Genomic DNA, 288,358 nt, shown 5'->3' with positions numbered 1-288,358 from the left:
TTAGTTTTTGTCTAATGTCTTTTCACTGTCTTAGGATCCAATCCAGGAAACCACATTACATTTAGTTGTCATGCCTCCTTAGACTCTTCTACACTATGACAATTTCTCAGACTTCCCTTCTTTTTTGACAATCTTGACAGTTTTAAGGAGTACTGATCAAGTATTTTATAGGTTCCTCCTTAATTAAGTTTTTTCCAATATTTTTCTCATTCCCAGCCTGGAATTGTGGATATTTGAGAGAAAACAACAAAATAAAGTGCCATTTTCAACATATCATATTAAGAGTACATACTATCAACATGACTTATTATTAATGATGATTACTGGTTACCTGGCTGAGGTAGCATTAGTCAGCCTTTCTCCACTGTAAGGTTACACTCTTCCACATTCTACTGGTCCCCTCTTTCACATTCTACTCTTTGGAAGGGTCTATGCACAGGCCGTGCTTAAAGGGTGGGGAGTTATGCTCCACCTTCTGGGAAGGGGAGGGTCTATGTCAATTTTTTAATTCTTATGTATGGGAGATTTGTCTATTCTCCCCCATTTATTTATTTATTCAATTATTTATACCAGTATGAGTTCATAGATATTAATTTATACTTTATTATAGTCCTAAACTACATTATTAATTTTGTTGCTCAAATTGTCCCTTCTTTGGCTATTGGGAGCTCCTTCATTTGGCTCCTTTGTTCTTTTGACATACTCCCATCAATGCAAGTTTGGGTTGTTTGCTTGAGAACTTCCTTACTTTCTGGTAGTATAAGATGCTCCAAATTCATCTTGTATATTTCCTGCCCCAGTCAAGACTCATCTTGTATATTCATAATGGAACTGATGTCTTGATTTGCACAATGGTGATAGAGGGCTGGTTTTGCCTTCTTAGATGAGTACCGAACTTCAACCAATAAAAGTTTTTTTTTAACTGAAGTATAGTTGATATACAATGTTATATTAATAAAAAGTTTAAGAAGGAATAAAGGATAAAGGAATTGGAGATCAAGAGAAAACATTATTTGTAAGGAGATTATCACAGAAAAATGGTTAGACATTATCTCCAAATGGCAGCAGATGAAGAGTTGCTTTTTCATTATCTTAAGCCATGGGAAAGACATCTCAGTGGGATAATTTGGAAAGTTGAAATGTGTCTTCCTTATGACTGAGGAACCTAACAAATGAGAGCCTGGAAGGCTGTTTCCCCTAATGGTGGAGGGAAGAAAAGTGGTTGCATTGGGAAAAATTTGCCCTCTCAAAGAGTATGGGAGCAAAGTGACAATCAGTATTCTCCATGGACCAAGTTGGAAAGCTCAGGCGCAAAATGCAAGTGCCTGGTAATAAACATCTAAGAACAGTCCCTGAATGTGTTCTATAGTAGTGGAATTGAAAATTACCTTATTTTGAAGCTTTTTCCTATTATATGTATTACATATTGTCTGCATAAATATTTGTTTCTTTTGAAAATAAAATTGTAAATGTTTACACTTTAACACCTGAATAAACACTATTCTAAACAACAGGCCAAATGTGTTCCTGTGAAAGTTGTCCAGCTTTGCTGCCGAATATGTAAGGCAAGTAAACCTGCATATTACATCACTGGGAAAGAAAATGCCCAGAGATTATATTCCATAGGCACCAGCTCAGAACAAATGAGGTTGCCTTAAATCAGCCTGGAAAGCTGTTAGTGAAAATCCTCACATGAACTGGAAAGTTTTATATGGCACCCTCTAATTTTACTCCATCTTGTTTCCTAAGCCATCAAAAGGGTGCTTCCTCCCCAACCTCCCCCTCCCGCCCCACCCCAAGTGCATGCTGTAAACTGAGTGAGAGTTCTCAGAAAATTTGAGACTCTTCTCTTGTTTGCTTCTGACTGGAGCCAGAGGTTGCTTTCTACATATCTTGTGAAAATAATACATCATATTTATTAAATCAAAACCTGTACCTGTATGTCATAATCATGGATGTGCCAAACATTTCGCTTCTGCATCCGAGGAAGCCTTTTCGGATAAACCACTTCTTGACCTTCTACTCCAAGGATTACCTTTTCTAAAAGGAAACATTTAAGGGAGAAAATACATCTGGCATTAACATTCACACACAGTGACTGGATAACAATTATTCTCATAGGGTTCATGTACAGCCATGATTGGCAGCCATGTACAACATCATTATGAAGTAGCACCCCTACGTAACAGCTAAGGAAACTGAGACTGATATATATATATATTTTTTAAGATTTTATTTATTTGCGAGAGAGAGAATGAGAGACAGAGAGCATGAGAGGGAGGAGGGTCAGAGGGAGAAGCAGACTCCCTGCTGAGCAGGGAGCCCGATGCGGGACTCGATCCCGGGATTCCGGGATCATGACCTGAGCCAAAGGCAGACGCTTAATAACTGAGCCACCCAGGCGCCCCTGTCCATTCACTGTTGATGGACGGTGGTTGTTTCCACCTTTTGGCTATTACGAATAGTGCTGCTATGAATATTTGTATACAAGTTTTTGTTTGAACATCTGTTTTCAATTCTCTTGGCTATATAAATAGGAGTGGAATTGCTGGGTCACGTGGCAATTCTATGTTTATCTTTTTGAGGAATTGCCAAACTGTTCTCCAAAACGGCTGCTCCATTTTACATTCCCACGAGCAAAGTATGGAGGTTCCAATTTCTCCGCATCTTTGCCAACACCTACTTTTTCCCCCGCTTAAAAAAAATCCTAGCCATCCTAGTGTGTGCAAAGTGGTATTTCATTAAAGTTTTGATTTGTGTTTTCCCTGGTGACTAATGATGTTGAACATCTTTTCAGGTGTCATTGAGCATTTGCATGTCTTCTTTTTTTTTTTTTAAGATTTTATTTATTTATTTGAGAGAGAGAATGAGAGACAGAGAGCACGAGAGGGAAGCGGGTCAGAGGGAGAAGCAGACCCCCCGCTGAGCAGGGAGCCCAGGTCAGAGGGAGAAGCAGACCCCCCGCTGAGCAGGGAGCCCGATGTGGGACTCGATCCCGGGACTCCAGGATCATGACCCGAGCCGAAGGCAGTCGCTTAACCCACTGAGCCACCCAGGCGCCCGAGACTGATATTTCCAAATGAGGAAGATGTAAGCAAAATTGGAAAACAGGGGGCGCCTGGGTGGCTCAGTGGGTTAAGCGGCTGCCTTCGGCTGGGGTCATGATCCCAGGGTCCTGGGATCGAGCTCTGCGTCGGGCTCCCTGCTCAGCGGAGAGCCTGCTTCTCCCTTTCCCTCTGCCTGCCACTCTGCCTACTTGTGCTATCTATCTGTCAAATAAAGAATTTAAAAAAATCTAAAAAAAAAAAAATTGGAAAACAGGCCAAAAAAATTAGGTCTTTAGCTTCTTCCAGCTTTCCACTTTGTCCTGCAGTTACCACCTTCATCATCTTAATCTCCTCATGCCTGTCTCTGGATTCTGCCACCTGCCAAAACCTGCACTGGAAGGGATTGTTTCAGTGTAAATTATTGATTTTATCTCCCAGGTACATTTGTATTTGACATCTTAACTCTCCTAGCTAAATACAAGACTCTCCCTTGTTAAAAGGATTTAGGTACTCTTGAATCAGTGCTTCTTCACAAGTGATGGTTATCTGGGGGTGAGCCCTGCTCATCTCACTGAAGAGTGATATAGAACAAAGACCATAGGATTTTAGAATCTGCTATTATTTGAGTCAAAATTTTACCAGTTTATTAGCAGTATGGCCATAAATACTGTATCTATTCTCTCTCATCTGTAGATATTATTCTCAATTACTTTATAAAGTGGAGATAGTAAGATTATACACATACTAATGTACACAGTGGCTCATGGCTAGCGCAGTGTCTCTATGCTGCAGATACTCAGAAATGTCCACTCCTTCTTCCTTCTCACCGTAAATCAGAGTGAGTAAGACCGCTAAAGTATTTCATAGAATCATAGAATCTCAATATTAGCCATAACTAGTCCAAGTCCTATACTATGTCCTAGCAAAATCATCAATGGGTTTTAATGTCTTTTATCATTTATCATTTAAACTGTGTGACTAAAGAGACATTACCTCATAGCCTTAGTAAGGAAACCCTGACAAAAAGATTAGGACATACCTTTAATCCAAGAAATGAGTACGATCATGAAAAGCAAACTCCTGGGAAACATTCTGAATGATTCTGGTGGGAGAAGGGGCACAGGTGCTTGAGAAAAGATGTGTGTGGCTCTCTGCCCTTGCTTCCACAGCAGGGTCAAAGAATCCAACAGATAGATAGGCAGTTTTGATCTAGCACAAGGAAGTGTTCCTTGCTTGTGTTGCATCATTTGTGAGGTGCTTGAGGCTAAAACCTGGAGGGTGGACATCATGTACCAATTAAAGGCACCACTGACGTGCTGTGGTGGAGGTGGGCTGGGCAGAGATCCCTACTTCATGCCTGATATAAATATAATTCTAGATGTACTAAAAATTCAAAAGTGAAAAAAATCATGTATGTCTTAGAAAAAATATTGAAGAATGTTTATAGAAACTGGTTGAAGAAAGTGCATGTGAAGAATGCCATGTGTAGAAACTATAAAGGAAAATTTGATAAAAACTAGATAGAAATACTGAGAACTTATTTTTTTTTCTAGCTAAATAAAAGCCTGTGCCATGTGGGGCATGGGCATAATGGTCTTTCAAGAGCCATAAAAACACAAGATATTCATCCATATTCCATCTCCACCCTCCAGCCCCACCCCGATAAAAGAACCCAGGGTCCTGAGAATAGGGAAAATAACTTGATTTCTCCCCAAAGTTTTATTGAGACCTGACATATCATGCTGTATAAATTTAAGGTGTGTGGCATGAAGACTTGACTTACTCATATTGTTAAGTTGTATCACAGTAAGTTTAGTTAAAATCCATCATCTCCTACAGATACAAAAAAAAGAAGGAAAAGAAAATGATTTTTTTCTTTGTGATGAGAACTCTTAGGATCTGCTCTCTTAATTTTCAATCCATAGTACATATTTATCTTTATCTTATAAACTGTAACTTTGCACCTTTTGACCACCTTCATCCAAACTTATTTATGAAAACATATTTATGCCATAAATCACATATAAACTTAAATTAAAAGACAAACTCCAGAAAGGTAAGCAACATATATAATAAAAGGTAAAGGTAAATATCTTTGTAATATAGAACTCTTTCAAATCAATACAAAAAATAAAACATTAATAGGCAAATGTGCAAAGAACCTGTATAAGCCTATCTATATGCCTGGGATCTCTTATTATTTTAGAAGAGATATCCTTTTGCCAATACAATCCCTTCTCTGTGTTTGGTATTCTGTCTTCCCCTCTACCTCACATTATTGATTATCCCTCTAATATTCTCATAAACTGAAAAAATCTATGATAACTAGAAGCTTTCGTTTGATATTTAAATACATTCAAGTCTCTCCCTTTCAAAAAATCCTACCCTCAATTCTATATTCCACAGACCCCTGCCATCACCTTATTTTTCATTCTCTTCTCAGTTAAACTTTTCACAAAGTTCATCTTTACTTCTTGTGGCAATTTTCTCCCCTCCAGCTCATTCTAACACATTGTACTCTGGCATCTGCCTTCATTATTCTGCTGATATAACTGATTAATCTTGCCAATAATTTCACAATTTCTATATCCAATGGATATTTTGATTCTTTATGTTACTTGCCCTCTTAATAACATTTGGCATTGTTGACCATACTGTCCCCCTTGAAATATTTTATTTAGCTCCCTTGACACAGTCTTCCTAACATTTTCCTAGCTCTCTGGCTACTTGTGGGCATATATTCTTTTATCCAACTTTTAAATTTTGGAGTTCCTCAAGGTATTATCCTCCACTGTCTTTTATTCCAACTGTATGCTTGTTCCAAAGCCATCTCATCTTCAGTTATGGTTTAATTATCATCCCTCTACTATGCCTCACATTTATACTTCTAGCCACCTGAGTTATAGACCTTTACAGCCAACTCTCAACGTCTTCATTGGGAGGGCTCAAAGCCCCTGAAAACTCAGAAGGTGCACAACTTGTTCTCTGCTTTCATTAATGATGTCAATATCCATTCCACATTGCAAATCTGAAACCCAGTAGTCATCATTGATATCCCTCATAATCAACCCATCACTAAGTATGTTTATTTTGCCTTCTAAAAAATACCCTGACTTCTTTTCTCTAGCTTTTCTGCCTCCATATTACTTAGTCCAAGTTCCTATAGACTCTCCTTTGGCTACACTCCAACAAGTGTGATCTTTTCAAAATACAAATCTGATCATGTCATGTGCCTGTTGAAAATGCTTCAATAGTTTGTCATTGGTGTTAGAATTAAGATTCACTTGGCTTTAAAACCTCAAAAGATAAATTGTCTGCTACTTTTTAACTCTGTGTCTTTTGGCAAAGTATGAAATATTTCTGTACTCCCATTTTCTCATCTATAAAATGGGCATTGGGCATAATAACATGTATCTCATAGGGATAGTATGAGTATTAAATGAATCTGTGCTGAAAGGCAATCTTACTTTCCACAGTTCATTTACTCACTAATTCTCTTAGTTGACTATTTCATATTTTCTTTTCTCTCCTCAAATCTCAAATCTCCCTTTATTTACTCTTAGTTGATCACCATGCTTTCTACTTCATTGAAAAACAGAGAAATCACCAGAAGAAAGAAATCTCACTTTCTCCCATGATCACATCTACCACACTACCAAGATGTGTGCCATACAGACTAGTTCTCTCCTGTTTCTATGGATGGACTGCCCATGCCTATAAGGTCTAGCCACCATTAATATATTGGATTCCATTCCTTCTTCCCCCTCCAATGTCATCACTCTGGCAACTGTTCTCTTTCGATACTCCATCATCTGAATTGTATATTTGCAAACATGCTGTCATTTATGTCCATCTTTTAAAGAAGTACCTCTCCTTTTACATCACTGTCTCCTCCACCCAGCTACTATCCCATTACTGACTTCTTTTAATAGCACAGATTCTTGAAAGATGAATGTACAGTTTGTCTGGGGTTCCTCTCTCCCAATTTGCTCTTGCTAAATCCAGTGGTCAATTCTCAATCCCTACTAACTTGACCTTTTAGCAGCATTTGACACAATCGCTTCTACCTTTTGAAGAGTTTATCCAATGGTATACCATGGATCAACTCTGTGTTTATTCAGTGCTTCTTCTTAGTTGCTTTTGTTGGATCCTTCTTCTCTTTCCAGTGTTTAAATATTCCAGATTCCCAGGGCTCAACTCTTAGCACTTGTCTCTATATATAGTCACTAACAAAGTAGTTCTCACCTAATCTCATGGTTTTAAATATCATCTGTGACATGATGGCTGCCAAATTTATATATCTAATCCAAACATCGTTGAATTTCAGACTCATAGAAACAACTCTCCTTTCAACATCTTCACTTGAATATTTAATAGATATCTCGAACACAAGGACAAATCTAGATTTCTGATCTTCCTCTTCAAACCTGGTATTTCCACAGTCTTTCCTATTTTAGGATATTACAACTCCATCTTTTCAGTTACCCAGAAGTCATCTTTGATTCCTCTCTTTCCCCCATTTTGCATGTTATCCATCAACAAATCCAGCTGTCTATTTTTAGAAGACATCAAGAATCTGACCACCCCTAACCACATTTACTGCTGCTTTGCTGATCCAACATGTTATCATCTCTAGCCTAGTTTATTAAAATAGCCTCTTAATTGACCTTACTGGTTTTCTCTTAGTCCCTCATTGTATTGTCTGCAGTGTATTGTCTACACATCATCCAGAATGATCTCACTAATACACATCACATTATGTGATTCTTCTGCTGTAACCTTTCCAGTGGCTTCCCATCTCAGAGTAGTAGCTGAAGACCTGTGATAGCCTCTAGGATCTATATGATCTAGCTTGATGCTCTCTGGCTTCATACTTTCTACTCTCCTGTCACCCACTCAGATCCTGTCACCATGTGTCCTTGCTCTTTATTGAACATGCCAAACATATTCTGCTTTGCTTATTGTTTGTTCATTCTTTCAGCCACATGTCTCTCTTCCTCTCTTCCTTCAGGTCCCTACTCAAATATCATCATGTTAGTGAGGTCTTCTCCAAAAACTCTAGGCAAAGTAGACATGCTCACCTCCATCCTGGTACCTCTGCTGCCCTTTGTTGCCTTACATTTGGTGTCATCTGGAATGCTATTTATTTATTTATATTTCTTTTTTTAATTTAAATTCAATTAGCCAACATATTACATCATTAGGTTTTGATACAATGTTCATGATACATCAGTTGCGTGTAACACCCAGTGCTCATCACATCATTTGCCCTCCTTAATGCCCATCACCCAGTTACCCCATATCCCCACCCACCTTCCTATCTGCAACCTTCAGTTTGTCTCCTGGAGTCAAAAGTCTCTCTGGTTTGTCTCCCTCTCTGATTTCTTCCCATTCAGTTTTCTCTCCTTTCCCCTATTACTATTCCTTATATCCCACATATGAGTGAAACCATATGATAATTGTCCTTCTCTGATTGACTTATTTCACTTGGCAATATGCTAAATTAAATATTTATTTATATTTCAACTGCCTGCCTCTCTTCATTGAAATGTATCCTCCATGAGGATTTTTGGCAGTTCTATTCACTGCTGTATCTTCAGGGCCTAGAACAATAGGTTGCTAAATGATTTTTATTAAATGAATATATTAATACATTTAAGAAGTTGGACAATGTCTGGTAATAGTAAGCACCTAATAAAACTAAACTATAATTATTTTAACTTTTAAATATGAGGAGGTTATAGTAGAGGAAATAAGGGTATACATTCAAATCCAGACCACCTGGGTTCAGTTCTCAGCACTTACAATTTCTACCTGCAAACCTTGGACAATATCTGATCTCTCTGTGCCTCAGTTTTCTCATTTCCCAAAATGAGACTAAACTTATAGCATTCGTAGTAAGGAAGAAAAGAGGTAATTTATCTAAGTCACCTAAAAGCAGTGCCTGTTGCATATTAAAAGCTGGGAGAATATTGATTTTTTAAGAACTATGTAAGTGTTGATTTTTGCTTTTATTACTTTTTCTGTGCCAGTTTCATCCACTTTTCATCTTCCTTTTTTTCTCTTAGTTTCAGGGCCTTTGGCTTCCTTTCTTTGCCCCAACACACCATACTTTCTCCCATCAAAGGGCCTCAGGATATATGTGGTTCTCCACTTGGAGTCCTCTTCTTTCCTCTTTGTAGCCACATCAACTCCTCAGTCTTCAGTTTTCAGCTCAAGGGTACCTCTCTCAGGAAAGCCTTCCCTAATCCCAGAGTCTAGACCAAGTTTCATTCTGAAACAAGATTCTCTCTCTTTTTTTAAATTGAAAATAATTTAATTGACAAAGATGAAAGAAAACAAGTTGATAGAATTAGGAAAAAAGGATATAATAGTTATCTTTTATACCATAAAAGAATATCATGAATAACCATACATCAATAATTTTGAAACCTATATTAAACATATCAGTTTTTGGAAAAAATGTAAAAGTCAATATTGACACAAGAAGAAACAGAAACCTTGAATGTACCAATCTATTAAAAATAATGAAATTGTATGCAGAAGATCCTTTCTCTTCCTTCCAAAATAAAGCCCTAGCTCAGATAACTTTATGCCAAACTTTATTTATTTTTTTTTCTGAAAACTTGTGTTAGTTTACCACACACATACTGGTCCAATTATTTGATTATCTGTCTCCTCCAGCAGACTATAATCTCCAGAAAGCAAAGATTCTGTTTGTGCTTACTCTGGTACCACAAACCTAGCATTGTCTTGCATATAGATACTGCATTTAATATAAATTTGTTGAATGCAAAAAATAAATTTACAACGTGATTATTGCCTAACCGGTTACATGCTCATGTGTTTCCAGAAATTTCGAACATAACTGAAAGAACTTTAATCCAAATGATCATTTACTGCTGGACTTTCTGTCACTCTTTCAGGGCAATGGCAAGAGAGAATTGAAGACTCATGAATGTCCTCAGGGTATTTGATCCATTACCAAACCAAACAAATACTCATCCACACATCAAATGGAATTTGCCAGCTTTATTCATTGTGACAGTTGAAAAGAGCATTTTAAATTGGGTGACAGGAACTATATTGAACTTGCCTTAGTTACAGTCAAAATTGTGGGAAATAAACAATTTTTAAAATACCAATTGTGCAATCTCAATTTTTTATAGTGTCATGGTAAATGATAAGGTTTTGAGGCCTTTGTCTGCTGTCTTTGTGCATTAGTTACAGCTAGGCTAGCTTTCCAGCATATCTAAAATATTACAGATACAGCATTATCTATGGTTAAGACAGGTGAAACAACCAAGCATTTTCGAAGAAGAAAAGTTTTTGTAATTTATTCAAGCCACATAATCAATAAATGGAAAGCAGAAATTAAAAGAAAATTTCTGCCTGACTCTATGTTCTTTCTATCATATACTGGTGCCCCTTTTTTTGAGAGGAAAAAATAAGCTTTACTCTTTCTCATAATCACACTATAATCAATCTTTCAAACTTGGAGAATGTTATACTCAATTCCAAACTCTACCAAGTGACTAGCGTAGTATAGTGCAATATTATGATATAACTAGCCTATACATTATTCTCACTCCCCAGTCAGAGTTTTCTGTTTAAATTAACATGATCACTAAAGTATACGAAACTTTTTTTTCAAAAAACAATGAACCTGGGAACATATTTCACTATCAAAGGGACTCCATGGAGTCCAAATGTCAGACAAAAGCAGATTTTAAAGAAGATTAAATATGTATGAGAATGTTCTGTTCTCTTCTTATTTCTTTGCTACAAATTAGTGAAGCAACCTCTCATAGGAGGTTCTCTAATCTACTCTCATTGTGGTTTCCATGAGAGGTTTTGAGCCTGTAGATTCTTGTGTTCATTCCATATCACCACTAGGATCAGCTCTTGTACAAAATAGTCTTGGAGGTCCCCAGCTTTGTGCAGAGCTTGCCCACTTTCTACTTTTGACCATCCAGATACTCTTCGGGCTTGCCCTCTTGAGCTTCCTCTGGCTCTCTTTTCTCAATGTTTTTCTCACTCTCCTTCTAGCTAGCAACCTGGAGACCAATACCCTAGACCCTCTTAAAAACTTAAAGGAGTGTATTCAGTGGTGGACGTCCCAGGAAGGATGACAGATGATGCAGAATGTATTCTAAATCAGAAATGAGAAGCAGCCCACCATGTAGACCCCAGATGCTTATTCTTGTACCACCTTTGTGAAGAGAAACATGAAGAAAAAGGGTGATAAATCCAAGTGAATGAAGAGAATAAGGTGAATAAAGAAAAATATTTAAATTTTAATAGAAATGGGAGAAGTTTCACATAGAAATACTGGAATAAAAATGAGCATTTTCTGTCTGGCTTTAAAAGAAATATTATTTTCAAGTACTCTAAAACCACATTAATCAAAGGAAACTTGTAATTCTCTTTGTAGAAGCTAATTTCAGCCCATTAATTGTGTTTTAAGTGCATCAAAAAGAACAGTAGATTCAAAATCAGGAGCTCTATGTTCTCCTGTGACTAATTCCACTACCTTAGGCAAATCACTTATTTTCTGGGCCCTCATACCTAATTTATAAATTGAGATTGTTAGATTGTTTGAATTCCAAGATTTTTTAAACATCAAAATGCTATTGCCATGTTTACTAATTTTTCTTTCCTTTTCTAAGACCTTCATTTTAAGTAGGAATTTTGACTTGGCAGAATAATGACAAATTTGAGATTTTTTTATCACTATCATATTTTTTATTTCTAATTGCAGATTTATCAATTAACACGCATAGCAAACATCATGTGATAAATGCAACAAAAGTCATAACAAATTGCCTAGCTCTGCCACCCAAAGGGACAAAGTTATTCCTGGAGAACGGCAGACCCAAGGTGAATAGAGTTTTTAGTCATTTCCCTCCTTTATTCTGATAATCACATTCCTTAGCCAGTGATATTGAACAAATTACTTACTATTCCTAGAGTTTTGGTTTCTTTATGATAAACTAAAAACGAGAGAATTTATATGTACCTGTATAAGGGTTGCTATATAGATAGAGATAATTAATGAATTGTGCATAATACATATAACTCAATTCTACTGAGGGATTGACATTATTTCTCACCTTCAGCTTAACTCTGTTTCATAACAGCTTTAAGAAATGCACTAAATTTAGCAAGGTCAAAATGGTTTAAAGAACATAAACTTAAAAGCTAAATGGTGACAGGATATAAAATGAAATGCAATATATTTAGATTTTCTCCTGTTGGATAGGCAGGACCAAGAAGACAGCACTCATGACTCTATTCATAAGTCCCATATTCCTATAGGACTATGTCACACCTTCTCCTCACTCCTCAACAAGCTGTAATGTTCTTCATCTTTAAACAAATTGTAGTAAGTCTCTTGATCTCTCATGCCCATCCAGCAGCTTCAATACTTTTTTTGATACAACAAAATGTTCTCAAAGAATTATCTACAATCACTTTCCCTAGTTCTTCTTTCTTTGAGCCATTCCAATCAGGGACAAAAGACAATCTCTTTTGTCCCCAATACTCTACTGAAATTACTCATCAATGTCACCAATGACTTCAGATTTTAAAATCAATCATCAAGTCTCAGTCTTAATTTCACTTCTTGGTCGTGTTTGGTTTGTTATTTCAGCTTTCTTGCTTTCTTTCTTTCTTTCCTTTCTTTCTTGACACACTTTCCTTACTTGACTCCTAGGCTGCATTTTCTCCCTCAAAAAGCTGTTTCTTCTTGACTTTCTGCACTAATTTCTCCTTACACCCCGACCTTTAAACACTGGACAGTCCTAGGGCTCACTCTTTGAACTTACTCTCTTTTCTGTCTATGTTTATTTCCTTGGAGGTCTCAACAAATCACATGTCTTAAAAACTCTTGCTATGTTGTTGACTGCAAATTCATATGTTCCAGAAATATTTCCTTAGCTTCATTTATCCATTTGGCACTTCATTTTGATATTTAGTGGGCATCAAAAATTTAATTTATACCAAAACAAAACTCCTGATCTGCATCCCCGAAAGTGTTCCTCCAAATGTCTTGCTCATCTCAGGAAATAATAATGCTATAGATCAATATAACCACTCAAGCCAAAGACCATGGTGTTGTCCTTGCCACCTCTCTTTCTCTCACACTCCATTTATAATCTGTCAGGACATCCTGTTGGCTCTTCCTTCAGCATGTAGTCAGGATCTAACTTCTTCTAATCTCCTCCACTGATACCACTCTGAGCAAATCCACAATCATCTCCCTCTTGCATGGATGACTGCCACAACCTCCTGATCAGTGGTTTCACTTTTCTGTCCTTGCCTCTCTCATAGTCTATTTTCCAAAGTAGTTGGAAATCTTTTTTAAAATGGAAGCGATGGCATGTCATTCCTCTGTGTAAAATCCTTCAATGGTTTATCATCTAACTGAGTAAAAGTTAAATTCCTTGAAATGCTCTTAAAGTCCTTACATGATTTGGTGCCTTATTACTCTCAGACCTCATCACTTACTCTTCTCCCTGGCTTTTTTCAGCTACTCTGCTCTTCTTGCTCTACACAGAAATAATATGACAACATGTTGTCATTTCAGGGCTCCATCTTTCACTCCTGTTTGTTCTTTCCTCAAATACACCTTTCCAGCAAGTCCTTCTTTACTTGCTCTATTTTAAATACACATCCTTAATACAATACATTTAAGCTCTCCTTATCTGCCTTCCCACTTGGTCATTGAAGACTAAGCACCAGATCAGTGAAGACTTTTAATTATGTACGTGTTTTTCATCTATCTAACTGTACTAGAACACAATACAGAAAATTTTGTCTGTTGTTCAGTACTATATTCCCAAGGTTTAGAAATGTATCTCACACAGGGTAGACTTTCAATAAATATGTTTAGAGTAATTTTACTTAAAGATATTGTCCTTAAAGTTTATATTTTCTGTTCAAGAAATGAGTAGTACCAGTGAATGACTGAGACTCTGTCCCCTTCTGCCTTTCTGATGGGAATTTCTCAGTAGCATGGATGGCCAAATGTAAGGAGACCTAAGTTGTCACATCCAGACACTTTTCGCAAAATATTTTAAGACCACCAACTAAAGAAGACTAGTGACTTTACTTTTAGCTAATAGGTCATTTGGTTGGTTGGCCTGCTCAGGTCTTGATGCCCCTGCTCCTTTCTTCAGCACACCTGCTGAGCTCTCCTTTCATCTTCCTACAGGTTCAGCTGAACCATATTTTTCAGGGTTGATTGAACAGAACTCAGTATACTTATCAGTCTTTGTGGCTTAATCATATTCTTCATTCCAGGCCACTCTTCTCTGATTTGACAAATATGGTAAGTCACTCTGGGGTGAAGGGCCATCCCCTGCCCACCTTTCCTGAATCCACGCATCTAGTACTTCATGATACTTCTGCTACCCACCATAGCACAGACTGCTCTTTTCTTTCCCCGACTCCTAACATTACCTCTTCTGCCCTACAGTCTGTAGGTAGGTGTGTGAGTACTTTTGAGGGAGTTTTCTTTCCCCAAATTGATTTTTAGACTAAATGTAGTGAAACTTGAGGCATTTAGTAAGTTTGTCTAGATCTTAATAAAGTGATATATCTGACTTGTTCTCGGCCTATTAATGTTCTCAAACATTTGCAAAGTCAGGAATTATTAGTAAAATTTTCATTTTATCTTCTGAAATATGTGTAAGCCCTTTGAAGACAGAGACCATGGCCAATATGCACTTGTCCCCTACAGGGTCTAACAACTCCAGACCTTGCACATTGTTGGGACTCAGTAAATAGTAAAGAAGTTTATTAATTTATCATAACTTTATTGCTGTACTCAGTTCATAGAATAGATGATAAACGTTGTAGATTTACTATGACTGAAAACAAATTCCACAACTCTTATTTTCCTGAAAATGAAGCTTCTCTGGGTCTCTGTATAGCTAATCCAAGGCTGCTTAAAAGCTCCAGACTCACCTGTGACAAAGAGCTATTCAAGCACCATCAAATACTAGGAGTTGAGGTTATATTAATATTTCTAATAGCTTGGGCAACTTTCGTGCCTTTCTTCTGAAAGTAGGAATGAATGTGATAGCATCTCTACAGTCTGTCCATTCAAATTCTGTAGCTTGTTTTCACCCACAACTGTACCTTCCAGCACAGCTTGATCACTGTGTGCCTGTAGCCACAGCACTCCATTAACCATGAGGAAGAGGCTCAGTAGGGCCCTCAAACCTGTGCCAGAAACCCCCACATCCAGGTTGTCTTCAAAGAGAAAGTTAAGGGAGGAAACATTGGCACCCAGATATCCCTAAACTCAGAACACACAATCTTGATTCAGGCTTGAAATAAACCCTACTACTTCGTGATGAAGTAAAACTTATACCCTGAGCGCTTACTCTGTCAGGGACTTGCTCATTAAGTTTTGACAATATGTGGTAGTTATTGTTTAGCCATTATATAAGTGAAAAAACTGAGCCTCAAAAGAGAAATTTGCCTGCTCAGAGATAACCAGTGACCAGTGGAGCTTTGTGTAAGCCCAATTATCTTAGACCATTAATTCATGAGATTCCCACTATGCCATCCTACTGCTTACTTCTGAGTATCACAGAGAAATCCTGTATTAGTGATAATCACACACAGAAAAACATTTTAATATCTCAAAGTAACCAGCATCTGCACAAAGTTTAAATTAAGGAATACACTCCCTTTCAATTTTAAATTTCAGCCACAAGTCATGCGAAGTATTTGGAACCTTTGTTTTCTACTATGCTTTGTGGGTGTTCCTGCTGCCTGTTTGTGCCCCTGATTAGAAACAGAAATAAAAATTCAAGAGTTTTAAAATCTTCTTTCATGAAAGTTTCTTCTTTTAAGAATCATACTCATTTATCCCTAATTGTTAAGGAGGATTCACAAGAAAACTATTTCCTCTCTCTCTCCCTCCCTCTGAAGTCAGGAAGCATGCCTGTGTTGTGTTCTATTGTGTTGCTCTCTTTTGTTGTTAATATGATTTGAGATTCTCCCATCTTTGCTCTACCATTTCTTTTGTTGAACTTTCTCAGTTGCTTCAACTTAGTAACACATACTTGTAGCGATTCTAATACTCATTTAAAGAGGTCCAAAAAATATTAGACATTAATGGAATGCTGAGTTTAATCTCTAGTTGAGTATTGCTATGAATTGAAATGAAATTGTTTAAAAACAGTTTAGATGAAATAAATTCATATCTGAAACCCTGACAAATTCCTGGAACTGGGCTTTCGGTGGAGATGTGTTTAACGGGTCGGGTTAAATGGGATTGGGAAGGTGGACTGTGCCATGAGATGAATCTATCCAGTAGGTTAGAGTGGATTGAGAAGAGGTCTGTCTGCCAGAGTAAGAAGGTGCTAATTTATCCTGAAGGCAATAGTTAGCAAAAATTTTAAACACAGAAATAATATTGTTAGTCCTATTTTTTGAATGATAAAGATATTTAGGATGATGAATTGGAGTAGAGAAAGGAGAAAATGGTTTTGATTGTGCCAGACCTTCTGTCCAGGAAGAATAATTTTAGTTTCACTCACATTGGAAAGAGTCATTCTTCTACTTCAGACCGAGGAATTTCATTCCTGGGAGATTTCCTTAGAGAAAGAATACCCCAGCTGTACTTAGTATGAGATATTGATTTCTAACACACTATTGGGAAGATTGCTCTGTGATTTTCTACAAAATTAAGAAATAAAATCATATCCATTACATTTTTTAAGCAAGGGGTCAAAATACTATGGTCTATGGGCCACAGCCAGTTTTATAAATTAAGTTTTATTGGAACACAGCCACACCCATTTTTTTATGTATCTTCTATGGCTGCTTTCATGCTGCAATGGCTGAGTAGTTGTTGCATCAGAGACTATATGGCCCATGAAGCGCTTATATGCAATTTAGACCCTTACAGAAAATGTATACCAACTCCTGTTTTAAGCAATATTGTTTTTATATGTCAGTGTTCTTTTTCTTTCTTTTTTTTTTTAAGTTTGGAAGAGTTTTGAATCATTGAAAAGATTATGTTGCTGGGATCCTGGGCTAGCATTTGCAAAAACATTTTAGGCCAGGGACATATAGACATAATGCAAGAGTGTTATTTGACACTGGATCTCTGATGGAAATAATTATATTTGCTTCTCAATCTCTACTAACTCTATATAGGAGATTGAAAAAATAATAGAATTAAACGGCATTATGCATATAAAATGCACAGTACAGTGGTTGTGATATAAGAAAAGGTTAATACTTGTTGTTTTATGACTTATATTGAATTTTAAATCATAGCCAATTACTCGATGTAAAAACAAATGCGAATTTATTTCATCAGAAAATCTCTAGCTAACTTCAAATTCAAACGTACAAAACCCCAGTCACAAAAGACGTTCTCCAAACTTTCAGGATGTGAAGAAGGAACAAAATATTATAATTTTTGACCACCACAGAGAGCCTGGCTATATTGGAGGGTCACAACAGTGAAATTAGGAGGCTGGTTGAACTTCTGGCAACTCACCTGGGAGGCTCATTCTTAGATGATTTAATTCAACCCATTTCTCCAGAGCTCTCTGTATTAGGTCACTTGCATATACCTCCCCTTAAATTGAAATCAAAGACTTATATATTAACATATTTCTAGACTAAGACTTTAAAATGCCACAAACACAATAAGGCAGTTAGAATTCTTGTTTTGGAGGCTAGAGGGGAAAGGTAGTGATACAAATGGTGAAAATCAGCAACTACGCTGATGATATAAACAATCCATTATAAAATGGACATGAGAATATGTGTGGTTTAAATGAGAACATGACCCCCAGACACTAAAGATACTATAGCAGCAAAAGTTGTATAAGATGTCTCTGATGTTAAACACATGAAGAGTATAAGTATAGATTTACACTGCGGTGGGGAGGTGGGGGGAGGTAGTCGCAAAGGCCTGGCGGAATCAAGAAGTTTCAAACCCTGACTTTGATGAAGAATATGATGACTGGTACATACTAATCATATAGTCAGGCAATCTATCAAGCCAAGAGAGATACCTCAGATCAGGCAAGAACAAGTGGGTAGCTCAATATTTTAAGAGACTAATCAAGCTGGAAGGGAATTGTGGTCACTGTGGTAAGATATTCCAAAGTCCACACAACAAAAACAGAGAATAGTCAATGGATTTTATGAATAAAGTTTTTTTGAAGCTGTTTACTGAAGTTTTTTTGTGCAGTAGGAACTGCTTCAGCTTTATATGTATCAGTATCTAATCCTAATATCAACACGTGGTAGAAGGTAAAATTGTTATCCCCATTTTGTGGATGAAATTGAAATGTTTGTGTAACATAAGATGTTTATGTAACCCTGTTAAGGTCACATAGCTAGTGAGCAACAAGCCAGTATTTGTACCTATAAACAGTTTCAAGAGACCATGTTTGGAAACATGGCATGATCCTGGATCCTGGTAGGAGAGCAGTGTTTCTATTTATGGGGGGCCCAGAAAAGCATTTAGACTTCCTGCCCCTCCAACCCTTCTCAAGACGTCATTTGCATTCAGCAACCAAATGATTTTCTTTTCTTAAAATATAAGCCACGTTAATTTATTTTATGGCTTAAAACCTTCTAATGGCTTTTCGACAAACTGAAAAGAAAAGCCAAATGTCTTATCCTGATTCACAAGGTCCTGCTTCTCTGAACCTTGTTTACTTCCCCGACTTTATCACCTAAAAATAATTTTGTCTGCTTGACTACTGTTCTATTTCCAGTGCTTGGCAAATTGTCTGACGTATAGTAGTCACTCTATTTGTTGGTTAAATGAAGATCAGAGATGACCAGGTAAAGCAATGCAATTAAAATTAGGGACTATGTGTATGTATTTTAATCCTAGAGCAGATGCTATGTGCTGTATGGACCTTACTCTAGAGAGGCAAGAGAAGGATAAATGTGTTTGATGGTCAGGCAAGAGTATAATCCTTCGGGTTAACTCCAGTAAGGATTTTAAACTAAGTATGGACTTGAGATTTATCAAAATATCTGCTCTCAGTTACTTCTAAGAGCAATGGTCCACCCCCAGGAGAAAAAGTAATGCCAAGCAAACTAAACTCGAAACAAATATCCAGCAAAAACATATAGCTATGAAATTCTTTGCTTCAGGTTATCTCTTCTAAAATACATTTTCTACTAATTATGCAGGCATGACTATAACTCATTATTTTATTACATAACTCATTTATATTTATTACAGGCATAGGGGAGAAAAGGAGGAATCATTTTTCTAAAGATATGTTTTGTTTCAAAGTATTTATTCTACTTAGATGGTCCCTGCATTGCCTTTTGCTGACCAAAACTCTTAAGAAGATCTTAAATGGACAATTGAAGAAAAGCCGTCTCAAATAGCCAGAGTTAGAGTACTGCACATATGAACACAGACATGTGCACACACACACATAGAGAAAAAATAGAAAAGACAAGAAAAAAGAAAGCACGATGAAACCAGCATGGAACAATTTATTTTGTCCACTGGTTCAGCTAATGCTATCTCTTTTTGTTAGAAAAAAAAGCTTATGTCTTAGAATATCTAATAAAGTTCCTAGGCATTCTTTCCATGGACTCTGGGGCACCACTTTTTATTGAACATGTATAAATGATTGTGGCAGTATAAGTGATGCAGAAGAATGTAGTCCTCAAAAGATGTGCTTACGGAAATTTTCTAAGGGTGTTCTGAGTGATCCTCTTGTTGATGGGGAAGATAGTGGTAGTATGGAAAATAAGCAATGCTTAGATATTCCATCTGAGATTGGACAAAGAGGAAAGCAATTTTATTACTGTTATACACTAATGTCATCTTTCATCTGCTTACTGCTCATACACACTACTAAAGCAATTCATACATCTTTATTAAACTTCCAAAGACTGCAACATGTAACCAGACTTCCTCTAATATGTGTACAGCTGTGTCCTCATCTGTAAAAGAGAGAGAGTGTGTGTGTGTGCGAGAGAGAGAGAGAGAGAGAGTGACTGTGTGTGATTTCATAAATGACTAAACCAATTTCACTCTCCAATTCCATACAAGTAGTAACTGGCAGAGTAAGGATTCCAAACCAAGTTTATCTTCTACAAAGTCAGTCCTTCTCAGGATACCACATTGATTCTAATAAAGATGAGTAACTAAAAAACAAAATCTCAGCCATGAATCTCCTGTCAAGAATTATGATTCAAGGTTTTAGAAATCTCATTTGGGTGATAGGAAAATGGAAAAACAACTGGAAGTACATATTTCTGAAGAAACACAAACTTCATCAATACTACAAATCAATATGTGTGCCAGCTATATCTATTTCTAAAATTAGCTCTGAATCCATTAGGGTTGTTAGATATTGAAAGTCTCTCCTAGCGCTAAAATGCTCTGTTCCTAATAAAGAAATCTGACTTCAACCACATGCCCTGGGCAAAAGCACTTAATCTGAAAGAGTAAAATCACTAAAAGAACATTTTAAGTCAACCTAATGAGTTTTCCCCCATTTTACAATAAAATATTTTGGGTCTCTAATTCTGTGAAGCCTATTTTAATTTCCCAAGTGGAAGTAAAAAACAAAAAACCAAAACCAAAACAACAGTCACATTTTTTTGGAATAAAAATAATGGGTTTTTCCTGCTTATTCATTTGTGTGTGTGTGTACATGCATATGTATTTTACTCTAAAGAGAGTCAATTAACTCAGAAACTAGTTGAGATCTCTAGGGTTTACTAAATTTAGGGCAGCGTCAAGGACTTTACCTAGCATTACTTTTATGTTTCTTGTTAATGTACATTCTATGACCTTAGCATTATATTTCTGAGGAATGTGAGTAACTATTTTGTGTTTCTGCAGATTTGTGGTTTTCTGAATAACTTTTGTAGAAATTTCATACTCTGGCCTAAGAGCAAGTCTTGAGAAGTTAATTTACACCATAGATATGAATTTACATTTCAAGGGAAAATGAGGCCTGGGACCTGGGAGATATTCCTAAAGGCCATTAAAGCCTGAAAGTCTGGGGGCATATCTGGCTTTTGGAGTGATGTATTTACATTCCAAAAGATTAGAGTGAGAACCCAGGATCCTTTCTATTCTGTTTCTAAGGAGCAAGGGATTTTCTCCCTTCTTTTTGGAGTGGAGAGAAAGACAGCTGAATCTTTCTCCTATATATTAGCAGGAAAAAAAATCCATTTTGCTCTGGCCCTTGCATAGGGAGTGTCTGGCTCCCCAAATATGTTTTCCCACCTGGCTCTCACTGTTGTCTCAGGGTAGGAGTTGGAACAAAGGAAGCAATACAGTTATTATTCTGGAAATAGTAATAAATAATCTCTCACTGATCCAGAATGCCTCTTATTCACATTGAGGATAAAATTAAAAAGAGAAATATTAAAAAATTCAAAGGTTTACTTTTTTATTCTTGCCTACTTCAAATTTATATTTTTGTTTTGTACATTATGTATCATGAGTTACCTTAAAAATTATTTTAACTATGTGGTATAAGAATAAGTAAGTTGGTATAGCTAGAATTATACATTAGATGAGAGAGAGAAGGGCACACAACAAGCACTTATTGATATTTATATATACTGGTACATGCCTATCAATGATTACTTTAAATGTAAATGGACTAGGGCGCCTGGGTGGCTCAGATGGTTAAGCGTCTGCCTTCGGCTCAGGTCATGATCCCAGGGTCCTGGGATCGAGTCCCACATCGGGCTCCCAGCTCAGCGGGGAGCCTGCTTCTCCCTCTGACCCTCTCCCCTCTCATGCTGTTTCTCTCTCGCTCGCTCTCTAAAAAATAAATAAAATCTTTTTAAAAAAATGTAAATGGACTAAATTCTGCAATCAAAAGACACAGAGTGCCTGAATAGGTTAAAAAACAAGACCCATTTTTATGCTGCCTACAAGAGACTCACTTCATATGTGAGGACACCTAAAGACTGAAAATGAAGGGATAGGAAAAGATATGCCATGCAAATGAAAGCCAACAGAACCTGGGGTAGCTATACCTTCATCAGACAAAATAGACTTTAAAACAAAGACTATAATAAGAGACAAAGAAGGGCATTACATAATGACAAAGAGATCAATCCAAAAAGAACATATAATGTTTGGAAATATTTATGGACTCAACATAAGAGCATCTAAATATATAAACCAAATATTAACAGACCTAAAGGGAGAAAATGACAGTAATACAATACCAGTAGGGAACTTAAATACCCGCTTACATCAATGGATATATCATCCAGACAGAAAATCAATAAAGAAACTGTGACCTTAAATGACACATTAGACCAGATGGACATACAGAACATTTCATCCAGAAGCAACAGAATACACATTCTTCTCAAGTGCATATGGAACATTCTCTAGGATTGATCATGTCATGCCACAAAACAAGTCTTAACAAACCTTAGAGGATCATTCTATTGAGGTGACTCTGGATGGGCTCCTACATGGAGGATGGTCACCAGAAAGACCAAATCATGATGAGAAGCTTGGAATTTTCAGCTCCACACTGCCCCTCCCCCCCCCAACACACACACTTCTCCAGAGAGGGGATAGGAGCTGGAAACAGAGATAATAATTGATTATGCCTACATAAGGAAGCCCCCATAAAATCCCAGTTGTAGGGGGTTTGAAGAGCTTCCAGCTTGGTGAACATACCCACATACCAGGAGGCTGGTACACTTTAATTCCATGAGAATAGAAGCTCCTGGGATCAGGACCCTCTCCAACCTTGCTGTCTCCACTGTGCCCTGTCGAAATGCTGACCCACAGAGTCAGTGAACATACTAACACGTTTTATTCCTCTAAATTTTGAAGTGTATAGTTATGTATTAATAATCACTGGAACAGTAGATCAATTTCCCAAATAGGCTGAGTGAAAGATACTGAGCATAGAGACTACATGCTGTATGATTCCCTTTACTTGAAACTTGAAAACACACATTTAATTTGTAGTGGTAGAAAGCAGGTCAGTGATGGCCTGGGATCTGGGAGTGCTACCTACATGTCAAAGACTAGGTAGATGTCTGCAAATATTTGTCCATCTAGTGGTCACTAAATCACTCAGCACCAAATCCTTAGGAAAACATTGGGGAAGGAAAAAGATAGGCCTTGGGTTGCTTACAATGTTTCCAAAACAAATGCTACCTGCTTAAAACCATAATTTTAATGGTCGGAATAATTATTATAGTTTTAATAAATGCAGAAATAAAAACCGTTATTGCCCATTTTCTCCTAGAAATTTTCATCTTCTAGCAATATTTATTTCTTATCCGTCAGGCCAGTTGGCAACGGGAGAGTAAGTTCTTTATTTCTGACAGCAGGTGTCACAATTGCCTAATAAAAGAGAAGCAGTCAGTTTTCTTAATGCAAAAGAGAAAGGCACTAATCACCCCAAGATATGCCTTTAAAATATTCCATTAGTACCATTAGCATGTTAGAATTGACATGATAATGAGCACATTTCCTCTATTGACAAGTCACATGCTGGTAAGCTACAGCGGTGATTTAATAATAGTTACTAAGGGGAAAAAAGGGAATGCTACCTCATCAAATGCATGTTCACATACGTGTGTAAAAACACATATCCAAGTATACTACAAGCAGTGTCTCAACTTCAAAAATATCAAAATGTGAAGAATGTCACCGTTAGCACCAGGGAAATAGAGTAACGAACCACATGCTCTTTGCCGGTGAGTCATACCTCCTTGCCATTGCTTCCCAGTTTCCCAGGTATCTGCCCAGTTCAGTTTTCCTTGCACAGATTCTAATTCTGGAGGATGCCAACCGAGCGCCAATACCCCTGCTGGCCGATGCCTCCAGAAAACAGTAGGGAATTTTGAAGCCAGCGGGGCCTGGGGTAGTGAAGGATGGCAGTGGTCACTGGGTCCTTGCTGAGGGACACAGGAGCTAGTACTCTCCTTTTCATCTGCATTTTTGGCACTGTTAGGAAAGAAATAAGGAACTCTCTCTCCTGTCTATGATAGGAACCTACAGCAAGTGCCTGCTGCTTTGGTACTTGGACCATCACTCAACAAGTGCAAGGAGAACAAACCAGCTAACCATCTTTGGAGAACACCCATCTCAACCACGGCAGCAGACCATGAGAAACTTCACCTCTCAGTTCAGCAGAAGCTTTTATCTTCCTTTGCTTCCATTCTTAGAGAAGCTTTTACTATTGTTTGCATTTTTTTAAAAAGTAAGTTAGCCCTCAGCCTCTCATATAATACATCTCTGCACTCAATCCTGGGTCCCTCCTTTTAGCTAAGACTATCATCCTTGTTGGTGGATGTTCCTTTGTAAGACAGAGATGGATGAGTACTGTGTCAGAAAAGATGTCCTCCAGTAGCCGAGCTATGAAAAATATCCTGGCATATTCCAGACATAGATACATCCTCTTCGAAAATAATATTTCTTTTCTATTTCTATTTATTCCACAAGGATAAGAAATACTGTCCTAAGCTGCATTGCAAGCCTACACTTCTACGCATCCAGTCAAATACATAAACAATATTAAAATAAGGTTAGAAGTATAAATCTTTTAAATGACCAATTACCAATGAATATGGGATATTTCTTCTCATAGAGATATAACCCTCTCCAGGGCAAAAGCTGAAAGACCAGTCTCTAAACTGAATTATGGAGCTAAAGCTATTGCCTAAGCAAAATATAGATGATACCACTGGCTTGGAGAATGGGGAAGAGAGAGTGATGATCAGATCAGCCTGGTTCTGGGTGAGAAGATATTGGGTATGGGACCATGAAGTCATCACATAGCAGGATTAGGAAAGAGTGAGGTATCGGGACACGGAACAGCACACACATGTCAGACCCAGACTAAATAAGAATTGACAGTCACTGAACTGGCTACACAAACTGATTTAGGAATGGCCATTGGTGTCTAGATAATGTGACCAGTCGATGAAGAACATTGGCATTTGCAATCCTGTAGACAACATACAACAAGAAAAAGCAGTATAAAATTAGGAGAAAAAAGCTACCTGAACTAGTAAGTAAGTTTAACAAGGTCACAGGTCAGATACATAGATCAAAGGAACAGAACAGAGACCAGAAATTGACTCTCACATACATACTCATTGACAGTTGCCTTTATAATTGCATCCAGATAACTCAATGGGGGAAAGGACACTTTTACCAACAAATGGTGCTAGAACAAATTTATATATGGTGAAAATGAGCATTGGATCTTACCTGATACTACATGTGAAAATTAACTTTAAAAAAAAAAAAAAACTGCTAAGGTAGAAAATTGGTCAAATCTTCAATGAATAAAGAAGAGGGTTATTTTAAACTCTAAGTCCTAAATTTAGTTTCCAATCAAAAATAGAACCAAGACATTGCAGTGAGCACAGAGGTCAACTTCTTGCTGATTGAATAGTTAACAAGAGAGCTGCTGGTTCTATCAGACCGAATGGATAAGGCTTGGCTAGGAATGCAGTTTTCAGCCCGAGAGGATCAACTTTGTTAAAATGTCCTGAAGGAAATGCAGATTGGGCTGATGGTAGAAGCTGCAGGTTGGAGTTGGTTCAGAAACAGGCCCTAAATAATCTCTGGGTTTCTCTGAAGGTTGTGTTAGCCCTGAGGATTTTCAAGGTGAACAGATTCAGAAAAGGGCTCTGCTGCTGTTCACGTTACATCCACAGGAGGGCGCCCAAAGCCCAAGATTTTGTCTACAAAGGTTTGTGTCCACTCTTGAGTCCACAAAACAAGCAGGGCCCCGCCTGAGCCCCTCTCTAAGGTTCAGAACTTCAGACTAAAGCCCACCTGCCCCCACCCTGGAATCCTCTACTTTGCTCAACAACAGCTCACCGGCACAGCCCCTCAAATGCGGGAGAAAAGTAGAGTAGACTGAGATGCAAAGACGAGAAGGCAAGAAGTCCTTGCTCCAGAAGGGCCTGGGATCAGCCCGACCTTAGAGAAGCCTGCCACCTTGCTCTGTGGTCTGCAGGGACGCTGGGCTGAGAGAAGCTGCTTCATGCTTTCTGTCACCAGCTAAATGGGCTCCTAGTCAGAAACATTCCGGGGAAAGAGTCTCCAGCAGGGAAGTAAGTGGCTTTCCTGTAAACCTACGGGGAGGAGCCTTGTAGAGGGTTCACAAACGGGATTTTTAGGGATAAACAGGAATCAGAAATTGAGCAATAAAGCTTAATAGGTAATAAAATGGAATCTTCTACATGAAAATAAATAAGACGATTAAGGGAACTGGGCAAAGTACACAAAAATGTACCAGTTCTTTGGGCTGGAGCTTATTGAAAGAGCAGAGCCGAACTTTAGGAAGATGGCTGTATTTACGTTTGCGTTTATATGTTTGCATTGCATAAATCCTATATGATGGATTTATACTGCTATTTATTTCTTGCTATTATTAAGTATACAGTAAAGTTAGTTTTGGGGGAAAGCACTTTAGTTAGCTCTGCTAAGGGAAACCCAAGAAAGAAGCTTTTAGTTTTCATTATTTAAGATTTGTTTGTCATAGGGAAGGAGTAACTACATTCGGAGTTGGCATGGTGGATCAGCAGATGCAAAGTGAGTGAGCCCAGTCCAAGAGGACAGGAGGACTCAGGAGGAGCCAGGGCCTCTACTAGAATATTTGGGAAGTTATGGATTTTTTCTGTATGATAGATTCAGTTGTTTATAAGTATCACTATAAAGCTTATCTAACAGCCCCGTTCTAATTTGATTCAACAGAACTGATCTTTCACACCTGATTCTCCCTCTCAGCTTCTTCCTGTCGTCCACAGAAATCTTATTACTTCATGTTACCCTGATTTCTCACTGTTTTCTTATACTCCATGGACTGAATTCTACCTGAGGAAACAGCACTTCTTCTTTTACCCCCAAGATTGATTTGTGTTGGGGGGATCTCTCCTTCTTATGGGTTTATCTGTTCTTGATTATTGTCATTTGTCTATGAAGATACCAACATCCAGGTTATGTGACTTCAGAAATGAAACTGGCTGTCAATTTTAGGCTGTTGCCAGGTGGTGGTGGTTTTGGAGATGGGTGAAGCTGATAAGCTATGACTCCCTCATATTCTGATATTTTGATATTTAATGTCAAGATGAAGAATGATTTTATAGTCTCCTGCAACAGAGGGGGGTCTGCCTAGAAGGGAGCTTTTCTGATCCCACTATTGAGGAGAATGGGATTTCTTTTCATTCTGCCCTTCTCTTACCTCCGTTCTCCTGGTGAGCTTTTTTTGCTGCCATTCCTTAGACTTTACTAAGTGTGTGATTGCAGGGAAGAGAGAGGCAGCAGTGATTCCAACGTTTCAAGGCTTCCTGAACAGCAGTAAATCCAGTCCTAGATGTAGCATTTGAGATGAAAACCAGATAGCTGGGTGATATCTGGTAGGGCCAAACAAACCCAGTGGCCTGCAGCTCAGAGAGCAGGTCCACACACACCCACACTAAGTTCAACAGGGCTCAACTGGGTTGGGTTGACAGCTGATAACTTCTTAACTCAAAGGAGCTGCAGACAGAATAAAGGGTACTTTATGTACTTTTCAGAGTGAAGGTAGGGAAGAAGGAAGAAATGGGATTACAGCATCATGGGATATAAAAGCGAAGAGTTTCAAAGAGGAGATTCAGCTGCAAAAAGGAAGAGATCAGAGAAAGCCAATAGCTTCTGGCAATGAGGAAGCTGTTGGTGGTTTTGCAAAGAGGAGATCCAGTAGTGCAGTGGGGTCAAAAACATGATTACAAAGAGCTAAGGAAGGACAAAGCGGTAGGAAAATGAGGCAGTGATGGTAGACTGTTCTTTGCAGAAGTTACCTGAAATGGAGAAGACTTTCAATAGGCATTCAGAATGGAGGCCAAATTAGTTTTAGATCAGGGAGACCCTGACATGATGTACATGAACAGTTGTTGCAAGACGGGAACAAAATGGCAATACCAGTGGTTTGTATTTTTTGTATAAATGTGCCAATATTAATATAAATATTTTATTTTAAAATTATTGAGAATTTGTAAAATATAATTAGTGAAAGTAAACATTTACTATATTTCAAATATGCTCATAAATGTTCGCATTGCAAAATGTTCTCTTAGCCACTACTACTTCTCTGCTTCCTTCACCTTCAGGAAGCCCTCTGAGTTGCCACCTCCTATGTAGATGTTCAAGGAAGACTCCAGGTCCTTCCTGCCATATTTAAATCCTCTCCAGGTAGTTTTAGGACCACCATCTTGAGGCAGGTCCTTCTCTCTGGGAAGGAGATTAGAGTTAACAGCAATTTAATTTCTTTCCTTGATATCGGCCCCAGACCTGAAAGGAAGGCTCTGCTCTCTGCCGAATTCTTCCTCTTCTCCATGAAAAGCAGTTGCCTGCCAAGAGTGTTCCTCACTTTGGTTTTTTGTTAAGACTTTTCTGAGGGGGAGGAATGGAGACGATGCAAGGGACAGCTGAAAACAAAAAAGCAGCTGGGGGAGGCTTGTGGTGAAGGTGTTAGGAATGGGTGAGGGAGCAGTATGGGGGGAGGAAGAACTGAAGAAGGGGCCAGGAATAGTGAAGAAAGATGCTGATTGCTAAAGCCATTCGAGGAGAAGGAATCAGTAAAGAAAGCAACAAGGAAACAATCAAGAAGGGAGTGGACAGAAAAATAGGAGGACACAGGTAGGAGAATTGGAAATGAAGAGAAGTCATCCTCTCTGAAAGAGCAAATGGCAGCAGAGGAGTGAGTGATGCAGGTGTCAGGGATCCTGGCAGAGACCAGTGTGGACCCAGAGATGGCCCGAAATGCCCATGAAGGAAGATTTGGGGACTGGAATTCCCTTCCGATACTTCAGTTCAGCTCTATGGGAACAGCAGTCCTTAAATTGAAAAGGAGGGAGGATGAGTTAACACAGCCACTTCAGGGGAAAGTCAGGAGTTAATGTGAGATTGTTAAAAAGAATGGTGAAGAGCGATAAGAGTCCTGCTGAGTGTCATGTGACTTTGTGGTAGCCCAGTTGACCAGGACCTTGCAGCCCATCTGAGAAATGGAAGGTAAGGATACCAAGGTCGCGTGTGATTAACATGACAGAAGCCAAACTGGAAAGGACAGAGTAGAGTAGGGAAGAAAGCACTGAAATGGCAAATTATGGGATTCCAGCTGGGTTACAAAGTCGAGAGAGGAGAAAGGTATAAGTAGCTAGAACAAAGTCAGTACATGGAAGCAGATCCCACCACAAGAATGGGCAGACATGGGATTGTATAAGAAAATAAGGCAGAAACAGTCATAGAAGGCAAGTCCCAGTTCCAAAATCTTAGAAAAAAGTCATTTCTAATTGATGGCATTCAAGGCATTCAAAGGCTGGGGTGAAGTTGCATCCCACAGGTCTTTTTTTTTTTAAGATTTTATTTATTTATTTTGAGAGAGAGAAGGAGTACCTGTGCAGGGGGAGGTGGGGAGAGGCACTGAGACACCCAGGCGCCCCAATGCATCCCACTGGTCTTTAAGGAAATCTGAAGTATATCAAATTATAAATGTCTGAGCAATTATTTGTGTTGCTTTTAAGAAGTATTAGCATGTTGGGGCTCCCAGGTGACTCAGTTACTTAAGTGTCTGACTCTTGATTTCAGCTCAGGTCGTGATCTCAGGGTCGTGAGATCAAGCCCCACATCAACTCTACACTGGGCGTGGAGGCTGCTTAAGATTCTCTCTCTCCCTCTCCCTCTGCCCCTCCCCATCACCCTGCTCACACACATGTGCTCTCTCTCCCTCCCTCTAAAAAAAAAGAAGAAGAAGAAGAAGAAGAAGAAGAAGAAGCAGCATTAGCATGCAAATGTTAAGGAAGTGGAAACATAAGGCAATCTCTCATTCCCTGACACAGATGGAAGGGTGTCTAAAATGTTTAGAGAGCACCAAGAGGTATACTGGGTGATGCTGTGAACAACACAGACGAGGGAACAGATCTAGAAATAATGAAGAAAGGCTGAGGGAAAGCCACTCTCCTCCTCCCTCCCTTGGGTAGAACATGACAGGAAAATTGAGACCTTCTTTGAAGAATGCCATAAGAGATGAGGTAGAGCATACCCCACTCACTTGGCCATTACCCAAGGTTGGCTTTTTGTTTGTTTGTTTTTACTTGCTGTGATATGTGAGGGAGAGTTGGATGCTGAGGCATTAATGGACCCCAAATATGGTATTCTGCAGAAAAACCTCTGGAGAAGAGAAAACCTGGCCTCTTGTCATACTCTTGTGTCCAGAGTTGATGGTGACAATGTTCCATCAGGGTTCCTCAGTGTTCTCTCCCCTACTGCTCATTATCTGTCTCTTTCTACCTCCTTTATTTCTAGTTCTTTCTCACTTCTCAGGAATGATTGAACCTTTAACACTATTTCTTTGAGAATTCTACCCCACTCTCAGTAGAGGTCAAAATCATGTTTCTTATATTTTTTCTGTACATCGCTTCAGAATTTGAAGGACTTGTAAATGCCCTTTTAAACAGTTTTTCTTTTTGAACCATAACTTTTCTTCAGACATTGTGTGAACTCTCTTTCCCATTCTCTCATGACTTTTTCTCCCTCACTGCTCCCCTCCTTTTCTCTTCTTTTCTTTCTCCCTTTCCTTCCCTTTCATCTCTGTTTCTCTCTCTCTCTCTCTCTCTCTCTCTGTTTTTGTGTCTAGTTGATACCAAGCTATATGATACATATTAAGGTAAGTGCTAGGTGTTAAGGTGTTAGGCCTATGGACAGCCTTCTACTCTTTCCTCAAACTCTTGTTCTAAAGAAACCTCTCATAAGAAAGTCCAATCCAGAGACATTTTCTAGTACAAAATTCCAGAATGCCCACTTGCAAATACCTCCCTTAAAACACAATGTTTGTTCTGCACGTTTCCAGCATCTATTCCAGTATGTCAACAGCATGTTTATTCAAGGCATCTCTCATTTGGTTTTGACTCTCTTAAAACTGACCCTACAAAATTATCTTCTAAGCCATATTTCTTCTTTCCAAACGTGGGCTCCTTAAGAATTGAAAATATTTCAGTTTCCCCTTTTAAGTGCTCACAGTCCCTGATTCTCTCTTCCTCTCCAAAAATATATATTATACAACTTCCCTCACAAAGGTCTTTTGTTTTGTCTCTGTCTTTGCTTCCTCATCTGTCATGCAGTGTCATTTTGAGTACTCAAGCTCTCTTTAAACTCTTCCGTCTTTGTACTTCAGAGTCTCTTCACTCATCACCATCCACAGAAAATCATTTTAATCAGTAAGATAACACTTGTTATGCCTGTCTCTTAATGTTTTCATTAAGACTCAAACTAGGTAAAAGATGTAAAAATACTTTGAAAAACTTATAACCCTGAGCAGATATACGGTAGTCTTTTGATTTTGCTTTGGTTGGAAACAGAATTATGCTTTTAAAAGAATTTCTAGATGATAAAAACACATCACATTTTACTGTTAGACTATATGCATATTTCCAAACATCAAAAGGAAACTATTCAGATGTTTGGTCTACCAACATGTCAACCATCTGGAGGTTTCCAAAAAGAGTACTTAAATCTTTATTATAGCAATGCTTTTGTGTGTGTGTGTGTGTGTGTTTTCTGAATAGTTCACCTGACAAATTCTGTGGAAAAAGTTTCATTTAAACTGCTTTTTGGTGATATGACAGTTATACACAACTGTATCTGTTACCAAATCTCTAGGCCCCTTTTCAGAAGATGCATATCTTTCCATGATAAATGAAGAATCATTAAGAAATTGAAAATTATGTAATAGGTCTTTTTCACTAAACTAAGGCTTGAAACTTAGAGCCTGAAGCCACTCAAGTTAGGTGTTGCCCCCCTTCCGCATGATATACTCCAGTTTTTGAAGCTTGGATGTTACTAAGTAGAATTTGGAAGGGCCCTCTTTTCCTCATTCTGCAGCCCAAATATCTATATATTGTCTCAAGTAACTGAGGAAGAACATTCTTTGAGGGTGGAAAAGAACCAGTATCCTGACTGCTTTCCTTTGAAGTTTATAGGTATAATTCCATGTTGGATAGGCTGGAGTAGCCCTGATCAAGGCAAATTTCAGAAAGACACAAGGGATCTTTTAGGTAAAACAAAACAAAACAAAACACTAAAAGGTAGAGAAAAAGACCAGATTATATACCTGGACTTACTCAGTAAGGGAGAAGAGCGTGGAGACAGATTCATGATCATATTTCTAGGCTAATAGAATCCATCCTATTCTGATTACACTGATATGCCTTGGAGAAATGGCTGCATGTATATACATATAACATATGACAATGAATTTCACTTATTTGTCAAAGATGTAACTTCTTTGTTGAACTGGACAAGAGTTTTCAAATACTGAAGGAGTAGTATCTCAGGGTTTTATGCTATTCACATCAAAATTGCTATAACAACTCATTTTTTTAAATTTAATCTGCAGTATAAATTTTTCCACCACTTTCTTAAGTATAGACATAAGCAAATCAATAAACGATTAATAGCATTTGCTTATTTCTGTAATATAATTTTCCCACCACAGCCCATTTCAAGCTACCAGTGTGACATCACTTAACGTGCAGTAGAGGTGTATGGTTGCTATATGCCCCATATGGGTGGATAGACTGGCAACACACAGCTGTGGTAGAACTAAACTCAGAAGAGCATAGGTTAAAATATAGTGTAATAGGAAGTCATGAGTTTTGAGTATGCCCTTTGCTTTTGTGATGATTAACTGTGTCAACTTGCTTGCACCCTGAGGTGCCCAGATTAAACATTATTTCTGGTGTGTCTGTATGGGTGTTTCTGGATGAGCTTAATGTTTAAATCTGTGAGCTCAGTAAAGCAGATTGCCCTTCTCCATGTGGGTGCATGTCATCCAGTCTGTTGAGGCACTGAGGACAAAAAAGGGCAGAAGAAAGAAGAATTCACTCTTTTTGTTTCCTGTGTGCCTACTTGAGCTGGGACATTCCACCTCATTTTCTGCCCTTGGACTAAATTACACCAGCAGCTCTTCTGGTTTTCCAGCTGGCAGATGGCAGATTCTGGGACTTCTCAGAGTTCATAATCGTGTGAGCAAATTCCTTGTAATAAGTAATTCTTCATAATAAATCTCAATCTCTCTATAAATATGTATATGCATATATGATATATAATGAATAATGTATGTAATAAAATACATATATACACACCCATGGTTAAGTACATAAAATACATACATCTCATTATATATATGTATATATATTCTGTTTCTCTGAAGAACTCTGAGAAGCCTCTGAGAACTCCATAACATGTAACATAATTTATTTAATTATAAATTTATACAGGATGGTTTTGAGTAATGGCTGTGTTTCATAACCAGCTCATAATATTCCTGAAAATCTAACAATTGACACTCACATACTCACTGTCTATAATTTTTGCAACTCAGGCAGTTTTAGTATAAGAAACCTTTAACTGAGCATGAAGTAGGAGAAGGAAATATGCCAAAAGAAACCTTTTTGCCCTGGAAGAATTGGCTGGAAGTCTGTATCCAAAAATATTGACAGTTCAAGGCTATAGCATGGCTCTCAGTGACATCAGACAAGCAGCTTCTGCTTTAGCCTTGGTGGTGCCAAGCCCAGCAATAATAGTGAGGCAGTGAAGGGGGAGATAAGTGACACCCATAAGCAGGGCTTTCTGGAAGGTTGTTCTTTTCAAAGCCCAATCTTTAGAAGTATGTCTTAGTTTCTGTTCTCCCAGTATAAACATCAGTGGAATTTTGAGTAATTTTTTTGAGTAATTGTTAAAAAGTATTTAAAGAAAGAAACCTCAGGAAGAAGTCTCATCTTCTTATGTGACTGGCCTCAAGTCTTTTCATTTTGGGCATTAAAAGATGATGTGAACTTTATTCATCTCCATATTGTGATGCCTGGTTTCTGTGGCAATATGGTTAGAGGACCATAGGAAAAATAGTCAAATTCATCATGTGAGACTTTAACACCTAATGCAAAGCTACAACAAAACTCCAAAATATTTATTTTTGAAAATGACCACACACAAGAGGCTCAAAAAGTTGTGGTTTTATTCATTGACATTATGGGGTATGTTAAATCAACAGATGAATGAAGCATTCCTTGATGGTTAAGCTAAATTGTGAGCATTAAGACTTCTCAAAATTAACACTATATGTGCTGGTGAGAGGATTATACATGACAAAATGAAAAATGTTTATGTTTAATTAATCTTGATGTGATACAGACAACTATCACACTTCGAAGAGCAAGGGAAGTGGAATATTGAGGATCAGTACATGACACGTGAATTCTGTTCTCCCTTCTTCTGCCAAAGGCTTCACTCAAGGGGTCTTTTTTTTTTTTTAGAGATTTATTTATTTATTTATTTGACAGAGGGAGACACAGCGAGAGAGGGAATACAAGCAGGGGGAGTGGGAGAGGGAGAAGCAGGCTCCCCGCAGAGCAGGGAGCCCGATGCGGGACTCGATCCCAGGACCGTGGGATCATGACCTGAGCTGAAGGCAGTCGCTTAACCAACTGAGCCACCCAGGCGCCCCACTCAAGGGGTCTTATTTTGTCATGGGCTATACTAGTAAAATGACCGTGGGGTAAAAACACAAGCCACTTGTAATTTTACGGTTCTGACTTGAGCTTGCATAATTTGAGGGGTTTTGGTCAAGGGTTAATTTCTTTCGTTCTCCAAAGAGCAAAACTAGGCAACAACCTTTCCCATCCTTAAAAATACATTAAGGATCAGGCTTTAGAAAACAGGCAATTTCACTGAGTACATTTACCTGTTGGCCGGACTGATAAAAATGTAAAAAGTATAATGCCAAGTGAAAAGCAAAATATATCTAAGTACAAGATTCCTGGTTGTTTAGATTTCTTGATTCTTGTCCTAGCAAGTAGCATTTCAATGAAGTAGATTTTTTGATTCATTGTCTGATTAAAAGAAAAAAAAATTGTAAGCCATGGTTATTACACATTATAAAATATTATGTGACATTGATAACATTTATAAAATTTAAATAATACTAAGAACCCTACTGAGTGACAACAGCACTAGCTCCATTTTGTAGGTGAGAACACTCATTGAATAACTTGGTTTGAAGTCCCACAGCTAGTTTTGGGTAGAACTAAGAAAAGAACTGAAGTTTCCTGAGTCCAAGTCCAATTTCCTTTCCATGACACTAGATTGCCAATCTTGCCCAGTAATGGGACTTGCCCACTTATTATTCCAAGCCCCTGAGGGGTTGAACGGATATTTTTTTAGATGCTAAGTTTTTGTCTCTGTGACCAAATAAGAAGATGAGCATAATTTCCAGAATTCCCTGCAGAGTGGATCACACAGGGGGTTCAGCAGGCCGTGTCAAATGGGGCTTGCCAAAGGAATGAATGCTGCTCCTGGTCTTAGGACCTGGCTGATCCTTTCTTAAGGAAGTGATCGTTGATGGTGTCTGAGTCAATGATTCCCTTTATAATGTCTCTGCAGGTTCAATTCCAGAAAAGATTCAGGGAAGGGGGTGGGGAGTAATAACACTTTCCATGTATTTTATCCCAAGTTTTTCCCCATTTATGATTCTTTGTTGTTCAGAGACTGTTTTTCACTGAAACAAATACTGTATTCAGTCAGAGCAGTTGAGTTCCCTAGCCCAACTGATATATGATTCTATAAAACACAAAATACATGGATTATAGCTTATTGAAACACCTTAAAAGAAGTAAAACCATCGAATCATATAGTATATATTCTTAAATGTTATTGATTTTCTGACTACCTTGTAAGTTACAATTATCAGCTCTTAATCAAGAGTAAAATGTACTCATCAACAGAGGGTTTTTTAAAATGAACTTTTCTTTTTCTCATCTTAGTTTGTATTAAACTCATCACGACCTAACAGAAATTTATAGTTTTTAGCATAGATTTAAGCAGTCTTAATTTCACATCTCACAGATGACCATGTAGCTACTTTTCTCATTAGCATATTAGTATACATACAACCCTGAGTTGTTTTTGTTCAGTATGGTGGCTTTTTTTTTTCCTTTCTGAAGCTGAATTATTTTAAAAATGTGATGTAAAAAAAGTTTAAAAATAAATAATAAAAAATTTCAAAAAATTAATAAATAAAAATGTGAAGTAAATTGTGTTTAGTGTATTGCAGAACTCAGTGGTGCATCTTTCTCAAATCTGAAATAAAAATGAGAAAATATTTTGAAACAAAAAAAGAGAAAAAAGGTCTTACGTGATATGGTTCCGAGTGTCTCCTCTACAATCAGCTTCAGATTTTAATTTACAGGTCATGGCCTCACAGCAAGGATTGGAACATTCCTTTAGAAGATACACACAATGGAAAAGTGGGTTCAGCATTTTTTCTATAGACCATGTGCATACAATTTTAGTACAAGATAGCAAAAAATTTCAGTTTTTAAACTAAATTACTCCACTATATAGATTCCAGAGGAAATGACCAAGGAAACTTAAAAATAGAAAATAATGTTAAGTGCAATGAAAACTACCTCTTAAAAGGAGAAAAATAAATTTACCCAAGAATTACCACAAATAAATTTGGCCTAAATGATATTACATGTAAATTAATTTAAAACTTCAAGAGAATATTTCTCTGCTATTCAAACTATCTGAAGGTAGGAAAAAAATTTAAAATTCTCAATTTATTTTACTAAGCCTGCATAATTCTGATAATGAGAGCTGGTAATGAATACACACACACACACACATGCACACACTTACACAAATACACATGCATACACACCTACATACATGCACATGTGCATTCATATGTATACACATGCATCCATACATATACACATGCACACACGCATACATATACATACATAATTCTCATTTTTGAATATAAATGCAAAAGCTTGAATGAAATATTAACAAAACAGCAGTTTATTAATATAATAACTCTCCATTACAACTATGCAGTGTTTTTTTTTCACCAAAAATACAAGGGTGTCTCCACAATACAGAATAAAGTAATATCATCCATCACATTAAGAGACTGAGGGTAGAAAACAACTAATATTATTGTGATAGATGGCAAAGGTTAGAAAATAAAGATAATCTATAAAGAAAGAAAATCTGGCTGATAAATAGCAAGAATATATCTAATAAAATAAACAGTAAGACATGGATTATTTATAGTCTATATTTTTATGAAAATTCTGACAAATGCTGTGAGAAAAAGAAAAGATATGAAAGTATAATAATAATTGGAAAGTATAAATCACATTTTCATTCTTTATATGTAATAAAATATTTGACCAAGGAAAAAATAGAGAATCAACTCTAAAAACAATGGATGAGTCACTAAGATCACTTTTTAAGGTAATAATAAAATAACATCAAAAGGAGTAATAAAGTAGAACCTAATATAAAAAGGTAAACATTACACACACTAATAGCAAAAAGAAAAATAGAAAATACTTCAGAATAAGCTTCATCATATGCAAGAACTACATGAAGAACTTTATATTTAACTTTTCTGAGAAACTCAAAAGACAACTAGTCTTTTAAAACAATCAGATTGTGGGGTGCCTGGGTGGCTCAGTCGGTTATGCATCTGCCTTTGGCTCAGGTCATGATCCCAGAGTTCCAGGATCGAGCCCAACATCAGGCTCCCTGCTCAGCGGGGAGTCTGCTTCTCCCTCTGCCCCTCACCCCACTTGTGCTCTCTCTCGCTATCTCTGTTGCTGTCTCTCTCTCTTTCAAATAAATAAAATCTTTAAAACAATAAAACAATCACATTGTGAAAATCCCAGTGGCCCTCGGAAAGAATTATGAATTTCATGCATTTCAATCAGAATCTCAATTGTATTTGTGAGCAAACTGACAAAAAAAAAAAAGTGCCAAGAGCTATATGGGAGAATGAACACTGAAGAATGATGATGCAAATTCCACCTCAAGAAATGAACACACTTAAGACTGTTGAATCACAGATCTGTACCTCTGAAACAAATAATACATTATATGTTAAAAAAAAAGAAGAAGAAGATAGCAGGAGGGGAAGAATGAAGGGGGGAAATCAGAGGGGGAGACGAACCATGAGAGATGATGGACTCTGAAAAACAGAGGGTTCTGGGGGGGGGGATGGGTTAGCCTGGTGATGGGTATTAAAGAGGGCACGTTCTGCATGGAGCACTGGGTGTTATATGCAAACAATGAATCATGGAACACTACATCAAAAACTAATGATGTAATGTATGGTGATTAACATAACATAATAATGAAAAAAAAAAGAAATGAACACACTTGCCACTGCAGATATTAAAATGCATTGCGTGGTTAAAGTCATTAAAATAGTGTGTGATAATATCTAGGTAGATCAGCAGAATGTTTGTTTTTAAGATCTAGAAATAGACCTAAATGGGTACATAAAAATAGTAAAATAGCATATGAGATCATGGAAAATTGGATTATTCACTAAAAGATACTATATAAAGTTTACAAACTAGTTTTTAGGTAGGAAAACAGCTATATAAAATTCAGCTGCTCATAAGCCTGAACTCTAGTTTTATTCAACTCCTTAAGAAGAAAATCAACACAAAATGGAAGCAATACAGGAGCTGGCTGATAGACAATTTTAAACCCTACACATCAAGTGTTTTTCTCTCTCTGTCTCTCTTTGTCAGTGTGCACTGACTACAGGCCCTGGGATTGCTGAAATCAGAAGTACCCTGGATTGTGAACAACTTCAAATGCCTTTCACCCAAGAAGCCATATGGGAATGCAAGCAAGTAGGAATGAGATAAATTTATATCTAACTTATTATAAAGCACCAAATCATTTGTATTATTTCATATTTCATTATAATTAAAAGAATATTTGTAATACTCTTTACAAATGATTAAGTTACACTATGAAATCTTCTAATGTAATTCAACAGTTTAAAAAGTCTGAATAAATAACTGAAGCAGAGAGAGATTATATGCCCTCCCCATTGTCATGTGGCCTCTTAAAGTAATGAATTAATCTTGGGTTACCACAGGCTTCATTCATTACTGGCTTTGGATCTTTGGAACTAGTTACTTAACTTTTCTGAGTTTTACTTCTCTAAATTGGGATAATAACAAAAACCATTCTGTAGGTTTGCTGTGAGTAATAAAGGAGATATGGTGTACATAAAAATGTATTTTGCAGATTGACACATAAAAAAATCTCTTCAAATAGTAACTCATTTTTTCAGTCTTAAAAGAAGATTGCTAGGAACTCAGAATGTTCTCTTAGAAACTAGTGTGGGATTGCTGGCAAATATTTATCAGAGACATTCTTTACAGTACATTGATACTTTGCAGGCCCAGATTTTTATAAAGATTAGCAGAATTATAGTAATTATCTTAGATGTTTTATATTAATAACCTATTTTCTACAGGTTTATGTGATTTTTCTTTCTCTCCTTCTCTGTTTCATATCCTGCCTGGTTTATACACTGGCTCGGTGAGGAAAGGCCAGATCTCTCTATGGAGAGAACTTGCTTCTAGATCTGTAAGTGTTTTTGCTCAACAAATGATCAACTGTGACTTTAGATGATTTAAGAATTTCTGACCAATATGTCTAGGAAAGATTGTAAGTGACATGTTATGGTTAACGATTTATTTCTTTACATTGAACTTTATACAATCATGTCATAAGCGTATCCTGGCTTTTGAAATGCCTTTCAAAATGTGTCTAAAATCAGTATTAAAAACACACGTGTGGGGCACCTGGGTGGCTCAGTAGGATGAGCATCTGACTCTTGGTTTCAGCTTAGGTCATTATCTCAGGGTTGCAAGATGGAGCCCCATCTAGGGCTCTGTGCTCAGTGTGGAGTCTGCTTAGGATTCTCTCTCTCTCCCTTTCCCTCCTCTCTGCCCCTCCCCTAGTTTGCACTCTCTCTTTCAATAAATAAATAAATAAAGTCTTTTAAAAAAAATGAAGAAAACCTCAAGTGCAAGCCTATTTTTTTACCATGATGCCATGTTTGTCTTTAGAAAGAATTTCCAAAAGAACATTTTTTGAAGAAGGAAAAGAAAAAGAAAACAGCATAATTCTCATGCTGCAATAACTCTCTAATAAATTTTTAATTGCAGATTTTCATACCTTAGAAGAGCCACAATCACAGTCTTCTCCTAATTCCAGAAGTTGGTTCCCACACACTGGTCTCGTTATTATATTTTTAGGAATTGGCGCTTGCAGTAGGCACTTTGGTTTTTGAGATAAAATGTATTTCTCAAAATGTGAACGGCAGGTTGTACTGAAATCCTTCGGGAATTTTGAACTGTAACCAGAAGAGAAATCATGAAATCTAGTGATAAATTAACATGAGAATCTGACTTATCTAACTATATCACCTGGTTCAATGGAAATTCCAAATTCAATATCTGTTTAAGACTGCACTATGTTATATGTGGAGGGCGAAAGAGCATAAATACTACGCTAGTTGGAAAATTGTTTCCCTAAACACTGAGTTTGTAGAACTGGAAGAATTTCCTGTGTGGATTCAGTACTGCCCTAAATGGCAGGAATGATGAATGAGCCTCACCATTTGTGATCACCACCGAGGGCTGAGAGGTAAGAGATAATAATAATGAATTAATGAAAGGGAATAATTGCAGACTTAGGATATATTTGGATATATTTATCTTCCTATTCATGAGGACTTTAAGAGCAAGGTATTCTTTTTTATTTTTCTATCCTAAGTCCTTGCAAAGTGACTGGCATTAGAAGCTAATTAATAACATAAAAATGGTTTAGTGATTAGTGATGAAGATATATAAGAATGTTGTCATCATCTTAATTAGATACATATTTTTAGAAAACATATTATTATTTAATAGAAGTTTGTACCTCTTAATCCCCTTCATCTATTTTGCCCATCCCCCTACCCCACTCTCAACCACCAGTTTGTTCTCTGTATTTATAGGTATATTTCTGTTTTTGTCTGTTTGTTCATTAGTTTTATGTTTTAGATTGCATTTATAAGTGAAATAATGTGATATTTGTCTCTTTCTGTTTGATTTATTTCACTTAGCATAATACCCTCTAGGTCCGTCCATGTTGACATGAATGGCAAGATTTCATTCTTCTTTATGGCTGAGTAATATTCCACTGTGTGTGTGTGTGTGTGTGTGTGTGTGTGTGTGTGTGTGTGTGTAGCATTTTCTTAATCCATTCATTTATTGATGGATACATAAGTTGTTTTCATGTCTTGGCTATTATTTAAAAATATGTTATTTAATGTTAAAATTATTTTAAGTTAAAATAACATGGTTACTATACTCATAATCTCTAACTTGGCATATTTGGAAATCTTAAATAATTAGCCCTGATAAGCTGGTAAAACCTGTGCATCAAGAGTCTATAGGGTGAATTAATGGGATTCACAGCCCTTGGTAAAAAATACCCATTCACTATATAGACTGCATCTGAATTCTTTAAGATTTAAGAAATACATATTTTTTCTCAAGGGTGACAAGGTCTCACCTCAGATATTGATTCATCACACAACTCCCTGAGGGACACTTGGTATAATATGGAACATCAGGCATACCAAGGACATGACCCAACTCATGTGACATCACTCCTACAAGAGCCACATTATTCTTTTTCTTAGCCTAGAAAAAAAAAAAGAAACATCTATTACTTATATTCAGTTATTTCCTAGTTTAATAAAATAGTTCGACAGATGAAAAATAATGAGTCATTAAGCTCCTTTCCCTGTCATGGGCTATTGTAAAATGTTGAATTAACATTTGAAATGGCTGGCTCCTATGAATCCAACCATTGAATCAATGCTCAATAAATATTTTCTGAGCTAATGAGGAGTTCTTGGTAAACGATAAGTAAATTAAGGTAATTACATTCTTCATAAGAAGTACCATACTATGTATTCAAAGGCCTCCAAAACCTATTGTCATAATGCTTGACATTGGTAGTAGTTGGCCATATGACACCAAAATGTACCTTCTCCGACCTCTCTGACCATTGATACTGAAGATAATTAATTTGAAGTTGGCTCAGGCCACAGAGGGCATCTGGGTTCCCTTTCTGTTCCAATCTTCCTGTTCTTATTCCCTAATACCAACTAAAGAATGAAGATTTCTGGGCGGGCCAATGTAAGGAGATATTCTGTTTTATAATCTAAGGTATCTTCAGTGTAACGATTTACCAGTAGTTTCATTTCTACTTCTATTTACTGACTCAGCAAACATTCTTTGTGTTAACTCTGTATGAGGCATCATTCTGGTCTTCATAGAGGACACAGACTCACAGGGAGCCTTACTATGAGTTTACAAACCTCAATAACAGCAATGGAAGCCGGGGAACACAAGGAATTCGAGGCTGCCATTCCTACACGTCCATTGCTGAAGCCATTTCCACTGTGTGAAAATTACAGGTCTATTGTCACAATCTGAGTCTTTGGAACCATTAGCTTTTGTCAATTATGTTTTAGATTTCCCATGTTGCTCCACCCTTTTTATATTCACTAGGCTCCAGAAAAGCTTCTGCTATTCCCTAGCATTATATGATCACAGATGATCACCACATCCAGGAGTCCATTTTAGTAAACCTGACATGGGTCTCCACATTCTTACAGGTGAATTCCTAATGGTAGAACTTCAGCCTCTCTGACAACAGATTGGGGAGATACGATTGAACAGAAATCTCTGCCAAGAACCTTTTGGGATAATTCTCCACTCTGCCTTCATACACCTGGCCCTGGTCAGCATATGCTCACCTGAGTAGCTGTGCGTGGTCATGTATCCTCATTTTCCCCAGGTTAGAACGATGCCAATTCAGAAAGTTGTGAAAGGTGTCACCTGTGTTGGGTACCACCTTGATCTTATCACCATCTGACCAGATTTCCATACCTACCAGTGCCACTTGAACGTCTATGGTATTATAAATCTGTGGGAAGAGCATTTTTTTTTATGAAAATGTTTGAGATTTCTTCATTGTCTTAAATCTTTTGTTCACCATAAGTGATGGATAAGTGTATCACGTTTTGAAAATAGAAATCCTAGAAGTTGCTTTTGCTATAATACAAGTGATTTTTACCTTGATGTTAATACTTGCCTGCTAAATTTCCCAAAACTCCTGACATTAAGCCATTGTGACCCTCCCACCTCCTTACTTGGTGAAACCATAGAGAAGCCCCAAGCTTCTATGTGGAAGTACATGTTTATAGGACAAATATCTTACCACATTGAGTAGGTTCATCACATCAAACACAAAGCTTCTTATCAAAGTCAGGTTCCCCTTATACATGTTATACTGTAAAATATGAAATGCAAACATAAAAAAAAGTTGACGTGGTACAGGATTTAACATTTTAAGAAAAATTACACATTTCAACATAAGTAAATGTTTTTCATTCATGTCTGACTTATATAACACTGTGTTTCAACAAATTCTTTTTAAAGGTAAGAAAAAAAGTAGGCATCATATATATTTCAGTGTTTTTCATTTTAAGTTGAAGAAATCAAATTAACAATTTCAATATTTCTAACCATTTCAATATTATTAAAATTTGATTATAAAGCAATATTTGCTAATTTAGGATCACAGATTATAGTATTTTTATGGATATAAATATAATTTGTAAAATATATATAGTCTTGTATCTACTCTATATTTACATAATAGGGTGAGAATTTTGAAAATATTTTAATAACCCATTCTTTTTTTGTTTTTCATCATTATGGTTGATTTCTTATAGCTATCTGGTATTAAGTATACTTCCAATATCTGAATATATTGGCAGCAGGTGGATATTAAAGGGTTGGAGAGTGAATGAGAACTACTGGCAGCAGGCAGGTAGAAAAGATGTGACGATCAGGTGGCCAGAGTGCATTTTCAGCTAGGATAGCTTATTTCCTTTTCTCATTTGATAAGAAAACTTAAAAGTTGACTTAACTGCCCAAGAAGCATACATACTCACAAAAGCATTATCCAGCACCAACAAGAGATCAATGTACTTCTCAGCCTGAAGAAAGTCTTCTTGCTTTACAAAGAGTAAAATAACATCATTAATAATCATCTTTATCCTAAAAGATTGAAAAACTTGCAATGAGATTTTTTTTCCAGAGGGAAATTAAGTTAAAGAATAAGTAAGTGAATTATAGGCTTTACCTTTGCAGTAACTGTTGAACACAATGGTATACCATATATCATTGTTGAGATAATTGGAAGAAACGATGACATAGGAAATATACACTTACCTCTGGGCTATTGAGTGACCTGGAAGTTCGAATATGGCCTTGTTTCCTGCCAACACTTCTTACACCACAAGTGCGATTAGCCAGGTCTATCTCCTCTTGGTTATATGTGAGGACAGCATGTTCTTCTTGGTCTGTGCTTTTCAGAGGCTTTATCATATATCTTTGGTCATGATGTGTGAAGTATCCCCTGTAAGATACAGAGACTCATATTTCAAGATTCTCTGCCACACAGAGTCACAATAATGACCAGAACAGAATATACCTCTCCCTAAATCATAAGCTCACACATACAGTTTTCATGCGTAGGCTTTCCAGCTAACTTTTGCTAATTTAAGTTATAATCAGTACTTGTCAATAGTAAAATGAAGTCTATATTATTTACTAGAAAATTCTGAACAAGAATTGCTAAGATGAAGCTATCCCAGAGAATTTAGAATTTATATCATAAGCTCAAGAAATAGTTGTCCATAGTTTATTTATACACTTAGCAAACATTTCTTGGCAGGTCCTAGGAATATCATGGAGGACAGAGTAAAGAAGTGTTTAGATGCTGAGAACCCCAGAGGAGAGAAAGAATCATGAGCAAATCAGCCAGAGGAACAGGTTGGAACTAGTAGTAGTTTAAAGAATTCTTCTTTTTAGTAAGAAAATGAGTTCAGAAATAAAAAGTGAATTCGTATGACAGAGGACTACAAATACAGCATGGATAGTCATTAAAAATTACGTCTATGAAGGCATTTTATGATATGGGAAAAGGCTTATGATACCACGTGGCATGGACTATGTTAGAGGAACAATTATATATATTTTATTTCATATTTCAACCATGTAAAAGATATATGTTTATATGCATAAAGGCTGCAAACATGACAAAATGTTAATGATAGTAGTCACTCCTAAGCAGAATTTTGTGGTAGTTATTTTCTTATTTGTATTTTTTCTTACTTTCTAAATTTTCCCTAATTGGCAAGAATTATTTTTGTAAACAGAAATATCACACACGTGCATGTGCGTGTGAACGCATACACTGTTAAAAATTATGTTAAACATAATTATAAAATGATTGCAAGTGTGATACTTTAATCTTCATTTTAACAGCATTTTATCTATGCAGAAGATTTCACCAAGATAATAAGACATGACATCCAGGAAGACTCAATTCTGTGTAATAGAATTGTACTTAATGTTTAACATTTTTGCAAGTGACTCACCTCAACCCATTACAAGTACTAATGCTGGCAACAGAATCCTTTTCATTTAGTATGTGTCCATTATAGTAGCAATGTTCCTAAAGATGGGAAAGAAATATATTTTTTTAACTATAAGAATAAACATATCACAGTGTGGTGAAAGCTGTTATTCTGAATACATAGGAAGGTTCTTCAAATAGTGGTGGCAGCCAGACCAGTTACCAGAAACAAAAACAGTGAGAACTTCAGAGATTTTATGACCTGTTCCACTACTGACCCTGGAAATTCCATCTTTGATGGCTGAATTGTCTTTCTGGCATTAATTGCATGATAGAAAAGTCCAAGGAGTGTGAACTTAAGTGGGCTCATGGTGAAAGTAGTTGCTGCATCTGAGAAGGGCCCAGCCCTCCTGGGATCGACAGTACTTCCAGAGAGCTCTCAGGTTTGAAGACCCTCTTTTGAGAATATGGCTTCCCTGTGTGAGTCCCTAAGACACTGTGCATCACATATTAATAAAACGAGGTACCCATTTTTCTAGATTCCAGGGTTCTCAAGAAGTCACACTACCACTCCTAAGCCCCTCATGGGGCTGGTCCAACTTGTCATTTTAATTGGCATGTTAGTGGAATCCCTTTACCAGCATCAAAACCACAGCAAATTTATTCACAACTAGAGAGTCATACATGGTTGGTGCTCCATAGAAGCAAAGTAGGGGGTCACATGTAGAATGATCCAACAAAGCTATTGAATAAACTCTTGTTCAAAATAAACTGACTTGTTTTAGGGTCTGAAATTCCATCTATGTTTTTCTTGATTTGGAATAAACCTTGTCATCATAAACATTTTCTTGTAGAGCACTTGGAAAAGATACCAAATTAAGATACCAGCCATTCACACTTGAGTATGAATTAATTTAAGTGTTAGCAAAAATCCAGATATCCATGAAACCAGAGATTTTATGTGAGAAGGGAACAAAGAGCCATTTTGTGACAGAAGTTTTGCCTTTTCATAGAGACACACATGTTTGGGGGTGCCCAAGGAGAGTGGCTCTGAGAAATTCGCTTAGCTTGGTAACACTCCATGATTGTCTTTTTGTATTCTCTTCCTGTTCTTACCTTGGCATTGATTTTCTATGTCTGACATCTAGACCTTGGCATTATCTATGGCATGGTGGTTTAATGAGACATAAGATTATATTAATTAAATAATTAATATTCCACTTCTGACCTCAGGATATATACATATATTGTTCAAAAATAGTAAATAGCTATATGATGTTTCAAGTAGCTACCAGCAGAATATTTCTAACCTTTTGATAAGATGGTTTAGAGGAAAGTGGACTTGTGGTTGCTTCTACAAATGCAATACTTGGAAGCCTCCTACTATCCTTACCTTTAAAAAAAAAGCTGACTGTGATTTTTTCATCTTTTCATCTGTTGTCTCATTGGTCATGAGACAAGCACCTTGTTTCCAAGTACTTCGATTTCTTTTTTAATTGTCCTCGGACCTATGCATCTTACAACATAAGTGGCAGATCCTAGAAAGAGTCCCAGAAAGTATTCAGAACTTACCATGTTCTGAGGGCTTGTAGTGATTTCCTCTCCTGTGGGTGAGTAATATGTTTCAGTGTAGTCTGGCCGCAGGAGATGTCTGCAAAGTTCAAAAAGTTGCAAGGTACATTTAGGGTGGAAATAAGGGCTAATGTTCCTGACAAGATCTTTCGTACTGAAAGAATGATTATGCCTACATTGAGAAACAGCAGACATGCTGACTCATTGATCCTTCTCCAACATTGGAACTCTGTTGCTGAAGCAAATCAAAGTATTAATTATGCCCATTAGATTCAAGGGAAGAATTGCCCCCAGATACTTTTCAGCTGCAAATTCTCTATCCTCAAATGGGTTATTTTGGTATTCTTTGCATCAAAGACTAACATGCATAAAAGACCATTGTTATCAGGGAGAAGTTTACTAACAGATGTAGAATTTAGTGGAGCCCCATCCCCAGGGATCTATCTCAAGGCTCTGTGCCCTAAATGACCCTTACATACGTTCTTATAAAAATAATAGGAAGCCACGTCAAAAATTTGAGTTCATATGGGTAGAAAAGATTTTCAGTAAATTGGGAGAAATATTAAGGAAGAAAAATATTTATCTGTGTTGCTCTCTTTGCTTTATACTTTGCATGTAATTTCCTTAGAAAGCAACAACCTTCTTAGCTAACATTAGCACAATCTAATAACATCTAAAACTCAAAGTGTTTCATGTCTTCTACCTCAAATAGCATTAAATGGAGTCTCAAGAAGTTTTATTTTTCCATATTCTGTTAATATAATCTAGTGATTAGACCTTCAGGAACTACAACTTACTTGCTTTTTTGCAGGTGAAGAACAACTTCTTCTCCATTTAATGTAATCTGATACTGAAGTTCAGGTTCATATCTTTCCTAAAAAATATTTAATAATATACTGATATCAATTTATATTTCTGAGTCTATCTAAAATGATTATAATACAATGATACACGTAGTATATATAGAAGAATAATTACAAGTGCCTGTAGTATAAAATAGTTCTCTTATATATTTAAAATATATAAAATAAAATACAAATTGTACATTAAGATGGATTTCCAAAAAGTATAATAATTCAGTAATAATACTCACAGATTAAACTAACTCTACTATGTAAGATAGGAACTTATTATTTGCCCTACTGTACAGCATACTGTCCTGTGTATCCTAATGGATCACTAATGGTTTAATAATAAGGCACATATTTTTCTTACTTTAAAAACCAAACAAAATACACTAAAGAAAACCAACTAAGAACTACTAAGAATTAAGGTAAAAATTATAAGTATTTGCAACAATGTAAGAGTCAAAGAGTTAATATCTTTAATATATTTTGTAAATCTTGCTAATTAATGAGATAATGTTGAATTCTCCATTATAAGCAAAATGGTCAAGGAAAAGGCATTTCTGTGGGGCAGGAGGTGAGGATACTGTTTGGTGAACTTGGCAAGAAACATTTCTTTCTAGAAATGGCTTCCCTTCCTGTGCTCTCCCCCTAACCTCCAAACCGAGAAATGTCTAAGCAGCTTTATTTTTTCTGATCAAGTGAGATAGTTAACTCTCTTCCTACTGCTTGAATGTAAAAGCATTCCTAGAATCCTGCATTCATTCCTGGACAAAGAGGAGCTGTGGATATGGGCTTCAAAAATAAACTGTTAGGCATCACCTCTATTAGTAAAAAAGGCTTTTTATTGGCTCTCTGATTGTGAAATCCCACTATCATTCACATTACTTACCTCTTTGCCATTCTCTGTCTGGTTGTTCTGTATCTCCCTTTTGTGTAAAATGTGTAGTTTTTTAGGACGAACTACTTCATAGAGCTCTAATTCAGGTGTTTGCTTTATGGCTATTGGTGGAGAAAAAAAGAAAAAATATTAATGTAGTGCATTTAAAGGTCTTGGGTTTTGTTTTGGTTTGGGTTGGTTGGCTTTGTTGAAATGGTATGGAGGGCTGAATTCCCATCCAGAAAGTAAGTATTAAGAAAAGCAAGGTCGTCCTTCTTCATCCTTATCAGCTTTGATAATGAAGAAATTTTATTTGCTCTATCTACTTATTCTGGAAAGACAGGGAGATGATGAAATAATTCTTCAGAGGATTTCTCAGTACAAGGAAGCTTCTAGGAGCCAGGATTCTGCCTTGTAGTCCAGTTCCCTCTTCCTCTATAGTCCTCTTCAAAATTGTGGATTTTTCTCTTAGTGTTCTCAGAGATCTCTGTTTTTGCTTTCTATGTCTTTTTCTCTCTGTGGTGCAACCCCTGACTACCTCTTCCAAAAATCAAATTTTTCATAAGCAGATAATACCTCATTATTAGGGAAGACTCTATTAACCACTATTTTATTTCTAAGTGTAACAATAAACCATTATGTTTTTCCTCTCATTAGCATTTACCCTCAAGACTTCAGATTTCATAGGAAACAAAGTTTGTGTTATCCCTTGCTGGAGCAATTTCAAAGCATCAGGTAGCAAGTAGGAAAATCAGACAGCAAGTAGGCTAAATATCCTTCTTGATACACTTGGTATAATATTATACAGACAATTTTATATTTTGCTTGCATATAGTAGGAAGAGAACTGATATCAGAGCCAAAGGATGTGGTCTTAAGTCCTAGCTAAATGACCTTATAAAAGTTATTTTGCTTTCCTATCAGTTTACTTATCTAAAATGGAGGTTGATGTAAAAATTGAATAACATAAAATATATAAAATTATGCAGCACCAGTCTAGGAAGATGGTAGGTGCACCTTATCTACCCTTTCTTTTAATTGTTCAATCACTCATGTAAGGTCAGTCTTATTTTTAAATGCTCCCATTTTCAAAGATAAATGTCTGTGCTTAGAGGCAATTTCCCACTGAAAGACAGGGTGACCTTGGGAACACCAAGCCGTTTAACACCTGGCTGATGTGGAGAACCTGAAGGAAAATAATCAAGCAAAAATTTTCTCCTATTCAGACCCCAGAGTTCTGCTATGATGCTATCCCAAGAAGGACTCATTACACAGGAAAACAGGAAATTTATAAATATATTACTAAAAGGTTTTTTTTATCAATGGAGAATATGAATCCAGTTAATGGAAAGAGTTGTGGGGTTGAGGTTAGAATAAATTTTAATAAATTTTAGTCTTTAACTGTTCAGTTGGTCAATTAAGTTTTAATTTTGCTTAATACTGTAATTATGTCTAATGCTAATTTTACTTAAAAGTCTTCCTTGTCATGGGGCGCCTGGGTGGCTCAGTCGTTAAGCGTCTGCCTTCGGCTCAGGTCATGATCCTGGAGTCCTGGGATCGAGCCCCGCATCGGGCTCCCTGCTCGGCAGGAAGCCTGCTTCTCCCTCACTCACTCCCCCTGCTTGTGTTCCCTCTCTGACTGTGTCTCTCTCTATCAAATAAATAAAATCTTTAAAAAAAAAAAAAAAAAAAAGTCTTCCTTGTCATCCATCCTAGCACAATTTTTTGTCAAATTGTGTCTTGATAGATGATTGTCTCTTTATGAGTAGAAAATATCAATGTTATTCAAGATAGCATTGGAGATGGTGAGAAAATTCTTGATTTCTGGTCTGGAAGTTAATCCTCTGGTGTTATTTGGGCTATATGTTTTAGAAAATACAATTATAGATCTAGTAGAATTATTGAATGAGAAGTAAAATTTCAGGTACATCCTAACTAAATTATTATACGAATCACACCTTGACTCTGAGCATGGAGTTTATATAAATTGAGTAAATATACCAAAATGCAAACAGTAGTGATCTTTGGGTCATATAAGAATGTTACTTTTTCAAGGGTACCTTAAAATGCATTAAATAATTTGATTTTTGTATAAAATGTCAGTATTTTAGTGCTTACCTTGAGTTTGAATGATGAGCCAGAGGACAGAAAGTAGTGCGAAAAACATGTTGCCTACTGCAGATAGCTGAGAAGTCCTACACAGCATGAAACTGGTCTCCCCAGCGGTCCAGTTTTATCCTCCTCTACTTCTCTTTACAAAAAACAAACAACAAAGCAAAATTAAAAAAAAAAACAAAACCAAAAAACCTCAAGCATTCTTTGTGAGTTTAGGGAATGTTTCTTAATGGTGTTGGGAAATTGCCAAGAAATTGCAGTGTCAAGATCATGAGAATGTTCCTCATTTAAGAGAGGTGTTTATGTCTGTGGTTACAGCTTGTTAAGAAATTTATGTCTGGACAGCGGCTTGGCCCTGGTGTTCCTATAGTGGTGGGAAAGAATCAACTGAGACTGAGATGCCCGTGTACATATTTGCATACTCACCAAACTGAACCACCACAATTGCCATTCAGTAACTTTATAGAAATTGATCTACAAATTTAAAAAATATATTAGTAGTCCATACATATTTTGGGAAGTTGGCGCAGAGAACACAGAATCTATAAAGCAAGTACTAGGTAAAGTCTTACAAACTTGCATATTGTAATTTCTCTGACTTTTAGTCTCCTTATCTGTAAAAACAGATAATAACAACACCTACCTCAAGCTTCTTATAAAATTTGTACAAGGTAATACACATACATGCATGACACATACACATGTAAGACTATAAAGAAATGCACAGTGTACATTCTCTCGGCACTATGAGCCTCAACCTAATTATCCTGTATATGAAGTACATTTGAAACACACTACTGCAGAAAAATTACAGTATTTTTCTGATTACAAAAATAATGCATTTTCTTGGTCATAAATATCAAGAGAATATTTAAGAAAAAAAAGTTGGCTACCTAAAGGCCCATCATCAGGAAAGGATTTCCATTAACATTGTGGCATTTTTATATCTTTTCTATTTACTAATAAAAGAAAAGAAAAGAAATAAAAGAAAATTAAAATTTATAAACTTTAGTTCTTATTGTATAGAGGGTTTTGGGAACCTGTTTTTTTTTTGCACAGCATGAAGCATTTCTGTGTTTATGTGTGTCTCAGTATGTGTATATTTCTTCAATTGCCACTTCTAATTACCTCTTGTGGATAAATTCCTAGTTACTAGAAATGGTATTATTTAATTAAAAAAGGTAAATTGATGTGAGATTCTTCATATACATTGATACGAAACTTCTCAGAGAGTTATCACCAAATTGCATTTCCCTTTATAGTTTTCCCAATCTAGAAATCTGTGCTCTTTAACTGCTGAGGCTAATTTTCCCAATACCTTTGGGGACTTACTAGGATGTGATTGTAAGTTTTATAGTTACTTCTCTAGGTCTAGCCCGTTTTCTGTCCTCTTATATTCTTTTGAGCCATTTAAGTTTTCTTTGTAATTTTATACTTATTTTGCTGATCCAGAAGATCAACATTCTACATACATCCTATAGTGGTTGCCATTAAAATCTAACAGAATATAATCTTAATTAACATCTCTACTATCAAATAATACAAGGCCTTGGCACAGTTTAACTCTTATCCATAACCCACTCCTTGCCACCTTACATGTTGTTGTCAAGTATTTTAGTTCTATTATGATTCTCATGCCCAAGTTAGTCATTATCATTAGTTGTGTGTTTTATACAAATGATGCTAATTGAAATCACTCATATATATACCACCTTCTTTGCTCACAGGTTCTTTTAACATCAGTTCTTTTTTAAAAATAGAAATTTCCTAGTGAAAGATATAGTTGACCCTTGAAAAATGTGGTGATTATGGGTGCTGACCCCCTGTGCAGTTGAAAATCTGGTTATAACTTTTAACCACCCAAAAACTTAACTACTAATAGTCTACTGTTGACGAGAAGCCTACTGATAACATAGTTGATTAACACATATTTTGTATGTTATAGATAGTATGTACTGTATACTTACAATAAAGAAAAAGAAAAGAAAATGTTAAGAAAATCATAAGGAAGAAAAAATAGATTTATAGTATTGTACTATATTTTTCTCAAAAAAAAAAAAATCCAGGTGTAAGTGGACCTGTGCAGTTTAAACCTGTGTTGTTCTGGGTTAACTGTGTTCTTTGATAAACACGTCATTAAAATTTTCTTAAAGAAGCACTTTCATGTTTTTCTTTTCATTTTTGCTGAGACTATTTTACCTTATTCTTTAATGGCAGTTAGCTGGAAATACAGTTTTAGATTGATAATTAATGTCTTTCAGTATTTGGGAGCTGTTTTATTACCTTTTGGCAACTCTTATTGCAGTTTAAAATTCTACTTTCACTCTATTAAGTGGAATTTCATTTTGTTTATTAATTATCTAATAGTATTGCAAGATAAATATTTATGGAGACCATGTTAAGTTTGATTTTATACTAAGTTAATACTACATTTCTGGGCATTCCAATATGACCCTGATACTATCCTTACTATTTAAGTATTCCTGCAACAAAGTCTAATTAAGATAAATCTACAAACGGATACAATTTGTATAAATGCTATACATGACTGTTGAAGTTTGTGCATTGTGTTGGAGTAGATTTTAGAAGCCCACAATTTGGTGGGTGGAGGGAACTAGATAATATTAGCTGAAAAACAAATAGGGAGGAGTAGTTAAGATGGTGGAGGAGTAAAGGGGACCCAAAGCTTGCCTCATCCCTTGAACACAGCTAGATCATTTTGAACGCCCAAAAAACTGATCTGAGGATGGAAAGAGCAAAATTGCACAACTAGAGGTAGAAAAAAAAAATGTCACATCCTGGAAGGTAGGATCTGTGGAGAGTTGATTTGGGGGAGAGAAGAGCTGCAGGTGCTATGAAGGGGAGGGAGCCTTGATCACGGAAAGAAGAGCGAGGGAGAAAAAAAGAAAGAGAGAGAGAGAGAGTGAAAGCACATAGAGGGAATTGCACAAGAGAAACTTTTCCAAAACCATTGACTGGGAAAGGGAGAGGGGCCAAATACCACAAGTTTTGTTTTGTTTTGTTTTGTTTTTTTAAGATTTATTTGTTTATTTTAGAGTGAGGGAGAATGTGAATAGGGGAAGGGGCATACGGAGAGGAAGAGAATCCCAAGCAGGCTCCCTACTGAAAGTGGAGCCCAAGGCAGGGCTTGATCCCATGACCCTGAGATCATGAACTGAGCTGAAATTAAGAGTCAGATGCCTAACTGACTGAGACACCCAGGCATCCCTGAATACTCAGAGCACAGAGTCTGAAGTTTTGGAGGTCTGCACCATGGCCAGGGTTGTACCTGGCAGGATCGGTGGTACACCAGTGGAGAAGGGGGGTGGAGATACAGGAGTGGGCAGCGTGGTCTGAGGATCCCCTGGGTCACAGGGAAGCTGCTTGAAGTATATTTGAGAGTGGTGGCACAGGCTCTTCAGGGGCAAAAGAACCAGCAGCACCAGCATGCTGTCCTGTGCCCTAGCATAGGAACAAAGATACCACCTGAGGGCAGCAGACCTTCATGTCAGCTTTTAGCTGTACTTTACCATAAACTATGAATTGCTGCATGGTTGCACAACTGATTTCTGGGACAAACAGGCACTGGCAACAGTGCAGCAAGACCCTCCCCCAGAGGATCAGCACCAGTCCAGACTGTGTGGATCTCTAAATTTGGAGTTTTGAAACCCAGCCACTTGTGCCTGAGATAAAACACAGGAGTGCTATGTTGCTTGGCAGGTGGACAGCTCAGACACAGGCAGGGTGAAGGCAGGGATCTAGCAGAAGCCTGGGACACAAGAGAGTAATTGTTTGCTCTTCTGAGAGGGTTTCCTGAAGAGTGGTGGGAGTGAGCTCCCTGCTCTAGGGATGAAAGAGTGGGGCAATACCATTCTCCATCGCCATCAGCACTGATTGACTTCTGGGAGCAAAACAGCACCACCCAGTGGAGGCCAGAGCTGTTTACATGGAGTCCTACAGCACCTCCCCGTGGGTACCCCCCGCCCCCTCCACCCCCACCCCCCCCCCCCCCCCCGCTCCGGTGACCTGCAGCTGCATCTTCATTAGGGCAAGTTCATCTGAGATTCAGAGCAGGCTGTCCCTCCCCCAGAATCCCAGCACAAATTCCTCACACACACCAAGTCAACTGATCATAGAGTGCCCTAAACCTTCAACTCTAGGGGAAATAGGATTTAACTGCCCCCCCGCCTTTTTTTTTTTTTTAATCTAACTTCTTTTAATGAACAGGCCAACACACACCTAGGATCTAGCTTCCTTTTTAAAACAATTTTTTAATTTTTTGAAATTTATTTTATTTATTTTATTTTTTTCTGGATCTAGCTTCTTTTAACAAGCAGACCAAAACACACCTAGGATCTAGCTTCTTTTTTGTTTGTTTTGTTTTGTTTTGTTTTGGATCTCTTTTAACATAGTCATTACTCTCAGGAGCAGGAATAAAACAGGCTTTCCTAACAATCACACACATCAAAAAACAGTGACCCAGACAAAATGACAAGATGGGGGAATTCATACCCCTGAAACAAATAATACATTATATGTTAATTAAAAAATTAAAATAAATTTAAAAAAAAAAGAAAGAATAGGAAGAAGTCATGGCCAGGGATTTAATCACTGCAAATACAAATAAGATGTTTGAAACAGAATTTAAAACAATAATCATAAGGGTACTAGCTTGGCTTGAGACAAGCATAGAAGACACTAGAGAATGTGCAGAGATAAAAGAACTGCAGAGATAAAAGAACCAAAAACTAGTCAGGCTGAAATAAAAAAATGTTACAACCATGATGCAAAACCAAATGGGTGTAATGACAATGAGGATGGATGAATCAAAGAAACAAATCAGTGGTATAGAAGAAAAAATTATGGAAAATAATGAAGCTGAAAAAAAGAGGTAAAGAAAGGTATTGGATCATGAATGTAGACTTGGGGAAATCAGCAACTCAATAAAGCATAATAACATTCTTATGAAAGGAGTCCCAGAAGAAGAGAAAGAAAAAGGAGCAGAAGGTTCATTTGAGCAAATTATATTGGAAAACTTCCCTAACTTGGGGGAGGACTTAGATATTGAAAAGAATGTGTATTCCACTACTATAGGATGAAATGTTCTGAATATATCTGTTAGGTCCATCCAGTCTAGTGTGTCATTCAAAGCCATTGTTTCCTTGTTGATTTTTCTGCTCAGATGATCTATTCATTGCTGTAAGTGGAGTGTTAAAGTCCCCTACTCTTACTGTATTATTATCAATGTGTTTTTTTTATGTTTGTTATAATTGATTTATATATTTAGGTGCTCCCAATTTGGGGGCATAAATATTTACATGGAAGCAAATGAAAATGAAAACACAACAGTCCAAAATCTTTGGGATATAGCAAAGGTGATCCTAAGAGGAATATATATGGCAATACAGGCTTACCTCTAAAAGCAAGAAAAGTCTCAAATACACAACCTAACCTTACACCATAAGGAGCTAGAAAAAGAACAGGAAACAAAGCCTAAAGACTGCACACGAAGGGAAATAATAAAGATTAGAGCAGAAATAAACAAAAAAGAACCAGTAGAACAGATCAATGAAACAAAGAATTGGTTCTTTGAAAGAATTAATAAAATTGATAAACCCCTAGCCAGACTTAACAAAAAGAAAAGAGAACGGACCCAAATAAGTAAAATCATGAATGAAAGAAGAGTGATCACAACCAGCACCACAGAAATACAAACAATTAGAATATTATGAAAAATTATGTTAACAAACTGGGAAATCTGGAAGAAATGGATAAATTCCTAAAACCATACAAACTGCCAAAACTGAAATAGGAAGAATTTAGAAAATTTGAACAGACCGATAATCAGCAAAGAAATTGAATCAGTAATCAAAAATCTCCCAACAAACAAAAGTCCAGGGCCAGATGGTTTCCCAGGGAAATTCTATCAGACATTTAAAGAAGAGCTAATACCTATTCTTCGCAAACTGTTCCAAAAACTAGAAATGGAAGGAAAACTACCAAACTCATTCTACAAGGCCAGCATTACCTTATTCCAAAACCAGACAAAAACCCCACTAAAAAGGAGAATTAGAAGCCATTATCCCTGATGAACATGGATGCAAAAATTCTCAAGAAGATACTAGCAAATAAAATACAACAGTACATTAAAGGCATTATTCACCATGATCAAGTGGGATTTATTCCTGGGATGCAGAGGTGGGTTCAACATTCACAAATCAATCAACATGATACACCACATTAATAAAAGAAAGGATAAAAACCATATAGTCCTCTCAATAGATGCAGAAAAAGCATTTGGCAAAATACAGCATCCATTCTTGATAAAAACCCTCAACAAAGTAGGGATAGATGGAACATATTTCAACATCATAAATGCCATATATGAAAGACCCACAGCTAGTATCATTCTCAATGGGGAAAAACTGAGAGCCTTTCCCCTATGGTGAGGAACAAGATAGTGGATATCCACTATCACCATTGTTATTTAACATAGTACCAGAAGTCCTAGCCTCAGCAATCAGACAACAAAAAGAAATAAAAGTCATTCAAATTGACAAGGAAGAAGTTAAACTCTCTCTATTCGCAGACGACAGGACACTCTATGTAGAAATCCCAAAAGACTCCACCAAAAAATTACTAAGGACTCATATATGAATTTAACAAAGCTTCAGGATATAAAATCAGTGTAAGGAAATCTTACATTTCTATTCACCAATAATGAAGCAGCAGAAAGAGAAACCAAGGAATCAGTCCCATTTACAATTGCACCAAAAGCCATAAGATACTTAGGAATAAACCTAACCAAAGGGTAAAAGACCTGTACTCTGAAAACTATAGAACACTTACAAAAGAAATTGAAGAGGATACAAAGAAATAGGAAAAAATTCCATGTTCATGGATTGGAAGAAAAAATATTTTTAAAATGTCTATACTACCAAAGCAATCTACACATTTACTGCAATCCCTATCAAAATGCCAACAGAATTTTTCACAGAGTTAGAACAAACAATCCTAAAATTTTTATGGAACCACAAAAGACCCCAAATAGCCAAAGCAATCCTGAAAAAGAAAATCAAAGTGGGAGTCATCATGATTCCGGACTTCAAGATATATTACAAAGCTGTAGTCATCAAGACAATATGGTAGTGTCATGAAAACAGACACATAGATCAATGGAACAGAATAGAAAAACCAGAAATAGACCTACAGTTATATGGTCAACTAATCTTCAACAAAGCAGGAAAGAATATCCAATGGAAAAAAAGACAGTGTCTTCAACAAATGGTGGTGGGACAACAACATGCAGAAAAATGAAACTGGACCACTTTCTTACACTGTACACAAAAATAAACTCAAAATGGAAGAAAGACCTAAATGTGAGACAGGAAACCATCAAAATCCTAGAAGAGAGCACAGGCTGAAGCCTTTTTGACCTTGACCATAGCAACTTCTTACTAGACACATCACTGGAGGCAAGGGAAACAAAAGCAAAAATGAACTATTAGGGCTTAATTAAGATAAAAAGATTCTGCACAGAAAAGGAAACAATCAACAAACTAAAAGGCAGACCATAGAATGGGAGAAGATATTTGCAAATGACATATCTGATGAAAGGTTTATTATTCACTATCTATAAAGAACTTATCAAACTCAACACTCAAAAAAACAAATAATCTAGTTAAGAAATGGGCAGAAGACATGAATAGACATTTTTCCAAAGAAAAGATCCAGATGGCTAACAGACATATGAAAAGATGCTCAACATCACTCATCATCAGAGAAATACAAATCAAAACCATGATGAGATGCCAAGACACACCTGTCAGAATGGCTAAAATTAACAACACAGGAAACAACTAATTTTGACAAGGGTGCAGAGAAAGAGGAACCCTCTTGTACTGTTGATTGAATGAAAACTGGTGCAGCCACTCTGGAAAACAGTACAGAGTTAACTCAAAAAGTTAAAAATAGAACTACCCTATGATCCAATAATTGCACCACTAGGTATTTACCCAAATAATACAAAAATACAAATTTAAAGGTGTACATGCACCCCGATGTTTATAGCAGCATTATCAACAATAGTCAAACTATGGAGAGAGCCCAGGTGTCCATCAAATGATGAATGGATAAAGAAGAAGTGGTATAGATATACCATGGAATATTACTGAGCCATCAAAAACAATGAAATCTTATGATTTTCAATAATGTGGATGGAGCTAGAGTGTATTATGCTAAGCGAAATTAGTCAGTCAGAGAAAGACAGATACCATATGATTTCACTCATATGTGGAATTTAGGAAACAAAACAGATGAATGTGTGGGAAGGGGGAAAAAAAGAGGAGAGAGAGGGAAGCCAAGAGACACTCAATGATAGAGAACAAACTGAGGGTTGATGGAGGGAGGTGGGTGGGGGGCAGGGGATGGGTATTAAGGAGGGCAGTTGTTATCATGAGCACTGGGTGTTATATGTAAGTGATGAATCACTAAATTCTACTCCTGAAACCAATATTACACTATATGTTAACTAACTAGAATTTAAATAAAAATTTGGAAGGAAAAAAAGAAAAACAAGAGAATGGGCATTCTGGTGAGAGAAAACTACCTGAGCACAGCCAAGGGAATGTAGAAAATCATATGTTTGTAGAAGTATAATATGTTCTCCATGACTTTGATATAACATTAAAAGTCATAGGTATGTGACATAAAACTTGTGATATGCAGGGTCAAGTTATGGAGAGACAAATGCTCAAGACCTTAAGAAGAAGGCACACATCTGAGAAATATTTAGCTCATAAAATTGTCAGTCTTGTTAACTGATTGAATGTAGCAACTGAGGGAGATAGAGGAATCTGGAATGAGTTCTAAGGTGCAGCTGGAGCAAATGCATGAATCTTATAGATGACATCTTCTAATTTGGTCAGCTGATGGGAATTGCATTTTAGTTACATCTCCTAAAATGAGGGGATATATCCCCTGATATATCCTTCAGAAGCACAGCTCCTTGAAGTTAATAGATGTTCAAACATGTTCGTTGAACATACACACCATGAAAGAAGTTGTAAGCTGAACTATCTGATTGGGCTATGAATGATATTTATTAGATAGTTGAATATCAGCCTGTAAATTAAAACTGTGGAAATAACAGTGAGGAGATTGTTTATTTGCTGCATCTGGAGGCAATGAGGAATGACATATGTGTACCCTTATGAATACAATATCCAAGGAATTACTAAACATAGGGCTTAATTTATGACCATAAAACTAAGAAATCATGACCAACATCCTGACCACAGAGAATTTTGTTCCCATAAAACTTACAACTTAACATTCTGGAATTTTTCATAATAAAGTGTATTTGATGATTGGGGATGCATGTTTAAACACTGTCTAACTAGAAATGAAAATAATGCAGCATCATGAATAAAAATTGCAATAATCCCTTAAAAAGTAAAGATTACTATATATATTACCATTTTTGATCATCATAATAGATCTAAGTAGTCAGTTCAAAGATTTCAATTCCCATGTTACAGATGACTCAAAGAGATTAAATGACTTACTTCAAATGATTTTCAGGGTCTGCAATACACTCCCTAAGCCACTGAGGTAGAAGAGGACTTGGTATGAGAACTAAAATAATTCAAATATTTTATTGTGGGAGAAATATAAGATGGCTTCAATTGCCTCAAAGAAGAAGCCTATTCTAATAATATGAGAGGATAGGAATTAGGTACCAATCAAGAATGCTTCCAGCTTCGGTGGATGAGCATGTATCAGACCAGTCCTCCACTAGTGATATCTTAATGAGCTAGAGGGGAAAAAAACCCCAAAAAAACCTATTCTAAGAATATGAGAGGAAGGTTTGAGATGAGAAGAGAGGACTCAGAATAATTACTGAGAACAATGGAAGGAGAGCTAAGGACACGGTAAAGACTGGTTAATATTGATAAAATAACTAAGATTACAAATCACAGAAATAATTAGATGTACAAGAGCTTCATATTAGAGAATATGTTAGGTTTTCTAGTTTTCTGAAATGGAAGTAAAGTTTGTTACCATTACCATGCTGTCTCATGGTAAGGTCCAAGAACTATGATGTTAGTATATTTTTTGGTCTTAAAATCCTAAAATTTCTAGAATTATAGCAGAATTTACCAATATGGAGAAGTAGCGTGGTGTATCACCAAAGGTAACTCTAAGGGTAGTAACATGTCAATTTCAAATCTCAGTGGTTATAAACATAATATAGTTTATTTGAAATCCAATCAGCAGCAGAGTGCTCTGCTCCACAAAGCCATTCAGAGACACAAGATGAAGGGGGGCCTGCCATTTTCCACATGTAAGTTGCAGTGTTACTATGGAAATCAACATCCACCTGGAAGAGGGAGAAAGAGAGAGTGGAGCATTCATGGGGCCAAACTGGAAATGATAACATCACATCCTTGGAACTCCATTGGCCAAATTCAGTCACATGGTCACATATAGTGGTAAGGGAGGCTGGGACAACTGTCTAGCTATAAGACCCAGAGAAAAGGAAAATGGGTTTGAGGAAGAACTATGCCACACAGCTTTAATGTATGTTTGTTAGATAAAAAGTCATTAGATATCAAAGATGAGTAAGACTAGAAGGTGATACCTGAGCAACAATGAACTCAAAAGAAATAAAAGTGAAAAAAGCAATAGTTTTAAAACCATCTTTGGTGAACTGGCAGTTTTCCCACTTATGTATGAAATACTGGAGTATATGAAACATATCCCTGAAATAGGTGGAAGGTAACAAGGTCATTTCATAGACAGTGAGATTTCAGGTACTATGGATGGTTAAGAGGTTGAAGATGTAGGGTAAGCTTGCAGTAACAAAGGTTTCTAGATATATCAGTAAAAGGAGTGAGAGAGGGTTCAGTAGAGTTTGCCCATTTATTCAACAAATATTTAGAATTGTTTATGCTCTAGGCTTTGTACAAATTTTCTGGGGATGTGAGATTGAATAGTAGAATTATGGAGAAAATTACTCTGAATGTTAAGTAGAACAATGCAAAAAGGGAGCATATGGAGTTGGGTATTATATATGTATAGATATATATGTATATATGTATACATGGAAATAGTATATACATATGTATATACATATATACAAATAGTATATACATATTATATACATATGTATACATATGTATGTATATAATAGATGCTGTTCTATTTTCATATCTATCTATCATCTATTTATCCTCTATCTATCATCTATTTATTATCTATCTCTCCGGATGTGATCTATTAAAGGGATTTGAGAATAGCTGAGGCAACAAGAACTAGAGTAGAGGTCTAGCATCCCAGAGAGAAAGGTAGTACACAGAAGTGAGCTTGGCATTCCCCTCAACATTCTCCTCCAGGCACTTGGCAATGTTTAGATTTCAATTAAGACATTAAGAAGATGAGCAGGGTTCTCAGTAGTTTCACAAGTACTATAAAGGCAAAAATTGGAATTAAGTGTCCCCTAAGAAGGAGAGGAGCCTAATAAGCTCCCCAGGATTAGTTGGGGTCTGTGAAAGAATGCACAGTGTGAGTAGAGGCAAACAAAAAATACTTCAGCCTTTACAGAGATTGAAAACTAGCTTCTGATCGACTTAGTCCCAGATTGTACGAAGGTGATCTACCTTGATACTAACTGCCTGCCAAAAGAAAAAAGTTTGATATATCCACTCAGTGAAATACTAGATGGCAATGAAAACGTACCATCTGCCACATGCAGAATCATGGACAAATATCACCAATATATTTTGAAAAAAGTCAGGCTCTATGATTCTACTGAAATGCATTCCCAAACAGGCAAAACTCAGCTATTCTTTTAGATATCATATAAGATATCCCTTAGGAAGGAAGACATTTAGTGACTGCAAAGGTGTATGACTGAATCTTCCAGGGTAATGTTAGTGTTACATTTCTTAATGGACATGGTATTATATGGGATATATGCCTTGTGAAAACTCATTGAGCTGCACCATTATAATTTTGTGTACTTTTCTGAATATGAATATGCATATTATACCCCTATGAAACTTTTGAAGTTTGTATTTTAAAAATATATAAAAATATCAACAATTTAGAACAGTTGGTTTGTTGGGACCTTTCTTAAAATTTTTTTAAACTGTTACTGCTACAGGCTTATTTATGCAATAAAAGCTGCATTGTAAAAATAGGCTGTTATGAGGAGCAAGATGGAGGAGGAGTAGGAGACCTAAATTATATCTGGTCCCAGGAATTCAGCTAGATAGGGATCAAACCATTCTGAACACCCACGAACTCAACAGGAGATAGAAGAAAAGAATAGCAGCAAGTCTCTGAACAGAAAAGCGACCACTTTCTGGAAGGTAGGATGTGCAGAGAAATGAATCTGAGGTGATATTTGGGAAGAATGACGGTGGGGGGAGGTGGTCTCTGTCAGCCACTGCTGGCAAGTGATAGAGCCGTGGAGCACAAAATCAGAACGTTTAGAAGTCGGCTCCGCTGAGGGACGTCACTCCTGTGGCTAAGTGGGGGAGTGGAACCCTCGTGGGGACAATGTGGTCTCAGGACCCTCGGGGTCACAGAAGGACGGGGGTGCCTGAGTGCAGCAAAGCTCCCAGGTATCAGAGGGGAAGCCAGCTGCAGAGACGGAGCTGAGGCGTGGGCTCTCAGCTCGGGGTTGCCATAAACCGTGATCCGCGGCACAGTCGGGCCACTGCTCCTCCAGCAGGGACCCAACAAGCGGCAGATCCAGGGAGACTCCCCTTCCACCCCTGGGAGGAGTGGCATGGAAGCGCACTGCAGGCATGTGCTGGATTTGGAGACTCCAGACTCCAGAGATAGGAGCGTTGGGTCACAGGCCGGATGAGCATGGAGTACAGCCGGAGACCGGGGAGATGGCTCTGGGGGCTCACTGAGGAGTGGGGCCCTGAGTTCTCGGCTCCTCTGGGGCTCCTCTGGGGCAGAGATTGGGAGGCCGCCATTTTCACTCTCAGCCTCCAAAGCTGTACAGAAAGCTTGCAGGGAACAAAAGCTCCCGAGAGCAAACCTGAGCAGATTACTTAGCCGGGACGGGCAAGGGCGGGGCAATTCTGCCTCCGGCAAAGACTTTTGGAAACTACGGCAACAGGCCCCTCCCCCAGAAGATCAGCGAGAACAGCCAGCCAAGACCAAGTTTACCGATCAGTGAGAACGGCAGAACTCCAGCGTTAGGGGAATACTGCACATAGAATTCATGGCTTTTTTCCCCATGATTCTTTAGTCTTTCAAAGTTAATTTTTTTTAACTTTCTTTTTTTTTTTTTTTGAATTTTTCTTTTTCCCTTTTTCAACCGACATCTTATCAATCCCTTTTTTAAAAAATCTTTTTTATTTTCATTTTTAGAGTCATATTCTATCCCTTCATAGTAGTTAGCCTTATTTTTGGTATACATATAAGTTGTTCTCTCTTTAAAATTTTGGGATACAGCTTCTTCTAACAGACCAAAATAGACCCTAAATCTCTAGTGTATGGCTTTATTCTAGTCTCCTGCCTGATCACATTCTCTCCCCCTTTTTTTTAATCCTCTTTCTTTTTCAACCAACTTCTTATCTTATCAATTCCTTTTATAAAATCTTTTATAATTTTCATCTTTACAGTAATATTCCATCCCTTCATCGTATTAACCCTTATTTTTGTACATATATAAGTTTTTCTTTCTTCAAAATTTTGGGAGGCACTTTCTTCTAACAGACCAAAATACGCCCCAAATTTAGTGTGTGGCACTGATCTATGCACCAGCCTGATCAGATTTGATCATATTCTGTCTTTTTTTGTTTTTTGTTTGTTTGTTTTTATCTTTATCTTTTTCTTTTTCTTTTTTCTTTCTTTCCCTTACTTTTCCCCTGGTTTCAGGTCTCTTCTGATTTGTTTAGTGTATATTTTTCTGGGGTCATTGTTACCCTGTTAGCATTTTGTTCTCTCATTCATCTATTCTCCTCTGGACAAAATGACAACACGGAAAAAATCACCTCAAAAAAAAAAGAACAAGAGGCAGTACCGACTGCAGGGACCTAATCAATATGAACATTAGTAAGATGTCAGAACTAGAGTTCAGAATGATGATTTTAAAGATACAAGCTGGGCTTGAAAAAAGCGTGGATGATGTTAAAGAAACCCTTTCTGGAGAAATAAAAGAACTAAAATCTAACCAAGTGGAAATCAAAAAGGTTATTAATGAGGTGCAATACACAATATATATTATTATTATATTATATATATATACAATATACAGTAACATTCACCTTACAGGCAATACAATGGCACTAAATTCATATCTTTCAAAGTTACCCTGAATGTAAATGGGCTAAATGCCCCAATCAAAAGACACAGGGTATCATATTGGATAAAAGAAAAAGACCCACCAATATGCTGTCTGCAAGAGACTCATTTTAGACCCAAAGACACCCCCAGATTGAAAGTGAAGGGGTGGAAAACCATTTAGTACCCTATGCATAGAGGGTACATACCTCAATATCATAAAAGCCATCTATGAAAAACCTACAGTGAAACTCATTCTCAATGGGGAAAAACAGAGCTTTCCCCCTAAAGTCAGGAACGTGGCAGGGATGTCCACTATCACCACTGCTATTCAACAGAGTATTAGAAGTCCTAGCCATAGCAATCAGACAACAAAAAGAAATCAAAGGCATCCGAATCGGCAAAGAAGAAGTCCAACTCTCACTCTTGGCAGATGATATGATACTTTATGTGGAAAACCCAAAAGACTCCACCCCAAAACTGCTAGAACTCATACAGGAATTCAGTCAAGTGGCAGGATATAAAATCAATGCACAGAAGTCAGTGGCATTCCTATACACCAACAACAAGACAGAAGAAAGAGAAATGAAGGAGTTGATCCCATTTACAATTGCACCCAAACCATAAGATACCTAGGAATAAATCTAACCAAAGAGGCAAAGGATCTGTACTCAGAAAACTATAAAATACTCATGAAAGAAATTGAGGAAGACACAAAGAAATGGAAAAACGTGCCATGCTCATGGATTGGAAGAACAACTATTGTGAAGATGTCAATGCTACCTGGAGCAATCTACATATTCAATGCAATCCCTATAAAAATACCATCCACTTTTTTCAAAGAAATGGAACAAATAATCCTAAAATTTGTATGGAACCAGAAAAGACCCCAAATAGTTATAGGAATGTTTAAAAAGGAAAGCAAAGCTGGTGGCATAACAATTCCGGTCTTCAAGGTCTATTAACAAAGCTGTCTTCATCAAGGCAGTATGGTACTGGCACAAAAATAGACACATAGATCAATGGAAGAGAATAGAGAGCCCAGAAATGGACCCCCAACTCTATGGTCAACTAATCTTTGACAAAGCAGGAAAGAATGTCCAGTGGAAAAAAGACAGTCTCTTCAACAAATGGTGTTGGGAAAATTGGACAGCCACATGCAGAAGAATGAAACGGGACCATTTCCTTAACCACACACAAAAATAGACTCCAAATGGTTGAGAGACCTCAATGTGAGACAGGAGTCCATCAAAATCCTAAAGGAGAACACAGGCAGCAACCTCTTCGACCTCAGCCGCAGTAACTTTTTCCTAGAAACATCACCAAAGGCCAGGGAAGCAAGGGCAAAAGTGACCTACTGGGACTTCATCAAGATAAGAAGCTTTTGCATAGCAAAAGAAACAGTCAACAAAACCAAAAGATAACCAACAGAATGGGAGAAGATATTCGCAAATGACATCAGATAAAGGGCTAGTATCCAATATCTATAAAGAACTCTTAAACTCAACACCCAAAGAACAAATGATCCAATCAAGAAATGGGCAAAGATACAAATGTAGTGATCCGAAGGGGTACGTGCACCCCAATGTTTATAGCAGCCATGTCCACAATAGCCAAACTGTGGAAAGAGCCAAGATGTCCATCGACAGATGAATGGATAAAGAAGAAGTGGTATATATATACAATGGAATATTATGCAGCCATCAAAGGGAATGAAATCTTGCCATTTGCAACGATGTGGATGGAACTGGAGGGTATAATGCTGAGCGAAATTAGTCAATCAGAGAAAGACATGTATCATATGACCTCAGTGATATGAGGAATTCTTAATCTCAGGAAACAAACTGAGGGTTGCTGGAGTGGTGGGGGGTGGGAGGGATGGGGTGGCTGGGTGATAGACATTGGGGAGGGTATGTGCTATGGTGAGCGCTGTGAATTGTGTAAGACTGTTGAATCACAGACCTGTACCTCTGAAACAAATAATACATTATATATTTAAAAAAAAGAAGAAGAAGAAGAAGATAGCAGGAAGGGAAAAATGAAGTGGGGGAAATTGGAGCCGGAGACGTACCATGACAGACTATGGATTCTGAGAAACAAACTGAGAGTTCCACAGGGCAGGTGGGTGGGGGGATGGGTTAGCCTGGTGATGGGTATTAATGAGGGTATGTACCGCATGGAGCACAAGGTGTTATACAGAAACAATGAATCATGTAACACTACATCAAAAACTAATGATGCAGGGGCGCCTGGGTGGCTCAGTCGTTAAGCGTCTGCCTTCGGCTCAGGTCATGATCCCAGGGTCCTGGGATGGAGCCCCGCATCAGGCTCCCCGCTCTGAGGGAAGCCTGCTTCTCCCTCTCCCACTCCCCCTGCTTGTGTTCCCTCTCTCGCTGTGTCTCTCTCTGTCAAATAAATAAATAAAAATCTTAAAAAAACAAAAAAAAACAAAACAATGACAAAAAAACTAATGATGTAATGTATGATGTTTAACATAACATAATAAAAAAAAAAAAGAAAAAAACCCTAAGTAAAAAATAAATAAATAAATAAATAAAAATAGGCTGTTATGAAACCTGCATTCTTTTAAAAAATACATTTCTAGGAGCCACTACACAGTTTAGGCTGTTATTATAAAGGCTTTCACTACAGCAAATTAATATAAGTATATTTCATTGCAAATTTGTATACTTCATCTAGATTTATTCCTGGAAGGAACATAATGATTTAACCTGTCCTTAAGATTAGCATCTCTATAAAACAAATAATAATTAGAAGAAAGAGTTATATTACATTCTGCCAACATTTTCCATCTGTTGAAATTCCTATAATTCATTCTGCAGTTGTAATATAAGGAAGTCAAATGTGTATTTCATTTTCCTTGGGCAAGCACTTTTAACCCTGAAGCAAGGCAATGAAAGACAAGAAAAAGAGTAAGAAAAAAAAAAGACTAGAAATTCTAGTAGTTCCTAGTAATATTTGAGACTTAAAATTTTACAGACTCTACTATGCTATTCCCATAGATTGTGATTTTTTTATTGGATATCATGGAATGAAAATTGGATTAATTACAATAATTGGTTTATAACACATTCTTATCAGTCCACATATAACCCAATTAAAGTAAATGAAGATTAAGATTTAGTTTGTTAATTATTCATTTTTAATAATTTGTCAGTACCCAAAAAACCACCACCCAAAACCAAACTTACAACCTTTGACAATAACGTACATATCACCAGTATCCATCTAATTGACACATCTGCTTTGCTGTCCAATCTGAATTGAGCATTGTCTTGAATTCTGTGTTCATCATTACTTACCTTTTCTTTTTGTAATATTTTTACTGTATCTTCATACGGTTCTATGTACCTATTGCTATATAACAAACCCCTAAAACCTTAGTGGTTTAAAACAGCAATTATTTTATTATTATTATTATTATTATTATTAAATTATTTCTCACTACTCTGTAGGTCAGGAATTTAGACAGGGTACAGTTTGCCTCTATGCCATGATGTCCCTGGAGTTTCTGCTGAACTAACTTGAATGATTAGGGGCTGACTAGAAGTAATCGAGTAACATCTGTTTGTCTGTCTGCCTCTGTCTCTGTCTCTGTCTCTCTAGTTAACTTTGCCTTCTTCACAGCATGGGTAAGTTAGACTACACAGACTTCTATCATCATGGCTCAGAACTCCAGGGGGCCAACCCAAAAGCTGTGGGTTGTCTTAAAGGCTAGGCCTACAAATGGCTTAACATCAGTCCATTGGCCAGGCCACCAAAATATAAGAGAAAGGGAAAGGGAAACAGGCCTACCTCTTGATCAGAAGAGTGTACAAATTTTTGTATCACTCTTACTCTGCTGCACATTTCCACACACATTTTAGAATCATTTTAATTAAAAAAAAAACTTCTGGGGATTTTATTGAAACTTTATGGATCAATTTTTGGATAACTGATATATTTAAAATATTGTTTTCCTACCTAAGGTTTGATCTATCTCTTAATTTGTTTAGTGATTACTTTATTATATCTAAAAAAATATATTTTTTCTGTAGACATTTCCCACATCTTTCGGATTTATTCCTAGTTGCTTGGCATTATTGTAAATTACCCTATTTTAAGTATTTTGGTTACTTTTCTCAATATTTCTTGCTTTGTTTTTCTATATGTTTATGCAGTTGTTTCAGCAACATTAAACATATTTTTTTTTAAGATTTTTTTTTTATTTATTTATCTGAGAGAGAGAATGGGAGACAGAGAGCATGAGGTGGGGAGGGTCAGAGGGAGAAGCAGACTCCCCGCTGAGCAGGGAGCCCGATGCGGGACTCGATCCCGGGACTCCAGGATCATGACCTGAGCCGAAGGCAGTCGCTTAACCAACTGAGCTACCCAGGCGCCCAACATTAAACATATTTTTAAAATCTGGCTTTTGGATGGTATTGTAATGATTTTTTTTTTCATTTTCTCTTTATTTGTTACTTTTTCACCTCTTCCCTCTCTCTCCTCACTTTCTGGAACTCCAATGAAATGGATGTTATTTTTTTTTATTATACTCCCACAGGAGGCTGAGGTTCTGTATGTTAGTCTATTTTTTTCAGGATTATTTTGCCTGAATAATTTCAATGGTCTATCTTCAAATGTATGGGCTCTTTCCTCTGTTTTCTTCATTCTGCTCTTCCATTCATCTTTTGAGTTTTTTTTTTTTTTAATTTCAGTTACCATATTTTTCAGTTCTAAAATTGTCATTTGATTCTTCTTTATATGTTCTATTTCTTTACTGGGACTTGCTTTTATTGCTGAGAATCTATTTTTTCTTTTGTTTCAAGCTTGTTAATAATTGCTTGTTTATGCATCTTTATAACGACTGTTTTAAAACCTTTATCAGGTAATTCTATAATCCCTGTCATCTCAATGCGGTCATCAATATTGTGGTTTGTTTTTTGTTTGTTTGTTTTTTGGTTTTGGAGTTTTTGTTTTGTTTTGTTTATTCAGCTTGAGATATCCCTCGTTCTTGGTATGATAGGTGATTTCTTTTTAAAACTTGGGCTTTGGGATATTATGTTTTGAAACGAGATATTACTTAAGCTTTCTGTTTTAGCTAGCTTCTTCTGACACCAGCCTGACAGGGGAAGGGGGACATTGCCTCATTACCTCCTAGTGCATGTAGAAATCCACATTCTGTACTTGGTCTTCATTGACACCTAAAGGTGGGCATGTTTCTCATTACTGTTGGGTGGGAAGGGGGGTTCTAGCTTTTCACTAGGTCTCCACTGACACTTCCTTCTTTGGAGGGGTAGGAGCACCTTGTTACTGCATGGCCTCAGCTGACACCTTGGTTGGGGTAGGTGGCCTTGTTGCACCTGGGAGGTGGTGAAAGACTTGACTCTCCACCTAGGGTCCTCTGTCAAACCCCCTACAGTAAGTGGGGAGGGAGCACCTCATTATTACCAGGTAGAAGTAGAATCTAGGCTCTCTACCTCATTTCCACTGAGACCAAGGAGAGGGGGTTGTCATGCTCGCTACTATCCAGTGAGAATGAAGAGCTCAGGCTTCCACTAAGCCCTGTCTGACATCACCCTGGTATCGGGTTCAGGGGGGTGGGGGCAGCCTAGCAAGTGTGTAGACTCACCAGTCAGCCTGTGCTGGTGTAATAGGAGTGTAGCCACAGATATTTCGGTAGTGTGTGACTGGAGCAGAGTATTTGTTGTTTAAAATCTTATGTGTTGCTAGCCTCTCTTGTTCCCGGTCCTCTGGCTAAAGTAAAGAGGTTGGGGTAGGGGTGGGTTTGCTTTTCTTATCTGTATCCCCTGACATTTACAGGTTAATGGTTTCTACAGATCCAATATGGGCAAAATAGAAAACCTAAAGAACTCACCACTCTATCTTTTCTTGCATCCTGAGGTCCTAGAAGTTCTGTTTTCTTTCCAACTTTCAGACTTTTATTATATTTATTACATATATTCCATATAGAGATTTTAGTTGTATTTCATGAGAGAAATTGGGAAAAGTACATCTATTCCATCTTCCTGATTAAACTGCTTTTAAAGGATTTTTTTTTTTTTTTTTAGATTTTATTTCTTTATTTGACACAGAGAGCTCAAGCAGGCAGAGGGAGAGGGAGAAGCCCATGCAAGTCTCAATCCCAGGACACTGAGAAAGCTGTTGAATTTTTTGAAATAATGTTTTCATACTACTTCACTCTTATTCTTTTAATAGCTAAAGGATCTGCTGTGATGTCATTTCTTTCATTCCTAATATTGGCAATTTCTACTTTCTCTTTATGCTTGATGTGTTTTGGTGAACTTTTGTCAGTTTAATTTTTCCCTTCAAATAATCAAATTATGGCCTTGTTAATTCCTTTATTGGTTTTCTATGTGTCACTTCATTTTTCCTTATTTTTACAAATTTAAATTTAATTTAATTTATTTTTTTATTTAAATCATTAATTTTTCAATATTCAAATAAATCATTGATTTCAAATTTCTAACGTAAGCTTTGGGACGTTATACATTTCCTAGCCCTGTCCGGTACATTTTTATCTCTTATACTTATTTATCCTTCAGTTAAAAACATCTCCAAATTTCAGGGTTGTTTTCATTAATTCATGAGATTTTGAATTTTGCTACCTAATTTCCAAATATTTGGAGCTTTCCAAGATATCACATTTTTTAAAAAGATTTTATTTATTTATATGAGAGAGAGAGAGACAGAGAGAGGGCATGAGCAGAAGGGGAGAGGCAGAGGGCGAGGGAAAAGCAGACTCCCTGCTGAGCATGGAGCTGGATGCTGGGTTCCACTCCAGGATCCTGAGATCATGACCTGAGCTGAAGGCAGACGTTTAACCATCTGAGCCACCCAGGTGCCCCAAGATATCACATTTTAATGCAATTTTAATATATTTCTGTTGTGTGCTGGGAAATACTTTATAATATTTCAACCTTTTGAAATATATGAAATACATTGGTCAGCATATTATCTACCTTAGTGAAAGATCCAAGTACTCTTAAAAATTGTTTCTTTTCTGTGGTTATGAACATAGTATTCTTTATTAATTAGACTATACTAGCTGCCTTGTTGATAGTGTTGTTAAATCTTCTGTAACTGTACTGTTAACATTTTTCTTGGTTATTCTATCAATGATTGTGGATTTACCTATGTCTCGCTTAATGTTTATCCCTTAAAGTTTCTGCTTCATGTATTTTTAAGTTTTTTTACTAGGTGCATAACATTTGAGATGATTATGTCTTCACGATGAATATCCCTCTTTATTTCCAGCTGTACTTCCAGCTGTAAAAAAACTACTTTTCTCTGATATTTATACAGCCATACTAACTTTTTAAATAAAGAGTGTTTATGTGGTAGGTCTTTTTACATTCAATTTTATTTTTACAGTAACATTTAGCATATCTTTTTAGGGATATAAACTGGTTTTTTCAGAATCTTTCTGGAACATTTTCTCTATTTGATCTTTGCAATTTATGAGTTTGTTTTTCAATTCATTCCTCATGGGGCACCTGGGTGGCTCAGTCAGTTAAGCATCTGCCTTTGGCTTGGGTCATGATCCCAGGGTCCTGGGATCGAGCCCTGTATTGGGCTCCCTGCTCAGCCGAGAGTCTGTTTCTCCCTCTCCCTCTGTCTGCTGCTCCCCCTGCTTGTGCTCTCTCTGTGTCAAATAAATAAATAAAATCTTAAAAAAAAATCATTCCTCAATACCATTCATTGTATTTTATTCTGTATTTCAACTATCACGTTTTTTACACTTAATATATTTTCTTGGTTCCTATTTTTAAATGTTTCCTTATTCTGGTTTCATATTTGGAAGATCTTCCCTTATACCTATTAGTTTATTTATACCTCTTAATATTATTATGTTTAGCCCCTCTCTTCTAATATTTCTGCTTAGGTTGGAATCTGTAATCCAATATATTGGTTTTGTTTGGAAATATTTGTGTTCCCTAATGTGTTGTTTTTGGTCACATTTTTACAAGACACAATTAAACAATGCATATGGAGAAGGGCAGCGCTATGTTTTCAGCTGGAAAAAGTTAGGCGGTGGGGAGTATATGAATCTCCCACCCAGGTGGAAATGGAAAATATCAGAAAACCAGTCAATTACTCTCCACCCAGAGACAGCTCTCAGGTCAGATCTTCACCTTTTGTCCCCAGAGAAGCTATATTAGAAAGAGAAACTCTTTAGAGGCTACTTCCTTTCTGGGTTTCAAGGGGGATAGCATGAGACAGCCAAAGCCAGAGATTAGTCTCATTTCCCCCGGTTTTACACTATACAGGGGTTCTCTTTTGTCTGGATTTTATTCCTGAGTCCACCAGGACAAGTTCCACTTCCTGCAGGTATGCCAACAACACTGTGTGTTCGAGGCAATGCTGGCAAGCAGCCAGAGAAGCAAAAGAACACATTCCACATCTCTTTCATCCTCTCACAGACTAACCAACTGCCTCCTATCTGTTCCAAACAAAAGTCCCCCACACAGAAGTGTGGAAGCGAACCCAACCCCACTCGCACATTCCCCAGGGAATCCTGCCAGTTTTCTGAAGTTCTGGAACTAAGGAAAAAGACAGCTGTGCCACATCAGCAATTTGCTTGAAATCACTGGATTTTGTGTTAATTTAAGCAAGATATACATGTATTCTTTTCTTATTAAATTTACTTGGAATTAGATCATTCAGTTGAATGGGTCCTTCAAAACCTCTTTTTAGTATAAAACTTATTTGTATCAGCCTAGCTTCATTTCTTCCTCTTTGTTTTTCCATTTCATGTTTTAAGAAGAAAGCAGAGGTGCAAACCAAACCGCTCATATGCTTTTAGTTGTGAGATACTGTTGCACGAAGTTGCTGATAGAGGGGTTATCTGAAGTCATTTGAGTCAATGGGTGGGAAATTTACCGTCTGAACTTAGAGGACTCAAATGTAAGTTCTATTGTGGTATTTATCTCCAGTTGCAACAAAATAAAAGGGTGCCTGGATCAGTTCAAAAGGCTATATCTGGCAAATGAACATATAAAAATGCTTAACATCATATATCATTAGGAACTGCAAATTAAAACAATGAGATACCACTACACCTATAAGAATAGCCAGTATGTTGACAACACCAAATGTTGGCAAGGATGTGTGCGAAAAAACAGGAACTCTCATTCATTGCTGGTGGGAAAACAAAATGGTACTGCCACTTTGAAAGGAAGTTTGACATAACATACTCTTAACATATGATCCAGCAATTGTACTCCTTAATATTTACCCAAAGGAGTGAAAACTTATGTTCACACAAAAACCCGAACATGGGTGTTTATGGCAGTTTTATTCATAATTGCCAAAACTTCAAAGCAAACATGATGTACTTTGGTGAGTGGATGGATAAATAAACTGTGGTACACACAGAAAATGGAATTTTATTTAGTGCTAAATAGTGCTAAAAAGAAATGCACTATCAAGCATGAGAAGACATGGAAGATCCTTAAATGCATATTATCAAGTAAAAAAGCCTATATGAGAAAATTATATACTATAAGATTCCAACTACATGACATTCTGGGAAGGGGAAAACTTTGGAGATAGTAGAAAGATCAATGATTGCCAGGGGTTGGGGAGGTGGGGACTGAATCCATAGTGCAAAGAGGATTTTTGAAATACATTGTATGGTACTATTATGGTGGGTATGCCATTATACGTTTGTCCAGCCTAGAGAATGGGTAACACTAAGAGTGAACCTTAAGATAAACTATGGACTTTGAGTGATAAGGATGCAAAAATATAGGTTCATGGAGTATACAAATGCACCACTCTGGTGGAGGACGTTGATAGTGGGGAGATTGTGCATGTGAGGGGCAGGACATATATGGGAAATCTCTATACCTTCCGTAATCAAATTCTCTGTGAACCTAAAACTACTATAGATAATACAAACTATAAAAAAAAGTTATGTCTTTTCTGTTTGACCATGGGCTTGGACCACAAAGGAACAAGTGAATGACAGGTGTGCATTGCAGCTGAGCAGATTATCCCAAAATGCTTTGGCTTCTCCTCTAATTGCATGTATTTTCTTGTGTAGGTTTGATATCCTTTTTTTGGTTATCAATGACTAAGAGAGAGAAAGATAGTCTCAAGTCTAAATATTGCTTGTTCTTGATTATTTACAAGCTGATTTTTCAATATTGTTTACAACTTTAGTTTCTAATACTTAACTTTGTTTTCCTTCTATTCCAGTTAAAGCCCTGAGGTTTTTATCAAGAGTACCAATGAAATATCCTAAGTTTAGAATTTAATTATAATACTTTGGGTAAGAAATTGAGATTACTGAAAAACATATTTTTAAAGGTTTTTAATCCAATTACTTTTACTATTCCTGACATTAATTTGCATGAATAATCAAGATCAATAACAGGAATAAGATATAGGTAGCAAAGATATTCCCATTAAACCTTTGGTTTTTAATCAGGAGGACACAGGAGTATTTTTTAAAGCAATATAGATGATTTCATAGCTCACTTCTGGTCAAGAATCATTATTACATGGTTTTGGGAAAACTGGACAGATACATACAAAAAAAAAAAAAGAAACGACCACTTTGTTACACCATACACATGTGCATGCACACACGCACATACTCAAAATATATTAAGGACTTAAATGTAAGACCTGAAACCATAAAATTGCTAGGAAAAAAAATAGGCAGTAAGCTCTTTGACATCGGTCTTAGCAACATTTTTTTGGATATATCTCCTCTTGCAAGAGTAACAAAAATAAACAAATGGGACTATATTAAGCTAAAAAGCTTTTGCACAGTGAAGGAAACCATCAACAAAATGAAAAGGCCACTTACTGAATAGAAGATATTTTCCAATGATATAATGATAAGGAGTTAATATCCAAAATTAAAGAATTCATACAACTCAACAAAAAACAAACCGCTTCATTTAAAAATGGGCAGAGGACCTGAATAGACATTTACTCAAAGAAAACATACAGATGACCAACAGACACATGAAAAGATGCTAAACATCACTGATCTTCAGGGAAATGCAAATCAAAATGACAATGAGACAAAACCTCACAGCTGTCAGAATGGCTATTATCAAAAAGACAAGAAATAACAAGTGTCTGCAAGGATGTGGAGAAGAGTGCACTGTTTTTGGGAGTGCAAACTGGTGCAGCCACTGTGGAAACAGTATGGTATACATAAGTGTTACTCAGCCATAAAAAAAAAAGAAGAATGCAATCTAACCATTTGTGTCAACATGGATGACCTGAAGGATATATGCTAGGAGATGTAAGTCAGACAAAGACAAATACTGTATGATTTCACTTACATGTGGAATCTAAAAAACACAGCAAATAAACAAACAAAACAAAACAAAACACAAACAGACTCATAGATACAGAGAACAAACTGTCAGTTGCCACAGGGGACAACCAGGAGGTTGGGGGAGGGGTGAACTAGGTAAAGGGGACTAAGAGGTACAAACTCCTACTTATAAAATAAATAAGTCATGGGGATTGATGGACAGCATAGGTAATATAGTCAATAATAAGCACTTTGTATTGTGACAGGTGGTAACTAGTAATCGTACCATAATGTATAAAAATTTTGAATCACTGTGTTGCACCGCTGAAACTAATATTGTAGGTCAATTATAATTCAATAAAAAAAACTATAAAAACATTCTCATTATTGATTTTTAGGAAATGAAAAAAAAAGTTATATATAACTTCCTTGTTATTTATTTTACTCCAAGCAGAATTGATTACAAATAAAATCATTATATGGGTAAGAGAGCAAATATGATACTCTATATATACCATAGTGAACATAAAAGATCAATTCAATGAGCCTAGGAATGATTCTATTTGAGAAAAAATAGATTCAGATTCTCAAATAATCAATTGAGATAGAAACGTTTATAAATAATGGCTCTGCAGTGATATAAAATGTAAGCAACATCACTTAGTGTAAAAGCGTTGTTGCTTTCAGATTTAAATTTCCTCAGTAGAAAATTTAAATATGTTACGATATACATTTTAAAAAATCCTTTAAGTACTGTTAAAACAGATGAAAATACCTATTTTATTTGTTCAGTGTTGATATGAGATCATAGCTTGAGAAGGAGATATTACTTGGTTTCTCAATTCATGATATGCAGCTCACTTAAAAATAACTACTGTGACACATGATAAAAGTTACTAACAAAAAGGTTGGGCAGATGTCCTGATTTGAACCTATGCATTGTTCCCGCTGGGGTTCGTTTCTTATTGGGTGTGACCAGTGTGTGGATTAGGCCAAGGAGCCAAGAGTCTGTATATGTGAAATACCTAGGGCCTAGCAGTGTGAGAACCCAGGAAAAAGGCAGAGACACATTCCCAGATTTAATCTGAGAGCAATACCATCATGAAAACTTCTTTCAAGAATTCAGAGGCAGAAGAGCTATACTCCTTCTGAGCCACTGACTTTTATTTATTTGGTTGGTTGGTTTTGCTCTGTTTATGTGGTTTTATTATCCTTGATAGCATGTGTGTTTTTATTTTATGGACATTACAAATCTAGAATCAATCCTGTTTACTTCTCATTTGTTTATTTTTTTGGTTGTTTGTAGTTTGGAATGAAACTTGGAGCTCATACTTATCATACTTTTATATCTCACTGGTCTCATCTGATCCATGGTTTTACAACTCCTAGATCTTTCTTGCTTTCATGTTTTCTGTTCTTAACTGTTTCTTTTTCTTTTGTTATACGTTTCTAAATCTCCTCAATTTGTGTATGTGCACATGTGTGTGCATGTTTAATGAAGGGTGGTATATATAAACATACTAAGGGGATCATTAAAAATAAACAAAATGCTTTACTTCAGTCCAGCCTCAATAAACCTGATGAATCATGACTTCATACATGCTGTTGTTGAACCTCATTCTCTCCCTACAATGCCCTTGTCCCCTTTTTCTTTTATAGTCTTGATAAACCACCTATAATTTAAGATTTAAATGGCATCTCCTTGAGAAACTTCTCGTGCCCTCCCTTGATAAGCATTTCCTCTGCTCCCTTGTGCTGGTATTTTAGCAATGTACCTCTATTTTAGCAGTTACTTTATTTCTGTATTTATTGATGTCAGTCTTTAAAAGGGGGCTGTGAGTCCTTGGACAGCAGGGAAAGAGTTTAATCTTTCCATTTCCAGTGGCAACATAGTAAATGAGGGGTTTGTAAATGTTTGAATTAAAGAAAAAAAGAAAACCAGGTAAGTGTAGACCGTACAATGCATAAATCCAGAATTTTGATGGAAAACCTTTGTTAAACAAAGACTTTTTGAGGACTTCCATTTTCTAGGCTTTATGGTGATCACTAGTCACAAGAACGGGGACAAAAATCCAAAGTGATTTTCAGGAGTGGACAGTCAGGGGGCCTATTTAACTGACTGCAACATCAGATAAATTTTCACTAGAAACACTGTATAAAAGAAATTGTCAACTATACTCAAATAAATTATTATAAAAATAAACAGTAAAGTAAAAACAAAAATAAGTTGTAGTTCAAAATAAAATGGAATTTCTATACTTGTACTATAATATTAAATGTGCCTTTTTGTGCAAAATAGTTTCGCTGCAAGCAATGTGGTTGTGTAGAAGGAATTAAAAACTTGGATTCAGAATAGTTGGGTTTGAGTCCCTATTCCAACCCTTACTAGCTGTGTGAGGTAGAGAAAAATCACCTATTTTCATTTTTATCTTGGTTTCTCATCTGTTAAATGAGGACAATGATTCTTCACATGGATTTGTTATAAGGATTAGGTGAAAGTGAAGTCATGTATTCAACATATACACATGCTTGTATAAATCATATTGCACGCTACAAAGGTAAACTTTCATTATCCTATGATATTCTCATTTTAAAAATCATCAAATGGACAACCAGCTGTAATTTCATAGTTTCTAATAGTTTCGTGGATTCAGTGCATATTGATTTCCCCAAATCATCAATTCACGATCATTGCACAAGGCAGCCTCAGTTCGAAGACAGTGTTTGATTCAATCCAGAAGTCCTGCTTGGCATTTAGACAACGTAACAGGAGAAATCTGAATAGAAATGGAGACACAATCTGAAAGCACTTGTAGAGGCTGAGGGAAGGCCACCCCAAAATGGGCCACTTCAGCATGAAGTTTATTCTGTGCTGAAAGCAACTGACAGCCCTATGAAGCCCAAGAGAAACTGTGCTTCTCCCTTAACTACACAGAAAAATTTAAATTGGGGTTCTTTCCCAGAATCAGGGTTATTAGCAGAGGTAAATTTTATCTGAGTGACCCATCTGTATGGCAGGGCAAACATCTAGTTACCAAAGATCTGCTCTTTTCTTAATGCCCCGTGAAATGCATTCCTTTTCTCTGAAGTCCCAGATCCCCTCCTCCTTGTTTCAGGTTGACAGTTATACCTCATTTTGCCTGACTGTCTTTGCAATTTCCCTGTGTGTTGGATTCCCCTTACATATGCTATTAAATTTGATTTTCTCATGTTAATCTGCCTCATGTCAATTTGATTCTTGGTCCAGCTAGAAGGACCCTTGAAGGGGACAGGAATTCTTGCTCCCTGACACATTTCAGAGGAAGAATAAAACACCAAGAAAAATGCAGTCTCATCAATGAAATATGTACGAATAATTAGTAATTTTTCTCAGATCCTGCTCAAAGCTGTGTGAAACAGTAGCCCACACAGAGAGGGCACCTCTGACAAATCCAAGGACAGAGTCATCCTTTTAGACAATGGATATCTCTTTTCTTTTTTGTTTTATATTTTTATACTGCCTTTACATGTTACTTAGAAAATCTTCTTTAGAAATTGGTGAGTCATGAATTGTTAATTCCATTTCAAGGATGGGGAAATTTAAAGATGCCCAAAGCGGTGAAAATATTTGCTAAGTCTAAAAAGCCAGCTATTGGTAGAGTTAGGGGTCTGTCTCTGCTTTTATCCCTGTATGTTTTCTACCTCCCTCATAAAACATTATTTTAGGAAAAAAAATTTCTTATTCTCTCCTGTACATTTCTATTGAATTTTCTCTTGACTTTCCCTATTTTCCCATCTGATACTTCAGCCCTCTACTGGATCTGCTCGGCTCCACCATTGGCAACAGAGCTAAAGGAGTCTCTGCCTAGAATTGACTTCTGTAGACTCCATTCCAATTATAGTTACAACATGTCCCAAAAGACACACAAATCTCTGTGAGCTATTTTACAGAGTTTAGAAAGCCAAATTGGTGACACACATTGACTTACAAGGGAAAAATGCTGCATGCTGAGTCACAACAGTTGGCCTGTGATTCAGGAGTCTTTGCTATGAGAAATATGATAATTTTTGCAGTTCAGAGGCTGAGACTATTTTGACTCAGAAGTTACTAGGACATCAGGAGGAGAAGATTATCTACAGCCATAGTGTCACCACCATGTTTTTCACTTAGATATATTTCTGAACTTCCTTGTTACTTCCCCTCATCAGGGTTGTACACCATGGATTTCAACACTGAACTGATGCAGAGGGTTGATAAGGCTACGAAAGCAACTTCAGATATGGTTCCTTGCTAAGACGAAGATAGAAATAACCCTGATTTAAAACAAGCTTCTAAAATGCTAGGAATAAAGTAAGTAAAATTATCAACTTAAAAATATGTTCACCATCAAAGAAGTACAGTAAAACAAAGTGTCAAAAGCATTATTTGTCAGGAAAATGAGCAAAGATAAAAGCAATCTTAATGTGAATGAGTATGTGGAGCCCCAGAAATTATCCCCAACGGCTTCAAACAGAAAATAAATATAATAAAATGATACTAGCCTATTCAACCCTAAAAAGAGAGAAATTCTGATCCATTCTACAATATGGATGAACTTTGAACCTTGAACCTTGCTATATGAAATAAGCCAATTACATAAAAGAAAAAAAATATTGTATGATCTCACTTACATCAAGTACCAAGAATAGGCAAATTTATGGGGACAGAAGGTAGAATAGAGGTTATCAGGGGCTGGGGCAAGGAGTAATGAGAAGCTATTTAACGGGGACAAAGTTTCTGGTTAGGGTGATAAACAAGTTCTGAAAATGGATAGTAACGATGGTTGTACATACAGCATTATGAATGTACTTAATGCCACTGAACTTTAAACTTAAAAATGGTTAAGATGGTAGTTTTTTGTTATGTATATTTTCAATCAGATTTTTTTTTAAGATTTGATTTATTTATTTGTTAGAGAGAGAGAGAAAGACAGAGGCAGAGAGCACCCCAGGTTGTCCCAACCAGATTTTAAAAATAGGCAAAGACCTGAATAGACATTCCAAAGAAGACATATAAATGCCTATACCTGTTGGTATATGAAAAAGCACTCAATTTCACTAATCATCAGGGAAACACAAATCAAAACCACATTGAAATATCACTTCACACCTGTTAGGATGGTTATTATCAAAAAAGACCGGAGATAACAAGAGTTCAGGGAGGGTGTTGAGGAAGGGAACACTTGTGTGCTGTTGGTGGGAATTTGAAGTGATACAGCCACTGTGGAAAACAGCATGGAAATTCCTCAAAAAAATAAAAATTGAATTACCATCTGACCCAGCAATTCCATTTCTGGGTATTCATCCAAAATAATTGAAATCAGAATCTGGAAGAATTATCTATAATCCCATGTACATTGCAGCTATCCACAATACCAAAAATGTAGAAACAATGTAAATGTCCATTAACGGATGACAGATTTTGTTTTAAGATTTATTTATTTATTTTAGACAAAGAGAGAGTATGTGTGTGTGTGTGTGTTAGTGTGCACCCATGGGGGGCGAGCAGAGGGAGAGAATCTTCAAGCAGGCTCCCCACTGAGCATGGAGCCCCACGTGGGTCTGATCTCAAGACCTTGGGATGGTGACCTGAACCAAAATCAATTTTCAGACACTTAACTAACTGAGCCATCCAGGCACCCCTGGATGATGAATTTTTAAAAATGTGATATATACATATAATGAAGTACTATTCAATCTTAAAGAAGGAAGAATATCCTGTCATATATAACAACATGGGTGAACTTGGAAGACATGCTAAATGAAATAAGCCAGTCTCAGCAGGACAAATATTGCATGAATCCAATTATATAAAGTATCGAAAGTAGTCAAACTCATAGAAACAAAGCACAGAATTGTGATTTCCAGGGCCTAGGAGGGAGAAGTGGGGAGTTGTTAATCAATGGACATAAAATTTCAATTATGCAAGATAAACTCTAGAGATCTGCTGTACAACATTGTGCTTACAGATAACAATGTTGCATTGTATACTTAAAAATCTGTTAGGAGGGTACATTTCTTTTTTTTTTTTTAATTTTTTTTTTAGATTTTATTTATTTATTTGAGAGAGAGAATGAGAGAGAGAGAGAGAGAGAGCACATGAGAGGGGGGAGGGTCAGAGGGAGAAGCAGACTCCCTGCTGAGCAGGGAGCCTGATGTGGGACTCAATCCTGGGACTTCAGGATCATGACCTGAGCCGAAGGCAGTCGCTTAACCAACTGAGCCACCCAGGCGCCAGGAGGGTACATTTCATGTCAAGCATTCTCACCACAATAATTTTTTTTAATTTATTAAAAAAAAAGTTTGGATTTCAACACTAGGCATGAGAGAGAAGAGTTAAATTTTATCAAGAAGATGCCTTCACAATAAATTACATACCATAATTTTCTTCTGCTTAGGGATTTAGCTTCTATAAAAATCTTACTTACTTAGCATGATAATAATAGTGATATTGTACTGCTGATGAGCAGCATAGCAACGGCTAGTTGCTAAGCAATATCTAAAGTTGTCATTGGCAAGGGAAGGTCTTTTTCTGGAAGCAGCAGAAAAGACAAGGCAAATTCAAGAGCAGATATGCCAAGATGGTTGCAGGTTTTGTTGGTGGAGGCCTTCCCATAATGAGTCAGGAAGGCCTGATGAGGTAGATCTCAGTATCAACAACAAGGTTTGCCACTCCTGATGTGGCCCTGGTAGACAGTTTTAGCTAAAAAGAAAAGAGAATCTTGGGCAGAGGAGAATATGCAAGATTTACCCATGGCCCCAGCTACTTGCAAATTACACTCAGAATACTAGCTGTACTGAAATTCTTTAGCTGAAGAGATAGATTCTATCATCAAAGATATAAAATATAAGAATATTACAGTTCAGGATAGAACTTTTAAAACACAAGGGTGAGCCAACTGGAAAATAACAATGCATCACCTATGAAAATAATTATGTCGGTGAAAGATGGGGAGCATAGTACTCAAGTGGCTGAGGAAGGATGAACTTTTGAAAAATAGTTACTTTGAGAAGCACTAATAAAATTTAGACAGAAGTTACTTTGCTAAATGAATTTTAAAAGTAAAATTCTGGAAACAAGAGGCAAAAATAGTTAATTAGCAGGCCTTTATAAAACTGAAGTGAGATAAGAATGGAGAGACTGTTATTAAACAAATATGAGGAATAATTATAAAATGCCTTAAAATTAGCAAAAAGGAGCATTTACAGTATAAAAGATAAATAAGAAGTTTAAAAGATAAACTTCAGGAATTCTTCAAAAAGACCAAGAAAACAGGCAAATGGATGTGAGAGAAAACATGATATATGAGAAGACGGGATATCAGAAATCTCAAGAGGATAACTGATACTTTTCTTTCTTTTTTTTAATTTAATTTAATTTAATTTTATTTTATTTATTTTTATTTTTTTTATTTTTTTTTTCTGATACTTTTCAAAAAGAGAGGATAAATGAAAGAGAATATAAAGAGAGAAAGAAAGGAAAAAAAGTTTTGAGATGGTGGAATTCCTGTTAAAGATAGTGATTAATTCTACCTAAACCTGTCTGGAATATTCGAAACATTTGATCTCTACTCCTTTGTAGTAGTTATCTATTGCTGCATAACAAATTTCTCCAAACCATAGCAGCTTAAAAGAACACATATTTATTTTCTCATAGTTTCTGTTTTTGTAGAATCTGGGCAAATCTTAGCTGAGTTTTCTGCTTCAGTTTCTCTCATGAGGTAGCCACTGAGGTCCAACTGGGTTGGAAGCTGTTCCCCAGCTCATTCAGTGCTTGCTGGCAGAATTAGTCCCTTGAGTGTTGTTGGGCTGACAAGGCTCAGTTCCCTGCTAGCTGTCACTCAGAGGCCCTTGATTCTTTACCATTTAGCTGTCATTATTATCCACTTAAATCGTATAGCTCCACCCTTTCCATAATTTCTGATTACAGCTAAAACTTGCTTTCTTTTTCACTCATACTTCACACAACTTTGTCATTTCATGCAAAGTTAAAAGCATTTTCAAATATCATAAAAAACAATAACTTGGTGAGGTGCTAAGGAGTATTGAGAGAAACCATATGGTATACCAGTCATAGAGTACCTGAAAAAGATCATAATTTAATCTATTATTTTAAAGCAGAGAAAGTAAAAATAACTAACTATAAAAGCAACCTTTGTTGTATACCTGAGGTTTTAAATGTCGTATTGTGGAATTCCTTCAAAGTTGGTAAGTGGCAGATCTAATTTGGAAACAGGACTGTGAAATCAAAGTCTTTGCTTTAAACTGTCTAAATTGTTCTACAGTTCAGCTCAGTAGGAAACTCTGTAGGGCTTGGGTTCAAAGTCTTAGGATAAGAGAATAATTTCTCCATCATTGTCCTCCAGTTGTCTGTGCTCATAAGGAGCTCTGAGGCCTTCACATCAGAGACCTAGTGCCATCATTTCAGAATTTACAGGAAGGTTCTTCTTGATAGCTTTATTTCTAGCTCGGGTCATGTGGTTGCCAGTTAAAGATTCATAGGTTAAAGATTCCATTTTATCAATATTAAGAATGAGACAGGGACAGGAATTAAAACAAAAACCAAAAAACAAAGAAAGAAAACAAACAATAGAGCAAAGAACTATAGGTTTGTCGTAAGTAAGACTGTGGCCTTGTGGGAAATAGGGATTTATTTCTGGTTAGGGCAAGGTCTTCTGAAACCTAACCCCACAGATAAAGCTATAGTTTTTAATGTGTTCTTGAGTAAACTCCCACGTGGAAAGAAAGGCTGCTATAATAGGAGAGATTTGACAGATGGACTCTGGGTATGCTGGGGATTGAGCTTATATAGAAAGTCACACTAAAAGGGGAAATGAACTTCTTGCAGATAAAGTCCCCCATGGAAAAGAACGGGTATGGGGCCAGGTCAATGGTGGAAATGGGTAAAGCAGGCCAAGTATAAAAAATAAACAAAAATCGTGGTGATGATGAAGTGGTCCTAACTGCACACATGGAAAGCATGTACCCTAATAATGGAAGCAACAACTTTATTAGTTAGGATGATTTCTGTAGCAAATAAGAAAACCCAACTTGAAATGGCTTAAACAATAAGGAAATTTTATTGATCGCATAATAGGAAATCCCAGCAAAGTTTAGGGTAACTCCAGCAGTTATTAATCTACCCATTCAATGACATCTTTAAGAGACCAGGTTTTATTATATCAGCCTTGACCTCATAATCACAACATGGTTGTAACACTACCAGATAGGCTATCCAGATCCCAACATCCAGAAGAAGGGAAAGGATACCTTTTGTGAAAATTTCCCAACATATCTCTTCTCTTGTCTCATTGGTAAAAAAAAGGGGGGGGGAGTCATACACTTACCAAATCAATCACTAGTAAAGGAAATAAGATTATTATGACTGATTTAAAATGATAGAGATTTAACCTGGAGATGGAGTCAGGTTTGCCTTTTTCTAAAATATGGACAACTGAATAAAACTGGTGTTCTGAAAATAAGGAGGAAGAAGGTTATTTGGAAGGCAACCAAAAATGTTTATTCCAACATCAGTCAACTAAGCTGATGGTTGCTATGGGCAATGTGATTCCAGTGCTGCCAAACCATTTGATTACTTTTACAAAGCTGGAAATCTGGATGTTTATGCAAGATCTCCCAATTTTTAAATATTGACAGTAAATTCAAAACATTTTAAAGGGCGCCTGGGTGGCTCAGTTGGTTAAGCGACTGCCTTCGGCTCAGGTCATGATCCTGGAGTCCCTGGATCGAGTCCCGCATCGGGCTCCCTGCTCGGCAGGGAGTCTGCTTCTCCCTCTGACCCTCCCCCCTCTCATGTGCTCTCTCTCACTCTCTCTCTCTCAAATAAATAAATAAAATCTTAAAAAAAAAAAAAGAACAAAACATTTAAAAATACTTTATGACCAAAATCATCCCAGCCAAATAAATTAAATCTGTAGTCCAGATATGTCTGGCAAGCTACCAGTTGACAACCTCTGGTTTATGCTATTGATTTATGTAAATAAAACTTTCTCTACTTAGAAAGTGAAGTTCACTTTAAGTTTGCCGGTAACTGAATTGTAGAAATTTTTGTGAAAAAATTTAATTAATAAAGTTTTATTCACTTGTAGCAAACTTCAAATGACACAGCTAATAAGGATTGCAAAAGATAATGTAGGAAAAAGATGTTATATAAATCAGAGATTGTTTACATAATTTTGTTCTTACAAACAAAGTTCTAATTTGACAGGTTTATGGTTGAAACAGTCAAGATGCTGCTAGTCATCTAATGAGGAACATATAATTTTCTTCCATCCCTCCCAGTTTCCTGTGATTTCCTGGGGATTTTTTTTGTTTCTTTGTTTTAATTAGAGGGTAAATTATTTCTTACTAAATGAGAAAATCAAGCTGTTCAAAATATTTGAGGAAATATTAGTCAACGTCATAGTAAGAAAAGGAGGGTTGCCTAAGAAAGTCACCTAATTAGAGATTTCAGATCCAACAGCTGTTTGTTTAGAGTCCTCTTCTTTCCCATGAGTATGGAAGATAGAAATTGTAAATTCATACAAAGATTCTCAAGAGTGTCTCTCTTGAAAATTTTTGTTTAGTCTCCTCAAAGTACAACATGAATCAAGATATGTTAACATCTTGAGTATCAAGAGCAAATAATAAGGAGGAAGTAAGTATATTTCTCTTCCATCCAGATTATCCAATCTTCCAAGTAGATCATTACCCCCACCCATCCTTGCTTAGTTGATGCTTCAGACTTTTGGATTGGAACCCTGAAAAAGACAAAGTTCTTAAATGATCTATTTAATTCTAAAACTTAGGTATTCTATAACTTTGAACTAGTAAGAAGTTAAATTCTGTGTAGTCACACTTCCTATTTTATAGATCATTTGATATACCGCAGTGAAGGAGTGGAAACATGGGAAGGCAGGAAAAGAATGTGAGAAAAACACCACACTGGGATCCAAATATCCATCTGACTAATTGGTGTAATATGGAGAAGGTGAGGGATCAAGAGAAGAGTTATGAGACACTGGGGGATTATCCTATGGGAGATGTTCTCTATCTCACTTCCCTGGGGAATATTTCTGAGAAAATAAAGAATATTGGGATCATCATCACTTTCTAGCTAAAACCCTTCCATCTTCTTCCTCTTGGTTTTGACCACACTAGGAAGGAAGACATATCTCTGCTCTCACCCTATAATCATACAGATACTGTTCTTAGTGAACATCTTCTAGGAAGACACAATTAGAACTTCTCTCCTTGACAGTGGGAGTGTGACAAGATTACAGTCGTTTGCCTATGGATCTCTTACCTTAGGTGTTGACATTATTTTATCCTTAAAAACAGTAGAGGGAAGTACTTTTGTGGCATTATGCTATATTAGAGACAAAAATAATAGTAGGTCATTAGAAATGCTATTCTTTCCCAATCCTAGGCATATTTATTTCCTTATTTAAATCATTCCTTACCTCCGCATCACTCTAGCTCAAATTTCAACCACTTACCCAATGGATCTTTCTCCTACTTCAACTACTCTGAGTCCATTCATTTTCCCCTTTACCACATTCTTTTCATAGGTATCACATACTTTGGCACAAAAAAAATGTGAGGGATTAAGCACTCTATACACATATGACTTGTTTTCACAGTAAAAATGTAAACATTCTTGAAAAAGTGACTTTAATTTTAGTTCTTTCTCATTTACCCACAACAGAGTACCAAGTATGAAGAAACATGCTCAGTAATTACTGAGTGAATGAATTCTACCTTTTACTTCTTAAGTGCCTAACTTTTATTCCAGGTTTGCCTACATATGGTCTGTTTTTCATACTCCACCTTCTATAAAAAACTGTAGCTAATATAGGCCTTATTCTATCTATATTAAATTAAAAAGTAAAATATATAATAAAATTTTATATTCTCCAAAATAAGCATCTAGAAAGGAGACTGTTTATCTCCTAGAGCAAAACTACTTGCCATTTCTTGATGATTATGTAACAGACTATTTTTAATAATAAAAACTATTTATCATTTCTTGATGATTATGTAACAGAAATATTTTTAATAATTAAAAAATTAATACCCATACTAATTTATAGATAGTAAGTAGGCCTTGCTTTCTCAGATAAACCTATGTGCTACAATATCTCAGGTTGGCCTAGGGAGCATGTATCGTGAGAAAGAATCTATAGATTTAGAAACACTATCCACATGGGGCACAAAAGACATTTAAAAAATTATTAGTGACTACCTGATACTTAAAAGGAAAGAAGAAGATGACACAGATGTATGAATCGGTGGTGGTGGAAAATCTGGCTTTGTAATTAGCTAATGAAAAGGTAAAATAAAATTAATTCAAAGATGGGGCCTTGAAAACAGATGTGCTTAATGGAAAGGCTTACATCATTTTCAGAAATGGAGAACTCATGATCCTACCCATGAAAATAGTTTAAATCTGTAAGTTCAAGTGTTTTCATTATATATATATAATATATACATATATACAATTCAGAAATAAGGCCAGTGCCAATAGACGGATGATGGAGATGCCACTCCATGAAGCAGATTGGTACTCTTCTTGTAATAAGTAACCAGCTTTTCAGACCCAGTAATTCAGATTAAGGGGTTAAACACAGGTAGGTTAAACCTTCTCACATTTTGCATTTTAAAAAGTTTTGCCAGGAAATCTGTATTTTATATTAATATTCACAAAGATTTTAACATTCTTCTGAGGAAATAATTGGGTATTGTGGGTTATCTCTCTTACTAGTATTTCCTTGAGATTTGATTGGAAGTGCTATTTAAGAGAAGTTGCTAACTCACGAAAGAAGCTGGAGGCTCATTGCTCTCTACCGGCAGATCAGGTGCATGGAGCTTCATCCGACTCATCTAAAAAAAAAGAAAATAATAATATTTTTAAATGAAATGATCAGTTTCCTAAGTTCAACTTCCAAATAAGCCGTCCTTTCAAGAGATGGGAGATCAGAATTGCAATGACACCAAGAAATAGGATGGGAAATCACAGTGGTCCTGGGGCTGCATTCTGCTGTATCCAGAGCTGTCAGAGATAGGTACGTCTCCATCAAAAACATTATTGCCAATGACATTACCATTAGCCAATCTCTGCTAAAACTTCTAAACTTGCAGGACACAGCTAGGGCTTTAAGGGTTATACATATTACATGTATACATGTATTGTCATACAAATACACATATTATTGTCTTAATTGGGACATTTGCAAAAGGAAAAAGGAATCAACTTAGAAAGAAAGAGAGAGAGAAGGAAGGAGAGAGAGAGAAGAGAGGAGGGAGGGAGGGGGACAGAGAGGGGAAGAGAGATGGAGGAGGGTCAGGGGAGGAAGAGAGAGGGAGAGAAAGAGAGAGACATCTGGACTCTGCTCTCCTTGTTCTCTTTATTTTCTTTGCATTTGTGAACCTCAACAAAGCAGCCTCTGCATTTTAGGAAGACACTTTTGCACTTAAAAAAAAAAAGCAAAGGAGGGGGGCCTGGGTGGCTCAGTCGGTTAAGCATCTGTCTTCAGCTCAGGTCATGATCCTAGGGTACTGGGATCAAGCCCCATGTCAGACTCACTGCTCAGTGGGGAGTCTGCTTCTCCCTCTGCCCCTCCCCCTGCTGTGCTCTCTGCCTCTCTCTCTCTTGCTCACTCTTTCTCTCTCAAATAAATAAATAAAATCTTCAAAAAAAAAAAGGCAAAGGAGAATTTTCCAAATGTGTAGTTAGAGAGTCCCAAATTCTAGCTACATACTAACTAGTGGACTGGATTTGTAAAACACTGCTGAGTAGGAAAGACAGATAGGTAGGTGGTCAGGACAAGACAATGAAAGAATCACCAACTGGCGTCCAAGGCAAACACACTACAAACTATGGTTCACCTCTTGGGGCTGAACATCCTTCACCGTCTGTGGGTTCCTCCTCTGTCTGCGAGGCGTGCTGCCAGTAGTAAACAGTGGCCTGTATATGAAAGCATATCATATAAAAGGACTTAACATTTCCTTCACCATGATGAGGACACTCGAAAGAAGCTTGATAATTTTCTTTGCCCATTGTGTCATCTTTGGTCGTTGACTGGGCTTTCTTCTGCTCTCAGGATACTCTTAAGGCCTCCTTGTCCTGGAATTCATAATCACCACCACTAATTTCCTTCTAGATTCTCTACAGAGCCTTGATTCCTAATAATGATGGTGTTGAATCAGTGTTTATTTAAATTACTATCTCATTTAATTAATGATTTATTTTATTCATTCAATATTTAGGAAACCCATTATATGTGAATAAGTCAGTCTTTAACAAAGGCTAGAAAGATAACTGTACTGTCAAGACCATGTTTGAAAGATTAACCAATGTAGGTGCAAATCAAGATTCCAACAACTTAAGTGGTAAGACTTCGAACATATTTGTTAACCTCTGAGCCTTTGTTTCCACTTAAGAAAAAGTGTGAAGTGCCTGATTTTGCAAGACTGTTGTTAAGGACTAATATAAAATACCTTTTCATCTATAAAATGGACATAATAGTTACTACCTCACAACATTCTTGTGAAGATTAGAGATAATGAATTATAAAAAGACTCAGCATAGCACTTGTCATAAAGATAATGACCAATAAATGCTACATAGTGTTTTCTTATAATGGGTGTAAAATCTTTACTAATGAGAGTTATTATAACATTTTATTAATTATAAATACAGTAATCAACATAAAAACAATACATGTATTGCTGTGATGGATTTCCCAGTAAAACTGATACCCAGCCTTTGGTCCAAGAGAAATGTATCTGTACTTTTTTCTGAGTATTTATAGTAAACTACTTAAATTTGAGAATTTGGGTCATATCCTTGAATTTAAAATAAATTAGAGGTCAAAAAGTCCCCAAAGCAAGATAGAAGGCTACCTCTGAACTTCCTTCTGCTTTCCTCTGGTGCTTTCATGCCAGATTACTATAGCAACCACCACAGATATGACGGCCACAGGGAACAGTACCCCAACCACAATGGAGAAGTCTGCAACAAAGAGAACCCAGACCTGTTAAGGGTATGAGAAATTCACAAATATGCATCACGCTAGTCACTTATTTCTTCATTGATCACAAACTCCATTCAATATGCATCACTTATTTCTTCATTGATATCAAACTCCATTCTACCCTTTCCTCCAAAGAACACACATTCCCTGGAAAATCTCTCATAGCCAGTAAAATGAAAATGCATTTTGATCATGAGTGTTGTAGTATTATGTAGATAGAGGAAGTAAGGGGAAAATCCATATAAAACATTGCATATGAAGTAGGTAAAGCATCATACTACTGAGAATCCTTAGAAGGGATGATGTTTGTAACAACTGGAAAGTGTTAGGCTGGGAGTTTAAAGAGAATAGGAAGTGAGGAGGATGGAAGAAAAGGAGTTAAACATTTTTAAAATTTGGCCTTGGCATCAAACAAAGAAAAAGAAATTGAAGCCTTGGGATCATATTCCTGTCAGCAGCAAATGAAGAGTGGAGACATGAAGAAGACAGAGGCACAGGTGAGTGTTTTACTGGTGTTTGCTCCATCTCGGAATTATTACAGACAGAAAAGAAATGATGTGACCCTGTGAGTTGCAGACCAATTTGAACAAATTTCCTGTGTCTATATGGTGTTTTCTCTTTGAACTGCTCATTGAAGTAATGAGTGTAACTTCAATCTTTTGCTATGTCAAATATTAATTTCTCTTATAATAATCTGAAATTTTAGAGACCAGGAGGTTCAAGTCTGAAGAGCAATGAGAACAACTACTGCTTTCTCATTAGAGATCAGCAAGGCAATAATAAGATTAATTTTGGTATAATGCAGGGAAAGTTCCCAAGTATGAACATGCATACATGCAGATAGAGGCAGATATGTCAGAAGTAGAATTCTAAGATAATAACAACATCTAAACTTTCCACCCCTCCATAACAATTCCTATCCAAAAAGCCAAAAGAAATAAAATTCTGAGGCATTTCAGTTGAATATAGCATAGATAGATTCAGAATGAAAAAGAAAATATACTGGGACTAAAATAGTTACATTTTCAGAAGAGCAACATGGTATCAGAGGAAATAAAGAGGAAATTGACCAGACTTCACAAACACCCCTATTTGAAAGGACAAGGTCTGCAGAGAAAGTTGAGGTATAAGACAGATGGGGAATATTGATAGGAAGGAGGTATGCAGTTTAACATGGAAACAATTGAAGAGAAAGTATGCTCTTCTGTTTCTGGTAACAGTGGTCTGGGAAATTCTGACCAACTCTCCCACTAAAAGCAACTAAGACATTTTTGCCAAAAAAAAAAAAAAAATAGGGGAAAACTAATTTTAAGAAAGACCAAATAAATGGATAGATATTTTATTCAATGATTAGGAAATCAATATTTATTTTACTTATTTTAAGATTTTATCTATTTGTTAGAGAGAGAGAGAGCACAAGAAGGTGGAGTGGCAGGCAGAGGGAGAAGTGGGATCCCTGCTGAGCAAGGAGCTGATGTGGGACCCGATCCCAGGACCCCATAATCATGACCTGAGCCTAAGGCAGACGCTTAACAGACTGAGCCACCCAGGCGTCCCCCTTTTTTAATTTTTTTTATTTTTTAAAAGATTTTATCTGTTTGTTAGAGAAACAGAGAGAGAGAGAGAGGGAAATCAATACTTTTTTAAAGATTTATTTATTTATTTGAGAGAGAGAGAGGGCGGGGGGGAGGGGAGAGAGAGAGAGAATCTCAAGCAGACTCTGCTGAGTGCAGAGCCCAACACGGAACTCCATCTCATGACCCTGAGATCATGACCTGAGCTGAAATCAAGAGTCAGACACTTCACTAACTGAGCCACCCAGGCGCCCCAGGAATTCAATATTTTTTATATATACTCATTCTCTCAAGTAAATCATAGATGTGGTTTATGTTAAATGTAAATCCTAACAGGAATTATGTGTATAAATTGAGAATCTGATTATAAAATATATGTAAAAGTACAAAAAGCTAATAACCAAATCATTCTTTTTTTTTTTTTTTTACGATTTTATTTGCGAGAGAGAGAATGAGAGACAGAGAGCATGAGAGGGAGGAGGGTCAGAGGGAGAAGCAGACCCCCCGCCGAGCAGGGAGCCCGATGCGGGACTCGATCCAGGGACTCCAGGATCATGACCTGAGCCGAAGGCAGTCGCTTAACCAACTGAGCCACCCAGGGGCCCTAACCAAATCATTCTTAAAGAAGAACAAAGTTAAAGAACAGCCTATATCAAAATTATTCTAAAGACACAGTTTTAAAAAGTGTCATACTAGCACAAAGGACAGTCAAATAGGACCACCAGAAAAGAATAGATATCCCAGAAAGACACATATGTGAACACTTACATTTGGGAAGCATGATCTATCATATGAATGATGATGTGACAATTGGGCATCTATCTGGGATGAAAATGAAATTAAACATTTGTATCATACACAAAAGATTTTCAGATAGATTATAGACCTAAATTTGAAAAGACAATACCAGAATGCTTTTAGAAGACAATATACAGATATATATTCATAACTTCAGGGTAGGGAATATTTCCTTAGAAAAGGACACACAAAGGAAAAAAAAAAACTAACCATCAAGAGAATGATTAAAAAATTGACTACATTGAAATTAAAATCTTCCATTAACCACATGATATCACGAAGAGAGTGAGAAAACACAGGAGGGAAGTTCTTTCAACATATATAACTGAAAATAGCTTATATCAAAAATATATTAAAACATATGTAAGTTAATAAAAGGGTGAGGGGAGACAACTCAATAGAAATACAAACAAAAAGGCTTGAACAAATACTTCACAGAAAAGAATATCCAAGTGGCCCCCAAATAAGGAAAGATTCTTTTTTAATTATTATTATTATTAGTTATAAAAAGCAAATTAAGGGACACCCGGGTGGCTCAGTTGGTTAAGTGTCTGCCTTCGGCTCAGGTCATGATCCCAGGATCCTGGGATGGAGCTCCGCATCGGGCTCCCTGCTCCGCGGAGAGCCTGCTTCTCCCTCTGCCTGCCGCCCCCACAGCTTGTGCTCTTGGACTCTCTCTCTCTCTCTCAGTCACCCTCTCTCTCTGGTAAATAAATAAATAAAATCTTTAAGAAAAAAAAAAGAAACCAAATTAAAACCCCAATGTGCTATCACTACTAACCTACCAGAAGGAATAAAATTTGCTATCTGCGAGTGTCAAAGGGCTTAGAGGTTGTGTAACAATAGGAACTTGTATTCACTGCTGTTAGGAGTGTGAAATTGTGCAGCCACTCTGGAAACAGTTTGGTATGATCTAGTTAAATTAGACTTGAATGACAATATTTATAGAAACTTTTTCTCAAAATAGTCCTGAAATATCCATAAAAGCAGTAAAAAAAAAAAAGGAAACATATACACACAATATTATACCAATATATGACAAAATTGTGATATTATGCACAATAGCAAAAATAAACTAATTCCATCCATAAGAATATGGATGATCTTGAAAACATAATATAGAGAAAAGAAGACTATGAGTACCAATAATTGTGTATATATATATATATATATATATATATATATACACACACATACACACACATACACATATATAGTTAAAAACAGAACCTACTGATTAGGAATGTGTATTTGGAAAGGAAGACCATGAAGAAAAGTAACAAAATGTTTATAATAAAAGACACATTAATGATTAACCCTTAGAGAGAGAGGACATTAGGACAGGGATGAAGCCAAGGGATAATATGCCTGGGCTGCTAGCAATGCTCTGTTTCTTGGCCCAGATTGTAGTGTATGAATGTTCATTTTGTAATTTATATTATATATATATGTTATATTATAAATGTATACAAACAATGCATGTAATATATCTATTTATATGTTTTTCTGTATAAATTTTACAAAAAATTGTTTTGATTAAGGAAGCTTGAAAGCCTGTGGTTTGTATGTATGTAGTATGTAGTATGTATGGCCATACTAGAGAGCAGGGATCTTAACCTTTTATGTGCCACAGATCATTTTGGAAATCTGATAAGGCCTATAAACCCTTTCTCTGAATGCTTTTAAATTCATTAATAAAATGCATAGGACTAAAAAGGAAGCCAATTATGTCAGAATACAGTTGTCAAAATATTATAAAGGAATTTATGATATAGTTACATATATGCTTCTTTTTTAACCCCTAAATTATAAGACCTAACTGTGGATTAGTAGCCACTATAATTTCAAACTAGAAACACACATATAGGACATTTAAGGATTTATGCAGCAACTGCAATGTGATGTAAAAATGTGTAATTTCTATTGGTGACACAGTCATGAGAATTAATACCACTGTGGATTGTTTCCTTACATCCCTGTAATTGTAGAAAATTCTAAATTTTAATTAGAGTTCAGTGAAAATAGAAATGTAATTTTTCTTATTCAAGTTTTGATTATAAGCCTGGATTTCATGAAAACTACCTGTTGCGGTCTGTCCTTTTGGTGACGGGACACCTTACTGCATTTTCCCCAGTCTGGTGGAGGTTTTCCTCGATGGTTGGGTCAGAAATAGTGCCACAAATGGAACCAAACTCACCAACACAGTGTCCAGAAACAAAAAGAAAACCTGATGGATGAAGCTGAATCCTGACACAGTGGCTTTAACAAGTGGAACAAGTGATTCAGAGAAAAACGTCCCCTATCTGTATCCTGAACCACTCCAGTTGCCTCCTTGATCCCCTTAAGATATAAATCTGATGTCACATAGTGCATATTTCCATCACCAGTCCTTTGATTTAAAGTTTTCAAGAAATACTTTAACAATTTGTGTTGGAATTGATTCTTCTTTATTGGAGGATAAGTAATTAAGGGGGAAAGAACATAAAAACATTAAAAGATTAGGTTTAAAATAATATGTGGAAGTAGAATAGATATAGAATATATACTTTCAGAAAAAAATTATAAAGAATCAAAGTAAATTTAAGGTGGCATCTGCTTGGTACTCTCAATAAAATGAAAATAGATTGTTAAAGAAGATAAAAAGTAAGAGAAGACAATAGAGTGGTATGAAAGAGGTTTAAAGAAACACAAAAATGCCACTGACCATTGTAGAATGTCATTATAACTAATAAATAGGAGGGTTGACATTGCCAAAAATTCACTCTATGATACAGAAAATAATTTTGAGAGACTTTTCCCAAAATAACAGGAGATAGACAATGACAAAAAAGGATAACAAGAAAGCCACACAATCAAGATATTTGATACAAATAATTTATATTTCTGAATTAGAAACCAGAGAAATGGAACAGAATCAATTTTAATATCTGTAATAACAGAATCATTCCTTGTACTGAAGACAGAATCAAATCTGCAGTTTGAAAGATCTCACTCACTAACAATCAAAATAATTAAAAGAAAACAACATCCAGGCATGGCATGATGATTAGTTTTCATATAGTAGCAATTCTTTTTTTGCTGTTGTTGTTGTTGTTTTTATTATTATGTTATGTTAATCACCATACATTACATCATTAGTTTTTTTTTTTTAAATATTTTATTTATTTGACAGAGAGAGACGCAGCGAGAGAGGGAACACAAGCAGGGGGAGTGGGAGAGGGAGAAGCAGGCTCTCCGTGGAGCAGGGAGCCTGATGTGGGGCTCGATCCCAGGACCCTGGGATCATGACCTGAGCCGAAGGCAGACGCTTAACGACTGAGCCACCCAGGCGCCCCACATCATTAGTTTTTGATGTAGTGTTCCATGATCCATTGTTTGCGTATACACCCAGTCCTCCGTTCAGTGCGTGCCCTCTTTGATACCCATCACCAGGCTAACACATCCCCCGACCCCCCTCCTCTCTAGAACCCTCAGTTTGTTTTTCGGAGTCCATCGTCTCTCATGGTTTGTCTCCCCCTCTGATTTCCCCCCCTTCATTCATCCCCTCCTGCTACCTTCTTTTTTTTTTTCTTAACATATACTGCATTATTTGTTTCAGAGGTACAGATCTGAGATTCAACAGTCTTGCACAATTCACAGCGCTTACCAGAGCACATACCCTCCCCAGTGTCTATCACCCAGTCACCCCATCCCTCCCACCCCACCCCCCACTCAGGCAACCCTCAGTTTGTTTCCTGAGATTAAGAATTCCTCATATCAGTGAGGTCATATGATACATGTCTTTCTCTTTTTGACTTATTTCGCTCAGCATAACACCCTCCAGTTCCATCCACACCGTTGCAAATGGCAAGATCTCATTCCTTTTGATGGCTACATAATATTCCATTGTGTATATATATACCACTTCTTCCTTAACCATTCATCTGTCGATGGACATCTTGGCTCTTTCCATAGTTTGGCTATTGTGGACATTGCTGCTATAAACATCGGGGTGCACATACCCCTTCGGATCCTTACATTTGTATCTTTGGGGTAAATACCCAGTAGTGCAATTGCTGGATCATATGGTAGATCTATTTTCAACTTTTTGAGGAACCTCCATACCATTTTCCAGAGTGGCTGCATCAGCTTGCATTCCCACCAACAGTGGAGGAGGGTTCCCCTTTCTCCACATCCCTGCCAACATCTGTCATTTCCTGACTTGTTAATTTTAGCCATTCTGACTGGTGTGAGGTGGTATCTCATTGAGGTTTTGATTTGGATTTCCCTGATGCCGAGTGATGCTGAGCACTTTTTCATGTGTCTGTTGGCCATTTGGATGTCTTCTTTGGAAAAATGTCTGTTCATGTCTTCTGCCCATTTCTTGATTGGATTCTTTGTTCTTTGGGTGTTGAGTTTGATAAGTTCTTTATAGATTTTGGTTACTAGCCCTTTATCTGATATGTCATTTGCAAATATCTTCTCCCATTCTGTCAGTTGTCTTTTGGTTTTGTTGACTGTTTCTTTTGCTATGCAAAAGCTTCTTATCTTGATGAAGTCCCAATAGTTCATTTTTGCCCTTGCTTCCCTTGCCTTTGGCGATGTTTCTAGGAAGAAGTTGTTGCGGCTGAGGTCGAAGAGGTTGCTGCCTGTGTTCTCCTTTAGGATTTTGATGGACTCCTGTCTCACATTTAGGTCTTTCAACCCTTTTGAGTCTATTTTTGTGTGTGGTGTAAAGAAATGGTCCCGTTTCATTCTTCTGCATGTGGCTGTCCAATTTTCCCAACACCATTTGTTGAAGAGACTTTTTTCCATTGGACATTCTTTCCTGCTTTGTCAAAAATTAGTTGACCATAGAGTTGAGGGTCCATTTCTGGGCTCTCTATTCTGTTCCATTGATCTATGTGTCTGTTTTTGTGCCAGTACCATGCTGTCTTGATGATGACAGCTTTGTAATAGAGCTTGAAGTCCAGAATTGTGATGCCGCCAGCTTTGCTTTTCTTTTTCAACATTCCTCTGGCTATTCGGGGTCTTTTCTGGTTCCATACAAATTTTAGGATTATTTGTTCCATTTCTTTGAAAAAAGTGGATGGTATTTTGATGGGGATTGCATTGAATGTGTAGAGTGCTCTAGGTAGCATTGACACCTTCACAATATTTGTTCTTCCAATCCATGAGCCTGGCACGTTTTTCCATTTCTTTGTGTCTTCCTCAATTTCTTTCATGAGTATTTTAGAGTTTTCGGAGTACAGATCCTTTGCCTCTTTGGTTAGATTTATTCCTAGGTATCTGATGGTTTTGGGTGCAATTGTAAATGGGATTGACTCCTTCATTTCTCCTTCTTCTGTCTTGTTGTTGGTGTATAGGAATGCCACTGACTTCTGTGCATTGATTTTATATCCTGCCACTTGACTGAATTCCTGTATGAGTTCTAGCAGTTTTGGGGTGGAGTCTTTTGGGTTTTCCACATAAAGTATCATATCATCTGCAAACAGTGAGACTTTGACTTCTTCTTTGCCGATTCGGATGCCTTTGATTTCTTTTTGTTGTCTGATTGCTGTGGCTAGGACTTCGAATACTATGTTGAATAACAGTGGTGGTAGTGGACATCCCTGCCACGTTCCTGACCTTAGGGGGAAAGCTCTCAGTTTTTCCCCATTGAGAATGATATTTGCTGTAGGTTTTTCATAGTTGGCTTTTATGATATTGAGGTATGTTCCCTCTATCCCTATACTCTGAAGAGTTTTGATCAAGAAAGGATGCTGTACTTTGTCAAATGCTTTTTCTGCATCTATTGAGAGGATCATATGGTTCTTGTTCTTTCTTTATTAATGTATTATATCACGTTGATTGATTTGCGGATGTTGAACCACCCTTGCAGCCCAGGGATAAATCCCAGTTGGTCGTGGTGAATAATCCTTTTAATGTACTGTTGGATCCTATTGGCTAGTATTTTGGTGAGAATTTTTGCATCCATATTCATCAGGGATATTGGTCTGTAATTCTCCTTTTCGATGGGGTCTTTGTCTGGATGGGGATCAAGGTAATGCTGGCCTCATAAAATGAGTTTGGAAGTTTTCCTTCCATTTCTATTTTTTGGAACAGTTTCAGAAGAATAGGTATTAATTCTTCTTGAAATGTTTGGTAGAATTCCCCTGGGAAGCCATCTGGCCCTGGGCTTTTGTTTGTTGGGAGATTTTTGATGACTGCTTCAATTTCCTTAGTGGATATAGGTCTGTTCAGGTTTTCTATTTCTTCCTGGTTCAGTTTTGGTAGTTGATACATCTCTAGGAATGCATCTATTTCTTCCAGGTTATCTAATTTGCTGGCATAGAGTTGCTCATAATATGTTCTTATAATTGTTTGTATTTCTTTGGTGTTGGTTTGATCTCTCCTCTTTCATTCATGATTTTGTTGATTTGGGTCCTTTCTCTTTTCTTTTTGATAAGTCTGGCCAGGGGTTTATCAATCTTGTTAATTCTTTCAAAGAACCAGCTCCTAGTTTCATTGATCTATTCTTTTAGTTTCTATTTCGTTGATTTCTGCTCTGATCTTTATTATATCTCTTCTCCTGCTGGGTTTAGGCTTTATTTGCTGTTCTTTCTCCAACTCCTTTAGGTGTGGATCATCACCAACAAATTTTTTAAAAAATAGCCCAGGGATGCCTGAGTCATTCAGTCAGTTAAGTGTCAGACTCTTGATTTCAGCTCAGGTCATGATCTCAGGGTTGTAAAATCGAGCCCTGCCTCAGGCTCTGCACTCAGCGTGGAGTCTGCTTGAGATTCTCTCTATCCCTCTCCTCCTGCCCATCCCCCCTCTAAAAAATAATAAATAAAAGTAAATCTTTAAAAAATAGCCCAAACATCAGAAGTAGATGCTATTCTTTCTTGGGAAGCCTACAGAGAATCTTAACTTGAGACAGATGGTTTGTTCAGGTCCATCCCCATCTGCATCCCTATCCCCATCCCTTGTGTATAAAGAACAATAGTGAAGACAAAGACCCAAGAACTGCTTTCTAGAAGCAATGGGGGATGCAAGGGCCTGAGGAGCAGAACAGAGGCTAACCGCAGTACTCACAGTAGATGATACAGAAGGGAGGATCAAGGAAAGAGTGCTGAGGGAAAGCAGTTCTCTCAGGAAGTAAATGCATTGAGGAGCTCTCTTCTGGGCAAATTACTCCTCACAATGGCGACTGGAGGTGAGGATCCCCACCCTGGCTGCTTCCCACCCTGATGGCCTGGACGGAGGCCTATCTATCTACTGATAGAGCTCACAGCCAGATCTCCCATCTGGAGAAGTATGGGTAGTTACAACAAGCACAAAAGCATGCAAAGAAAACCGATGAAAGCTAACTGAAGTCAACCTAACCCTGCCCTCAGCTAAGGGTCCCATATCCTGAAGAAAAATAGCACAATAAGAGACAGGGTGAAAAACAAATCAATCAAACTCAAAAGAAATAGAGATGATTCAAAGAACAGAATTGAACCTACAAAAATAATCCACGCCATATTCTTAGAGAATTTTATAAGACTATTGTACCTATACATTAAGTCAAACCTCCTACAAAAATAGAACAATCATATAACAAGAACATTGGGAAATTAAAATTAAGATTACAAATATAAAATTTGAGGAAATTTTTTGTATGTATAGTAAAAGCATAAGATTGTGGAAAATATGATTAAAAAGTTGTTAGAGACCTTGAAGATTAATATTGTAGATTCAATATTTATGGAATGAACAAGAATTCCAAGAGGAGAGAAAAGTGGCAATGAAATCGTATGTAATATGAAATAAAAGCTTAGAAGAGCAATTTTTTCAGGTTAGACATGTAATGTTACCTACGGAAGACCACTGAGGAGTCATCACAATCAGGAGGGGTCCATCCTTCCTTACACTGACACTGGAGCTCGTGGTCACACACCTAGAGAAGCAGTGATCCTGTTAATTGCCACACTAGGCTGACCACCAACCCAAGGGCCCTATTCATCAGAAACTAACCCCAACTCTGCAGCCTTTCAGCTATCTACATAATGTATGAATCCATCATAGGAATGTCAATACCAGGTTCTTAGAAGAAATTTTTTTCATTGAACCAAACTACTGAGCATTAAGGCAAACTTAATAATTTTAATCACTTAATGCTGAAATATTACTTTAGCATCATCAAGACTGACCTAAAATTACAAAAGATTCAGCAAGCTTGGGGAAACATTTTCAAAACTTACAGCGTGTCCTTTGCACTTGGAGGAGCAATTGGTTGATTTGTAGGCTCTTTCGATATCTACACATTCTGCATTAATGCAAACCTGAAAGTGATGTGAAAAACATCAAGCTGACATCAATACCCAAAGGCTTCAGCTCTGCAAACTGCTGACTCTTTGGAATTTAATCTTCTATTATTAGCCATGATTATTGTTATCAAACTTATCTTTTTATTAGGGAAATCACAGCATTCTTTTGGAAATAAGAAGATGAAGCTAGATAATTTTTATAAAAAAAGTTTGGAAAGTCCTCTAAAGAATATTTCCTTACTTCACTTTATTCCTCATGGGTCATTCCCTTAATCCACCTCTTCAGTCAATACCTGAGACTGATACTTAGCACTGAGCTAAGCATTGTGCATGATACAAGGCACCCATTCCAAACAAAAATATTATGGAAAACATGTTAATATCACATCATCTGCAATATTACAATACCTATCATTTGTGTAAATATAAATGGTATTGTTATTATTCTCTTTATTATTATCAGGGTGGCTATCATTTATCGAGAACCTACTGATTTGGGGACAATAAAATTTACCAAGGTTTAATAACCTAGTACTAAGCACATAATAGTTACTTATCAAATAGTATTGGAGGGATGAATTCATGCATGCATAAATGAATGGCATTAAGTATTGCTTTGAAAACTGTGCCCCATGAAACATAGAGAGTCCTTGAGAAGCAAACAAACAAACAAACAAAAAAAACAAGACAAGAGAACATTTCGATTAAAAGCTACATTTTCAACTTACCTTCTTGTTTCCACACTTAGTTCCATTGGCCACCATGCCTATTTCTTGACTGTTGTCTTCAGGATCAAATGTTTTACATGTCAGGAAAGTTACTATATGTCCTCTCCAGCGCAAATTATCTGACCCACCTTGACAGAACAACTTCCCACACATGGCATCACTGAGGAAAAGCCAAATTTGTTGCAGTTGAAATACCAGGATCCAAATTATAGTCCTATGCAGTTCTAAATCAGCTCCCTGGCTATCAGTATTTAACTAATCGTATTTCTCCCCATAGTAGAGACTCCTAGTTCTCCCTTTATGTCAAATTTCCCCTTATTCTTCAGTAATAGAACCACAAAACATTAGCAAGGCACACTATTGCTCAAAAACAAAACCCACATTTCCCAGATTCCTAGACAGCTAATTTTGGCCAATTGCCTAGTTCTGGCCAATGGGAAAGAAGCAGAATCTTATGTGTAATTCCTTGAAGAGGGCGTTACATGAAGGAGTATGTCCTACTTCTCATTTTTTTCTCTTTTTGGCTTATTGGAATGCAATGGCTGTAGCTGCAGAAGCCATGATAGGCCAAGAGAAACACCTTGGAATGAAGGTCATGCTTGAGATATAAGGAGGATAGACTTCTAACATCATGGAGGGCACATAGACAGTTTCTATTTTGTTTCAGCTAAAGTTACTTTTTTATTTTCATGAATTTCAGCAGAATAATTCTCCCAACTATAGCTGTGTCTACATAAGGCTGAGTCTTGGGTGACACTCCAAGGCATCATGTGGGGTTACTGAAAGAACTGTCTCCCTGCAAATAAAGATGAAACAGCTCAGCACTCGGTAAAGCCATTCACTACTGCCAAGGTGAATAAAGTCAGGGCCAATAAAATTGAAGTCAATTGCTTTATGCGGAATTCAGAGGAGGGCTGTGAAAAACTACTCTGAGAGGGACAGAATCAGATTCTCCTGATGTTTCTGGTGGCGGTTAGCAAATATGACTGAGGAGTGGGGAAAGGCACACATTCTTTTTTTTTTTTTTTAAAGATTTTATTTATTTGAGAGAGAGAGAATGAGAGAGAGCACATGAGAGTGGGGAGGGTCAGAGGGAGAAGCAGACTCCCAGCCGAGCAGGGAGCCCGATGCGGGACTTGGGACTCGATCCAGGGACTCCAGGATCATGACCTGAGCCGAAGGCAGTCGCTTAACCAACTGAGCCACCCAGGCGCCCCGAAAGGCACACATTCTTTCCAAACCTGAAGAGGTGTTTTTCTTGAGTCACTTAGGTAGAGCTTTATAAGGAAGGCCTACGTTCAGGTCTACTCTCCACTACAGCCAATGACCATTCAGGTCTACCCCACTACAGCCAATGACCATTCAGGTCTACTCTCCACTACAGCCAATGACTATTCAGGTCTACTCTCCACTACAGCCAATGACTATTCAGAAGTGTCTAGGAGGTCAGCCTGTGAAAGAATGACACGTTTGTGCCTCTAGTTGCAGAAATGATCCAGGGATCATACAGTCATTCAGGACAATGTGTGCGCATGCTACAGAAGGAAGTGGAACCACCTTACGCTCTTTCCCGCTCGCTACCTCTCGAACTACATATTGGCTCCCAGAAAACATACACATTGCTTTTTACATAACTGTTTTCCCTTTTGAATCTGCCCTGATTTCTTATAAAGGAGAGGCCATGGAGTATTATTATCCTTTAGGCTCAGACTCTCCAAGGGATGACACTATGTCCAAAATATAGTTTGGTAATTATCATCTGGAAAAACCACTGTTTAATAGAAAAACTTTGAGAAATGTTAATCTTGTTCAGTCTCTTGTTATACATTACCTAGTATGTGTGAAATTTGGAGAAGGTACTAAGTTTCATCTATTATAATTTGAATTTTAAAAGTCACCTTAAAATTGTAGAACCAAAATTCTTATACAAAAATCTCAAGTCCATTGTTCATGATATTCTAGAAACTTTTTTTTCCAGAATATGCACACAAAAAGTAAAACAAGTTCTCCAGGTGAATTGTCAATCTTTTCTATTACTGTATTTTTTTCTTTCTGTAATGCCATGGCAAGCTTAAATAAAACTATACAAGCATTGTATTGGTTATTCCTCTGAGTAGATAAATATTTCTACTCCTAGAATCATAACGAAACACCTAGATGGAAAAGTGCCTAAGTTATATTGAAAAATCCATGTATAGACTTCCATCCAGGCCCATTCACTGCTGCTGCATGTTCCCTCCACACATTCACTCAATTTCACGATGACTGTACTTGATGTCCTCCAAAGCACCCACCATGAGGGACTGGAAAAAAGAGTTCATTTCTTATTCGTCTTTTAACTTAGTGCCTAGTCTAAAACATAGCACATAATAGTCAATGAATGCTGACCAAATGAATGATGTCCAAATTAACTTTTGCTTTAATTGGAATAAATCAGAACATGTGTCTGGAAGTGAATGATTTCTCTAGTCTGAGGAGCAGGAAGGTTCAAACAAGGCCACTCACCTTGCTTTGCAGGGAATGTGTGTGTCATCCACTTTGCGACAGTACCCATACTTTGACCCACCTTCATTCCTGCTGTAACACGATTTGTCTGCAACCTTGGTCCCTGAAACCAGGCATGGTGAGTAGGGACATATTAGAAAAGAAAAAGAGATAAGATACTCAATGCTACAAAGGATTAATGAAATATAAAAGTAATGAAATATATAGCACGAGAAGTACTATTCTGGCATAATCCCATTGGACATTGTCAGAAATATAGGCTGCAATAGTTTGTTATTGAGAAAGCTGGCTAGAAATTAAAATAATCCTTTAGGGGTGCCTGGGTGGCTCAGTCGGTTAAACATGGGACTCTTGATTTTGGTTCAGGTCATGATCTCAGGGTTGTGAGATCGAGCCCCAGAACAGGCTCCTCACTCAGCTTGGAGTCTGCTTAAGATTCTTTCCCTCTCCCTCTGCCCCTCTCCCCCTCACATACTCTCTCTAAATAAATAAATAAAATCTTTCTAAAAATACAATAAAATAACCCTTCAAATATTTAAATTTTGAATAATGGGCATCTAAATATTTGGAAATGTGGTTGATTTGCTGAAGATTAAAAAAAGTCCATCTAAATATGAAGACTTAGCTAGGAGAGCCACAATCATTATATTAACATTTCACAGGCAGACACTGGGATGCTCTTCTGCTAATACTTGCTATGTCACAATTACTTGCTATGCTTAGTCAAACTTCTGCTTTGTGCAGGCACGGCAATAGGCACCACATATTTAATTTCTCAGGCAATCTTCCTTAGATCCTCATCAGATGAGCAATAGAATACAGTGGTTAAGAGTTCAGGAGCTAAGTTGCAGCTGTGTGACCTTGGCCAAGTGCCTTAACCTCTTGGTTTATCTGTAAACCTGAATCATTTTAAATGAATTTCATGTTTCAATGTCCAAGATGATAAAATAAGTTTTATTATCATATTTTCTTAATTATTTGATCTTAGTAACATTTATAGGCTCCTTATTATTATAATAAAATATCTACACTGAAAATATTGGTTAGGCATGAATAATAAGGAGAAAGCATATTCCTAATCCCAAACTTCAGAGTTATTACGGCTAATATTGTAGAAAGTATCATTCATACACCTGGTACCACGCTGCTTCCCAAATAACAGTATACTTGTGCTTTCCCCAGGCACTAAATATTAAGCAGTTTCATAGCTGTAAAAGCTGCATTGAAGAAATACTATATAACTTACTTGACTGAGGCTTATTCTTGGACTTTGAGATGTTTCCCAATTATCTGTTATTAATTTTAAAAGTGCTGGCTGAAAATCCTCTGTGAAAAAAATATTCCGGAATACACTTGCTGGGGAAAGCAGTACATTTTCTTTTTAGGTGGTACATACATTTTTCCAATTCATCCTGGAAAGACTGTCCTAATTCATGTTCTTACCAGACTGTATAAAACTAGGTGTTTTGCCACATCTTCACTGACACTGAGCATTAACTGTAACAAAGTTTTGCCAATTTGACAAGTGTTGAAGGAATCAACTTTACATTCATATTTCTTACTATATTGGCATTTCCTGGCACATCAATGTGTCAGTACTTCATACTTCTTGCTAGTAAGTTAAAATGACTTTAATGGTTTTCGGACATTTGGACTTCTTTATGACAAACTGCCTGTTAATGCCTTGGTCGCATTTTCAGTATTTGGAACTGCAAATGATTTATAGAAATGACTTGATGTCAGAGAGAGTGATCTCCCTCCTTATATATAAGACTTTTCAAACTTTGAAGATTAATTTGAAATAAATTTGTGATCCCTTAGAAATTACGAAATTTGGAATTTTATTTAGGCCAATCTGTTATCTGATCTTTTATATGGGCTACCTTTAAATGTGTGATTTAAAAGATCTTTCCTCTTCCAATATCAGATAAATATGTTCAACATTAATTCAATAATTTTGAACATTTACGAAAGTCAGGCAATGTGCTGGGACACACTGGGAATACAGTTGTAAACAAAATACATAATGTCTAGGTACTGAGAAATATACAGATTTGCAGGGGAGGCAGATAGTGAAGGGTCAGGCAAAAGGAGAAGGTAATAGTATTTACTGCAGTGATTTATCACCAGATAATAAAGGGATGCTCAGAGCTTCAACTCTGTGCAGAAGATTTTCTTTCCCTAGATTTCTGCTATATACCAAAGTTAGTCAAGAAAGCACAGAGTCTCTCTTTAACCCACAAAAACATCTTTGTTTCCACCTGTAACTTAGCATGTGAGTCTGCATTACCTGTACACGGGAGGGTTGCTGAGGCCAGATTCCTGCACGTCAGTGCACCTGCTCACGCACCAATGGTATCAAGCTATGCTCCTCAAATTGTGTCTCAGCCCACCCCTGCCTGATACAAAGGATTTATTTTAATTCAGGAATCTTTCTAAGTTCTAATCCATGTATTTCTCAGGTTTCCTTTTTACTGGGTATATTGTGAAAGACTGATTTTTGTTGCTTTCCTTTATCTTGCTTTATGTATATTTTCAGGAATTATGAGAAGTTCCTGGCATGTGATAACCATCTTCAAGTATTTTTAGGAATATGTATTTTCCCTATTAAAACATTCCTTCAGTCATTTAAGGAATGTGCACAATGGACATCATATCCAGAAAGTCCAAAGAACTGATAATTTTTAAATTGCCTTTCCGATCAAGGTTTCTTAGTACAATTTAAGTTTTAGTTTAGTTTTGGAGATTGTTAAGTTTTATTTTTAATTTCTTTTTTTTATGGTATATCAGAGAATATGGCTTCTAAAATTCTAGTATTATGGGCAAAATAAGCATTTAAGAGATTTCACTTTTCCAAATTGCTCATCTGCATTCCCACAGTCCTTTTTCCCCCTCCCCCTTCCCTTATGCTCTGCCCATCTCCTAGCATTCCTGCCACCCCTACACACACACACACACACAGATACACCCACAGACACATACACAGAGACACACACAGAGACTTCTAATGGTGTACTTATCTGAGAAGGATCTTTTTTTTTATTCTTATGTTAATCCCCACACATTACATCATTAGTTTTAGATGAGGTGTTCCATGATTCATTGTTTGTGCATAACACCCAGTGCTCCATGCAGAACGTGCCCTCCTCAATACCCATCACCAGGCTAACCCATCCCCCCAGCCCCCTCCCCTCTAGAACCCTCAGTTTGTTTTTCAGAGTCCATCGTCTCTCATGGTTTGTCTCCCCCTCCAATTTCCCCCGCTTCATCCTTCTCCTCCCGCTACCTTCTACTTCTTTATTTTTTCTTAACATATATTGCAATATTTGTTTCAGAGGTACAGATCTGAGATTCAACAGTCTTGCACAATTCACAGCGCTTACCAGAGCACATACCCTCCCCAGTGTCTATCACCCAGTCACCCCATCCTTCCCACCCCACCCCCCACTCCAGCAACCCTCAGTTTGTTTCCTGAGATTAAGAATTCCTCATATCAGTGAGGTTATATGATACATGTCTTTCTCTGTTTGACTTATTTCACTCAACATAATACCCTCCAGTTCCATCCACGTCGTTGCAAATGGCAAGATCTCATTCCTTTTGATGGCTGCATAATATTCCATTGTATATATATACCACTTCTTCTTTATCCATTCATCTGTTGATGGACATCTTGGCTCTTTCCACAGTTTGGCTATTGTGGACATTGCTGCTATAAACATCGGGGTGCACGTACCCCTTCGGATCCCTACTTTTGTATCTTTGGGGTAAATATCCAGTAGTGCAATTGCTGGATCATATGGTAGCTCTATTTTCAACTTTTTGAGGAACCTCCATACAGTTTTCCAGAGTGGCTGCACCAGCTTGCATTCCCACCAACAGTGTAGGAGGGTTCCCCTTTCTCTGCATCCCCGCCAACATCTGTCGTTTCCTGACTTGTTAATTTTAGCCATTCTGACTGGTGTGAGGTGGTATCTCATTGAGGTTTTGATTTGGATTTCCCTGATGCCGAGCGATATTGAGCACTTTTTCATGTGTCTGTTGGCCATTTGGATGTCTTCTTTGGAAAAATGTCTGTTCATGTCTTCTGCCCATTTCTTGATTGGATTCTTTGTTCTTTGGGTGTTGAGTTTGATGAGTTCTTTATAGATTTTGGATACTAGCCCTTTATCTGATATGTCATTTGCAAATATCTTCTCCCATTCTGTCCATTGTCTTTTGGTTTTGTTGACTGTTTCCTTTGCTTTGCAAAAGCTTTTTATCTTGATGAAGTCCCAATAGTTCATTTTTGCCCTTGCCTCCCTTGCCTTTGGCGATGTTTCTAGGAAGAAGTTGCTTCGGCTGAGGTCAAAGAGGTTGCTGCCTGTGTTCTCCTTTAGGATTTTGATGGACTCCTGTCTCACATTGAGGTCTTTCAACCATTTGGAGTCTATTTTTGTGTGTGGTGTAAGGAAATGGTCCAGTTTCATTCTTCTGCATGTGGCTATCCAATTTTCCCAACACCATTTGTTGAAGAGACTGTCTTTGTTCCATTGGACATTCTTTCCTGCTTTGTCAAAGATGAGTTGACCATAGAGTTGAGGGTCCATTTCTGGGCTCTCTATTCTGTTCCATTGATCTATGTGTCTGTTTTTGTGCCAGTACCATGCTGTCTTGATGATGACAGCTTTGTAATAGAGCTTGAAGTCCAGAATTGTGATGCCGCCAGCTTTGCTTTTCTTTTTCAACATTCCTCTGGCTATTTGGGGTCTTTTCTGGTTCCATACAAATTTTAGGATTATTTGTTCCATTTCTTTGAAAAAAGTGGATGGTATTTTGATGGGGATTGCATTGAATGTGTAGATTGCTCCAGGTAGCATTGACATCTTCACAATATTTGTTCTTCCAATCCATGAGCCTGGCACATTTTTCCATTTCTTTGTGTCTTCCTCAATTTCTTTCATGAGTAATTTATAGTTTTCTGAGTATAGATCCTTTGTCTCTTTGGTTAGGCTTATTCCTAGGTATCTTATGGTTTTGGGTGCAATTGTGAATGGGATCAACTCCTTAATTTCTCTTTCTTCTGTCTTATTGTGGGTGTATAGGAATGCCACTGACTTCTGTGCATTGATTTTATATCCACCCACTTTACTGAATTCCTGTATGAGTTCTAGCAGTTTTGGGGTGGAGTCTTTGGGGTTTTCCACATAAAGTATCATATCATCTGCAAAGAGTGAGACTTTGACTTCTTCTTTGCCAATTTGGATGCCTTTGATTTCTTTTTGTTGTCTAATTGCTGTGGCTAGGACTTCCAATACTATGTTGAATAGCAGTGGTGATAGTGGACATCACTGCCGCGTTCCTGACCGTAGGGGGAAAGCTCTCAGTTTTTCCCCATTGAGAATGATATTCGCTGTAGGTTTTTCATAGATGGCTTTTATGATATTGAGGTATGTTCCCTCTATCCCTATACTCTGAAGAGTTTTGATCAAGAAAGGATGCTGTACTTTGTCAAAAGCTTTTTCTGCATCTATTGAGAGGATCATATGATTCTTGTTCTTTCTTTTGTTAATGTATTGTATCAAGTTGATTGATTTGCGGATATTGAACCAACCTTGCAGCCCAGGGATAAATCCCACTTGGTCATGGTAAATAATCCTTTTAATGTACTGTTGGATCCTATTGGCTAGTATTTTGGTGAGAATTTTTGCATCCATGTTCATCAGGGATATTGGTCTGTAATTCTCCTTTTTGATGGGGTCTTTGTCTGGTTTTGGGATCAAGGTAATGCTGGCCTCATAAAATGAGTTTGGAAGTTTTCCTTCCATTTCTATTTTTTGGAACAGTTTCAGAAGAATAGGTATTAATTCTTCTTGAAATGTTTGGTAGAATTCCCCTGGGAAGCTATCTGGCCCTGGGCTTTTGTTTTTTGGAAGATTTTTGATGACTGCTTCAATTTCCTTTGTGGTTATAGGTCTGTTCAGGTTTTCTATTTCATCCTGGTTCAGTTTTGGTAGTTGATACATCTCTAGGAATGCATCCATTACTTCCAGATTATCTAATTGGCTGGCATAGAGTTGCTCATAATATGTTCTTATAATTGTTTGTATTTCTTTGGTGTTGGTTGTGATCTCTCCTCTTTTCATTCATGATTTTGTTGATTTGGGTCATTTCTCTTCTCTTTTTGATAAGTCTGGCCAGGGGTTTATCAATCTTGTTAATTCTTTCAAAGAACCAGCTCCTAGTTTCGTTGATCTGTTCTACTGTTCTTTTAGTTTCTATTTCGTTGATTTCTGCTCCGATCTTGATTATTTCTCTTCTCCTGCTGGGTTTAGGCTTTATTTGCTTTTCTTTCTCCAGCTCCTTTAGGTGTAGGGTTAGGTTGTGTACTTGAGACCTTTCTTGTTTCTTGAGAAAGGCTTGTATTGCTATATACTTTCCTCTTAGGACTACCTTTGCTGCACCCCAAAGATTTTGAATAGTTGTGTTTTCATTTTCATTGGTTTCCATGTATTTTTTTAATTCTTCTTTAATTTCCTGGTTGACCCATTCATTCTTCAGTAGGATGCTCTTTAGCCTCCATGTATTTGAGTTCTTTCCCACTTTCTCTTGTGATTGAGTTCTAGTTTCAAAGCATTGTGGTCTGAAAATAGGCAAGGAATGATCCCAATCTTTTGGTACCGGTTGAGACCTGATTTATGACCTAGGATGTGATCTATTCTGGAGAATGTTCCATGGGCACTAGAGAAGAATGTGTATTCCGTTGCTTTGGGGTGGAATGTTCTCAATATGTCTGTGAAGTCCATTTGGTCCAGTGTGTCATTTAAAGTCTTTATTTCCTTGTTGATCTTTTGCTTAGACGATCTGTCCATTTCAGTGAGGGGGGTGTTAAAGTCCCCCACTATTACTGTATTGTTGTCGATGTGTTTCTTTGCTTTTGTTATTAATTGCCTTATATAATTGGCTGCTCCCATATTAGGGGCATAGATATTTACAATTGTTAGATCTTCTTGTTGGATAGATCCTTTAAGTAGGATATAATGTCCTTCCTCATCTCTTATTACAGTCTTTGATTTAAAATCTAATTTGTCTGATATAAGGATTGCCACCCCAGCTTTCTTTTGGTGTCCATTAGCATGGTAAATGGTTTTCCACCCCCTCACTTTAAATCTGGGGGTGTCTTTGGTTCTAAAATGAGTCTCTTGCAGACAGCACATCGATGGGTCTTGTTTTTTAATCCAGTCTGATAGACTGTGTCTTTTGATTGGGGAATTTAGCCCATTCACATTCAGGGTAACTATTGAAAGATATGAATTTAGTGCCATTGTATTGCCTGTAAGGTGACTGTTACCATATATTGTCTGTGTTCCTTTCTGGTCTATGTTGCTTTTAGGCTCTCTCTTTGTTTAGAGGACCCCTTTCAAGATTTCCTGTAGAGCTGGTTTTGTGTTTGCCAATTCCTTTAGTTTTTGTTTGTCCTGGAAGCTTTTTATCTCTCCTTCAATTTTCAATGACAGCCTAGCTGGATATAGTATTCTTGGCTGCATATTTTTCTCATTTAGTGCTCTGAAGATATCCTGCCAGTCCTTTCTGGCCTGCCAGGTCTCTGTGGATAGGTCTGTTGCCAATCTAATATTTCTACCCTTGTAGGTTACATATCTCTTCTCCCGAGCTGCTTTCAGGATTTTCTCTTTGTCTATGAGACTCGTAAGTTTTACTATTAGATGTCAGGGTGTTGACCTATTTTTATTGATTTTGAGAGGGGTTCTCTGTGCTTCCTGGATTTTCATGCCTGTTTCCCTCCCCAAATTAGGGAAGTTCTCTGCTATAATTTGCTCCATTATACCTTCTGCCCCTCTCTCTCTTTCTTCTTCTTCTGGGATCCCAATTATTCTAATGTTGTTTTGTCTTATGGTATCACTTATCTCTCGAATTCTGCCCTTGTGATCCAGTAGTTGTTTATCTCTCTTTTTCTCAGCTTCTTTATTTTCCATCATTTCATCTTCTATATTACTGGTTCTCTCTTCTGCCTCATTTATCCTAGCAGTTAGCGCCCCCATTTTTGATTGCACCTCATTAATAGCCTTTTTGATTTCTACTTGGTTGGATTTTAATTCTTTTACTTCTCCAGAAAGGGTTTCTCTAATAACTTCCATATTTTTTTCAAGCCCAGCTAGTATCTTTAAAGTGATGATTCTGAACTCTAGATCTGACATCGTACTAATGTCCATATTGAGTAGGTCCCTGGCAGTCGGTACTACCTCTTGTTCTTTTTGTTGAGGTGATTTTTTCCGTCTTGTCATTTTGTGCAGAGGAGAATAGATTAATGAGAGAACAAAATGCTAGCAGAGTAACAACGTCCCCAGAAAATATACTCTAAACAAATCAGAAAAGACCTGAAGCAGTGGGAAAAGAAAGGGAAAGAGAGAAAAAAGAGAAAGAAAAAAAGAAAAAGAAAAAGATAAAGATAAAAACAAAAACAAAGAAAAACAACAACAACAACAAAAAAAACCCAGAATGTGATCAAATATGATCAGGCTGGTATATAGCTCAGTGCCACACACTAGATTTTGGGTATTTTGGTCTTTTAGAAGAAAGTGCCTCCCAAAATTTTAAAGAATGAAAAACTTATATATGTACAAAAATAAGGGTTGCTACGATGAAGGGATGGAATATGACTGTAAAGATGGAAATTATAAAAAGTTTTATAAAAGGAATTGATAAGAAGTTGTTTGAAAAAAGAAAAAAGAGGATTTAAAAAAAGAAAAAAGAAAAGAAAACAGGGAGAGGATGTGATCAGGCAGGGGAATAGAAAACACCATATACTAGAGATTTAGGGTATATTTTAATCTGTTAGAAGAAACTATCTCAAAATTTTAAAGAGAGAACAACTTATATATAGAAGCCAAAAATACAGGTAACTACTATGAAGGGATAGAATATGACTCTAAAAATGAAAAATAAAAATGTTTTTTTTAAAAAAAGGAATTGATAAAATGTTGGTTGAAAAAGGGAAAAAGAAAAATTCAAAAAGAAAAAAAAGAAAAAAAGACAGTTAAAAAAAATTAACTTTGAAAGTCTAAAGAATCATGGTTAAAAAGCCATGAATTCTATGTGCATTATTCCCCTAGCGCTGGAGTTCTGCCGTTCTCATTGATTGGTAAACTTGGTCTTGGCTGGCTGTTCTCACTGATCTTCTGGGGAGGGGCCTGTTGCCGTGGTTTCCAAAGGTCTCTGCCGGAGGCGGAATTGCCCCGCCCTTGTCCCCTCCGGGCTAAGTAATCTGCTCGGGTTTGCTCTCCAGGGCTTTTGTTCCCTGCAAGCTTTCCGTACAGCTTTGGAGGCAGAGACCGTCTCTCGGTCTCCGGCCGCACTCCGTGCTCACCCGGCCTGTGACCGCGCGTCTCTATCTCTGGCACCCGACCCCGGGTGGAGTCTCCAAACCCAGCAGATCCCTGAGGTGCACTCCTGCGCAGCTCCTCCCGGGGGAGGAAGGTGAGTCTCCCCGGATCTGCCGCTTGTTGGGTCCCTGCTGGAGGAGCAGGGGCCCGACTGCCGCAGATCATGGTTTATGGCAACCCCGAGCTGAGAGCCCGCGCCTGGGCTCTGCCTCTGCAGCTGGCTTCCCTGCTCCGTTACCTGGGAGCTCTGCCACACTCAGGCACCCCCAGTCTTTCTGTGACCCCGAGGGTCCTGAGACCACACTGTCCCGGAGGGTTCCACCCCCCGCTTAGCCACCAGAGTGACGTCCCTCGGCGGAGTCGACTTCTAAAAGTTCCGATTTTGTGCTCCGCGGCTGTATCACTTGCCAGAAGCGGCCGACGGAGGCCCCTCCCCACCATCTATCCTCCCGAATATCGCCTCGGATTCACTTCTCCGCATGTCCTACCTTCCAGAAAGTGGTCGCTTTTCTGATGAGAGAGTTGTTGCTCTTCTTTTCTTCGATTTCCTGTTGAGTTTGTAGGTGTTCAGAATGGTTTGATCCCTATCCAGCTGAATTCCTGAGAGGAGACGAAATCCAGGTCTCCTACTCCTCCGCCATCTTGCTCCACCCCCCTGAGAAGGATCTTGATTAGGGTTGTCAGATAAAGTACGGATATCCAGTTAAATTTGTTTTTTGGTAAGTTTTTATTTAAATTTCAGTAGTTAACATACAGTGTAATATTAGTTTCAGGTGCACAATAGAGAGATTCAACACTTCCATACAACACCCAGTGCTCATCACAGCTAGTGTACCCATTAATCCCCATCCCCTATCTCACCCATCCCCCGCAACCAACTCCCCCTGGTAACCATCAGTTTGTTCTCCATAGTTAGGAGTCTGTTTTTTGGTTTGCCTGTCTCTTTTTTTCCCCCTTTGTTTGTTTTGTTTCTTAAATTCCACAAATAAGTGAAATCATGTGGTAGGTCTTTCTCTGACTTATTTTGTTTAGCATAATACACTCTATTCCATCCAAGTCATTGCAAATGACAAGATTCATTCTTTTATGGCTGAGTAATATTCCTATATATATATCTTTATTTATATAATATAAATATATCTACATATATATTTATATATACATATTAATATGTCACATCCTCTTTATCCATTCATCAGTCAATGGACACCTGGGCTGCTTCCATATCTTAACTATTGTAGATAATGCCACTATAAACATCAGAGTTCGTGTATCCCTTTGTATTAGTATTTTTGTATTCTTTGGGTAAATACCTAGTAGTGCAATTATTAGATCATAGGATAGTTCTATTTGTTACTTTTTGAGGAATCTCAATACTGTTCTCCACAGTGGTTGCATCAGTTTGCATTTCCACCAAAAGTGCAAGAGAGTTCCCCTTTCTCTACATTCTTGCCAGCACTTGTCCTTTCTTGTGTTGTTGATTTTAGCCATTCTGATAGGTGTGAGGTGGTATCTCATTGTAGTTTTGATTTGCATTTCCTTGATGATGAATGATGTTGAGCATCTTTTCATATGCCTGTTGGCCATCTGGATGTCTTCTTTGGAAAAATGTCTATTCATGTCTTCTGCCCATTTTATAACTGGATGATTTGGTTTTGGGGTGTTAAGTTTTATAAATTCTTTATGTATTTTGAATACTAACCCTTTATCAGATATGTCATTTGTAAATATCTTCTCCCATTCCATAGGTTGCCTTTTAGCTTTTTTGATTGTTTCCTTCACTGTGTGGAAGCTTTTTATTTTGATGAAGCTCCAATAGTTTATTTTTTGCGTTTGTTTCCCTTGTCTCTGGAGATACGTCTAGAAAGAAGTTTCTCTGGCAGATGTCAAAGAGGTTACTACCTGTGTTCTCCTCTGGGATTTTTATGGTATCAAGTCTCCTATGTACATCTTTAATCCATTTTGAATTTATTTTTGAGTATGGTGTAAGAAAGTGGTCCAGTTCCATTCTTCTGCATGTTGCTGTCCAGTTTTCCCCACACCATTTGTTGAAGAGAGTTTTTCCCATTGGATAACATTTCCTGCTTTACCCAGTTAAATTTGAATTTCAAATAAACAGTTTTCTTAGTATAAGCTTACCTCCAGTATTTCATGAGACATACTGATACTAAAAAAAAAAATGTTAATCTGGAATTCAAATTCAAATTGACTGGTCCATCCTTATTTTTATTTGTTGAATCTAGAAATCCACAAATTGACCTTATGTCTTAAAATGCACTTATCCAGGATATTGAGCTGTAGCACAGTTTCCAAGAAAGAAGGTTGGGACAGAATACTACTTTGGCCATGATTAAACACTGTCACCTGTTATAACACGGTAACATGATTTTTCCTTGTATATGAATAGAGAGAGACAGGAATGCCCATAACACTGGGGCTTGTCCTCCTACCTGGTCCCCACAGGTCAGTACACTGCTCTTGCAGTGTGGGGCACATCCCCATCAAGCAGTAGCCCTCTCCATTTTGGCAGGGGAAGCCATTGACTCGGAATCTATCATCAGGGCAAATACCAGATTTGCCATCACACATTTCCGGCAGGTCACACTCATCTTTTGCTGGTCTGCACACTGCACCAGCCTTTTTAAACTGCAGGGAAATAAAAATGAAGAGAAGGCTTTTTCTACTTGACTTAGTCTAATATCTCAAATTAATGCAAATAATATTTTCCCTTTGGCCTTTTTTTGGCAAGGTAGTTAGAGGCATCATTCTATTCTAGCCTTCATCTGCATTGCATAAACTAAAGACATCTCCTACATATCACTTCTATTGACTTCTGCCAATGGCCTGAGTCTTTAAGTAATCAATATTTCTGAATTTATAGTGCAAGCACTATAGAAATATCAATGAGAAAAGTACGGAAGAAAACCAAGCCTCATCTTAGATGCAAAGAAGGGATTTACTTTTTCCTTTGTTGAAGGCATCTTTTTCAGGATTTTCAAGGAGATTTACATCTGCAACTTTAGAGATTTATTGGCAAAGTGAATCTTCTGTATTAAGGAAGGTAAATTTACAAGCACCAGATCAGCATGCTCTGAGACTTTCCCAGGCATCATGTTTCCTAATCCTTAATTCCTTTTATTGTATGCTCAAATGTTTCTTTTCAACTCACTTCTTCCTATGAAATGATTTCTTATGGGTGAGAAATAACTGGATGTGCATTTGATGTATTAATTCCATCGCATTCTATTCCTGCAAATCTTGCCCTTACTGCCTGAGAGAAACCTTAGACAACTTCTGCCATTTATGCAGATCTGAAGAGGCCTGTATGGACACTGGAAGCATATCTTTCCCTAGTTGAGGTGAGCAAGCATGCTTCCCTATCATCAGAAAACTTTCAGTATCTTAACATTGATGACAGAATGGAATCCAAAATTTAATTAGATCATACATGACCCTCCAAATTCAACCCCTGCTGCTCCAGCCAGACAAGCTTTCTTACCAGCCATCACATGAGCCATGCTTATACCTCCTGACCCATCTTTATTCTTTCCCTCAGCCGCCTCATTTAGGAGTGTTTTTCTCTTTTTGTCTACTTATCTAAAATCTATGCCTTACTTTAAGACTAGTGACAGCCTCATTTTCCACGAAGCCTCCTCTGACGTCTTCAGGGCACACTGTTGCCTTTTCTTCCTACACATGATGGGAAGAGCCTTGAATTTGGATTTGGAAGATATGGGTTTAAATCCTGGCTCTACCAGGGGCTGGGTGTATGCCTTAGAAAAGGGACTTAATCTCTCTGAAAATCCATTTCCCCATCTAATATTTCCTTTATAGAGTCATTATAGAACTTAAGTGAAAATTTAAGTGGAAAGCATTACACAAAGGGTATATCCTTATAATGTCTACCTGGGCACTTAATCATGCACTATATTTTCATCTGTTTCAGGTATGTATATCATTACCCTAAAGAAACAGCATGTTCTTTGAAGCCAAAGACTACTTTTTTTTTAATTTCCACAATGTCCAACAAACAGCATTTAATCAACACTTGTTGAACATGACTTAAGTTCTCAAATTTTCTTCCTTTTGGCCTCTTTTATTTCTTTCCTCTCTTTCTGACATTAAAAAAAAAAATTCCCCAATACTACCTATAACCTGGTATGCCATCTATCTGCACATTCATTCTGCAAACAGTTCTTGAGCATTTAAAATGTAGTAGGTGGTAGGTGAGGTACACAGGTACCACTCTGTGGTAGGTGAGGATGAATCAGTCCCTTGCCCTCGGAAGTCAGTTTTACTAAGGAAACAGACATATAAATGAATAATCATAATAGAGAATTCTGTATAGATATTAGAGAATTACCAATAGAAGGTAAAATCCTAAACTTGAACGTGAAAGGAAAGTCAACACGCCCCACAGAGAAAATGACACAGAATCCTTACTTTATGTCTGTTTTCTAAGAAATTCACCCTGAAGTGACTTCAAAGTCAAAGATAGGGGAGACCCCACATTATTTAAAACAAAAGCTTTTCCACTGAACCCATTTTTAAAGGAATATGCAACCAATTATGAGGTTTGGTGCAAGAAGGCTCTGTGGCATCAGAAGCAGCGGCAGGTTTTATTCCCCAGCATTGGCTTTGGAACAGGTCGTATTTGGAGTTTGCCATTCAGTGGCTCTATGATGTTGCATATTTTCTATTCTGAGCTTCTGTTCCTTCAAGAGCAAAACGAGATAATAATACCTAATTCAAAGGGTTCTTGGGGGATCAAATAGCCCATGTTTATAAACACTCATATATAAATGGTAGGCAGTGTTATTTTATAGACAAAACTAGTGCTTTGCTATTTCATTTAACATAATCACTGAGATTTTTAATATAGAAAAATAAACGGTAATCATAATTATTAAAATAAAATAAAATAATAATCTTACCTGGCATTTTTCACAGCATTCTCCTAATGCACATTGAAAACTTGCTTTGATTTTACAAGTTTTAGCGTCACAGCAAATGTTGGTACATTCCTGAGAAATACCAGAAACAAATGCAAATGCTAGATTGGGTCTCAATTTTTTGCTCTTGTTTCACTACAATTCATAATATAATTTTTTCACCATACAGATCCTACTGTGATATAGTCTGAAAATAATTTTCAGGAAAATAAAAGATAGAACAAAGTTCAACATTAGAAAAACAGATTTTGGAGCCACTGGTGATTTGTCACATATCTGAAGTCTACTGACATTTTCTAAATTTGAGTATCTCCTCTAGTTCACTCAGCCTCCCATGGTAGTACTGAAAATGATCTATTTTTGGTAAAATATCAAAGAAAACAAAAGGAAAAAGGATAGTTTTTTAAAATAAAATTTATATACAACTAATGAATCATTGAACACTACATTAAAAACTAATGATGTACTATATGCTGGCTAATTAAACATAATAAGAAAAAAAATTTAAAAAGCACAACTGTTCATTGCAGAACTTTTCAGAGCCTTTAATACACAAGGCTCACTGTGACTTTCCAGAGGCAAATAGTATATGTAACATTTCTTAAGGTTATCTGAGCAATAAACATGTTATTCAAGGAAAATAAAATAAAATAAAATAAAATTTATCTAGGGCGCCTGGGTGGCTCAGATGGTTAAGCGTCTGCCTTCAGCTCAGGTCATGATCTCAGGGTCCTGGGATCGAGTCCCGCATCGGGCTCCCTGCTCTGCGGGGAGCCTGTTTCTCCCTCTGCTTCTCTCTCTCTCTGTCTCTCATGAATAAATAAATAAAATCTTTAAAAAAAAAAAAAATTTATCTAAATAGCTAAAAACAGGGGCGCCTGGGTGGCTCAGTCGTTGAGCGGCTGCCTTCAGCTCATGTCATGGTCCCAGGGTCCTGGGATCGGGCCCCGTATCGGGCTCCCCGCTCGGCGGGAAGCCTGCTTCTCCCTCTCCCACTCCCCCTGCTTGTGTTCCCTCTCTCGCTGTGTCTCTCTCTATCAATCAATAAATAAATAAATAAAATCTTAAAAAAAAAAGTTTAAATAGTTAAAAACATAATTAGTTGAGCTCATCAGTTTTGTACCTATCCAGCAATAAAATTAATCTCTAGGACATGTACTAAAAATCTAAAAGTATAGTTCTTTATGCAATTTTGATATTTGATTCAACTCTGCATAAAGCAATAGACTGTGTCTTGCTCTCCCCACCTTGTTTCTGAGATATCAGGCATCTGCATGAGGCTTTGGGGAAGCTCCTACCTTGGAAACTTCCTCTTATAGTTGTTTAGGTTCCCTAAGAGAATTACAACATTTTAGGGTTAAAACTCTTGCTCTTATTTCAAATATAAACATCATCTTGGAAAGATTCCTTTCTCATAGAATGAATACATTTATGGTCGTATTTTGAATTTACTGAAGAGATGACCTCTTGAAGCCTTGACATGTCACTCATATTAAGTGTTGATAAAACCGGGACAAAGATCCCATTCAGAACCCTGGCTGCCTTGTTAATAGGGTGGGATCAGACTAGGACTCACAATGGTAAAAACTCTTAAGTCACAAAGAGAAGAACTAAATCTCAGTGCAAGATGTCCCCAGGACTGCCAAAACAAACACCTGAGTCTTCATCTTGGCCTCTCCCTCTACCAGCTCCGTGGAACTTGGGCAAGCCATTTACACCCTCTGAGTGCTATTGTGGTGCTGTCCCTAAAGTAACTGCTCAGCAGGTCATAGCCACATAAGGAAAGTGAAGTTATTTCTGCCAGAAAGAGAGGGATGAGGATATAAAGCCCAGTTGTTGAGTGGTTCTTAAAAATCAGGAAATGGGGAAAGAAACCCAAGAAGGAAATTAGGAAGGTCTGCTAAGCAATGCAGTAGTCACTGGCCCGACAAATGTCTACAAATAAACATATGCAAAATTATAAGAAATCCACAATTTCAGAGTAATAATATAATTTTATAGTTTATCTTCTCAGCAATTGAAAAACAAATTAGATCATTTTAGAAAGTATTTGGTGGTACCTCAGGAGTCCCACAATCACAGTCCTCTCCCATTTCTACCAACTGATTCCCACAGATTGGGATGGATATGATATCTGTAGGCAATGGAGCGTTGAAAAGGCAATCTGATAATTTATCTTCGAAGAACTTGTCATAGCTGATGCGGCTGCAGGAACTGAAGTCTGTAGGTATATAGAAGCTATGACGATAAGGAAAGAGAAAATGGAACACAGTCACGCTGAGCAGGAAGGGAGCAATACCACACACTGGGGATGATACACCCAAAACCTGCCCTAAGAGATTAAACCCAGGGTGCCTGGGTGGCTCAGTTGGTTGAGTGACTGCCTTCAGCTCAGGTCATGATCCTGGAGTCCCAGGATCAAGTCCCACATCGGGCTCCCTGCCCAGTGGGGAATCTGCTTCTCCCTCTTCCGCTCCCCCCTCTTGTGCTCTCTCTCTCTCATTCTCTCTCTCAAATAAATAAATAAAATCTTAAAAAAAAAAAAGATTAAACCCAATCCACTGCCCAACTGCTAAATCATGAGCTCATTTGTGTACCTGAATTAGCCCTGGATGGACACAAACACCTCCAGCTTAATGAAAAAATACATCAGATCTTAAAGTGTAGCATCCAGGCTGCTGTTTAAAAAACAAAGATGTGTCTGACTTATCCAGATAATCTTATTCAGCCTTAGGTCATTTTGGTTGTGAAGTCCTACAGGTAGTAAAGTCATACTTATTTATATGTCTAAGAATTCACTTTCCTTCAGAGGAATTACTTTTGGGAGAATTTTTTCACTTCACAAATAAAGATGAGGTTTAAAAATGCAGTAGTATCTGGGAGAGATAACAAAGGTATGTGACTGGCAGCCACCATAACCAGGTATTTTGGGGAATGGCCTAGGAGACTAACCCTAGATTGAGTGAGCTGGGACAGGGAAATAGAAGAGAGGAAATACATATATGGGGCGCCTGGGTGGCTCAGTCATTAAGCGTCTGCCTTCGGCTCCGGTCATGATCCCAGGATCCTGGGATCGAGCCCCGCATCAGGCTCCCTGCTCCGCGGGAAGCCTGCTTCTCCCTCTCCCACTCCCTCTGCTTGTGTTCCCTCTCTCTCTGTGTCTCTCTCTGTCATATAAATAAATAAAATCTTTAAAAAAAAATAAAAAATAAATAAAAAAAAAGAGAGGAAATACATATATAAAAGGGATTTGGGGATTTTTAAAGATAAAATTCCCTGGAAACTTTGCTTAGGCAAGGCAGGAATGTATCATTTCTTTATGCTCCTGCAAGGATGTTCTCCTAGAACCCACCCAATCTGAATTCATTGAAAATTTGATAAATACTAAAGATTTTCTGAAACCAGGTCTTGTGTAGATAAGATGAAGTTAAAAGTATCAATCACGCCAACAGCAAAGACATAATATGTTTAAATGATGTCTTAGTTAATGAAAAACATTGCATATAGATGAGGGATAAAGTGGTCTGGTATAGATATGCATTCATGATTATACTATTTAATATTTAAAAGCTTGAATGTGTTGCTGAAGATGACATGAAAGATATAGCACAGATACAGCCCAGAGTGAACCAAAAACTGGAGCAGAAAGCATCTTCCCAGAGAGCCTCACCTTAGTGCTCTGTCCATCACACATATTGTAGAAGGGCACTTGCAAACATAGGAGTCATGAAACATTCCAAAGTTATGACCCATTTCATGGGCCATGGTCCCTGCTACTCTAAGCATGTTGTCACTGTGGTCCTAAGGGCGAGAATAAGGAAACAGATCCTCTGGTTTTCAAACTAAATTATAACTCAGGGTATAATTAGTTTTACTAACTGGGGCTGAGTGATTTTACCTTCAGCTTTTTCACTACTCACCATGTCTCTTTCTCTCCCTCCCCTTCTCTCTTCCTTTCCTCTCCTCCTGCCTCTGTCATCTGTCTGTCTGTCTCTCTCTCTCTCACACACACACACACACAACTTTGGTACTGACTGTGCATCACAGGGCACATTGTTTGCTCTTTTTTCTTGTACATGGGGAATATTTATGATGAGAAACGTTTCTGTGGTTTCCTGCCATGAGAGATAGTGGCAAAATGTCTTCAATGATGATAAGGAATCAGAATTTTTTAAACTGATCTACCTCCAGCACCCCCCCCACCCCCAGCTGGCTTTTAATACCTTCTAATTTGATTGAAGGCCTTTGATATGTTTAGTTAATGGGGATCTGAAAGTGTTTGTTAACTTTAATACCAGGACTTTAGTACCATTGGTATCTTTTTCAATTCTGTTACCACCAAGACTAGACATCAGTCGCTTCTAGACTTGCCCCATTGCATGAAGTCTGGCTAGTAGCCAACTTCATTACCAGATTATTTCTGATTAGAAATGTTGGACTGGGGGCTCCAGGTTTTTCAGGAGCAATAAAACAGCACTACAGAATCACTGCAGGCTGTAATTTTCCAGTGGGGAGACAGGAATCTGCCAGTTACACCCACCCACAGAAACCTGATTTCCTTATCTACTTCATTCCAAAGAACCAAATAAAGAGATCCATACAGCATGGTACAAGACTCATAAAAAAGGAGCACCTGTGTAAGATAGGCAGTTAATACAATTCATGATATTCAATCATTCTGTCAAGATGAACCTGGTAAACCTTGCTATTTAGTAAGATGGAGTTACTCAAATGGGAACAAAAACAAACCAAAAAAAAAAAAATTAAGAAAAATGAAAGTATGTTTAGACTTTCCACATTGCCTTACGTGAGACTCCTTAAATTTATAGTATCTTCCTTTAAACAATTATTTTCGTAACTTAATTTTTTTTTCCTTTGGAATGAACTCCATTCTCTCTTCCCCCTCTCTAAACCTTACCCACCCTTTGAAGTTTATTTTACAGCTACATTTCCTGACCATATTCATCTTCATTAATATCCTCTCCTTTGGATTCCTACTGCAGTTTTCAATTCTACTATCATATATTATTAAGTATTGCTTTAAGTAGTCTAATTTCTTTTCCAATTTTATGGTAAGCTCTTGCAATTTAGAAAATATATATTTGGGGCACCTGGGTGGCTCAGTTGGTTGAGCGACTGCCTTCAGCTCAGGTCATGATCCTGAAGTCCCAGGATCGAGTCCCACATTGGAATCCCTGCTCAGTGGGGAGTCTGCTTCTCCCCCTAACCCTCCCACCTCTCGTGTGCTCTCTCTCTCTCTCTCTCTCATTCTCTCTCTCTCTCAAATAAATAAAATCTTTAAAAAAGAAAAGAAAAAATATATTTTACTTTTCTGGTCACCTTATGAAGCTTATCACAAAACCAGACTCTCTCTCTCTCTCTCTCTCTCTCTCTCTCTCTATATATATATATATATATATATATATATATATATATATCACACTTCCACCTAGGATATAGAAAGCTGGAAAGAACAGTACTCTTGCACTAGAAACAAGGACTAGGCAGATAAACTTAATTATAATTTTCTTTGAATCTATCAGTCAGTTATGGTTGCAGGACATCCAGAGATCCTGGAAACTAAGAAGAGACAGGCCATCCCAAGTACAGATTGGACATAAGAACTGGTTTATCTCCAGCAAGGCATAGAGGAGGAGATGCCAGGTACCTGCAAGTGGGGAAGTAATTCATTTGAATTCTTAAATGAATTGCTAAAGGCCTAGTATGGGCCAGTGCAAGAGTATAGAATCTGCAGGACCTCAGAAACAAGGGTGCTTTGCACACACTTATAGACATTTCTCCAGAGACCTCCTCTCTAGTAGCTCATGATAGACATTGGGAGCCAGGTAGTAGAACTGGCACTTCTCTTGGTGGAATGGGCCAGAAGGAGTGAAGTAGCTGTTGCTGCAGGAAAAGAGCATAAGCCATATCCAAATCTTTCTCTTTTAAGGAACAGAAGCCAGAAGCCACTGGGGAGAGAAATAGCAAGTTCTGACAACCTAAGGCAGAACTGAAGACCCAATATGGGCAAGGGATGGGTTTAATCACACACACACACCCTCTACTCCTGATACAGGAAGACAAAAATCTTGAGCCCAGGATCCTATATTGATATTAATTGAGTTTTCCTCCCACTGAGGAGAGTCAGGAAACTCTTCCTCAAAAGACCAGCAAAAGATAGAAAGGAGAGTTTTGCTGCCATTGGAAGGATGGGCAGGATCCTTAAGAAAGCTTTACCTCTGAGACCCAGGACCTGCCTAAGACTAAAACCGGATAAAATCAAAAGAGAAACCACTACTCCTGCTCCTTACCACCAGATTATAGAAGGCTGGAAAGAGTGTCACTCCCAAACTTACAATAAATAAAGCACTGGACATAGTAAGATTCATAATTTATAGAACTCATCCGGAGCTGAGGTCACAAGGCAACAAACAAACCTGAAATCCAAGGAAAGGTAGGCTTACATCTATAGGGAAAGTCAAGGCATGAATATTTGTTTATACTACCAGATACCAGACACTACCAGATGCCAGTAATAACTCATACCAAAAAAACAAAAAACAAAAAAACCCCTTAAAACTGATAAAGGCAGAATGTGTGTGGTATAGCAAGAGAATATACAAAATGTGGGAGCTTCAGACATAGGGGAATTCCCACCTACTTACTGGTATTTCTCCACATGGACCTCACCAAGTGAAAGCTCTGAGAAAGCTTCCCTCATAGAGTGGGCCTGGAGAAGGGGAACAGCAGCAGAAAAGGCATGAAACCCCTCCAGGATCATTCTCCTCTATCTCTGCTATGGAACAAACATGACCAGACTCAGGGTGAAATGAGTGTCTCCCTTGCCTTACTCTAGTCCTAGCCCTAAACCTAGCTAAAGGGCTTAAGCTTCTGAGAGAAAGGGCAACAAATCCGGTCACCTAGAGCACTGGTGAAGTCTCAAAGCAACTCTAAAACAGGAACGGGAAGGGAAACACACACACACACACACACGCCTCTACCCTTGGAGGGAGGGGGAAGGAAGGGCAGGAATACATGCTGGGCTATGTCATTAGAGGTCTCCACCACTTGGCAGTGGAGCAAGATCACTATAAGGACCTACCCCAGACACTAAGGGACACCAGACTGAGACTTAATAAGAACGAAGGAGAATGCCCTCCTCCTACCAGAAGTCTAATGATCATCCAGTAACAAGTAACAACAACCTACTGAGGAGGGAGAGCCAACAGCATAAAAAAACTCTGGGGAATCCAGTAAAGACCTAAAGATGAGCATGAAGCACACACTAAGAAAAACCATCTGGAAAACCAGCCTTAACCCTAAACACAAAATAACGTGAGAGGAATTTAAAGCCTGTGATGTACTGAGAGTAGTCATAGCAACAACAACAAAATCCCAAACCCAACTCAATTACTGCTAGATTGATTCAAATCCTCAAGCAAGAGGCCTAGCAGAAGGGAAGTATTGATCATTTCCAGGCCAACACACACACACACACACACACACACACCTTGGACTAATGTCTTTCACAGGATCTCTGACTTTCAACAGAAAATAATAGGTCATCCAAGAAAATGAAAAAGAAAAAAAGAAAGAAAAGCAATACCCTACCAATCAATAGATCCAGATTCATATCTGACACAGATGTTAGAACTATCAGATGATACTTTAAAGTAACTATGATTAATAAGTTAAAAGCTCCAGTGGAAAAGATGAATAGCACACAAGTTTGGATGAGAAATTTCAGCAGAGCTGGACACCATAAGAAAGACTCAAATGGAAATGCTAGAAATGAAAAAGACAATAACAGAGATGAATGATGTCTTCAACAGGCTTAACAGTAGATTTGGAATAGCTGAGGAAATAATCACTGGTCTTAATAAACAAAAATTACTCAAATGGAAACACAAAATGCAAAAAGAATAAAAAAGAAAACAAACAAACAGCAGAACAGAGGATACAAGTTTTGAGGGGCAATATAGAATGGTCACAGATACATGTAGTTGGTATCCCTGGAAGAAAAAAGGGACAGAATGAAATAGAAGAAATATTTGAAGAAGTAATGGCCCAGAATTTTGCAAAATTCATCACGGATACGAGCCCCAGGCCCAAGAAGTTCAGAGAACACTAAGTGGGATAAATTAACCATTTCTCCCAAAAAACCCATTTAGTTATATCATAATTATAATCAAACTGAAGAAAATTAAAAAGAAAGGGGAAATCTTGAAGTAGGAAAAAAAGACACATTTTAGAGCAACAAAGATAAAGTTTACAGCCGACTTCTTCTCATCAGGAACTCTGCAATCCAGCAGACAGTGAAGTGAAATCATTAGAAGTGCTGAAAGTAAAACATTATTAACTCAGAATTACAAACCCAGTGAAAATACATGCAAAAATAAAAGAGAGGTAGAGTTATCTGAAGCAACTGAAAGAATTCATTGAGAGCAGACCTGTATTACAGGAAATATTTTTTACAAATCTTCTGGAAGAAAAAATATATATATACCAGATAGAAACTTGTAGCTATATAAAGAAATGGAGGGTGTTGAGAAGGAGTAAGATGCAAAGGAGTAGGAGACCTAAATTTCATCTGGTCCCAGGAATTCAGCTAGATAGGGATCAAACCATTCTGAACACCTATGAACTCAACAGGAGATCGAAGAAAAGAATAGCAACTCTGAACAGAAAAGCGACCACATTCTGGAAGGTAGGACGTGCAGAGAAGTGAATCTGAGGCAATATTCGGGAGGATAGACAGCGGGGGAGGGGGCCTCCGTCAGTCGCTTCTGACAAGTGATAGAGCCGCGGAGCACAAAATCAGAACTTTTAGAAGTCGGCTCCACTGAGGGACGTCACTCCAGTGGCTAAGTGGGGGGTGGAACTCTTGCTGGGACAGTGTGGTCTTAGGACCCTCGGGGTCACAGAAAGACGGGGGTGCCTGAGTGCAGCAGAGCTCCCAGGTATCAGAGCAGGGAAGCCCGCTGCAGAGGCGGAGCCCAGGCGTGGGCTCTCAGCCCGGGGTTGCCATAAACCATGATCCGTGGCACAGTTGGGCCACTGCTCTTCCTGCAGGGACCCAACAAGGGGCAGATCCGGGGAGACTCCCCTTCCTCCCCTGGGAGGAGAGGCGCGGGAGTGCACTGCAGGGATCTGCTGGGTTTGGAGACTCCACACGGGTTGTGTGCCAGAGAAAGAAACGCTGGGTCACTGGCCGGGTGAGCACGGACTGCGGCCAGAGACTGGGGAGACGGGAGTGATTGACTGCTTTTTTCTGGGGGCGCACTGAGGAGTGGGGCTCCGAGTTCTCGGCTCCTCCAGGGCAGAGATTGGGAGGCCACCATTTTCACTCTCAGCCTCCAGAGCTGTACGGAAAGCTTGCAGGGAACAAAAGCTCCCCAGAGCAAACCGAGCAGATTCCTTAGCCCTGACCGACAAGGGTGGGGAGATTCCGCCTCCGGCAAAGACATTTGGAAACCATGGCAACAGGCCCCTCGCCCAGAAGATCAGCAAGAACAGTGAGCCAAGACCAAATTTACTGATCAATGAGAACAGCAGAACTCCAGCGCTGGGAGAATACAGCACATAGAATTCATGGCTTTTTCCCCCCTAATTCTTTAGTCTTACAAAGCTAATTTTTTTAATTTCTTTTTTTTTATTGAATTTTCCTTTTCCCTTTTGCAACCAACATCTTATCAATCCCTTTTTTAAAAATCTTTTTTATTTTTCATTTTAGAGTCATATTCTATCCCTTCATAGTAGGTAACCTTATTTTTGCTTTATATAGAAGTTGTTCTCTCTTTAAAATTTTGGGATACAGTTGCTTCTAACAGATCAAAATAGACCCTAAATCTCTAGTGTATGGCTTTGTTCTAGTCTCTTCCCTGGTCACATTCTCTCCCTTTTATTTCTTTTTTTTATTTTTCTCTTCTTTCTTTTTTCAACCAACTTCCTATCAATTCCTTTTATAAAATCTTTTATAATTTTTTATCATGACAGTCATATTCCATCCCTTCATCGTATTTACCCTTATTTTGTACATATATGTTTTTCTTTCTTTAAAATTTTGGGAAGCACTTTCTTCTAACAGACCAAAATACGTCCAAAATCTAGTGTGTGGCACTGATCTATTCACCAGCCTGATCATATTTGAGAACATTCTTTTTTTTTTATCTTTTTCTTTTTTCTTTCTTTCCCTTTCTTTCCCCCCAGTTTCAGGGCTCTTCCGATTTGTTTAGTGTATATTTTTCTGGGGTTGTTGTTACCACTGTTAGCATTTTCTTCTCTCATTCATCTATTCTCCTCTGGACAAAATGACAAATGGAAAAAATCACCTCAAAAAAAAAGAACAAGAGGCAGTATGACTGCCAGGGACATAATCAATATGGACATTAGTAACATGTTGGAAATAGAGTTCAGAATGTCGATGATAAAGATACTAGCTGGGCTTGAAAAAAGCATGGAAGATACTAGAGAAACTCTTTCTGGAGAAATAAAAGAACTAAAATCTAACCAAGTCAAAATCAAAAAGGCTATTAATGAGGTGCAATCAAAAAATGGAGGCTCTAACTACTAGGATAAATGAGGCAGAGAAGAGAATTATTGATATAGAAGACCAAATGATGGAAAATAAAGAAGCTGAGAAAAAGAGAGATAAACAACTACTGGATCACGAGGGCAGAATTCGAGAGATAAGTGATACCATAAGATGAAACAATATTATAACAATTGGGATCCAAGAAGACGAAGAAAGAGAGAGAGGGGCAGAAGGTATATTGGAGCAAATTATAGCAGAGAACTTCCTTAATTTGGGGAAGGAAACAGGCATCAAAATCCAGGAGGCACAGAGAACCCCCTTCAAAATCAATAAAAATCAGTCGTCAACACCCTGACATCTAATAGTAAAATTTATGAGTCTCAGAGACAAAGAAAAAATCCTGAAAGCAGCTTGGGATAAGAGATCTGTAACCTACAATGGTAGAAACATTAGACTGACAACAAATCCACAGAGACCAGGCAGGCCAGAAAGGACTGGCATGATATATTCAGAGCACTAAACAAGAAAAATATGCAGCCAAGAATACTATATCCAGCTAAGCTGTCATTGAAAATAGAAGGAGAGATGAAAAGCGTCCAGGACAAACAAAAACTAAAGGAATTTGCAAACACGAAACCAGCCCTACAAGAACACTGAAAGGGGTCCTCTAAGCAAAGAGAGAGCCTAAAAGTAACATAGACCAGAAAGGAACACAGACAATATACAGTAACAGTCACCTTACAGGCAATACAATGGCACTAAATTCATATCTTTCAATAGTTACCCTGAATGTGAATGGGCTAAATTCCCCAATCAAAAGACACAGGCTATCAGAATGGATTAAAAAAAACAAGACCCATCAATATGCTGTCTGCAAGAGACTCATTTTAGACCCAAAGCACCTCCAGATTGAAAGTGAGGGGGTGGAAAACCATTTACCATGCTAATGGACACCAAAAGAAAGCTGGGGTGGCTATCTGTAATATCAGACAAATTAGATTTTAAACCAAAGACAATAATAAGAGATGAGGAAGAACACTATATCCTACTTAAAGGGTCTATCCAACATGAAGATCTAACAATTGTAAATATCTACGCCCCTAACATGGGAGCAGCTAATTATATAAGCCTATTAATAACAAAATCAAAGAAACACATTGACAGCAATACAATAATAGTAGGGGACTTTAACACCCCCCTCACTGAAATGGACAGATCCTTTAAGCAAAAGATCAAGAAGCAAATAAAGACTTTAAATGACACACTGGACCAAATGGACTTCACAGATCTATTCAGAACATTTCATCCCAAAGCAACAGAATACACATTCTTCTCTAGTGCCCATGGAACATTCTCCAGAATAGATCACATCCCAGGTCACAAATCACGTCTCAACCAGTACCAAAAGACTGGGATCATTCCCTGCCTATTTTCAGACCACAATGCTTTGAAACTAGAACTCAATCACAAGAGGAAAGTCGGAAAGAACTCAAGTACATGGAGGCTAAAGAGCATCCTACTAAAGAATGAATGGGTCAACCAGGAAATTAAAGAAGAATTTAAAAAATCCATGGAGGGGCACCAGGGTGGCTCAGTCATTAAACATCTGCCTTCAGCTCAGGTCATGATCCCAGCGTCCTGGGAACAAGCCCCGCATTGGGCTCCCTGCTCAGTTGGAAGCCTGCTTCTCCCTCTCCCACTCCCCCTGCTTGTGTTCCCTCTCTTGCTCTGTCTCTCTCTGTCCAATAAATAAATAAAATCTTTAAAAAAAATTCATGGAAACAAATGAAAATGAAAACACAACTGTTCAAAATCTTTGGGATGCAGCAAAGGCAGTCCTAAGAGGAAAGTATATAGCAATGCAAGCCTTTCTCAAGAAACAAGAAAGGTCTCAAATACACAACCTAACCCTACACCTAAAGGAGCTGGAGAAAGAACAGCAAATAAAGCCTAAACCCAGCAGGAGAAGAGAAATAATCAAGATCAGAGCAGAAATCAATGGCATAGAAATCAAAAGAACAGTAGAACAGATCAATGAAACAAGGAGCTGCTTCTTTGAAAGAATTAACAAGATTGATAAACCCCTGGCCAGACTTATCAAAAAGAAAAGAGAAAGGACCCAAATCAACAAAATCATGAATGAAAGAGGAGAGATCAAACCAACACCAAAGAAATACAAACAATTATAAGAACATATTATGAGCAACTCTATGCCAGCCAATTAGATAATCTGGAAGAAATGGATGCATTCCTAGAGATGTATCAACTACCAAAACTGAACCAGGAAGACATAGAAAACCTGAACAGACTAGAACCACTAAGGAAATTGAAGCAATCATCAAAAATCTCCCAACAAACAAAAGCCCAGGGCCCGATGGCTTCCCAGGTGATTTCTAGCAAACTTTTAAAGAAGAATTAATACCTATTCTTCTGAAAGTGTTCCAAAAAATAAAAATGGAAGGAAAACTTCCAAACTCGTTTTATGAGGCCAGCATTACATTGATCTCAAAATCAGACAAGACCTCATCAAAAAGGAGAATTACAGACCAATATCCTTGATGAACATGGATGCAAAAATTCTCACCAAAATACTAGCCAATAGGATCCAACAGTACATTAAAAGGATTATTCACCACAACCAAGTGGTATTTATCCCTGGGCTGCAAGGTTGGTTCAACATCCACAAATCAATCAATGTGATACAATACATTAATAAAAGAAAGAACAAGAATCATATAATCCTCTCAGTAGATGCAGAAAAAGCATTTGACAAAGTACAGCATCCTTTCTTGATCAAAACTCTTCAGAGTATAGGGATAGAGGGTACATACCTCAATATCATAAAAGCCATCTATGAAAAACCTACAGTGAAACTCATTCTCAATGGGGAAAAACTGAGAGCTTTCCCCCTAGGCCAGGAACATGGCAGGGATGTCCACTATCACCACTGCTATTCAACAGAGTATTAGAAGTCCTAACCACAGCAATCAGACAACAAAAAGAAATCAAAGGCATCCAAATCGGCAAAGAAGAAAACTCTCACTGTTTGCAGATGATATGATACTTTATGTGGAAAACCCCAAAGACTACCCCAAAACTGCTAGAACTCATACAAGAATTCAGTCAGGTGGCAGGATATAAAATCAATGCACAGAAATCAGTGGCATTCCTATACACCCACAACAAGACAGAAGAAAGAGAAATGAAGGAGTCAATCCCATTTACAATTGCACCCAAAACCATAAGATACCTAGGAATAAATCTAACCAAAGAGGCAAAGAATCTATATACTATATCTATATCTGTACTCAGAAAGCTATAAAATACTCATGAAAGAAATTGAGGAAGACACAAAGAAATGGAAAAATGTGCCATTCTCATGGATTGGAAGAACAACTATTGGGAAGATGTCAATGCTACGTAGAGCAATCTACACATTTAATGCAATCCCCATCAAAATACCATCCACTTTTTTCAAAGAAATGGAACAAATAATCCTAAAATTTGTATGGAACCAGAAAAGACCCCGAATAGCCAGAGGAATGTTGAAAAAGAAAAGCAAAGCTGGCGGCATCACAATTCTGGACTTCAAGCTCTATTACAAAGCTGTCATCATCAAGACAGTATGGTACTGGCACAAAAACAGACACATAGATCAATGGAACAGAATAGAGAGCCCAGAAATGGACCCTCAATTCTATGGTCAACTCATCTTCGACAAAGCAGGAAAGAATGTCCAATGGAAAAAAGACAGTCTCTTCAACAAATGGTGTTGGGAAAATTGGACAGCCACATGCAGAAGATAAACTGGGCCATTTGCTTACACCACACACAAAAATAGACTCACTAAATGTGAGACAGGAGTCCATCAAAATCCTAGAGGAGAACACAGGCAGCAACCTCTTCGACCTCAGCCGAAGCAACTTCTTCCTAGAAACATTGCCAAAGGCAAGGGAAGCAAGGGGAAAAATGAACTATTGGGACTTCATCAAGATAAAAAGCTTTTGCACAGCAAAGGAAACAGTCAACAAAACCAAAAGACAACCGACAGAATGGGAGAAGATATTTGCAAATGACATATCAGATAAAGGGCTAGTATCCAAAATCTATAAAGAACTTATCAAACTCAATACCCAAAAAACAAAGAATCCAATCAAGAAATGGGCAGAAGACATGAACAGACATTTTTCCAAAGAAGACATCCAAATGGCCAACCAACACATGAAAAAGTGCTCAACATCACTCGGCATCAGGGAATTCCAAATCAAAACCTCAATGAGATGCCACCTCACACCAGTCAGAATGGCTAAAATTAACAAGTCAGGAAATGACAGATGTTGGCAGGGATGTGGAGAAAGGGGAACCCTCCTACACTGTTGGTGGGAATGCAAGCTGGTGCAGCCACTCTGGAAAACAGTATGGAGGTTCCTCAAAAAGTTGAAAATAGAGCTACCATACGACCCAGCAATTGTACTACTGTGTATTTACCCCAAAGATACAAATGTAGGGATCTGAAGGGGTATGTGCACCCCAATGTTTATAGCAGCAAGGTCCATAACAGCCAAACTATGGAAAGAGCCACGATGTCCATCAACAGATGAATGGATAAAGAAGAGGTGGTATATATATACAATGGAATATTATGCAGCCATCCCCAAAACCCCAGAAATCTTCCATTTGCAACGATGTGGATGGAACTGGAGGGTATTATGCTAAGCAAAATAAGTCAATCAGAGAAAGACATGTATCATATGACCTCACTGATATGAGGAATTCTTAATCTCAGGAAACAAACTGAGGGTTGCTGGAGTGGTGGTGTTGGGAGGGATGGGGTGGCTGAGTGATAGACATTGGGGAGGGTATGTGCTATGGTGAGTGCTGTGAATTGTGTAAGACTGTTGAATCAGAGACCTGGACCTCTGAAACAAATAATACATTATATGTTAAAAAAAAAAAAAAAGAAGATAGTAGGAAGGGAAAAATGATGGGGGGGAAACCGGAGGGGGAGACGAACCATGAGAGACTATGGACTCTGAGAAACAAACTGAGGGTTCTAGAGGGGAGGGCAATGGGGGGATGGGTTAACCTGGTGATGGGTTAAAGAGAGCACATATTGAATGGAGCACTGGGGTTATATGCAAACAATGAATCATGGAACAGTCATCAAAAACTAATGATGTAATGTATGGTGATTAACATAACATAGTAAAATAAAGTTAAAAAAATAAAAATAAAAAAGATCAAAAAAAATGGAGAGTGTTAAAAAAAAGCAGTGGAGAGTGTTGGGAATGTGATAAAGGTGAGTGTAGGTAAAGATAAGATAAGCATAATACTATTTTTTTCTTATTTTAAATTGCATTGAGAAAAACTAAGAAAAATTGGTAACAATATGTTGTGTATTTTTAATGTATGTAAAGTTAAGCATATGATAACAATAGCACAAAAAATCAAAGGGAGTAATTAGAGGTATACTCTTATAATATCCTTATACTACATGTGAAGCAGCTCAAGAATATTTCTTTTTTCTTAAGATTTTATTTATTTTTTTAGAGAGAGAGAGGGAGAGAGTGCAGGGAGGAGGGGCAGAGGGAGAGAGTCTTAAGCAGACTCCATGCTGAGCATGGAGCCCAACGTGGGGCTCGATCTCACAACCCTTAGATCACGACCTGAGGTGAAACCAGGTGTCTGATGCTTAACTGACAGCACCACCCAGTCACGCTGAGGACAAGAGTATTTCAAGGTAAAAACAGACAAGCGGAGGTATATAATAAACAAAGACAACCATTAAAAATAAAGAGAGATAAAAATGAAAAGCTAATAATGGAAATAAATGAAATTATTTTCAAAAATCCTCAATCCTAAAGAGGGTAGAAAAATATAGAATAGATGGAATAGCAAAGATCTAGCAAAATGGAAGATTTTGGTTCAGCAATATCAATAATTATATTACATATAAATGATTTAAATACACCAAATAAAAGACAGAAATTGTCAGATTAGATAAAAAGTAAAACCCAAGTATATACTGTCTACAAGAAACCTTTAAATGTAGAGAAAAATATATGCTAAAAATACAAGTAAGGAAAAGGTTGTATCAGGCAAACTTTAGCCACAAATGTTGGAGTAACTATAATGATAACAGACAAGGTAGACTTCATAACAGGAATATTTCAGGAAAAAAGAGGAACATGAAATAATAAATGGATTAATTCTCCAAAAAGACATGACAACTCTATTTGTGTATTTGCTTAACAACAGAGCTTCAAAATACATGAAGTGAAAACTTATAGATTTGAAAGAATAGACAAATCTACAATTATACTTGGATACTTAACTACTCTTTCTACATCAATGATTCAAAAGAACTGAACAACACTATAAGTTAACTTGACAATTACAGAATGCTCCATCCAATAACAGCAGAAGATATTCTTTTTCAAGTTCATATGCAGTACTGACCAAGAACAAACCTCAAAAAGTTTAAAAATATTGAAATTCTACTAAGTATGTTCCTAGACTATTATGGACTGAATTGTGCCCCCCCCCCCCACATTCCAATTCATATGTTGAAGCCTTAACCACCAATGTGACTGTATTTGGAGATAGGGCTTCTGAGGAGATAATTAAGGTTAAATGAGACTATACTCCTGGGGCCCTAATCCAACAGGACTAAAGAGGAAGGGATGTGTGCACAAAGGAAAAGCCACGTGAGGACACAGCAAAAAGGTGGCCATCTGAAAGCCAACGGGGGAGACCTTAGGAGAAACCAAACCTACCAAAATCTGGATCTTGGATTTTTAACCTCCAAAACTCAGAAAATACATTTCTGTTGTTTAAGCCATGCACTCTGGGGTATTTTGTTATGGCAGCCCTAGCAAATGAATATGCAGATCATAACAACATGAAACTAAAAAAAAAAACATAATGGAAATTATTACAGTACACTTCTAAATAATACATGAATCAAAAAGGAGATCAAAAAAGAAATTAGAAAATATTTTTAACTGAATGAAAACACACATATCTAAATATGATGGGTTCAGCTAAAGCAGTGCATGACAGGAAATTTATGCATTAAATGTTTACATTTGAAAAGAAGAAGTCTCAAATGAATGATCTAATATTCTCCCTTAAGTAATAGAAAAAAAAAAAGAACAAATTAAATGCAGAGAAAGCAAAAGAAATTCAATAATCAAGAGAAGAGCAGAAATCAATGAAACTGAAAGAAGGAAAACCACAGAGCATCAATAAAACAAAAGCGGTTTCTTAGAAATGAATAAAATTAATAAACTCTTAGTGAGACTGACCATGAGAAAAAGACGTAAATTACTAATATCATGAATGAGAGAGGACATCACTACAGATATAAAAAATTCTACAGATATAAAAAAAGGATATTATAGGAATATCATCAACAAATTTATGCCAACTTAAATGAAATGGACACTTTCCTTAAAGATACAAATTGCCAAGTCTCATTCAAGAAAAGATAAATAACCTGAATAGTCCTGTAGCTATGGAAGAAATTGTATTTGTAGTTAAAAACCTTTCCATAAGGACAATGCCAGACCCATATGGTTTTACTGATGAATTGTACCAAATATTTTAGGAAGGAATAATGTCAATTTTGCTAAGACATTCCAGAAAATTGAAGAGTTGGGAATATATCATTTTATGTGACCAGATTTACCCTAATAATAAAACCTGAAAAACACGTAACAGGAAAAGACAACTACAGACTAATATCCCTCATGATTATATGGAATATAGAAACCCTCAAGATATGTTAGCTTATTGAATCCAGCAAGATATAAAAAAGATAATGTATTATGACCATGCTGGGTTTATACTGGATATGCAAGACTGTTTCAAGATTTGAAATCCAATCCATGTTATTTACCATATCAACAATAACAACAACAAAAAACTACATGATTCAGAAAAAAGAGCATTTGACACACTTGAATTGTAGAACTAACTATTTATCTTCAAACAAACCTGAACTATGCCAACAGAATGATAAGGAGAGCACATTGTAGACATGAAAGCAAGGCCCACGGTTGTTCCAGAAAGTTTTGTTGCTCTGCAAGAAAGAAAAAAAAAATGATACAATTTATGACTCTCAACTATATGTTCTATAAACAATCCAGAACTCTAAACAGTTAATAGAGAAACTCTCATTGTGAATAATAACTTAAATATTTCCTTCAGTTTTTGAAATTGAATTAGGCTTTTTTTATATGCAATGGTTGTCATATCACCTAAATATAAGCACCTGGATATAAACACCTTTTTAATATTTTATATATACATAAAATATTAAATATATTTTATTATTTATTTATTATTTATTATAATATATGTATATATACATATTTGTATATTAGTATTATCACATGTGCTTTGTTTTAATTTATATTTTTCTCTCATATATTTTTATATCCATTTACTTTTGTTCTCTTTTAGCACTGTTTTAGCTATAGTGGGATTTGGAATTTGGGTCCATTCTGAACGTATTTGTGTTACTGAAGCACTTATGTTACTGAAATATTTGTTACTGAAAAGGAATTTGAACCACTTGCATTTATTTGCATAAGCAATTGGTTTGGTCTTTTGTAATTTTAATTTTATTTTTTAATTTTGTTCATTTTGTTTTTCTTTCAATTTGTAGTGATTTCATGTGCTGCCTTTGTTATTATTCTGCTATCTGTTCAAGATCCTAGCCCTGGTTTGTCTTTAGTAATTTGCAAAGAATGCATTATTTTAAAAATTCCCTTAGTAGATGCATTTACATAAAAAGTTGAACTTATATTTTCCCGGTTATCATCCTCAAGAATGGAGAGTATTAATTTTGCCATGCAAAATAAGGAAAATTAGAGAACTTGTTCCCACTTTACATTTCCTTTGGAAAGTTCTCAGATATCTGTTATTTTGAAATGGTATTTTGCATTATACATATTTTAAAGATTCATGGCATTTATATCCTCTTTAAAAATTATATTATAAAATTACTTAAGTCTGCATTTGTGTGGGTTTAATACTCACTACCAGCTCATTTATAATAAATAAAATCTTCTCCCATTATGGAGTTAACTATTTTGGTTCCTGTTTTCAGTGGGTAGAGTATAGCTGTACCACAAGGTTCTTACCTGGTTATGCCAGGTATAGATATATACCTTTTGTTAATTTGTCAGGTAAAGGCTATGACTTTCAGTTTACAAGTGAAAGGACAGTTATTTCCTTCCATCATATCTTTTTATATTGGACTGCCATTTTGTGCCCTCTTTAATGCCCATCACCCAATTGCCCCATCCCCCAATCACCTCCCCTCCAGCAACCCTAAGTTTGTTCCCTATAGTTAAGAGTCTCTTACGGTTTGCCTCCCTCTCTGTTTTCATCTTATTTTACTTTTCTTTCCCTTCCCCTATGTTCATCTATTTTGTTTCTTAAACTCCACATATGAGTGAAATCATATGGTATTTGTCTTTCTCCGAATGACTTATTTCACTTAGCGTAATACACTCTAGTTCTATCCACATAGTTGCAAATGGCGAGATTTCTTTCTTTTCGATGGCTGAGTAATATTCCATTGTGTATATATATATATATATATATATATATATATATATCACATCCTCTTTATCCATTCATCTGTCGATGGATATCTGGGCTCTTTCGATATTTTGGCTGTTGTGGACACTGTTACTATAAACACTGGGGTGCAGGTGCCCCACTGAATCATTATTTTTGTATCCTTTGGATAAATACCTAGTAGACACTGTGCAATTTCTAAGCTTCAGTCATGGAAGTCTTGAAGCTTTCTCTTGGTGCTCTTAGAATGCTTCTTCTGGGGGAAAACTAGTCACCTTGCAAGATCTCCAGAACCCTGAGACTGCCATGCTGGAGGCAGTCCTAGTTAGCCACATGAAAGCTGTTTATGCAGAGATGACCAACCCAGCGCCCATGCTCCAGCCACACCAGGCAAGGAACCAGACACTTAAGAAGATTTATTTTAAGTAGGAAGTTGTGGGCTGATATGTTATGTGTAGTAGATAACTACACAGAATATTAATTAATTCTTATTTCCTATAACAACTCCTGTTTTCTTAGGAAGTAAAACTTGAATAATTTTAAGTCACTTCTTGCTGCTTCCTTCTATCTGATTCCAGCTGCAATTTTCTTGATTTCTTTTGAGGCATATGCTCAGCAGTCTTGTCTAATTTATAGTCACCAGATTTACTTCCTGGTTGTTTTTTTTTTTTAAATTAGTCATTTCAGCAGGATGGTAGAGGTGTGGGATTAGAATATAATATGCAATTTTCTTTCAATCCTAGAAGTTTGTCCTGACTAGTGCTTAAAGCTAATCAAGTCTTTTAAAAACATTGAATTGAAATTTCTCTTGCCATTATCTAAACCCATCTTTCGTTTCTGTATACCTAATCAAAACAGACAAAATTCTGATGAATCATTGCTAAATTGTTAGCTTTTCTTTAAAAATGAAAGAAAAAGAAATACTTGTAACAAAGGTAAGAGCATATTCACCATAATATTCAAATGAGTACTTTTTAAACCTTCAACCCCATTGTGTAAGCCACTTCCTCTTACCCTAACCCCTGAGATACCACTTGCCTTGCCAAGGCTTTGGAAAGTTTCTATGCTAAATACCATTTAACATACAAAGGGGAAAATCTATACATACGTGATTAACTGAGCGATATCATGATGTTTTCTTCGGAGGAGGACACTTCCCCTCCATTTAGAAAAATTTTCCAAGGTGAAGCTTGCATTTGGGGTTATCTTTATTTTATCCTCATCATTCCAGATTTCCATACCAACTAAGGCCACATGAGTATTGAGCTTTTTGTAAAGCTGTCCAAAGAGAATACATGTCAAAGGAACTACATAATGGTGATATTATCTTTCAATATTTTCAATGAACTGTAGATTTTTGAACTTATTAATAGCAGCACTATAAAAACTTTCCAAACATGTGAAATGGAAGTTACTACCTCTTTTCACAGATGCTAGCAATCCTGTTTAGGCAAGACAGACACCCTTAGATAATTCAGTGTGAAAACTCTTTTTTTTTTTTTTTTTTGGAGAAAAGTGCCTATTGAAACAAACTTCTCTTACTTGCAACCTCAAGAAACATTATAATTTTCTGTTAGTAGTTCATTACTATCACTTCAACTTAAGTGTATTTATTCAAATGCTTTGCAATGTTCTCAGAGTAATAACATTTCAGAATTAGCAAGGTTGATCCAGTACTGGTTTGGACACTGGGAAAGGAACATGCTATATGAAAAAGTCCTGCATCTGTGAGTCACAATAAAGTAAGTGGTCCTCTAATTCTTAAACCTGGACTGAACCAAATAATCTATAATGCACATAGGATAATCTTTAGAAATAATGAATTAATCTTATAAGACAATATGTTTACTCTAAAAACAAAAGTTTAAATTGCTACTATAGTTTACAAAACTGCACAGTGTTGGTCAGATAAACTTCCAGTTATTAGATGAATGAGCTCTGGGGATCTAATGTACAGCTTGGTAGTGATAGTAATAATACCATCTTAATTACTTTAAGATTGGTGAGAATAATTTTTAAATGCTCTCACCACAAAAAAGCAACGGCAACTATGTGATGCAATGGAGGTGTTAGCTAACCTATGGCAGAAATCATTTTGCAAGTAAGTATATCAAATCAACACACTGGACCCCTTAAATTCACGCAGTGTTATATGCCAATTATATCGCAATAAAGCTGGAAAAAAACCTGCACAGTGACAGGTTTTCTCATGGGGCAACTTCCTGCTGAGAAACCTGAAGAAATGGTTTAAGTAGTTTGGAAAACAATAAAAGCATTGAGGAATGCAACTATCATCAAAAGAAAAGTCAGAATCTAACTAGATAAAACCCTCCCCTTGATGATTCCCTCAAATTCCCTCTTCCGTTCTTTCTTTATTTGACCCACCTGACAAAACTTCGATCCTGGTTAAAACAATTCCTCCCTATGTCTCTCCTGCACCATGCCCCAGAACAAAGGAGAGAGCACACTATGCTGACTGCTTTCACTTGGAAGCCATGACTACTAACCTCAAGTGGTCTTTACCAGTCTCAGCAAACCTGCTGCATTTCCAAAATCCATTTACTCCCAGAGGCTTCCGCACATTTTTTCCATGCTCACTCTTCTCTTTTAGAAATTGTGACACTTTCTATTAAAACCTCACTTTGAGCAGATGCCCCTGCTTCCAAATTCACTCAGAGTATAGAAACAACCAGAAGAGAATATCCACAAGCTCCCACCACTGTCTGCCTACTGGCCTACTTCAAACAACATATACCTCCCCTTCTTTACTATATGAATGAATGCTGCATGCCTAAGGCCAACTTCTCCACTCATGCACTAGATCTCCGACCTCTTTCCAGGTCAAGGAGATTATTCCAGCAATTCTTCCATCTTCCTTGCAATTCTATGCTTAGCCTTCCACAGAATCATTCCCATCAGCATAAAAAGGATGACCCATCATGCTTGGGGGACGACTTTTATGACCCCTCTCCCTTTCACTTATTTCCCATTTCTCTGCTTCCATTTATAGCAAAACTTCTGAAGAGAATTTTCTGTATCTGGTGTCTCTAGTTCTACTTCCTATTCTCATTGGACTCACTCTAATCATGCTTGTCCTCTTACACTCTACAGAAACTTGCATCATCCAGGTGACTAATAACTTCTACTCTGTTAAATCCAATGGCCAATCCTCAATCCTCAGAAGCATCTAACATCATTGATCATTTCTTCCTTTGATAGATTTTTGTTTCAGGGAGCTTCCAGAACAACACTATCCCCTGATTTTTCTCAAAGCTCATTGTCTACTCTTTATTGGTCTCTGTCATTTTCTCCTGCACTTTGATCTCTCCTCAAAGAAGAACTTCAAGGACCTGTTCTCAGTCTTTTTTCTACTAATCTATGCCTACTCCTTTGGTTCTCTTATACCAGGATTGGTAAGCTTATTCTGTAAAGATCCACAGAAAATGCTTCAGACTTTGAGGCTGCGTGGTCTCTGTGGTAACTACTCACCACCACTGGCACTATAACAGGAAAACAGCCTTAGACAATGTGTAAACAAATGGGTGTGGCTATGTTTCATTAAAGCTACTTTTAAAAAGGCAGCAGGTCAGATCTGGCCCACAAGCTACAGTTTGCTGATCCATGTCATATGCCATTCTGTATGTGTTAAAGACATGGATTTATATCTCCACCCAGACCTAGCCCCTGAACTCCAATCAATCTTGTATATCTAACATTTTCACCTGGAAATCTTTTTTTTTTTTTTTGCATCCATGAATCTTCTCTTTAATCTTTAATGATCCAAAAGTTTACAATGATATAACCTGACACATGTTACTAGGTGCTAGACATGTGGAGGGCATTGTCAATATGGACATGTCTACCCCTCATCTCAGGGAAATTTCCTAGTATTATTTCTCTGATTTTTGAAATGTAAAGTCTCTAATTTTTCATTTCTTAAATATAAAAATGTATAAATGTATAAATGAAACATGTACACATTTAAAAAAATTACTTAGTCATAGAACATTTTTAATAGAAATTAGCAATCCACTGCCATTGCCACCCCCACTAAGAAACAATAATATTTTTGTTGAGATATAATTTACATATAGCATTATATTACTTTTAGGTATACAACATAATGATGTGCCCCTGGAAATCTCTATACAAAAAGATATCTCAAAGCGAATGTGTTCAAAATGGAAATCCTCATCTTTCCTCTGAGTCATTATCCCCCACCATGTTACCCATCCTTAAAGTTGCTCAGGTCCAAATCCTTGATGTCACTTGACTCTTTCCCTTTTCTTATACTTCTTATCTCTCATCTACCTCATCTACCCTGTGTACTCTATCCAGAAATCAGCTATTCTCAATAGATCCAATACCTCTGCTTTTTCTCAAGCCACCATCATCTCTTGCCCTGAATTAGGGAATAATTCCCCTACCTTCTGCCAATTGCTTTCCTTCAGTTTATTTCCAACATAATGGCCAAGATAATCTTTTAAGAATACACATCTGAACATGTTACACCTCAGCTCAGGCTCTCCAATGTCTTCCTTGCTTGTGAAGAATAACAAAGTCCTTACACAGGCCTACCAAGAGCTGCAGGTTCTGACCACTGCTACCTGTCAGATGTCATTTGCTCCCACCCTTGCCCTGGCTTACTGCATGCCAGCCACAATGGCCATCCCACTGTTCCTCAAATATGACAATCTAGGTTCTGTTCTCAGAACCTCACTCTGCCTTGCACAACCTCCCCTAGAGTCAGACTCTTATCTCCCTTCCTTTCCCTACTCAAATGTCAACTTGGACACTCTGGACTTGAGCTTTCCTATTTAACATAGCACCCAAGATGAACCTCTCTATCTCTTTATTTTTAAGCTGCTTTATTTTTTTATAGCACTTATAGTCACCATCCTATATTCTCTTTATTTAGTGTGTTTATGTTCATCTTGAACAAGAATGTAAACTCCTTGAAGGGATATTTGTCAGTTTTGTTCCTCACTTAATTTCTGTCACCTAGAAAATTTCCTGTCACAAAGATGTTCAATAAATATGGCCAGTTCTTGGGGTTCTTTAAGAGGAGTCAGAATGATCTTTGTGGTGAGAAGATGAGATAGGGATGATGTTGGTCATTAAATCCACCTTCATTTTCTCTCTGTCCTTAGAGAACTTGCAGGCTACCACAAAGTGACTCGCTCATGTAAGTAGGCAGACTAACTGTGTGTTCAACTAACAAGACACTAACAATTAGATTTAAATAGAAGGGATACAGAAATCATTTTTAAAAGATTTTGTTAATTAGATGACAAAATCATCTAATTTTTCCAGTTGAAATGGACTTTGAAATCAACATCTTTCCAATTGAAATGGACTTTGAAATCCAACCAATCCAAGTTCAAATCTTATCTCTACCATTTCCCAACTTTGTGATTTTAGGCAAGTTACTTTGCTTCCCAGAATTTAATTCTTTAGCTATAAATTAGGTTTAGGAATATCTCAGAGTTGTTTTGAAGATTCAATGAGATGATGTATTGAAAGATATTACTGCACCAGAGTTTGGCTGATTTTGTTTGTTTCCCCATAATGTCCCATAGATTGGCTTTCTGTTGGGATTTGCTGGTCAGTGCTGTCTCCCCAGGCTTTAGAAAAACAAAACAAAAAAACCAATTCAAACAAAACCATTTTTTATACCTTCATCAGCCTGAGAGTTGTGTGGCAAGTAGGTAAGAAACATCTCTATCATGTAATATTAATATTCAATTCAGTAGCAAAATTTCAAGAACCAATCAACAGTATTAACCTTAGGAGTATTGACTTTCTTTCCCTGCTTCATGAGCATTTATAGATACACCCAATGACACCGCCTTACAAATTGTTAAAATTGCACTTGAAGTATACCATACCATGTTGACATAGTTGGCCATTTCAAACACCCTCTTTCTTATTTCCTCTGGATCTTGACTGTACTTTTTAAACTGGAAAAAAAAAAAAAACCACAAACAAAAAAAACCCAACCATGACAAAATATGGGTATTGACAGAAATGAATATAATTGGAAGGTGAAAAAAATAAAAAAGTAACTTCAGTTTATTTTGCTTATCAGTGGTTATAATTAATAAACAGTTATAAAAGTTAACAGTTAAAAGATAGAAGCAAAATGCTCCCTTATTTCTTTAGCTAAATTGAAGTACTTTCAGAGTAGAGATGATGTTTTACCCCTGAAGTAGTAGCTCAGTGATTACTACAAATATATTCTCATTTAAATGACATGGTTTCACAAGCTGTGCAGAATTGGTGCAAGGAATAGCTTATTTATATATATGAATGATAAATGTTAAATGAATGTATTATAATGAGAGGTCAAGCTTTAGGGCCTGAACAAATTAACTTATCATATTATCATAGTGCAAAGCTTTCCCTTTTGAGATCACACATGTGAACCTTAGTTTTCCAGTATTTGAAAATACATTCTTGTAAATAATATAAACAATGACTATTACCAAAAAATGTCTTTTTCAGAAAATTCCATTCATCAGTCTCTGATGAAGATAAATTCTAACTTACCAGTGATTTAACTGCTTAATGAAAGACAAAATGACAAAGGAATTTAATTGGAAACTAAGTTTGGATACAATAATATAAGAGAGGATAAAATGCAAAAAAATTCACTTTATGCATATCATATCAGGTGCACATTCTTGAGAAGGAAAAATCATATCAGTCCAATTATATGTCAAATTTCCTAGGATCAGAACAATTCACAAAAAGGAATAGCTCATATTCATGATATTTCAAAGTTGACCCATATGTTTAATATTTCCCATAATAAATTCCTGTAGAAGGGGATTTTAAAAGACACATTTATCCATTATACTTACCTCACCATTATCCAGCACCAAATAATATTCTATGTATTTCTTATGCTCTGGACCCTTCTGGTCTTTGGATTTCTGTAATAAATATAAAAAGGAAAATTACTGAACAACATCATTCTCCTCAAGAGTCATTCTTTTATTTGAAATGTGTAATTTTAGAAAAGATTGTTTGATATCTGGCAATAAAGGAAAACAACATTACCATTTTAACTCTAACCAAGCAAAATTATCTATAATGAAGTTCAGAATATCAGAGCTAGAAGGGACATGAGTGAAATTCTAGTCTTCTGACTCCATTTTGACAGAATTTAAATGATTGCACATGTGCTGGAACTAGAACCAAAGTTTTCAGATTTTTTGAACAATGGACTTTCTCCACTATCCTGTCATGAAATAGAGAAACTCTGACTTCAGCATCCTCCTAGTGTTTTCTTGTTGTTGTTGTTGCTGATGGTGGTGGTGGTGGTGGCTTTAAGTAGCCTTTTATCCCTCTCTCAGTGAGCACCCCCTTCCTTAGAAACAGTGCAATGCCCAGAGCCCCCATGGCACCAATGTTTCTTCCCCATGGCTCTCTTCTCCTCAGGCAGAGGTGGATCTCTTTCCCACATTCCAAGCTTCCCTATTTTCTGTTCCTTTTTCTCCACCAAACAAAACAAAACAACAACAAAAGACATATTTCACAGTGGATTGTTCCATTGAAAAGTAGCAGATACATTATTCATACTAAATAATAAACTATCAAAGTTTATTATGTTACATTTCTGGAAGTGCTTATCTTTTTTTAAAGATTTTATTTATTTATTTGAGCGAGAGAAAAAGGGAGCATGAGTGTTGGGGGGGGAGGCAGAAGAAGAGGGAGAGAGAGAATCTCAGGCAGACTCCATGCTGAGCATGGAGCCTGACTCAGGGCTTGATCCCATGACCCTGAGATCATAACCTCAGCCAAAACCAAGAGTCCGATGCTCAACAGAGTGAGCCACCCAGGGGCCCCAGAGGTGGTTGTCTTTTTTGTTTTTTTTAATGTAATATATGGTTAATCACCATACATTACATCATTAGTTTTTGATGTAGTGTTCCATGATTCATTGTTTGTGTATAACACCCACTGCTCATTTCAGTACATGCCCTCTTTAATACCCATCACCAGCTAACCCGTTCCCCCAAACCCCTCCCCTTTAGAACCCTCAGTTTGTTTCTCAGAGTCCATAGTCTCTCATGGTTCGTCTCCCCCTCCGATTCCCCCCCTTCATTTTTCCCTTCCTGCTATTTTCTTCTTTTTTTTTTTTTTACACATAATGTATTATTTGTTTCAGTGATTCAAAAGTCTTACACAATTCACAGTGCTCACCATAGCACATACCCTCCCCAATGTCTATCACCCAGCCACCCCATCCCTCCCATCCCCCACCACTATAGCAACCCTCAGTTTGTCTCCTGAGATTAAGACATCCTCATATCAGTGAGTTCATATCATACATGTCTTTCTCTGATTGACTAATTTCGCTCAGCATAATACCCTCCAGTTCCAACCACGTCATTGCAAATGGCAAGATTTCATTCATTTTGATGGCTGCATAATATTCCATCGTATATAAATACCACTTCTTCTTTATCCATTAATCTGTCATTGGACATCTGGGCTCTTTCCATAGTTTGGTATGTGGACATTGCTGCTGTAAACATCGGGGGGCACGTACCCCTTCAGATCCCTACATTTGTATCTTTGGGGTAAATACCCTGTAGTGCAATAGCTGGATCGTATGGTAGCTCTATTTTCAACTTTTTGAGGAACCTCCATACCATTTTCCAGAGTGGCTGCACCAGCTTGCATTCCCACCAACAGTGTAGGAGGGTTCCCCTTTCTCCACATCCCTGCCAACATCTGTCATTTCCTGACTTGTTAATTTTAGCCATTCTGACTGGTGTGAGGTGATATCTTATTGAGGTTTTGATTTGGATTTCCCTGATGCTGAGCAATGTTGAGCATTTTTTCATGTGTCTGTTGGCCATTTGGATGTCTTCTTTTGAAAAATGTCTGTTCATGTCTTCTGCCCATTTCTTGATTGGATCATTTGTTCTTCGGGTGTTGAGTTTGATAAGTTCTTTATGGATTTTGGATACTAGCCCTTTATCTGATATGTCATTTGCAAATATCTTCTCCCATTCTGTCGGTTGTCTTTTGGTTTTGTTGACTGTTTCCTTTGCTGTGCAAAAGCTTTTTATCTTGATGAGGTCCCAATAGTTCATTTTTGCCCTTGCTTCCCTTGCCTTTGGCGATGTTTCTAGGAAGAAGTGGCTACAGCTAAGGTTGAAGAGGTTGCTGCCTGTGTTCTCCTTTAGGATGTTGATTGTCTCACATTGAGGTCTTTCAAGCATTTGGAGTCTATTTTTGTGTGTGGTGTCAGGAAAGGGTCCAGTTTCATTCTTCTGCATGTGGCTGTCCAATTTTCCCAACACCATTTGTTGAAGAGACTGTCTTTTTTCCATTGGACATTCTTTCCTGCTTTGTCGAAGATTAGTTGACCATAGAATTGAGGGTCCATTTCTGGGCTCTCTATTCTGTTCCATTGATCTATGTGTCTGTTTTTGTGCCAGTACCATACTGTCTTGATGATGACAGCTTTGTAATAGAGCTGGAAGTCCAGAATTGTGATGCCGCCAGCTTTGCTTTTCTTTTTCAACATTCCTCTGGCTATTCGAGGTCTTTTGTGGTTCCATACATATTTTAAGATTATTTGTTCCATTTCCTTGAAAAAAGTGGATGGTATTTTGATGGGGATTGCATTGAATGTGTAGATTGCTCTAGGTGGCATTGACACCTTCACAATATTTGTTCTTCCAATCCATGAGCATGGAACGTTTTTCCATTTCTTTGTGTCTTCCTCAATTTCTTTCATGAGTATTTTATAGCTTTCTGAGTACAGATTCTTTGCCTCTTTGGTTAGATTTATTCCTAGGTATCTTATGGTTTTGGGTGCAATTGTAAATGGGATCAACTCCTTCATTTCTCTTTCTTCTGTCTTGTTGTGGGTGTATAGGAATGCCACTGATTTCTGTGCATTGATTTTATATCCTGCCACTTGACTGAATTCCTGTATGAGTTCTAGCAGTTTTGGGGTGGAGCCTTTTAGGTTTTCCACATAAAGTATCATATCATCTGCAAAAAGTGAGAGTTTTCTTCTTTACCAGTTTGGATGCCTTTGATTTCTTTTTGTTGACTGATTGCTGTGGCTAGGACTTCCAATACTATGTTGAATAGCAGTGGTGATAGTGGACATCCGTGCCGTGTTCCTGACCTTAGGGGGAAAGCTCTCAGTTTTTCCCCTTTGAGAATGATATTCGCTGTAGGTTTTTCATAGATGGCTTTTATGATATTGAAGTATGTACCCTCTATGCCTATAGTCTGAAGAGTTTTGATCAAGAAAGGATGCTGTACTTTGTCAAATGCTTTTTCTGCATCTATTGAGAGGATCACATGGTTCTTGTTCTTTCTTTTGTTAATGTATTGACTCACATTGATTGATTTGTGGATGTTGACTAACCTTGCAGCCCAGGGATAAACCCCACTTGGTCGTGGTGAATAATCCTCTTAATGTACTGTTGGATCCTACTGGCTAGTATTTTGGTAAAAATTTTTGCATCCATGTTCATCAAGGATGTTGGTCTGTAATTCTTTTTGATGGGGTCTTTGTCTGGTTTTGGAATCAAGGTAATGGTGGCCTCATAAAACGAGTTTGGAAGTTTTCCTTCCATTTCTATTTTTTGGAACACTTTCAGAAGAATAGGTATTAATTCTTCTTGAAATGTTTGGTAGAATTCCCCTGGGAAGCCATCTGGCCCTGGGCTTTTGTTTGTTGGGAGATTTTTGATGACTGCTTCAATTTCCTTAGTGGTTCTAGTCTGTTCAGGTTTTCTATTTCTTCCTGGTTCAGTTTTGGTAGTTGATACATTTCTAGGAATGAATCCATTTCTTCCAGATTATCTAATTGGCTGGCATAGAGTTGCTCATAATATGTTCTTATAATTGTTTATATTCCTTTGGTGTTGGTTGTGATCTCTCCTCTTTCATTCATGCCTTTATTGATTTGGGTCCTTTCTCTTTTCTTTTTGATAAGTCTGGCCAGGGGTTTATCAATCTTGTTAATTCTTTCAAAGAACCAGCTCCTAGTTTCATTGATCTCTTCTACTGTTCTTTTGGTTTCTATTTCATTGATTTCTGCTCTGATCTTTATTATTTCTCTTCTCCTGCTGGGTTTAGGCTTCATTTGCTGTTCTTTCTCCAGCTCCTTTAGGTGTAGGGTTAGGCTGTGTATTTGAGACCTTTCTTGTTTCTTGAGAAAGGCTTGTATTGCTATATACTTTCCTCTTAGGACTGTCTTTGCTGTATTCCAAAGATTTTGAACAGTTGTGTTTTCATTTTCATTGGTTTCCATGAATTTTTTTAATTGTTCTTTAATATCCTGGTTGACCCATTCATTCTTTAGTAGGATGCTCTTTAGCCTCCATGTATTTGAGTTCTTTCTGACTTTCCTCTTCTGATTGAGTTCTTTTTCAAAGCACTGTGGTCTGAAAAGATGCAGGGAATGATCCCAATCTTTTGGTACTAGTTGAGACCTGATTTGTGACCTAGGATGTGATCTATTCTGGAGAATGTTCCATGGGCACTAGAGAAGAATGTGTATTCTGTGGCTTTGGGGTGGAATGTTCTGAATAGATCTGTGAAGTCCATTTGGTCCAATGTGTCATTTAAAATCTTTATTTCCTTGTTGATCTTTTGCTTAGACGATCTGTCCATTTCAGTGAGGGGGGTATTAAAATCCCCCACTATTACTGTATTGTTGTCAATGTGTTTCTTTGCTTTTGTTTAACTGCCTTATATAATTGGCTGCTCCCATGTTAGGGGCATAGATATTTACACTTGTTAGATCTTCATGTTGGATAGACCCTTTAAGTACGATATAGTGTCCTTCCTCATCTCTTTGGTTTAAAATCTAATTTGTCTCATATAAGGATTGCCACCCCAGCTTTCTTTTGGTGTCCATTAGCATGGGAAATGGTTTTCCACCCTCTCACTTTCAATCTGGGGGTCTTTGGGTCTAAAATGAGTCTCTTGCAGACAGCATATCGACAGGGTTTTTTTTTGGTTTTTGGTTTTTTTCCAATCTGATAGCCTGTGTCTTTTGATTGGGGCATTTAGCCCATTTACATTCAGGGTAACTATTGAAAGATAGGAATTTAGTGCCATTGCATTGCCTGTAAGGTGACTGTTACTGTATATTGTCTGTGTTCCTTTCTGGTCTATGTTACTTTTAGGATCTCTCTTTGCTTAGAGGACCCCTTTCAATATTTCTCTTAGGGCTGGTTTTGTGTTTGCCAATTCCTTTAGTTTTTGTTTGTCCTGGAAGCTTTTATCTCTCCTTCTATTTTCAATGACAGCCTAGCTAGATATAGTATTCTTGGCTGCATATTGTTCTCGTTTAGTGCTCTGAATATATCAAGCCAGTCCTTTCTGGCCTGCCTGGTCTCTGTGGATAGGTCTGCTGCCAATCTAATGTTTCTACCATTGTAGGGTACAGACCTCTTGTCCTGAGCTGCTTTCAGGATTTTCTGTTTGTCTCTGAGACTTGTGAGTTTTACTATTAGATGTTGAGGTGTTCACCTATTTTTATTGATTTTGAGGGAGGTGTCTGTGTCTCTTGGATTTTGATGCCTGTTTCCTTCTCCAAATTAAGGAATTTCTCTGCTATATTTTGCTCCAATATACCTTCTGCTCCCCTCTCTCTTTCTTCTTCTTCTGGGATCCCAATTATCTAATATTGTTTCATCTTATGGTATCACTTATCTCTCAAATTCTGCCCTCATGATCCAGTATTTGTTTATCTCTGGATCTTTATCTCAGTTTATCTCTGAGCTCTTTTTCTCAGCTTCTTTATTTTCCATCATTTGGTCTTCTATATCACTAATTCTCTCTTCTGCCTCATTTATCCTAGCAGTTAGAGCCTCCATTTTTGATTGCACCTCATTAATAGCCTTTTTTATTTTGACTTGGTTAGATTTTAGTTCTTTTATTTCTCTAGAAAGGGTTTCTGTAATATCTTCCATGCCTTTTTCAAGCCCAGTAGTATCTTTAAATCATCATTCTGAACTCTAGTTCCAACATCTTACTAATTCCGTATTGATTAGGTCCCTGGCAGTGGGTACTGCCTCTTGTTCTTTTTTTTTGAGTTGATTTTTTCCATCTTGTCATTGTTTCCAGAGGAGAATAGATGAATGAGAGAACAAAATGCTAACAGTGGTAATAACGACCCCAGAAAAACATACAATAAACAAATTGGAAGAGCCCTGAAACCGGGGGAAAAGAAAGGTAAAGAAAGAAAAAAGAAAAAGGAAGAAAAAGGAAAAGATAAAAAAAGAATATGATCAAATATGATCAGGCTGGTGAATATATCAGTGCCACACACTAGATTTGGGGCGTATATTGGTCTGTTAGAAGAAAGTTCATCCCAAAATTTTAAAGAAATAAAAACTTAAAAAAAAATAAATAAAAAAGAAAAAAATAAAAAAAAGAAAGAAAAACTTATATATGTACAAAAATAAGGGTAAATACAATGAAGGGATGGAATATGACTGTAAAGATGAAAATTATAAAAGATTTTATAAAAGGAATTGATAATATAAGAACTTGGTTGAAAAACGAAAGAAGTGGATTTAAAAAAAAAGAAGAAGGGAGAGAATGTGATAAGTCAGGAGACTAGAGATTTAGGGTATATTTTGTTCTGTTAGAAGAAATTGTATCCCAAAATTTTAAAGAGAGAACTATATATATATATATATATATATATATATATATATATATCAAAAATAAGGTTAACTACTTTGAAGTGATAGAATATGACTGTAAAAATGAAAAATAAAAAAGATTTTTAAAAAAGGGATTGATAAGATGTTGGTTGAAAAAGGGAAAAAGAAAAATTCAATTAAAAAAAAGAATGAAAAAGAAAGTTAAAAAAAATTAACTTTGAAAGACTAAAGAATCATGGGGAAAAAGCCATGAATTCTATGTGCAGTATTCCCCTAGCACTGGAGTTTTGTCGTTCTCATTGATCGGTAAACTTGGTCTTGGCTGGCTGTTCTCGCTGATCTTCTGGGGGAGGGGTCTGTCACAGCAGTTCTCAAATGTCTTTGCTGGAGGTGGAATTGCCCGGCCCTTGTTGGGGGCTGGGCTAAGTAATCTGCTTGGGTTTGCTCTCAGGAGCTTTTGTTCCCTGCAAGCTTTCCACACAGCTTTGGAGGATGGGAGCAAAAATGGCAGCCTCCCAATCTCTGCCCCGGAGGAGCTGAGAACTCAGGGCCCCACTCCTCAGTGCACCCCCAGAGAAAAGCAGTCACTCACTCCTGTCTCCCAGGTCTCCAGCTGCACTCCATGCTCACCCGGCCTGTGACCAAGCATTTCTATCTCTGGCACATGACCCAGTTTGGAGTCTCCAAACCCAGCAGATTTCTGTGGTGCACTCCCGTGCCACTCCTCCCAGGGGAGGAAGGGGAGTCTCCCCGGACCTGCCGCTTGTTGGGTCCCTGCTGGAAGAGCAGTGGCCCAACTGTGCTGCAGATCACAGTTTATGGCAACCCTGAGCTGAGAGCCCACTCCTCGGCTTTGTCTCTGCAGCCAGCTTCCCTGTTCCGATACCTGGGAGCCCTGCTGCACTCAGGCACCCCCGGTCTTTCTGTGACCCCAAGGGTCCTGAGACCACATTGTCCCAGAGAGGGTACCACCCCCCGCTTAGCCATGGAGAGACATCACCCAGCGGAGCTGACTTCTAAAAGTTCTGATTTTGTGCTCCGCTGCTCTATCACTTGCCGGTAGCGACTGATGAAGGCCCCCTCCCCCGCCATCCTTCCTCCCGAATATCACCTCAGATTCACTTCTCCGCATGTCCTACCTTCCAGAAAGTGGTTGCTTTTCTGTTCAGAGAGTTGTTGCTATTCTTTTCTTCGATCTCCTGTTGAGTTCGTAGGTGTTCAGAATGGTTTGATCCCTATCTAGCTGAATTCCTGGGACCAGATGAAATTTAGGTCTCCTACTCTCCGCCATCTTGCTCCTCCCCCTGAGGTGGTTGTCTTTTAAACAGGCAAATGAGCTCCATTAAAAGAACACATTACTGAAAGTAGACTTTTAGGTGTAGTCCAATGAGCTACACACTTCCCTCCCAGCCTCCACATGAGTAGCGTATTCACTAGCACTTACTCTGCACCACTTGTGCTGTGGGCACTAAGAATAAAGCAGTGAAACAGACATGGTTCGTGGGCTTAAGGAGCTCCCACTAGGCAAACAGGCATAGGCAAATCAGGTGGTGATTAGTGCTACACAGAGGATTAGATGGAATCACATGATACTGAGTGCCGAGGTAGTTATTTCAGAATAGATGGTTAGGGAAAGCTCTAAAGAGTTGGTCATGCAGCAAACATATTAATGAAAATGAGAAACCAGGCAAGGGAAGATAAATTGGAAGATAAGTCCAGCAGAGAAAAAAATGAACAAAAAGACTGAAGTGAATTGATATTGGCATGTTTAAAGCACAGAAAAGATATCTGTGTTTGTCAGAACACAATGGGGGAGGTTTTTAGTAGGCAGGGAGTAGAAGGTAGAGAGATTACAGATAGAAGTGGGGCCCTAAGCATACAGGGATTTGTAACTCACTGTCATCCCTCCTCTTTTAGACCTCTATATATTAAGGCCCTCATAAAAGCTCAACCCCAGGTCCCATTCTTTATCTACACATTCTTCCTAGGTAATCCCATCCTGTGTTACACCTTCTTTAAATAGGAACTCTGCATTAATTACTATCAAATGTGTATCTCCAGCCTTGGCCTCTCCTCTAAGGGCCAGACTGTTATAATTAACTACCTATTCCATGCATCCATTCAAATGTCTAATACCACAAATTTAACATGGTCAAAATAAAACTACTGATTCCCAAACCTCAAACAAAACCTGCTTCTCCCTCATTCTCCCCAGCTCAGGTAACAGTACTACCATTCATCATTTGCTCAGGCCCAAATCGAGAAATTATCCTTGATTCTTTTATCCTTCATCCCTGGGAGTGGTTCTTCTGGGTTCCTAGTATCACATTCCTGGTAGAATTTAAACACAAAGCAAACTGAACCCAAAAGAGATTTTCTTTTGCTAAAACCAATTCTGCCCAGTGCTTTGGATTCTGAGAACATTTGAAGAGATGATTGGATATAAAGTGTCCCCTGAAGGAAATGAACGTAATTATGGCAATGACTTTTTATATACTTCCTATGGTTTCAAACAAGCCATATTCATTTTTCTTCTGTGACTGGAAGAAAACTGTTGAATGAATTCATTCATAAAGACAGCAGGATATTTTATGTCAAAGTAATAATACTTTACACCTTTGTTGTATGTTGTAGTATTGTCAAAGTTGCCTGTTCCTAGAGGGCAAGCATTATTATATTTATACTTTTTTTCAACCCTGGCACATTGTTGTTAATAATAGTTAATCCACAAATACTTATTAAATAAATCATCAGTGTACAACAAGATTTTAGTGTCTCTACAGCCTACTGTAGTACTAGTAGTTCAACAAAGACTATAAAGTTTCCTTTAATTGCAACTACTAAGACTGGAACCCAGGACAGACAGAACAGGATACATGAAAGCACTGCAAATAAAAAATGAAAGTATGCATACCACCAGACTGGTGGCAGGTAGAACCACACTCTGCCGAGATCCATGTGCCCATAATATGTCATCCATCCCACAGGTGCTATTAGTCTTTTCTTCGGGATCATACTTGAAGAGTGCATGTTCCTGTCCATCCTGATTTGTGGGGCTTAAAGGTTCAATGAAGTACTTTTGATCTCGCTGACTGAAGTAGCCCCTGAAAAACATGAAAATCCTTATTTTGTAATTCTTACAAAATATTCCTGCTTTTGGGTGCTATATAGACTTATAGACTCCAAAAAGTTACCAATACCACATAATTTCAAGCTCATGGTGGTAGAGTATAGTGCAACATTGCAGCTAAAGATACACTTAGAGATGACCTAAACCTATTTTTTCTATAAGGAAATGGGACCTGTTGGGAAGAAGTGACTGCTGTAATGTCACATAGCTAACTTACATCAGTGCTGACATTAGAATGGAAATTTCCTGATTCTCACTCAGTGTTCTTCCAATCTAATACCTTGTCTGCTCAAAAGGTGCACTGAAAATAAAGACTTTGAAGGCTTATAAATAAGAGTTAAGATTCTAGGGACACCTGGGTGGTTAATCAGCTCGGGTCATGATCCCAGGGCCCTGGGATTGAGTCCCGCATCAGGCTCCTTGCTCAGCAGCAAGCCCGCTTCTCCCTCTGCCTGCAGCTCCCCCTGCTAGTACTCTTGCTCACTCCCTGGTGCACGCGCGCTCTCTCTCTCTAGCAAATAAATAAATAAAATCTTAAAAAAGAAAAAAGAGTTAAGATTCTAAGTCTATAACTTCTTGGATGTAATACCATGGGAAAATTACCTAAACTCACACAGCCTCAGTTTATCCATCTATAACATGAGAATAATACCTACCTAATAGGATGATTATAAAGGTTGAAGGACATAATATATAAAGCACATGATAAACAAATATTACCAATTTCTTCTCAATTATCTCTGCTGAAGCCCCAAACTAAGATTCATTTAACCAATATTTAGGGAGTACCCATTATTCATTAGTCATTGGATTAAAGGCAGACAATAAGAAAAAAAAGAGTCATGGTTTCCCCTTTCATGGAGCTTATAGTCAAGTGAGGAAGACGGATGTGGATAAAATAGTCACATTTGACCCACAAATAACATAATTATATGACATATGAGATATTCATAATTACAGATAACTGCTAGGACAAAAAAGTATAAGAATATATAATAGGAGACTGGATTAAGTGTACACAGAACTAGAAGACAAGAGTGGATGGGCGGAGATAAGTAGGTGGTTTGTTGCAATGGTCTGCATAAAGGATCATGGTAGTTTGGACTAGGATGTGGCAGTAGAGAAAGAATGTAGTGAATAATCTCAGCTAATATTTAGCATATCTAATCAATAGGGCTTGATAATGGATTGAAAATGGGTAGTTGAGAGGCAAGAAATCATCAAGGAACCTAGGTTTATGGATTGGGCAAGTGGCTGGTTGATTATATCATTCACTGAGATAAAGAACACTGGAAAAACACCAGATTTGGGAGAAAAACATTAGTTTGATTAGGGGTTTATTAAGATTGAGATTTCAGGGACGCCTGGGTGGCTCAGTCAGTTAAGCGGCTGCCTTCAGCCCAGGTCATGATCCCAGGGTCCTGGGATCGAGTCCCACATTGGGCTCCTTGCTCAGCGGGGAACCTGCTTCTCCCTCTCTCTCCCTCTGCTGTGCTCTCTCTGTCAAATAAATAAAATTTAAAAAAAAAAAAAGATTGAGATTTCATTAATCTATCCAGATATGGAAGAGATATGGATATATGGAAGACAAAATTAGATAATCAAGTCTGGGCATCAGAAGAAATATCTCATTGTAGAGAGATGCCTAGGGAGTTACTAATATACAGAAGAAAGCAATGTCATGGGCATTGATAGGACAAACTGAAGAGAGAGTTTAGAGTAAAGAGGAAAGGTGAAGAGCTCCCATTCCCTAAAGAGTCAGACTCAAAAACCTATATTTTGAAAACAAACAGACAAACAAACACACCTCTGCAAGCAATTCAAATGTGTAAATTTACAAAGCACCATTAAGAGAAGCCCTGTTTCCTTCAAATCTCAAAATCCTTCAACCCTTAGGATTCATATTTAACTACAGTATACTTCATTCTATTTGAGACTCTTCAGGTTTTTTAAAACACACACACTCATGCCAATACCACAGGTATACACAAACCATTCATGAAGCCTTACCTTAGACCCCTACATGTGCTGATGCTAGCATCTGAAACTTTTTCATTAACAATGTGTCCTTGGTAATAACAGTCATCCTAAAGAAATGAAAAAGGGGGTTTTGTAAAGGAAAGTATGTGTTTCTTAGATCCACTGCTAAATTTGAATTTGAGAGCTTGAAACAAGATCTCTAATGTTTTCAAATCATTTTATGCTGAGCAACAGTCAACTTAGAGAGGTAAAAAAAAATGGTTAAGAAGCTCTTTATGGTTAAAATCTGTAATATTTAGTTAATTAACCCAATGCTTAAAGAGCATTTACTAAATAGATATTGGTATTGCAGAAAAAGGATAACAGGGATAGATGCATCATCTGGAAGAAACAAACTTAGAGATAGAAGTTTAAAATCTGAGCCCCCAAAACATCAGAGGTTCATTCTTTCCCTTGGCTGATTGCTCATTTTATCTTCTAACACCTACAAGCTTTTTCCAAAGAATGGGTTATCATGATAATGTTGTTATTTCTTGATTTATTCAAAGAGTTTCAGCAGACTGAGTTAGTGTGACATCCCCTTCTCCATCTGGAGCAAAATGCCCAATCCTAGCACTTTTCTATGTGGATGTACTTTAATCAAGCATACCTTTGTGCTTTGAGACAGATGAGGTAAAGGCCCCCATAAATGTCTGCGCCATAGCTATGAGGAGAATGCCTGAAGGCCTTCCAATAGATAAATGGAGCTCAAAAAAGATGGCAATGATAAAATACTCCTCACACTACTTCACACAGCCATATTCTCTAAATAAGAGTCAAGAATAAAAAATATTTAAGGAAAACAGAATCCTATAATTCTGTCATTGAGGAAATAGTCTTGAGTTGGAGCCACTATATGATCTAGAGAGGTGATTGGCATTGACTAAGAACACAAGATGTATTTAATTCTTCACTCTTCTAATGAAAATGAGAAACTCCTGCCCACTGTCTTATAGGGAGCTCCTGAAGGTTGGAAGGGGTTATCATGGTTGTCAAGGAATGCCTTTGTTCTTGTCAAACTGTACAAATATTAGAGGATCTATTAAGAAATTACTACTGCTGGGAAAAGCACCAATATTGTAAATGCTTTTTCACTTTCACTATTTGTCTGGCAATGACACTGCCTTTGGGTATGTGGGTCACATCCCAAATGACAATGATTCTAGGATATTCTTTTACCATGATTTGTGGGCTTGTGGTGACCTCCTCTCCAGTGGAATTATAACGTGTTTCCACATAACCTGGTGCAAGGAGACCCCTGGAGAAAAAAAAAGAAAAAAAAATTCATGGTCACTCATATTAATTGAAAAGTGCAGTGATCAAAGTGAAAGCTTTCACTGGGTGTGCAGGAAAGTTTTAACTCCTGAGCTCCTTCTCCTAAGCCCTCAAGACGAGCCCAAGTATGAAGAGGATGCTTACAATGCAAAGACTGAGGGAACAGAGTTTCTGACATTCCTGAGTAGTGTGGAACAATGTCTGCTTTCTCATCAGACTTTGATACTTCTCTGAGGGGAGATTTGAGGAAGAAATGGAACTGAGAAGGGTAGAGTTGATAAATATGACTGAAAAGAGCAGTGCTCCTGCCCAGTTTAAGACAACTACATTTTCACCCAGTCCTTTTCGGTTCCCAGTGACTGCTAACAATTGTAGCAGTGGAAAGTTTATTGGGAATTGACTTGCATTTGGTAATTAGGGCCCTTCTGGCATTTTCATTGAGCTTCTCAGAATTCTTTCAATTACCCGGCAGCACATAGGAGTCTGGATATACTTTTTAAAGAGGCAGGGCAAGGAGAAAAGGAAGTAATTACTATATGCTGAATGCCATCTCTATGCCAGCCACTGAGTTAGACACCTTACATGGATCATTCATTTAATCCTTTCTGCAATCCAGTAAGATAAATATGACTTGCTTCATTTTTCAGATGAGATTACACAGTTCCAGGGGCAAAGGATCATATCTAGGTCTGCCTAAAGTCCACACCTGTACTATTTCCATTTTACTTTACCACTCCATTTCCAAAGTCCAGGCAGTTGTGATTTTTTGCAAAAGGCAATAGTCTATTTGAGGAAAAAAATCTTGCTGTACTATATAGAATAGTTTAGGGAATGAAAGAGCTTGAAAGCACAAAATGAGGGGAGAAAACTACTTTTGAAATAGGCGAGATATAGGCTCATCAAGATTTGAGTGAGAGCTGAGGCAGTGAAACTTGAAAGAAATGTTGAATGTAGCTGACCTGAATGCAGAGAATGAAGGAACAAGAGAACAATATAATGCATGAGAAAGTGGGCGGGTTAGTGTGTAGCTGGATGGAAGGAGCACTGGTGTAGGCATCAGGAGAGCCCAATTCCGGTTTTACCACTGACTTGTCCTTTGGTCCTAGAGTTTATTTAATTATTATGTCTTTTTTGTTTTTCCTGATGGAAATGGTTGCAAATTGTTTTAAGACCTAATCTTTCAGTATTAGAATAATAAACTACAATAATGTAGGGGAAGATTTAAAATCTATCTGCTTTTTCACAGAATTTGATAAAATGTATATCTGCTTGTATCTCAAGGATACAAACACTAGTGAACTGTTATTTTTTAGAAGGATCCAACTACTAGTAAACTGTTACTTTACTCAATGTGTTTTCACTACTTCGGTAGGAACAAATAGTCACAGAACCCCTTGGGCCGGTTGAGAGAAAAAACTTATTAGCAGAGGTTTTTGAGAGCCTTAAGCAGAAACAGCCTCAATTAGCACATTTTCCACATGCTGACTTGCTGTTGGTAAGGACAATATCAGAAGTAAAAACACTTACTTGTTTTTTTTCAAGTAAAGCACTGCGATTTTCCCATTAACTGTCATTTTATACTTCAATTCAGTTTCAAATTTTTCCTGCAAAAATGCACAAACATTTACTGGTGGTTATAAACACACATAAATATTCATTTGGCTATGTCCATCTTTTTAATAATTAGCAAACAATGCTTGCTTTCTTTAATGGTAGGCTATATAGTTTATATAGCTAATGTCTGCTTCCAGCCTCTTCTAACTGATTTGTTAGTTTGATTTAACTCTGACAGCTGAATAGACATATTATTTGGGACCTTTCTATCCATCTATCCACCCATCCACTCATGCATTTTACAAATATTATTTGAGTGTTAATTATATGCATGCCTCTACTCAGTTCTGGAAATTCAACTCTAAGCAAGAAAAATTGAAACCTACTGTCAGAAAGCTTATAATCCTGTGGAAAGACAGACAATAAAAGTGATTTATGTTATATGATAAAGGATATAAATATGAGTGCAATGTAAGATGTCTAACATCTTAAGGTCAGGAAAGGCTTTCTTGAGGAAGTAACATGTAAGCTGAGATATGAATTAGCCAGGTGAAGCAGGGTGGTGAAGTTATTTGAGAAGAAGGAATAGTATGCCCACAGACCCAAAGACCTCAAAGACTTCTACTGATAGATGTTTGGTCTGGAGGCCTTCTCACGGCTAACTGGAGGTCAGAATATGGACAAAACAATAGAAATATGTACTCAAAAGGAGAGAGAAGTCATCAGGAAGAAAATAAAGTCTCAGGAGTTCAGAATGAGAAAATACCACATCAAGCAAACCTCATGTGGAAAAGGAGAACAGTTTTGAGATTTATATATACCAAAAGAGATACAGAGGACTGTATGTTGAAGAAGATGCTATTGGGTACTGAATTCTGATTTTGTTCTATAAAACAGAGTTTTTTCACTGGGGAGTACCACGATGTTGTTATTAAAGAGATCTAAATATGGCAGACCAAATATGACTGAGTGCTGTTTCCTCTGCTGGGCTACACCTAAGGCCAAGCTTTTCTTCTCTCCTCCCTCTCCTGGCCAGAGCAATACCTGAGCTCAGCAAGGGTGAGTTAGAGACTTCAAGTCAGGGGGATTGTGCAGGGATTTGCCATCTCCAAGGTCAGTTGGTATGGCCCACATTCCCCTTAAATGATTAGTTACTGGAGTCCTCTCTGATGTCAAAAACTCCTGGGTATCAATATCCTATACTGTATGTCTAGAAGAGGAGAGGCTGCTGTAATTCACTTCATGCTGATGAATAGCAGGAGCTGGGGGAAAAAAAAAGGCTAAGGGCTGAAAATAAAAGTTATGGGGAATCATTGTAACCACTTATCATTTAGATTTAAGAAAGGCCAAATGGAATAAAAATATTAGGAGGATAGTAGATATAATTTTCTGCCCAGAAGAGCTTTCTAATTTCTAGTTCCTGCCAGCAATGGTTTTTAGTGGATTTTCACCTAAAATATTATTTGGAGATTGTTTTAGAAGAGATTATTGCTTTTGGACTGGAAGTTTTAGCTGACACTGGCATAGAGATTATAGATGAAAGGAAACAATAAAGAAGAAAACAAGTATTTATGAAAGAGGGTGCACTGGGTGATGTGATAACTGTACGTCCCAAGTACAAGTCTGTGGTGGAGAGCAATGCCTGCTAATAAAAAATCTACCCTATTTGTGTGCAACCTGGGTCCTAAACTATGGGTGAGGAGAGGAAAGATGCACCTTGATTTGGAAAGTACCCACTAGAAGGAAATGTTTTTTTTTAATTGACCTGGGCCATTTTAAACCAGAAGAGAAGATTAAAATTACTCTCACAGACATGCACGCACACACACACACACACACACACACACCATAACTATAGTAAAATCAATATTAAAAGAAAATCAAGAGCCAAACGGTGTAACACTGACCATTTTTGAAGCATAGACTATTCCATGTTGACTTCACAAAGAATATTAGGTGGACTGGGCATTACATATAAGGAGAACATGCTAAGTAGGAAAAAACTCCTTTAAAAAGTGCAGATAGGTGGAAACAAGTGTATTATTAAGAAAGGCCTTGAGAATACCAAAGCTGACTAAAAAGGAGGTTGTGTCAAAAGCAGAAAGAAGACAAAATGGCTTGATAAACCATAACATCAAGCAAAAGAGCCATGATGGTTAGCCATAAATTACATAGGACAGTGTTACACAGGACAGTGTCATAACATAATCTTGAGCAGGGAGTTAATGATTGCATCCAGCTCTGCTTTTCAGACAAGTTTTCTCAAAATAGCCACATAAGATAAGCATTACTATTATTATCTCAATTTAAAGACATGAATTTGAAGTTTGTTTGTGTCTAAATTTATACAGAGAAAATTAACAAAGTTAAGATGTGAATATAAACAAGCCTTTTCAATTCAGATCCTTTACCCTTTCCCTATGGATCAGGAAAATATAAGGTTCATGCAACCAGTTAATTGAGTTGTAGACTAGATAAATGATGTATTTGTGATGAATATCAAGCACATTGCATCAACTGCATGTATCTACTCAACTATTCCAAAAATTGAGATTGATCATCTATTAGGTACCAGTAACTACTCTATGGTTTTTCATCAAAATAAATTACTCAAAAACTTAAATTTGTTTTATAAAGAAATCACTTTATAACTGCAATAAAAACACTGGATGTGTATTCAAATGTCCCTCAAAATAATGAGTGATAAAATGTACCTGGCATTTTAAAAAAATTTTTATTTACTTATTTGTCAGAGAGAGAGAGAGCACAAGCAGGGGGAGCTGCAGGCAGAGGGAAAGAGAGAAGCAGGCTCCCTGATGAACAAGGAGCCCCATGCAGAGCTCGATCCCAGGACCCTGGGATCACGACCTGAGCTGAAGGCAGATGCTTAACTGACTGAGCCACCCAGGTGTCCTGGTATCTGGCATTTTTAAGAGAATGCTGGAAAGCATTTAAGGAAGCCATACTGATGAGGAATCCAATGCATATAGGTCCCATTTAAATTTAACAGAAACATTTCGTTGAGAAAGAATTATTTTTATAAACAGGGTCTACTATAGGTTCTGCTACTATAAACATTTGCTTTAGAAGAATCATCTGTTAGGAACCTTATCCAATGGGGGAGTAGGTACTCCCAGGGAGTGGCATCTTACAATATTTCTGCAAGTTATTATTTATGTCTCATTTATCTATATTCTTCCTGGCTCCCAGCAGAAAACTTCTGGGTGCAGGTACTTAGAAAATTGTTGAATGAATCATCGTGTTTTAGCCTTTATCTTTTGACTGAGAATGTTTTTTCATTAAGTAGTTAAGAACTATACAAACTTTAATACCTTTCTCTTCAGAAAAGACAAAGGAAAATTTCATGTTTAATTATAGTAATTCATTCTAACTTAATTTTCATCCACAATATTTTATTTTCGACTTCAGTTTTGTTATGGTTTTGTTTGTATGTAGATACATAGATGATCGATAGATAGATAATAGATAAAATAAATTGTATCAAATCTCTTTAGAAGTACACAGAATTATGAATTATCATAAAAGTATTAAAGTTTATTTTCTGTGTGACCCTGGGCAGTTTATTTCAACTGTCAGAATCTTAATCTTCAAAATGAGGCTAATGATAGAACATTGGATCATTGTGAAGATTAATAAAAATAAGGTCAAACAACAAATGCAAATGTCTATATATAAATATGCATATATGTTATAGTTGTATATCTATCTGTATATCATATGTAAATATATTTATGTATATTTTTTCAATATTCTTTGTTAAGCCAAAAGCTGTACCTGTTGTTCTGGCTCCTTGACCTCTCTTTTATGTAGTGGATAAAGTCTTCTGGGATAAACCACTTCATAGTTCTTTACTCCAGGGAGTTCTTTGATAGCATTTACTGAGGGGGAAAAAAGGTAAAAGAAGATTTAGTGGAGCATAACAAATAAGCAATCTGGTTGATAATCATCAGCCTTATTGCATTTCTGATGAATAATGCTACACACAGAGGCTTAACTGAATTATGTCAGAGAGTTATTTAAGTGTAGAGATAGACAAAATCAGAAGCCCACACTTCCTCTCAAATCTTGAACCTATATCTTCAAATATTTCCCCACTGAAAGTTTACAAGTGTTTCTCTATTTGGTGAAAATATTTCTTTTGGATTTTTCCATCTCTCTTTGCTACCTTGAATCCTCTATAAAGGAATGTAGCAAGCAGTACAGGCAAAAGCTAGTACGGGAAGGCAAAAGCCAACCTAATCTTCTAAGATGCTAATCAATGTCAGCATAATTGAGTAGAAGTATTCTGAAAACTACAGTGTTACAAAATTGAAATAACTAATGTGTGCCATTTCTGACTCTAATATTTTTTTCTTATATTTTCCAATTGTAATGAATAAAACTAAGACACAATAAGAAAACCTTCAATATCAGTTCCATAGAATGCTTGGCTTTTGCAATACAGATAAACTTTCATTTTTGCATACAGAGCATGAAAAGAATGAAAATTGAAGAAGCAAACAATTAGAACATTTTTACTGGTCTGGAAGGAAAATTTTTGAGCCTGCAGTCATATTGAAAGAGAATTGAACAGTTATCTCATCCAACCTTCTATCTATATTTTGAATTCTCAAGTCAACATTGTTTCTACAAGTTATTATTTTTTTAAATTTTATTATGTTATGTTAATCACCATACATTACATCATTAGTTTTTGATGTAGTGTTCCATGATTCATTGTGTGCATATAACACCCAGTGCTCCATTCAATACGAGTTATTTTTTTTTTAATTTTCTTTTATTTTTTTGAGAGAGAGCATGTGCGGGCATGCACGAGCAAGCAAGGAGGCGCAAAGGGAGGGGGGAGAGAGAATCCCAAGCAGACTCCACGCCCAGCATAAGCCCAACTTGGGGCTCCGTCTCAAGACCCTGAGATCCTGAGCCAAAATCAGAAGTCAGAAACTTAACCGACTGAGCTACCCAGGCGCCCCTCTACAAGTTATTTTTAAGAGGAATTCAGAGTTTTCCCAAAGCTAACACTTAATTTTCTATTTTCTCTTTTATTTGCCCACTTGATCGAGTCCTTGCTCTGGGTAGAGTAGTGTGTAAGGAAATATCAATAGACCAACTCTTTGGTTTCTCAGGAGGCTACTGGTCTACCCAGAATATACATGCAGTAGGAAACAAAGTATGGGCCCAGCCTAGCAATTTACTAACACTGTAGACTGGAAAGGCTTTAGTTCTCTGTGTCATGACTAGAGTTCTCTCTAAAGATAATCCTAGCTTATTAAATTACTCAAACCTAAATTCTATGGTAATATAACTTTATGTTATTATTGTTGATCTTTTAACAAATAAAAGTGAGTATTTTTTTGTTAGTCATCTTGGATGACTTGTACAGTTATCCCAATAATGCTCCAGAGAATATTTATTTTTAAAATTTTTCTTTAGAAATTAAATCAGAATCTTTAAAAAATTCCTATTTATGTCATTTTTTTAAATCATTTTAGGATGGCTAAATGCACTTGACCACTCAGGAGCCATTTACTTTTAACTTCAAAGAATAGGAAAACTAATTAAATTGGCTAAAAACTCATTAGGTCAAAAATTAACAATTAAAGGGATGCAATAACTTCTCTTTCACTGGCTTGAGATTTACTCTTTTTTTACATTTAAATTCAATTTAATTAACATATACTGTATTATTAGTTTCAGAGGTAGAATTTAGTGATTCATCAGTTGCATATAACACCCAGTGCTCATTGCATCAAGTGTCCTCCTTAATGCCCATCACCCAGTCACCCCATCCCCATCCACCTCCCCTCCAGCACCCCTCAGTTTGTTTCCTATAGTAAGAGTCTTTTACGGTTGGGACACCTGGTAGCTCCATTGGTTAAGCATCTGCATTTGGCTCAGGTCATGATCCTAGGGTCCTGGGATTGAGTCCCACATTGGCTTCCCTGCTCCATGGGGACCCTGCTTCTCCCTCTGCCTGCCACTCCCCTGGCTTGTGCTCTCTTAAATAAATAAATAAATAAATAAATAAATAAATAAATAAATAAAAGATTCTTTTATGGTTTGTCTCTCTCTCTGTTTTAGTCTTATTTTTCTTTCCTTCCCCTACGTTCATGTTTTGTTTCTTAAATTCCACATATGAGTGAAATCATATGATATTTCATTTTGTCTTTCTCTGATTGACTTATTTCACTTAGCATAATACCCTCTAGTTCCATCCACGTTGTTGCAAATGGCAACATTTCATTCTTTTTGATGTCTGAGTAATATTCCATTGTGTATATATACCACATTCTCCTTATCCTTTCCTCTGTTGATGGACATCTGGGCTCTTTCCATATTTTGGCTACAGTAGACATTGCTGCTATAAAGACTGGGGTGCATGTGCCTCAAGATTTACTCTTCAAAACCCCTTAAAACCATGGATTCAACCCTAGAATACTTGAACTTTGGGTTTGCTTCTAATTTTTTAATTGTTGGAACAGACAGGGCAGATTAAATGATCTTTAAGGACAGTTCAAGTAGTCTATGATTTTATGAAAATAAATACAGAATTCCCCATAATCTCTTTGAAAAGGTGATGATCATTTGGATAAAGTTTTAATTGGTTATGATAAAATAAGTCTCATTACATAGTCAAGACTTCAAGCATAAGGTACCTCAATGACTTCTTGCTGCTACAGAGATAATCCACTGGGCATTTTTATTTCTATTTAATTAATTTTTGGTAAAGGAAAACAACAACATTACTTTATAAAAAATTATAACAAATTCATAAGCCTAAAGGAACATTACAATGATTTTCTTAACTTTGAGTTAAATTTTTCATAATTATCATAATTATTTCAAAATAATAAGATGCCATGAAGTAAGAAAATTACTCTTGCCAGAAATGAACTGATGGTATTGACACAATTCCCTGGAGCTTCTTGTAAACCCATAATACCAAACAAGCATACCATAAGGCAACCACATGCTGTCTAGTGGATTGTGTCCCATCAATGCAATTAGTCCCACTAATATGGAGTTCTTGAAGCTGTATATTCACCAATGTTGCAACCATAGTAACTCTTCTAAAAATGCTGCATGAAAAATGGTTTCATACAATACACACATTATTCTGAGAGTAAATATTAGTCCAAGTTGCCCTGGGGTCATAAAATAATTAATTATAGCTGATTCTTTTATAAAAGCAAAAAATGATACCCCACACACATTTCCCATTCAGAAGTGGAGAGGGAAACAGGCCAATCCAACCACTGCAAGTTTTCTTACTATACACACTCATCTCCATGATTCTAGTTAATATCTAAATCAATGCTTCATGAAATCAGAAATTACCAATTGACTTAAATATGGAGTCAAATACATAAATTAGTGGAGAAATTTATTCCCAACTCTTTGATAGCTGAGCACTTCCAAATGACAAACAAAATAAATCAACAAATGAACCAGAGTATTTTTTAAAAAGCCTCCAGCAACCTCTCATTTTCTTTGGTTTGAAATCAACAGATTTTCAGCTCTTCCCAAACTCTTGCAACAGAGTACATTCTCTAAAAGAAACAGATAGAATTTCTTTTAATGGCTCTTATTTTTTGAAACCAAGAAGTCCTCTGAAAGAGACTTGAATTAGAACAAATTAGACAGCAGTTAGAGAAATGCGACAGACCCAAATATTGTTTGGCTCATTCATCCTTAAATTTGATGGAAATGACTCAGCCTCCTCCCAGCTGAATAACATCAGGTTAATTATTTTGAAGCCTGTGGAATAAACACAACTAACTGCCATCCAGGGATTATACAAATCTGAGATGTAACACAATATGTTTCTATTAAACCATTTTAATACTTGCTTTCTCTCTCCCACAGAACTCACATGGTGGTTTACTTCTGACAAGCAAAACTTAGATGAAGAAAAATAAAACTATTATTTTGGATTGGGTTAGATAATTATTTTACTGCTTATTAGTTTTAGAAAAGTTAAAACTCATTGACAAGATTAATATAACAGGCACTGGTCTGGGTTGCTCCTTTATTCTTTAATGAGTTTGGAGCATTCTTGGAATTTAGCCCATAATAAATAATATTGGCATTTTCATTTTTGTTCAAATCTGTTCCAAACTGTTTAAAGAATGTCTTTCCAAACTAGACACATGACATTAAGACCTGGATCAGAGTTTATTCAAAATTGACTTCAGATCTGGGCTTCGCTGTACCCCCTCAAACTATCTGGTGATTTTAAATTTGGTGTAGTATATAAGTGAGTACAAATATCAAAGGAAAATACAACCTGATTAAGTCTATCATTTTGGCTATTAAGATTAAATTATAAATACTTCTGAGGGTTTTCTAGTCACTTTATGAAGACAAGAAAGCATTGCTAATTTGAAACAAAATAATTTCAAAAAGTACTGTATCCCCTAGATATCCTGCTGGAATATATCGAAGACCTTTCTCTTTTGTCATTGCACTTACATCCTCACCCCCAAACAACTGTCACATCCTTTTAAATATTTGGGTTTTTTTTTTCCTATGATGAAATCCTATAAGTTATTTCTCTCAGGGGATGGTGAAGGGCAAACAAACAGCTGGCCTAATTATGTTTCATTCTTTCATTTCATGTATATGGAAACTGAGCACAAGTCATGGTCTGAGGTGCATATTTTTTTCCTTTGGATGATGGGGGCAGATAAACAAAAAGTAAGAGATGGGAAAATGCAAATCGCTTTATTTTTTACATTCTGGCTGGGAAATAAATCCATGTGGTAATAATATCAGTGGGAATAATACCAAGGAGACAGTCTTGAAAATACAAGATGGAATGTAAAGAGAGGAGGTAGTTCTCTGTTCAAGATGGAAGATAAGGGACAACTGTCTATATGTCACCCTGTTCTCACAAATGACACTGCAGAACCTCTGTCCCCGCCACCAAGTACTTGAAGATCTACAGTTTGAGGCATAATTCTAAGGACGTTGTCTCTTGGTGCCATGTTGTGAATGCAAAGACAGGGGAACAATTACCTTATATGCCCAATTTTTTTAAAGATATTATTTATTTATTTGACAGAGAGAGAGCTCTTGAGAGCACAGCAGGGAGAGTGGGAGAGGAAGAAGTAGACTCCCCACCAAGCAGGGAGCCCAATGCAGGGCTCGATCCCAGGCCCCTGGGATCATGACCTGAGCCAAAGGCAGACGCTTAACCGACTGAGCCACCCAGGCGCCCCATCATATGCCCTATTTTACTGAAAAGGCTGTCATGTGGGTGGGCTCCAGGGTTAGCTATGTGATTCTGCTAATAGATCCTGCTTGATCTTTATGCTGTTGGATAAAGCTAGTTCCCAAGCAATTCCTATGTTTCAACTAAATAAAGGATCCCAAAGAATTTTTAGGGATAGCACTTTTGGAGAATGTAGGGAAAAAAGATTTCTATTAAGTTTGACTCACAAAGTAGAAATTTTGAGTCAATAATGTAAATGCCTAGTACAGTTCTATATTTAGTGATATTAACTAAAACTTCACAAGTCTGGAAAACAAATCAGAAACCAGGGGTGGGGAATATCACTTTTAGTGACAGAGTGCTGAGTGAGTGCAACAGGGAGGAGAATCTTTCCCTCCCTAACCTTATACTTCTTGTTGATAATCTGTTCCCGTTACTAGGTGCTGGCAAGCATTCTAAAACCCAAGAAAAGGCTTGCTAGGGAAGGATTCCCAGGCACTGAAGCTAATGTGGTGACTTAAATAAGCTCTAGAAATAGAAATAAGCTAAGGAAATGTGTCACCCAACTGAACTAAAATCTAATTGGTGAATTTCTCAGAAATGGAGAGACATGCTAGAAGTGATTTATTATTGGGAAGTAAAATTCCTCTACTTTTGAATTCTTAAATTCAAAATGGAAGTGAATTATCAGTTTAAGCTTAGCAGCAACATTGTTTTAATCAAGTAATAGCACAATGCTTTATAAGTATCGAATCGGTCAACTATTTATTTCTAATTAGACATATTTATTATCACCAGTTATGGAAGGACTAAACGTAAAAATGTGCACTCAAAAAGAATAGGACCAGCCAAACTGGTCCGGATAATAATAGCAGATACTTTCGAAAGCCTTCTGCACAGCAATAGCTGGTCAAATCCGCTGCATCTTTACTGCTCTAAAAACGATAAGGTGGGACTTGACGAATTTCAATTTTTGACTCTAAGATCATATTCACTATTTAAATTAAGTTGTATGAAGTTTTCCCTTTGATTTTTATGTAGTCTCGGATCAGACCTATCGATTCAAGAGGTCTCCATGCCTCTCCTTTACATTGAGAGTTTACATCAGTCACAGACCCCTCAAAGCAACAGATTAAAACCAGTCCAACTGGTTAGTAAAATTGGTTAAAAAACACACAACACACACACACACAAACCCTATTGAGAGAAGATGAAAAGTAAGCAGTTCACTGACATATTTACCAGAACCTGAAAAGGAATTAGACACCGACCTGGAACTGGTGAAAGGAGGAAAGTGGCGGTCAGAAGAAGCCCCTGCAACATGTTGGGGGAGCCTAGGGCCGCAGCAGCGCCTGCCGTTCTTGCTCCGAGAGCAGGGCTTGGTCTGGTCTGTCCCTGCCTCCTCTCAAGTGAGACAGAATGAAACTCCCGGGTTCATTCTTGTCTCTGCTTCAGGAAGTGTTTACTAAAGGTGTTGCACAACCTTGGAGCTGTGGTCCTGTGATGGAATGGCACAGCAGACGGAAGTTCTGGCCGCCTCCCAGCTGTAGGACTCCTTTACCATAAGCCATTGTTTCTCTTTTCTTGCTTCTCCTTATTCCCCACTCAGAAGTAGTACGTTTCCAGTATATTACTGTAGCCCAATAAGCTACCTTGACATAACTGACTGATGAACCTTGGTAAGTGTGTGCATTTATTATGTATAAGTATATATAAATATATTTATATATGTATTTGCTATGTTGGCAACAAGTTGTTGCAAATGTTATTCTTCCCTCACATACATATGCAGTCAGTGAAACAATTTCTAATCCAATCCAATTATTACATAAAATTCTCTTTTCCAGTTACCTCCTATTCTCTTCTCACACAACAGTGCTCCAGGGACCTTGAACTATTCTGAAATAAGAATGTATGACAACACAAGCTCAAGGTTTTTCAGATCCCCAAGGGCAGTTGTATCATCACTAAAAACCAGGAGTTGGGGAAAGCCTTCAAGACCCAAAGGATGTAATTACAGAAAAACTTTAGGAGTTGTCATTGGTGTGGTGGAGTGAGGCTAAGCCATCATGTCCAGATATCACACTGTGTAACGAATTAAATAGCTAAAGTTGAGTTGCTTTACTAAGTTCCAGGTCCTTTATACTTACTATCATATTAATTCTTATGACACTTCTGTATGATAAATGCCACCTTACCCCTATTTTGTAGATTAAAAAATTAGGATTTAAAAAGATAAAGGATTCAAAAGATTAAGATTCAGTTGTCCTCCTTTTATATAGTAAATAAGACTAAGCATTTTGCCCAAGGTCATCTATCCAGTAAGTGGCAGGAGTGGAACTTGAACTCAGTATTGTCTGAGCTCTTAGTCACACATTCTAATAGCTGATTTATACACCCAGTCTTATTTCTACTGAGAAATTATATAGTATCTACCTATGATATACAAGTCCTAATCCTATGAAATACAAGTTCTATGAAACAATCCTGAGGTTATGACATTGGTGTTAACCGATTCTTGGTCCACTAAAATTATGCGTTATTCTATGGATTCCAAAGCATATTTTTGTAATAGAGTGATTTTGATGAAAAGGGATTTCTCAAAATGTCATACAGCATCAACTAACTACCACAAGGGAATGTTTAAATCTAGTTACCGAGCATGGAGGTTCCTCAAAAAGTTGAAAATAGAGCTAACGGGGCGCCTGGGTGGCTCAGTCGTTAAGCGTCTGCCTTCGGCTCAGGTCATGATCCCAGAGTCCTGGGATCGAGCCCCGCATCGGGCTCCCTGCTCCGCGGGAAGCCTGCTTCTCCCTCTCCCACTCCCCCTGCTTGTGTTCCCTCTCTCGCTGAGTCTCTCTCTGTCAAATAAATAAATAAAATCTTTAAAAAAAAAAAAGAAGAAAGAAAATAGAGCTACCTTATGACCCAGCAATTGCACTACTGGGTATTTACCCCAAAGATACAAATGTAGTGATCCGAAGGGGCACATGCATCCCAATGTTTATAGCAGCAATGTCCACAATAGTCAAACTATGGAAAGAGCCTAGATGTCCATCAACAGATGAATGGATAAAGAAGATGTGATGTAATGGAATATTATGCAGCCATCAAAAAATTAAATCTTGCCATTTGCAATGACATGGATAGAACTAGAAGGTATTATGCTAAGCGAAGTAAGTCAATCAGAGAAAGACGAGTATCATATGATCTCACTAATATGAGGAATTTGAGAAATAAGACAGAAGATTATAGGGGAAGGGAGGGAAAAATGAAACAAGACGAAACCAGAGAGGGAGATAAACCATAAGAGACTCTTAATCTCAGGAAACAAACTGAGGGTTGCTGGAGTGGTGGGGGGTGGGAGGGATGGGGTAGCAGGGTGATGGACATTGGGGAGGGTAAGTACTATGGTGAGTGCTGTGAATTGTGTAAGACTGATGACCTGTACCCCTGAAACAAATAATACATTATATGTTGATTAAAAATAAATAAATAAATAAATAAAAATAAATCTAGTTACTGAGCATTTCAGCCATAGGATTAGGAATATCACAGGTTTCTTTTCTTTTAATCCAAGTTCTACTGCTTTGTCTTTTTCAGAGAATAGAAAGGTTATACCCATTTCTTAATTGTCACATGATTTCCCCCCATTAATTCTATGCACATTCATTAGTACCTATGACATGTAAGACACTGAGATCACAGTTGAAAATAGTCATTCCCTTTGAGATGCTTACAGTCTGGTGAGGGAGATACCATGAAGATGTGCAAAGTGAGTGCTACCTGTGTATCATGAGACACTGTGCATAGGTCTAGGAAAGATTTAGGCATGGAGGTCAGAGGCTACCCCTAGCAGGGCAAGGAAGACTTCCTGGAGGCAGGAATAACGAGGTCAATGAAAAATTAACTGTGAGAAAAGGTGAGGACATTATGTCATAACATACTAGTTTATGGTAATAGTTTAGTGTTGTTGGAGCAAAGACAGCCTGGAGGAATGGGAAGAGATCCTATGTCTGGTTTTGTCAGTGTGCAAGTACTGACAATACTGACTCCATATTTGGCCCTCCATCTTGTTCATGCTCATGGGATGACCTCCCTTGGGGCTACAGGTTCCAGGCCCATTGGAGGTTAATGTGTGCCCTGACCGAAAGGCAGGGAGGCTTATTCTGGTCTTCCCTAAAGTTGTTTAGATAGCCAATAGAGATAATTTTGTTTCCCCCCTACTCCTTTGCCCAAATAGCCCCACAAAGTCTGCTAAGTGTTAGTGATCACGTAAGTGCCTGCAGATTCTTTGACCTCTGCATATCTCCTCACTTTATAAAATCCGTAGACAAATGTTTGGACTCTGTGGGGAATAGCTGTGTCACTGTCTGGATTGTTGACCACCAGATTCCCCCATCAGTAAGTTACTCTGAATAGAACTCTGTGTAAAGTGTATGGAGTGTCCTGCTTTGTGTTTTGGTCTCCAAGTGCCCTATCGGTTTGGAGGAGACTCTACTGCCCCTCCTCCATCTTCTCACAGTTGAGAAGCTAGCCAGGAGATGGAAAAACAAAACAAGTGTGGGTGAAGAGGTCCTGCCTGGGGAAAGCCCATTGTCCATGGGGGAAATCCCAAGCTGGCCAGCCACCTCCATGTGGGAAGACTTTGGCCAGGTTTTTTGAGCACTTTAGACCAGCTTATTACTACAAGGATGCCCCAAAAATGCCCAAGGTAATTTTAGGTATCCTACCAGAAATGGTGGGGAAAAGGAAATGGAGGAGGGAAAGTGAACAATCTATATTGACAGTAGTTCGGCCATTGTTCTGTGCATTACAAGACACCAGAGAAATGGAATCATAAGAGACAGCAATGAGAGCTATCTCCATGTCTCTTTGCTTGTTACAAGTAGTAGAAAGTTCTTTGCTTTCAACACTCCCTTGGGTAATGTTCAATTTAATGCACTCTAAGCAATGAATCTTTTGAGTTCAGTTACAAATTTGGAGATTCAGATGGGACCTCTGGCCTGACCCCTTTAACTTCCCCCAGCTCCTAGCAGGTGATGCAGTGGGCAGCAGGAGCTCGCCTGATCCAGCTCATCTATGTTGCCGGAGAACCTATGGGAGGGGTACATAGGAGACTCCCTCCTGGCACCTTGCCGGGTCTGTGCACCTCGACTGACTGAACAGGCTCAGGGGCCACTCCAGACATTTTAATCAGAGAGTTCCTTCAGAGAGGTGAGTGGCAATTACCCTACAAATCAGCTTTAGGGCTCTGTCCCTATCTCAAGCAGCAGGAAAAAAGGAAATGTCTGGGGAAGTATTTTAAGAGATAGCCCCCTTTGAAAAAAAGAGAGAAAGAGAAAGCCCACTTTGGTAAATGCACTGGCAGACTGAATGCTTCTGTTCAAGTAGGGCCTAGAAATCCCTGGATGAAGGAAGTCAGAAGAAAATTTTAAGATTATACTGAGGATGATTTTAACACTTGAATGACTTAAATGAGGTTCTTTTAAAAAATATCTAATAAGTGTATATGTACACCCAACTTGAGAAATCAGCTAGTAGACTAAACAACCTGAGTGGGATGCATACTTTGATTGGTACTTGGAAGCCTCTAAAAACACTGACAGGATAAAATGGAGCCAGATGAGTAGATCAACCTATAATGTCATTTGGGTTGAAACCCAATTCGTTGAAGGATTGAAAGCAACTGTCCTTATCTTGCAAATTTTTGCAAAAACTAGAAAAGAGGCCCCAGAAACAAGCCAAGACTTTTCAACATTTCTGGGAACTCTTATCTAGATCATTCCCATTCCTAAGACTGAAGCTTTTAAAAAAGGGAAATAGAAGTCTTTTAAGGGAAGTACCTCAAAATCTAGTCACAGCTTCCATGAGGTTACTTATCAAGGATAAATACAAATCTTCACTATAACATTTTTTTATTTTATTGTGTCTGTCTGTATGTGATATTTTCTCCCTCTGGATGATATTGTTATAATTAATTTGTAAAAGAGCTCTATTTCAGTGGTTAAAAGGCAAGCACTTGTAAGAACTGAGCATTCTAAAACTAAAAACAAAACAAAACAAAGAAAAACAGAGATTAAGTCAAATGTTTTTCATGTTCATGTGATCATGTGAAAAATATTCAGTATTAAAGCTAGTTTAAGTTTGTTGGTTGAATTAAAATAGGCATGCTTTTTAGAGTTATAAACATCAAATACAATACAGATAATCAACTTATATTCTACCTGAATTTATTAAAATTCATGTTGTATCTGTTGCAATTTGTCCACAAAAATGATTTAACATGATAGTTGATTTTTCTGTCTCATGAAGTTTTCATGAGTAATGAGTAGGAACAAGTAGGTTGAATAGATAAAATGGTTTGTAGATAAATTTCTAAATAGCTTTCAAAATCTCTGGTAACCTAAATCTTCAAAGTTTGGCTAGGTTAAATGATAAATTTGGTTGAATTCATTGGATACCTGTCTTTTCCAAGTAAGATAAAATACTGAAACATTGATTACTAAACATACATTTATCTACTTTTGTCTGATTACAGATAAAGTAAATTTGAGTCTGTTAGTAAACATGTTTTATGCTTTATTGAAAGGTGGTACCATGGAAAAACACATTTCTAGAGATTATGAAATGTATTCATAAATTTGCCAATCCAAAGAATTCTGGCGAAGTGGAAAGTTCACACTTGCTTACTATTTAGTTTTCACTCAAATGTGAGTTTTCTACACTTGATCTTAGCCAAAAGGCTGAGAAGCGATCAAATGTGAGTTTTCTAAACATGAAGATTATAATAAATGTCATTAAGACTACTGGAAACAATAAGAGAAACAACTCTGTATGCAAGGAAAGTAAGGTATGTGTTTTGGGTAAGAAATGTATGAGGAATGGGAATATATTTTTGTTGAGGGAAAAGAAAGTAAATTTGTCCTAAAATGAGATTGCTTGTTTGGAGAGGGAAAACAGAACAGAATCTGAATGAAAAAGAAAGTTATAGAAAGTTTATGAGAAGAGACTCTTTGGAAAAGAATTTTTATGCATAATCAGGAATGACTAAGATTGGAATGAATGAGTTTTAATATCAGAAGTATAATGGCATAAGATTGAAATTTGTTTTTTCTCTCTGTTAAGATGACAAAGGTTTTGGGGCGCCTGGGTGGCTCAGTTGGTTAAGCGACTGCCTTTGGCTCAGGTCATGATCCTGGAGTCCCTGGATCGAGTCCCGCATCGGACTCCCTGCTCGGCAGGGAGTCTGCTTCTCCCTCTCCCTCTGCCTGCCTCTCTGCCTACTTGTTCTCTCCCTCTGTCAAATAAATAAAATCTTAAAAAAAATAAAAAATAAAACTTAAAAAAAAAAAAAGATGACAAAGGGTTTTTTTGGTTTTTGTTTCCTGTTTTATTGTTGGTCTGCTCTTGATAAGAAAATTGTAAACAAAAGTGTTTCTTTATCTGCCCAGAAAAAAACAGTTTCTTATGTTTTGTCTTTATTGGGTCTTTCATTACTTAAGAAAGCTAAATCTTCTCAATATTAAAAGAGCCAAGTTTTGCTGACAACTATGTAAACTTCTGTATTTGCCTTTAGAATTTCTTATTGTCACCTTGGTTAAACAGATAATTAAGTTTTAAGTTTTGTAATGACCTATAATCCTATTTAGGTATATGCTTTAAAACCTTCTGATATTTTTAACAAAAGTCCCAAAATTCAAATTCTAAATGAAGCCTTTTTGCCTAATTAGGCTTGTTTATTTATATGTTAAGCTATATTGGAAACACTGCCAGAAAAGGGAGGGTAAACCTTTTTAGGTTATATTGCATGAGTGAATGTTACAACTATTCTAGAAATTAATGAAATTCCTGAAGTTTCATATGTCTTGGTATAACTTCATTACATGTAATTCTAATTATTGATACTGAACTCTCATCATATCTTTAACCATGGTCATTTTTGAGTCTTGTTTACAGCTATTGTCCTGATGTTCTTACAAATATGTTTTATCTTCAAAGAGATTTATGGGGAGGACTTTTGATGAACAAACATTTCTCATACCCTTAAGATCACAAAACTAAGGGGCGCCTGGGTGGCTCAGTCGTTAAGCGTCTGCCTTCGGCTCAGGTCATGATCTCAGGGTTCTGGGATCGAGCCCCGCATCGGGCTCCCTGCTCGGCGGGAAGCCTGCTTCTCCCTCTCCCACTCCCCCTGCTTGTGTTCCCTCTCTCGCTGTGCCTCTTTCTGTCAAATAAATAAATAAAATCTTTAAAAAAAATTAAAAAAAAAAAGATCACAAAACTAAGCTGAGTAAGAATTTCCAGAATTAAAGGAAAAATTTCATTCAAACAGAACAAGAATTGGTAACATGGGACTGAATGAATCAAAAAAGATAATTATAATTTTTCTGACTCCAGTTTAAAACATTGCTAACTCTTATATTTGCTCTACCAGATTAAAAAACAAAAACATTTATCATTTTCTCCCTACCTGATCCCTCCAGAATTCAGAAACTCTCAGTGAGTATTCTTTTTTGATGGCAATTACAGTTATTGCATAAGTTCAACAAGAATCTGTTCTCCTTATAACAGGACACTATGGGAAATGCTGGTTATATTACCAAGGCTTTGATTGGAATGTCATATTTGAGAAAGACATACATAGACTCAGATATGACCAGACAGCATTAAGGAACTAAGGTTGACTTCATGCAGCCGATGAAGCCCCTTGGAAAAATTGACCTGGTACCTTTTTTATAGCATTCCTGGGGGACTTCACAATCAAGTGCTGAAGGTCACTTTGTAACAGGCTCAGGAACCTCAAGATATTTTGGAGATCTCAAAAAAAGATGAAGTAATCCAAATCTATAGGTACCGTAGGCAAATCTGATGGCAAGTATTTGGCTTAGACCTTAGCCTTGATATAATAACATTTGTATTATAGGAGTCCCAGAAGAGGAAGAGAGGGAAAAAGGGACAGAAGATTTATTTGAGCAAATTATAGCTGAAAACTTCCCTAATCTGTGGAAGGAAACAGGCATTGAAATCCAAGAGTCACAGAGAACTCCCATCAAAATCAACAAAAGTCTGCAAACACCAAGACATAGTGTAGTCAAATTTGCAAAATATACACACAAGAAAAGAATCCTGAAAGCAGCAAGGGAAAAAACGTCTTTAGACTACAAGGGAAGACAAACAAGGTTCACAGCAGAGCTGTCTACAGAAACTTGACAGGCCAGAAGAAAGTGGCATGATAAATTCAGTGTGCTGAATGGGAAAAAAATGCAGCCAAGAATACTTTATCCAGAAGGTTTGTCATTCAGAATAGAAGGAGAGATAGAGTTTCCCAGACAAACAAAAACTAAAGGAGTCATGACCACTAAACCAGAAATATTACAGGACTCTTTGAGTGGGAAGGAAAGACCAAAAGCAACAAAGATTAGAAAAAAATGGTGAAAATCTCCAGAAACACCAACTTTACAGGTACTACAATGGCACTAAATTCATATCTATCAATAATCACTCTGAATGTAAATGGACTAAATACTCCAGCCAAAGACACAGAGTATTACAATGGATAAAAAAAAAAAAAAAGAAAGACCCATGTATATGCTGCCTACAAAATACTCATTTTAGACCTAAAGTCACCTGCAGATTGAAAGTAAGGGGATACAGAACCATTTATCATGTTAATGGGTGTTAAAAGAAAGCTGGAGTAGCCATACTTATATCAGACAAACTAGATTTTAAACCACAGACCATAACAAGAGATGAAGAAGGGCATTATATCATAATTAAGGGGTCTCTCCAACAAGAAGATCTAACAATTATAAATATGTATTCCCCCAACTTTGGAGTACCCAAATATATAAATCAATTAATAACAAACATAAGGATACTCATTGATAATAATACAACAATAGTAAGGGACTTTAACACCCCACTTACAGCAATGGACAGATGTTTCTATACCTGTACATGAGAGTTCCAAAATAATGGTTCTACAAAGGATGAGGGCTCAACCTAGTGCTGTCATGGGCCGCCGTCTATGCTGAAATTCACAATCGCTCCACTGCTGCATCTGCAGAATGCTGAACTTAATGCCTCATATGCAGAAGCTTATTAATCATGTAGAAAAGATTTCTTTTGCTGATGCCTTCACTACTTTACTCATCTCTTAACCAGGTCACTGAGGGAACTCTAGTTCTAAGTATTTTCTTTTGTCTTATATGCATAATAATCTCGTGTTGATGTTTATATTGCTGCTGTGGCATAATGATGCAAGTCACCTCCCAGTATTCGGATGTACGGTCATCGTGGAAGAATGGCGTGAAATCCACCTGATCCCCCTGTCAGTAAGTTACATGAATAAAATTCTCCGTAAACTGTATGAAGTCTCCTGCTTCATTTTTTTTTTTTTTTTTGGTCTCAAAGTGCCTTCTCAGTTTGAAGGATGCTTTCCTGTCCCTCCTTTCCAACACATGTGTAAAATGTCTATTTTGTTTTCTATTCTACACAAACTTCTTTTAGTTAAATATCAGCTAAAGAAGAGGGTTCTAGCAAGGTGATCCATTTTTTAAAGGTTTATTTATTTATTTATTTATTTATTTATTTATTGCATGCATGATTGGGGGGAAGAGCAGAAGGAGAGCAGACTCCCAGCTGAGTGCGGAGCCCACTCAAGGCTAAATCTCATGACCCTGCAATCATGACCTGAGCTGAAACCAAGAGTTGGACACTTAACTGACTGAGCCACCCAGGCACCCCAACAAGGTGATCCGTTTTTAACCATATGATTAAAAATAATGGGCTATGAAATCTGATTTGGATGCAGTAAGAGCATTACTGTTTTGTACCAGTGTTCCAAATTGTGTAGTTCCTATATATTGTAATTTATGGGATATCAGGAAAGCCCTTTTCCTTTAATATATGTCTGATACCATTTGAAGTGCATTGTACTTAGTGTCCCTAATTCTTATAAAAACCTTTCAATGTAGATATCATCAACTTCAAGTTCCATCTGAAGAAACTGAGGCCCAGAGGTATTAGGGTTGTCTCAGGGATGCCAGCAGTGTGTAGCTTTTGATGATTGTTTGGTGGTGACATTCACCAACAGGGTTTGCCCAGATCCTAGCTCCATCCCTCAGGGGAAACAGCTCACTTGTTAGAAAGAGAAAAATCCTTCAGGGGTGCTTACTGGGGAGAGACTGATAGTAAAAGAATCTTCCAGCACCAAGCAGAAGACGTAATGAGGATTACTGTCTCAAGGAAGATCTGGTCCTGAGCACTGCCTTTTTACTGGTTCTTTGTGAGGTGTTTCTTAGAGCCGAGTATCTATATCAAGGTATGATACCTTCTCCTACTTTCTTTCTGGTGCACATCTCAAGAAAGAAAGTGCTGGATAAAACAGATACATATAAATGGAGAGGGGAGGTGTTCAAGGTTTAAAACACCTTATATTTATGGTAGATGACCTCTCCCTCTTAGGAGTGGACGGACCTAAAACTTGGGAGTATGAGAATGAGAAAAAAGGACCCAATTATGGGTAGTTTCCAGAGACTCATAGATTGGATCTGATTAAATAAATAAACATAATTATTTTGCTCTGTTCTCTGTAAATATATTTCATTCAAGGGCTTCAAAATATCTTCAGAAATAATTACTTAGAACCACCAAATTCTATGAATGAGAGATCATTCTATCCAAGGTGGGTTATTACTGAAGCACCAGGAAGACCTCATTGTAACTGTTTCACCCCCAGGACCATAGTGACTCCAATCCCATTTATTCTATTCACTAAGGGCAGAAAAGGAATTGCACATGTGGAAGATTATATATCCTCACTTCACAAAAATCTCTTTTCATCCCATACTTCTCACTATCCTTTCTGCTTTCAATTTAATTATTCCAAAGACTGTCATGTAGAAAGAAGAGCAAATGGTGTTAGTACCGGAAATGAAAGAAAAAGATAATTCAGTCACCACCCACTTGGACCCAGTTAGGCCAAGGATGCAAGGTCTTCTTAAAAGGAAGAGAGACGGGAACAAAGCCTTACTGGGTGATTAGAATGTGCCAGGATCTTTACATGAGCATGGACCCATCTCTACCACCACCTTGAGAAAGAAGTAGCATTGAAATATCAAAGACAGTTGATCTTTTCTAAGCATGTGTGACAAATCTTGGTACCATTGGGGATAGGGTCTTTAATATAAGTTTTTATTTAATTAAAACATTTTTAAACCGCTGTGCTGTTACAATTGCTTCTGGAACAGACACAGACATACCACTCCTTCAAACCAAACACAGACTATAAGGTGACTGAATTCTGAGGCATTGCCTCCACTGTTTACCCTGCACCCAGAAATGAACAGCACAGAGGTGGCACTGATTCGGTGCTTCCAGTCATGCCATTAAAATGTGTGTGGAGGGGCATGAGGAGCTCAGGTTTTCACATGGCTGGATAAATTCCTTCTCTGCTCTATACACACATTGTACACGTGTTGACATTTTATCTAATCACATCTCTTACCTCTACTTAGGGTAACAGAGCAACCAAAAATACAAACTTGGAGTTTGAAAGTAATCTCCAAAAGAAGACAGACTAGTCCTCAGATTCAACATTTTTAACTATTTTCTTATATTTTAAACAAAGAATTCCCCGTGCTCGCTTTGGCAGCACATATACTAAACAAAGAATTCCACCACTGAGAATCAATCTACGAAAATTGTCTAAAATATAAAATGGATTTTATACATCAAGATGTTAATTATATTATTTATAAAGGAAAAAAGCTAAAGCTAAATATCCCCCAAATAAGGAGATGGCTCTGCAATCTGCTACATACCTACTGAGTGAAATATTAAACCATTATTTAAAATGATCTATGTAATGAATTTTAATATTATCAGAAATCTCTACATTATAATATTAGAACAAAAGTAAAGCAATAAAGTTGTATACAAAATGATCAAAACTAAATAAAACCTTCACAAACCTATTCAGAGTGAAAAACAAAGCAGAAAAAAAATCAAAATATTTGGAGAAGCTTTTCTGTATGTGCTGGGAAGTTGAGGGTTTTTACCTCTTTCTGTATTTCTTGATTTTTAAGTAGTGGTTGTTATTTTTTTATAATTTAAAAATTATATAATAAATACTAAAAAATCAAAATATGTTCCAAAATTATTGACGGGCCTTCCTTCCCTTAAACTGAGCTCTCCTTTAGGATATATTTCAGCCGTCATTGTATCCCCAAGACCCCAATATAGTGCTTTGAAATAGTGGCTACTAAATATGGGTTTGCATGCTGAATTAATGGTTGGAGGAAGATCACTCTTAAAAAAACAGGCAGAGTCTCTGAACCACAAGCCATGAACAGCTGAGTTTTAGAGTAAAAGGGAGAGAAATAGCTAGTAGTCTTTTAAAACTAAAACCACTTTAAAGCCTTAGGGTTCCCTATTCTAACTTATCAGATTCTTACCTGTGGTAAGTAAATAGTGTGACACAAATGAAAGAAAGCTATTTGCTTTTAAGCTTAGTAAATACATTTTTACATAAGAAAGCCAAGAGATTTTGTTATCAGCTTTCAGGTACTGTATTTACCTAAGAGTCTAGTTTCTTATTTAGGTCTTACTATTATAATCAGCCAATAACCACTGGCATTGAATTATTAGCTATGTGTTTAAGGCCTGCTACATCCCATTAGGTTCTTTGTACAGGCATATCTCCTTTTGCAGATATGTTTATTTACATTTATTGCACTTCACAAATTGAAAGTTTGTGCCAACCTTGCATCCAGCAAACCTATTGGTGCCATTTTTCCAACAGCAGTTGCTCACTTCCTGTCTCTATGTTACATTTTGATAATTCTTGCAGTATTTCAAACTTTCTCATTATTATTTTATTTGTTATGGTGATCTGTGATCAGTGATTATGACTGGCAGAAAACTCAAATGATGGTTAGCATTTTTTAGCAATAAAGTATTTTTTAATGAAGGTCTGTACGTTTTTTTTTTTAGACATACTGCTATTGCACACTTAATAGACTACAGTACAGTGTAAACATCATTTTTATATTCACTGAAAAACCAACAAATTTATTTGACTCACTTTATTGCAATATTCACTGCATTGCAGTATTCTGGAACTGAACCCATAATATTTCCAAGGTATGCCTACAATATGAAGTGGGCTTTCCTCTCATCATGCAAAATCTAAATCAAAAGGCAATAGGTAATCAGCAGAGATTTATTGGGTCCAATCAACTGATTCACCATTTGCATAATCTAATGTACTTAACAATCAGACAAGGGCTTACTAAGTACAAAGGACTAGGAGAGCACTTCATCATCCAGATAGAGCGAAGATAGATACTGTCCATGTTTATATCTGATCCTTCAATTCTGTGTTCCGTTGCTGACCCACACTCTCCCCAGCCCTCTATCTGGTATAAGAACTAAAATTAAGATCCAATATTATGCGTTCCTTAACATCTGGGGAAAAACAAGAGGGCCTGGATTGGCCTAAACATGAGTTTCCCTTTCTACCCTATTTCCATAGGTCAGGGCCCCTAGTTAAACACCAATCTTAATTACAGGACCAGGCCCAGTTCCTGCTTATCTCCTGAATAGCAGGCTTCAGTTCCTTGCCAACTTATAGAATTACTCAAGCCAATGAAATGCTTCCATGGGAACCGGGGGGTCACCTCATCTCCTTGATACTACCAAGCCTGGTTCACTCTGTTCCTAAGTGCAACCCTTGGGTGTTTGGGTGTAGCATGCATGGCTTGGGCATCCTCCAACCCTGGGCTGTGAGTATATGAGACATGAACTCTTGTTGATCTCATCTGTCCAGTGTAGGGGGTTGTGTGTTCAGCCATCCCCATAACTAGGGCAGGCATCACTCCCTCACCAGTGGAGTACATAGTAGGCATTAAGCACCCCAGCACAGAGATACCTCCAGTCACAGTTACATGTCCTTGGCCTTGAGAAGTATTCTGTTTATATCTGCTTTGATTCATTATGTTTTTATTTCACAGTTAAACTCCCTCAGGGAAATCTTATTCATTCCTCTTATTTATAATCAGGAATAGAGAGAGGTTTCTTATGTTTACTCATGGTCTGCCTACACATGAAAATCCAGAGTGATTAAAAAATCTTCACCATCTCTCTTAAACTCAATTCCATCCACTGCAATGACTTTCGGGCTGAACAGGACCTGGAGTCCAATGTTCTGCATTCACTCTTCTTTCCCTTCTGATCTCTGACCTCATCTTCTTGCTTGCTCTAATCTAGCCACACTGAATTATTTCATATTCCTTGAATATGTCAGATATATGCCTGCCTCAGCATTTGCTTTGACTGTCATTTCTTCCTGAAATATGCTTCCCTCAGATATCTACCTGAATGATCAATTAGTTCAAGTATTTGGTCTAAGATCTCCTTCTCAGTGAAAGGTAACCTGACCGTAATTTCCATTTTTCTCTTCTTTAGCACAAACTATCCCCTCACTGTTCTATTTTTTTCCATTGAAATTATCAAACACTAGCACTCTACAGTATGCATTTGTTTACTTATTTATTCATTTTTACAGTCTGTCTTTTGCCCACTTGAACCTTAAGTTCCACAAGGGCATGCCCTAGCACTTATAACTGTGTATGTTTCAGAGTAAGAGCCCAGTAAATATTTGTGAATATTTGTCAAATGAGTACATTTAAATCAAGGATTTTTAAAAAGGTTTTGTAGTAAGAATTCTTTCATTTATTAACATAGAATTTGATATATATCTTTAACTTTAGAAAAGTTTTCAGTAGCCCATTTGAGCCTCATTACACACTATTAGCCAGAAATCCATCATATTTCTCTTTTATACCCATTCTCAAAAATCATGCAATAACTCTTACAGTTTTACATAGTTGAAAGAATGGCACGCCTTTCCAAGATATTAGGCATAGAATAAGGATCAGATTCTGACTGGTCTGTTATTGCAATTTTATTGTTACTGAACTGAAACTGGTCCATACTGTAGAAGTACTTTTACAGGCCCTGGACCCTCCCTAGGCTATGAAGGTGCTCCCAGATAGGGCACTAAGGTTCTTTTTTTTTTTTTTAATGTTTTATTTATTTATTCATGAGAGTCAGAGAGAGAGAGAGGCAGAGGCAGAGGGAGAAGCAGGCTCCCCGCCTAGCAGGGAGCCCAATGCGGGACTCCATCCCAGGATCCTAGGATCATGACCTGAGCCGAAGGCAGATGCTTAACCATCTGAGCCACCCAGGCGCCCGGCACTAGGGTTCTTAATTCATGTTGACTTAGCTGCTGTTCATACTGGCTCATTTATTTCAGAGTGGCTTATATTGCTTCAAACCTGTTCTTCTCAATCGAACTTATATCTTTGTCTAAAGCCCAGTTCTCCAGCTTAACTTCCTTTTTACTTAATTTTTTTTTATTTTTTATTATTATGTTCAATTAGCCAGCCTATAGTACATCATTAGTTTTTGATGTAGTGTTCAATGATTCATTAGTTGCGGCTTAAATTCCCTTTCCACGTGTTATTTAATTCAGAGGTCTGAAAGGTTCCCTGAGTTGCGTCGCACAATTGTAGAGGCTGGCTAGTCCACAGTCTGAGGGTACACTGGCTGGCTGGAGAGCCAGAGGAGCTGATGTTAGCTCAAGTCTGAAAGTCTGAAAGCAGTCTACTGGCAAAATGCCCTCTCTCTCAGCCCTCTGTCACTCTTTTTTTTCTATGAAGGCCTTTAACAAATTGGATGAGGCCCACACATATTATGGTGGGTAATCTGCTTTACTAAAGTCTATTGATTTAAGTGCAAATCTCATCTAAAAAAATGCCTTCACAGAAATAGAATATTGTTTGACCAACTATCTGGGTTCTATGGCTTAGCCAAGTTGACACATACAATTAATCATCACATGGCATGTAGATTGGGATTTGACTCTTTCTTCCTAGGAAACCCAGGGCTCTTTATTTAAACTTATTTAAATAAATTTATTTAAATTGTCACTTTCTCCACAGAGATCTACTGCATTCCAAATAGGCATTGCGACTTTCTGACCATCAAAAAAAGAGAGAGAGAAAAAAAAGACCTTGTTATATAAGAATCCACTAATCCTAGAAAATATGTGCCCTGCATTTGCATACCAAAGAAGGCCCTCAAGTGATCCTTTGTAGGACAAAGAGGATCGGTTTCTCTGAATTAGAAATCCTAAACCCATTTTACAAAATAAGGGATACCCACATGCCTGAAGATATGACAGGTTAATAAAAATAAACTATAAACACCTAGAATTGAAATCAAGATGCTGATTGCAATTCTTGAGTCAATGTTTTTGGGTAGGTTCTTAGACCCAAATGTTCATCTTTTCACCAGGTGGGATCATGTAAGCCAGGACAAACAAAAACCCTGAGGCTAATGGTGGTGTTCTTACATTCAGAGAAACTAGATGGAAGAACATTGTTTGACAAGAGTAACATTCAGCCAATTTATCTATGTATAGCTAAGTCATTTTACAAATTCTGTTCCTGTGTCACATGCTTCTGGGGTCATAAGACGTGCTCAGTAAGGTTGATAGGATTAAAATATAGGACAAGCTTGGCAATCCTTTCTGATTTCTCTCTCAACCAAGCAAAGTTGTTACCCCATGCTCTTATTAATGTGTGATCATTTATACACTACATATATGAATGAAAACCATCTAATTATTCATATATTCAATTAATTTTGGATTAAGTAGATGGAGATCTGCTTAACAGGTCAAGAACGAAGCCATATCTGAGAGTGGCTTAAGAAGAGAGAAGGTAAGTGTAACTAAATGTCAAGGAACTGAGAGAAAAGTATTTGAAGAAAGTAAAATTTAGAATATAACATATATGTTGGTGGTTAATTTTTTGTGTCAACTTGGCTGCCATAATGCCCACATATTTGGTCAAATATAATTCTGGATGTTTCTATGAAGGTGTTTTTTATGAGGTTTACATTTAAATCAGCAGACTTTTTAAAAAACCACTTTATTGAGGTATGATCGACATGTGAAAAGCTGTATATATTTAATGTATACAAGTTGATGAATTTGGATATAAGTATACACCTGTGAAGTCATCACCACTATCAAGGCCATAGACATATCTAACTCCTCCTAAAATTTCCTCCCATCCCCTTTATTATTATTACTGTTTTTTTGTTTTGTTTTGTTTTGTTTTTTTCCCAAGGAGTTTATTTGGACAGGGAGGCTGTACATCTAAAAGAAGATGTTGGGACTCATGGTGGTGAAGCGTGGCTCGTGCTGACAATGCAGGATTCAGTGGGGCAATGGGAACTTGATCTTGGAGTCGTGGAATCTTTTGACTGCTGGTCTGCGGCACTTGCTGGCTGCAATCTCCTCCACCTTCATGATCTGGATGCAGTGTGCCTGGGTGTGGCGCAGGACGCCCAAGTTTCGGTAGCACCGGCTGACAGTGCCTGCAGTGGTCAGGTCCAGGTGCTGCGGGTCCATGTGTGGGTGCCCCTGGGGGAGTCATAGCGCAGCCAGGGGAAGTTCTTCACCCACAAGGGGGACTTCTTGAATACCTGGCCACAGTAGACAATGTCCCCTGAAGACTTCATCTTCTTCAGCTGAGACACAAAGTTCCGGAAGCAGGACTTGTTGACAATAATATGAGATGCAAAGATTGGCATGCAATAGAGGGGCGGAGTGCAGCATTTGGGGGTAAGTAGGCAGCACCCCACCACTTTGTACTCTTGCAGTGTGCTCCAGGCCTTCAGGGATCACTCTTCACTCTCACCGCCACCCAAGAAAGCCCCCTTTTTTTATTATTATCATCATTATTGTTATTATTATTATTATTTCATGTGGTAAGAACACTTAACATTAAGATCTATCCTCTTAGTAAATTTTAAGTATACAATACAGTACTGTTAGCTGTGGGCACTGTTCTGTATAGTAGATTTCTAGAATTGATTTACCTTGCATAATTGAACTTTGTACCCTTTGACCATCAACTCCCTCTTTCCCCTCCCCACCCCATCCCAGTACCAACATTCTACTCTCTGCTTCTATAAGTTTGACTATTTTAGATTCTACATGTAAATGAGATTATACTGTATTTGTCTTTCTGTGTCTAACTTCTCCAGGTCCATCCATGTTGTCATAAATAGCAGGATTCCCTTCTTTTTTAAGGCTGAATCATATGAATATACAAAATTTTCTTTTCCATTCATCCATCAGTGGACATTCAGGTTGTTTCCATACATTGGCTATTGTGAATAAGGTTTCAATGAACATGGGAGTGCAGATGTCTCAAGATTCTAATTTCTATTCCTTTGGATAAATACCTAGAAGCAGGATTGCTGGGATTGCTGGAGAGTTCTATTTTTAATTTTCTGAGGAACCTCCATACTGTTTTCCTTAGTGGAGGCACCAATTTACATTCCCACCACTGTTGTATGAAGGCTCCCTTTTCTCCACATATTCACTAGTACTTATTATCTCTTATCTTTTTGATGATAGTCATTCTAACAAATATGAGGTGATATCTTGTCCTTTTGATTTGCATTTCCCTGATAATTAGTGATGCTGAGCACCTTTTCATGTACTTGTTGGCCATTTGTATTCTTTGGAAAATGTCTATTCAGGTCCTTTGCCCATTTAAATTATATTGTGTGGGTTTTGCTACTGAGTTGTATGAGTTCCTTTTATGTTTTGGCTATTAACCACTTATGTGATTTGTAATTATTTTCTCCCATTCTGTAGGTTGCCTTTTTTTTTTTTTTTTAAGAGAGGTAGAGAGAGAGACAGAGAATGGAGGGGCAGAGGAAGAAAATCTTAAGCAAACTCCACACCTAGTGTGGAACCTGAATGGGGCTTAATCTCACAACCCTGAGATCATGACCTGAGCCGAAATCAAGAGTCCAATGCTTATTCAACTGAGCCACCCAGGTGCCTCCTGTAGGTTGCCTTTTTATTTTTGTTGAGGGGGTCATCAAAATGATGCTGATGAATTTTGTAAGTTTTGGGCTTATGAGAGAATGGCTAAGGAAGAATTCTTGAGATGTTTCGGTGCAAAAAGTTGATTTTTATTATAGCACGGGGACAGGACCTGTGGGCAGAGATTACTGGATTGTAATGAGTGACTGATTATATACTTTTTAATTAGTGGGGGTTAGGGATAGCAAGTCTCTAAGGAATTTGGAAGCAAGTCTTTTAGGACTTTGAGGGGCTAGCTGCTGTAAAGATAAGGTTACTTTTAATCTTTAATAAAACATAACATTAAGGCACTAAGGCAGCCATGAGTTCCTTGAGGAAAGTCACGTTCTGCATGTTTCGGGTATCTATCAGTGGGCTGCAAGCTGTAAGAAGATTAATTTAAGCTACATTTCTCTTGCCTTTTTTTCCCTCATCATTGTGACCACTGATTGACCTGTGAGCTGAACCCAGGCACTTGGAGGCTCCTCACCCCCTCCCTTATCCTTGGAATATGGGTTACACTTGCCTTTCCTGATCCCATAGACGGCTCCAAGGACATAGCCTTGAGATAGTGATATGTGTGGAGAACACTTGCATGGTACGCATGACTGAACCCAGTTAAGGTCTCTTCATAAATTTTTAAGGTTTGGTGGGCAGGTGCATTCTTTTCTCTTGCTGTCACCCAAGACAGACCTCCTATGCTTCTTTTTTTTTCTATTGCCAATTGTATTTCTTTTTTTTTTTATTATGTTATGTTAATCACCATACATTACATCATTAGTTTTTGATGTAGTGTTCCATGATTCATTGCGTATAACACCCAGTGCTCCATTTAGTACGTGCCCTCTTTAATACCCATCACCAGGCTAACCCATCCTTCCACCCCCCTCCCCTCTAGAACACTCAGTTTGTTTTTCAGAGTCCATAGTCTCTCATGGTTCGTCTCCCCCCGATTGCTCCCCCTTCATTTTTCCCTTCCTACTATCTTCTCTCTCTTTTTTTTAACATATAATGTATTCTTTGTTTCAGAGGTATAGGTCTGTGATTCCTCAGTCTTACACAATTCACAGCGCTTACCATAGCACATACCCTCCCCAATGTCTATCACCCAGCCACCCCATCCCTCCCACCCCCATCCCACTCCAGCAACCCTCAGTTTGTTTGCTGAGATTAAGAATTCCTCATATCAGTGAGATCATATGATACGTGTCTTTCTCTGATTGACTTATTTCGCTTAGCATAATACCCTCTAGTCCCATCCACGTAGTTGCAAATGGCAAGATTTCATTTTTTTGATGGCTGCATGATATTCCATTGTATATATATATATACCACATCTTCTTTATCCATTCATCTGTTGATGGACATCTTGGCTCTTTCCATAGTTTGGCTATTGTGGACATTGCTTCTTAAAACTGCCACCAACCAAAGCAGAGTGGCTGCCTCTTTCTCTCTCCCTGCCCTCTCTATTAGGGACCCAGTTTCAGATTCTACCAGAAGCTCCCAAAGAGATTACAAACCAACAGCTGCTGAGCTTGCCAGGAGACCAAAGAAATGGGAATAAGGCATCCTCAGGGGAAATCCTAAGGTGGCCATTGACCTCTATGTGGGGAGGGGTGACTGGCACATTAGATGCTTGTGGATCACCATGTAAGTACAGGGGCACTTCCCCAAACATGAGCCAGTCTCATGCATTTGTTGGAGGAACTACACATACATAGCACACTGCAGCAGGAGAGGGAAGCACATGGTATGTGCAGTGGGTTGGCCTCGTCTTTGGGCAGTTCAGCTGGCCACCAATGCCCAACTGGAGGCTGAAGCTCAGGTCAGGAAGTTAGAAGACGAGCTAAAGTTAGAGAAGGATGTGTGGATGTCCACTAGTCAGCCAGTTTGGAGGCTGACAGATAAGGTGGGAGAGCAGGATAATGAATTAGAGCCTTTAATGTGCTGTTTTGTAAAACTAGGAGGAGTCAAATGCCTGGATTTAAGTTCCAGGCACTTGTGACACACTGGATTAAGATGCTAAGAGGTGGAACCTCTGAGTAAGTGATGAAAATGAAGAGGAGGGTATTGTAATTGATGAGGAAATAGCTGAAATGCCCCAGGACTTCTGACCCCTCATACAAAGGAAAACTTTAAAATAGTAATTACCCTAAAACTCATCGGAGAAAACTTGCATTCTTTCTCTGTCTTTTAAAGTTGTAAATCTTTCCTTGTCTTTGAAATGTAAACACCCCAGAATATAACAAAAACACTGCCCACAGAGATTGAAGAAAAAGAAGGCGGGAGAGAGACCTCTTAAAATACAGACTGCTATAGAAGTGCACTTGTCAGGGCACCTGGGTGGCTCAGTCGTTAAGCGTCTGCCTTCCGCTTGGGTCATGATCCCAGGGTCCTGGGATCGAGCCCCGCATTGGGCTCCCAGCTCTGCGGGAAGCCTGCTTCTCCCTCTCCCACTCCCCCTGCTTGTGTTCCCTCTCTCGCTGTCTCTCTCTGTCAAATAAATAAATAAAATCTTTTAAAAAAATAAAAAAAAAAAAGAAGTGCCCTTGTCAATTCATTGTAATGCACTCTGCTACAACAGCTAACTAAATACCAATTGCATATAAGTGGTCCAAAAGAGACTTGCATGGTTAGAAGCTGTGTTTTTAATCCTTTTGTTTTTTAGTGAGTGCTGGGAGAGGTCATTGAGAAGACATAACCACAAATTGACCCTTGAGCGGGACCTGTTCCATTTCATTTGTCCTGCTATAATGTCAGTCATAATTTTAAAATATATGTATGTATGTCGCAGAAATAATCAAGTTCCTTTGTCAATTGCATTATAACAAACTCTCACCACATCTTCAATCATGGCCATTTTTAAGTCTTTGGTCACTTGCAGACAATTATAGTTTCACTTTGATCCTTTAGCAAAAAAAATGTGTTTCTCCAAAAGTGCTTAATCTTCAAAGATATTCATGGAAACGACTTTGACAAGTACAGGTAGATGATAACTAATCAATTTGCCTTCATGTGTGATAAATCTTTCAAGTGCTTCCTCAAGGCTACTTGCAGAGCCCCACAATATGTCATGGGTTGGCAGCTAGGGACCCATCCTTGTTCTTCTTTCCCACATCAGTAAAATGGGCCCATTACATTGATAGTATAAAGTTAACAAGTGAAGACTTGCCTCTGTTGCAGGACAAACTGAAGGCTTTGGTGGAACATCTGTGAGGGAGAAGCTGGGCAATAAACCCATGAAAAATTCAAGGCCCAGGCACCACTGTAAAGATTTGGGAGTCATCTGGACAGGTAAGATGGGTGTTGTCCCAAAAGTTGTGATTGATCAGGTGCAAGCTCATCTAACCTGTAAGAATGTGAAAGAGGTGCAGACCTCTGTAGGGATTTGGGGGTTTGGGAAGACTTTTAATCCCTACCTGGCACAGTGCCCCCATCCTTTGTACTGCCTGATAAAGAAAGGTCATGTGTGGGACTGGGGATCAGAGCAACAAACTGCCTTTGAGAAGGCAAAAATACTAGTAAAGCAGATTAAAGTTCTGGGCATCTCCTAAGCATGGGCCACTATTTGAGTGAGTTGTGTCTATGAATTTAGAAGGTATGGGCCAGACACTGTGGTAGACACAATAAGGGAAGAATGCCCCTAGAATTGGGGTCCAAGCTCTAAAAGTGGGCAGAAACCCAATATATACGCTGGCAGTATATATGGAACTTCTCCAGCTAAAGCCTTTCACACAGCAGTCAGTGGGCTGAGCTCAGAACTGTCTGGCTGGAGATTGATCACTCATGAGCCCTTAATCCTTTGCACTGACAGTTGGGCTATTTTAAAGGGATTAACCCTATCTATGGCTTGGACAATAGAAAATGGGAGTGGATGATCACAAATAAGCCCTTGTGGGGTAAGATATGTGGAAAGACATTGGGGTCCATCTGCAAGAGCCTAAGGCAGCCAGACCTCAATGTTTCTCATGTCCCAGCTCATAAGACACTGACAGCCTCTGGTAATCAGGAAGCAGATGCCTTAGCTTAGGTATGAGACTTGGGTATTGACCCATCAGTAGGTACAGTAGATTAGGTACATAAAAGAAGTGGCTACTATGATGCCTAAATAAGATGGCATATTGCCAAGGATGCCAGTTGACCCTAAAGAATAGGGGCTTGGTAAATGCCATAACAGCATGTCTTGTGTGTTTTATTTATTTATTTATTTATTTTTAAAGATTTTATTTATTTATTTGACAGAGACAGAGACAGCGAGAGCAGGAACACAGCAGGGGGAGTGGGAGAAGCAGGCTTCCCGCTGAGCAGGGAGCCTGATGTGGGACTCGATCCCAGGACTCTGGGATCACGACCCGAGCCGAAGGCAGCAGCTTAACGACTGAGCCACCCAGGCGCCCCATGTCTTGTGTGTTTTAAACAGTGCCCAAAGCTACTACCAAAAGAATCCTGAGTTCCCAACCAGTGAGGGATTGGCAAATTGATTATATTGGCACCCTCCCTCTGAATAAGGGTTCTAAATATGCTTAGGTTTGTGTGGACACTACATCTGGCCTAACTTAAACTTTCCCTATTAGTGTGCAAACCAGACTGCCACCATTAGGTGCTTAAAAAAATGAAATAAAATCTATGGATACCCTCATTGACAAGACAGTCTTTAGGGAACACATTTCAAAAGCCATGGCATGCAAGACTGAGCAAAAGAACATGACATTGAATGGTGGTTTCATCTCCCCTATTAACCCACAAGCAAAAGGGTTGGTAGAAAAGAAAAATGGAAAATTAAAGCAGCAGATTAAATTATTAACACATAAAACCACCTTGGCCAGGTAGACTGAAGTATTGTCCCAAGCTTTAATACACTTGAATGATCAACTTGTAGGTCCTGTTCCCTCATATGCCAGACAGGGGACCCCTGCCAAGGCACCCAATACTGTGAAAGTGTGGCAGTTGTGGGAAACAGCCATTCCCCTTATTCTCACTATGGATCGACATATTATGCCACTGAAAGCACATTGGAATTTACAATGGGACGTCTTGCTAAGATGGGTGAGTTACTTCACACCTCGGGGTGAAGGGGAACTACTCAATCTCCACTAGTATCCCATTGTCCTACTTCAAGCTGGACCTGTTAAAATGTGTTATACCTGAAATGGAGCACACTCTATTGAAAGAGGGGGCAAAGATGGGGGTCTTGGTCTGGCATATCCCATTCCCAGCTTATCTATGCCTGATAATGGTGCCTCCCCCAGCTAACGTGTACAGTATGTAAAACCAGGTCAGGCTCCTAAAACCACCAACCTCCCTCTTTTCAAGGCCAGGTGGACACTGTTTTCCACCTACAGTCATTTGGCAGCCATCTTTGTCTCCTCGATTGGCCTGGAGGACGGGATAGCACACATAGAAGCCTTTACTAAATTCACTGAGCAAGCCTTAGCTAATAGCAACAAAACCTGTCCTTAAAGAGCTCCAAAATGTATCTCATGAGAAAAGCTGTCTTCCAAAATTAAGAGCCAAAGGCATTATTATTCCCTCTCAAGGAGTCACCTGAAGTGTGTTCATACCTGATGAATATGTGAATGAATCCTTTTTATTAAGTCACATGAGAACACACGTAAACACCCTGAATGATCTGACCCTCAGTTTAGGGGACTTGATCAATATGCATATTAGGGTTCAGATCATGGAGCTCTGAATAGAAAAAGTTGTCACTGATTTTGGGAATCGTGGTCTAATCTGTTTTCTTTTGCATGTGCCTGATCTGTGGCTGTAGCGCTGCCTTCAGTGCAGCCAGGTAGCCATCAAAAGAGCCACTTCCGTGCTAGTGAAACCCGTGCTGACCACTCAGGACCCATGGCAGAAGAGGGAAGTATGTGAGATTGTAAGAGCTGGCTGCAAGGGGTGGAATGTTGGGGGGCAACATTGAAAAGATGACTTTTAAGATTTGTAGGGGGCAGGTGCAAGGATCCATTTGTCTTGCTGTTGCCCCAGACAAGCCTTGTATGCAAGTTCCCTTTGCTTCTTAAAATGGCCACCACCTACGAACATGGACTGGCCTGCCTCTTTCTTTGGTCTCTCCCTGCCCTCCATGTTCAGGGGCCAGTTTCTGATTAGACCCAGGAAGCTACCAAGGAGCTTACAAACCAACAATGTTGTTGATTGCTTATTTTGCTATGCAGAAGTTTTTTTAGTTTGCTGTAGTCCAACTTATTTATTTTTGCTTTTGTTGATGGTGCTTTTAGTGTCACATCCAAAATGTCATCACCAAGACCAATGTTAATGAGTTTCTCCCTATGTTTTCTTCTAGGAGTTTTATGGTTTCAGGTCTCATACGTGTCTTTAATACTTTTTGAGTTAGTTTTTTGTGTTTGGTGTAAGATAAGGGTCCATCTTCATTCTTCTGCATGTAATTATCCAGTTTTCCCAACAGTCTTAATTGAAGAAGCTAAGCTTTCCCCATTGAGTATTCTTGGTTCCTTTCCCAAATAGTAGTTGACCACTTATGTGAGGATTTATAAATGGATTACACTGGAGTTACTGATTATAAGTGGTTACATGTATAGAAACATCTAAAAAGGGCGCCTGGGTGGCTCAGTCGGTTAAGCGTCTGACTCTTGATTTCAGTTCAAGTTGTGATCTCAGGGTCATGAGATCAAGGCCCATATCGGGCTCCACACTCAGCACAGTGTCTGCTTGAGATTCTCTCTCTCCCTCTCTCTCTGCTCCTCCTCCCTCTCTCTAAATAAATAAATAAATAAATAAATAAATAAAATCTTTTTAAAAAAGTGTAAAAAATATTGACAGCTAGTAAAGAAGTACACACCTATGAAAAGTATTTTCTCCAAGAAAAAAAGAGCAAAGTAACCTGCTATAGGTGAGGGACTTGAGAAGCATGTTGGATGTTGGGATCCATTAATCTGCAGTGCAGTTCCATCAACATGCCTATTAGGAAACACCAGAACTAGAAGGATATCTTTCCACCCAAGCTGAATATAGATAAAATAACCAACTTGGAGTCAATGAAAATATGTGCAGAATTAAGGCAACTGAACGTTACCTTCAAAATAAATAAAAAAGCATGAATGTTAAAATAATTTTATGAAAGCTATATAAAAAATTTAGGAGGCGTATGTTGCCCTCCAAAATGTATTTCTTTTAAATCTCTGTATAGCAGGAAGAAAAAGGCATGAGAAGGAACCACACTTAAACATGCAGAGAGAGCTGCCTGTAACGAGACAAACGTGTAAGATGGCAACGTGAGCATAAGCACCTATTCTTTCTGCTCCAGACACTCCAAGTCCTCTGGAGATATACAGAACATAGTGTAGCTTGGATTTCCTGCAGGACAGTTGCTGCGCCACTGCTGGTCACACTATTGGCAATTATTTAAGAGCTATAGACAGTTAAAGAGGTCTTCCATTTAGACTATGAGAGCTAGTGTGTCTGAAGTTTTGTGCTCTTTGCTCAAATTGGCTTGGACCATACCATTACAATTTTGAAAATTCATCTACCCAGTCATTTTCCAGAGCACATGCTTATTCCTAGCAGGCTGGGCCAGAATAGGCTCTATGCCACTTCACATAGACATAGACAAAATTATGTATGTATACCTATATATTAGTATAGGTGTGTTAGTGTGTGGCTGTGGGTGTGAAGAGGAAGAATTATAGATAATTAGACAGCTATATCACTAGATAATAGCTAACTAGCCAGATATCATACATATAATAGATAATAAATAGATGATGATAGATGGATAGATAGATGATAGATATAGATAGATTAGATAGATGATAGATAGATGATAGATGATAGATAGATAGATGATAGATAGATAGATGATGATAGATAGATGATAGATATAGAGGTCCATATATAATATACAAATTACCAATATCATGAACTTACTGGGAATTTGTATTTTCTTTATATATTTGTGATTTCTTAGAATTTTCTAAAATGAACACTGTTATTTTTATAAAATAAGTAAGAAATCAAAACTCTTTTTAAAATTTTTCAAAGCTGAAGAATTTTAGAGTGATGAACTGGTCAAGAATGAAGCTATTTCTGGAAATGGCATAAGAAGAGAGACAATAACTGCAACTGAATGTCCAGAAACTGAAAGGTAAGTTAAGGTTTTCTATCAGATGACTTGAACATTGTAATCATGAGGGATGATGGCAGAAACTAGGGTTTGAAAGAGGAAAACCTGTTAACTATGTGCTAAATTTTAAGTAAGTACGGAGAAATAGCTTGGGGACTAAGCAAATGGGGAGAGCTGCCTGACTACAAGGAAAAAGATACCCTTGCAGCAGGTAGAAGAAAAAAGCATGTGAATGTCAGTGGGAAACTTATGGAAACTAACCACTGCTTTCTCCATTCCTAGGAAGTGATAGAATGAGGATTGTCTACAAAAAAACTACAGATGTATGCTATCCTTGGAGTAGTTGAATGCGGTGAAGAGATGTTGAAAATGATACAGGTTTTGTAAACAATGAAACATTCTGGAAGGCACACTAGGCTGCCTGGAAGACAGAGCAGTGGCGAGGTGACAAGTTAGCCTAGGAAGAACAGAGAACTTTTTAGAGAAGACTAGAGAAAAAAAAATTACCAAAGTAGTTTCTATTTGGAAAGATAACCAAGGATGCCAGGACTTGAAAGAAAAAGGTCCAATTCTAGGAAAAAAGATACAGTTGTAGGAGAAAAATAAGGAGAATGCAGAAATGGGAAATGAGAGTTTTCATGTACATACATTGTTTTGAACTATCTTCGTGTATCACAGAAACTTCCAAAAGCAATCTTAAATGTCTAAAGCACACATTTCCTAATGAATCATTGCCAGAGTTGTTTGACATACCTTAGCTGCTGGGTACACACCTTAGAACATGTTTACTGTAGGAAAGGTATTTATCAGGAATAGTGATACCTTGTGAATGAGACTAGAGCAGTAGAATAAATAGAATGAAACATGAACCACAGAATACAAAGAGCTCTATGAGGTTCTACATTGTTATTGCTTGTTCCTAGGAAATAAGCTGAGTGTCAGGGAGTGAGGAAATTTATAGCAGAAAAGCTGATTAGGAGAAGCACTGATCTGCAGATGAAAACTGTCCATGATGTAAACAAGTCATAATGAAATTACTGGCCTAGAGACCTAAGGAAATACATTTTGGTTTACCTGTCAAAACTTTGTAAATGGCCCCTGAATGGTCTTCTTCATGTTCTCGACCTTCTTGATTAATACTTCTTTATTTATTTTAGTAAACAACCTTCATTAAAGTGAGAACTAGTGGGGGTCAATTTTCAGCAGATGTTAGAATCAATCATGAAACTACAATATTTCAAAGTCTTGTACAGGAATAGAAATAGATAAGTGGCAGGTTGAAGACGCAAGCAACAGTTCTAGTGATTGCTAACAACCTGGATACAGGATTGAGGGCTGAGAGAAAGGAGCTGGTGAAGAAATGAGGAGAGAACATTAGAATTTAGAACTAACGAAAGGTAAAAGAGACAGGAAGTCTGGGGATGCTAGCTGAAGCAAAGTTAGCTGATAATGTGTGTGGTGAGAAGATAATTGGAAATTGGTGGAGGAGAGGGAGAAAATACAACCAGGAAAGTGAAAAACTGAGCTGTGAAACTCAAACCTGTTTTGCAGAACACACCCTTTTTAACCCCAATAGAGGTGCTGCTGAATGGATCAGGAATCTGAGCTACTGCGTAACTAGTTTGATGGGAAGAATCCTTAGGAAGCCTTTGAGCCAAACCCATTTATTTTCCTAAGAAAGCTGAGGTCAGTGAGGCCAAGTTACTTTTTAAAAAAAAAAATCCCACTATCAGTTCATGCCAAAAAAGGAAATAAACTCGGTTCTCCTACCTCTCAATCAAGAGCTTTTTTTTTTTTTCCTTCAAACCTCTTCTCCAGTTATAGCATTTTTCATTTGTTAATTTAGGCAGAAATGGACCAGGGCCAGGGCATGAGATTTGTCAGTGTAGAATGAGAGGAGTTGGCATCCCCTAACAGTGTGATAAATAAAGGATTTGAAGGTCTTGTGCTTAGAGGTAAAGCTCGTGTAAAAAAGCGCATTAAACAATTCAGAAACTCATCGTACAAAACAAATTTCTCCGAAGCCATCTGTTCCCAGTAGTTGTGTATGGGAAAGAGGGACAGGCTTGCTGTATTTTACGTAAGAGGGTGCGGCCTGTACCAGATTACAAAGTGAGTCATGACTAATTTATACTTCTCTTTATCATTTCTCGTTAAAGCTTAATATCAGAGGGGCGCCTGGGTGGCTGTTAGTTAAGCGTCTGACTTCAGCTCAGGTCATGATCTCAGGGTCCTGGGATCCGAGCCCTGGCATTCGGTTCCTCGCTCAGCAGGGAGCCTGCTTGTTCCTCTGCCCCTCCCCCTGCTTGTGCTCTCTCTTTCTCTCTCTCAAATAGATAAATATTAAAAAAAAAAAAGCTTCATATCAGAGGGAATTGTGTATTGCTCACCATCTTCTCCAAAGACCCTACGTATATATTAATCATGGTTCTGTTCTCCTTACTGTTGCTCTAGCATTGTTTCAGCCTGCTAATCTTCACTTCTGATAAAACTTCAGATGGCATTTTGAGATCAGGATAGAGATTCAGGAGACATCCAGGTAGATAATTTGAGTTTAGGCTACCCACAAACTTGAGTTTTATTCTGTTCCACCTAATAATCTGTGCCATCACCCCTGGGTTCTGTCTAGCCCATTATTTTAAAAGATTTTATTTATTTATTTATTTATTTATTTATTTATTTATTTATTTATTTAAGAGAGAGAGAGAGCATGAGCGAGGGGAAGGCCAGAGGGAGAGAGAGAATAGCAAGCAGTCTCTGTGCTGAGCGCGGAGCCCGATGAACCTGAGATCATGTCCTGAGCCAAAATCAAGAGTTGGATGCTTAACCAACTGAGCTACCCAGGTGCCCCTAGCTCATTCTTGAAATAAAGATCTTTACTGGTCCATAAAAGACATTTGATGAATTTGAGCAAAAGCTTTTATTCAGTTGCACAGTATCTATTTTGGCAAAATTAGAAAGATAGCAATGCTCATAAAAGCATGAATTTAGCCCCTAATGAGATATTTTAGTAACAATCTGCAATACCAAGTGGAAGCAGAGAGCTTTTCTAGTTTTTTTTTTTTTTTCAATATTCTCTGTGAAAATCTTTAGAGCCGTTTCTACCAAAAAAGGTGGGGCAGAGGTGTATACCTGTTATGATAGATAGGCTTTCTTTACTGAAAGACTTATCAGGAACTTCATTGTTACTATACCTGCTTATATGCCAAGATACTATCTAGAATTTCCAGAAGATATTTGGTCATGAAACTAATTTTGGTGGAAGAATGGTTACCATCCGTTCCAGTGATCCCTGCTGCATAACATATCATCTAACACACCTCATTACTTACAAAACAATAATATATGAGTATTGTTATCCCTCACATTTCTGGGATTTGCCTGGGTTAGGCAGTTCTTGCTCGGAATCTCTCATACAATTGCAGTGTATTGTGGCTGGGGCTTGAAACACCTGAAGGTTCATTTTCTCACGTCTGGAGGTTAGCGCTGGCTGTTGCCTGGGACCCAAGTCTGGCATCAGCTTGGACCACACACACAAGGTCTCCCCACAGAGCCTGAACATTTCCTCAGAGCACTGCCTCTGAGACCTGGAAGGAAGTTTAAAACCTCACCTGGGTCTGAAAAGTAAGAAAATAACACATACTTAGGTGATTTAACACCTCTGTGATCCCACATCATACAAAGGGTGAGTGAATGTAAAGTGCTACTTCCCTGTATGCTGGATTGGAGTTTCCCATGAGCTGAGCAAACCTGAGAATCCTTCTTGTACTTTCACCCCATACCCAGGGTGACCATACATCTTAGCTCACCTGGGACAAGCCCCCATTTACTCCTCTTGTCTTGGCCTAACTATTGGTATTACCACTTTTCACTCTCAATATGGCTTGATTTGGATGGTAAATTATATAGTAACTCATCTATCCCCAAACTCTCAATCGTATACTTGCAAGACTTTCTATTCACCTATAGTTTTTGGTATGTTCATCACCCCCTTCTCAATTTCTATTATCATGCTTGGACTTCTGAAATGTTCCAGTGTATAAATTTGGCTCCCCTAAGCTTAAGCTTTCTCTCCTATAGAATACTTTGCATCTCTCATTTAGACTGATCTTTCTAAAACATGACTTCTTTTTTTTTTTTTGTAGTCTTCACAAATTTCCCCTCCCCTTAGCCACCCCAGCTCTTCACAGCAATTTTATTGGTGTTACCACCCTTAGACTCAATCTGTCTCATACCAGCATTTGTGTTAATCCTAAATAGTATAGGATGTAAGGTGTAAACTATAGTCTCTATTCCTCTCCAGTAGACTTTATTAGTAGGAATTGTTACCCCTTCTAGACTCAAGAATAAATGGTCCAGTCATACCTGTTAGATTTCTATGATATTTTCTGAGTCCTTCTTGCTGTCTAGATCTTTGTATTTCCAGAAAAGAGTTCTAGAGGCAAGTTATGTGGCTGATATAACTCCTTTTCCAACTCAACCAAGTGTTGGCCTAGTCCACTGTCCAGTGTTTTTGATTTGGGATTTTGTCAACTTTTTGGTAGGGAGAGATGTCCTGATACCTATCACAGCACCTTAGATATGTACAATTTTTATTTGTCAAAAAACTAATAAAATCAAAATAAGCCAAAAAAAACCCCTTTATACATTGTTACTCATACTTATCCTTCTACCTCCCCTACTTAAATACCATCAAAATACAGATGGTCCCTGACTTACAATGGATTGACTCATGATTTTTTTGACTTATAATGGTGTGAAAGCGCTACACATTCCATAGAAACTGTACTTTGAATTTTGAATTTAGATCTTTTTCTGGGCTACTGATATGCAATATAATATTTTCTCATGATGCTGGGCAGTGGCAGCAAGCCACAGGCCCTGGTCAGCCACCCAGATCACAAGGGCAAACAACTGATATACTTACAACAATTCTGTACCCATACAACTCTTCTGTAGTCCACTTTCAGGACAGTATTCCATAAATTATATGAGATATTCAATACTTTGTTATAAAATAGGCTTTGTGTTAGATGATTTTGCTTAACTGTGGACTCATTTAAGTGTTCTTAGAACATTTAAGGTACACTAGGCTAAGCTATGATGTTGGGTAGGTTAGATGTATTAAATGCATTTTTTTCGACATGGGCTATTATCAATTTACAATGGGTTTATTGGGACATAATCCCATTGTAAATCAAGGAAAATCTGTACTGTAAAATTTTCATGGCTTAGTTTTCTGGTGAGTCCCAAAGCAATACCTTGTATCTAGCACTCACCAGCAATGGAATTGTTGGATAATGTGGTAGTTCTATTTTTAATTTTTTTTAAGATGCTCCATACTGTTTTCCATAGTGGCTATACCAATTTACAATCTCAACAACAGTGGACAAGGGTTCCCTTCTCTCCACATCTATGCCAGCACTTGTTATCTCTTGTCTTTTTTATGATGGTCATTTCAACAGGTGTGAGGGAATATCTCATGTTGGTTTTAATTTGCATTTCCCTGATGACTAATGATGTTGAGCATCTTTTCATGTACCCATTGGCCTTTCATATATATCTTCTTTCAAGAAATGTCTATTCGAGGGTGCCTGGGTGGCTCAGATGGTTAAGCATCTGCCTTCAGCTCAGGTCATGATCTCAGGGTCCTGGGATCGAGTCCCACATCAGGTTCCTTGCTTAGCGGGGTGCGTGCTTCTCCCTCTGCCTGCCACTCCCCCCACTCTCCCTCTCTCTCTTTCTGGCAAATAAATAAATAAAATCTTTAAAAAAAAGTCTATTCAAGTCCTTTTCCCATTCTTTAATTAGCTTACTGTTTTTTTACTATTGAGTTATATGAGTATTTTCATGTTTTGGATATTAACCTTTTATCATATGTATGGTTTGCAAATATTTTTTCCCATTTTGTAGGTTATCTTTTCAGTTTGTTGATGGTTTCTTCTGCTGTGCAGAAACTTTTTAGTTTGATGTAGTCTCACTTTTTTATTGTTGTTGCTATTGCTTTGTTTTAGATGTCATCTAAAAAAAAATTATCCAAAATCTATATCAAGAAGTTTAATTTTTATATTTTCTTCTAGGACCTGCATGGATTCAGGTCTTCCACTTAAATCTTCAATCTTCTTCAAGTTAGTTTTTGTGAATGGTGTAAGATATAGGTCCTGCTTTATTCCTTTATATGCAAATATCTAATTATTACAGCACCATTTATTGAATAGACTGTCTTTTCTCCATTGAGTATACTTGGCTCCCTTGTAAAATATTAGTTGTATATATACATTTAGGTTTATTGCTGAGGTCTCCATTCTGTTCCATGGTCTCTTTGTTTTTATGCCAGTACTATACTGTTTTGATGATTATAGCTTTGCAGTATAGCTTGAAATCAGGAAGTGTGATTCCTTCTGCTTTGTTCTTATTTCTCAGGATTTCCTTGGCTATTTAGGGTCTTTTGTGGTTCTGTATAAATTTTAGAAATGTTTTCTCTATTTCTATGAAAAATACCATTAGAATCTTGATAGAGATTGCATTGAATTTATAGGAGGCTTATGATTGGGAATTTAAAACCAGATTTCTAAACAAATGAAGATCAAACAAACACAAATCTTAAGGGAAATTAGAGAATTCTTAGAACTTAATGATACTAGAAATATTACCTAGCTCCCATAGACAAAACTCTATGTTCTCAGAAGGTTAAATTGATAAACACAGGAAGGGAACTATATTCCATCTGGAATCATTAAAGTTGGCATGCAAAGATCCAAGGATTGTTGAAGACATCCTCTCATTACCAAAGCAGGAAGTAGGTGGCCCTCCTCAAACCCTAGCTCAACTAAACAGAAGAGAAGAGACGGATGATTGCCTTATCAGGCATACATCTCAGTGGGGCATCCAGAGTTTGGGGGTACCTTTTCTTTTCTTTTAAAAGAGAGAAAAGGACAGGGAGAATGCTGAGTACATAAAATGGTAAGGGATGATAGAAACAGAGTATTATTAATAAAGGTAAAATATTACAGAAAGAAGAGGCTGGAAATACCAAAGATAAATACCAACATTACCATTTTTATTTTAGCATTTACCTCTTTTGAAAGTCTAGATCTGTGATTTTTAACTCTTATTTAGTTCACAAAACCCCTCAGAAAGTTTGAGGACATCTGTGAATTTTATCCCAGATAAATGCAAAAAAAAAAAAAAAAAAAGTTCTGACTAGATTTTTATGCAGGGAAAACTGACTCCCTGAAGTCCATTTATAGATCCAGTTTCAAAATCAGTGTTCTAGAACGTACACTGATTCCTGATATTAAAGGTAAACTATAATAATGTTGACAAGGAGGTTGTTCCCACCTTGCTGTAATTGCCATCATCACCCCCTCGAACTAACCAGCCAGCACGGAGGGAGACCTTGCCTCTAACGGGCCTCCTACCTTTATTTTCTGTCAGGAAGACCCATTTCCTGATGAGGTGGGACAGCTGGTCCTGGAACATTTCATCCGTTTCCTAGAACACTATCATTCTATATTGCATCTATTTGGTCATTTTCAAAGCCTGAGAAGTTCAGTAGGGATGGTGAGGAAGCCAGGAAAATGAAATAGACTTTGACTGGAAGTTTTAGGTTCTGGCCTCAGAGCAACAGACTGTGGGGCTTTAGGTAATTCATTTAACCTCTCTATGTCTCAGTTTTCTCATGTGGAAAATAACTAAGCCAGTAAGATGATATTTAATTTTTCTTTCTGCAATTTAGATCCCTCTAAGAGAAGGTGAGACAAGACTTGGGTCTGGAGGGTCTGGTAGGATTAATAAAGAGGGGAGAAAGTCAATTCTACATTTTTGGTAAACCTGTATTAAGTCTCCAAAGTGTGTTAGGAGTTGGCTTTAAAATTTTCTATAAAAAAACAGACATATAAAGTTAACTTCATTTAAAGAATGTGGGTGTATTACTTTGGAGCAGGAATGCCTTCCATTTATAATACACTGTAGAACATCTATTGAAAATAAACAAGCCACCAAGATGTTTTCTTCATTCTATTATGTCCGTAGGATTGTATTCTTAGGTAAGCCACATCAAGCCATAGACATTTCTGTTTTGTAGGAATATTCCCAGTGTGTCACATTGGAGAATTTGGGGTTCCTGTTTTATCTCACTTTTCTGAATTTAACTCTTTATGTTTCCACAGAACAAAAGAAGCACACAGTTGTTGACTATTAAGGTGATGAAAATAAAAATTTGTTAAGTTGGTACTACTTCTTTGTAAATTTCATATATATATTTATATATTATTTATACATGTATAAATATAGTTATATATAAATTATACACATTTATATCAAATTATATATTAATATATTCACATTTATGTCTTCACTTCAAATAGACCAACTTCCTGAATAGGTACAAAGATAAAGCAAAACATCTTTCCTGGCATTGAGGAGCTTACAATCTGTCATAAAATTCAAACATTTTCTGATCTTTATTGCCTAATATTACTTTAAGTGTTATTCAATTTATTTAGCTGTTTATAATTTTAAAAATGTTTATACTAGCATGTCTTCATTTAATTTGACTTAAGTTCACAGAATAAATATTTGATAATGAATTCTGAACTTTGCTTTGCCTATATAGGCTAAAAAAGGCAAGAAAATTCAAAGGAAAGATTTTTTTATATTTTTCTTTTCTTTTTCTCCCCCCACCACCACTTCTTTCCTGGTAAACATTCTATATATCATGTGTGAGTCCAAGATATCAAATATTGAACTATGAATCTTAAAACTCTAAAAGATTTAAATAAGGTCTTCATATTCTAAGGTTTTTTATAATGTGGTTCTAATTTTATGCCCTGTTGGCATAAACAGTAGCCTACACCAGCACATTCATTTTCAGCAAATGACTGTATTGAAAAATAATTCCAATTGCCACAATGAGTGGAGACTATCCATTACTTGCTAAGCTTTCTGTGAGGGCATATGCTTTCACATGCTGGCAATAAAAACAGAACAAAACAAAAAAACTGGATTTTCTTGACATGCCCACATTGTTAGGCCTGGTGCTAGAGCCAGCACCAGTAAAACTAATGAAAAGGCAGTATGAAATCAACTGTAGAAGTCTGATAAAATTAGTGGCTTGATCCTAAAACAATCCAGTTCCAAAATGAAATGGAAAGTGCTGGAATTTTATGAAAATTTTCAGAAAAATCACTCTGAAAATTTATGAGGAAATTTATAGAGTTGGAAGTTAGTTCCCCTAAGGTTTGTTACCATAATTCTTGGCTCAGACCTGCTTTAAAATGTCGACACTCTGCTCACTGGCTCTTCAGGCACCACCTCCAATCATGTTTCAAACAGTAAGTGATTCCATAGAGCTCTGTTGGTTCTGAATCAATGTTTCTCTTTATTAACTAATTATTATTTTTACTAGTAATAATCATGTAGTAAAATTGCTCAAGTTTCGTAAGTGAGCTAATCTCATGATATTTCTGGAAGAATTCCCAGAATGAATAGTTAAGCTAAATATGTAGAGCTTGCCAATCACAAAGGAAACCAATGGAATACAAGGAACACATGGTGGTAATGTAGGACCTAACTATGTGCACTTCGTGTATTAATTTCCCGTTTCTTGCTGAAGATGCGTGGCTATGTCTGGGCCTAGGAGAAAATGTATAAGTAAGCCAAGATTGCTTTTTGCGATCTTTACTGTTATCAGCAGTTTTCCCATCAGCCATTATTATGGCTTTTTCCATAATACCTCAAGAACTGAGTGTCTTTGTGAATTTAGTGAATATTTATTGATTACCCATTATATATGGGCATTGTTCTAGAGACTATAGATAAAACAAAGATGTGGCACTTGGTTGGTCAGTCGGTGGAATATGGGACTCTAGATCTCAGGGTTGTGAATTCAAGTCCCACGCTGGGTGTAGAGATTACTTAAAAATAAAATCTTAAAAAAAAAACAAAACAGAGATTAATGGTACATAATCCCTACTGTCACTTAACATTACAATCTAAGATAGAAAATAAGACAAATTTGAAAAGATACTAAAGGCAGAATGCAATAATTATTGTAAAAGTGATTCATGCCATACTAGACATCAGATTTGCTTAGTTTCTGGACAACAGTTGTATGTCAGATTACCATAAATCCAAAAAAAATGGGGGGCGGCGCCTGGGTGGCTCAGTCATTAAGGGTCTGCCTTCGGCTCACGTCATGATCCCAGGATCCTGGAATCGAGCCCACATCAGGCTCTCTGCTCAGCAGGAAGCCTGCTTCTCCCTCTCCCACACCCCCTGCTTGTGTTCCTTCTCTCGCTGTGTCTCTCTCTGTCAAATAAATAAATAAATGAAATCTTAAAAAAAAAGATTACCAAAATCCATTCCTTTCTTCTACCAATACAGTTCCATCAAATATATAATAACCCATTTCACACTAATAATATTTACTAAATATTCATATTATTCACGAAAATAAATGACAATAAAGAAAACATAAGGAGCGTATATTTAGGAGATTTTTTTTTACTGCACGGCTAGACTGCATAAATGCTTTTTAAGTATGAATCTAATTTCATTTAGACTAAATATGGTTGAGTAGGTAGTTGAGTGAAATCAAAGTGCTAATATTATATAGCTGGTAATACCATTAATAGAAATAAGAAGTACTGGAAAAAATGTGCCTGAGGGAAACATAATGAGTTCAGTTTTATATATGAGTTTGGTGATGGTGACCATCAAACAATTGAAAATGCAAGAGTTGGACTCAAGGATAGGACTGGCAATAAACAAATTTGAGAGTTACATACATATTAGAATTTGTGAGAATGGATGATAATCTTAAGTGAGAAACTGTAAAAAGAGAAGATAGTTGGAGAATGTATTTAGTGTAAAAACTGAACTTGGAAGACTAGAAAGAAAAATAAGTTCAGTGAAAGAGCATGAGATATGAGACAAAACTGAGGACAGCCATTGTCACAGATACCAGAGAGGGTGCTAGTGCTATAAAGACAGGAATTATGAATTGTAGGAAATACAACTGAAAAGCCACAGAAAATTAAGTTTGAAAATAGGAGGTGAAGAGAAATAAGAGGTAAAATATTGAAAGAGGAGTGAGGAAATACTACTCACTTAAGAAATTCGGGGCCCAAGAAAGAGGCAGGTATCATAGTGATAGAAGGTAGAAGCAGGGGGAAGGAGAATTTATATCAGGATGGTGTGGCCTGAATATGTCTGAAGGCAACAAGTCAATGAATAGGGAGAGAGGGAAGAAGCTGAGCAGAGAGAGTATGATGACTTAGGAGCAGGAGATGAGATTCGGTCAAGTTAATCTGAGAGAGAGCTTTTTGGGCAGGAGCAAAGAAAGATGAGGAAAGATAAAAATCCAGGGAAATATTCAGATAAAATGTAGAAAAAAATTAAAGCACCCCCCTCCCCCAGTGGATGGACCCAACCATTCTTGTTAACAGAGAGAAGGCATCTATTCACAGGAGCTAAAACGGCAGGGAAGTGGAGATTTGAGGTAAGTGGATAGGTATGAAATAGCCATGTTAGATAATGCAACGGGGAGACTGCAAACGTTAAATTCACACACTGTGGAACAGCAATGAGGTACAGACTGGCATTGAACACGTCAGTGGGTAATAGTCAAGTCTGGACCTATATTCTGCAGTTATCCACTTCTGTTTTAGAAGCATATTTTAAACACTGGGGGTATTACAGAAGTAAGACACACAATTCAGTATATTTATTTGTATTTTTAAAATATAACATAATCTCAGCTCAGTGCAAGAATGCTGTATCATGCAGGTTTGTGCTGATTTCATAACATTAAAATGGTCTGGTTTTGTCAATTTTTTACAATTATGATCAGTGAGTGGTCTAGCTATTTAAGGCTAATTATGTAATTATGTAATTATTCACTTATGCCACAGTAGCCAGATACATCTCTGAAAACAAATGCTTTTAAATTTTAATTTAAAAAGAAAAGAGCAGGTGCAGGCCACGAAAAAGTGGCCTTTTTACCAACAATAGTTCATTTTAAAATAAGCCAGATTTTTGCCAAGATCAGTGTTTCTTCAAGATGAAGATAGAAATAGATTTGTAAGTGTGCTCTTGTACCTCTACATAGGTGCTTAAATAATTTTGAGCAGTTATGCATTTATGTAGAGGAAATGAATCAACTGTGAATAAATGCATGTTTACCAAAGTGGTTGTTTCACAGTGCATTTAGTTCTGACATTTATAAAGTTGATATTTCGTAGAATTTGGAATAGTTTGGAATTCTTTACAGTTTAGACATCAGTCACATGTGGAGACAAAATGAAAATATGCAATATTTTTTATGTAGGTGAACTAACACAATGTACCTAATTTTAGAATTAATTATCAGATTAATTTGTAATAGATAAATTGTATAACATTTTCATATCTTAAAATGTTTTTTAGATCAATCTTTAGGTGAAATAATATTTTCAAAATAAAATTCTACAGAAAAAAAATAATACTTCAGTGAGATTGGTATATTTATAATACATCCCACAACGATATTTGACAGTAAAAACAAAGAAAGAAAGCAATGTGAATTTTTCTAGGTTGAGCTCAAATAGGGTCGGGTGGCAAAAGTTTATAGTATAGTCTTCCATAAATTAGTATAATTTTGTCCTAATAAAAACCATAAGACAAGTAATATCACTTCCACTTTACCCACTGATGTTGCCAAGGTCACATAAGTATTAATTGGATGAGCCAGAATTTTGATGAGATTTTTGATAGGCACCCTGACAATTGCTGAGAAGGATTCAGATATGGAAAGAGAGGAAGGAGGGATTACAAGCTCAGGTAGCAATAGCAGATCTGAGGAGTAGGAGACTGGGAGGTCCTCTCATGTTAATCAATCACTGGGAAAGAGGAAGTTATGTGGAAAGAACTGGACGTCAATCTCCACCAAGGCTTCTAATATATTGGTGCAAGCGGTGATTTGCCTGGACTCTGCTACGTAGTCAATGCTCCATTCATATTTAGTGCTGACTTACAACTAACCCCTCAGAGTATGTTAAATTAATAGGATCATCTAATAAAATTAAGTAATAAAGAGTTAATAAAAGAAATATTTTCATGTTTTGAGTAGGGACACCATGCCTCCTTCTTCATCGTGCTGAGTCCTGCAGCTCTATTCCTAGCAGAGAAGCTTATGGACATGTTCTCCAGGGGTCTTCAGCCACATTCAGCCTCACCACTTCAAACTATAGCAGTTTTCTCAGCGTGCAGGAAATTTTGATGCGGGCTGCATCCCACCCCACATTCCTACTTGTACTCTTCATGTGTTACCCCTTTCACATCCGAGAGAGTGTGTAAAAGAACACTGGACAGCCCCTTCCAAAGAATTTTCCAATTTATGTGTACATTACTATAGTTAAGAGCTTTGGTTAATGTTTAATCTCAGGAGCACAAACTGTGCAATTCTATTTTTATTAAAGACCAGTGATTATTACTATGATAGTTATTGCCAGTTGGAGATTTTGAGCAATAGTATTTAAAGGTCATATTAAAAGGGAGTCTGGGTGGCTCAGTTTGTTAAGTGTCAAACTCTTGATTTCAGCTCAGGTCATGATCTCAGGGTCATGGGATTAAGACCCACATAGGGTTCCAGGCTCAATGGGGAGTCTGCTTGAGGATTCTCTCCCTCTCCCTCAACACCTTCCCCCTGCCCTCTCTTCCCCCCCTCTAAAAATAATCTTAAAAAAAAAAAAAGGCCATTTTAAAGACCATGCCTCTGTTGCTCCAAAGATCTGACTCAGTATGGTGTCTTACTATGCCTAGGTGCGTTTAACTTCTATGTTTCCCGAAAATGAAAAAAAAAATGAAGATCAATTAAGTTTCACACTTTGAGTAGAATTACCATTAAAATATACTTCTGATTATGTTATCTATATATTTCAAATGGGAAGTTGAGACAGTCTCTAGACTAGTAGTTCTCAACCCTGGCTGCACATTAGAATCAGCTGGAGAACTATTAAAAATGCCAATGCCCAGATGTCACCCTAACCCAGTTAAATCATATACTCTAGGGGTAAGGCCCAGACTTTGGTGTTTGTTAAAAGCACCCTAGATGATTCTACTGCTCAGCCAATCTTGAGGAACCATTGATTTCAGCCATTTGGTTCATAAATCTGCTTGGTTAAAAAAAAAAGTAGGGTAAGAGGAGGTTTCCTTTTGGATGGTTGTCTTATTTCTCTGCTTACACCTTTCCCTTTGTAAAAATTTCTTTTTCCTTCAATAAATTGTTCTTATTTTCCTATTGTGCCATTATGACTCTCTTCCTTAGTATTGTTAAAGAGTTTTATAATAGGAAGTGATTTAATTTTTATTTTATTTTATTTAAGATTTTATATATTTATTTATCTTAGAGAGAGAGAGAGAGAGAGAGCAGGGGGGAGGGGCAGAGGGACAGGCAGAGAAAGAATCTCAGGCAAACTCTGAGCTGAACTTGGAGCCCACTTGGGGCTTGATAACCACAACCCTGAGATCATGACCTGAGCTGAAACCAAGAGTCACACACTTAACCGACTGAGCCACCCAGGTCCCCCAGGAAGTGATCCAATTGTGATAAATGTTCAAATAAAGAAAAAGCCTATCCTTTAAGCCCTGCTAGCGTTTCTTAAAACGCTCCCCTTGGAAACTGAAAACCAAAATGTAAGAACGTCGGGTTTAAAGTAGAAAAAGCTGTTAAACACTTGAACATAAGACCTGAAACCATAAAACTCCTAGAAGAAAACAGGCAATAAGCTCCTTTAACACAGGTCTTGGCAATGATTTTTGGGATTTGACACCAAAAGCAAAGGCAACAAAAACAAAGATAAACAAGTGGGACCGCATCAAACTAAAAAGCTTCTGCACCTAAAAGAAAACAAACAAAACAAAAAAGCCACCTACTGAATGGGAGAAAATATTTGCAACTCATATATCTGATAGAGTTAATATATAAATCTATATAACTTAATAGCAAAAAAACAAAACAATCTTATTAAGAATGGGGAGAGGATTTGAATAGATTTTTTTCAAACAAGATATACAGAGGGCCAACAAGTGTGTGTGAAGGTGCTCAACATCACTATAGTCCCCAGAGAAATGCAAATCAAACCACAATGACATATCATCTTACACCTGTTATAATAGCTGTTATCAAAAAGGTAAGAAATAGTAAGTGTAGGTGAGGATGTAGAGAAAAGGGAACCTCGTGGACCTTCCACTATGGAAAACTGTATGTAGTTTCCACAAAAAAATAAAAAATAGAACTACCATGTGATCCAGCAATTTCACTTTGGGGAATTTATCTGACATAAATTAGAACACTGACTCCAAAAGATATCTGCGTGTCTATGTTCATTGCATCATTATTTGTAATAACTAAGACATGGAAGCAACCTGTGTCCATTGAAGGGTGAATAGATGAAGAAAATGTGATGCACATACACACACACACACACAGGAATATTATTCAGCCATATAAAACACGGAAAGTGGGGCGCCTGGGTGGCTCAGTCGGTTAAGCGACTGCCTTCGGCTCAGGTCATGATCCTGGAGTCCTGGGATCGAGTCCCGCATCGGGCTCCCTGCTTGGCAGGGAACCTGCTTCTCCCTCTGACCCTCCCCCATCTCGTGCTCTCTCTCTCTGTCTCATTCTCTTTCTCAAATAAATAAATGAAATCTTAAAAAAAAAAACTATTAAAAAAAAAAAACACGGAAAGTAGGAACTCCTGCTGTTTATGATAACATGGATGGATCATAAAGGCATTAGGCTAAGTGAAGTAAGTCAGACAGAGAAAGACAAATACCATGTGATCTCATTTTTTGTGGAATCTAAAAAGAGAAAAAAATAGATACAGAGAACAGATTGCTGTTGCCAGAAGCAGGGGTTGAGGGGTGGGTGAAATGGATGAAAATGGTCAAAATGTACAAACTTTCAGTTATAAAGTCAGCAAGTCCTGGGGATGTAATGTAAAGCTTGGTGACTGTACTTAGTAATACTGTATTGTGTATTTGAAAATTAAGAGAGTAGATCTTAAAAGTTCTCATTACAAGAAAAAAAACTACAATTATATGTGGTGATGGATGTTAATTAAACTTACTATGATGATCATTTCACAATATATACATGTATTAAATTGCTATGCTGTACACCTGAAACTAATATAATGTTGTATTTCAATTAGATCTCAATAAATAAAAAGACCAAAGTGCCTTATAGGAAAAGTTTACCAATACTTTGAGGAGAAGGATTTGGGAAGATTCAAGTATTCTCTTCTCTAATACGGTCCAATCAACAGCCTTATATGTCTATAATATCAAGATCTAATAGTTCATCCTACTAGATAATAAGTATTTATTTAGCATCTATAATGTACATTCCATGTGGACTTAGTCACTTTTCTCTGAGGAGAAATCTCAGGTCATCATAAAGGGTACAGGTGAAGTTATTTCAGATTTATTTAGAGCCTTCACAGAGAATGAAGGGAAACAAAACTTAACTGATCCTTACACACCATGTTCCCATATTCAAACCTACTCTATTTCACCTTGATTTCTGTTTAAGATTCTGGTGTTTTCTTCATCAAAATCACAGAAGAGAGCATGATCTCCAAAAAAAGCAGAATAAACAGGAAGTACGGGTAGTGGCCAGGTGCCCTCGATGCAGGTCCCACCCCCTCATCTTTTTTTTTTTTTTAAACATTTTTTTTTAAGATTTTATTTATTTATTTGAGAGAGAGAATGAGATAGAGCATGAGAGGGGGGAGGGTCAGAGAGAGAGGCAGACTCCCTGCTGAGCAGGGAGCCCGACGTGGGACTCGATCCCGGGACTCCAGGATCATGACCTGAGCTGAAGGCAGTCGCTTAACCAACTGAGCCACCCAGGCGCCCTCCACCCCCCCATCTTTGAATTCACACCATAAATGAGTGGTTAGGTTAAAAATAATTGAGCTTGACATTGTTTTAATCAATATGCTTCAGTAAATTCACAGTGTACTTAAAAGACATTGTTTTATCTATCAACATCCTGTGCTTACCAAGACACATTCCCTGACCATGTAAGCCCACAGTGATTTCTTCCTCTAATGAATACCTAAAGGACTTACTGCCTCCAACGCTCATTTGGCATTTAGAACAATTTGTTTCTTAAGATCAGTGATCTTTCCATGGGTGTGTCTTCCTATAGCTCCATCACACACTAGTTATAGTTATAGAACTTCTCTTTGCCTCCATTTCCTCACGGATGTAATAATGATACCTGATTCATCAGTTTATTGTAAAAATAAAATGAGTTACTCTCTGTCAGGCTCTTAGAACAGAGCCTGGCACACAGTGCCTCACATAAGCCATTGTTGTAGTAATACTAGTGGTAGCAAATTAGACTGAAGACTCTTTAGGAGCTTAGGTTGCCCCATAGTGCTTATCACAGTGTGGATAACTGGTGTGTCTTTGTTGATTTACACTGTACATGAATCCTTGGACCTACCTTCTGGGGAACTAAGAAGGATTAACACATTTGTGTCACTTCAAAAACTGATTTTTATTGTAAAGGAGCACAGGTTTGAGAGGCTTAGCCTCAAGTGAACGGTTGTCTCTCATCAGAATCCATTTGTAATTAACATGTCTGATAACACTGAAAATTGTATATACCTGGACCTCCGGCTAGAATATTTGGGCCCAGGCAAAAGAGTAATGTGCAGACGACACAACAAATTACTGGTTAATACAGATAACTAAGGCTAGAAACAGTATGGAGTTTCCTCAAAAAATTAAAAATAGAACTACCCTATGATTCAGATATCCTTTAAATTGAACTGTGAGAAATAAGTAGTGTGCTTAAAGCCTACAAAGTCATAGGAACAGTAATAGAACTGAGCATAAGAAAGTTTGTTCTGTAATTCTGTGTGTGTGTGTGTGTTTTGAAGAGGTGGTGAAGAGGCATTAGCTAAGAAGTCAAGTTACTGGATCTTTATTCCAGGAATTACCATTGACTTGCTGGGTGATTTGGACAAGTCACTCCCATTCTCTAGTGTCATTTCTTCTTTGTAAAATGGGGATGGTAATATATTGTTTAGCTACCCCACAGGTAGTAAAGATTTAATAGCATGGTGGAAAGTTACAGTCTAGAAATTAATATATCCAGAAGTGGGTTTGCTGGACCACATTCTACTCTTAATTTCTTGAAGAACTTCCATACTATTTTCCATAGGGGCTGTACCAATTTACATTTCCACCAATAGTGCACGAGCGCTCACCTTTCTCCATATCCTTGACAATTATTTCTCCTACATTTTGATGATAGCCATTGTGACAGGTGTAAGGTGATCTCTCATTGTGGTTTTGATTTGCATTTCCCTGATGAGTGATGTTGACCACTTTTTCATATACCCATTTGTCATTTTTATGTCTTCTCTTGAATAATAATGTCTATTCAGGTTGTTTGGCCATTAGTAATTAACTGGACCTTTAGCCCTTCTCCCCACCCCAGAGGTCAGGGAGTGGAACTGAAAGTTCCAACCCTCCAATCACATGGTTGATTATCCTGGCCACCAGACTCCCACCCTGAAGGGTTTTCCAAAAGTCACTTCATTAACATAAACTTGGTTGGAAAGAGGCTTGTGGTGCATAGAAAAAGACGTTCTTTCACCTTTGTAGCTCCAAAGCAATTTCAGGCGCTGGAGACAAAAACAAATATTATAACCAAAGATGCTCCTTTTGCTCTTATCACTTAGTATATTACAGGGGTTTTAGGAGCTCCTGGCCGGAAGCTGAGGACAAAAATCAAGATATATTTATTATATCACAATATTACAGCAAGATAGAGAGATAATATAACTTTTTCTCAAATGAGTTTTAATAAAAATAGGAAAGATTTTTGTTTGTTGTTGGTAAGCCATAAACTATTTATTACTAGCTATCCAGAGCCTGATCTCTGGATAACAGGCCTGGTTGTCTGAGTCAACTTGCTTTCCCCCAAAGGTTATAATTCAGTGAGTATTCATTGCTCCATTGTTTTTTTTAACTGCTAGCCAAGTCATTTCTGTTCTCTTCATTCACTTTTAGTTGCTACCATTCTGATGATTTCAATGTAAAAGTATGTCTTTCCATTGATCCCCTCTACTAGAGCTTCTCTTAACAACCACTCCACATCTCTCTCCCTTTTACTCCCTCCTATGTGTGTGTGCAAGCACACATACACTCATCTACCCCCCCACACACATACACACCCCCCAGACACATACATTCATGGCCCCTCTCCCCTCAAAACAGAAAAAAAACTTCAGAAATTTGTAGCTAATGATAGTCATTAATAGAGATTTTTTTTTCTCTATCCCTAAAGTTAAAAACAAAACAAAACTGTCTTGAGCTTAAAATAAGATGGTCGTGAAACTGGCAAAAAAAAAAAATTCTCCTAACAAGGTAGAATAGATTTCTTGCTTTCTTCTATGAGAAGCTCGTATCCCTTGGAAACCATTGTGATATTGTACTCATAAGCCATGTTAGTAAAAGACTTCACAAAACTTGTGGCATAATTAGTAACAGGCATTAATAATCATTCTTCTTATTAACCTTAGTGATCATGTCACCATCTAGACCCCAAGACCTGGCCTTTACTGCCCACCTGCTTATACTCACTAACCTTTGTCTTACATTTTTCCCTAAGCCCTTCTTTCTGGCGCATTCCTCTTGACTCAGGCAAAGGAAACCTGAAACCACCCCCCAGGTGATGGCAGGACTGCCCTGACAAGACCTCCTACCAGCCCAATCACCTAGACCCTTTGAGCTAAATCTGACTCACACCTGTGCAGATAGACCATTGAGTGACCTCTGGAATGACCTACAATTACCTTTACTCATTGTAATTCTAAAATCTCCACCCAAGAATGAGGTAAAGGTATGTTTCCTTAAGGTGCATGCCTGACCTTATGCCTGCCTGTACATAGGAGGACTATCCCTCCTAACCCTAAACAAAAGGAACCCTTCACCCTCTCTTGGGGAGTCATGGCTTTGGAAGCCCTTCCCCATGATCTCCTTACTTGCTGCAAATAAAAGTTTTCTTTATGGGATAACTCAACCTGGCACAGTTTCTAACTCACCAAGGAACAAACTCATGTTGATTCAGTTACAATCTCATGTATAAACTTCAATCCTGTACATTTTTTAATAAAAACATTAGTGTCAGAAAACTATTTGATTGACAGTGTCCATACCTAAAGAGCATACTTGGTCAGATGCCCCAGAAATTGTAACATTTAGGGTAGACCTCTTAGTATGCTTTTTGTCACCCAGAAGTAGCATTAAAATATTTTTCAGAGCCCATGTCTCATTTTATGGCCTATTACATAAGATAATGGGGGAGGGGAGATTAGCTACAAATTAAAAGACTGAGCTATTCAAAGAAAGGAATTGAGCTAAGGTATCAACAAATAGCCCTAAGGAAACATATTGTAAGATGGAAGAAAGTGGGAGCAGACATTTAAATTTTATCGTTTATCTGAGAAAATATTACATCCTGAAATTAGACCAGCCCTTTCTGAGAGGGGAAAAAGGCTCAAATAAAGAAAATTCAGAGATAAAAAAATATAATCTCTGCTAAAATGCATAGGGAGCAGGAAACATTAGATTGGATATTAGAGGGAATTAAAAAGCAAGCTTGAGAAATTCTCCTGAATTCAGAATAAAAGTGTATGCCCAGGAAAGAAATAATAATAAAGAGGAACAAAGAACTTATCTATTTGATGCAATATGAATATAACAGGAAGTTAACATAAATGTAGCAAAAAACAAAGACATAGATATTCACTGCAGAAGTATTTATAATACTTACAAGTGGAAGCATAAATTATTAAAATATTTGTTAGGGTGCCTGGGTGATTCAGTCAGTTAAACATCCAACTCTTGATTTCAGCTCAGGTCATGATCTCAGGGTCATGAAATCTAGCCCGCTCCAGGCTCCACACTCAGCAGGGAGTCTGCTTGAGATTCTCTCCCTCTGCCTCTTTCCCTGCTCATGCTCTCTCTCTCTCTCAAATAAATAAATAGATCTTTAAAAAATATATTAGTTAAAATATAGAATAGTAAGATAATGAAATACTACAAAGATATTTAAATGGCATTACAGAAGACATGGAATAAATAACATGGTATAATACATTGTATTTTGAAATTAAAAAGAAAATTACAAAATAGTATTGTGTGATTCAAATTATATAAAAATATTTTATATATTCCAAGAAAAAACGGAAAAACAAAAAATATTAATAGTAGTTATAGATCGATGGAAATATGAGAAAATTTTTTTCTTTTCCTTTCTTTATCTTTTTTTTCTTCCAAATTATCTGTTGTAAGTGTGTATTCCATTTTTAATCAAAATCATGTTTTCATTCTTTTTTCTTTTAAGGATAGAATTCAGAGAGTGAAGCAAATAATTGCCAAATTACTCTCTGAAGACTGAATGGGAAAGGCAAGTCCCCTTACTTCTGTCTGGTTCTCTCAGGGTGTTTAGGTGAGTACAAATAGCTGGAAAATACCACCTCAGTAATTGTCAGGGTATTAAGTTAGAAATGTATGTAATGGCCTCCTACTTGGAACTGACTCTGAAGGCAGAATGTGCTAGGGTGAGTGGCTCTAATATAGTATGTTACTGAAAAATCCTGGAAATGTGTAGCTTTTCATTTTCCAACTGGTGATGGACTATTACAGAGCAGATGCCTATTTGCTATGGAAGAAGAGTACATAATTAGAGTGAAGTGTAAAGAAATGTAGAATAAATGGCCACAATTACACTCTCTGTTTATTCCCTCAGCCCCCCAATTCCTGTCCCATTCATCTGGAAACTTCTAAAAGACTTAGCAACAGATTTATCCTGTGATCATTTAAATCCATCATTTGACATGCCACTAGCTTGCAAACATATGTTCCCCTGAATTGTTGGCTTCTGGGCAAACAAACTTAACTGTGCTATAATTCTTCACAATTTTGGAAGTATTTATTGTGCTTCCAACAAGAAGCTCTAGGAAAAACACTGAATTTCTTCTTTCCAAAGTTTAGTACAAAGAACAGAGCCATTCAGTGAGGCTATTTCAGTCAGAATTACATTTAACATCTTTAAAAATTGTGCTTTCACATTTAAAGTTAGGGATTATTGAATCAATTGAAAAGAGAAGCTCAGATGTTATCCAAATATATTATGAAAATGAAACAAATGTTTGACTGGAATGAATATTAGTATGTTTTTCTTTATGTATTAAAAATTACTAGTATAAATAAGCAATTAAAAATTCAACTGTATATACACTATATCTACTTCTGTGGGGGTACTAATCCATTAAATACACATTCGAGTGTAGTGTGAGAGGCACTGGTTGCATGCTAAGGGAGAATACAGAGAGGAAACCCATATTTCTACATTTAGAGACTTTCACCATAGCTGAGGTAACAAGTTATAAGCATAGACATAAAGGTGTCTGACAATGAAGATAGTGTATGTTTAGGCCCAAAAGAATGAAAGGGCCTTTAGCATTATAGAAATTCTGGGAAAGAACATTTTGGTCTTGGGGGTCAAGAAAGGCTTTCTGGTTCATGTCCAATGTATACTGGGTGTTAGATAGTAAGTAGGACATAGATGTATGAAAAAAAAAAGTTTGGTTGCCCTTTCTGCAGAGTGGAAAATCATGAGCAAAGGTATTTTCCTTGGCAGTGAGGTCATTGTGTAGTCTGGGTGAAGCAGAGAGTTCAGAGAACAGATGGGATGAAAATGAGGCTTGAAAGATTAATTCCAGCCAGATCATGAAGGCTACTGAGAATACCAAACTAAATAATTATAATATTTGGTATGGATAATGAGCACTTAGAATGGTATTAGAGAGAACATGATATAATAAATTCAATAGGTTCCAGGTATTGACCACTATAACAAGTGCCTTACTCCATTTTGGCTGCTGTAACAGACTGGATGACTAATAAATAGAATTGTTTCTCCTAGTTCTGGAGGCTGGAAGTCTGAGATTGGGGCACCGGCATGGTTGGGTAAGGGCCCGATTCCAATTGCAGTCTTCTTTTTTTTTATCCTCACATGGCAGAAGGCGAAAGCAAGTTCTCTGAGGCCTCTTTCACAAAGGCACTAACTCCCAAGTATAAAATACTAATGGGAGGAAGTAGTTCAAGATGACATCATTGGACATTCCTGAACCCACCTCCTCCTGTGAACATACAAAAACCACAATTGCACATAAAACATTTCCCTCCGAAAAAGACCTGAGAGCTAGCTGAACCGATCCTCCACAAAAAAAGAACAAAGGCCACATTGAGACAGGTAGGAGAGTCAGAGACACAGTTTTAGCAAAAACCCTACCCCCAGCACAGTGACCCACAGTCAAGAGGGATCTCACAAATACCGAGTTTCTCACTGAGATGTGAGGAGTTTGTGCCCAACATCAGGTACCCCCTACCCTTAGGACTTGCACAGGGAAGATGAGCCTCCAAAATATCTGGATTTGAAAATGTATGGGCCTTACATCCAGGAGATCCATAGGGCTATAGAAAATGTAGATTCCACTCTTAAATGCCTGTGTACAGACTCACTGGCCCTGGGACGCAGTGTAAAAGCAGCAGCTTGCAAAGCACCTAGAATGTGTATAAAGAAGACTCATATCCTAATCTTAAAACATCTGCAGGGGGGAAAGAAGACTGTTGGGACTTGCTGGGGAAGGAGGCTCTGGTGGGCACTGGTTTTGCATTCTCCTTCTACCTTGTTGGTGCCAGCACTTGTGGCTATATTTTTGCAATTTCTCTCTACCTTGGTAGGGTTGATGAGAATGCCCTGCCACTGTGCCCATGGCCCCACTAAAGATGGCAAGGGTGCCCTACCCCTGAGCTCACCTATAGCCCCACTAAAGCTCGTAGGCACATGCAGTCCACACAGAGATGTCCCTTGAGCACCTTGCTCTGGTGTCCAGGGGGGCTTGCATTTCTGAGCCTGATGGGTCTGAAACAACCAGACAGACAGTTCTTGGCAAGCTATCACCTCCAAGGCATTGCAGAGACAGCAGACTAAAACACACCACCATTATTCCTATGAAAAAGGCCTATTTATTTGCCCTGAAGCCCTACCCTGAGGAACAGGCTTCAGGTTTCCCACATATCTAGAGGCTATAGAAATAGCCTCTGAGGCTCTCAGGGAACATAGGCTGGGGAACACCATCTTTGTATTCTCCCTTGTCCTTGCCATAGCTCACTGGTCTCTTCTAGAAAGGAGCTCATACACTCATTTGGAGACTTGAATTTTTTCCAGTAGTTGCCAAGGAGACACCTCTGGACACTGGGTCTGGAGGCCAGGAGGGTTTATGATTTCAGTCTCTCAGGACAATATATAGGCTTCCAATCAGCCTAAAAATGGGTGCTGCCTGACATCCCTCCTCTGGAACACCGACAGGTCTTCACACACCCTGAATAACTTATCAAAAATTAATCAGGTTTGAGAGACAACCAAAAGCAAGGGCAACATTAAATAAGAAGGTTCATCTCCAACACATGGCCGTTCCTCCAAAATTGGAAAGATAACTACTTCATCTAACACATAGAAACCACAGGGAGCCACACAAAATGAGGAAACAGAGAAATATGTTCCAAATGAAAGAACAAGATGAAACCCCAGAAAAAGACTTAATGAAATGAAGATAAGTCATTTAATTGATAAACAGTTCAAAGTCATGGCCATAAAGAGGCTCACTGAACTAGGGAGAAGAATGGATGAACACAGTGAGAACTTCAACAAAGAGATAAAAAATATAAGAAAGTATCAAACAGAAGTCACAGAACTGAAGAATATAATAACCGAACTGAAAAATACACTAGAGGGGTTCAGCAGTAGATAAATGAAGCAAAAGAAAGGAACAGTGATCTGGAAGATAGGGCAGCAGAACTCACCAAAACAGAGCAGCAAAAAGAAAAAGGAATTAAAAAAAAATGAAGATAGCTCAGTGGACCTATTAGAATAACATCGAGTGGAATAACACTCATGTTAGAGGGGTCCTAGAAAGAAAAGAGGGAACGAAAGGGGCAGAAAATTTATTTGAAGAAATAGTGGCTGAAAACTTCCCTAAGCTGGGGAAGGAAAAAAAAAAACATATTTAGGAAGCCCAGAAAGTTCCAAAGAAGATGAACCCAAGCAAATCCACACCAAGCACATTATCATTAAAATGTCAAAAGTTAAAGACAGAGAATATTAAAAGCAGCAAGAAAACAATAACTTGTTACATATAAGGGAGCCCCCCTAAGATTATTTTCAGACTTCTCAGCAGACACCGTGCAGGCCAGAAGGGAGCACGTCACATATTCAAAGTGCTACAAGGAAAACAAACAACCACAACAAACCCTTCAAGAACAGTCTACCCAGCAAGCTTATTCAGAACTGAAGCAGAGAGAGTTTTTCAGACAAGCAAAAGCTAAAGGAGTTTGTGACCACTAAACCAGCCTTAAAGAAATGTCAAAGGAACTTTGTTAAACTGAAAAGGGCCCTGATTAGTAACAAGAAAACATTTGAAAATAAAGGATAAAACAAACTCACTAGTAAGGGCAAATATAGAGTAAAGGATTATTAAGTTTATTAAGCTGGTATGAATGTTAAAAGACAAAAAGAAAAAATAACTATAACTACAATAATGAGTTAAGGGATTCCAAGAGAAAAAGACGTAAAATGTGACATCAAAAATATCCCATTTACAATTGTATCAAAAATAATAAAATGCCTAGGGGGGTGCTTGGGTGCCTCAGTCGATTAAGTGTCCGACTCTTCATTTTGGCTCAGGTCATGATCTCAGGGTCATGGGATGAAGACCCGTGTCAGGCTTTGCACTGGCAGTGGAATCTGCTTAATATTGTCTCTCTCTTCATTTCCCCTCTGTCCCTCTCTCTACCCCTCTCTTCTCTCTCTCTCTCCCCCCCCGCAAATAAATGAATGGATGAATGAATGAATGAATGAATGAATGAATAAATAAATAAATAAATAAATAAATAAATAAATAAATAAATAAAATGTCTAGGAGTAAATTTAACCAAGGAGGTGAAAAATCTGTAGCTTAAAAACTCTGCAATATTGATGAAATAAATTGAAGAAGACACAAATAAATGGAAGGATATCCCATGCTCATTGATTAAAATAATTAATATTGTTAAAATATCTACATTATCCAAAGCAAACTATAAATTCAGTGAAATTCCTCTCAAAATTCTAATGGCATTTTTCACAGAAATATAACAAAAAATCCTAAATTTTGCATGAAACCACAAAAGACTCCAAAGAACCAAAGCAATTTTAAGAAAGAACAAAGCTGAAGGCATTATGCACCCTGATTTCAAACTATATTACAAAGCTATAGTAATCAAAATGGTATGGTATTGCCATAATAACAGAGACATAGATTAATGGAACAAAATAGATTGCCCAGAAATAAACACCTGCATATATGGTTAATTAGTTTATGACAAAGGAGGCAAGAATATAGAATGGGGAAAAGATCATCTCTTCAATAAATGGTGTTAGGAAAACTTGACAGCCACGTGCAAAAGAATAAAACTAGACCACTATCTTACACCATATGCAAAAATTAACACAAAATGGATTAAAGACTTGAACATAAGGCCTGAAACAAAAAAACTCCCTAGAGAAAACGTAAGTGGTGAGCTCCTTGACCTCAGTCTTGGTGATGATTTTTTGGATCTGCAAAGGCAAGGGCAACAAAAGCAAATATAAACAGGTGGGATGACATCAAACAAAAAGGTTCTGCACAGTGATGGAAACCATCAAGTGAAAAGGCAACCCACTGAGTGGGAGAAGATATTTGCAGGTCATATATCCAATAAGGGGTTAATGTCCAAAATACATAAAGAACCCATATAACTCAGTGACAAACCAACAATCTGATTAAACATGGGCAAAGGCACATGAAAAGATCCTCAGCATCACTCATCATCAGGGAGATGCACATCAAAACCACAATGTGATATCATTCACACCTGTTAGATTGGTTTTGAAACAGACTAAAAATAACAAGTGTTGGGGAGGATGTGGAGAAAAGGAGACATTGTGCCCTGTTGGTGAGAATATAAATTTCTGTGCCACTATCAAAATCAGTTTGGGGTTCCTCCAAAAAAAAAAAAATAGAACTACCATTTGATCCAACAATTCCACTCCTTGTTTATCCAAAGAAAATAAAAACAGTAATTTGAAAAGACATATGCACCCTTATTGTCATTGCCACATTATTTACAATAGTCAAGGTATGTTAACAACTTAAGTGTACACTGATGGATAAATGGATAAAGACAAATGGTATAAAATGGAATACTACTCAGACATAAAAAGGAATGAAATCTTGCCATTTGTGACAACATGGATGCACTTCAGTGGTATTATACTAAATGAAATAAGCCTGATAAAGACAAGTACCATTATGATTTCACTTATATGTGGAATCTAAAAACCAACCAAACAAGTAAAACAAAACTTGTAGATACAGAGAACAGATTGGTGGTTGTGAATGGTGAGGGGTTTGGGAGGATGGGTGAAGTGGGTGAAAAGGTGTCAGAAAGTACAAACTTCCATAATGAAATAAATGTCATGGTACAACATAATGACAACAGTCAATTTTATTGTATTGCATACTTAAAAGTTGCTAAGAGAATATCAAAAGTTCTCATCACAAGAAAAAAGAAAAATTTTGTAACTTTGCATGGTGACAGATGGTAACTATTGTGGCAATCATTTCACAATATACAAATATCACATAATTATGTTTTACACATGAAACTAATATAATGTTGTATGTCAGTTATACTTTGACTGAAATTGAAATTCCGAAGAATACGATTGGAACCCCTGGAGTTTCATTGTGATCTCAAGTAGTCTTAATTTTTTATACCAAACTCAAAAAGAATGCATCTGAGATGCTGTGGGAAGGCTCATCTTTCTGTTTATCGACTCATATAATTAGTATATGAGTGTCATCTCAGAATCAACTTAATGATTCACATTCCAAGTCTGCTTTCTATCATGTTAGCTTTTATTTTTATGTTTTCAAATAATGAGCCTGTGTTTATATATTTAAGTATATGTCCACACTACATTTAATATATAGCAGGGTCTCAAACTAAGAACACTAAATATATCGAAAGCAGAAAAGACTGTGGGAAGACTGGTACTTTTAAGTCATACATTCTGTAAGAACTGATTTTTTTAATACAATGGAAAATTTTTAAAATAAGAATGTGTGGTAAATAGAAAAACGAAGATGGTTAAATTTTTAGAAGAAATCATGAATAGAAGAAGACACACTACAAATGGATTGGGGGTACGATCATTTTTAAATTGTGAGTTCCCATTGTGTGTAATTATGCCAATTTCCTGAAAATCATACCACAAATATCTAACAGCTTAAAAATCTCCAGGAGCAAGTGGTGAGATGATCTAAACCTCTCAAGAGAGGCAATTCAGTACCCAAAACACACATGCCAATTGTTAGAGGCTTCCCAGGCTTGGACACTACTCCTTCCTTATGGAACAAATTTTATGGAAAAAATACATATGGTATTGTGACATGTTTAAAAGATTAATCTCTTTTCTTTTTGTTCCACTAGCATAAGCCAAGGGAAATACAGTAGGGTCCAATCCAAATTGATGAGATCTATATAATTAGGTCAGCACTTTATCTAAAGCCAGGAACACAGGCAATAAGGACCTGGCCCCAAAGTGGAGGACAAGAGGGCACACAGATAGAGATTTGGTCAGGCTTAAACAGAACTCAGGGGCCAACAATATATCTTGCATCTCACAAACTCTGTAAGCCTATCCCCAGATATGGCAGGACCAAATGTAGTCACCCATGCAAACCAGCTTTTCACCAGAAATCCCCAGAGTCCAGTTTCTTAAACTCGACTGATCATCAGAATCACCTGGGATGTTTTTTGAAAACACAGATTCTTGGATCCCAATCTGGATGATTTTCTTTGAGTAAGTCTTTGGCGGGGCCATGGCATCTGTATTTTATAAACGTCTACAGGTGATGGGATGATCAGCCAGGTGTGAGAGCATACTGCCTTAAACTATTCCAACCCAGATTTGTTCTTTGGATTGAAATATTTTTGGTTTCCTCTATTCCAACACCTGTCAGACCTCCATAAGCACACATTTTCCAGGCAGACTTCATCCTCAACTCCACTTTTTAGACTTGGACCAATCCAGAATGTAATTACTACCTTCTCCTTTATACCAACCACACAAGGCCAGGCGGGACTCTACTTCTATTTTTGTCTATGTCTCAAGGAAAACATGAGCAGCAGCTAGATGAATAACCTAGAAAGTCAGCCATAAAACTAAAGTCAAGAACTGTATGAAGATTGGATGAAACGCCAGAACAAAGAAGTCATATCCACCTGAAAGGAGAAGCATAACATCCAATACTCAGGCAGGAATAAACAGGAGTTTTGCAGGAAATGAAGATTATAAATATATATGGAGATTATATATATATAAAATTCATTTCACCTTCATTTAGGGAATCACCATTTCACCCACAATACATCTCCCTCCCTTAAGAAGTACATTTTCCCCCGTCTGAATTACATTAGGAAATGTCTTAGTGGCAAAGATTCAGGGCAGTGTTGTGATGGTGGGAATCTCCAACTTTGTCTATCAAAGGACTTAAGGAAGGCAGTGGCATTGCAAATCCAAATCTTTCCAAATCTCACCCCAGCAATTTACAGATATATTTCTTTTTTAAAAGATTTATTTATTTATTTATTTATTTATTTATTTATTTATTTGAGAGAGAGAGGGAGAACACAAGTGGGAGGTGCAAAGGCAGAGGGAGAGATAGAATCCCAAGCAGACTGGGCTGAATGCAGAGCTTGACATGGGGCTCCATCTCAGCACCTTGAGATCTCACAGAAACCAAGAGTCAGAGTCTTAACTGACTATGCCACACAGGTGTCCCTACAGATATATTTCTTTGTTCTCCTAATTATTCAGCAAATAACTGTTCATTCAAGTACATGCATGCATACACACACATACACATCCCTCCTGAAGAATACACATCAAATCTCATAGACTATAGAACATAAACTCCTGAGAAGGGAAAACATTTTTTTTCTGTCCCATAATCTACAATGATGCTCTTGAGTGGAGATGGATAATGCCTTGTTGTCAGGGCATCCCTGAACATTGTAGAATGGTTAGCAGCACCTTTGGCATCTACCCAGCACATGCCAATACCACCACCCCTCTCCCTTTATGACCACCAAAAATGACTTCAAACATTGCCAGATGTCCTCGCTGGGGCAAAATTGTGCCCAACTGAGAACGACTCCGCTAGTTTATATATCAAGATGGTAGGTTAAACTCAACTGTATCAATAATTACATTAAATTTGGGGGGTGGAGCAAGATGGAGGAGGAGTAGGAGACCTGGCTTTCATCTGGTCTCAGAAATTCAGCTGGATAGGGATCAAACCATTCTGAACACCTACAAACTCAACAGGAGATCAAAGAAAAGAATAGCAACAACTCTCTGAACAGAAAAGCGACCACTTTCTGGAAGGTAGGACATGCGGAGAAGTGAATCCGAGGCGATATTCAGGAGGATAGACGGTGGGCCGCTTCTGGCAAGTGATAGAGCCGCAGAGCACAAAATCGGAACTTTTAGAAGTCAGCTCTGCTGAGGGACGTTGCTCAAGTGGCTAAGCAGGGAGTGGAACCCTTGTGGGGACAGTGTGGTCTCAGGACCCTCGGGGTCACAGAAAGACCTGGCAGAGCTCCCAGGTATTGGAGCAGGGAAACCAGCTGCAGAGACGGAGCCAAGGCACAGACTCTCAGCTTGGGGTTGCCATAAACTGTGATCCTAAGCACAGTTGGGCCACTGCTCCTCCAGCAGGGACCCAACAAGTGGCAGATCCGGGAAGACTCCCCTTCCTCCCCCGGGAGGAGCGGCGCAGGAGTGCACCGCAGGGATCTGCTGGGTTTGGAGACTCCACACCCAGTCGGGTGCCAGAGATAGAAATGCTCGGTCACAGGCCAGGTGAGCACGAAGTGCAGCCGGAGACCGGGGAGACGGGAGTGATTGACTGTTTTTCTCTGGGGGCGCACTGAGGAGCAGGGGCCCGAGTTCTCGGCTCCTCCGGGGCAGAGATTGGGAGGCCACCATTTTCACTCTCGGCCTCCAAAGCTGTACAGAAAGCTTGGAACAATACCTCCTGAGATCAAACCCGAGCAGATTACTTAGCCCGGAATGGGCAAAGGCAGGGCAATTCTGCCTCTGGCAAAGACATTTGGGAAGCACAGCGACAGACCCCTCCCCCAGAAGGTCAGCGAGAATAGCCAGCCAAGCCCAAGTTTACTGATCAATGAAAACGACAGAACTCCAGTGCTAGGGGAATACTGCACATAGAATCCATGGCTTTTTTACCATGGGTCTTTAGTCTTTTAAAGTTAATTTTTTTTTAACTGTCTTTTTGTTTTTTTGAATTTTTCTTTTTCCCTTTTTCAGCCAACATCTTATCAATCTCATTTTAAAAAACATTTTTATTTTTCATTTTGAGTCATATTCTATCCCTTCATAGTAGTTACCCTTATTTTTGGCATATATATATAAGTTGTTCTCTCTTTAAAATTTTGAGATAGTTTCTTCTAACAGATCAAAATATACCCTAAATCTCTAGTGTATGGTTTTGTTCTACTCTCCTGCCTGATCACATTCTCTCCCTTTTTATTTCTTTTTTTTATAAAAACCTATTTTTTCTTTTTTCAAACAACTTCTTATCAATTCCTTTTATACAATTTTTTATAATTTTCATCTTTACAGTCATATTCCATCCCTTCATCAGATCAACCCTTATTTTTGCACATATAAAAGTTTTTCTTTCTTTAAAATTTTGGGAGGCACTTTCTTCTAACAGACCAAAATACACCCAAAATCTAGTGTGTGGCACTGATCTATGCACCTGCCTGATCATATTTGATCATATTCTGGTTTTTTTTTTGTTTTGTTCTGTTTTTGTTTGTTTTTATCTTATTCTTTTTCTTTTTTCTTTCTTTCCCTTTCTTTTCCCACTTCTTCAGGTCTTTTCTGATTTGTTTAGAGTATATTTTCTGGGGACGTTGTTACTCTGTTAGCATTTTGTTCTCTCATTCAGCTATTCTCCTCTGGACAAAATGACAAGATGGAAAAAATCACCTCAATAAAAAGAACAAGAGGTAGTACCGAATGCCAGGGACCTACTCAATACGGACATTAGTTGATGTCGGATCTAGAGTTCAGAACCATGATTTCAAGATACTAGCTGGGCTTGAAAAAAGCATGGAAGTTATTAGAGAAATCCTTTCTGGAGAAGTAAAAGAACTAAAATCTAACCAAGTGGAAATCAAAAAGGCTATTAATGAGGTGCAATCAAAAATGGGGGCACTAACTGCTAGGATAAATGAGGCAGAAGAGAGAATCAGTAATATAGAAGACCAAATGATGGAAAATAAAGAAGCTGAGAAAAAGAGAGATAAACAACTACTGGATCATGAGGGCAGAATTCGAGAGATAAGCTATACCATAACATGAAACAACATTAGAAAAACTGGGATACCAGAAGACAAAGAAAGAGAGAGAGGGGCAGAAGGTATATTGGAGCAAATTATAGCAGAGAACTTTCCTAATTTGGGGAAGGAAACAGGCATCAAAATCCAGGAGGCACAGACAAGCCCCCTCAAATCAATAAAAATATGTCAACTCCCTGACATCTAATAGTAAAACTTACGAGTCTTAGAGACAAAGAGAAAATCTTGAAAGCAGCTCTGGAGAAGAGATCTGTAACCTACAATGGTAGAAACATTAGATTGGCAACAGACCTATCCACAGAGACCTGGCAGGCCAGAAAGGACTGGCATGATGTATTCAGACACTAAATGAGAAAAATGTGCAGCCAAGAATACTATATCCAGCTAGGCTGTCATTGAAAATAGAAGGAGAGATAAAAAGCTTATAGGACAAACAAAAACTAAAGGAATTTGCAAACACAAAACCAGCCCTACAAGAAATATTGAAAGGGGTCCTCTAAGCAAAGAGAGATCCTAAAAGTAACATAGACCAGAAAGGAATGCAGACAATATACAGTAACAGTCACCTTACAGGCAATACAATGGCACTAAATTCCTATCTTTCAATAGTTACCCTGAATGTAAATGGGCTAAATGCCCCAATCAAAAGACACAGGCTATCAGACTGGATTAAAAAACAAGACCCATCAATATGCTCTCTGCAAGAGACTCACTTTAGACCCAAAGACACCCCCAGATTGAAAGTGAGGGGGTGGAAAACCATTTCCCATGTTAATAGACACCAAAAGAAAGCTGGGGTGGCAATCCTTATATCAGACAAATTAGATTTTAAACCAAAGACTGTAATAAGAGATGAGGAAGGACACTATATCCTACTTAAAGGGTCTATCCAACAAGAAGATCTAACAATTGTAAATATCTATGCCCCTGGGGCACCTGGGTGGCTCAGTTGGTTAAGCGACTGCCTTCGGCTCAGGTTATGATCCTGGAGTCCCAGGGTCGAGTCCCACATCAGGCTCCCTGCTCAGCGGGGAGTCTGCTTCTCCCTCTGACCCTCCCCCCTCTCATGCTCTCTCTCTATCTCATTCTCTCTCAAATAAATAAATAAAATCTTTAAAAAAAAAATCTATACCCCTAACATGGGAGCAGCCAATTATATAAGGCAATTAATAACAAAAGCAAAGAAACACATCGACAACAATACAATAATAGTGGGCGACTTTAACACGCCCCTCACTGAAATGGACAGATCATCTAAGCAAAAGATCAACAAGGAAATAAAGACTTTAAATGACACACTGGGCCAAATGCACTTTACAGATATATTCAGAACATTCCATCCCAAAGCAATGGAACACACATTCTTCTCTAGTGCCCATGGAACATTCTCCAGAATTGATCACATCCTAGGTCATAAATCAGGCCTCAACTGGTACCAAAAGTTTGGGATTATTCCCTGCCTATGTTCAGACCACAATGTTTTGAAACTAGAACTCAATCACAAGAGGAAAGTGGGAAAGAACTCAAGTACATGGAGGCTAAAGAGCATCCTACTAAAGAATGAATGGGTCAACCAGGAAATTAAAGAAGAATTTAAACAATTCATGAAACAAATGAAAATGAAAACACAACTGTTCAAAATCTTTGGGATGCAGCAAAGGCAGTCCTAAGAGGAAAGTATATAGCAATACAAGCCTTTCTCAAGAAACAAGAAAGATCTCAAATACACAACCTAACCCTAGACCTAAAGGAGCTGGAGAAAGAACAGCAAATAAAGCCTAAACTTAGCAGGAGAAGAGGAATAATAATGATCAAAGCAGAAATCAATGAAATAGAAATCAAAAGAACAGTAGAACAGATCAACGAAACCAGGAGCTGGTTCTTTGAAAGAATTAACAAGATTGATAAACCCCTGGCCAGACTTATCAAAAAGAAAAGAGAAATGACCCAAATCAACAAAATCATGAATGAAAGAGAAGAGATTACAACCAACACCAAAGAAATACAAACAATTATAAGAATATATTATGAGCAACTTTATGCCAGCCAATTAGATAATCTGGAAGAAATGGATGCATTCCTAGAGATGTATCAACTACCAAAACTGAACCAGGAAGAAATTGAAAACCTGAACAGACCTACAACCACTAAGGAAATTGAAGCAGTCATCAAAAATCTCCCAACAAACAAAAGCCCAAGGCCCGATGGCTTCTCAGGGGAATTCTACCAAACATTAAAAGAATTATTATCTATTCTTCTGAAACTGTTCCAAAAACTAGAAATGGAAGGAATACTTCCAAACTCGTTTTCTGAGGCCACCATTACCTTGATCCCAAAACCAGACAAAGATCCCATCAAAAAGGAGAATTACAGACCAATATCCTTGATGAACATGGATGCAAAAATTCTCACCAAAACACTAGCCAATAGGATCCAAAAGTACATTAAAAGGATTATTCACCATGACCAAGTGGGATTTATCCCTGGGCTGCAAGGTTGGTTCAACATCCGCAAATCAATCAACATGATACAATACATTAACAAAAGAAAGAACAAGAATCATATGATCCGGGCGCCTGGGTGGCTCAGTTGGTTAAGCGACTGCCTTCAGCTCAGGTCATGATCCCAGGGTCCTGGGATCGAGTCCCGCATCGGGCTCCCTGCTCTGCGGGGAGCCTGCTTCTCCCTCTCCCACTCCCCCTGCTTGTGTTCCCTCTCTCGCTGTGTCTCTCTCTGTCAAATAAATAAATAAAATCTTTAAAAAAAAAAAAAAAAAAGAATCATATGATCCTCTCAATAGATGCAGAAAAAGCATTTGACAAAGTACAGCATCCTTTCTTGATCAAAACTCTTCAGACTATAGGGATCGAGGGTACATACCTCAATATCATAAAAGCCATCTATGAAAAACCTACAGCGAATATCATTCTCAATGGGGAAAACCTGAAAGCTTTCCCCCTAAGGTCAAGAACATGGCAGGGATGTCCGCTATCACCACTGCTATTCAACATAGTACTAGAAGTCCTAGCCACAGCAATCAGACAACAAAAAGAAATCAAAGGCTTCCAAAATAGCAAAGAAGAAGTCAAACTCTCTCTTTGCAGATGCTATGATACTTTATGTGGAAAACCCAAAAGACTCCATCCCAAAACTGCTAGAACTCATACAGGAATTCAGTCAAGTGGCAGGATATAAAATCAATGCACAAAAATCAGTGGCATTTCTATACACCAACAAGACAGAAGAAAGAGAAATGAAGGAGTCGATCCCATTTACAATTACACCCAAAACCATAAGATACCTAGGAATAAGTCTAACCAAAGAGGCAAAGGATCTGACTCAGAAAACTATAAATTACTCATGAAAGAAATTGAGGAAGACACAAAGAAATGGAAAAACGTGCCATGCTCATGGATTGGAAGAACAACTATTGGGAAGATGTCAATGCTACCTAGAGCAATCTACACATTCAATGCAATCCCCATCAAAGTACCATCCACTTTTTTCAAAGAAATGGAACAAATAATCCTAAAATTTGTATGGAACCAGAAAAGACCCCACATAGCCAGAGGAATGTTGAAAAAGAAAAGCAAAGCTGGCGGCATCACAATTCCGGACTTCCAGCTCTATTACAAAGCTGTCATCATCAAGACAGTATGGTACTGGCACAAAAACAGACACATAGATCAATGGAACAGAATAGAGAGCCCAGAAATGGACCCTCAACTCTATGGTCAACTAATCTTCGACAAAGCAGGAAAGAATGTCCAATGGAAAAAAGACAGTCTCTTCAACAAATGGTGTTGGGAAAATTGGACAGCCACATGCAGAAGAGTGAAATGGGACCATTTCCTTACACCACACACAAAAATAGACTCCAAATGGTTGAAAGACCTCAATGTGAGACAGGAGTCCATCAAAATCCTAAAGGAGGACACAGGCAGCAACCTCTTCGACCTCAGCCGCAGCAACTGCTTCCTAGAAGCATCGCCAAAGGCAAGGGAAGCAAGGGCAAAAATGAACTATTGGGACTTCATCAAGATAAAAAGCTTTTGCACAGCAAAATAAATAGTCAACAAAACCAAAAGACAACAGACAGAATGAGAGAAGATATTTGCAAATGACATATCAGATAAAGGGCTAGTATCCAAAATCTATAAAGAACTCATCAAACTCAACACCCAAAGAGCAAAGAATCCAATCAAGAAATGGGCAGAAGACATGAACAGACATTTTTCCAAAGAAGACATCCAAATGGCCAACAGACACATGACAAAGTGCTCAACATCACTCGGCATCAGGGAAATCCAAATCAAAACCTCAATGAGATACCACCTCACACCAGTCAGAATAGCTATAATTAACAAGTCAGGAAATGACAGATGTTGGCAGGGATGCAGAGAAAGGGGAACCCTCCTACACTGTTGTTGGGAATGCAAGCTGGTGCAGCCACTCTGGAAAACAGTATGGAGGTTCCTCAAAAAGTTGAAAATAGAGCTACCATATGATCCAACAATTGCACCCCTGGGTATTTACCCCAAAGATACAAAAGTAGGGATCTGTAGGTGTGCACGCACCCCGATGTTTATAGCAGCAATGTCCACAATAGCCAAATTGTGGAAAGAGCCAAGATGTCCATCGACAGATGAATGGATAAAGAAGAAGTCGCATACATATACAATGGAATATTATGCAGCCATCAAAAGGAATGAGATCTTGCCATTTGCAACGACATGGATGGAACTGGAGGGTGTTATGTTGAGCGAAACAAGCCAATCAGAGAAAGACATGTATCATATGACCTCAGTGGTATGAGGAATTCTTAATTTCAGGAAACAAACTGAGGGTTGCTGGAGTGGGGGATGGGGTGGCTGGGTGGCTGGGTGATAGACACTGGGGAGGGTATGTGCTATGGTGAGTGCTGTGAATTGTGTAAGACTGTTGAGTCACAGACCTGTACCTCTGAAACAAATAATGCAATATTTGTTAAGAAAAAAAAAAAAAGAAGAAGATAGCTGGAGGGGAAGAATGAAGGGGGGAAATCGGAGGGGGAGATGAACCATGAGAGACGTTGGACTCTGAAAAACAAACTGAGGGTTCTAGAGGGGAGGGGGTTGGGAGGATGGGTTAGCCTGGTGATGGGTATTAAAGAGGGAACGTTCTGCATGGAGCACTGGGTGTTATGCACAATGAATCCTGGAACACTACGTCAAAAACTAATGATGTAATGTATGGTGATTAACATAACAATAAAATTTTTTAAAAAATTACATTAAATTTAAATAAATTAAATACTTCATTAAAAGTCAGACTTTTAGACTAGAATAAAGGTAAGACCAACTGTATGCTATCTTTAAGAAATTAACTTCTAGTGTAATGAAAGAAATAAGTTTAAAAGTAAAAAAAATAGAAAAAAGATGCCTTATACAAACATAAATAATAAAATAGATATAGCTTACAGATCTATTTCTCCTTTCCTATCAGGTTTTTTTTTTTTAATTTTATCAGTTCAGTCTTGTTCAAAATAGTCCAAATTTGGAGTTAGTAATTATTGAATCCTTACTCTCTGTCAACTGTATGAGGAATAGTGCTAGCTGCCAGGGTTACAGAGGTAAAATACCCTTACCAGTAGAATGTACAGGAATTCCTTGTACTGTCTTTACAACTTTTCTGTAAATCTGCAATTATTTCAAAATAAAAAAGTTTAAAAAATAGCCAGTTCTGTGTTCTTGTTCTGATTGGTTAAAAAATATATGTCCTATAAACAACTATAACTAAATTTGGAGAATGATGATAGTATATGAATTTTTAAAAATGCCAAAGGTAGAAAAAGAAACTCCTCACCAGGATCTTATGATAGAGCTACAGAAACAGGTAGAACACAGGCCCATCTGAGCTGAAGCAGAGGTAGCACCAAGTGCAATGGAAGCATTTTGAAGTCTATTGCTCATTCAGTAATATTTTTCACTAAAAGCATTTGAAATTTTCAAATATCATACTAAGAATCTTGTTAGAGTGTTTAAGGAGGGAAACTGTTGCTTTGCTTCATTAGTTCCAGCCTTAAAATTCATGCTAAGTGAAAATTAGCAAATAACTCAGGCCATTACCATCTACTGGGAGGCTTAGAAGCTGATTGTGCTTCTGTTGAACAGTTAACTTTCCTATAAGAGTCAGAACTTCTTTGGAAAAGTGTCAAAAATAGAGCTACTCTACGACCTAGCAATTGCACTACTAGACATTTACCCCAAAGATACAGATGTAGTGAAAAGAAGGGACACATGCACCCCAGTGTTCATAGCAGCAATGTCCACAATAGCCAAACTGTGGGAGGAGCCAAGATGTCCTTCAACAGATGAATGGATAAAGAAGATGTGGTTCATATATACAATGGAATATTACTCAGCCATCAGAAAGGATGAATACCCACCATTTGCACTGACATGGATGGAACTGGAGGGGATTATGCTAAGTGAAGTAAGTCAAGTAGAGAAAGACAATTATCATATGGTTTCACTAATTTGTGGAACATAAGCAATAGCATGGAGGACCATAGGGGAAGGGAGGGAAATCTGAAGGCGGAGAAATCAGAGAGGGAGACCAACCATGAGAGACTGTGGACTCCAGGAAACAAACTGTGGGTTTCAGAGGGGAGGGAGTGGGGGAAGGGGGTAACAGGGTGATGGATATTAAGGAGGGCATGTGTTGTGATGAGCAGTGGGTGTTATATGCAACTAATAAATCACTGAACACTACATTAAAAACTAATGATGTTGGCTAACTGAATATTATTTAAAAAAAAGGTCAGAACTTGTGTCCTTCCCTATATATTGCTGCCACCTAGTGACCAAATCTTTCCATAAAATGCTGAAAATTAATAAAATTGATCATCTAGATCTCCTGGTGATGGGTATTAAAGAGGGCACGTTCTTCATGGAGTACTGGGTGTTATACACAAACAATGAATCATGGAACACTACATCAAAAACTAATGGTGCAATATATGGTGATTAACATAACATAATAATAAAAATAAATAAAAATAATAAAATAAAATAAAAAAAGAAGCTAGAAAAACAAGCATCAATTATACCCAAAGTAAATAGGATAAATACTAAATGATAAATAGAAGTCAATAAAATTAAAAATAGATAAACCAATAGAGAAATCCCCTAAGGCAAAAATCTGGGTTTTTGATCCATAAAAAGATCAATAAAATCGATACAATTAACGCTAAACTGATCAAGAAAAAGGAGAGGAGATACAAATTATCAACATCAGGAATCAAATAAATGTCAGCACTACAGATATTATAAACACACAAAAGGAATTGGGGAATATTACAAACAATTTTATGTCAATAAACCTGAAAACCCAGATGAAATGGACAAATTCCATGAAGGATAAAAATGACCAAATTTGATACAAGAAGAAAAAGAAAATCCAAATACTCTTATATCTATTACAGAAATTGAAACCACTTTATATATAAATATGTGTGTGTGTGCGTGCGCGCGCGCGTGCGCACGCATGCGCGTGACCCAGATGAAATCACTGATGAATTTTACCAATCACTTGAAGAAGAATTAAGACCAATCCTACACAAACTCCTTCAGAAAATGGTTAAGAGGCAAACACTTCCGAACTCATTTTGTGAGAACAGAATTATTTTTGATCTAAAGCCAGACAAAGATACCACAGAAAAAGAAAATTCAGACTAACATCTTTCATGGACACGAACGGAAAAAAAGAATATCAGCAATCTAATCTAACAATAGTATAATATAACCTAGTATAAAAAGAATAATACATTATGACCAACCCCAGTTTATTCCAGGAAGGCAATGTTGGTTTAACATTCCAATATCAATCAGTATAATTCACCACATTAATGAAGATGAAAACAAATGTGATTTTCTGAATAGATGCAGAAAAAGAACATTTGACAAAATGTAACGCCAATGATTAAGGACATTTCTGAAAACATTATAGTTAACATACTGCCCTAAAATAAGAAATGAGCCAAGAATATCTGCTTACATTTATTGGCAGCATAGAAGTTTTAAGCAGTGCATTAAGGCAAAAAATAAAAGGCTTGCAAGTTGAAAAATAAGAAGTAAATTTATATTTAAAGAAGACAAATAATGCCTTAAATAATCTGCAATAAAAGTAATATGACTAACATTAAGCTCAGCAAAGAGGTATATATACAAAATGTATATCAACAAATAATTCAAAATGAAATTCTAAAGACACAATATACAATAGCAACAAAAATCATGAAATAATTAGGACAAAATTTTTAAAATATGTATGAAATTGGTACACTGGATATTATAAAACTCCGGTAAGAGAAATTAAAGGGAGCTAAAGAAATTGAGAAATAAGCTATGTTTATGTATTGGAAGATGCAAAGTTGTTACGATATCAATTCTCCTGACATACAGTAAGACTAAGGATTAGCTACTGTTGTTGCTAATAACAGATTTTTATGATTGTCATATATACTTACATAACGTGACAAAAATTAAATGGCTCAGACAAATGCTAAAAATTGTTCTTACAGCAGGCATAGCTATGAGGTTTATACTTTTTTAGGATAAATCAACTCTTCCTAAAGTTCTCAAACTGTGTGCCAGGGCTTAAGAGGTTGCCACAGCAAACTCACAGTACATTTTACCTTTTCTAGGCAAGGGCAGTGATACTCTATATCTTCTGACATGAAATATACTAGTTAGAGGTAGTTTACAATTTCAATAATGGATTATGCTATGTTCCTTTGATGACATATCTCTGTGAAGATGTTTTTTCAGTGGGTGCTGTTTTAAAAAGGGTGTGAAAATCACTGTAGAGCAGGAAACGAGAATGATAATCTCATTTCAGGCTTTAAATTTATCCAGGCCTAACAGTCACACGCACATTAATAAGTAATCGTGGTTATTTAAAGTGAAATGAAAACACCATCTTTTTCTTTTAATTTACATGTATCATGCTTTTCAAATTGCTATAAATTGTTAACACATAATATGTACTGTGTTGTTTGTACCTAAGTACTCAATAAGCAGAACTTTCAGTTATTTCTTTAGTCATAGGGACACCATGAAAGTTATCAGATTATAAAAGATGCAGTGAATCAAGAATATCTGAGAACTTTGGAATTAATCATTTAAAAATATACCTATTAGCCATCAGTACAATCCAGTCTGTACTACTTTAGAAGTCTGCACATTTATCTATGAAGGATCACATTAAATATTTAGGCTTTGCAGTCTGTATTTCGTCTCTGTCACATGGTGTTCTTTATTTGCTTGCTTGTTTGCTTTTACAAACCTTTAAAAAGTAAAAATAACTCTTACCTCACAGGTCATTCAAAAAACAGGCTACGGGCCAGTTATGGACCACAGGTTACAGTTAGCCAGTCCCTGTTTTGGAACTTTGAGAAACACAGCTAATTTTATGGCTATAGTTTGGTACAGATTTACTGATCCAACATAATAAAAACACTGATGATGTTTATCAAAAGTTGCAAAGCACTTTTGGTATTACCAAATTCCAAGATACTATTTTTTTACATTTTAACATCTCAGATATTGGTTATTGTTCTTCTCCCAATTGCTTCTGCCTAGGTGGGGGTCAGGGGGAATCTACCATTGCCTGTGACAGCATAAACTTGATCAGAGATGTCTGTGTTATTTCCACCTCATTTGTGTTCTATTGCTTGCTCTGCACATGCTAAGTTTAATTACTCTTTAAAACATCTTCAAAAAAGAAACAAGAGTGCGGTGTGAACATGGGGAAAAAAGAAAGCAAGAAAGTATATGACTATGAAGCGAATGCTTAGTCTCCAAGATCAGAGGCTTAAAGAGAAGGATAGATTAAAATCTAAAAAGAAAGAAAAGATCCCAGTGCACTCAAGGAAAGAGAAGACCCTCAACATCCTTTCTGTTGATTCTTCCAAGATAAGACACAGCTGGACCCACCTTACCACATCCTGGCTGATACCAACTTTATCACATTTTCTATTAAGGCCAAACTTGACTTAGTACAGTCAATGATGGACTGTCCATATGCTAAGTATATCCCTTATATAACTGACTTTGTAAGGGTTGAAATTGAGAAATTGGGGCAAAAGTATCCAGCGGCTCTAAGGATTGCCAAAGACCCAAGATTTGAACGATTACCATGTACACATAAGGGAACCTATGCAGATAACTTCTTAGTACAGAAAGTAACTCAGCACAAGTGTTATATTTGGCCACAGTTGACCTGGACCTTAAAAGAAGATGGGAAAGATCCCTGGAGTTCCTATCATGTAAATTTCTAACCACAGGTACAACACTGAGCGGATGTCAGATGATTATGGAGCCCCTTGGTTCTAATTCTTAAAAGTTAGAGTTGATTATCCTCTATGTTCCTTTACCAACTTTTTCTGTTGCCAGTTCATATAGCAATATTCTATAGCATGAATTATTTCACTCACCCATTTGCTCTGTTATGAGTGTACTCGAGTATGGTTAAATACAGTGACTTGTTGATGTTGTTTTGAAATTGATATTTTGTATCATTTTAAATGTAGTTGAATCTTTTTATAAATCAATTGATTGTTCACATAAAAAAATCTTCAAAAACTACATACTAATCTGTCATTTGAAAACAAAATCTTACTGTACATAAGTATTTTATTGACCTCCTCTTCACCCAATTCATGTGGGAAGGATTTCTACCATAGGGCTAGGGGGATGACCAAACACATGACACACAACACTGAACTAAGATGAGGTCAACATCAGTGTATTAGTCATACATACTCATAGCTTGGGGGAGGAGGACACTGTGCCATGCAAAGCCATGTACAGGTTGCATTTAGGAACAAAGTGAACAACCAGGGACTAAGGGAACTAGACTTTAGTATCAAGAAAATAGGATGCTCCCTGACTCCTGTGGGAAGATGTGATTGGCTTGTTTGAATAACTCCATGGGCTGGCAAGGAACTCAAGGACAAAAAGGAACTGTGCCTGGTCTCTGTAATAGGAAGGCTGCTTGACTAGGGGTCCATTTGTACAGGAGCAGAGTGAAGAAGGGAAGCTTGCAGTTGAGCCATTCAAGTTCCTCCCTCTTGTCTCCAAATATCAGGGCACATATAATATTGGGCCTTACTTTTAGGCTTTAAGCCACAAGAGGCAAATAATATAACAACATGGTTATGATCATTATGTTTTTCTATGTAAATATAAAATATAAAAAGATATACCTTGGGGCGCCTCGGTGGCTCAGTCTGTTTAGCTTCTGATTCTTGATTTCAGCTCAGGTCCTGATCTCAGGGTCATGAGATCAAGTGCTGTGTCAGTCTCCCTCCTGAGCATGGAGCCTGCTTAAGATTTTCTCTCTCTTTCTGTCCCTCCCCCCTCCCTCCCTCTCTCTAGAAAAAAAAGAAAGGAAGAAAAAAAGAAAGGAAGAAAGAGAGAAAGAAAGAAAGAATAAAAGAAAGAGAAGAAAAGAAAAAAGAAAAAGAAAAATTCAAATAAAACGTGTCTGTTATAAAAGTAAAGATAACTAAGTAAAATTCTCTAATAACATAAAGGAAAAAAATTAAGAAAGTGAATTTGAAATTTAATATTCTTTATAAAATCTAAACTTAAACACTGAAAAAAAAGCACAAATGATATGGATAACAGTAAGCTGTTAGCCAAATTCACAAATGAAAAAAAAAAGATTTTAAAATATCAATAATGTTAGTATGAAACTTCGGTGCAATGCTAAAAGAATATATACTATAATCAAATAGGATATCACCCATCTCAGGAATAAAAGTATGGTTCAATTTGTATTGACAGTATAAATTTATTAAAGTATCAGGTCCAAAGAGAAAATTATTTTACCATAAAACTGGCCATAGTCATATTAAAGTCTCACATTCACATTTCTGTTTTAAAAATCAGGAAACTAGGTCTAGGAGAATATTTTCTAAGCAGAAATTTTTTGATGGAAGGAAATAACACTTAAGGTAAAGACATGGAATTCAGTAATAAAATAGAACTATTACACATTTTCTAATTATTATTATATTTCACCTGTAATATTCACATTTTCTAGAATCCCTAGTAATTCAAGAAAACAAGTAAAAAGAAACATGATAGAAATACTGGAAAGAAACCACTGAAACTGATGCAAGAAGAAATGCGAATCAAACCATAGTAAAATATCACTGGGCATCCACTAGGAGGTCTGTCATCAAGAAGACAGATAATCACAAATGTTAGCAAGGATGTGGATAAATTGGAAGACTCGGGGCCCCTGGGTCGCTCAGTTGGTTAAACGTCTGACTCTTGATTTCTGCTCAGGTCATGATCTCAGGGTCCTGGGATGGAGCCCTGCGTCAGGCTTTGTGCTGGGCATGGAGCCTGCTTGAGATTCTGTCTCTTCCTCTTCCTCTGCTTCTGCCCCTCCCCCCCTCCCTCTCTAAAGAAAAAAAAACCTGAAAGCCTCATACACTTCTGATGGGAACATAAGATTTACAGACATTTAGAAGATCTAAAAAGTTAAGCATAGAATTATCATGTAATCCAGGAATTCCACTCCCAGGTTTGTATATACCTGAGTGAAATGAAAATATATGTCCACACAAAACCTAGTATAGAAAGGTGCACAACAGCACTATCATAATAGCTAGAAAGTGGAAACAACCCAATGTCTATCAACTGATGAATGGATAAATAAATATGGTATATCTGTATATTGAAATATGGTATATCTTATATATTGAAATACTGAATGTATATCTGTATATCTAGCCCTAAAGTGGAATGAAGCTCTGATACATACTTCTACATGCATGATCCTTGAAAACCATTCTAAATGAAAGAAATTGAAAACAAAAGTTCACATTGTATGATTTCACTCATATAAAATATCTAGAATGGACAAATGTACGGAGACAGAATACAGATTCAAGGGTGCCAAGGGATGGGGTGAGGGTCAGGAACAGTGAGTGATTTATCATGGTGTCCTTTGGGGGTGATGAAAATATTCTGGAATTAGTGATACTGAATATATAACTTTGTGAATATCTTAAAGCCCATTGATTTACACTCTTTAAAACTGAATTTTTCAGTATGTGAATTATCTCTCAATAAAGCTATCATTAAAAAACAACCAGGACTGCAGTGCCTGGGCAGCTCTGTCAGTTGAGCATCTGCCTCTTGATTTTGGCTTAAGTCATGATCTCAGGGTCCTGAGATCAAGCCTGCATTGGGCTCTATGTTCTGTGGGGAGTCTGCTTGAGGATTCTCTCCCGCTCCCTCTGCCCCTCCCCCAACTTGCACACTTTCTCTCTCTCTCTCATTCTCTCTCTCTGGAATAAATAAATAAATCTTAAAAAACAAAACAAAACAAAAAACAGGCCAAGATGGAGTGACGGGGACTGAATTTACCCTCATAGCAGACACTAACAACTGGAAAAAATTCATTAAACAAACAGTCTTCAAGAATTTAGATACTTGGCAATTGAAGACAGTGATTTCAGGATAAGAAACATGAGGGTGAGCCCTACATTTTTCCAACCTAGAGAGATTTTCTATGACACAGCATAAGAGGGAAGTCTCAGTCATTGTCCAGTAGTTTCCCTGAGTCATAATGATGGTGGGAATTTGAGGAGACCAAAACAGCCAGAGTTCTTGAGGCAGGGTATCTATCCTAAAGCATATGTCCATACAAAGACTTATACATAATGCTCATAGCAGCCTAATTTGTAATAGTCAAAAACTGGAAACAACTCAAATGTCCATCAACAGGTGAATGAACAAATATATTGTGATATTTACATATAATGAAATACTACTCAACTTTAAAAGAAATTAATTATTGGTACATACAAACAACATGGATAGATCTCAAGATAATTACGCTTAAGATTGTGTCTTTGGTGTTAGGTTTTGGTAATATTTTTTTTCTTGATTTGGTTGCTGATTATAAGGGTATATTTGATTGATGAAAATTCATATGATATGTATACTTTTCTAAATGTATATTATATTTAATAAGACAAATTTATAAATCAATGACTTTTACAGTTTTGGCAATAGATAGTTTAAAAATAATATAAAGACCTCATCTGAAATAGGAAAAAAGTTATCCTTGGAAAAAATTTAGTAAATTTATCCTCATGTGAAGATATATGCAAACTTTGTTATAAAATATAATTGAATATGTGAATCAATTGAACTCTACTTAATACTTTCAAAATGTATTAGGTCATCCTAAGATTCCTTTGGAAACAAAAACCATGAGATAGAAATGTTGAGAAAAATGTTTTTCAGAGAGAAAATAGAGGAGAGAGAACTTGCCCTACTCAATGATACTTGTCATTGTTTTTGCAGCAAAAGAACCCCTTCCTATACTTAGGAACTCCCTCTTCTGAAGAAGCCAAGGCTGCCTCCCTAAAAGACTTATAAATGCAAAATCTTTGCATTCCCAACCTCCATAGCTCCAGTTTGGGTCAAATGGTTTACACCATGCTGATCAGACATGGTCCTCCTCAGGTTGTAATCGGAAATTAATATTGTGTTGACAGGTAGTAGTAGAGGCAGCCGCTACTTCTGGTTTCCGACAGGGACAGGGGCTGCGATTCCAGTGGGAGTGTCCAGCATCAGGACAATGTCCTACGTGGGTCCCCGCAGTAGCAGAAGAGGCTGGGGGAATGAGTGGAAGCATTCTTCCTGTCTGGGTAACTCTATGCCTATTTCTCCAGCACCTCAAGAGATTCTGCCAGCTACCACTATCTTAATAGTCCTTTCTTGCCTATATAAACCCGTCATTCTTTTTGCTTATAATAATGTTTTGTTGGACTCTTAACATTATAAACTAGACTCTCATGTTTGTAACTAAACTAACACAAAGGTTACACTGGGAATGATTGCAGTCAACAACCATTCAACTAGGCAAGTTGGTGAAATGTAGGATTTATCTGGCTTTGTTCATGCTGACAGCAGTGAAAATTTCTGGTATAGTTAAGGGCTGGAACTCTAGCAGCTAGGGATATGCATTGGCTGTCTGTGGTCCTGTGTAATAAAAGGTCTATGGAAGGCAAAGACTGGGAGTCTGTGTGGTCTCTACAACAAAGAATATATAGGGTATGAGAATTTCAAGGGATTGGTGGTGAACCGGTTACCTCTAATAATGGTGGACAACCTAAACACAGAGTAACAACTTTAAAGTCTAAGATCTTTAGCTCAAGGCATAGACTTAAAAGCAGAGACTTTTAATAACTCTAACATAATTACAGTCTCTCATCCCTTGCACCCCAATGCTGGGATAGTCAAAGAAATAAACCTTGTGGGGTGCCTGGGTGGCTCAGTGGGTTAAGGGTCTGCCTTCAGCTCAAGTCATGATCCCAGAATCCTGGGATCCAGCCCCATGTTGGGCTCTCTGCTCAGTGGGGGCCTGCTTCTCCCTCCCCCTTTACTCCTCCTCCACCACCGCTCATGTTCTCTCTTGCTCTTTCTCTCTCTCTCTCTCTCTCAAATAAATAAAATTTTAAAAAATAAAAAACCTTGCAAATTTCAGTAAGACAATAGATCATATGCCCATTAAATTGTTTTCTATTATTATATCTTCCAAATTTTTTTCTAAAATATTTGTTGTTATGTTTTATTCATGATGGTTTCATTTTTCTTGACCTTATAAATGGATTATTTCACATTCACATTGTAACTTGTTATTACAAGGAATATCTAATAACTTTCCTATATAGGTATTATAATCATTCACTTAAATCTCTTGGTTCTAAACAGTTGTCAAATAATTTATTCATTTTCCTGGAGCACCTGGGTGGCTCAGTCGTTAAGCGTCTGCCTTCAGCTCAGGTCATGATCCCAGGGTCCTGGGATAGAGCCCCGCATCAGCCTCCCTGCTCCATGGGAAGCCTGCTTTTCCCTCTCCCAGTCCCCCTGCTTGTGTTCTCTCTCTTGCAGTCTCTCTCTGTCAAATAAATAAATAAACTCTTTAAAAAAATAATCATAATTTATTCATTTTCCTGGTAGGTGCATCATCTATATGTAATAATAATTCTCAGTCTTTCTTTGCAATATTTATATATTCTTTCTCCCTAGAAAACATATTGCCTTATTTACTTGTATACATTGTTTAATCCCAAGTATACTAAAATATCTTCCATTTTTGAATTAATATTGAGTTTTTATTTTCAAATACCTTTCCAGCATCTTTTGAGTTTACCCTATTTTTCTTTCATTTGGCCTATTAATATGGTGAAATATGTCAACTGATTTTCTATCAATGTTCTGTCTTAGTCTGGGCCACAACATTTTATTATTCTCAGGGGACAAATCTAAGTGATTTAGGAAGATTTCAGGAACTGACTTGAGTCCACACCTCCGGGTCCTTAACACTTCCTAGAGCTAACCTGGCAAGAAACAGAGTAGGAGAAATGATATTTTCCTGTTTTCACTTCAACCTGCCTCAGGGCCAGAAAATGCACAAGCCAGGGTGTGAGATGAAAAAGAAAAATAATAGCAATTTAAGAGAAGAAAAACCACCAACTTTGGGGTTGATTTTTTTTATTGTTCCTTCACCAAGTAGGATCTATGGTGATTTTATAAGGATCAACTAACTTCCATGTTACCTTTTACCTTATCTGAGCTTCGTTCCTTGAAGATAGTACTTGACCTTTTATGTTAGTCATGTTCCAACTCTTTTTTTTCTTTTGTTCCAACTCTTATATTAGATTTCCAATATGACATATTCCACTTCTTGGAACAGCTAATACCTGATGGCTTGCGCTATCTGTGTAGAGCAGCACTGACCTAGCAGGCAGAGTTCCCTAACCATGCCTACTTGACGGTGGGAAATTTTTCAGATAACTATGTGCACTCATGTTTGAAAATTATAGTGATTCTTAAAATCACCAGTCTATGTATTAAAAATGAATGATCTACTTAGAGTAAAGGTTAAAACTTGAATACATTTCAAATTACAAATTGTGCTCTCATATCATAAATATGTTGTAATCTTCCAATATTTTCCATAGCAAAAATAATGTATGTAGGGGAACAGAGTGGATTTTTTTTTCATATCACCCTTTAAGAGAGGAGAAGAAATTAATGTTTTTTAAGGCTAGATATTGTTTGTGTCTTTACTAACATTCTTTCACTGACTAAGGGGAAAGCCAGGGTCAAGCCACAGAGCTACTGATTCCACCTGTTCGTCCTCCTGCATACTACACAGCCTCACAGAGCTAAGCTCAGCAGATTCAATTCAGCCCCTGGACTTTTATAAAGACCTCATCAACATCTGATCCTTTCTGTCTATTCAATGTCACCTGTTCTTTTAGGCTCAACTCATCTCACTGTCCTTTTTTCTGATTGCTGCAAAATGTACTGTTCTCCCTTTCCTCTGAACAACAATAAAATTCAGACTATCATATAAATTTTGGCACTCATATGTTTTTAATATTATGCAATTATATTATGATACAGTACTTCATTGCTTTCAAAGTTTTGTCAATTAAATTTTGCCTCCATCAACTTCTTTACTCTGACAAAATCCAACATCAAGTTGAGTATCTGATACCCAAGAGTATATATGATTAAATGGAATTCTTTGTGAATTCATAAAGTCCCAAAAGCATGAGGACAGAGAGAAACCTTGGAAATTCATCTTTTCCTACTTCACTGCCTCTGTGCCCACGTTGATGATTGAAGTGAAAAAAAGTTTTAATACAGAGTATAAAAAAATTAAATTGTAAGGACCTATAAAGAAATTAACTAAATGATATTTTTAAATTGAAGCTTAAATAAACCACAGTGATAACTTGTACAGTGATTTTAATACTGTGTTCCTTGGAGTTCTGGGATTCTCTAAGGTGTATCAGGGACTTTGTGGGGGATGAAAAGGAAAGAAGACTAAGTAGGTAAAACTCATCCTCCTCAACACAGCCTAAGCCAGAAGAGTTCCACTATTATTTATTTTATGTTTTGGGTTGTATGGAATATTTCTTCCATAAAAAGAGTCTCAGCTGGGGCGCCTGGGTGGCCCAGTTGGTTAAGCGACTGCCTTCAGCTCAGGTCATGATCCTGGAGTCCCAGGATCGAGTCCCTCATCAGGCTCTCTGCTCAGCAGGGAGTCTGCTTCTCCCTCTAACCCTCCTCCCTCTAATGCTCTCTCTCTATCATTCTCTCTCTCTCTCAATAAATAAATAAAAATCTTTAAAAAAAAAGAGTCTCAGCTGATCAAACCAATTGATAACTTTAAAAACCACTCATTGGGTTAAATGCTTTTCTTTTAGGTAAACATTTCTAGGTAATGCTTTTTTTTAGGGTTAAATGCCTTTCTTTTAGGTAAGCATTTCTAGGTAATGTTTTTCTTTAGGTATAAAGAAAACAGATCAGCTAGAACAAGTAACGATCTGATCTTACGCAGCTTGATAATGTCAGACTTGAAACAAGAGACAGATTTAGGAAACATTTATAAAGTACTGGCTGTTTGTTCAGTACCTCTATATATCGTCATGCATCCATCATGCAGCCTCCACTTTAGGGGTAGAAAGATTTGCCCTAACAAGTGGTTGAGGGATTAGATTATCAAGAAAAATATTTATTGTACCTATCCTTTCTCACTCAGAAATATGCTGATGTTATTTTTAAAAATTTTAAAATGTTAATTCTTAAAATGTTATTTAAAAATATTAAAAAAACAATAAAGACTAGTTAGCATTTTATACATATAATTTTGTTTAAAAAATATTAATCTAAGAAGCCACATGCCCTTGAGTTGTATATCTTTCTCCCTTTAAACTGACATGTTAAAGGGAATAATTTTTTTGTCATGGGTTTAAGCTTCATGGCGAAGTGATTTCTACCTAAAGAAACCACTTGAGGGCACCAAAGGCATTTCCCTCAAAGTCTGCATCCGCTTAGAGGAGGCTGCTTTCCACCTCATTGTAAATTTAGAGGAAGTGGGTGGGGAAGCCCAAGGTCTGGGAAAATGACCATAATAATAGTACCTTGTGTTTATATAGCACCTTTCTTCAATTAGCTCAGCATGTTTGGATATGATTATTCAGCTGGGAGCTTCCAGTTGTGGGAAATGAGGCACAAGGCAAACACGTGGCCTAGGTGGGACAGAGGGTGAGACTAATTCTTATTCATTTTAAATGCTCATTCATTATTTTTACACTAAAAAGCTGATGTGTGACCTTTCCTGGCCATTTCCTTAGAAACAATAAACTGAGAAGTCAAGAGTCCCAACTCAAACACATTTAATGGAAAGCCTCATGAGTTCTACTAGGAAAAGAAATACTCCTCACAGCCAAGAAGGGAACTATAATAGAATTCTTTTCAACTATGTAAGTGTAGTTATAAAGAGACAAGTTGAATATACTAATCCAAAGCAAGTCGTGAAAATAACAGCTTAAATAATCCTCAGTTACATTTTACTTTTATTCCTCAAGCAAATCTACTCAAATTTGTATTCTAAATCATTCATTTTCTATTCATTCTCTGCTAAAAAATGACCAAAAAATTATAAGAAAAAAGTTGAACTTGTATTTAAAAAACTAATCTCTTGTTTCACGTAAGAAAATACTATCCCAGAGTTTAATGTGTTAGTGAAATGCTCCAATATGATTTAATAGAGAAACATCTAGATAAAAGACCATTTAATTATCAGACAATTAGATCTGCTTTAGTCATTGACTGAGAAGATGGTTATAGTGAAAGTTTCCATTGAGAGCCTTTACAAGGACTGATGTGTAATACATGATTAAGACATTTTCTTCCTGCCGAGTCATTTAGGGTCTCACCTGCTTATGAAAGGCCTCACATCTTCTCCAAGTACTAAACATGTGCCTTTAACCTCAGATTAGGATGTGGGCATTTACTCACATGTATGTTTGAGGCTGACTGTCCCTTTACAGGTTTGAACCCAACAGAGTCACCCTCCAGGGTCAGTCACGTTTTTACCAAATACATATTTTTTCTTTAAATTTCAGATGATGCTTGAATTTGGCTTTCTTAATAGTTCAAATGATTGTAACAGATGTCTCTTATATAAAGGGTTTCTCCAAGGTGTTGGGAGACTAAAATAATTGCAAGTAACTGATTTTCATGTTATGAAAATATCCAACTCAGAGACTCTGCATATCCTGAAATGAAAAGCAATCAAATCATGCTTCTTTCTCTCTCTTATTTTTTCCCTCCTCCACATTATACCGATTATTTATTGAGTTTTATGGTAAATCTATTTGTTTGTGCCTTATTTATTTGGATACCTGCCTCAGATGTCTTCTTTTCTAGGACTAGTGCAGATTGACTTCTATAAACTGCCTATAACAATTATACATTATATTTCAACATAATATAAATGTGCAGGATGTGGCATTGGAGATCAGGGGTCTTAAGGGTGCTTGACTACATGAATAGCTCAAAAATTCATAAATCTAAAGGTACAAAAAATAAAGTAGTGTTTCCTTAGACTTGTGCTTATCACCAACAAATTCTTATTTTAAGTTATTGATTCCTCAAATTTTAAAGCTGGAAAGCCAAGCCACAGCAAGGTAAGGTAACCTGCTCATGCATAGACAGTGGTAGATTTTAGTCTTTAAAGCTAGATCTTCTATAGTAGCCTTTATTGTATTGTTTTAATTAATCTTTATATTCCATATGGATTTTTTAACTTCTAGGTAATAAGTAGGATGGAAAAACCAAATTCTCTTAAGATAGAGGTTTAATCAATTTATTTTATTCCGGAAGTATTTTTGAGGCACTACTCTGTGTAGTGTTCTGCTTGACAGAGATGAAGAGATAGGGTTTGACTTCCAAGATTTCAGAATTATTTCTTATATTTTTCTAACCAATTTAGAGAAAATAAACCCTGGTATCTGCAGTTTTAAATTTCCCAGTTAGAAGTGTTTTCACAACTAGGAAAAATCCATATGCAATATTAAATAAAATATGGCATCCTCTTAAAACTTCTTTTTCATGATAGTTTTTTTTCCACAGTTCTTTCATGTAAACATTCAAAATACAGATTTTACCTGAAAGTGATTAAGTACCAGATTTCATTCAAAATTTGAGAGTTTTAACACTCTGGTTTCTCTTCAGATCGCATAAATCTTTCGCCTTTTACAAAATTTGAGAGTTTTAATCATTATTATTCACATATATATTATTTGTGACTTCCTGAAGGTAGGGATTTTATCTTGATCATCTTAATGTCTCATAGCACAGATAAGACTGACAATAAATGCCTGGTAAACAAATGATGGAAGATTGGGTCAATATATGGATGTTTAAATGTTACTATAGGGTCACTCAAGGACAGAGAGAGTAGATAAAAAGGAAAATGAACAAGGATCAAAGTTTAAGGATCAACTACACTGAGGTCATTGCAAAAAGGAAAGAAGTTGGAGAAAAACATGATAAACAATCAGAAGTTTGGGTTGGCAGTAGTGTTAAAGGTTAAAAATGATAGGAAATGTGATAGTTATTAGAACTCTCCATAACTATTGGAGCTCTCTTTTGTTTGTGATACATTAAAGATTGTGTCTCCTTGACTTGTTTTGACTAATGAAATATGGTTGAAAGTGTGTGTGTTATTTTCCACTGAATGTTTGAGAGATAATGAGAACTTCCCCACACTTCCTTTTGTTTCCTTTTGGTGACTAAATGTTTAGTCAAAAGCTGCTTCATAAACTTAGGATGAAGCATGAGAACATAATGTGCATCAGTGTCCCCCGCCAATTCACAAAGACCATGCAGCGTGACTGAGAAATACATCTTACTTGTTTAAAGACATAGATTGTGGGGTTGTTTGTTACTGCAGCATAATCCAACCTATCCTGACTGACACAGAGAGTAAGAAGTAAGAACTTTATTATTAGATAAGGTTGGTTAAAATAGCCAGAATTTTCAGTTTTACATCTTTAGGCAGGAAGTAGATTGAGAAAATTTTAAAAATGAGTTATTGATTAGAAATTATGGACAAAAGTGCCAATTATCCATTTTAAATATTTAATGTAAAAGGAATAGAATTATCTCTCATGTATTCCTATCAAAATTTTTAAAAAATATCATAAGAAATATAATAATGAGAGAAAATGTGTATGGACACTAGAACCAAGGGAATCATTCAGCAACATGCCAACACTTTGAATAGTATTAAAGAATAATATCTGAAATATACCCTCAAGAAAGATGGGATTGAGGGAATCACTGAGTCACCTGTTTACCACATAGTCGAAAAAGTCTGTGTTTGTAGAACACAGATCTCATCACCTAGCAGAACTATAATAACATCTTCTGGTATAGAAAACAAGACACCAGAAGTGAAGGAGTCTCTGAGGACAATTGTCAAAAGCCTCATTTCTATCTTACTGACTTTTAGGGGGAATGTAGAGACCCTCCTTTTGAAGTCACACCTTTGAGTTGCTAAGTAAAGAACAAGCTAAATAAAATGGGGGTAATATTCTACTGGCCACTGATGAGGTTAGTTAGAGAGAGGTGTCACTGACTAAGTTATATTTAGGCTGCCATAACAGCCTGATAAAAGAAATTTTTTAGAACAGGAGCAAACCTTCCTACATGGGATACAGCCTTCTATTTTCACCAATGGTGTCAGATATATGAGTTGGCAAAGTTAAACTCTAATAAATAAAAAATTTTTCCATCTCCTGTAGGGTAGCAGTGACTTAACTAGGGGCCTAAATGATATCCAAAAGCACCTATTTCACCTCTCCAAAATAGAAAAATATGATCTCTTTCTATAAAATTAGTAAACAGAAACATCACTATAAATAAGAAATCAGTAAGTAAATATATCTTATGGGACACAGCCACTGAAAGAAGCAGAAGAAAGCTTTAGACCATCTCTAATTAAACCTTCAAAGAAATCTGAGAGGATATTGCATTTGTGAAATTAAGAAAAGAGGAAAAAACTCACAACAGAGAAAAAGTTAAAGATGTGATTGCTAAACAAAAAAAAAAAAATGTACAATGGAGGCAGTGAACTGCTTAAAATTTAAAAACTAGAGGACATTTTAATAAGTTACTTAGAAAAATTAGAGCAAAACAATAAAAACATAAAAGAGAAATGATCAGAAATACAGATAAGAGAATAGGGAAGCCAAATGTAGTCATTATAGGAATTTCAGAAGGAATGAATTGAGGACAAGACATAATACAGAGATGGGAAGAAAACTGCCCTAGACAAAAAAAAACCAAAAAAACAAAAAAAAACTTTGATATTTAGTTGCAGAGGGCTCCCAACCAAAACAAGGTAATTTTAATTAAAAAAAAAAAATACCCACTCCAGCAATATTTTGTCACAAGGCATCTTAGGGGAAATTTTAAAAATTATTTCTAGAATAAAAAATATTCCATAGGTATTAAGTAAGAAAATGATACAAATATTGTCATAGGAAAAACAGGAATTCATATTAATAGTTTATAAAAGAAGAAATATAAATAGCCAATTAACATATGGAGAAACAAGGATTTAAATGAGAGTGACAATTTCTTATCACATTGGAGTGAATTAAAATAGTATAATGCTTGGCGTAATCAAAAGTACTTGGAAATGTGCACTCTAGAATATTTGGGGAGTATAAATTAGAATAAACTTTTTGTATGACAATTGAGAACATGTAGTTAATACTTTTTATAAATTTTTTGACAAAATTTCTATTTCCTAGAATATACCTAAATAAAAAAAAGTCAATTATTTGTGCAAACTATAAGAATATTCAGCAAAAAGTAACAAAAGCATATCATCAGAAACAAATAAAATAACTAAAGTTTGGCCTTTGTACAATCATGAATAATATCCTACAGATGTATATGCTTAAATGAACAGAAAAATATTCACAAAATTAGAATAAAAAAGCCAATATATTCACATTTGTTGTTTGGATAAGCTCCACTAGCTAAATAACTTTCCTTGTTATTGGGAACAGGCAGAGTCCTCTTTATCCCTAAGTAACAGGCTTCAGTTCCCTGCCAGCCCACAGAAGTATTATTCACACAAACCAATCACACACTTCTTTGGGAACCAAGGTTTGCCCCATCCCCTTGATACTACAAAGCCTGGTTGTTCACTCTGCTCCATCAGCAACCCCTATATGACCATGTGTTGAGAGTGGTGTCCTTCTCCTCTGGGCTGTGAGTGTATGTGACTAGTAAACCGTTGTCAAACTCATCTGTACACTATCAGATGTCATGTGTTTGACCATTCCCATAACCCTAGGGTGGGGTTAACCAATAGGGTAAAGAGGAAGCAAATAAAACAAAAAGAACAAAAATATAGGTGAAATAGATTGATGGAGCAATGTCCTGGAGCAGGGGCAAGCTGCCAACAGATAGGTAAATGAGTTAATTTTGTTAAGAAAGAGCACTTCCTAAAAATAGAGCTACCCTACAACCCAGCAATTGCACTTCTAGGTATTTACCCCAAAGATACAGATGTAGTGAAAAGAAGGGGCACATACACCCCAATGTTCATAGTAGCAATGTCCACAATAGCCAAACTGTGGAAGGAGTTGAGATGCCCTTCAACATATGAATGGATAAAGAAGAAGTGGTACATATATACAATGGAATATTACTCAGTCATCAGAAAGGATGAATACCCACCATTTGCATTGACATGGATGGAAATGGAGGGGATTATGCTAAGTGAAGTCAAGCAGAGAAAGACAATTATCATATGGTTTCACTCATATGTGGAACATAAGCAATAGCACGGAGGACCATAGGGGAAGGAAGAGCAATCTGAAGGGGGGAGAAACCAGAAAGGGAGACGCACCATGAGAGACCATGGACCCTGGGAAACAAACTGAGGGTTTCAGAGGGGAGTAGGGAGAGGGGGTAACAAGGTGATGGGTATTAAGGAGGGCACATGTTGTGATGAGTACTGGGTGTTATACACAACTAATGAATCATTAAACACTACATCAAAAACTAAGGAGGTACTATACAATGGCTAACTGAACATAATAAAAAAAAAAAAAGAAAGAGCACTTCACCCTATTATATAGAAGAAAGGGGGGATAGAATGAGTGATGACCCAGCTGTACCTTTGCAGGATAGTTTGCGTATTGTTAATAAAGAAGGAAGCAATGTCATCAGCTAAGATAAAAAAGCAGTAATAAGGATTGGGGTTTAAGAAGTGGATCCATTAGGATATTTTAGCTCTCAAAGTGCATAATTAAAAACTAATAGTAATTAGTAATTTCAAGATAATTAATTATCTTACATAATAAGAAACCTGAAAGCACGCAATTCCAAGATGAGTTCAAGAGCTCAACAAATATCAGGGTACAGGTTTGTCATCTTTTTTTAAAAAAGATTTTATTTTAAAGTAATCTCTACCTCAAATGTGGGGCTTGAAATCACAACCCTGAGATCAAGAGTTGCATGCTCTACTGATTGAGCCAGCCAGGTGCCCCACGGGTTCATCATCTTTAAAACTTTCTCTACCTTCTCCTGAAAGTGGTAGGATGGCTTCTGTAGATCCAAGCACCACAATTTCACATGACTTTTCCAAAGAAGGGACAAAGGAAGTAGAAAAGAAACCACCGGAAGCCACCAACTAAAATCCCCTTAATATCACTGGCCTAAACTGGTCGGGGGCTATCCGAAGACCAGCAACTGGTAAAGGAAATGCAATTAGCATGACTGGCTTCAACCAATGATTATTTTTACTCTAGTACTGAACATTTTGCTTCCTGAATAAAAGTGGGGTTCTGTTAGCAAATAACAAAGAAAGATATAATTCAAAGTAAGCAACTTAACAGACATTGTTCAAGGGAGTCTGAACAAGTTTTGTAAGAGCCACTGTGGATAATGCCAGAATAAATACATAAAACATGAATGAAAGGTTACTAGGCAGCTGTCAATGCAAGACTGAAGGTGGAAAATCATGAATTTATAGAGAACATGATATCCTAGATTTGAGATTTTCTTTGGAAAACAGAACACTCTAGGAATCAGGAGTAAATCAGTATATGCAGTATCAAAAGAAAAAAAAAAGAATGCTAGAATGTTCATGAAAACGGTGTTGAACAGCTCACCATGGTATCCAGAATGTCAGAAGGTAATGGACCTAGCTATGATACCAGAATTCAGAGAAAAAAGGGATGGTTTTGGGCATTTGGAGATCAGGATGAAAAAATGGAATGAGCAGGTGGGATAAAGGAAATAGATTCTAGTAAGTGAAATAGAATCCAAATTCATTGACATTGAGAACCATTATACTTCAAAGTATAGACATGCAGAGGAGGTCTGAAAATTTTTGATATAAATACAGTGGGTGTAGAGAGGTAAAGATTATCAGAAGGATGTCTTTGGTGCAGTGGAGAGAATAGCAGGAATAATTTTTACATTGTTTACATTGTTCTGTATTCCCAGTTAGATTGTGTTTTCTTTCAGGCTGGGGCGCATATCTTACATTTCTTTCTTATCCTCTTCTAGGAACAGGGGTGATGAGGGTGGTGGCTATGGTGGTGTTAGAGACAGTCCCCTAGGATCCTAAGATTTTACAAGGGCTTTAAATGCCAGTGATCACATTAGACTTGCACAGTTAGACTTTAAATACTTTTGTAAAATTGGGAAATAATTTCATATTATTAATTAGGTTGGAGATATTATATTTGGATACAATTCTTTCTCTTATGGCGTCCAATCACACTCTCATTTTATCTACCAATGACTCATTTCCTCCAAATCCGATCAATGGCTGTGCCTAGATATTCAAGTGCTAGTAGATTCAAGGCACCAAACTCCAGCAACACACTTAATACCAGAAAGACATTTATGTAATTAGTTTTAAAAAGGAGGCTAGGGAAAAAAAAAAAGGTCAAACAATAGTCAGGAAATTAAATAAAATGTGATATTTGTACAAAGAAATACTCTATACCCATAAATGGTATTTTGGAAAATCTATATTAACATAAAAAGAAAGCACAAGGTAATTTTAAAAATTAATCCTTTTATGCATATGAAATGCCCAAAAGATTTGTTTATAATGAGAATATGGGTGATTTTTATAGCAATTTTTATAGCTTTAGCATCTTTCCAAAATAAATATATATCACTTAAGTTATAATTATTGTGCAATGAATAACAATACCAACACTCCTAAGGCAAACTTTGTCCTATAAAAAAGAGGGTCGACCGGGGGGAAAGAAAGAATGAGAATTATTGAGGTTTTCTCCTTTCGGAACACCAGAGGCTTTTTCTTGTGCAGTAGGGGAGACACTCCCACCCTATCCTCCACCTGCACTAGTCCCAGCTTTCCCTCCCCCTCCCCTCCCCTCTCCCCTCTCCTCTCCCTTCCCCTCTCCCTCTTCCTGCCAGGTAGGTGGTGAGATTAGCTTCTGACTCACCATAATTCATATAGCTTCATTTCCTGTTTGGGACTCAGGCCAGAAGATCTGAGCACAGTGTGATTCACCCACTGTTTTAAATAAATATCACCCAAGGCTTTTCCCCGTTCCTCAGGCAATTTCCCTTTGCCCCTTCAGAACAGTGTGCTTTATTATCTTATTGATGCCTTCTAGATTGCCTAATTAAAAACACTCCATACTTGGTCAAGAAGACTTTGAACTTACAGAAGGCTGCCCATGAGTCTATCCCAGCTGTGAGGGTCATTTGGTTTTAATTGGGCCTCTGTGGAAAGTAGGCAAGGAAGCCGAAGTGTGCTCCTCAGGCTGATGACTGGACTTCCCCAGGAGAGACATCCGTACCACTCTCCCCGGTGTTCTCTACCGTAACCACACTACTGGCTCTTAGAAAACAGCAGTATGAGGATGTGAATAATCATAAAACAAACAAGCACAAGCCAACAATGATTACGCCCAGGATATGTCCACGGTCTGCCACTCCTCCAGTTTCTCTCGATGTTTTCTTCACTTCTTCAGGCTCCTTCACAGGATATTCTCCCTTTGAAACATCACTGATTGTCAAGGATCATTTCTTTCTGTCTTCTAAGCACTCTGCCTTTAGGATCCCATCTTCCTCTTGTCCTAACTTCCACCAACCGGCCGATGAATTCTAAACTTGGATCTCTCTCGGCACTTCTGTGTTCAGATTAGACTCTCTCCGTGCCTTTTGCTTGTTGTGTGCCCACTCGCAGGTTCCACATGCTTTGTTTCTGAAGGCTTGTTCCCCCTGCCACCCTGCAACCTGCTGTAGAAGACAATTCTTGGGCTACCAGGGCCACTTTGCAAAGGACATGTCAAGAGCCTTCATTCCTGAAAGTTTGTCCCTTGACGCAGACCATAGCTAATGATCACTGCAACAGATTAAAAGCCCAGCTCCCTCATTTGAGCAGAACAAGTTTCATGGTGCAATTTATTCTTCAGAGTTCCCCCTTGGAATTGGAGGAGGTTGGGACTTCACCTGAGACTGCACCCTTGACTCTTCCCCTTCCTTCCCTGTAGCTTCCACTACTCCTGGAAGAACTTCTTTAATAAATCACTCGCACAAAAATTTTTATCTGAGAATCTGCTGGGAAACCTGACCTAAGACGTGGCTGGACTTAAAATTCATCTATCCAGCTGCCTATTAAACATGGTCACCTGGATGACTCACATGCACCTTAAACTCTAATTTGCCAATAACCGGACTTACCCCTTTCCTCCTGATCTTCCTTCTGCTTCCCTATTCCCTAAATTATAAATACATCCAGTCATCCAAGATAGAAACCTAGGAGTTATTCCAGATGTTTCTCTTCTCTTTGACCCCTACATTCACTTAATCACAATTTCCACCCATTTTAGCTCATTAGCCTTTCTTAAATATTCTTCTTGTCTTCTTGTCTCCATTACCACTGCCATTATGCTTTCAAGCCTTCATTTCTTTCTAGTTTCTCAGCCCTCACTCAACCGTTAATCCCGCCCAGGCTGGGTCCTCCAGGGTGGTCATCTAACTATCCTTTCCCCAGACCTCAGTTCCTTTCCATCCATCTTCTTCTGCCACATCCACAAATTAATTCACTACTACTCTAAGTAAACTCCACAATGGTTCATCTCCTCTTTTTCATATCTGAGTACTACTAGAAAAATATCACTCAATCTCATATATGGGAGCCACCACAAAATTATAATTTCCAATCCAAACTTAGTTCATTTTAGAATGTAAGATATCTGTCTTCTATTCCATAACCAATCCAATCCCAGTCCCCAAATCTTTTGCCTATGTTCTTCTTTGTCCCCCCCATATATTTTTGTTTCCTCAATTTTCCCAAATCCCATTTTTTTATTTCAGTTTTTTTTTTCTCTCAAGAAAACGTCTATCTTATCCTGAAACACACAGACACACACAAACGTACATGCACATGCACATTGGTCTGCACACAGACAGCAAACACTTAAACCAATCATTCTCTTAACTCTTCATTGCACTTTAGCTACTGTCCTATTGCTCTTCACTATGAATCATCTAGTAATTTAAAAAAGCAATTGACTATCTTCACCAGAAAACCTCCAACACTCTGTGATTATGCTTTGGAAGTTTTAACATAGTTTCATCTTTTGTGTTTAAATCATTGATCCATTTGAATTTCTTTTGGTGTAAAGCTACATCAATAGCCACCCACTTTTTAAAAATGTGAATCAGTTATTCCCTCACAATTTATTAAATCCATCTTTTCCATATTCATTCAAACTTTTGCCTAATTTTTCCTCTGTAAAATGGGGGAAATAACACCTACTTTATATAGTTGATTTAAGACTTAAATGACAGTATCTGTAAAGTGCTTAGAAGCATGTCTAGCATACAGAAAGTACACAATATATTTAGCAATGATTATATAAAACATAATTTTTATTTTATTTCTGAATTATATTCTTTTTTAACATTTTTTTAAGATTTTATTTTTAAGTAATCTCTCCACCCAATGTGGGGCTCAAACTCAACCCCGGGATCAAGAGTCGCATGCTCCACAGACTGAGCCAGCCAGGCACCCCTGAATTATATTCTTATCTACTGATAGACAATATCCCCCTTACTAATACTCTTCTGAGAGTTTTCTTGGCTATTCTTGTGTGGTGATTTTCTTATTAAAATCATCTTTCCTTGGGGTGCCTGGGTAGCTCAGTCGATTGAGTATCTGACTCTTGTTCTCAGGGTCCTGGGATCCAGCTCTGCATAAGGCTTCGTGCTCAGCGGGGAGTCTGCTTGTCCCTCTCCCTCTGTCCCTCACTCCATTCTCATTCTCTCTCTCAAATAAATAATCTTAAAAAAAAATTTCCTTGCTAAAAACCAAACTAAGAAAACTTTGAGTATTTCTAACATATAAATAACTTTAGGAAGATCTGAGTTTTAAAATATTTTTTAGTTTTCTTACAAGAAATATTTAAGATATTTCAATGTTATTCTTTTAAAGATTTAAATTTCATTAATTCTAAGCATCCATTTAAACATTATTTCTCTACTTATTTTTTTGCTACTGGTTTATTTTCCTACTTTTATACTAAGACCACATCATTTTAACTGTGGTTGCTCTGAATCATTTTTTATATCTCATGGCTAATTCCCCTCTATTTATCTTCATTTAAAAATAATGTGGCCATTTTTCAGCATTTCCTCTTCCAAATAAATAGAAAATTCAGTTTATCAAAATCCATTTAAAATCTCTTTGAAATTTTACAAATATTGTATTACATTTATAGATGTGGCATTCTTACAGTCTCTAGTGTTCTTATCTTTAAAAATAAGAATACTACATTTATTATGATTGTCTTGCATTCTTCAATTACATTTATTAATCCATCATTATTTCTACATAGTCCTGTTGAATTTACTTCCATATTTTTAAGGTTTTTTAATTTGCAATTGGGAAATGTTTCTTCTATTATATTTTTAGAATTTGTTTTTGCTTCTGGGATATAATAAAGAGTTAATTTTATGTTTCCCTAGTATCTGTCTACCTTACCAAACTCTTTTATTAGTTTTAATAATTTTTAGTTGTTTATCAAGAATGTTTGAAAAAGTGCATAATCAATTGCTGGATTTAACTTTATATATATTGAATTAAACCATATGAAATTGTTGCCAGTTTTAAGTCAAGAAGGTTTAAATAGTGAAAATTTCATATGGATATTTGTATATCTACCTATATCTGTATATATCTATATCTACATAGATCTATAGGTATATACATATATAAAGAGAGAAGGAGGTAAGAGAGATGTAAGTTTTCATTGTATGGTTCACATTTTATACATCCTTGCTAAGTTTCTTCCTTTTTTTTTTTTTTAAAGATTTTATCTATTTATTTGACAGAGCGAGACATAGCGAGAGAGGGAACACTATCAGGGGGAGTAGGAGAGGGAGAAGCAGGCTTCCTGCGAAGCAGGGAGCCCTATGCAGGCTCGATCCCAGGGTCCTGGATCACAACCTGAGCTGAAGGCAGATGCTTAACGACTGAGCCACCCAGGCACCCCAACTTTTTTCTTCTTGATCAATCAATTACCTAGTGACTCAATCTAAATCCTGCCACCATGATGATGTATTTGTATTTTTCTTCTAGTAAGTCTATTAAGTTTTGCCTTATACAGTTTGAAGCTTTCTACAGTTTGAAGCATATACATTTATATCTTCCTGGGAAGCTGTTCTTTCAATGATTATGTAGTGATCATTTTATCTCTGTTCCTGCCTTAAAATATTTTTTCCTTAGGGTGTCATACCTTCATTAACTTTCATTTGGTGATTTATCAATTGTAACCTTTTCTACTCTCAACCTCTCAGTGCACTTTTCTTTTAGATGTGTTTTTATAATTGGATTCTTTCTTCCTTTCTTTCCTTTTTTATTGAATATGACAGGCTTTTAGCTGATAAGCTTTGTCTTATTACTGGCACATTTACATTTATATTTACTATAGTATTCTTGTTTCTATTTACCATGTTGTTTCTTTTATTTCTTTATTTATTATGTTCAGTTAGCCACTGTATAGTATATCGTTAGTTTTTGATGTAGTATGTGATCTACCGTGTTGTTTCTATAGATTTTTTGTTCTATTGTTTCTTTTATTCACTAATATTGACAGTAATATATTATATTTCTGTTGTTAGCTGGTTACCCCACATTTGTAGCACGTGTATTTGCTAATGTATAAAGTTAATTATAATCTCCATTCTTCTCCCAAAATATCCAAGAGCCTTAGAACACTTTAATTTCAATTATCCACCTTTCATCTTATGTCATATTGTTGGCCAACGTGTTTGTTGCACCTGCATATGCCCTCCACTAAATTAGTGTTCATCATTATTATTTTATATAGCTAATGCTGGTTCCTAATTTTCCTCATGTTACCAGTTTTTTTGCCTACCATCTGTCTTGCATATCCTATCTTCCCTTCAGTTTTATTGTTTTTCTTCCAGAAGTATATTCTTTAGAAGCTCCTTCAGCAAGAGTATATTAAAGGAAAGTGTGTTCTTTGTAGAAACTTTGTTTTCATCTCCAATTATTTAAAGACTCTCTTTTTCCTTGATGTCTTCAGATTTGTTGTGCAGTATTTAGCTAAATCCAGTTTTATTTATACTTTCCTAGACTCCTGAAGCTTCCTGATTCTGAACCTCTGATCCTTTTGTGCCTTTTTATTTTTTAGAAAATTACACCCATTTCCTACTTAAAATTGTTTTCTCCTCTTTAATATTGTATTCTCTTTATTCTATCCTTTCAGAACTCCTGTTGGCAATACCACTTGAACACCTGGGCAAGAGGAGTTCCAGTCTGAGATCCCATATTTTTAAAGGGTCTGCTTTCATCACTACACACACACATACACACACACACACATGCACTATTTAAGAACAATTGTCACTTGTAATTCAGCATTCAGTGCTTGGTACAGTGCAACCTAAAACTTTAAATATCTGGTCTTGCAATTAACAACATCAAGACTTCAAGAAACCTTCTCTTTTTGAATTTTTTGGGAAAAAACTACTTTGAAATGCCACAAATATCCATGGGTTATGTGACAGCCATTGTCAAAAATGGACAATGCTTCATAGTAAAAAGATTTGAGCAATAGAAGGGTTAGTAGGAGAACGCTACATAATTTGTCAAATTCTTCTTTTCCTAAAGAATGAGTATAAAAGATTCTTCCATAATGTAATGTATTTCCAAATAGTGTTTTGGGTCCACTCTGTCATTTCTCTTTTTTGTTTTTTCTTTTTTATTCCGATTTATGATTCCATGATACCTGGCATTTAGCCTGATTTGCAACAGTTGCACATGGTGATTGAGGAGCATTTTCCAATATTATTCTTAAATCTGTATTCATGTATACATGAATTCTGGGTATACCATTCCTTTACATTACTGTATAGGTATCATTTTATGAGACGGTAAAATTCATTACATGAGACCAATTAATTTGATTTAATTAAAATATTTTAGTTATCCATGATAATAATTTATCAAAGTTAATTTTAACAATATTAATTTAATATTAATTTTAACAATAATTTATGCATTTCTATTAAAAATCTAGATGTGATATAAAGTTCTTAGGTCATTCCCAAATCTAGTAATTATTTAAAATGAGATGAATTTAAAATATATAAGAACTATGGTAACTCAAGGACAATTTTCTAATTTGACATAATTGTCACTGAAAAAACTTATACAAAAATCTTGTTTTTAATAATATGATTGTTGGCCTTTTGAAATGAAGAAAAATATAATTTTGAAATTTAATATAATGATTTATAAATTGTGTATGTTTTTGTATATTATTTATCCAAACATCTCTGGTCCATCACCAAAAAACCCCAAAGTGCACAATAATAATTTAAGTTAGTCATCTTTGATAATCTGATCATTTTTAGACCTATAAAAGTCATAACTTGGCACATTTTATAGTTATGAAGGTATGTTTGTAAGGGAGGAAGATATAAATTATTTAATAATTTGTTAGTTTGAATTATAACTCTCAAATATTTACATACTTTTTATATATCTGCACTTGTACTGACATGGGCCCCACAAATGTCTACCAGAGGTAATCATTTGCCATCTCTCCAAATCAGTTTTTTAAGCTTCTTTAGTGGACACAGGGAAAAAATATTTTCTGAATATATGGTAAAAACCTTCATAGTCTCCTTTATGACTCTTCACCTCTTTCATATTTTCCATCTCTTTCTTTCATTAATTCCAAGAACCATTTTTAACAGCTTTATTGAGAAATAATTGATATACAAAACTACACATATTTAATGCACACTATTTGATGGGTTTGAACATATTTATAGACCTGTGAGGCCAGCACCACAATTACGGTAATAGATATATCCATTACCCCCAAAAGTTTTCTGGTCTGCCTTTGTTCTTTTTTGTGTGTGTAGTAACAGCACCTAACATGAGATCTACCCTCTTAAATGTTTGAGTGTACAATACAGTAGTGTTAACAATAAGCACTAAAGTGTACAACAAATCTCTGGAACTTACTGATTTTCATAACTGAAGATTTATACTGTGATATCTCTTAGAGATCCTGATTTCAATACTTTTGAACATATACTAGGAAGTGGGATTGCTGTATTATATGGTATTTCTATTTTTAATTTTTTGAAGAGCCTCCATACTGTTTTCCACAACCAGCTGCACCATTTTACATTCTCACCAACAGTGTACAAAGGTTCCCATTTCTTCACATATTCACCAAAACTTGTTGGAAAAGATAGTTGGTATCATATTTTTTAAGATTTTATTTATTTATTTATTTGACAGAAAGAGAGTGAGCACAAATAGGGGGAGCATCGGGCAGAGGGGGAGGGAAATGCAGAGCTCAGTGGGGAGCCTGATGCAGGGCTCGATCCTAGGACCCTTGGGATCATGACCTGAGCCGAAGGCAGACGCTTAACCGACTGAGCCATGCAGGTGTCCTTAGTTGATATCATTTTAATGTCTTTAATTTATTAATATTTTTGTGTGTGTCTTAACATATAAAGTATTCTGGAGAGTGTTTCATATGCACTTGAGAAGAATGTGTACCCTGCTGCTGTTGGATGGAATGTTCTGTATATGTCTGGTCCATTTGGTCAATAGTGTTGCTCAAGTCTCTTTTCTTATTGCCTTTTTGCCTGCGTGTTCTATCCATTACTGAAAGGGAGATATTGAAGACCCCTACTATTATTTTATTTCTATTTCTCCCTTAAGTTCTACTAATGTTAGTTTTATAAAGTTAGGTGCCCTGATGGTCGTGCATATCTGTCTATAATTGCTATATCTTCTTGATAAATTGATTCTTCTATCATTATATAATGTCTATGTCTCTTGTGATAGTTTTAGACTTAAAGTCTACTCTGTCTGATATTAATTAATATAGCTACACTTGCTCTCTTTGGGTTACCATTTACATGAAATATCATTTTCTATCTTTTCACTTTCAGCCTAAGTGTGTTTTTAAATTTAAGAGAGTGTCTGGTAGAGAGCATAAAGTTGAATCTTGATTTTTAGTCCATTTGGCCACTCTATGTCTTTTGATGGGGAGTTTAATCCATTTACATTTAAAGTAATTATTGATAGGACAAGGCTAACAATTGCCATTTTGTTCAGTTTTTCTTTCTGTCTCTCTTGTAGTTTTTTTGTTCCTGTTTCTTTTCTTTTCTTTTTTTTTTTTTTTGCTTTGTGCTTTCTTAATTGTTTTTTTTAAAGATTTATTTGAGAGAGCGAGAATGAGAGAGAGAGAGAGAGTACATGAGAGGGGGGAGGGTTAGAGGAAGAAGCAGGCTCCTCACTAAGCAGGGAGCCCGATGCGGGACTTGATCCAGGGACTCCAGGATCATGACCTGAGGGATCATATAGTTTAACCAACTGAGCCACCCAGGCGCCCGTGTTTTCTTAATTTTTATAGTGATATTCTATGAATCTTTTTTTTTCTTTTTTTAACTTTTTTTTTAAATTTCAGTTTACTTTGTTAACATACAGAGCAGTATTGGTTTCTGGAGTAGAATTCAGTGATTCATCACTTACATACAACACCCAGTGCTCATCACAAAAAGTGCCCTCCTTAATACCCTTCACCTATCTATCCCATCCCCCCACCCACCATCCTCTGAATCTTTTTTCTTTTTATTTTGTGTATCTTCTATGGGTATTTTCCTCATAGTTACCACAAGGCTAACATAAAACCCTTCTAGTTACAACAGTCTTTTTAAAGCTGATCACAATTTAATTTCAATCATATACAGAAATTCTACACGTTTACTTTTCACGCATACACTTATGTTATAGATGTCACAATTTACATGTTTTTATATTGTATATTCATTAACAAATTTTTGTAAAACTAGTTATTCTTAATACTTTTTTTAATTGTTACACTAAACTTAAAAGTGATTTATATGCCATCATTACAGTACCACAATATTCTGCAATTGTATATTTTCTTTTTGCAGTTAATTTTATATTTTCATATACTTTTTGTTTGTTTTTTAATTTAATTTTATTATGTTATGCTAGTCACCATACAATATATCATTAGTTTTTGATGTAGTGATCCATGATTCATTGTTTTCATATAATACCCACTGCTCCATGCAGTACATGCCCTCCTTAATACTCATCACAGGTCTAACCCATTCCCCCACCACCTGCCCTCTAAAACCCTCAGTTAGTTTCTTGGAGTCCATAGTCTCTCATGGTTCGTCTCTCCCTCCAAATTCCCCCTCATCATTTTCCCCTTCCTTCTCCTACTGTCCTCCATGCTATTCCTTATGTTCCACAAATAAGTGAAACCATATGATAATTGACTTTCTCTCCTTGACTTATTTCACTTAGCATAATCTCCTCCAGTCTCATCCATGTTGATGTAAAAGTTGGGTATTCATCTTTTCTGATGGCTGAGTAATATTCCATTGGACCACATGGACCACATCTTCTTTATCCATTCATTTGTTGAAGGGCATCTCAGCTCTTTCCACAAATTGGATATGGTGGACATTGCTGCTATGAACATTGGGGTGCATATGGCCCTTCTTTTCACTACATCTGTGTCTTTGGGGTAAATACCCAGGAGTGCAATTGCTGGGTCATAGGGTAGCTCTATTTTTAATTTTCTGAGTCACCTCCACACTATTTTCCAAAGTGTCTGTACCAACTTGCATTCCCACCAACAGTGTAAGAGGGCCCACTTTTCTCCACAACCTCTCCAACATTTGTTGTTTCTTGTCTTGTCAATTTTTGCCATTCTAACTGGTGTAAGATGGTATCTCAGTGTGGTTTTGATTTGGATTTCCCTGATGCCAAGCGATGTTGAGCACTTTTCCATGTGTCTGTTAGCCATTTGTATGTCTTCTTTGGAGAAGTGTCTGTTCATGTCTTCTGCCCATTTTTTGACTGGATTATTTGTTTTTTGGGGGTTGAGTTTGAAAAGTTCTTTATAGATCTTGGATACCAGCCCTTTATCTGTGGTGTCATTTGCAAATATCTTCTCCTATTCTGTGGGTTGCCTCTTTGTTTTGTTGACTGTTTCCTTTGCTGTGCAGAAGCATTTTATCTTGATGAAGTCCCAAAAGTTCATTTTTGCTTTTCTTTCACTAGCCTTTGGAGATGTATCTTGAAAGACGTTACTGTGGGTGATGTCAAGAGGTTACTGCCTATGTTCTCCTCTAGGATTCTGATGGATTCCTGTCTCACACTGAGGTCTTTCATCCATTTTGAGTTTATCTTTGTGTATGGTGTTAGAGAATGGTTGAGTTTCATTCTTCTGCATGTGGCTGTCCAATTTCCCCAGCACCATTTATTGAAGAGACTTTTTTCCATTGCATATTTTTTCCTGCTTTGTCGAAGATTATTTAGAGTTAGGATCCATATATGGGCTCTCTATTCTGTTCCACTGGTCTATATGTCTGTTTTTGTGCCAGTACCATGCTGTCTTGGTGATCACTGCTTTTAATATAGCTTGAAATCAGGCAATGTGATGCTCCCAGCTTTGTTTTTCTTTTTCAACATTTCCGTGGTGATTTGGGGTCTTTTCTGATCCCATACAAATTTTAGGATTGTTTCTTCCAGCACTTTGGAAAATGTCATTGGAATTTTGATCAGGATGGCATTGAAGGTACAGATTGCTCTGGGTAGCATAGACATTTTAATAATGTTTATTCTTCCGATCGATGAGCATGGAATGTTTTTCCATCTTTTTGTGTCTTCTTCAATTTTCATGAGTGTTTTGTAGTTCCTAGAGTATAGATCCTTTACCTCTTTGGTTAGGTTTATTCTGAAGTATCTTATGGTTTTTGGTGCTATTGTAAATGGAATCGTTTCTCTAATTTCTCTTTCTACAGTTGCATTGTTAGTGTATAAGAAAGCAACTGATTTCTGTGCATTGATTTTGTATCCTGCCACATTACTGAATTGCTGTATGAGTTCTAGTGATTTGGGGGTGGAGCCTTTTGGGTTTTCATATAAAGTACCATGTCATCTGTGAAAAGAGAGAGTTTGACTTCTTCTTTGCCAATTTGAATATCTTTTATTTATTTTTGTTGTCTAATTGTTGTTGCTAGGACTTCTAGTACTATGTTGAACAATAGTGGCAAGAGTGGGCATCCTTGTCGTGTTCCTGATCTCAAGGGAAAGGCTCTCAGCTTTTCCCAATTGAGATTGATATTCACTGTGGGTTTTTCATAGATGGATTTTATGAACTTGAGGAATGTTCCCTCTATCCCTATACTCTGGAGAGTTTTAATCAGGAAAGGATGTTGTATTTTGTCAAATGCTTTTTCTGCATCAATTGAAAGGACCATATGGTTCTTCTCCCTCCTCTTATTAATGTGTTCTATCACATTGATTGATTTGCGAATGTTGAACCACCCTTGCATCCCCGGGATAAATCCCACTTGGTTGTGGTGGATGATCCTTTTAATGCATTATTGGATCCTATTAGCTAGGATTTTGTTGAGGATTTTGGAATCCATATTCATCAGGGATATCAGTCTGAAATTCTCCTTTTTGATGGGGTCTTTGACTGGTTTGGGGATTAATGCTGGCCTCATAGAATGAGTCTGGAAGCTTTCCTTCTGTTTCTATTTTTTGAAACAGCTTCAGAAGAATAGGTGTTATTTCTTCTTTGAATGTTTGGTAGAATTCCCCAGGGAATCCATCAGGCACTGGAATCTTGTTTTTGGGTTGGTTTTTGATCACTGCTTCAATCTTGTTACTGGTTATTGGCCTATTCAGGTTGCCGATTTCTTCCTGTTTCATCTTGGGAGTTTATACGTTTCCAGGAAGGCATCCATTTCATCCAGGTTGCTCAGTTTATTGGCATATAGTGGTTGATAATAATTTCTAATAATTGTCTCTATTTCCTTGGTGTTAGTTGTGATCTCTCCCCTTTCATTCATAATTTTATTAATTTGGGTCCTTTCTCTTTTCTTTTGATAAGTCTGGCCAGTGGTTTATCGATCTCATTAATTCTTTCAAAGAACCAGCTTCTAGTTTCATTGATCTGATCTACTGTGTTTCTGGTTTCTAATTCATTGATCTCTGCTCTAATCTTAATTATTTCTCTTCTAATGCATGGCTTAGGCATCATTTGTTGCTTCTTCTCTAGTTTTTTAAGGTGTAAAGTTAGTTGGTGAATTCGGGATTTTTCTATTTTTTTGAGTGAGGCTTGGATGGCTATGTATTTCCCCTTTAGGACCACCTTTGAGTATCCCATAGGTTTTGGACTGATGTATTTTCATTCTCATTGGTTTCTATGAATTGTTTAAGTTCTTCTTTGATTTCCTGGTTGACCCAAACATTCTTTTTTTTTAAATTTTTTTATTATTATGTTAATTACCATACATTACATCATTGGTTTTAGATGTAGTGTTCCATGATTCATTGTTTGTGCATAACACCCAGTGCTCCATGCAGAACATGCCCTCTTTAATACCCATCACCAGGCTAACCCATCCTCCCACCCCCCTCCCCTCTAGAACCCTCAGTTTCTTTTTCAGAGTCCATCATCTCTCATGGTTCATCTCCCCCTCCGATTTCCCTCCTCTTCATTCTTCCCCTCCTGCTATCTTCTTCTTCTTTTTTTTCCTTAACATATATTGCATTATTTGTTTCAGAGGTACAGATCTGAGATTCAACAGTCTCGCACAATTCACAGCGCTTACCAGAGCACATACCCTTCAAAGTGTCTATCACCCAGTCACCCCATCCCTCCCACCCCAACCCCCACTCCAGCAACCCTCAGTTTGTTTCCTGAGATTAAGAATTCCTCATATCAGTGAGGTCATATGATACATGTCTTTCTCTGATTGAATTATTTCGCTCAGCATAATACCCTCCAGTTCCATCCACGTCGTTGAAAATGGCAAGATCTCATTCCTTTTGATGGCTGCATAATATTCCATTGTGTATATATACCACTTCTTCTTTATCCATTCATCTGTCGATGGACATCTGGGCTCTTTCCACAGTTTGGTATTGTGGACATCGCTGCTATAAACATCGGGGTACACATACCCCTTCAGATCCCTACATTTGTATCTTTGGGGTAAATACCCAGTAGTGCAATTGCTGGATCATATGGTAGCTCTATTTTCAACTTTTTGAGGAACCTCCATACTGTTTTCCAGAGTGGCTGCACCAGCTTGCATTCCCAACAACAGTGTAGGAGGGTTCCCCTTTCTCCGCATCCCCGCCAATGTTTGTCGTTTCCTGACTTGTTAATTTTAGCCATTCTCACTGGTGTGAGGTGGTATCTCATTGAGGTTTTGATTTGGATTTCCTGATGCCGAGCGATGTTGAGCAATTTTTCATCTGTCTGTTGGCCATTTGGATGTCTTCTTTGGAAAAATGTCTGTTCATGTCTTCTGCCCATTTCTTGATTGGATTATTTGTTTTTTGGGTGTTGAGTTTGATGAGTACTTTATAGATTTTGGATACTAGCCCTTTATCTGATATGTCATTTGCAAATATCTTCTCTCATTCTGTCGGTTGTCTTTTGGTTTTGTTGACTGTTTCCTTTGCTGTGGAAAAGCTTCTTGTCTTGATGAAGTCCCAATAGTTCATTTTTGCCCTTGCTTCCCTTGCCTTTAGTGATGTGTCTAGGAAGAAGTTGCTGCGGGTGAGGTCGAAGAGGTTGCTGCCTGTGTCCTCCTCTAGGATTTTGATGGACTCTTGTCTCACATTTAGGTCTTTCAACCATTTGGAGTCTATTTTTGTGTGTGGTGTAAGGAAAGGGTCCAGTTTCATTCTTCTGCATGTGGCTGTCCAATTTTCCCAACACCATTTGTTGAAGAGACTGTCTTTTTTCCATTGGACATTCTTTCCTGCTTTGTCAAAGATGAGTTGACCATAGAGTTGAGGGTCCATTTCTGGGCTCTCTATTCTGTTCCACTGATCTATGTGTCTGTTTTTGTGCCAGTACCATACTGTCTTGATGATGACAGCTTTGTAATAGAGCTGGAAGTCCGGAATTGTGATCCCGCCAGCTCTCTTTTCTTTTTCAACATTCCTCTGGCTATTCGGGGTCTTTTCTGGTTCCATACAAACTTTAGGATTATTTGTTCCATTTCTTTGAAAAAAGTGGATGGTATTTTGATGGGGATTGCATTGAATGTGTAGATCGCTCTAGGTAGCATTGACATCTTCCCAATAGTTGTTCTTCCAATCCATGAGCATGGAACGTATTTCCATTTCTTTGTGTCTTCCTCAATTTCTTTCATGAGTAATTTATAGTTTTCTGAGTACAGATCCTTTGCCTCTTTGGTTAGATATATTCCTAGGTATCTTAAGGTTTTGGGTGCAATTGTAAATGGGATTGACTCCTTAATTTCTCTTTCTTCTGTCTTGTTGTGGGTGTATAGGAATGCCACTGATTTCTGTGCATGGATTTTATATCCTGCCACTTTACTGAATTCCTATATGAGTTTTTGCAGTTTTGGGGTGGAGTCTTTGGGGTTTTCCACATAAAGTATCATATCATCTGCAAAGAGTGAGAGTTTGACTTCTTTGCTGATTTGGATGCCTTTGATTTCTTTTTGTTGTCTGATTGCTGTGGCTACGATTTCTAATACTATGTTGAATAGCAGTGGTGATAGTGGACATCCCTGCCGCGTTCCTTGACCCAAACATTCTTGAGCAGAGTAGTCTTTAGCTTCCATTTGTTTGAATTTCTTCCAATTTTTTTTCTTGTGATTGAGTTCCAGCTTTAAAACGTTATGATCTGAGAATATGCAGGGAATAATTTCAATCTTTTGGTATCAGATGAGACCTGATTTGTGAACCAGTATGTGGCCTATTCTGGAGAAAGTTCCATGTGCGCTCGAGAAGAATGAGTATTCTGTTGTTTTAGGTTGGAATTTTCTGTATATATCTATGAGGTCCATCTGGTCCAGTGTGTCATTCAAAGCTCTTGTTTCTTTGTTGATTTTCTGCTTAGATGATCTGTCCATTGCTGAGAGTGGAGTATTGAGGTCCCCTACAATTAACATATTATTATCAATATGACTCTTTATTTTGGTTAAGAGTTGGGTTATGTTGTTGACTGCTCCCATTTTGGGAGCATAGATATTTACAATTGTTAGATCTTCTTGTTGGATAGACCCTTTAAGAATGATATAGTGTCCTTCTGTGTCTCTAACTACAGTCTTTAGCTTAAAATCGAATTTGTCTGATATAAGAATTGCTACCCCAGCTTTCTTTTGAGGTCCATTGGCATGGCAGATGGATCTCCATCCCTTCACTTTCAGTCTGGATGTATCTTTAGGTTCAAAATGAGTTTCTTGTAGACAGCATATGGATGGGTCCTGTCTTTTTATCCAATCTGCAACCCTGTGCCTTTTTATGGGAGCATTTAGGCTGTTCATGTTGACAGTGATTATGGAAAGATATGAATTAATTGTCATCATGTTCCTGTGAAGATCTTGTTTTTATAGATTGTCCCTGCCAATTTCTTTTCTATATCACTCTTGGGGTCTTTCTCCTTTTATAGAACCCCCTTAATATTTCTTGCAGGGCCAGCTTAGTGGTCACATATTCTTTCAGCTTCTGCTGGTCTTGGAAGCTCTGCATCTCTCCATCCATTCTTAATGACAGCCTTGCCAGACAAAGTATTCTTGGCCACATGATTTTCTCGTTTAGTACCCTGAATATGTCTTGCCAGGCCTTTCTGCCTTGCCAGGTCTCTGTGGATAGGTCTGACATTATTCTGATGTTCCTCCCTCTGTAGGTAAGGAATCTCTTCCCCCTTAACTGCCCTTAGGATGGTTTCCTTGGTTCTAAGATTTGTGAGTTTTACTATTATATGCCGGGGTGTTGGCCTGTTTTCCTTGATCTTGGGAGAGGTCCTCTCTGCCTCTAGGACACAAATGTTTATTTCATTCCCCAGATTAGGGAAGTTCTCAGCTACGATTTGCTCAATTATATCTTCTAGTCCTCTCTCTCTCTCCACTCCCTCAGGGATTCCAATAATTCTGACATTAGAATGTTTCATGGTGTCACTTATTTCTCTGATTCTATTTTCATGGATTCTGAGTTGTTTTCTCCTGGTCTCCTCTTTTCCCTTTTTATCTATTAATTGGTCTTCTAGGTAACTAATTTGTTCTTCTTCTTATCGATGTTCTCATTTTCTTTATGCATTGGTTTCTTGATTTTATTTAGTTATCTATCAATGTTATCTTATAGCTCACTGAGCTTCTTTAGAATAATTATTTTGAATTTTTTATTGAACAACTCATAGATCTCCTTTTCTTATGTGTTTGTTCCTGGACATTTACTTTGTTTCTTAAAAAAAAAAAAGTTTTATTACCTATTTGAGGCAGGCAGGGGGAGGGGGAGAGGGAGAGGAAGAGAGGGTCTTAAGCAGACTCCATGCGGAGCATGGAGCCCCATATGAAGCTTGATCTCACACCCTGAGATCACGACCTGAGCTGAAACCAAGAGTTGGATGCTTAACTGACTGCACAACCCAGACACCCCTTTACTTTGTTTCTTTTATTGTATCATATTTCCCTGATTTGTTGTGCTTCTTGTAGCTTTGTGTTCATGTCAGCACATTTGAAGAAGCAGTCATCTCTTCCACTCTTTACAGATGGTTTTGGTGGGGAAAGATTTTCACTAATTACTCTGGCTAGATTCTGGGAGTCTTTCAAACTTTTCTATGAATATTTATGCACCATGCCTCATCCTCTATTTCAGATGCACCTTCTCCTAATTTTGCAGAGCCATGTGGGTTGCTATAAACCACCCACTTCTTTTTCCTAGGTCAGTGCACTTGAATGGCCTGGACATTGAGTGCAAGCTCCACTTCTTTTCTCATTCCTGAAGGGGAAGGTGAAAGGTACATACCTTTTCCAAGTTGTAAACCTTTTCCCAATCTTGCAGATCCATGCTGGCTGCTGAGAGCCACCCACCCCTTTTCTTTGTTCATACCTGCCCCTAGGCTTTCAAAATTCTCTTGTTTCCTCAAAACTCTGAATGAAGTGAAACAGAAGCAGTGTCTCAAAAGCCTGGAGATGTTAAATACATGCTTCACTTTCTATTTTTCCCAAGGGAAATATCTCAGGCAATGCTGATCTCTGTCAGTGTTAACCTCTGCCCATATGGGAGAGGATCTGATGTGGGAAAAGTGAAACTGCTCTTCTTACTTATTTCAATGAGCTTGTTCTTAGATGTATGTTCATTTGGGGTGCTGGAACCTCTTAACTGAATTCTGGAAATTTCATAAAGCTATTTTGGTCTATATGTCAACATTAAAGCAGTGTTTCTTGTTCTACCACCTTGCTAATTACCCCTGAGCCACATTTATGTGTAGATATTCTGTTTAAGTTATTTTAACTTTGTTACCAAATTTTTTTATATTGTCTTTTTGTTTTGAGTCCTTTTTTATGTGTTTAATAGTTTGAAACATTTTTACTTATAGCTCTGTTGTATGACACTTTTGAAGGCCTAATCCTATCATCTCTCACTCACAGTAATTTGTTTTCTGGTGTGTTTTGTCATTTTTAGGTCATGTTCATTATTTAGGGGAATTATCAGTAGAGAACCTGAGGAGCTTAGGATAAGAATATGTACTGTTAGGATGGTTTTCATTTGATTCTTCCATGTTTCACAGGATATTATCACCCAAAACTTCTTTCTCTCTTACCTTCATGGCATAAGGATACTTTCTTAAGAAAAATCAGTCCCCAAATGCAATTGAGGACAAATTCATGGCTACAAATTCACAGGGACGATTTTATTTTCCTATTTCAAGCTTGAGTTAGCACAGATATCATACTATTGATGAGAGCAGTCTTTTTAGCCCATGGCTTATTGGAGACCTTTTCACTTTGAGCATCAGTGTTATATGGATATCTCAGTTACATGTATTTTTGTTCTTGTTGTTGTTGTGTCTTGTGTTTTGTGGTGTTTGGGGGGGGGATGTTTTGTTTTGTTTTGCTTCTTGTGGTTTCCAAGGCTCATCTCCTGACCTTGTGTAGGTATAAGTTCAACCCTCTTAGAGGAAATGCAATTTCAACTTACACATTAATTCCCCTAAATTCTTTCCTTTCTTCCTTCCTTCTTTCCTTCCTTCCTTTATTTCTCACTTCCTCCCTCACTCCCTCCTCCCCTTTTTCTCTTCCTTCCTTGACTACATAGTACATTCATGTGGTATAAATTATGAAAATACAAAAGAGTATACTATGAAAAATAAGTCACCCCCTCTTCCTAAGCCCTCATTATTCTGGTCCCTCACCAGGGGCAACCCTTATTATCAATTTATGTATTCTTTCAAAAAATATTCTATGCATACTCATGTGTTTTTTTTTCCCATCCATATGTCACAACATAATACATAGTCTTATGTATTATTTTTTTCTTATAAATACACTTTTGGAGGTTATTCCTTCTCTATACATAAAAACCTATAAATGTTCTTCCTAGTGAGGTCATAGTATCGATTACATGTACATACTGTCTGCTATCAATGTTTTTAAACTCCTGCTTTTACAAACAATATACTTTAGTGAGAACCTTTCATATAATTACTTTTATACATATGTGAGGGTATTTTAAGCTAATTCTTAGAAGTGAAATTGTGATTCAAAATATATATGGTTTTTGTGAAAAATGCAAGAAGGTGCCTATTTTCCCATACTCATAAAATGTAGTGTGTTAATAGATTTCAGTCTCTACCAACAGGTAAAAATGATCTCATTAATTTTTAACTTTTCATTTATAGTATTATGAACAAGATTGAGCTTTAATAAATAAGTTTAAAAGTCATTTCAGGGATGCCTGGTTGGCTCAGTCAGTTGAGAGTCTGCCTTCGGCTCAGGTCATGATCCCAGGGTCCCAGGATAGAGTCCCGCATTGGGCTCCTTGCTCGGCAGGGAGCCTGCTTCTCCCTCTGCCTGCTGCTCCCCCTGCTTGTTCTCACTCTCTCTCTTTCAAATAAATAAATACAATCTTTAAAATAATTAATTAATTAATTAAAAAGTCTTTTCAATTTTCTTTTCTGTAAACTTTGTATTTATATACTTTGGCCATTTTTATAATGGTTGTAGGACTTTTATTGACTTGGAGCAGCTAAGCCCCCATCATGTGTGCAAGTGAAGTACTGAGATTAACCTTCTCAGACACACTCTTAAGCCTGATGCTAGCAATTGATTTAAATGGTAAATCTATTTATGCTACTGATCTATTAAAATCGCTTGTGTGGCTCCTTATTAACAAATGTAATAATCCCAAACCTTGTAAAATAGTAATGTAAAGCCCTCCAACATCTGGCTCGTATTTATCTCTTAATTCTCAGCTTTAGCCATCAACTAGCACACTACTCTCGCAACACTGAACTGCTTCACATACCATGCAGCTTTCCCAGTGCTGTATTCTATTCCTAAATACATTCCTCTTGGCCCTCATTTCAGTCACCAGCCTCTTATCCATTATCTTATAATCACAGCCTTTTCTGAGTTCATTTCTACTTATCCTCTATGATGCATTTAAACCATAACTTCTTTTAATCTCTTAAGGCAGAGTCTGGTGCCACTCCTCTGCATGCTCAAATTGCCTATTGTAACTATTAAAATGATCTGACTGGGGCACCTGGGTAGTTCAGTCAGTTAAGTGTCTGACTTTAGATTTCAGCTCAGGTCATGATCTCAGGGTTGTGAGATTGAGCCCCGTATCGGGCTCTGCACTGGGCATGGAGCCTGCTTGGGATTCTCTCTCTCCCTCTTCCTTGCAAATACTCCTCCTCCCTCTCTTAAAAAAATATATCTGATTATGTGACAGTCTTTCCACTGGGCTGAGAACTTATTGTCAAGGACTCTATTCTATTAATCTTTGAATTCCTAGAATGTAGCATGTATACATCAATACTGTTTATTAAATAAATGAATGTACCCACCAAATAAACTAGGATAACCTTCCCCAGGGATAGAGAATTAGAAAAAGTGTGGGAGGAAAAATGGATGCAACAGTGTACTCTTCTTCCTAACCACTCCCTGCCTTTCACCAAACATACTTTAGGCAGGTGTATTAGTTTTGAATATGGTTATACCAAGAAGCAGTGGAGATACTATGTCTAAAAAGGAAAATGTACACACATGTGTGTGTATTTGTGTGTGTTTTCAGAAGGTCATTAAGATGGTAGAGCACACGCAAAAAATAAATACCTGTAATTAAAAAGTACATACAAATGAATTGTTCCAGAATGTGAAAAAGTATTATCAGAGCCTGGGAGAGTTCATGCCTCTCAAGAAATAAAGAATATTTTCATCTGAGATGAACTAGTGTAATTAGTATGGGTTAGCAATCAGCATCATGATGGAAACATAATTGATATTTTGAGGAGTATTTTTTTAAGTTTATTCCTACTGTTGAATGACTCAGCTGTTTCAGAAAACAAAACCAAATAAAAAGTACAAATGAATGGATGAGTATGCCATGAAGGCCATTCTTAGATGATCAAAGCTCTGACTATTTCAGTTACTGCCAGTATTACACATGTCCCCTTCATAAATGCTACTCTAAACAGTTAACCAGCACAACATTGGAGGTCTGCCTGGGCTCTTTGCTTGGGCTGAGGGTCCCAGAAAATTAGAAGAATTCTGAGAATCAGTATGTTCTCTTTTTTTCCACCATACTGTTATCGTCATGGTTACTGCAAGAGGAGAGATTTAATTCAAAATACTGGGCCTGAATCTTTTGTTTAGGTTATCTGATCTCACTGAACTCTTGCTGAAAGTAGATCAGAGAAAAAAAGAAGGAGAGGGTCCCCAGGCTCATAGTGATGGCCAGTTTCCTGCATTGTGGACAAAATCCATTTCTAAATCCATCAACCATTTTACATAGGGCACCAAATTATAAGAGACAGATTAAAATAGACTTAAGGGGGAAAAAGAATAGTGGGGAAGAGAGAGAGATGTTTTATTATATTTGTTTTGTTCTAGACTACTGGGGGCTTCCATACTCAAAGAGTTAAACAACCAGCCTCAGAAAATAAGAACTAAGGCAATTCTGGCCTTCAGGCGATGAAAACCAGGGATGCACATTGTCAGCTCTTTCTCTCTCATTTCTGCTTCTCTTGGCCTGTTGGTTTCACTCTTTTTTATAAGCCAGTGATTTTACATGGTGGGAAATACCGATTCTAAAAGCAATGGGTTCAGAACCTCACGGCTTCAGAGTAGAGAAAATAGAGATTTTACTCCACAGTTCCTGGAATAAAGTATTCCTGGAACAGAATGCAATTCGCCAAGTTCAGCTGGAACCACACAGCCACCACTTGGCTAAGTCACTATGACTTGTGGGGGCTGGGGATTGGGGCACTATGATGGTTCCAACTTGGATTGTGTCTACTCCTTTGCTTAATTATTACATTTGACTAGGGCTGGTGTGGAGGTGCTCTATGAGAACCACAGGGTCGGAGCTAGTGAAGGGGGGATTATCAACAGCAAAAAAAGGGAGGAATTGGGGCAGTGAAAAAAAAAAAGACATCAACTTCAGCAACCACCAGAATAACATGGATTTTATGGGACATTATGTTCTGTTTCAACAGTGCTCCTGACAAGTGAACTTTGTGAACTTACAAACTGGAGACCGCCTATATCTGAAAAATTACTCAAGGGAAAAAAGGACAATGGTTTTGGGAGAAAGTGCATCATGTCATTTATCATCTGTTTTCCCCTTGAAGAACAGGCGTGGCTTTCCTTTGGGTTTCTGGTCGTTCCAATGAGGTTGCTTCCTTAGTTGATAGGCCAAAGCCATTGCTCTTTAGGTCAAAGCCCAAAGTCAGTCTGATTGTCAGCAATAAAATCTCTCCTATCCTCTGAGGAGTGAATCAGGACATTCTTTAGAGTGTCAAACATATAAATTATCTTGTTCACAGGTCAATATTTACTACATATGATATCAAAGTATAAATTAACACCATACAAATAGTATATAGTCTCTATAGTTTATTCTAAAATAACTGCCTTAAGGTTCATGTTAGAATGTTCCCTGTGATGAAAGTTTTGTAGTAATTATCCTTATACTATATAGACATATTTTTGTTAGATAATTACTACATGGAAACAATATGGTGTGTAGTGTATTTGTTTTTTATAGAAATGTCAAAATAATGTAAATTAACACACCCCAAAAGCCACACTATGCTTTCTTGACGATATGGCCCTGTCCTAGGGCACCTGAGTAACTCATCTGTTCTGAAGAAAAACCTATAGGAATACAATGTAGGAAAGTTATTCAGATTTTTGGCAGATAACTCTGGAAAGATTTTTTAAAAGTCATTTCATGCAATTGCTTTGCAAATGTTAAAAAAAAAAAAAAAAGGAACAAGAACATGGAAAGTTTCCCAAAATGCAAAATGCAAAATCTAACAATCACAACTGAAATACAATTCATAACAGCTACCAGATTCTCAACAACTTCCTAGTTGTTGGAAAAAAAGTAACTTTTTTTTGTTTGAAAAGTTAAAATACCCTCCTCCCATGTTTTATTTTCTTTCTTTCCCTTAACTGTGAAAGAATGTAAGATTTCATAACAGCAGACATTCCGCTTGCATTTGATTGAGTCACTTTATGCAGATATTTGACCATGTTGAAAAGAGAATTGAGAAAGAAAATGTTCTTGCTATCACTGACATTCTTTAAACACTCACTGGAGCATCTGAGGTGACAGCATGGTCATAGAGGCTATCGTACTCTGTGATTTGGTTGTAACTAAACATTCACTGTCAGAGCCATTGAACTAAAGAGTTTTGCATTGGAAGCACTGTACAGACCCCGTGTGAAACAGCTTAGATTTCAAGTAACCCTCAACTTGTGTGGGGTCTGAACTTAGTCTTGTAGTTTAGAAAAAAATAGGTTATAAACTTTGTCTTGTCTTCAACATTTAAAATGCTTCTGTGGGGCACAAATGGTTTATTAGTTTCTTAGCTCATGGTAAGAAACCCACTGACATTTAAATCTGCTCTCTTACAAAACTAAACTCAGCCTCATTTTGACAGTTTACTTTGGCCTAAAGTATTTCCTTTAGTCAGATACCTTCAATAGTCTAACTCATCCACTGGCATGGATGGAGTGTTAAATGGAATTAAGGATTCACAAGCTCATGTGATTATCATTTCAATTCAAAGGAAAATTTGACCTCTGGGAACTGAAATGGACTTTCAGTTTAGCCAGACCTCTTGAAATTCACAGTTTTAGAAATTCTGTTGGGAGAAGCAATAGCAAGTACCCAAGGCATTGAATGTCTTGAAATTCAGTATTTTTTTTTAATGCAGAGAGGCAGAAAGTGGAATTGCTTTATATTAAACAGTTCAGTGTTGATTTCATATGTTTTGATATATTTTTTCTTTTTTTGTAACTAGCTGAGATTGAACAGTGAAAGAAGTAAAAAGAAAATGACATCAAATTCAAGGTCAACTTTTAATTCCAGCCTTGACACAAAATGATATGTCATCTAGAACAATTATTTCAATTATCTGAAATTCAATTCTCTTTGTATCATTTAATGACAGCTGCTGTAACAAACAACTGCAAAACCTCTTTATTTATTATTAATACATAATAAAATATATTTTCTGATCACAAAATCCAAAGAGAATTTTCTTATCAGATGACTCGAGATAGCATCCTTTCAGGTAGTAATTTAGGGACTAGTCCTATTTCATATTATGGCCCTGTTATTTTAGAGTCTTTCATTTTTGTTTCCAAAAACAGGGAGAGAGAGAGAACAAGGAAGACCCTGTAGGATGATTCAGGAGCTAGACTTAGAAATGGTTTATGTCATATCATGGCTTATATCATTCCACAGATAAGAACTCCATCACATCTGCAAAGTGGATAACCTGTATCAATTTTGAATGTTATCAAATAAATTTTCATATCATATTCATATTAAATGAATTCCCTAGATGTAAGATAAGTGGAAATGATGGACCTGTAGCATTATCTTTGCCACAAAAAGTAAATGAATGAGGTTAAATGAGCTCTACATCCTCCTTCAAAAGTCTGTAGTTTAGTGAATAAAGAGAAAATACAGGATAAGATTCAAGGAAAGCAGAACTAGTCAAAGTTGCAAAGAGCAGCATACAACACTGGACTGTCAATCTGCAGGGGGCCAGAACATGCTTGATATTTCTCATAATTTCCCACATATTTGCATGAAACTATGGGCACTTATTAATGTTTGCCGTTGAAGGTCCTTAAAGCTGAGAGACTTAAAAGTGGGATGAAACTGGTGAAAGGAGTAAAATAAGGACTGGGTACTCTTGAAGACAAATTTTTTTTAACCTCAGTATGTGAGCATTAGCCAGTCTTGGCATGGAGAAAAAAGTCAATATGGAATTAAACAATCAGCTCCAAGAAGAACTCCACCTACCTGCCTTTATATGAACATCTCCATTTCTGTTGAAGGACGTGGTTCACATCCTCAGTTATGGCTATACAATCACATATATCGTAACAGTGAGGTTCTTTCTAGGGAGAAGGACAGGCGCTTAAAGCTCCTCAAAAACTTTTTATTTTAGAGTTTTATATTTTATATTGGGTTTATTTGTTGTTAGTGGTAGTTTTCTGTTGTTGTTGTTGTTGGGTTTATTTTTTGGTTTTTTATTTTGTTTTGTTTTTTCTTTTTCTTTTTTTTTTAGATGAAAAGCAAACACTTATAGATCAAAGAGTCTTGCTTTTGTAGGAAGTTTTCCAGAATCCATAAACTATCCATGAGGACAATTCTTCAAACACACAATGATTTCAACAAAATAAAACAAAGCTGTTGGACTTCTGCCCTGTGTCGTCAGGGACAAAGGCGTGTCTCTCAATTAGAAAACTCTTTGCTATAGTCTAGCCTCATGACTTGAAGCTGCCTGCTGATTTCTATCAGTTCTGATGCCAATCTGAGCCTGGTCTCTAAATTCTAAAGTGACAGTGGATACATTGTCTTAAAAACATTCCTACTCTCTCATGCCAATAGAGAAACAGAGGAACTCTGGGGAAATTTAATAATAGCCAATATTTATTAAGTACTTATTTTGTGCCAAGCACCGCTCTAAGATGTTTGTATGTATTAGCACAATTAATCCTTTCTTTGAGAGAAAGTTACTATTTTGGGCCTCATTTCTTTAGATGAAGAAACTAAAGAACAGCAAAGTAGCACACTTGGAAAAGAAGTAGAGCCAGAATTCAAACTCTCATATTTTGGTTTCAGAATCAAGTTCTTAACTGCATCACATAGTGCCTGTGGTGACATAAAATACCACAAGCAGTCATCTTGTGATGACTGTCCTGAGAGGACATGCTTTCTCTTGAAAGAAGATGATGCATCCACTTGGAAACTGAGGGTAAGGGATACATTCTAGTAGTCTGTGCTCTGAGATATGTCTTCCAGCATCTCTGACATGTAAAGAGCTTAGAAGTCAACACTCCCATCTTTATAACAAGCAAAAACTGAACGAACTACAAATCAATTCTTCTTGGACCTATCAGAGAACTAAGGTTGTAGGGAAAACTACCACCTGCATATGGACACAAAGGTGACTCCAGAGAGTCACAGCTGAGATCTGCCTACCTGAAGAACAGAAAGGACTGGAACTATAAACCTGTAGGCATGGTTAAGTGTAATTTTGATAAATTTCTGGAGACTGAGTTGGACTAACCTGTAGGAGAGAAACTCTTAGCAGCCACAGTCTTATGGGACCCCACACTTTCCCAGGCTTTACTTCCAGGAAATCCGCAATATTCTCATGGTGAAATGTTGAGAAAGATCCCCTCCTGGCTCTAGCAGGAGAAGGGGAAGAACAACAATGGTAAAATATCCCTAAAACATTCTCCATAGCAAAGGCCTACTCTCTAGGGAAAAATAAAACTTTACCAGAGCCTAATCCCACCTGCCATAAGGGCATTTCTCTCACTTCATCACTCTGTAGCTTTCATGATTCACCTAAGGGGGTGAAGGATCTCAGAAACACATGTGAAGGCATGCACTTTCGAGCCCATTTGATGCCAAGTCATCATGAAATTCAATCCCTTTGTGACCTAGGACTGCAGTAAAAATCACAAACACTGCTTTAGGGCCCTCTTGCATATGCCCAAGAAGATCATGTCTGCCAGCTCTTCAAGCAGCTGCAGTAGAAGGACAATGTCTGCTCCATGCCTGTTCACAAGGATGATGAGGTCCAAGTGGTTTGGGGACACTGCAACAATCATCGAGTTGGCATGGTAGTCCAGGCTTAGGGAAAGGAATATGTCATCTACATCGAATGGATGAAGCCTGAGAAGGCTAACAGCATAACTATTCACGTGGGCATTAATCTGAGCAGGGTGGTTATTATCAGGCTAAAATTGAACAAAGAGAAAAAAATTCTTGAGTGCAAAGCCAAATCTTGACAACTTGGAAAAGAGAAAGGCAAATATAAAGAAGAACTTATTGAGAAAATGCAGAATTAAATATAATCTGTTGTGTAACCATAGTTTAACTGTAAATTTTTATGTAGTATAGGCTCCTTTGGAACATTTCAAAATGTCTCTGGAACATTTCATTTCCCTCCTGTTTTGCTACTCATCTGTAGCTCTATAAATCTACTTTTGCAATTTTGATTAATAATTCTATGAATGAAAGTTAAAAGTGTCACCCCCACACACACACCCTTGAAGGTCACAGCTCAAGGACACAGGATTACTAAAAGAAAGATTTAGTCATGAGATTACAGAATGGTTTTTTGCCCAACCTTAGATTAATATTACACTAACAGAGCTGCAGTGGAATAACAGTGGATTGCAGTTGTTAGTTTTGCAAGACACAGACTCTCTCTAAGGAGTAGTATTTAGGAAAGTCCAATGTCAACAGGGGAAATAAAAACAAGAACATTAGATGCATTTGAAGCCTCTGGCACCTACAGCTACAATAAACATTAGACACAAGCCACTCCTACCTAGATTAACACAAACTTCACACTAAAGAATTATTTAGTTTACTTCCTGTTCTCCAATACATAATGTCAGGCTTTCAACAAAAATGACAAAGCATGCTACAAGGCAAGAAAAAACAGTCAGAAGGGACAAAGAAAGTCAGAATTAGACTCAGATATGGCAGAGATGTTGGAATTATCATACTGAGGATTTAAAATAAATATGATTAACATGTTTCTCTAATGGAAAAAGTGGACAAGATGTAAGAACAAATGAGTAATGTAAGCAGAGAGATGAAAACTCTAAGAATCAAGAGGAAATGCTAGAAATCAAAACCAGAATGCTTTCCATGGGCTCATCAGTGGACTGGACATGGCTGAGGAAAGAAGCAGTGAGCTTAAAGATATATCAAGAAAAACTTCTCAAACTATCAAGAACGTGAAAAGACAGGGCAGATAATGAAAGGAAAGTTTTCCAAATCATGTATCTGATAAGGGACTTGTATCTAGCAAGGAGTCTGACTCATGGTAAAAAACCTATGCATGGTTTCTCAGGTCTGAGCATGGGCAGTGACATGATTTGTCAGGCAGACCTCATGGTAGACAGCTGCACTCCGCACACCAGACTGGGTGCATGGCTGGTACATTGCAGTTTCTGAAGGGAATTGTACTTAAGGACTCAAGCCTCTATGGCTGGTCAAGAGATAATGCTCTTTGCATATTTATGTTCCTAGCCCCAGTGCTTTCATTCTTAGCTCATTTTATCTGAGGCCTTGGACAGATCTTCCCAAAGACCTCTGCTGAGAACTTCTATCTCAGGGGAGAAGAGGACACCTGTAACACACTTTTCCCTACTCCAACCCATTACCCAGTATTTTCACACTTCTAGTCTTTCCCTCTCTCCCTTTTCCCACCACCACCATTCATAATACTGCCAGAGAGTTTTGTTTGGGCCTCCTCAACCTTGAGACAACCCTACATTCATGCTGAACCACCTGCCCCTCAACTCGCACATCATACCATGGAGAAAAACGGGAAAGGAGAGTGCTTTCTCTGATTTTAGCCTCTTGCTTATACCGTCTCAGTAAGTAATTAAGGGTTTAACTCTTTCATTTTTGGCTTATTGTTTTAAATAGCTACTCTGACACCTGGCAGCTATGCTCTTTCTCCCAGCTCAGCTGCACTCATGACAGCTAAAATACTTTAAAAAATTTTACAATTTGGGCGCCTGTGTGTCTCAGTCAGTTAAGCGTCTGCCTTCAGTTCAGGTCATGATCCTGGGCTCCTGCTCAGCAAGGAGTCTGTTTGTTCCTTTCCCTCTGCCCCTCCTCCAGCTTGTGTTCCCTCTCTCTCTCTCTCAAATAAATAAATAAAATCTTTAAAAAAAATTTTACAACTCAATAATAAAAGATAACCCAATTAAAAAATGGGCAAAAGATCTGGACAAGTATTTCTCTAAAGATATACAAGTGGACAAAAATCACGTGAACAGATGCTCAGCATCACTACATATCAGAGAAATGAACAAGAAATGAGATAACACTCTGTATCCACTAAGATGGCTGTAATGAAAAAGATGGATAAGAATGTGTTGGCAAGGGTATAGAGAAGTTGGAACACTCATACATTGCTAGGGTGAATGTAATATTGTGCAGCTGCTTTAAAAAACAATCTGGCAATTCCTAAAAAGGTTAAAATAGACTTACCATATGATCTAGAAATTCTACTCCTAGCTATATATGCAAAAAAGATGAAATGAAATGCAATGAAAAAGAATTGAAAACATGTGCCCTTATAAGAACATGTACACAAATGATCATAGCAGCTTTATTCATGATAACCAAAAGGTAAGAATAACTCAGTGTTTATCAACTGATGAATGGATAAATAAAATGTGGTATATCCAAACAATGGAATATTATTCAGCAATAAAAAGAAATAAAGTACTGGTACTTGCTGCAACATAGATAAACCTTAAAAACATTATGTTAAGTGAAAGAGACAGTCACAAAGGAACACATATTGTGATTCCATTTATAGGAAATGTCAAGAATAGGCAAATCTATATAGACAGAAAGCAGGCTAGTGGTTGTCTACACCTGGAGGGGTGACAGAAGAATTGAACAGTGATGTTTAAAAGCAAGTAGGGTCTCATTTGGGGGCAATGAAAATATTCTAAAACTGATTGTCATGATGGATGCATAACTCTGTCAATGTACCAAAAGCCACTGAGTTTTATACTTCAAAGGGGTGAACTGTAAGTCATATGAATTATAGCTCAATAGAGCTATAAAAAGATATACTTAAAGTGTTAAACCTTGTATACAATTTCTGAATGAACAAAGGTGAAATTAATTAGAAATGTACTGACCATAGCTCTATACAGTTTAAAACCTGTTTAATATTTTTTAAATCTTTTTTGAACACAAGTATATTTCTAGTTCTTAGGATAATATTTGACATAACAGTGATATTCAATAAATATTTAATTAATCAAAAGTTATGTAAGTGTTGGGCAACTGGGTAATTCATTTGGTTAAGTGTCTGACTTCGGCTCAGGTTGTGATCTCAGCATTCTGGGATTAAGTCGGACTCTCCCCGCTTGTCCCTCTGCCCCTCCCTTGCTTATGCACACACCTCTCTCT

General features: G+C 37.3%; 3 protein-coding genes and 3 pseudogenes across 3 annotated transcripts in view; 2 read left to right on the top strand and 4 right to left on the bottom strand.

Moving 5' to 3' along the window:
• Positions 1-4,138, bottom strand: part of ADAM7 (ADAM metallopeptidase domain 7) — a 108,516-nt gene extending 104,378 nt beyond the window's left edge. Inside the window, exons 1-2 of the mRNA XM_021698760.1 lie at positions 4,087-4,138; positions 1,937-2,040 (exon numbers count right to left, since the gene is read on the bottom strand). Coding sequence (XP_021554435.1) covers positions 1,937-2,040; positions 4,087-4,138 — 156 coding nt within the window. The remainder of the gene's footprint in view (positions 1-1,936; positions 2,041-4,086) is intronic.
• A 24,007-nt stretch (positions 4,139-28,145) lies between these two features.
• On the bottom strand, positions 28,146-50,922 carry ADAMDEC1 (ADAM like decysin 1). Its single transcript, XM_021698761.1, has 14 exons — positions 50,835-50,922; positions 48,730-48,845; positions 47,790-47,866; positions 46,993-47,071; positions 45,443-45,519; positions 44,232-44,418; positions 43,952-44,014; positions 43,213-43,284; positions 42,749-42,918; positions 42,308-42,389; positions 41,494-41,624; positions 40,111-40,288; positions 36,251-36,336; positions 28,146-28,293 (listed from the first exon to the last, which is right to left on the bottom strand). Exons 1-14 carry the CDS (start codon positions 50,920-50,922, stop codon positions 28,146-28,148), a joined length of 1,554 nt encoding a protein of 517 aa, XP_021554436.1.
• Positions 50,923-87,197: 36,275 nt separating this feature from the next.
• On the bottom strand, positions 87,198-172,270 carry ADAM28 (ADAM metallopeptidase domain 28). Its single transcript, XM_021698762.1, has 23 exons — positions 172,183-172,270; positions 165,263-165,366; positions 161,441-161,517; positions 159,818-159,896; positions 158,630-158,706; positions 156,404-156,593; positions 146,692-146,763; positions 145,717-145,788; positions 140,937-141,106; positions 138,236-138,320; positions 123,374-123,504; positions 121,764-121,941; positions 119,686-119,775; positions 117,202-117,397; positions 105,372-105,474; positions 102,867-103,026; positions 102,073-102,153; positions 101,690-101,768; positions 91,363-91,471; positions 90,346-90,424; positions 89,275-89,340; positions 87,764-87,826; positions 87,198-87,218 (listed from the first exon to the last, which is right to left on the bottom strand). The coding sequence occupies exons 1-23, from the start codon at positions 172,268-172,270 to the stop codon at positions 87,198-87,200; spliced, it is 2,370 nt and encodes a 789-aa protein (XP_021554437.1).
• A 16,661-nt stretch (positions 172,271-188,931) lies between these two features.
• On the bottom strand, positions 188,932-193,516 carry LOC110588442 (annotated as a pseudogene).
• Positions 193,517-241,164: 47,648 nt separating this feature from the next.
• LOC110588637 lies at positions 241,165-241,743 on the top strand (annotated as a pseudogene).
• Positions 241,744-284,818: 43,075 nt separating this feature from the next.
• On the top strand, positions 284,819-285,252 carry LOC110588443 (annotated as a pseudogene).
• Positions 285,253-288,358: the final 3,106 nt, after the last annotated feature.

Source organism: Neomonachus schauinslandi, chromosome 2, assembly GCF_002201575.2.
Source record: "Neomonachus schauinslandi chromosome 2, ASM220157v2, whole genome shotgun sequence".
Classification (NCBI taxonomy): domain Eukaryota; kingdom Metazoa; phylum Chordata; class Mammalia; order Carnivora; family Phocidae; genus Neomonachus; species Neomonachus schauinslandi.
This window is presented reverse-complemented; position numbering and strand designations above follow the sequence as displayed.

What these genes read in the sequence shown, in the direction of transcription:
- ADAMDEC1 (XM_021698761.1), bottom strand. Translation starts at nt 50,922, where the DNA reads ATGCTGTGTAGGACTTCTCAGCTATCTGCAGTAGGCAACATGTTTTTC. An exon ending in GCTCATCATTCAAACTCAAG is followed by an intron (nt 48,846 to 50,834) that starts GTAAGCACTAAA and finishes TTTTTTCTCCAC; the next exon opens with CAATAGCCATAAAGCAAACA. An exon ending in GACACTCGGAACCATATCAC is followed by an intron (nt 28,294 to 36,250) that starts GTAAGACCTTTT and finishes TCTCCTTCCCAG; the next exon opens with AGAGAAGGACCTGCCTCAAG.
- ADAM28 (XM_021698762.1), bottom strand. Translation starts at nt 172,270, where the DNA reads ATGGCTTATGGTAAAGGAGTCCTACAGCTGGGAGGCGGCCAGAACTTC. An exon ending in CTTTACTTGAAAAAAAACAA is followed by an intron (nt 159,897 to 161,440) that starts GTAAGTGTTTTT and finishes TTTTTTCTCCAG; the next exon opens with GGGTCTCCTTGCACCAGGTT. An exon ending in CTAAGTGTGGAAACAAGAAG is followed by an intron (nt 102,154 to 102,866) that starts GTAAGTTGAAAA and finishes CATCACTTTCAG; the next exon opens with GTTTGCATTAATGCAGAATG.